Raw genomic sequence first — 286,558 nt, forward strand, 5'->3', positions numbered from 1 at the left:
TTTCCCTCTGCATCATCCCTCAAAATACCCCCTTACCCGGCCTCACCGCTGTTACCTGCACGGACAGTGGCTGACTCTGCATACATTCCAACACTGACTTCCATTTTCCATGTGAATTCCCGTGCCCCCTCCTACCAGGCCACCGTGGTGTGCAGTGATGTCACTGCCCATGTCTGACCTGCCCTCTGTGGTCGGCTCTTCAAATCAACACCTGTCATATTTAGTTCCGTGTAGGTCATGTTCATTTTGATACTAGTCATATTTATTTCAACTTATCTTACATGTGTTTGAATATGTGCTACATTCATTTGAAAATGCTTATATTCATTGCTGATTGTCTAGCATTCATTTCATGTGGGCCACAGTCATTTGAAAAAGTATTGCATTCAATTTAATATGTATCATATTGATGCCAATGGATGTAGTATACAGTTCAAAGCTTCCCATATTCATCGTAATGCACATCAAATTAATTTAACTGCAATCATATTTAAGTGAACATGTTTCATATTTAGTTTGGTGTAAGTCATATTCATTTTGACACTTGTCACATTTATTTCAAACATATCTTATATTAATTTGGACATGTGTCATATTCATCTAAACATGGCTTGTATTTATTGATGTATGTCTGACAATCATTTAATGTGTGTCACAGTCATTTGAGTGTCAAATTCAATTTAATATGTGTTATATTCGTTCCCATGTGGGTCATATTAATTTCAGCTCCGGCTGATATCATTTCAATAAGGGTTATATTCACCGGCTTTTTTGTTGTATCCTTTTTGGCAACAGCCATATTCCTTTCAATGTACATCTTGGTATATCTTTTTTCCAATTCAGAGTGTGTGTTATTTCAATTGTCCACTAGGTAGTTTATTTTTTCTGACATGTTACATATTTGTTTTGACACATGTTACATTCATTCTGGCGTGTGTCAAATTCATTTAGAAACACTCCATGCATTTCATGAGATGTCTTATATGGGGGAACTATAAATTTGACATGAATGGCTTCCCATAATACTAGCTCTCAAAGAGACGCACAAGTGGACAAGTTTATATTTCTTTATTAGTACCGGTACTTCACGTGAGGAGCTTAGTTCATGCACTTCAAGAGGTCAGTGTTAGACCTAATTTGTCGTCATTGATTTTCAGTTCACGCTCACCCCAACAAATGGGCCCCGTGTCACCTCAAAATTCAGAACTGGGCAAACACCTAACATCAAAGAAACATTTGCAATGCAATACGTCTCGCATTAATGAAAGTTTTAACTATTGCCGTTGCATTATTATCTGCAATTGCAATAGCTCAAATGTTCAATAATGCGAGCCCTATTGCATTGCAAAATGCTGGTTACTTTCATCACTTTCATCACAAATATATTAGTTTGTTACGTTAAATGGCTATGAAACAATTCTATATTCCGTACCTACTATGCAAACTATTTTAGTTTTGTGTCTAAAGACAGAGCCGGGAACTACACAGCCGCACCAAACAACGAGTGGCAGATTTACTAGACACACTGAAATTACGATAAAAATCAATGGAAAAGGAATGTTGGGATACAATATATCCTTTCACTCCAAAACACACACTGCTAAAGACGTGTTTGGCTGAAGATCCGTTACAGATGCATAGAACAGCTGTAAACACTAGGGGCCATATTCACAAGAACGTGCGATAACTATCACCATAGTAACTTATCAGCAGAATAGTTAACGCTGCCTAACCCTGATTAATATCGCCATGTTAGCGGGGTAATCTCAAGCCCACGGTACATGGTGATAGTAACAGGGAAGGGGTGTCAAACCCCACATACTAATCATCGCTATGGTGAATTAAAATCCAGCGTTGGCCAGCGATACCTTGTGAATGGCCTATTATCACCTGAAAAGTCTCATCATTACTACTTTTAGCTCCCGGACCAACACTGCCCCTGCTGGAAGCCTGGTGACACTGTGACACTGGCATCATGGTGACCAAGGCAATCAGCTTCCTTGAAGTCTGACCATTTATTTAATCAACAATACTGTCATTTCAGTGGTGCTAACTTAGGCAGACACCTTCCATCTGGAATACCTGCATCTTAAAAGGCTCCTGGCAGTGTTCCCTTCCATGCTGAAGGTAGTCGTCCTGCTTAACACTAGCAAAAGACAGGTGTAAAATCCCTGGTGCTACTGCAGGTTGCCCCCTGTTTTTGCTTCACTTCGCAGATCTGGCAGTTCATTGTGAATGTGGTGTTGTGGTTTCCTCGTGTGACAAGGTGTTAGTGACCAGACACTCTGCTGATACTGTAACAAAGTGTTAGTGGCCGACACACTGTGCTGATACTGTGACAAGGTGTCCATGGCCAGACACTGTGTTGACACTGTGACAAGGTGTCCGTGGCCGGACACTGTGCTGATAATGTGACAAGTTGTTAGTGGTCAGACACTGTGCTGATACTGTGAAAAGGTGTTAGTGGCTGGCACACTGTGCTGATACTGTGACAAGGTGTTAGTGGCAGGACACTGTGCTGATACTGTGACAAGGTGTTAGTGGTCGAACACTGTGCTGATGCTGTGATAAGGTGTTAGTGGCCGCCACACTGTGCTGATACTGTGACAAGGTGCCCATGGCTGGACAATGTGCTGATACTGTGACAAGGTGTCCATGGCTTGACACTGTGCTGATACTGTGACAAGGTGTTAGTGGCTGGCATACTGTGCTGATACTGTGATAAGGTGTTAGTGGCCGGCACACTGAGATGATACTGTGACAAGGTGTCTGTGGCCGGACACTGTGCTGATACTGTGACAAGGTGTCCGTGGCTGGACACTGTGCTGATACTGTGGCAAGGTGTTAGTGGACGGACAGAGTGCTGATACTGTGACAAGGTGTTAGTGGTCGCATACTGTGCTGATACTGTGACAAGGATTTATTGGCCATGAAAAACAAAAAGTAATACCTCTGGGACCATAGATTCTCAATTTACTCAGTACGATGGGTCTAACTATTTTCCCATGACAATTTCAATAAATGAAAATTCCAACTTTCAAGTTCTGACGTTTAAGGAAGGCATACAACACCACATTTACTTGTCTTAACAACAATGAACAGCACAACAAGACTGTTTCTCTTCAAAATGTTTTTTTTTTCAAAAAGGGATTAACCTTCAGTTTAACAAAACCACAATTTGATTCTTTTTTATACTCTATTTATACATATATTCTTCATGCATAGATTTTCATATAAATGTTTGCTGTAAATCATAAACAATATTCAAAACCAACGCAATGTGCATATATCTTTTTTTATACACAAAATTATTCTCAAATATATTATATTTTATGTTAATCCTGTTCCTTTTTTCTATCTCTACCAGGATACATCAGACTGGTATTCCTTGGTAATTTTTCACTAGGTGGTCCTATAAAAAACTAAGCTCAGAGTGTCATTCTAACATTGTTCAAAGTTTAGACCATCTGGTTTTTGCTAAACTTATTGGGTCCTTTTATTATCCTAGTTTAGTACTGATACTCCAAGTCCTGTGAAAAAGGAAGTGAATTGTGTAGGTGCCGACGCATTTCGACCTTTGTGCTGCGGACCAGGAGGATTTCTAAGAAGGTCTTCCTCAGGGTTGGGACTGTGAGTGTAGGATTAATGTGATCTAAAATTCATAAAGGAATAGAGAGAAATTAAGTGTAAGTGCTTAAAGGTTTAAAAGGAGGGTTTTGAGCATGACCTCATCACCGATCCTAGTTATCATACCTGATGTACACAGGATATCTGGGTTTGTGTTCCTCCATCCCTTCTTTGCACATACTGAAGTCTTACATCTTCTTGTACTTCAGACAACATAAAGCACACAGTGGATTTGCTACGTTTGGTCTGCACATCTGTGAATACTTGTTCCCCTTAGTAATAGTTGTAATACAATGTATTTAGTACACTCTATTGGAGTGCTCTTTGGTATTGTGCTTATCCACCTTAAAGCAACAATCCACGATCTCCTACTCACTCCTGGTGAGACGGGATCTCGTACATAAATTAGAAGAGGTACCAAGGCACATCCCTCTCAGTTGCTATTCTCCAAATATCATGTTCGCCATTCCAACTCCAAAAACAAATGATTTCACCAAGTTCTGTATTCCTCAAAAAGACATGTACAATGTTAAATATTATTCCAAGTCCATTTATTAACAATTCCTTTCTTTTGCCACACCGTCACAGCCGACGCGCGTTTCGCCCTCCGCGGGCTTTTTCAAGGCTAACAATTTGTATGGTGAGCATGTATCTTTTAGTAGTCAACAAGGAATCGTATGGTCTGTGAGTACATGGGTCCTTTAAAGCTTTTGTTTTAGTGCACCACGAATTCGGTTTATGTAGTATGGTGTCAGTCCTTCTGTTCTTTGGTCAGTGAACCAGTAGTTAAACGTCTGATGGAGCCATGATAAGTCCCATCGCCATCTCGTGTTCAATCGGCTTTCGTATGGAGTCCCAATTTCATTTAGTCTGACTAAATGAAATCGGGACTCCATACGAAAGCCGATTGAACACGAGATGGCGATGGGACTTATCATGGCTCCATCAGACGTTTAACTACTGGTTCACTGACCAAAGAACAGAAGGACTGACACCATACTACATAAACCGAATTCGTGGTGCACTAAAACAAAAGCTTTAAAGGACCCATGTACTCACAGACCATACGATTCCTTGTTGACTACTAAAAGATACATGCTCACCATACAAATTGTTAGCCTTGAAAAAGCCCGCGGAGGGCGAAACGCGCGTCGGCTGTGACGGTGTGGCAAAAGAAAGGAATTGTTAATAAATGGACTTGGAATAATATTTAACATTGTACATGTCTTTTTGAGGAATACAGAAGTTGGTGAAATCATTTGTTTTTGGAGTTGGAATGGCGAACATGATATTTGGAGAATAGCAACTGAGAGGGATGTGCCTTGGTACCTCTTCTAATCTTCTTGTACTTGGCGACCTTTTTCCTAAGGAGTTAAGTACCCTTTGTTAGCCAACTTCACACTAATCAAGGTGTTGCCTAACCTTTCCCATTTTATGCCAACCTTCAACAACTAACCATCTACATTGCTCTGCCATGTTTGTGGAGCGCATGCATAGTTAAGACTAAGGGCTTCTCCTTTGTGCTCGTGTTCCTTTCAAAGTGTTCGTGAGCGCACTATCTATATCTGTGAAGCATCTCCAATTGTGTATTAGTTCTTTTCATGCATCCGTGGACTTTTAGGGGCTCATCGCATGCTTTTTTGCAAGCTCTCATGAGTGTTTGTTATTGTGCTGTTACGTCTGCCATTCGCGGTGTCGTGACCTGTGATTTAGCGTTTCACTCCGTCACCATTCCCCCGGTTGCATTCGTTCTTCATACCGTGATTGGGTTAGCTTTTGTCTGTATGCTTGCTGCTGATAGTTAATGGAGCAGTTTAAAAATCCAGCTTCTCGAGTTCGGCTCCGTTGCTCCTTTCCGCGTTTGTGCATACGCGTCTCGCCTGCTTCGTCAGTTTCATTTGCTGAGCATTCGATTGGCTACGTATATTAAGTTGACGTCTTGCGTCAATCTCGGACAGATGCCTGACTTCCTGTTGTGCCGTTTCCATGTCAACCAACTTTATTTAGTGTTCAGTGTTCTTTGTGACACGTTGGGAATGATGGCGACGATCCTTCAATTATTTTGTTGTGCTGATGTTTGTTGAAAACATCGGTTAGTGACTCGCGAAGCAGAGGGCGACATTTGCGTGCTTAATTGTCAAATCTTGCTCGGATCTCAATTTCACTTCTAAGCATAGACCCCATGTTGTAAATTTATTATCCATTTTAAGACTGTGTCTGGGCATGAACCCTCTAGTTGTCATTAAGATGGTGAACGAAAGTCTCAGGCAAATAATTGTGCTTCCACTTCTTTTTGTATGACCACGATCGTTTAGATCATTTCCATTTGGAATATTCTGCTGTTTTTTTTTTGGCTACAGACAATGTAAATTTATTATTTATTTTCAAACTTTGTCTGGGCTTGAACCCTCTAGCTGTCATTAAGATGGTTAACGAAAGTCTCAGCCAAATGATTATGCTTCCACTTCATTTTGTGTATCCACAATCGTTTTGATCATTTCCATTTAGAATATTTTGATGTTTTTATTTTTTATTTTTGGCTACAGGCAGTGCATGATCTCAGAAAGTTTGTTTAGGCCATTTTCTGTGGTGCCAAGTCTCAATATCATTTTGGCTTCTTGATTCAGCAATTGTGTAGCTGCCATTCGTCCTTTGATATGTCAGAGGACTGTCCACTTCATATCGTTTACTGTATGATTTTGTTCCAACCAGTGTTTCACCATCGGTGCTGTCAACACTTTGAATTTTATCCTCGATTTATGTTGCGTTATTCTTGTTTTTACTGGTTGTGTCATTTTTCCAAAGTATTCCATGCCACATAGGCATGTGACACAGTACACCACGTCTGGGGTATTGCAATTTGTAAACTCCTCATGACGGATGATTTTATTACCGTACATGAACTCTGTTCCTTCCATGGTGATACTGCAAACTATGCAGTTCCCACATCGGTGGTGCCCTTTTACTGGTGGAAGAGATAACATGGATTGTAAGGATGGTTGCACTTTTTTCTTATTGGTGTTTGCTCTCACCAGCATTTCTTTGATACTTCGGTTTTTCTTCAAAGCGAATATTGGCAGTTCTTTAAACTCTTTCAAACCTTTAACACTTTGCCAGTTCCGTTTGATTATTTTTTTAACATCATTTGTAGATCCTGAATAGGTCGTGACAGAGACCAATGGCATATCTTTGTTCTTGTCTTTGGGTGTTAGTAGACATTCCCTGGGTGTAAACCAGGCCCTCTTCATTGCTCTTTTCAGAGAAACATAAAAGACAACTTGCCATATGGCCAATTTCTTTGCATTAGAAGAAATTGTTCCAAAAAGGAGGATTACTTTAAGAATGCTAAAATCCTATTAGAAAAATTGGTGGAACGGAACTACCCTAGAAAAATGAGCAATCTGTCACAAACGGAAATACACTAGATGGAACGTATCTAAAGAAGAACAAAAAGCACTGGAAGATCTAAAAAATAATCAAGACATCATAATAAAGCCCGCCGATAAAGGCGGGGGGTGGTCCTCATGAAGAGAGAAGAATATGAGACTGAAATACGAAGACAGCTTGAAAATGAAGAGCACTATAAAAAAATCGACCATGATATGGAAAGGATGATTACAGATAAATTGACTACAATGATTCAGATTGGTGAAGTTTATTTAAATATTCTGTGTTTGCAATACCACTTTTAGAATGTAGGTATTTGCTTGCCTAACCATTTGAGCCTGCCTCTGCTTGGTTGTGTATTCCTTTGTCTGGGTTTGTGAGTGACAGGGCTGGGGGATTCTAGGAGACAGTCTGAGGCAGCCCAGTGGTGAATAGAGAGATCTGCATCTAGATGAGAGGGAGGAGTTGCACCTGGGACCTGAATAGGGCTGGGCCTTCCCTCTACAATGTTTGCTCCATCCCCTGTGGTGAGTCTGATGTCTCTGCCCTGCACACTGAAAGAAGAGAAGGAAGACTGTCAACAAAGTGTTCCAGGACTGTACTTGCCTTCCACAATGCTGGCTCCACCTCCTGTGATGCGTCAGATTTTCCTGCCCTGCACTGTGAATGGAAAGGAGAAGTCTGGTAAACAGAGTGCTTCAGTACTGGTTTGGACTGGGCACAGGCCGCTCTCCCCTCAGAGAACAAAGGATTTTTGGGGTGTATGTATTGGGAAAATGATCCCAAGAAATTAGATCACTTCTGGACGTACAAGACGAAACCTCTGCTGAGGAGAGGAACCTGAAGAAACTGAGGAGAGACTATTCCCAAGCTGAAGTTCTGCTTGGGGGATTGGCCTGCAGTGGTTGCCCGAATGCCAAAGAGAGGAGAAAGAACCTTGTGGACTTTACTTTCAACTTGTGCAAAGATCTCCAAGGGCTTGGAAGAGAGCTTGCCCCCTGACCGAAGTCCCAGGACCAGTGGACTACATCAGCCTTTGTGAATTGCTGCTGGAAACGCAGTTTCAGTGGCTACAGAGGCAGGGAGCTGTGACCGACTCTCACGACCGGCCCGGTGTCCTGTAGGCACCGCATCAAGTGACGTCCACCTCGAACAACTCAAGCTCTGAGCTCACCGACTCCATCTCGATGCCGTCACGGAGCCGTTTCCCGCACCACGGCTGGAGGACCCTGCGATGTGCAATGCTACACCGACTGGTACTGGTCTGACCGACACGGTCACTGCTGCTGACTTTGAGTCCTGTGAACGCACCGGAGTTGGGCACCACCTCGCATGTTTCGCGACGCACTGCCCGAATCACACCGAATCACACCGCTGTCCGGACTGATTGACACCAGCTCCCGAACTCCGGCTCTGTCGCCGCACCGCAATCTGCAAGCACCGCATCAAAGCCCCGTCTGCATCGCGACAAACACTGGAACCGGCTCGCACATCCGTTCCGGCCGCCTAAAGATAAAGTACCGTGACTGAGTCTGTTGACATTTGAGTGGACCTGGACCACCGCGGTCCGCTGGATTTGTTAGACTCTTTGTTATTTCAACAACGCTGTAACCAGACCAGGCTACCGACTCGCATAGAACCTTGATATAAGCCTTTTCAACCAGAACTCTTGATCTTGAATAGTACTGTGGATTATTTGTGTCGTTCTTGGTCTTGTGGTAACTCCATATAAAATATACTTATTTTTTATATAAAACCTGTGTAATGTCCATTTGTAGTGTTTTCACTGGGTTACTGTGTGTGGTCACAAATGCTTAACTTACACCGCCTCTGGGATGAAGCCTTGCTGCTCATGCCAAGCCACCAAGGGGGTGAGCAGGGATTATTTTAGGAGTGTAATCCCCTCATCCTGACTAGAGGAGAGGGTCCCTATGTGTCACAAGAACCTACCTGTGCCAACAAGCGACCCTAAATTCTAACAATTCCTTTTTGGATTTTTGTTCTATTTTTGAAAGTTGCTTGATTCAGTTGTAGTAGAGAGCAGAATCCATAGCCTCTGCTGATCTTGAATAGGAAGAAGAGAAATTGGAAAGCTACAAAGTTGCACACCTGAAGTTCTTCTGTAAAAAGTTCAATGGTTTCACCTCTGGGTTCAGAGTGAAGGAAGAATCCTACAAGGCGATGAGGGCCTGGGTAGAAGCAAGGAAAACTCCTGAGATTGAGGAGTATGACCTGGCAGTTGTGCAACAGGAAGAACCATTGGGCTCAAGAGGAAGGAAAGTACATTCCCCTGCAGGTAGTATTGGTTCTAACAAAAGTCTGTCTCCAGAGGAGCTGGAGGACAGATAGAAATCCAGGAGGCATGAAATGGAGATGACCAAGTTCAAGGTGAATAGGAAACTGGAAATAGAAATTAGAAGGTTAGATATTGAGGGAAAGAAAATACAGTTTGAGCATGAAAAAGTTTTGAGGGAGGTGGAGTTTAAAACCAAAAGTTTAGAAGTTACTCCGTCTGGTGGCAGCATACCGTCAGTACATACAGAAAGTAGAGTGTATATTCACAAGGATGTGGTGAAAGGGTTTTACAAAAATGATGATATTGGTCAGTGGTTCAGAGCCTTTGAGGTAGCCTTGTCTTCCCACTGGGCCCCTGAGAGAGATTGGGAGCAGGGTTGTGGGGAAGGTTCCTTAGTGAGGGGCGGGACACACTGTTAGACTTGCCTTCTGATGTCCACAATTCATACAGCCACGTGAAAGATGCATTGATGTCTAGATATGGTTTGACACCTGAGCTCTTTAGGCAGAGGTTCAGGAAATGCAAAAAGTTAGAAAAGAGTACTTGGGTTGAATATGTCACTTTCTTTTGCAGAGCATTAGATGGTTGGGTAAAGGGTAGCAAGGTTAATGATTTCCATGGTCTCTTTGATTTAATTGCATGGGAGCCCTTGTCTTATAATTGTTTTCCAGAGCTGCGCCAGCATCTGATAGATAGCAAGCTGACTAACCCTAGGAAGCTTGCTGAGGAGGCGGACTGCTGGGTGAGCACCCGGGTCCACAAGGGTCATATGGAGACTCAGCTGAAGGTGGGCATGGTCCCCAGCAGAAGAGTGGGGGGACAAGGGTAAACAGAAGGAGTTCCGCAAAGGGCCCCAAAGTAGTCCTCAAGGAAACCAAGGGAAAGGTTCCCAGCCTCCCCCTGAGAGAAAGCCAGGGGCCCCCAACAGGTAGTCCTGTTCCCCAGGGGCCCCTCAAGTGTTACAAGTGTGGTGACCTGGGTCATAAGGTGAATTATACCAGGTGCCGCCTGTTTGGTAAACAAGCACCCGCTGGTGCTCCGCCCTGGCAGATGGCTAGTGTAGCCTTGGGGGAGGAGATTGAAGTCCAAATGGGTGGGGTCTCGCACAGATGACCATTGTCTCTTTAGGAGAATGTGAGATGGTCTCAGAAGCTCAGCTACCCAGGAACAGTAAGAAATATGGGCAGCGAGTGACCGTCAATGGCCAAAAGGTGGAGGCTCTTAGAGACACAGGAGCCAGTGTGACAGCTGTCAGGTGTCACCTGGTGTCTCAAGAGTAGATTGTCCCTCATGCACTTTGCTGAGTTGTTAACGCCGACAACACAGAGAGTCATTGTCCAATGGCTCAGGTTCCCTTTGAGTCGGGGTGGTCTCTGGTACACTTCAGGTAGCTGTGAGGCCCGCCATGCCTGTTGACTGTTTGTTGGGAAATGATTTGGAGAGCTCCCCTTGGGAAAAGGTGGAGAAAACGACTCACTTAAAGAGGGTTGGACTGCCTGACTGGGCGTGCGTGACCACCCGGTCAATGTCAGCCAGTAGGGGTTCTCAAGAGGACCAGGAACCTGAGAGGGAGGCCCAGGAACCTGCTGAAGAGGTGGGGTGCGGGAAACTGGCCCCCGAAATTCCCACGGCCCAGGAGGAGGTAGACCCTGAGGGGGATGCCCTGGAGCCTACTGGGGTACAGATAGCTGAACTGGAGGACCTGCCTGAGCTGACCCATTGGCAGCAAGAAGGAGGCCCCTCCAGGGAAGACTTTTGCAAGGAGCAGAAAGAATGCCCTTCTCTTGTGGGCTTGCGGCAACAGGCTGTAAGCCATGCAGCAGGTGATCAGTCAGGATCACATTGGATTTACTGGGAGAATGGTCTCCTGTATAGTGAGCCTAAGGTTGCTGAACCTGGGTCAGCTTGTGTGCTGGTGGTACCCCAGAAGTTCAGAGCCTTCCTACTGGGGCTGGCTCATGACGTGCCATTAGCAGGACATTTGGGGCAGGACAAGACCTTTGAGAGGCTTGTCCCCACTTTCATTGGCCCCAAATGCACAAGAGTTCAGATACTCATTGCAGGACTTGTCAGACTTGCCAGGCAAGTGGAAAGAGTGGGAGGAAGCACAAGGCGCATCTCCAGCCATTCCCTGTGGTCAGTACCCCCTTTGAGAGGTTGGGGATTGACATTGTGGGGTCACTGGACCCCAAGACAGCCATGGGCAACAGGTTCATCCTGGTCTTGGTGGACCATGCCACCCGGTACCCAGGAGCGATACCTCTGAGGACAGTGATGGCCCCTGTGGTGGGACGAGCACTGATTGGAATTTTCTCACGAGTAGGATTCCCCCGCGAGGTAGTGTCTGACGGTAGCACCAACTTTGTTTCTAAGTATATGAAGTCCCTGTGGCAGGAGTGTGGTGTGACCGACAAGTTCACCACTTCTTACCAGCCCCAAGGAAATGGATTGGTTGAAAGGTACAACCAGACCCTAAAAGGCATGATAATGGGTCTTGAGGGACCCATGAGGCGTAAGTGGGACGTCCTCTTACCATGACTACTGTTTGCATACCGGGAGGTGCCACAGAAATCTCTAGGATTCAGTCCCTTTGAGCTTCTCCATGGGCACCCAGTCAGAGGACCTCTGAGTCGGGTTAAAGAAGGCTGGTAGCAATCTCCCTGGAAACCTCCCCAGGATGTATATAGCTACATGCTGGCCTTCAGGAACCAAACCAGGCGCTTCAGTCAACTCGCTCAGGCAAATCTGGAGGCCAGCCAAGAGGAGATGAAGCGTTGGTATGACCAGAATGCCACTCTGGTAGAGCTTCAACCTGGACAGAATGTGTGGGTCATGGCCCCAGTGGAGCCCTGTGCGCTCCAAGATAGGTGGATGGGACCTTTTAAGGTTGTGGAGCGCAAGAGTCCAGTTACCTACTTGGTGGACTTGCAGGCCTCACGATCAAGGCGAGTAAGTGCCAGATCTGGCAGGGTTCCGTGGTGTACTTGGGACATCAGGTTGGGAGCGGCCAGGTGGCGCCCCTATAACCCAAGATTGAAACCATCCTGGCTTGGGAGCCACCCAAAACCCAAACAGAGGTGAGAATCTTCCTAGGTCTCACAGGGTATTACAGGAGGTTTGTCAAGGGATATGGCAACATTGTTGCACCCTTGACAGAGATGACTTCCAGGAAGCAGCCTAAGAAGGTAATCTGGACTGACACCTGTCAGAAAGCTTTTGAGGCCCTGAAATCTGCCATGTGCATGCGCCCGTGCTCAGGGCACCCAACTTTTCAAGTGAGTTTATCGTTCAGACAGATGCTTCAGAACATGGTGTGGGGGCTGTTTTGTGACAGATGAATGAGGAGGGCCTAGATCAACCTGCAGCCTTTATCAGTAGAAGGTTACTTCCACGGGAACAGAGGTGGAGTACTATTGAGCGTGAGGCATTTGCTGTGGTCTTGGCTCTGAAGAAGCTGAGACCTTACCTGTTTGAGACTCACTTCCGCGTTCAGACAGACCACAGGCCCCTCAGATGGTTGATGCAGATGAAGGGTGAGAATCCAAAGCTATTGAGGTGGTCCCTTTCCCTACAGGGTATGGACTTTACGGTGGAACACCGCCCTGGTACAGAACACGCCAACGCTGATGTTCTGTCCAGATTTTTCCGCCTTAGTGATGAGAACTCCCAGGAGATAGGGTAGTTCTCCCTACATTTCAGCTGGCGGGGATATGTGTTAGACCTGGCACCATTGGCATGGGTCTCCCTTCCATTTTTGCTGTTGCCCCATGTATTTTTGCTGGTGTTAGGTGCTTTGGGCACTGTGACACTGCTGTCCAGTGCCACAGTGCAAGTGCTCCCTACTGTAAATTGATGTATGGATTATTGATTCCAAGTTTGGCTACTTTTGTTTACTTGTCAGACCCTAGTCTAGTGCACTGAGTATGCCCAGGGCGTGTAAATCTAAATGCTGCTGGTGGGCCGGCAACACTGGTTGTGCCACCCATAGAAGCAGCCTTGTAAAATGTGTCTAAGGTCTGCCATTGCAGAGCCTGTGTGCAGTCTGGTACTGTCGTGCTGGCTGGGCAAGTGCACCCACTTGCCAGTCCCTAAACCTTCCCTTTTCTTCAGATCAGTCACCCCTATAGTAGGCCCAAGGGCAGGGTGCATTGTAAGTATAAGGCAGGACAAGCCCTGATATGTGTGGCATGTCCTAATCGGGAATTACAGCTATTTTCATTTTTCACTATTGCAAGGCTACCTGTTCTCCGTAGGCCAGAATGGGCTGTAGAATTGTTACATTTTATAATCATAACAGGCACAGAGAACATGGTAGAAATTCGAGTTTAGTATGCCTGAACTGAGAATAATAAAATATATCTTTTAGTGAAGTTTGTTTTAATATCCTGTGTTTGCAAATACCACTTTTAGAAAATAGGTATTCGCTTGTCTAACCATTCAAACCTGCTTCTGCTAGGTTGTGTATTCCCTTGTCTGGTTTTGTGAGTGACAGGGCTGGGGGATTCCAGTAGACAGGCTGAGTCACCCAGTGGTGAATAGAGGGATCTGCATCTAGACGGGATGGAGGAGTTGCACCTGAACCTTGAAAAGGGCTGTGCCTGCCTTCCACAATGCTGGCTCTACCTCCTGGGGAGCGGCTGATGTCTCTGCCCTGCACACTGAAAGAAGAGAAGGAGTCCTGTCAACAAAGTGCTCGAGGACTGTACTTGCCTTCCACAATGCTGGCTCCACCTCCTGTGGGGTGCCTGATGTTTCTGCCCTGCTCTGTGAAAGGGAAATAGAAGTCTGGTAAACAAAGTGCTCAGGAACTGGTTTGGACTTGGCACAGGCCCCTCTCCCCTCAGAGAACAAAGGATTTTGGGGTATAAATATTGGTACCCTGATCCCAAGAAATTAGATGACTTTTGGACTACAAGAAGAAACCTTTACTGAGGAGAGGAACGTGAAGAAACTGAGGAGAGACTAGTCCCAAGCTCAAGTGAGCTTGGGGGATTGGCCTGCAGTGGTTGCCTTACTGCCAAAGGAAGGAGAAAGAAACTTTGTGTACTTTACCTTCAACTTGTGAAGGATCTCCAAGGGCTTGGAAAAGAGCTTGCCTCCTGCTGAAGTCTCAGGGACAACAGACTTCACCCCCAGCTCCTCAGAGTTCTTGTGGAAGTGCCTGCTGCTGTTTTGGGCCTTCTGAGGAACTGCGTGTTGCAAGGAGCTGGAAGCGCGACTCAATGCGAAGAAGCGTGTTGCCGTCGCTGAGCCTTCCGTCGCAACTCCAAAGGAGGGTGTCGCCGCTGGACCTGTCTCACTGCACTGCATCGGAGAGAAGAGTTCCGCAATGAAGAGGAAGCATGTCGCAGTCGCTGCTGCTGCCGTCGCAACTCTGAAGGAGGGTGTCACCGCTGTAGTTGTCGCACTGCACTGCATCATGAGAAGAATCTCGCTACAAGGTTGGAGCGTGACACCGTCGCTATGCCTGTCATCGCAACTCTGAATGAGGGTGTCACCGCTGGAACTGTCGCAGTGCACCGCATCGACAAAGAGCACCTCGCATCCCTGAGAAGTGCACTGCCGTCAGAGCTGCTGTAGTCGCATCTTGGATGTCGCTGTGTAGTTGTCACATCGAGCGGAAGCTTCATGCATCGTGGGAGAAGAGCGTCGCCGCTGGAGCTGTTGCCGTTGCATCGTAAGGGTGTCGCTGCTGCAGTCTACTCATTGAACCGAGAACTTCTCGCATCCCTGAGAAGCGTGCCGCATCTGGAAGATCTTCATGTCTTTATTTTTTTGCACCTGCACTTTGCCGCATTCCCATTGCTGCAACATTGCTTGTCGTGGATGCGCAACGCAACTTAAGGTACATTGACGTAGAGTGTCGCATCTGAGAACTGAACTGAACTAAGCTTAATTTACCACCTTAAAGTAATAGTATTGTGTATTTTTGTCGTTTAATAGTCTTGTGGTAACTCTATATAAAGTCTACTTATTTTTGATATAAAACCTGTGTGGTGTCCATTTGTAGTGTTGTCACTGGGTTACTGTATGTGGTCACAAATGCTTAACTTACAACGCTTCTGAAATAAGCCTTGGCTGCTCGTACCATGCAACCTAGAGGGACAGCAGGGGTTATTTTAGGCGTGTAATTCCCTTTCCCTGACTAGAGGAGAGTACCTACATGTGCCAACCAGAGACCCCCAAATCTAACAGCAGGCTATCAACTGCTATTTCTTGCGGTATATTGTGATTCCAATACTGGCTCTTCTGGAGGTCTTAGTCCTTGTAGTCAGGTGTGCTAGGCGGAGGACTTTTTAGGCGATGAGAAGACTTCGGATGAGGTAGACTCCTGTAAGGAGGCATTAGCTTCCACTGTGCCCAGCAAGTCCTCTCCCTGGATTGTGTACTTCCCAGGGGTGGTGTAGAGCTTCTCAAACGCCATCTCCCTCCTCACAAGGGGCACATAGCGGTCCAGGTTCTCCGAGACCTGCCAGGAGATAGAATAGACAAGAGACAAACTACAGGTGAAACAGTGAGACCTACGAAGTAACAATGACCGCTTATTCATGAAAGACAGGAGATCAGCTGAAGGACAGCAGCATCATAGAGGCATGAGCATGGATCCCTGGTGTCCACCATACTGATACCTACTGATTCTAGGCAGCGTGAGAAGAATGTGTAAGTACAGGGGTATCACAACAACAGAAGGAACAGAAGACAGATCAGAGCCCTGCCTCCACTAAAGGCCAAGCCCCAGTAAGTCAAGAGCTGAGACCACGTGGGAGAGGAGACACAAACATGCACCAGTGGCAGGAGACTGACGAGTTCTTGCACGTGTCTGCCCAAGCCTATGTCATATTAAATAGTAATAATAAGATAATACTAATACCTGGGTTTATAGCTCAAGGTTCATACCACACTTCAAAACATTGTATATAACAGATGTTACTATGACCGACTCATGGTAAGTATTCTGGTTAAAAACCTTCGAAAGGATGAAGGGTTGAGTCAGCCTCACCAGTGTTCGAATTTGATCCAGTAATAATCATTGCTGGGTGTCAGTCAATATTATGTTGGTAATCTTACAAATGAAATTAATGAAATGGTAATGTTCCCACAATGCAAATTTTTGCCTGTAAAGGTCATGCCCACTACTAACTAGATGGTCCGCCGAGCCGGTGGTGAACCCCACAATATTTATACCTTAGACATTAGCACACGCCTCAAGTGTGCGCTGGCAGTGCCATACAATAGATCCACTTTACATGGAGTATACATAAGTTTAGCTCCAAGTTTAGAACTATACTACAGAGTAGCACAGGCCTCTCATGCATATAGTTGGATACATGTCCCGAGGGAACTTGCACACCTATATATAGAAAGAAACGTGTCTGGCACTGACACTTTCACTCAAGCCTTTTAAACTCCTGTCAGACACCATGGAGTGGTGGACTCTATATACGCATGCCTGGCACAGGTGATTAGGGTATCAAGCTAATTATAAGGCTTTATTCGCACACATTGCCCTAAGGCCCGTCTGGACTGCCAAAGACTTGAAATTGGTTCTGGATGATAAGCGCTGGAGGTACTACTGTGAAGTTACCAAACACATATCCTTAAACAGCAGACGTTGCTTAATTCATTTCAAATACATAAACAGAACCGATTACAGCCCCGCTGGGCTGTTTAGCTGTGCCTGTTTAGCTGTGCCTGTATAGCTGTGCCCGTTTAGCTGTACCCGTTTAGCTGTGCCTGTGTGACTCTCCCCGTTGTGAGTGCTGCTCATAGCAGGAAGCAGGGTTTTATACATAGCCTGATTATTTAGCCTTTCTCTAAATTCTGGAAGGAGGTCTTCACTGTTGTGAGCGAAGTTACTAGACAGGCCCTAGTACCTAACCCACTGCTAGCTCGACCTGGGTACGATAAGGATATTGGCAGAAGCTGCAGGGAGCTGCTAGCGATGGGCATGCTGATGGCAAAGCGTCGGGGTGCTAAGGGGCTGATTGCATTGATAAGAAAGTGGATAGCAGACATGTTATATTGCACTAGGCACAAGTGCCACCATTGCCTAAGTAACGTTTGTTCTTGTGTTTGAGTGTCCTCCATTTATTGCAGTATTATTCGTTATTCCTCTACTTTGTCCGCTTTTGTAACCTGCACACATGTCACTTTTTCCTCGTGTAATGCACTGTTTGCTCCTCATGTATTTTGTTCGCTCATAATTGTCACTTTTGCCTCATGTAACTTATCGTCTGCTTTTGTAATTTGTTCACTTGTAATGTTCTCATGTATCAGATCTGTTCCTATTGTGAAGCGCTCTGACGCCTTCGGGTGAAGTCCGCGTATAGAAAAACGCATAAAAAAATAAATAAAAGAGGGAGGCCAGACAGGAGCACGGGTACACCAGAGGATTAGGATATGTTCTCAGGTTATGTCATTCTGTGGGGAGGTAAAACGCTGTGGATCGGTTTGATTCCTCTTCTCTGGTGTGGGCTGCCCCCTCTGCGTCCTATCTGTCTTTGGTGGCAAATCTCGAGATGAGGGGCCTTGGGTCACGTCATAATATATTCACAAATGGATTGAGCTCAGATGTGTACTGTATTGAAACTGCAATGTGTATGTGTGTATGTTATGTAACTTTATAATTTTTTTTAAATGAGCCAGCAGACATCTTCGTTAAGGTCTTAAGAACAAATGATGTTATATGTTGAAAGAACGGTGCAGTCAGGAGCTCTGCTTCATCACAAAATGGAAAATGCAAATCTCACCCAAAACTCTCAATGACCCCTCTCCATGCAAACTAACACTTATTATAAAAAAGAAGCTGAAATCATGCCGAGGCGATGAGAATCTGAGTGAACGTGAGACTATTTAAGAACACCATACTCAGACCCCGTGCGAGACGCAGCAGGGCAGGCAGTGGCTACCGAGCGACACCATGGGGGGTGTCATTTGCCTCTAGTGTCTAGGGGGTCCTGCGATCCATCCTACAATGACTCTGCAGAAGGCACTTACTCATTTTGGTATCACAGAAGTTAGGAGTCCTAATCTTAGGAGTCCTAACTTTACTACTCCTAAACGGAGAAAAATCCTAACTTTAAGACTTTTGGGCCTAGATGTATCAAGCCTTTTGCGATTCCTTAAGGCCGAAATTCTGCGAATTTCGGCCTTAAGGAATCGCAAACGGACATTTTGCATTTTTTGAGATGTATGTGTGATTAGCAAAATAAGGAATCGCAATAAATTGCGATTCCTTATTTTGCATCAGCATTTAAGGAATCGCAAATGTGCGATTCCTTAAATGCCATGTATGAAGCTTTTTTTTTTAGCGAATTTAGGTTAAGGACTCGCAAATTAACATGAACTTCAGGTTCATGTTAATTTGCGAAATCCTTTAAAACAACAAAATAACACTATTTTGAAGGTGGCATGTGGCACACATACATGCCCATAGGGCATGTATGTGTGCCATATGCACACACATGTAAGTTTCAGGGGTGCAGCAGGGTGTCCATAAGACACCCCTGCACCCTTGAAATAATTCTCAAATTGCGAATAGCAAAATGCGAATTCGCAATTTGAGAATTACTGCACATTCATTCCTATGGGCCTCCTGGCCCATAGAAATGAATGGGAAAATTATTCCTTAATTGCGATTAGCAATTTGCTAATCGCAATTAAGGAATGTTAAGGAATCGCTAAAAAATAGAGAATTCCTACATACATACCATTTTGCACTTCTCTAATAGCGATTCCTTACCAATCGCTATTAGAGAAGTGCAAAACGATTTCTTGATACATCTACCCCTTGGTATTCACAGAAGGTATTTAGGAGTCCTAAAGTGAGGAATCCTATCTTCTGTGAATACCGAAATGAGTAAGTGCCTTCTGTGAATACCAAAATGGTAGTAAGTTTAGGACTTTGTCTTAAGTTAGTTCTGTGAATCGAGGCCAGAGTTCATAAGTATCGCTGTAAGAAATAGGAGTATTATTGGTGGTAGGTGATTGCCCCCCAAGGAACAATCAAAACCTTTTCAGGGTGAGCCCTCAAAGTTACTTAATTAAACTGAGCTCAAGCCCCTGGTAGCTATGGCACAGAGCAGATGGAATTAATTTAGGGCAATGTGTAGTGTAAAGTATTTATGCAGTACCAAAACAGGAATAAAGCTGAAATGCAAAATGAAAATACCAAACCAACGTACAAAAATAGAGCAAAATAAACAGACTGGCATAAAAATGACAACACTGAGCTTTTTGTAACCTCTGACACGGCTGCTCCCCTACAGCGGCGGTACCCGCCTGGTAGTCGCATGTTTAACGAGATTGCTGCTGCATGTCTTCGCAATCACTTGGGCAGCGAATTTGCTGTTCAGAACGGCATTTTGGAAGGGGTTTGGATGCCGGCCGAGCCTACCTTGCTCCGCCGAGGCGTCTTTGTGGTTTCCTGCTCCCGTGTGGCGGCTGGGCTTAGCTCCGCCGTGCCTCCTTGCACGCCCTGACTGGCCGGGCTTGGCTCCGCCGGTCGGGGTTGGAAAACTCTAACTCCCAGCAGCCTCGACGCCAGGGCACCGCCCCCCTCACTTTTCAGCGCCAGTAGGCGGATAAGACTCTGCCTGCTTCCTCGTCCCGCGAGGACGCGCGCGGGATGCGCCGGGCGAAGCCCGGGCAAAGGGCTGGCCCTCTTAGGCGCTCAGAGGCCAGAAGAGGCTGGGCTGGGCCATAGCCCCAACATCTGCAACAAGAGGTGAGCTGGGGATAATTCAACATGGGGAAGCGTAACACCACGCCTACAATGCCTGCTCCTGTCAATTCCCCTACCCCACCCCCCTCTTTCGAATGTTTACTGGAAAATGCTCTAATAATGGTTCAGGAGGAAATAGCTAATACAGAAAGGAGGATGTCACTGGGTTGCAGCACCATTGACCTACAGTCACCCCAAGCAAGTCCTCCTAACGATCTCCCGCTATCTCCTGCAATTACCATCCTGAAACCCTCTACCAAAGTAACATCGTTGGAAACTCTGCCTGGGGATAGCAGTCCCGCCATAACCATTGCCTCACAGCCTGACTGCGCTGCACAGTTTATTACCTCATCTCCGCCTACGAACAATAAAACCGGCGAGGGCAAAAGGAAAAGGGGTCCCCTGAAATCTACTGTTAACAAAAGGAAGCAACCTGCCCGCAACAAGAACCAACCAACTCCGCAGAGCATGTGGACCAGAGGGAAACAACAACAAACTGAGGGCAAAACTGTTCATATTGAGACGCCGCAAACTGATGAACTGACCTCTCCCATAACCCTCTTCATTGAGATCACAATTCCTTGGGCACACAGACTGAGTTTCTGACTGAAAGTATCATCCAACCCAAGCCCAATGGGAATTTCATTGAGACAATTGTAGACATTATTTTCAAACAACTGGAATGTCAAATGATCACGCAATTTAATATTGTTTTTAAAAGGTTAGATACATTTGAAAATTTAGTAAAAAAGGAAGAGGTAAAAAGGAAAGGGGCGATCAGCCTTGATCAGCTTAGGGGTGATCGCCTTCTGAAAGACCTGGAGTCTGTTTGTAAGGCAATCTTGTGTGGTGCACCCAGTACTGGCAGCAGCACGAAGGGCAATCCCAAACTTGCCAGCAGCACCCCAACAGCCAATAATATACCTAGGCATACCAACACAGCGCAAACGAAACCCGCCATTAAAGCCAAGCCAACTCCTCTCATAGTTGCAGGTCCTTCCAACACTACTATCACATCCAACGGCACACGACAGGAGGGCCATAATACAACCACTGTAAAACCTGCGGCCCAAAGCAGTAATAACGCTAGGAATGAACAATCAGCAGTCAGCAGACCCAGAAAATTTCAAGAACCTGCCCTCCACTTACCACCTGACGCCTGCCCTTACGTTCTAGTATTGGCAGGCGTCCCACCCCTTAAGGAAGGACAAGGTGAATCCTGGGTTCAGCTGAACAATAAGTGTATTGATTGGCTGACCAAGCACAAGGGGGTAGGTCATGATATCTCAAATGAAATTCTGTCTGCCCGTCGTGTGAGTTGGGTTGGCCCTACGTAAAGACTTTAATGGGGACTGCATTGTTTTAAATTTTAGGCACCCTGGTACTGTTAAATACATACTCAATCATAACAGCACCTACCCGGGACCAATCACTGTTGTCACTCCCTTGCCCTTGGGCTATTTTTATAGGCCACCACCCAGGCAACTCTTCTCAGCTCCACCGTCCTTTCCACTTTTTTCAGCTCCAATGTCCTTTCCAACTTTTTCCAGCACCACCGCCTTTCCCACTTTTTAATAGATATACCGCATTAGCGGATACATGTAGTTTGGACTGACCATTAGATATTCCACCTCATACCTCAGCTAGCGATCATACCAATAAGGAAGTCCCCGTAGGCAATTCACCTATATGTCCTAGTGTAACAATGCTGTACTCTCCAGGTAGGTGTAGGTTGTCACCTGACCACACAAAATGTGCCCAGGGCCATACTTCTACCACAGCTTCTGATGAACTATCCATCTTGAGTTGTAATATTGCTGGCCTCAATGCTAAAATGAATATAAAGTCTTGGACTGATTGGGTAACCAGCTTTGATGTTTTAATGCTGCAGGAAACCTGGTGCACAAGATGTTTACTCCTTAAGGGTTATAGCTGCCATAATCTGATTGTCCCTTCTCCTCCCACTGGTCACCCCAGCGGGGGTTTATCAATTTGGGTTAAAATTATAGCCGGAGTCAAAACTGAATTACTGCCAACTAATAACAATAATTTCATGGCGCTGAAATATATAGACCGGTTAAAGCTATGTCTTATTAACTTCTACAATAATGACTTCATAACCCATCCTAATACCAATTTTCTGAAACTGTTTAACTTCATTGATGAAGTCGTGGACGGCCAAAAATATGGTAGCTTTGATGGCATTTGCTTGGGAGGCGATTTTAACGCACACATCCACCCTAGAACCCCACCCTGTAGGAGAGGAGAAGAATTATTAGACCTGTTAGCAACACGTGACTTAGTTGATGCAATGGAGAAATTGGATACTGGTGTGAATAATGTACCCGCCCCTACCTATATCGGGCATGGGAGTTCTACCACCATCGATTATGTATTTATTTCATCCCTCCTCGAGGATCTTTTACTGAAATCTGAGGTTACTTTGTCCCCGTATAGTGACCATTATCCAATCTTAATTTGCCTTAAATCAACTAAAACCCTGAGGAACAGAATAGAAATCGGGGCTAAAAACTTAATGGCATCGACAAATAGGTTAAGGGTGGCTTGGAAGGGGATAGACAACCAGGATGTTTTGGCTAGAGTCATCAAAAAACATCCTACCCTAGTCTCGGTATGTCTATCAACCTCCAACCCGGGGCTCGATATCGTTAACTCATTCTGTGAGCTATGTAAGGCAATAAAAATGGAAATTTCCAAACCCGTCCCAGCCCATTTTAATAGCAATCCCAGGTGGTTTGACACCTCATGCTCTAAAGCTAACCGGGAACTTAGGGCTGCCCTCACTGCTGCTCCGCGTGACTCGTCCCTGGTAAGGGCTCTGAGATCCAGATAGAAACACTGTTTAAAAATTAGATCTGAAGAGCTATTAAAAGACCACTGGGACTCCCTTGTCCGCACAGCCGCTTTACGAGTACCTGCAGGGTTTTGGAGGGCCGTTAAGAATCTTAGATCACTGGGTTCCAATATCTCCCCTATCAACTGTAATATAACAGGGGATGCGTGGGTTGACCATTTTTCTAAGATCTATGATGCTCCTGTGTCTGGCAACCCAATCGAAATCGTCCCAGCAATAAAGCCACTAAACATTTTGTTGTCAGAGGTGGAGGACGCCATTACTGAAAGCGCGGGTAACAAAGCCCCTGGTCCAGATGGCCTATCCATCGATCAAATCAAATCTGAACCTCACTTTTGGGCACCTTTGTTATGTAACGTTTTCAATAGTTTATCCCTCACCACTGTCCCGGAAACATGGTCTTGCAGCACTATTGTACCAATATTTAAAAAAGGCGATAGATTCGATCCTGGCTGCTACCGCCCCATATCATTAATTGACAATACACTAAAAGTCCTAGGCAGGGTCCTTTTTAACAGAATTAGCACTTGGGCGGAAGAAAATACCATCTTACATCCCTGCCAGCTACGCTTTAGAAGTAAAGTGGGCACGGTGGAGCAGTGCTTGAACCTAAACCTGCTTATGGCCAAATATACGATCGGCAAAAAATCACCTGTATATTTTGGTTTTATGGATTTAAGTTCTGCCTTTGATTTTGTTAACCGTTCCCGCTTATGGTCAGTCCTGCTAAATTATGGTTTAGATGAATCTTTAGTTAATTTTTTGGCACACCTTCCTAGCGATCTGAAAGCTCGTGTTCGTATTATTAATGATGGAGAAGTTTCTAATGATATTTTAATTGGCAGGGGGGTTAGACATTGTTGTGTCTTGGCCCCCCTGCTTTTTAGCCTGTACATAAATGATCTGAGTGTCTCTTTGGGCAAATTAACTAATGATGTCCCGCAAGTCAATGGCAAACCTGTCCCTGCACTACTCTATGCGGATGATGCGGTCCTTATGGGCCGCACACCTAATGCCTTGCAAATTTTAATTTTGGGTTTTGTTAAATATATGGCAGACCTGGGCCTCTGCACCAATTTAAAAAAATCATTCATAATGTCTTGCGGCCCTAAAAGCTATAAAATAAGCCATATTCAATCAGGGGATGATATTTTAAAAAGCACTTGCACTTTCCCTTATCTTGGTTTGTTATTTTCCAACACTGGCTCTTGGCAACCACATGTTGCCCAGGAAAGGAACAAAATGAGTAAGGCTATAAATTCTTTAACCTCCCTTCGTCAACCCAACCAGGCAGACGTGATTGTGTCACTTCTACAGAACACAATGTCTACCTGTGGGAACCTATGGTGCTGAGGTATGGGGTTATTCTAACTGCACCCAGTTACAGACCGAAGAAAACAGATTTTGCCGGAAGATTTTGGGGGGGTCATTAGTGTACCAACTTACATCTGTCACAGGGAACTAAACCTCCTTTATATAGAGGACTTCATAAGATCCAGACCCCCACTGTTCTGGATAAAAATCTGGCGTAATCCTGCTGCCTCCCTGTCACGCGATGTTATTATGGACTGTTTAAACTGTGAGAGGCCTAACTGTATACCTTGGTTTAAGGCTGTGGAAAATAGTTTATCGAGTGTGGGGCTGGGTCATCTCTTTACATCCCCGCAACTGATTGACCACACGCACAAGAATTTAATAAAAAAGGCCCTCTACGATTCTTACCGTAAGGAAAGGCTAAGGCGTGACTTGATAAAGCCTACTACAATTAGATACATCTCCCTCATGGAGCCAAGTGAGAAACCATCTGTCCTGCACCAGGGCTATCTCCGCTTAAAGCTAGGCAGATGGAACAGGAGTTTGCTATTTCGGTTCAGGGACGGAAGCATTATAAATTTACTCTGCTTCCCGTTAGGCTTCAATAAACACATGGAAAATCTAAGCTGTCCCTGTAACCTAGGCGGTACGCAAAGTCTGCTTCATTTTATTTTCTTTTGTGGTTTTTATAGAATGCACACTTTGCACTTTCTAATGCCGTACTGTAGAAAAAACGCTCTGATTGATTTTAAATTAGCTTTTAAAGATTTATTAATGTTAAAGACGGATGAGGCCATCTTCAGAGTGAGCTGCTTTCTTAAAGCAGCTGTACGGTCTTGTGCTTCTCTTGTGGTAAATATTTGATTTACCGTCTTAATTTCTATGCAGGTAAGTACTTAATCAATAATAACTCAATCGGAAAGAAAAAGGCAGAGTCCGTGGTGTTAGAGTTCTTAGGGGTTTTATTCCTTGAAAAGGAATGGTCAAGACCGGATATCTTGTTCCTGCCACCACTGGGGTGCAGGAAGGGATAGAGCAATATTTTATTGACAATACATAGCTTATATACTTAAGTTACATTATAGAAACCAATACAGTAGGCATAACAGCTGAGAGAAACAAGATAACAGCATACACGTGGTAGTGATACGTAATTAGAAGGCGTGAACTAGGCGTGAACATAGAGGTGTGTGCTAGAAACGTCACAGGTAGGTGTCACAAGTGGGTGGCAACAAAGCAGAATTTTGTAATGTCAGCAGAAATCTGAGGCCTGGATGCGCGCGCGGCTGCATGACGTGGAATTGACGTGAAACTGGAGGGTGCAGGGGACTTGACATTTACACTGGCGGAAAGAGACAGAAGTCTGGCATGTCAGATCAACTCGTACTTCTATCATATCTGATATCTGATGTTTAGGAACTATATTATCTAAACGGAAAGGTCTCTGGGGCAGAAGCTATTCTATACTGACTGTGAGTGCGTGTATAAGCGCCTAAGTGTCTACATGAGAATGCGAGGGGCATGGGCCTACCATGGTAACAGAGGCTATGAATTACTTGCACATAGACAGCGAGGCCGGGCCCTTTGCTCTGCAGCTGGGGGAATGTTTACTTAAACTAGTAGGCAGGAATGTATTTTCGAGGAGCGGAACAGATAATTCGAAGGTTGAATACAGTCTTGGCAGGCAACAGGCTGAGCCAAGCGCCGTGAGCCGCACAGGGAGTAAGGCAGAGGTCACGGGTACAGAGACAGCCTGGGCTGAGGCTTTCGGAGTCAGAAAACAGGAAAAGAGGCTCGATGGCAGAATTCAGGGCCTACTTCGCCAGAGCTGAAAAACATGTAAAGTACACCACAAAAAGACGTTGGCATGGCATACTTAGAAACGGAATATTCAACCCATTCAGGGTGGGTCTGAAAGAGGACATGTTAACGTTGGACGCAAATGTATTTGCGTCTTCATAGCTGGCACAGGAGGGAAGTTACATGCACTTTAAGCTGGTACATGGAGACGATGGGGTACACGCTAGGGAACATTACTTGACCATAAAATTTATATTTCCTCATTCCCTCCTTGTTCCCTACGGACCCTTCATGATATCTCGATCCTCATGAATCGATCAGTCTGTTCTTGTAACATCATTTGTTCTTCTTTCTTTCTTTCACGTTTTGAGAGAAAACTGGAATGTTCAATGCACGATGTGGCACACAGTCCACAAATCGCTGGCCCACACTGTAGGCACAGGCAGCAACTGAATACTATAACAAGGGCAATGCCTAGGAAGGATAGGATCTTCCATCCCCAAGCGGTTAACGTTGTCCAGAACCAACCGGACCAAGTCCAGGTGCCTGGATTCTGATGTATCTGATTTGCAATTTTATGAAGACGTGTAATAGCTTGGTATACCGTTGGCGCATTTTCTGGAATGAAAACACCGCAACTTGACCCGATGACCTTACAGGCTCCGCCTCTGTCTGCCAAGATGACGTCAATAACAAGGCGATTCTGAAGAACAACAACCCGCATGGCGGACTGCTCCTCTGTTAAGTTACCTAGGGCGGAGGCAGTTTCATTCACTACGGCTTCAAGTGTTCTAGTTAATCTGCGTATTAATTTACTATTTTGGACGGGACCTGTGAAGAAAAAGAATCCTTTATTGAAATCTGTGTATTGCTCCCATGCCGTTTCAGTGTAGTCGACAATCGGGAGATCTCTTCGGAGTCTATTCTTTACTAGATTTGGATTTCTGTGATAATCAGGAGGGGCTAGAAAGACAGGGGGCAGAAGGAATGCAATGTAACAGGTACCATCCCAATCTGGAGGCAAGCGTATGTATGCGGTATGGCCACAAACAAAGTAGGAATGACGAGTAGCTCTAAAGGAAGATTTGCCTTGGTCATTGAATTCGACCACAGTAGTACATTTGCTATGGCCTAAGTGTACTGAACCCTTCTTTCTGACACATAAATCACCAGTGACTGGTAATACTGACATAGCAGGGAGAACTGGTGCAGCTTCAGATTCAACAGTAAGAATCATGAGGTTAATTGTATAATTACCTAATCCATATACTTCATTTTCTAGATCAGTTCCTACTCTAGTCGGAAGTCCTTTCTGGTCAGGGTAACAGGCATTAAGCAGAACTAAGTTCAAGTTTCCCCAAACCCAGCTCCCTTTAAAAACAGCGACATCAGGATTTAAAGAATTAATTATTCTAAACCATGCACCACAGGAGCCATTGTGAGTGAACGGGTACGGAAAGAGGGGCAGAACTCCCTTGTATTTCTGGTAGGGAGGGAGTCGGCCACATATCCAGCAATTTGTAGCATTGTTAGTCTGATGGGAGTGATGTAACATACTAATGAATGTGTTGTTGCGCAGCACGAGTCTGTAAGAAAGTTCGTGGGGAGGTAATTCACTAAAAGAATGTTCGGCAGAAACATTGTAAGCAGATTGTTCACGCTTTAAAATAGGGTAGTATATGGGAAGCAATATACTAGCAACAATAATCAGAAGACTTAGAAAAAACATAATCAATAATGTCACTATACAGTGACTACGGAGTGATTTACAATATGTATGTTTCTTAAATTGTCTCTCTCTCTCTCTATCTCGATCTAGGGGATACATGTCAGAAACTATTTAACCGATTCACCTAGGGGAGGACTTAAACAATTAAACTGTCTGACTTGCTAGATCGAAGTTTCATGCGGCACTCCTCTTGGGGAGTTTTCTCTTGTTTCGGAACTTTAAAGTCACTAGGCTCGATACAGTCTTTGGAGGGGGTGGACGAGTCTTTTCCTGGCATCAGTTCGTTGCATTTCTTTATATGGCTCGTATGGATCCACCCCTTTCTGCCTTCCACCTTGATAGCGGTCCGCGTTGTAAGAAGGACGGTCTTCGGCTCTTTCCAGCGGGGCTCCAGCGGACTTTTCCTGTCGAAGTTCCTAATTAGGACTGTGTCACCGGGGCGGACATCGTGCGGCTTTACATCAGTGTTGTCAGGGAAGGCTGCGGCAACCTGTGAACGACATGATTGGAGTGCAGACATCAAGGAGGCAAGGTAATCTGTCAGCATATTACAATCAACATCGGTAATTTTCTTACGTATGGGCGTCCCCCACATATTCGGTGGTCTGCCAAAGACCACTTCATACGGTGATAGTCCTGATCTCGAGTGGGCGACCATTCTCATATAGAACAATGCAACTGGCAGGGCGACTATCCAGTCGACCCCTTTCTCTTTACAAACTTTAGCAAGGCGGGTCTTTAGTGTCTGGTTATGCCTCTCTACAAGGCCAGCGGCTTCGGGATGTCGGACACAATGGAATTTCCATTGGTATCCTAGCAGCAGGGAAACTTGTTTCATAAGTTCGGATGAGAATGGCTGTCCGTTATCTGAGTACACGACACGAGGCAAGCCGTACCGTGGGAAAAATTCTCGAACCAGCTGCCTGGCAGTGGTCGGAGCAGTGTAATCTGGGACTGGATATGCTTCGGTCCAACGGGAAAGTGCACAAACAATTACGAGGACATATTTGAATCCTCGACAACGGTCCATCTGGATATAATCCATCTGGAGGACTTCAAAAGGGTGATCAGGAGGATGAAATCCACCTTGCTCTACAGGGACGCTTTTACCTGGATTGAACTGACAACAGATCATGCAAGTACGCACTTTCTGTTTTGCTGCTGCTCGTAAGTGTTTATTGCACCAAAGATTCTGTAAACTGTCTAACATCGCTTTCTCTCCTAGATGTGCTGGACTATGTGCTGTATTGATCATGACTTGAACCATAGAGTCGGGGAGAAACCATGTAGATTTTCCCTTCGTCATCCAACCTTGATCTGTCTGGATCCCTCCTAGTTCAGTCCATTTCTTTATTTCTTCTGTAGTAGCATGTGTCTGAATATCGATTACATCTAGTGAGGGATCCCTGACTGTCATACAATGTGTCGGTACTATTGTCTTTGGCACGTCAGTTGTCTGAGTGTGAGTCAATGCTGTATGTTTTGCTGTCTGATCTGCCAGGTCGTTACCCTGGGAAACAGAATCTGTAACTTTAGTATGTGCTTTACACTTCATGACGGATATGCCTGAAGGCAGATGTATTGCTTCTAACAGTGCTTGAATGAGGGGGCCGTGTTGGATCTTGGCACCGTGAGAGGTCAAGAAACCTCGTTCTTGCCATAACATTCCGAAGTCGTGTACGACTCCGAACGCATAACGGGAATCGGTGTATATGTTAACATTTCTGTTCTTGGCTAGTATACAGGCTCGGGTCAGAGCAATAAGCTCTGCCGCTTGAGCAGACAATGTGTCAATACGATATGTTTCTTTGACTTCAGTTTCAGTGGTCACTGCATACGCGGCCACTAATTCTCCTGTACTTGTTCTCATGCATGAACCATCCATGTAAAGTGTCAGGTCTGGATTTGTCAATGGAACATCTGTTAAGTCTCGTCGGGGCTTTGTTACTGCATTAATGATCTCTATACAATCATGCGGGGCTGGATCTGTCATAATTGAAGGTAACAATGTTGCGGGGTTTAGAATGCTGCAGCGTCTGATTTCTATGTGTGGCTGGAATAGTGTTAATTCATAACCTGTCAGTCGTGCTATAGTCAAGTGTTGAGTCTGAGTTCTGTTTAAAAGAACCTCTACAGAATGTGGAACTTGCACTGTTAATTGATGTCCTAAAACAATTGAGTCGCTCTGTCTGATTGCTAGTGCTGTCGCTGCTACTGACTTTAAGCACGCAGGGAGTGCCTGGGCTACTGAATCCAATGTACTTGAAAAATAAGCGCAAGGCTTATGTGAACCTGCTTGGTCTTGAGTGAGGACAGACAAGGCTGTACCATCACGTTCTGTAACAAAAAGTGTAAAAGGTTTGCTATAACATGGTGTCGCTAAAACTGGTGCTTGGCATAAAGCTTTCTTTAATTCCTCAAAGGCCTGTGTATGTTCCTGAGTCCAAGGAAGGGCAGTCGAAGTCGCTGCCTCCTGTGTTGTTAACTGAATGAGTGGTTTAGCTAGAAATGCATACTGAGGAATCCATTGTCTGCAGTACGAGGTGAGGCCTATAAAGGCCCGCACTTCCTTTTGTGTCTGTGGTTGTGGCATATTTACAATTAACTGAATGCGATCAGGAGTGAGCTGTCTCCCCACTTTGGACAGCAAGTGACCCAAGTACACAACTTGCTGAACACAGAATTGTAGCTTCGAAGGAGACACCTTGTGTCCCTTGTCGGCCAGAAAATGTAAAACTGTCAGTGATGCATGTTCACATTCGGGTTCACTTCGTGCGGTGATCAACAGATCATCGACGTATTGCAGTAAGGCGGTGTTAACTGGCATTATGATACAATCTAGTTGTCTTTTCAGTGCTTGACTATAGATGCTGGGGCTTTCTGTGAATCCTTGAGGTGCGCGTGAAAATTTGAAACTTCGTCCATTTAAACTGAATCCGAAGAGGTATTGGCTCTCTGGATCAATAGGCACACTAAAGAAGGCATTCTTGAGATCAATTACAGTAAAGAACGTTGCTTCAGAATCAATAGCAGTCAATAGGGAAGAGATATCGGGAACCACAGGGTACTGTGGTACAATGCATTTATTCAGTTCTCGTAAATCAATCACCAGCCGATATACTGGCGGTGCATTGGGGTCAGTACGTTTAAGAATCGGAATGATAGGGGAATTACAGATATTGGAGTCGGTCTCTACGACCACTCCTTGGGCAATGAGCTCTTCAATGATTTCCAGTAAAGCCACTACAGCATCGGGTGGTAACTTGTATTGTCTGATTCGTGGTAAAACAACACCTTGTTTCAATGTAACACGGTATGGTGTAATGTGCATGCAGCCTACATCGGTTGGGCCTTGCGCCCACAGGTGATTCGGTACATTTTTCAATCTGACATCAAACTCTCGTAACACATAGTGACCCTTGAAATCTCGCAAAAAGAGTCTAACTCCCTCCGGAGAACAACATATTACGGCTCCTAGAGTCTTCAATGTCTTTATTCCTAACAGATTTTCTGGACATGATTTCGTCAGTAACAGGTCTGTGACACGTGATAATGGACCTACAGCCAGGGGGACTGGTTCTGATACCTCATTTACAATAGGCTGTCCTGAAAAACCAAGGGAAACATTCTGTGAGCCTGAGAGGGGTGCCCCTGGGACTTCGTCATGGCTTATTGTTGTGCGGCTTGCCCCTGTGTCAATTAAAAACTTTCTGTCTTTTCCCAATACTTGACTGTGTACATAAGGACCCTCTTGATCTACAGGAATCTCAATAAGAGGCAAGCCAAACTCCCTCTCTAGGCTGTTTCATGTGTATCGTGGATAATCGGGGTAAGCAGATTGGGCATACTGGTACATCTGTTGTGAAACTTGCTGAGTCGCGGCAATGGGCTGTGGCTGTGGTACCGCTACCGTCTGTGCTGTATGTGATGAAGCATGCGTAGGCTGTGTATTCTGTGAAGTTGGTTGCTGAACCTGGTCTTGTCTAGGTGGGTGCAGCCTTTCTTTAGTTTTACCTGTTGATATATTATGTTTCAAGACTGGGCATTCATGTACGTAGTGGCCTGGCTGCTTGCAATAGTTGCATGTCCCTTTAACGGGAGCTGCTGAATTCTGGGTCTGGGTCGTACCCTTTCTCTGGCCGTCGGCTGGAACCGACTGGGCCACTAACATTTTCATTTTCGTGTCTTTCATACGTTTCTGTTCATGATCCTGTTCTTCTCTAATTCTGTTCTGGTGGTATTGTAACATTTGTAACATCTGGGATGGCGTATTTGCTTGCCATGTACTCTCGACCTTGTATACACGACTTTTAACTGCTGCCAGGGAATTCTCGACTAACTTTGATACAAAAAGGTGCGGGTATGATTCGCTACTTGGTTTAGGACCACTATTAATAAGGAAACATTTCTCGAATCTTGAATAGAAGTCACTAGTATCTTCATCGTGTTTCTGTTTACAGGCTGAGATAGCGTCCCAGTCTTCCTTTCTAGTTGTCAGTAATCTTGGCAGGATCTGTACTATCAAACCTGGTAATGCTTTAGTTTTCTCCCCAAGGCCTAGCCCTGGGGTACAAAGTTTCTCCTCGTCTTCTATTTCTGTCCATACAATCTTTTTGTCTCCTACCTCCCATTCTCGTTCCTTAAGTTTCTCGTAGATGCCTGTAGGCAACAATACTTTTAACATTTTCATGATATCTTCATATGTGTAATCTCCCATCAGTAACATGTCTTTAAGTTCTCTGTGAAAACCTGCAGGGTCTTTATCATGACAGGGTACTAGTTTCTTCATTTCCAATAGTTCTAACTTGGTCAGAGGTGTGTGTACATACACACGTTTCAGGGTATTATCAGTACCCATAACTGGATGTACTTCTCGCAATGGGTTCTGACTCTCAATACCATGCAGACGCTCCATATGGTACATTTTTCTTTCTGGGGGAGGAGCGGGAACATATTCGGAGCTTAAGAAAGTGTTGTATCTGTGCCGTTGTTCTAGAATTATTTGTATTAACTTGGTACTTAGACCTCTCCATCTATCCATGAGTAGTGCTTCTAATGTATCGTGTAAGGGACCTGGATCAGAATGTTGATTTCTGTATAACGTGAGGAGGTGCTGAATCATGTATACACCTGCTAATTTCTGCTCGTCTGGGGAAAGGTTCAGAAATGTCTGTGCTACGGTGTCATCGTTCTATATATTAGGGTTGTCAGCCCATAGTACTGCTGACCGGGCTAGTTCTTGTTCATCCATAGAATTGAGTACATGGTACCCCATTCGTTCTCGAAGCATTTTATCAGTCTCTTGGAACTGATGTTCAGGAGAATTCGGTTTTGATATGCCAGAGAGAAAAACTCTCTTGCTTTCTGGACGAATGCCTTTCCTAAGGTAAGTTCCCTTACCTACATACGCTATCGTATCTGTAGTCTTTTCTCGTTCTTCAGGTTCTTCCTCCTCGGAGGAGGAAGCTTTTTCTTTCTCTTTTTCGTGTATTTTTATCACTGCTTTTCTTATTTTCTTGTACATACTGGCTATGCAACCCCCTTTGTCATGTTTTCCTTCGGATATATTTTGACCCCATCTGTTGAGTCCCTCTAATTCGTCCTGTTCTGTCTCAGGCCTGTCTCGTTCTCTTATTAAACAATTTATGAAAAATCGTAGTATATATGCTTGAGTGTCAACTTTCTGATGTGCCATGGCATCCTTAATACTTTCAGGGTCTTCCCCAGTCTGGACAAAATGATATATTCTATCTAAGTGCTCTTTCATTCCTGAGAATAATATTAGGTAATCCGTGGCTTGTCGTAAGCGTAGTGATGCTAAAAACATCCTATCGTCTTTACCGGGTACTGGATCGTATCTGCAAACTTGAAGCGGTTCTTTGAGGATGTCGAGACGGGGTGATTGAAGTGAAAAGTGCTTCTGCAGGTCCCTAAGGTGTAATCTGTGCGTTGCTGGCGGGGTCTGGTGACCCCCGGTCGCACCTCCTGAGGCAGAGGCTTGGGCATTATCCCTCTGTGGAGTCTGTATGTGTACTTGAACTTGTCTTTTAGTAGGATCAGGTGTGAACGGATTTGGTATACTTTTAGGTGCGGGAAGTGGTGGAGGTGGAGGAACGGTGGGCTGTTGGACGGGGAAACCTGGTTGCGGTAGGGGCGGGATATGGTCTGTAGGCGGGTTGCCATCTCCGTCACCGTCAGTGGGCGGGACGCGGGCCTGTGGATTGGTGTAAGCGGGTGCTACATCGTTTAGATAGGAATTCAGAAATATGTCTTTAGTAGTCCTATGATTTACTTTAGTTGGAACCAATGGTGGTGGCAGATTTTTTGGTATTTCTGAAGTGGCTTCAGGCGAACCCTCGGCCACAAGATACATACCATTTACAAGGTTATTTCGTGCGCGGTCTACTTGTTCTGATTTTACTCGAATCCCTTCAGTAACTAATTCGTTTTCTCGGGCTTTATCTGATTCTTCTCTATGTCTGTCTTCTCTACGGAGTGCTTTTTCAGCACGTTTATGTGATTCTTTACGCCAAAATTCTATGGCGTCCTTCTGAGATTGTCTGGCCTTCTTTTTCCACAGTGCTTCTTCTACCTTCATGATGCACTCGGCATCCCATGTTCCGGTAACAGGCCACCTGTGTCTCTCGTCTAGATGCTTAGTATAATCGGCCCATAAATCTAGATACAATATGGCGTCTATGCCATGTTTCTGATACATGAAATTTCCAGGAGTGTCCCTAGGGGGGATAGGAATTTCTTCCTCTAGTATCCCTTTCCTAGTTCCTATCTGCTTTAACTTATTGAAAAACGGCATCTTGTTTACTTAGTACTGAACGCTCAATCCTTGCTACTTAATTCTGAACACAACTAGTTACACAAGAACACAATAATGCACATAAAAACACTCACTCATACCACGACATTAATCACATGAAAACATTAGACACATATATGACTACCCCCTATACTGGATGTACTGCTAAACAGCACAGATACACTGCTGAGAACAGTGCAAGAACTTGACTAATCGGATATACTGCTAAACAGTACAGATACACTGTCTAAAACAGTGCAGACCGAATTTGTGTACCCAAACCCGTCTTTACCGGATACATATTAATGCACCCGTCTAGATACGTCCCAGCAATGGTACTCACCGGGAAGCACGGAAACAGAAGGCCTCGGAAAACTCGACTGGACTGGACCGGACTGGACTCGACACGTGGATACTTCAGAAACTGGTGGGCCTCTTGACACCTCGGACCTTGCTTCTTTCGGCTAGGCTCTGGTCGGGATCCTCCGCACTCCTCACCGCCTCGTCTGGGTGCTGATTGCAGTCTTCGTCGCCTCCGTGGGCCAGAGGGAGATACAGGAAATCCTGCCAGTACGCGTAGTTCCGTCTAACTGATGGCAGGGGACAGAGCTTGCAACGCACCAACCGGCGCGTGGGGTGGGGGAGGGGTCCCTATTCGGGCGCCAAAATAATGTGGTAAATATTTGATTTACCGTCTTAATTTCTATGCAGGTAAGTACTTAATCAATAATAACTCAATCGGAAAGAAAAAGGCAGAGTCCGTGGTGTTAGAGTTCTCAGGGGTTTTATTCCTTGAAAAGGAATGGTCAAGACCGGATATCTTGTTCCTGCCACCACTGGGGTGCAGGAAGGGATAGAGCAATATTTTATTGACAATACATAGCTTATATACTTAAGTTACATTATAGAAACCAATACAGTAGGCGTAACAGCTGAGAGAAACAAGATAACAGCATACACGTGGTAGTGATACGTAATTAGAAGGCGTGAACTAGGCGTGAACATAGAGGTGTGTGCTAGAAACGTCACAGGTAGGTGTCACAAGTGGGTGGCAACAAAGCAGAATTTTGTAATGTCAGCAGAAATCTGAGGCCTGGATGCGTGCGCGGCTGCATGACGTGGAATTGACGTGAAACTGGAGGGTGCAGGGGACTTGACATTTACACTGGCGGAAAGAGACAGAAGTCTGGCATGTCAGATCAACTCGTACTTCTATCATATCTGATATCTGATGTTTAGGAACTATATTATCTAAACGGAAAGGTCTCTGGGGCAGAAGCTATTCTATACTGACTGTGAGTGCGTGTATAAGCGCCTAAGTGTCTACATGAGAATGCGAGGGGCATGGGCCTACCATGGTAACAGAGGCTATGAATTACTTGCACATAGACAGCGAGGCCGGGCCCTTTGCTCTGCAGCTGGGGGAATGTTTACTTAAACTAGTAGGCAGGAATGTATTTTCGAGGAGCGGAACAGATAATTCGAAGGTTGAATACAGTCTTGGCAGGCAACAGGCTGAGCCAAGCGCCGTGAGCCGCACAGGGAGTAAGGCAGAGGTCACGGGTACAGAGACAGCCTGGGCTGAGGCTTTCGGAGTCAGAAAACAGGAAAAGAGGCTCGATGGCAGAATTCAGGGCCTACTTCGCCAGAGCTGAAAAACATGTAAAGTACACCACAAAAAGACGTTGGCATGGCATACTTAGAAACGGAATATTCAACCCATTCAGGGTGGGTCTGAAAGAGGACATGTTAACGTTGGACGCAAATGTATTTGCGTCTTCATAGCTGGCACAGGAGGGAAGTTACATGCACTTTAAGCTGGTACATGGAGACGATGGGGTACACGCTAGGGAACATTACTTGACCATAAAATGTATATTTCCTCACTCTGTTAATTGACTAAAATACTTGCACTATGGGGGGGCGTGGCTACCGCCCGACGATGATGGAGGCTTCATCGTAGCTCTCCCGGGAGGCGCGGATGACAGGAGACCTGGCTGGACACTCATGAAGATTTTCCGAGCTGGTCCTGATCGAGAGGACACCGGAATGTGAGGTGTGTCGCCTGATAGCCTTCTTGGAGAGATTACGTCTTTTATGAGCCTTTCCTGCCACAAGTGAGTCTGGCGCACTTCAAAGGGGTCACGGCCGCCATATTATATCACCGCTGACGGAGCTCGGCTCCTAGCGGCTCGCATTACGTGACTGTTTGTTCAAGGCTGACACCGCTCCCCCCACAGTCCTGTGATATGCTGCAGGCCAGGTCTCTGTTATTCCGGCATGCCTTATTGAAATAAATGCCCTCTCTTCAAGCTTGGAACGCTTTCTCCTCAGCAGCCACGTTTGTTTATTTTGCTGCGTCACCACAGCCTTAACTCCTGCTGTACCGCGGATGAGCTCTTCCTCCTTTATAAGTGCCTTCAGAATTGCCTCTTATTTATACTAGCATTATTGGAGAGTTACCTCATCAGGAATAGTGCGCAGCCTTTCTTTTAATTTGACTTTCATTCACAGTGCCATGCCTGCGCCTACAATGCTTCAACTGGACTCCTAATGTTTTACTTCAGTGCTTCTGACATGCATTTATATTATTCATTGTCCTGGGCAATTTGACATTAATATATATATTTTTTTTCTCTTCACCACATATGCTGTATTTAACTTCATAAGTTCTGCATTGCTCCTTGGCACATTGCTTATCTATTGTGGATTTGAATACTTAGACTGGATTTCTATGATATTTATGCAGTGTTTGGTGTTTTACTGTATGGTTTGGTCTCACGCTATTTTTCTTCTCAAATATTTCTAATGTGCACCTTATATTTGCATATGATGTCACAATGTTCAATCAATCAATCAGTGACACTTATAGAGCGCGCTACATACCCATAGGGTCTCAAGGCGCTGGGGGGGGGGGGGTGCCGCTACTGCTCGAACAGCCAGGTCTTCAGCTTCTTCCTGAAGGAGAGGTGGTCTTGGGTCAGGCGCAGGTCGGTCGGGAGGGAGTTCCAGGTCTTGGCGGCCAGGTGGGAGAAGGACCTTCCTCCTGTAGTCGTTCTTCGGATGCGGGGGACGGCGGCGAGGGCGTGGTTGGCTGATCGGAGGTGGCGTTTGGGAGCGTAGAAGTTGATCCGGCTGTTGAGGTAGCTCGGGCCTTGGTCGTGTAGGGCTTTGTGTGCGTGGGTGAGGAGGCGGAAGGTGATTCTTTTGTTGACGGGGAGCCAGTGAAGGTCTCTCAGATGTCCGGTGATGTGGCTGGTACGTGGGGTGTCGAGGATGAGTCTGGCTGAGGCGTTCTGGATCCGCTGGAGTCTCTTCTGGAGCTTGGCGGTGGTACCGGCGTAGAGGGCGTTGCCGTAGTCCAGTCGGCTGGTGACGAGGGCCTGGGTGACGGTCTTCCTGGTCTCGGTGGGGATCCACCGGAAGATCTTCCGTAGCATGCGTAGGATGTTGAAGCACGCCGAGGAGACGTTGTTGACTTGCCTGGTCATGGAGAGGGAGGAGTCCAGGATGAAGCCCAGGTTGCGTGCATGGTCTGTCGGTTTGGGTGCGGTGCCCAGGGCGGGAGGCCACCAGGAGTCGTCCCAGGCGGAGGGGGAAGAGCCCAGGATGAGGACCTCCGTCTTGTCAGAGTTCAGTTTCAGGCGGCTGGTCGTCATCCACTCGGCTACCTCTTTCATCCCTTCGTGCAGGTTGGCTCTGGCGGAGGCGGGGTCGTTGGTCAGGGAGAGGATCAGCTGGGTGTCGTCGGCGTAGGAGATTATGCTGAGGTTGTGTTTGCGTACGATGGCCGCGAGGGGGCTCATGTAGACGTTGAAGAGGGTGGGGCTCAGAGATGATCCTTGAGGGACGCCGCAGATGACTTCGGAGGCCTCTGACTTGTACGGTGGTAGGCGGACTCTCTGTGTTCTTCCGTCGAGGAAGGAGATGATCCATTCCAGCGCCTTGTCCTGGATTCCGATGTTGCTGAGGCGCTGTACTAGGGTGCGGTGGCAGACCGTGTCGAATGCCGCGGAGAGGTCTAGGAGGATGAGGGCCGCTGTTTCTCCATTGTCCATCAGGGCTCGGATGTCATCGGTGGCGGCGATGAGGGCGGTCTCGGTGCTGTGATTGGCTCGGAAGCCGGACTGTGAGGGGTCGAGGGATCCGTTCGTCTCTAAGAAGGCGGCCATCTGCTTGTTGACGGTCTTCTCGATGACTTTGGCAGGAAACGGGAGGAGCGAGATGGGGCGGTAGTTCTTGAGTTCGGTGGGGTCCGCTGTTGGTTTCTTGAGTAGGGCGCTGAGTTCGGCGTGTTTCCAGCTCTCAGGGAAGGTGGCGGTGTCGAATGATGTGTTGATGATGTCTCGCAGGTGGGGTGCGATGACAGCGTCGGCCTTGTTGAAGACGTGGTGAGGGCAGGGGTCGGTCGGTGATCCGGAGTGGATGGAGTTCATCGTGCGGATGGTGTCTTCGGTGCTGATCGGGGTCCAGGCGTGGAGGGTGGTGGTGGGGGATGGCTGTTCGGTCATGGTGTGCGTTGGTTGGTTGTTGAAGCTGTTGTGTATGTCCGCGATCTTGTTGTGGAAGTATGAAGCGAGGGAGTTGCAGAGGTCTTGCGATGGGGTGATGTCGTTGTTTCCTGCGCTGGGGTTGGAAAGCTCTTTCACGATGTTGAAGAGTTCCTTGCAGTTGTGTGCGTTGTTGTCCAACCGTTCCTTGAATGCTGTTTTCTTGGCGGCGTGGATCAGCTGGTGGTGCTTCCGGGTGGCAAGCTTGAAGGAGGTCCTGTTGTCCGGTGTAGGTTCCCTTCTCCAGACTTTCTCGAGGGCTCGGCAGTTCTTCTTGGAGCTCTTGAGTTCGTCGGTGAACCACGGGGCTTTCTTGCTTCCGGGTCTGCTGGGCGGGGTCCTCAGCGGGGCGAGCTCGTCCGCGCAGATGCTGATCCACTTCGTGAGGTTGTCGGCGGCCTGGCTGGGGTTCGGCGAGCTGGCAGGAGGGTGCTGGCTCAGGGAGGTGGCGAGCTGGTCTGCTGTGATCTTGTTCCAGCTTCTGCGGGCAGCCTGTTGCTGGTGGTGGTGAGTCGTCGTTCTTTTGAAGGTGAAGTGGACGCAGCTGTGGTCCGTCCATTGAAGCTCTGTGGCGTGGCTGAAGTCGATGTCTGTGCTGGAAGAGAAGACTGCGTCGAGTGTGTGTCCGGCGAGGTGGGTGGGGGTGGACACCAGTTGCTTGAGTCCCAGGTTGGTCCAATGTTCCTCCTAGTAGGTGGTTTGTGCATGTTCCCTGACCTTCCGGAACTTCTATAGTTGCATTTTGCCTTTCAGAGATGCGCAGTCAATGCATTTTATTTACTTTTATTCATACAAGTATTTGTATGGACATGTATTGCAGTTATGCGATGTGGGGTTAGAGGGGACATTGTTTTGACATGTTTTGAGTGTTCAATTTGACTCCTTCATATATTATGTTCTTTTGCCTGCTCAAATTACCTTGTGTTTATTTATCACCTTCATTTCATAGTTAGATCTGTGCATTTTTTGTATGGGGAGATTACATAAAGATTTGCGTAAGCCCTCTACTACTACTGTTAAGAAGATTTTTGGCTATACAGGCTCCCGTTATCAGTGTCTAGCGATGGAGAACTTACCTGATACCACCCCTGCTAAGGGTTCGTCCTCTTCAATTGCTCCACTGCCTGTTACTAAGAAAGGTACAATTAAAAGATTAAAAAAGGACCCTCCTTCGCCTCCTGCACAGGCGCCCCCTGCCACCACCATTGACTTACTTCTAGATGAAATACGGGCGTTGCGTCCTTTTATTGAGGAGACTAAGTCCACACTTCAACAGCTTTCTGACAAATGGCTCTCAGTGGATGAAAGGATTACCGCACTTGAGCAGAATGTTGCTTCAATGGAGTCCTCTGTTTCTAAGGTCGATCCAGTGTGCGCACAAGTTTCCAGTTTACATAAACAGATCGAAAATTTTGAAAATAGGAGTAGGCGGAATAACTTACGTCTTTACGGCCTTGAGGAAGGTTTGGAAGGTTCTGACCCTATTGCCTACTTCAAATCCTTCTTACCAAAGCTCCTTCATTTGCCAGAGGAAACTAATTTGAATATTCAAAGGGCGCATCGTCTGGGCTCACTTAGAGGCTTGCCCTCATCTGTAGCTACACCAAAGAAACCAAGAGGTGTGATCATGTACTTCCTTGAATACACGGATCTACTAACAGTTTTATCTGCGGCAAAAGCAATTAATCGCATTACCTGGTCTGATCATCCTTTATTCTTTTCACAGGATTACGCCAAATCAACAGCGGATCGGCGTAAGGAGTTCTTGTGCCTTCGTCCCCAGTTACGCTCAATGGGAGCACAATATGGCTTGTTCCATCCCTGCCTTTTTAAAGTGACTATTAACAATAAGACTACCACTTATGATGACCCTTTGAAGCTGAAAAGTTTTCTCTATTCACACTCTAGTGAGAAAATGGATACTGCGTGTGCCTCTAGTTCTAAGTAACCGTATAATGTTGAAATGGTGTTGCTCCACTGATTCACAGTTACTTTTTTGATGGTTGCTTTGGTTTTTCCTTATATATTGTATGTTGTGTTTTTTGCCACTATGTTCACACTCATGTTTCTCTTTTCTTGTACAGATTCTTACACGGTTTGGCTGGCTTCTTCCCTATGTCAGTGACGTCCGTTGGGTCTCCTCCCTTCCTTAGTCTTCCCTTCTGAGCTATGGTCGCCCCATCGTTCACGTGGCCTCCACCCTCCCACCCTTTGCTTTGTTTTGTTCGAGATGCTATGTAAGTTTTTTCTCTTCTCTTTTTTCCTAGTGTTTTATGTCATTTGGTTGGGATTGCCTTTGTGGTTTCTTAATCACGAGCTTCTTTTTCCAACTTGCTTTCTTACCCTTTTTCCCGACTACTTGACAATGCTTTATTACTTTCTTCATTTCCTCGCTTACTTTGTATGTTTCTGTCTGTTGTCCTCTGATTGTTTCTGTCACTCTTCTCCATTACTTTCTTCCATTCACTTGATGTTTCCTTCTTCTTCAGTTTTTCTTCCTTCTTCTCTCTTCTTTTCTCCTCAGTCTCATTATTACTTTTCTTCTCATATAGGAGTAACTTGGTATCTTTCATGTTATGCCTTTTGGTTATTATTGATATTTATGATAAGTTTGCTCATGTCTTATTATTCGCTGTTCACATGCATGATTGTTTCACTGTTAGCCCGTTTACAATGTGCCTGGTTTTTTAGGTTTCTTTTCTCTCATGTTATGGTATGCCGTTGACAATTGTTTCATGGAACGTTAGGGGTCTTCACTCGCCAATTAAACGGCAGAGAGTGTTGTCCCATATAGCTAAACTTCACGCTGATATAGCTTGTATTCAGGAATCTCACCTTTCTGCTGATGAGTCTGTCAAATTAAAACGATGTTGGGTGGGGGAGGTTCATTTTTCCCCAGAGGATGGCAAACGTAATGGGGTAATGATTTTGTTCCGTAAGTCCCTCCCTGTTAAGGATGTCACAAGTTATGCTGATCCTTTAGGTAGATGGGTACTTGTTCACTTTACCTTGGATGGAGTTCCCATGTCCATTTTGAATGTTTATGCCCCAGTCACCGGTGATGCCCTGTTTTGGTTTTCCCTAGCCCCTCATATCACGCAACGTTATGCTGATAATTTCATTCTAGCTGGAGATTGCAACAAGGTTTTTGATCCATTCCTTGACAGACAATCATCCACTGCATACATTCCTCACAAATCGCATAAATCCTTCACACAGCTCATTCATCAATTTAAATTTCTCGATGCTTGGAGATTATGTCATCCTACTTTGCGAGAATACTCTTTTTTTTCCCCACCTCATCATACTCAATCGCGCTTGGACTATTTTTTTGTCTCGCATCACTTGTCTCAATCCCTCATTTCCTCTGACATTGGATCTATTCTGATTTCTGATCATGCCCCAGTTTCGATCTCATTGGACGTTCTATGCAAACCCAACTCCACTAAGAAATGGCGTTTTAATAATTCTCTTCTTCTTGATTCCGTTTTTGTCTCATCTTTTACATCTTTTTTTCATGAATTTTTCTTGCTAAATCAATCTGACGAAATTCAATTTCCTGTAGTATGGGATGCTTTTAAAGCGTCTGCTAGGGATTTTATCATTCAATTTGTCTCTCGAAAACGAAAGAAAGAGCAACAATCCAACAACGTTCTTTTTTCCAAAATTAAAAGTCTTGAGCATTCTTATTACACTTCCAAATCCAAAGACTGTTTAAATGAACTTATAGCTACCAAACTTAAATTTAACCAGGATACTACCAATAGTGCCTCTAATTATTTACTAAAGTCTAGCGCAAAGTTTTACTGCGGCAAAAATAAAGCGGGGAAATTGTTGGCCAATTATTTAAAAGCTAAACAAAATCGTGTTAACTAAGATACTATTCACGGTCAAGATGGCTCCCTTAAGCATAAAGACAGTGAAATTTTAAAGGAATTTCAGTGTTTTTATGAATCTCTTTATTCATCTGAATCTACTTCGTCGGTAGAATCCATCTCCCAATTCCTTTCCCACATTCAATCTCCTTTTACTTTGCCCCCGATCTTTCTTCCTTGGAATCAGATATAACGCAAGCGGAACTCTTGCGGGCTCTGCAGACTCTGAAACATGGGAAAGCTCCGGGACCTGATGGGTTTACTGTTGAATTCTTTTCTCACTTTTACCAGTTGCTTATCCCCAAATTGCATCTTCTAATTTCTTCCTTTCTTGATTCTGACTCTGCCTCGAGCTTCTTCGCGGATGCTCTTATCTGCATTCTCCCCAAACCGGGCAAAGACCCGCAGTATTGTAAAAACTATCGGCCAATTTCATTGGTAAATATTGATTATAAAATTTTCTCGAAAGCGTTGGCTTTGCGTATGGAATCTCATTTACCTGATCTTCTGGGCAAAGAACAATCCGGGTTTGTCAAGGGTAGATTTCTTGCAGATAATACCAGATTATTCTTCGATATCATTTCTAAATCTTCTCGCTTGTCTTACTCTCTCGCAGCCATTGCTCTTGATGCTGAGAAAGCTTTTGATAGAGTTGAATGGTTGTATCTTTTTCAGACCTTGAAGTGGTTCGGCTTTGGACCAAAGATTTCTTCATTAATTTCACTTCTATATTCTCACCCAAGGGCGGCCATTTCGGCGAATGGCAGTCTCTCTTCATACTTCTCTCTTAAGAGAGGGGTTCGTCAGGGTTGCCCTCTTTCCCCTTTTCTGTTTGATCTTGCTCTAGAACCTTTCCTATTAAGAATTCGTCAAAATTCTGACATCCATGGCTTCACCTTCCAGCAATCTCATATTAAGATGGCGGCGTATGCTGATGATGTCCTACTATTCCTCTCCCAACCTAGTTCTTCCCTACCTGCATTCATGACTGAGGTGGATTCGTTTGCTTCTGTATCTGGATACAAATTAAATAGGGATAAGTGCGAAATCCTACCCCTTACGAAATTTACTCTTAAAAATGATTTCACTGCTTCAGGCTTCTCTTGGAATTCTCATTCCATTACATATTTGGGACTTACTTTTACGACATCTCTTAAAGGTACAGTTATTCGCTGTTTAGATGATTGTCTTCGAAAGCTAACCACCCTCACTTCTAAATGGCACCCCCTTTACTTATCTTGGTGGGGGAGGTTGGATACGATTAAGATGATGTTATCCCCTATCGTCCTTTTCACTGTTTCCAATATCCCATTATCCATCCCTTCCAAATACTTTAGAAAATTAATTCTATCCTTTCGGCCTTTTTATGGGGGCACAAAAAGTCTCGCATGTCCTTGAACAAATTGTCTCGTCCCAAGTAGGAGGGCGGGGTGAACTTTCCTAACTTCTCTTTATATCATAAGTCTTTCTTGCTTCACCAAGTTTCCAGATGGCTTTTGGATGTTAACGCTTCTTCTCCTCTCTGGTTAGATCTAGAGCAATCCTTTATTTCTCCCTTCCTTTTTCAGGAGTATCTTATGTTTTCTCGCAAACCTCAATATGTAGCCACTCCTATTGTTAAGCACACATTTAAACTTCTCCCTAGTCTCCCCATCCCATCCTTTTTTGACCAACCCATCTGGCAGAATAGCTCTATCTTGATTAATAATAAGCCCATCTTTTGGAAGGCATGGAGATCTCGTGGTCTCATATGGGTTCATCAACTTTATCATCAAAGTCGGCCTCTCTCCTTTTCTTCAGCTACTTCCTTGTTCCATTTTCCCTCTTCCTTCTGTACCAAATTTGCATTGTTAATATCTGCTCTTCAAGAGGCTTGCACTACATTTCTTGCCTCTCCCTCTCCTGTCTACCCAATTCCCTCTAGCATGCCGTCATTATATTCTTTACTCCTCAAACGTGCCAAAGCTTCAAAAATTTATTCTTCTCTTTTATCCCCCTCTGCACCTCGGTCTAAAACGAAAACAGAAGAGAATTGGGAAACAGACTTACAAGTATCTTGGTCCATTGCTCTCTGGGATAAAATTTGGCTTAAATTACGTAAGTCTTCCAGAGCTGCTAATGCGACTCAGACGTTATTTTTTATTTATAATCGCCTATTATTCTCCCCACTCACTCTTAGCAAGCAATTTCCAGGCGTCACAGACTCTTGTTGGTCATGCTCCAGGTCCGGTGCAGATCTTTTTCACATGATTTTTGATTGCCCCCTAGTGCACACCTTTTGGAGACAAGTTTGGTCCCAGATTAACAAAATGTTTTTCTCTACACACCCCTTTTCTGTCTCACACATCTTTCTGGGAAGTGTTTCTCCTATTTGGAAGCAGTGCACTCTGGGTACCAGAATTATAGACTTACTGTTAGCAGTTGCTTTTCAGCAAATCACCAAAAATTGGAAAGACTTCACCAAAATATCTTACCAGGCCTGGTGGTATGCAGTATGTTATAATCATAGATTGGACACGACTTATGTTTACCCATTGTCCCTGGCGACGAAAAGAAAAGTTTTGTGGGAACCTGTTACCTCTTTGTTTGATGACAGTGCCAGACATTTCTTGCCGATTTCTCCTTTGCAACAAGAAGTTTCCAAGCCTCCATGAAGGTACCTTGATGTTTCGCATTGTATACTATAATGCATATCGTACATTTGTGTTTTGTACTTAGACAATGGTTTTCTTATATTGTTTCACATTTTTACATAGCTTCTCAGGTACACCTTGATACAGTTATTAGTTATGCTTATAGTATGTAATATATATCTTTTTTTTTCTCTCTCTTTCATGTTCTTCCTTTTTCTTTTTCTTCTTCTCTCTTTTCTTTTTTCTGTTTGTTTCTCTCTCTCTCCTTTTTTTTTCTTTCCTCCTTTTAGAATTCTATACACCTTTTTCTTTTCATTCAAGTATTTAAGCTCATTATTATGTACTTGTTTTGCAGATATATTTTGCTTATTTTGTCTATAATTATTCCAATAAAATTTCTTGAACTTGAAATACTTGCACTATGCACACCTTGCACATTGCTTATTGCACATTGCATATTTTGCACTAATGATTGTATTTTTGCACATGATAAAACTGTATATCGCTATGAATCTGTAATCAAGTGGGATGTCATTTGTGTTTTTACTTCTGCTGGATTTTATGTGCACTTTTATGGATGTTTTGTAATCCGAATAAAGATCATTTGACTTGACTTGTTCAGAACGGCGGTCCCCATGGATATCTGAATCACACAAAGAGCAGGTGAACATCTGTTCTGGGACCAGGGCAGCGCTTTGTGGGTTAATCTGGCCCTGGCGACCTTGCCACTCACAGGTCATTCCCAGCATGGAGCAGCCAACCCTTTGTCAATCACAAAAGGACAACAAGGCCCTTTGACTGACCTCAGATCTCTTTTCAAGGTGGCATTAGCATGCTGTGGCTTCTTCCGCAAAGTCTGCTTAGGTCATGCCAAGATTTCATCTGGCAGAGTGGCAGTGGTCACCCCTCTATTTCTACTGCCATGGCAGCAATGGCAATGCCACAGTTTCTGCTGGTATTGCTAAATGGTAACACTGCCTTGGATCCAAGCTGCAAATGGGCTTCAGTGATATATGATTGCGACATATACTTCCTGCCAGAAACAAAAAGTGAACAGTCTAATAAACACTGAAACTGGGGTACACAGATCGCTGACCACCATCTTTCTTTTCTGGCAATCCCCATAGCACTGGACCAGTCACTCTTCCTGCTTGGTTCAATCATTCAATCAATCAATCAATCAGGGATTTGTGAAGCATGCTTCTCACCCGCGATGGTCTGAAGGCGCTGGGAGAAGGGGGGGGGGGGGTTTCGAGCAGCTCCGTTTCATCCAAAGAACCAGGTCTTCAGGCTCTTTCTGATGATGTGCAGAGCGGGGGAACGTCTGATGTTGAGTGGCAGTTTGTTTTAGGTCTTTGCCGCGATGTAGGAGTAGTCTCTTCCACCGGTTCTGGTTCTGTGGATGCGTGGGGTTTCGGCAAGGGTTAGGTCGGCGGAGCGGAGGTTTCTCTTGGGTGCATGGAAGGAGACTCTTTCATTGAGGTATTGAGGAGGGATTTGTAGGTGTGTGTGAGTAGCTTGAAAGTCACTCTCTTCTTGAAGGGGAGCCAGTGGAGGTCTCGTAGGTGCTGAATGATGTGGTCATGTAGTGGGATGCTGAGGACAGGTCTGGCCTCGGTAACATGGATGGTCTGGAGTTTTCAGAGCAAAAATTTGTTGATTCCGGCATAGAGGGTGTTTCCGTAGTCCAGTCTGCAGGTAATGAGTGGTGGCTAACAGTTTTTCTGGATTCGGGGGGATCTATTTGAAGGTATTGCCGAGGATGCAGAGTGTTTTGAAGCACATGGAGGAGATGGCATTGATCTGTCAGGTCATGCTGAGGGAGGAGTCGAGCATGACGCTGAGGCTGTGAGCATGGTCAGTGGGTGTTAGGTTGCAGAGGGCGGTGGGCCACCAGGTGTTGTTCAATGCTGAGGGGATGGGTCCGAGGAAGAGAACCTCTGTCTTCTCCGTGTTGAGCTTAAGACAGCTGCTGCTCATCCAGGAAGCAACGTCATTCATTCCATTCTAGAAGCTGAGTCTGGTGATGTTGGGTTCCTTCGTGAGGGAGAGGATGAACTGGGTGTTGTCGGGGTAGGATACTCTGCTGAGTCCATGCTGTTTGACGATGGTGGTGAAGGTGGCCATGTAGGTGTTGTAGAGCGTGGGGCTGATCGATGATCCTTGGCGTACTCTGCATCTGATCTCTGTGGGTTCGGAGAGGAAAGGCGGGAGTCTGATTTTTTGGGTTCGCCAGGGAGCAAAGACCTGATTTAGTCAGGGGTGGTTCCCTGTATTCCTGCGTCGTGGAGTCTTGCAGTGAGGGTGCAGTGGGAGATGGTGTTGAAGGCAGCAGAGAGGTCTAGTTGGATGATGGCAGCCTTGTGGCCCCGGTCAAGGAGAATGTGTGGATGTCATCTGTGGTGGTGATGAGGGCGGTCTCAGTGCTGTGGTTGCTGCGGAATTCAGATTGGGAGAGCTGAGGATGATACAGTTTGTGAGCTGGATGTTGACGATCTTCTCTGTAACTGACCATGACGGGGAGGAGAGAGATGGGTCTGCAGTTTTTGAGGTCCCTTGGGTCTGCAGAGGTCTTCTTGAGGAGGGGCTTGACTTCTGCACATTTCCAGTTGTTGGGGAATGTGCCGGAATCGAAGGTAGTGTGGATGGTGCATCGCTGCTTGGGTGCTGTGGAGGCGATGGCTCTGTGAAAGATGTGCAGTGGGCAGGGGTCCATGGGGGCTCCTGAGTGAATGCTCTTCATGGTTGTGGCGGTGTTTTCAGTGATGACCAGTATACAGGTGGAGATGGTAGGTTGGCTGGTGTTGCAGGAGCTGGGAGTTGTTCAAACAGGTAAACTTGCTTCTAGGCACTACAACTCAGCTAAGCAGCTCTTCCAGCACGGGGTATATTCAGGTGATGCGCCCTCACCTCTGGGAATGTGGGTCAGTGGGCTCCACTTTTATACAGCAAAGACTGGGGCGGTTCTTCTTTCAACTGTCCTTTCAGGTTGCACTCCAGGCACAACCTGTGTTCTAGTTCATTTTATGCACTCCACACACATCTCCTGCAACGTTCTGTTTTGATTACTGCACTCCACTAACTTCTCACAGGGGCTTTCATGTGCTTCGCATACTCCTCACAGAGAGGTCACCACGACACTTCAGAACGGTCTCACATCAGGCTCTTAACGCTGACCCCTACATGGGCGTCATGCAATACAGTATACGGGTCAGGGTCCAACTAGAGTATGTTAAAAATTCTTTCATTTTTTTCTGTTGAAATTTATGTCTTGAAATAAAACTTTAAAAAGTTTTTCTGCTCATTGAAAGCTTCCATGGAAATGAATACTATCAAATAATGTTACTATGTTTAGGGACCCTTGTTCCTATAATCTCTTAGTACCCTTGGTCCCTAACAATCCCAGGGTTTCCCTTGTGTTTTGATACTACGGAGGATAGGGCACACCAGAAGCTTGCATTCCCTCTTCCTAAGGAAGGCGTGTTATTGAAATGGGAGGGGGTAACAGTGATGCAAGAGGCTCCCTTTTCAATCACTTCTGCTCAGGAGCCATTGTGCTATAAGCCCAGTCTGGCTCAAGTCAAGTGGAGTCACAGCCTGGGCGCCACTCACAAACCCACATTACCTCCTTGTGAATCTTCATCTTGAGCTCCACTGCCGCCAGGTTGATTCTGTCTTCTGTCTCCAGCCCTTTGGCCATTGCCAGAGAACGGAACAGCGAATTCTTGTCATCAACCTGTGCAGGAACTGTAGAACCATCTGGAGCCACCAAGGTGAAGTGCCCGCTGTATGGACGTTCTTCTCCCTTCACTCGATTGACCGTTTTACCAATCCAGGGCTTCCCACTGGAACAAAAAAAAAACATTAGACTATTTCTACAACAGCCGTACACAATTTTACATCATGAGAAGCTAGTTTGGGTTCTCTATGGAAATCAGCAAGCAGATCCTGTTTAATCCACATTGACGATCTAATGATGACAGACCTTTTATGTATGCTCAACATGCTCTATCACATAACACAACACGGCACAACACACATAGGACTCCAGTCACTGTATCCCCTTAAATACCAAATAACACATTTCAGGTGAAAGGCTTGATCGTATACATAATGACTCATATTGATCAATGGCACCAGTAATGGATCTATTGTGGGACACAGGATGAGTGGCTACTCAGTACCTGGGAGAGGGACCAGGTGTTGATTTACCATGAAAATGCTTCGTCAGGTGTGTCGAAGGCTGGCCTGTATTTTTCTAGGTACTATATCATATATATATATATATATGTATATATATGGTGGCTTTCAGAGACTTTGTCTCATTAAGGAAGCGAACCTGGGTCTTTATTACCGAAACTTGAGCTTCGGAGTCCTCAGGTCCTGATCTCACAGACGCTATCCCCTCGGGGTACACCCTTGCTTGAATGGATAGGGTAGGCCGGTGGGGAGGGGGTTTGGGTATTCTTCATAGAGAAACTCTAGTCTGCCGTACTCGTGCATTGACCGCTCCTTCATACCTCTATCAGGCTTTCTAGTTTTTAATTAACTTACATCCCACGGAATGCTTTTCTGGTGTTTTATGTTATTGGCAACAGGGCTCCAGGGTATCTTTTAGCCAGGATTTTAGTAGTCTTTTAAAACCTTACTTTGAAAGATCCAATTTTACTCTCCTGGGGGATTTAATTTTCATCTAGACAACACTCTGTAAAGACACTCAAAATCTTTTGGAAACCTTGAATTGTTGTGGCTTTGCACAGCTGGTCCGGAAGTCCACCCATACAGCTGGGGATATTCTTGCTGGTGTCTTTTCTAATGACCCTCGCTTGAGCATTGGTGAACCGATTCCCCTCACTTGGTCTGACCACTTTGCCATCACTTTTGATTTGCACTTCTCGGCATCAGGGATGGTTCTTTCTGGTAACAGGAATTTGGAGGAAAGGAGGAACTTAAGCCTCATAAGTAAGGAGTCGTTCTCCAACCTCCTAAATACCTTCCAGCCTATGACGCATCATGATGCTACTCTGGCAGCTGTGGCGTTATCGCATTACTTGCCAGCAGCACTGCATACTCTTGCCCCTGTGCGCAAGCACTACTCTGCAAGGAAAAAACCCTCTGCTCCCTGGTTTACCGAGAGACTTAGAAAGTTGAGACAGGGATGAGTTGTGGCGCACAGATTTAGAACCTTTGGGTAGGGAACTGTAAAAACAGTGCTTAAAAGAGTATATAGCAGCCATCATGGAGAAAAAAGAGGTTATATTTTTCAAAGATCACTGAATCAATGAAATCCTCTAGGGATCTTTTCAAGGTTATTAATTCTCTTACCTCTCCCCACATCACCGATCCTTCAGAATTTTCCCAGGAGCTCTGTGACAAAATATCTGACTTTTTTCAAACTAAAATTACAGACATTTACTCCTTGCTAGAAGGGTCTAACTCCAAAGCAGGGTCGTCTGTTCGACCTATCCCCCTTCCCAGTGCCGCCTCCCTCATGGAAGAGAATTCTAACCTTCCCTTGTATGTCGTTAGAGGTGACTGATTGGCTTCTACAACGAGTCAAATCAGGATCTCCGCTGGATCCCTGCCCCCTCAAGGTGCTAAAGCTTGCCGTGAGATTATTATCCCTCACCTTACTGCTGTTCTAAATGTTGCCATCTCAGAGGGACAGTATCCCACTTTGTAGAAAACAGCAGTGGTGAAGCCACTCTTGAAGAAACATTCTCTTGACCCTAGATAATTGAATTACTCTTGGTCGATCTCCTTACTTCCTGTTCCAGCTAAGATTCTGAATACCTACCTGAACTCTCACCCCAGTGCCTATCTAAAGGATCACCATCAACTTGATGGCTCACAACATGGATTTAGAAGCCACCATAGTATGGAAACAGCTTTGACGGCCATATTCAACAATATCCGTACTCAAGTAGACGTAGGGCATACCACCCTGCTTGTTCTACTTCACCTCACCGCAGCCTTTGATACCCTGACTCTACGGAGGCTGGTTGAACGCCTCGGAGAGATAGGTATCGGGGGCTCGGCCCTGGGGCTTTTGGCTTTCTTTCTTACTGAGCGGCACAGACTGTGAAATTTGGCCAATTCTACTCAGCCTCCAAACCCCTGTTGTGCGGTCTTCTGCTGGGCTCATCCCTGAGTTAAAACACTTTTAAATATCTATGTTGCCCCTCTTGCCAAGGTGGTATGCTCCTATGGGTTAGAGGTGTTGTCCTATGCGGACGACACCCAAATAATGGTGTCTATCTCCCACAGTATTACGGATTCTGCCCTTAACTTCAGGAACTGCAGGCAGGCAGTCTCCTCCTGGATGGTGGAGAATTATTTGAAATTGAACGACTGAGGTTCTGATTTTTGGTAGTAAACCGGAGATCAGGTCCAATGACTGGTGGCTGGATGCGCTTGACGTCTGTCCCTGCCCGGTGTCCCACGGGAAAAACCTAGGGGTCATAGTGGATAACTTACTCTTCCTCAATTTGCAGGTCAGTAGGACTGTGTCCACATACTTCGGGGTCATCAGGATCCTCAGAAAGATTTCCCACTTCCTCTCCTTTGATGCACGTAAGCAGGCTCTTATGGCCTTGGTAACGTCCAGATTTCTCACAAACCTCAGTATGAGCACATCTTTCTGTCTGCCTTCTTATGTCCGCCAATAGCGCCTTGATGCCCTTGGGCTAAGTTCGCGACCCACAAATTTATTACTAATACTTATATATATATATATCTATCTATCTATATATATATATATATATATATATATATATATATATATATATATATATATATATATATATATATATATATATATATATATATATATATATATATATATATATATATATATATTCACTGAAAAAACCATTGGTTATAGACCATATATAGTTAGGGATTAGCATTTACAAAACCTTAATTTACTAGCACAAAACCATAGAAATTCGCATATATAGTTAGTTGCAATAACTATATATCGCGCACCCGCAATCCACTGCTGATGATGTCACATATTACATCATTCATGACATGGTCAGTGACATCACTGATGACATCACTGATGACATCATCCAGTGATTGCATGTTTCTGTAAAGTTAAAATATGTCTTACATATTGAAGAATGAGTGGATGTATAAGTGTCTAGATGAAGGATTTAGTAGGTGCATGACTGACTGTATGAGAGAATGATTAAATGTGTCTCACTGAGTGCATGGTTTAGTGACTAAACTGTCTTAATTTGTGCATCATTATATCTGTTGTTCTGTAAACTGCTGCATGTGTTGATCAGTAGCTATATGAGTAACTATATGGGTTATTGATTGGTTGCCCAAATATTTGTATGGGACACTGAGTGTGTGTGTGGGTGGCTGGGAGGTGTATGACTCTGTGCATAGATGTGTGAGCAGTGGATTCACTAGATGTATGGGTTCAAAAGTGCATGTGGAAACAGCTGTATGGGCGGTTGACTGTGTGCATGAGTCTATTGGTGAGTGAATGGATATCTTAGTGCTACATGTCAAAGTAAGTACATATGTAAAACACAGTACATGTGAGAGTTGACATATATAAATAACTGTGCATGAGAGCCAGTGAATGTGTGAGTGGCTGTATGGATCATTGTGAACTTGTATCAGGGATTGTATAAGAGAGTAAATGTGTGTTAGTATATGTTTGAATAAGTAAGCTGTGTATAACTGTATAGTTGAGGAAATGGAGGTGTGATTGATTCTTTGCATGACTGACTAGGTGTGTGAGTAACTCCATGGATGAGTGACAGTCTGTGAGTGTCTGTTTACACTGATTGTATCTAAGGTTATATTAGAGTCTGAAGAGGTTCATCGTATTATCACATGAATGATATCATCAGTGATGTGATCAGTAATGTCAAATGAGATGTCATCAGTGATGTAATTTAAGATGTCATCAGTGATGTAATTTGAGATGTCATCAGTGATGTCATCAGTGATGTCATTTGAGATGTCATCAGTGATGTCATCAGTGATGTCACTGACCATGTCATGAATGATGTAATATGTGACATGATCAGCACTGGATTGCGGGTGCGCGATATATAGTTAGTGCAACTAACTATATATGAAATTTCAATGGTTTTGTGTGAGTAAAATAAGGTTTTGTAAATGCTAATCCCTAACTATATATGTTCTATAACCCATGGTTTTTTCAGTGAATTTTCAAGGTTTTGTAAATGCTAATTCCTAACTATATATGGTCTATAACCTATGGTTTTTTCAGTGAATATATATATATATATCTATTACCTACTGGCGGTCGCCAGTAGGTATATATAGTTAGGACCTAGTTACCATAGGAAATTCCGAACATTCTATTGGGAATACCTTTGGCGCCGATTGAGGGATCTGCCTGTAATTTTCCTTAATTTTGCCTCGCTGTGCTCTGCTCTTTTCCTGAAAGTTTCGGGGGGATTCGTCAAGCAGGGGCCGAGAAAAAAGGGGGGTCCCAAAACATGTTTTCCCCAAGTTAATTTCCATTGGGACATTCTGACAAGGCTACAGCGCAAACGGCTGAATGGAATTATACCAGAATTGGCAAAATGGTAGGGACTGGTATGCAGCAGTGCCTTTTGTATGTTTGGTGTAAATCCCTCCAGTAGTTCTTGAGAAAATTGAATTTGAAATTTTTCAAATGGCATTTTTTATGGGACCTTTAGACACGGCTACAGCCCGAACGGCTGAACGGAATTACACCAAACTTGGCAAAATGGTAGGGACAGGTATGCAGTAGTGCCTTTTCTATATTTGGTGAAAATCCCTCCAGTAGTTGTTGAGAAAAGGAATTTGAGCAAATTATATATCTATATGCGCTCAACATTCTATTGGGAATAACTTTGGCGCCGATTGAGGAATCTGTGTGCAATTTTCCAGAATTTCGGCCAGCTCCACTCCGCTCCTTCCATGAAAGTTTCGGGGGGATTCGTCAAGCGGGGGCCGGAAGGGGCGTCCCAAAACGTGTTTTCCCCATGTTAATTTCCATAGGGACCTTTAGACGCGGCTACAGCCTGAACGGCTGAATGGAATTACACCAAACTTGGCAAAATGGTAGGGCCTGGTATGCAGATGTGCCTTTTCTATATTTGGTGAAAATCCCTCCAGTAGTTGTTGAGAAAATTGAATTTGATCAAATTATATATCTATATGCGCTCACAGTACGCGCACCGTACCGTACGTGTATGTGCGTGTACCCTTACGTGCGCGAGCAAGTTTCTGATTGGCTGGCAGTCGACTGTCAACATTCCAAACTGTCCAAACCAGGAAGTGTTGGCCACCATCTTGAGAAGGGCTAAGGGGTCAGGGGGTCTCAACCCTGCCCCCTTTTCGCATTTTCCACTCTTGCTTTGTGCTCTCTTGTGCCTCACTTCTCCTGAGAAACAAGATGGCTGCTCAGGTGGTCCCAGAAGGATAATAACATATATAAACGTTATCCGCTAATAGAATTAGCACAAAATCTTTGAAATTTATTGAAAAAAAATATAGGTTTAACGCCTGATAAAGTTAGGAAAAAGCATTTAAAAAACCTTGCAAATTCACTGAAAAAACCATAAGTTTCAAGCCTCATATAGTTAGGAATTAGCATTTAAAAAACCTTGCAAATTCACTTAAAAAACCATAGGTTTCAGGACTTATATAGTTAGGAATTAGCATTTAAAAAACCTTGCAAATTCACTTAAAAAACCATAGGTTTCAGGCCTTATAGTTAGGAATTAGCATTTAAAAAACCATTGAAATTGCTCCTATATAGTTAGTTGTACTAACTATATTTCACGCACCCGCAATCAACTGCTCATGATGTCACATATTACATCATTCATGACATGGTCAGTGACATCACTGATGACATCACTGATGACATCTCAAATGACATCACTGATGACATTACTGATGACATCTCATTTGACATTGTAGTGTACTTCCTATTTTCCCAATAGGCTCTGCGCATTGGAATAACATAAACAGCATTGCATACGTAGGACTGAGGTCATCTAGGTCTCTACTGACTATGTTAAACTTAATTTAGGTTTGCGCCAGCTAGCTCAGAGGTCACTGGAAACTTTCTTGAATGAATAGGGAGGGACAAGCTCCCCTGGCTCAGACAAGAAGGGATTCAGTTTCCGACATTCGCATAAACATGACAACTTTGCTCCCTCAGAATAAGAGTATATCTCTAGAGTCGTGTGAAAACAATAGACAGCTATTTCACTCAGTCAGCAGTGCATACTTAGTTTCACCAGAATGCAGAGAAATAGAGAGACGGGTGTTTTCAATAAAAGGTGTTATTTATTGAGCAGTCTTCTTTCTCATGCAAGAGAAATGAATTGCCACAATTACAAGACTTAAAGTAAAGTAAAGTGCGTACAGTAAAAGTAGTATCAGGAAATAATACTGTAAAAGCATTGATATGGTTTCTTAGCCATATGATACTTTAAAATGGATAAAATATATACATACATAAATACATTGACTAACGTACTCAACTGGTGCTTCTAACTAAGCCTACCCCGGTGTACCTGACCTAAGCCTAATACTTGGGAAGGGATGAGTAAGTAGCAGTTTAAGTTAAGTTGGTTAAGATGATTTTGCCAAGAATCTGCATCAAGAATTCTTTTAAGGGTTTAGTCAGCTCCGTACCTTGGTAATAGAATGTGGGAGGTCTGGTATCTCTTTCCTCAGGACTCGATATCTCAGCGACCCGCAAGGGTAGGCTGGAAACACCGGAGCTGGATTTTCTCGGCTGGAGAAAAAGACAGCGTCTCTCTCAGTGCGTCAAACGGGAGGGGCGGCTTCCGTGGGCTCTCGCATCAGCTGGGCTCTCGGGCAAGTAGACATAAGTTGGACATAAGACAGCACTAAGAACTAACAGTTCTTTCTGGACTTCAGGAGTTCTTGTTCAAATCAAAACAAAAGCAGGGGGGATTTCCAGGGCTGCTGAAGGCTTGGTTTGTTTAAAGAGTGCGTTGTGCTTTCTAGGAGTCGATGGGAGTAGCCGTGCTGTGCTTTGGACTGCATGGGCTATTACTGAATATGGATCTGATTCTTATGCCTTCATCAGGATATTATTGATTATAACCTTACAAGGGCATAAATCGGGAATATCGAATTAGGGTCCTAGATATAAACAAGACACCCACTCCACGGATTGATGTCCATCATTACTAAAAACTAAGCAATAGTAAACATTCAACAATGTATGTGTGTTTTCTGACCCACCCCCAAATACATATTTCGCATTTGAAATGGTATAAGGTAAATACACAAAATTTTGTGTTGGTACTGTACGCTTTTCAAGCAGTGCCATCATTCAGATAAATGCATATATATATCAGCTGAATGAATTGCGAAAATTACACATGAAATGGCTCTAAATACAGAAAAGAAGGTCGAGACCATTTCATCACATATTTATTCAAATTGCTGTATATGTGCTAGAGGCTGAGGTAAAATATTGTCTCTAGTATCCTAAAAATAGAAGCTCTGTTCTCTAAGAATAGTTCTACTTTAAGCAGAGTACCATGTGCCAAAAAAAAGTAAATATTTTGAAAAATGGGCAAACATGATTTTGGTTTCAGGGGAAAATGAGTTCCAAATATTTTCTGTAACTGAAGGCCGAATTCAGAGTTCAGGGAACGCTGTGTGCTCATTGTTTTTATTAAGAGTTATTCTCGTTGATTGGAGAGAGCATTATTTCAGACAGACCTGCAAAAAATTGGTCTACCACATCAGGTGAAAGTTCGACCAAGTTCGAAAATACTGCAACTGTGCAGTTCTCTGCATGATTGCTATCATCGATGGTTGGATCAGCAATGCTCACAGAAGGCTGTACCTGTTTGGTGCTGCTTTCCTCTCGTACTTCACCGGCACCTATTCGTAGTGGTGAAGTCTCAACGAATGCCGTCATCAGAATCGGTAGCCGCTGGTGATGCATGAGTTGTTACAGGACCTAGCAAAGTATCAATATCCATTGGTACTGCTGATTGTAGTGTAAGACAGACGTCCAACACACATTCTTCTCCGCATAGCAGACATCGAAGCACAGGTATGATGCAATCTTGCCAGATCGGTCTGAATGAAAGAAACCATGTTGTACTCAGATCTCTTAGCCGGGCCAATCCGAGGACCTTAGTGATACGGTCTCGGTATCGTATTGCTAGGATCATTTCTTCCATTGTTGCTAGAGTCTTGTCTGTGGATTGGCTTGCCATATCGGTGCAGAAGAAGTAAAAATAAAATTCCTGCCACGAGTCCCAAGATTAAGGGTAGGCCGCCAAAGACAGAATGGACAAAATTCGGGAAGATGCCCAACACTGTTTCAAATGGTGCTAACAGTCCCAAAAAAATTGTCTTAAATACATGTGCGATGCCACTGGTATCAGGGAATGTATCTCTGCCGCTGTCCTTGCCACTTGCAGATTATACATTTCTTTTGATGACGTTAAAGGCACAGTTGTCTGTAAAACTGCTTAAAGTATCAATTCGAATAGAAGAGATATTCAACCGAGGCCATAACGCAGACCCCATCTCTGGATTGCTGTGTGGATACAATACTTGCATACAGCAAATGGCCCGGAAGTTACAGTTGTCAGATAGGCTTTTCCTGGCAGCATGTCACAACAGCTGTGGTCACTTATTAAAAGGTAACTGCCGTTAGAAAGTGGTCTAAAAAATGGCTCTATCTGTTTTGCAGGCCTGCCATGCAGGTGACATGAAAGGTTATTTGAAGACCCTTTGCAGGTTCCATGCAAATTAATACCTTGACACAGAAGTGTACCGCTTAGTGATTTTTTACAACTTTTACCACTAAGAAATACCTCCTTGTTCCCTTTACTATTACATCTGTGTGTATAAGGTAAATCCCAGGATGATTTGATGTATTCTTTACCCAACCTTTCATACTCGCTACAGGTATATACTCTTGACAGTATTTAAACTGGAAAGTTGTTATCAGAATTGTAATTGTTCCACGTATTATCCATTCAATGACAGGTCTCTCTGACATTGTCAATGGTAATCTCTCGAGTTTTTCAATGCTCAGAATCGTGTAGTCTGCTCCTTTTTGTGCCAAACTGATTTGTTTAGCAGTAAGGTTAAAGATACAGAATAATGACGTTGTGTTGATTAAACGCCATGGTACGTAGCCTGAACGCAGATTTTGCAACGTCCAACCAAGCTGTACAATAGAACGTAATTGAGACTGACCATGTTGTAACATTAGTAAGTCCTGCTCTATTATATTAAAAGCAGATGATACAATAATGTCCAGTGAATATATTCTGGAGGACAGAGTCGTTAACCCATTGTCCACAACAGAAAGTGATTTTTCCAAATTTATACGATCAATTTCTCGTATTTTTTCTGCTGTCTCAATTTGCATTACTTTCCATGCTTCGTTGTACGCAGTGTATATACCGGGCGCTATGAAACGTTTTTGACGCTGTTTGCGTGGTCCCATTATGAAATCACGCAAGTCAGCACCGTCTTTAAGTAAAGTCAAGTGTTGCTTAATTTCAGCCATTGTGGATTTCTCTAGCCACTCAAGGCACACTACACTGTATGTTGTACCTATCCCTGGATGTTGTCTCTGGGAGTATCTAGGGTCTGGTCTGGTCATTTTGAACCCCTGTGTTTTGTTCAGGAATCTATCTTGACAGTTATTCGTGTCTGTTGGCCAGATCAACCACTTTTTCCAATCAGGATGTGTTCTGTTTTGGTGTAAAATATGGGATACGTCTATCTCCACATTTGTAGTGCTGTCAGTTATGGGTTTCGGAATAGACAGTGTATTTAAATCTTTTATCTTAGCTAGGCCGAGACAAGTAGTTTGTTGAATTTTGTCATTCAAGAATATTATTTGTTCTGGGATCATGCAGGCCCTAAATAGTGCTTCTAGGCCTTGTACTTGCCAATCTTTGGAAACCCAGATCAATTTTGTTTCAATAGTGTTTTTCCAAAATTCGAAACCAAATGTAGACATTTTGTCATAAAATTTTTCAGAATAAATCAGTTTAGTATTTGTCAACATTGTTTTCATTCCTGTCCTACTTAACATTTTGAAATAAAACGTTTCTGGATCACTGTTATTAAATCCTGAGAAGTATTGGAATTTCTCATAAAATGTTTTCGAACTGCCTTTTGGTGGAGTTGGACAGTGTTCCCACTGGTTATAAGATAAAACATTTCTAGGCTGAGCAGTTTTATGCAAATAGTGATCACCATAATGGTTGAAACAGTATAACTCTTCATAATTCGATGAACCCTGCAAGTAATCATGTTCTGTAAACTTGGCTGACATTACTAAATCTGACATCATATTATTAATGTTTTCAAAGTCCCAGTCATAAGAGAAGGTACTTGGTGTCACAAAGTCACTTAATGAAACCTTGAAATGGTGTGGATACTTCAAGAGCTCAACCGGGCCAAAAATGTAATAATCAGTTCTGTCCCATGCTACTCCACCGGGTATTAGTTTGGCTGAGATGTTTACAGATGTCAGTTCTCTTTTCTCGATGTGAGAGGATGTGTGAGGCTTTAGGACCAAGTTGATGATCTGACTTGCTGTGTCCATTGTACTATATTTTCCATCAATGAATATTCCCAAACAGAGAACCATGATGAGCCAAAGCAGGAGAGTAAGTACACCTAACACAATCCAAAATTCAATCCATGGTGAAATCAGATATGTTTCTTTTAGTAGGTGAAAAAGTTCAATTAATTTGTCTTTGAAAGTTTTTGTTGGAGGCGTTTCTTCATGCTCGCTTGGATCTTCAGAGAAGTTGTCGAAATTGATGAAGTAGCCAGATGCAGTTCTGTCAATTGTTGGATTTTTTTCCGGATTTTCATTTGCTTTTGTACTTTTCTTTGTTTCATAGCATAGTCAGAAGCTACATCATTGTAGATTGGTGTTTCTTGATGAACTGTCGTTATTTGGGTTTCAAGAGGCACTAGTTCCATGGCATTATTGCATAGTCCTTTGTTATTCACTGCAGGTTTATCAAATGTGATTAGTCTCTCAGCATGAGCCTCTTGGATTGTAGCAAATTTCGGTATTCTGCTATTTCTTGGGAGTCCACTTGGCCTACTACTTATTATTGGCCACATGATTTTGGTTTTACCACGTCGATGGATACAACTCTGTTTTCCCTTTTACCAGCAAGGGGCGGTAGTACAACTGATCTTGTTCCGCTGATAGTTAAGACAGGTACTGCTTTTCTGTAAGAAGGCCCGAATTCCTTCTTTACCGCGATCTTTTCTCTGACCAGATCCCCAATCTTTGGAATCCAGACAGGTCTTGCTGGGACAGGTGGTTTTTCTTCAGTGGCTGTCAGCTGTAGTTTCAACTTTATGTTAGTCAGGTTTTTTCTTGTTTCATTTAAATCCTGTAAAACAGCCAAATGATCTTTGATATCAAAGGATTTTTCTTCTACCACTGAAGTATGACTATCAAGATCCTGAATAAGCATTCTAGTCCCGAACAATAGTTCGTATGGAGTGAGACCTTTTAGAGAATTTCTTGGCAGATTATTAAGACTATGTTGGACACTTGTTAAATGTTTGATCCATCCATCACCCAAACCTAATACCCTCGCCGTTATAGATTTCTTTATGTCCCGGTTTTTTCTTTCCACAACCGCATTTCCCTCAGGATGGAAGGGAGAAGAGTACCGCAATGCGATGCCCTTGCTGATCATGGCCTCTTTGTAAGCTCGAGAGCTAAACGCAGGACCCTGGTCAGAATGTAGCATGCCAATTGCGTATGTGCCGATAAAGACTCACAAATCTTTTATAATAGTTCTGGCGTCAGCCGAGTGCTGGGGCCACATCCAAATGAATCTCGTACAGGAATCCACTGCGACCATGATATATTTCTGGTTGCCATCCCTTTGTAAGGGACCACAGTGGTCCAGGTAAACACATGTTAATGGTTTATCTGAGATTAGAAGGGGCGTCTGTGCTGGTCGTTTTACTGTTGATACTTTCATTCTTTGGCATATTTCACATTCTAAAACATAGTTCTTAGTTTGCTTCCTAATACCCGGCCACCAATATCTCTGTTTTAATAAAGATGTTGTGGAGGAAATACCAGCATGTGCAGAAGCTAACCCTTCGTGTGCCGCTGAAATAAGTCCTAATCTGTGTTCCATGTTTGGAATTGCTCCATCCCCCACTCCAGGGATTCGAGCAAATGGAACATTGTTCGCATCAGTTATGTATGAGTACTTTACTGGAAAGCCTTTCGGGAATGTTTTTCTGTCATCTTTTACTGACGCACTGACAGCTTGTAGTATGTCGCTGTCTATTTTTGTTCTTGACCGGGTGATTGCAGCTACGGTAGCCGTTTGCACAGCTGCCTTCGCAGCTTCATCAGCCAATGAATTCCCTGCAATGTTAACGCCATCACGTTGATGACTCAGTGTGTGAATCTCGTGAGTCTTTTGTAGTTCTTTCTGTAAAAGAACTATTTGTTCCCAAAGCGTTTTATGCTTTATTGTGCCGCCTTTTGCATCTTTGAAGCCATTCTGAACCCAGTTCTGCAAGTATTCATTATAAGACTGAATGCAGTAATATGAATCGCACACTATTAGTGTGGGGAATTCGCGATCAGTATTTTCAAGCGCCATCTTAAATGCTAGTAATTCAGCTCGCTGAGCTGTACAATCTCCTAGACATTGAGTTTTAGTGACCGTTGGTCTAAATTTCCCTTCATGCCATCGACCTTTAACGATCACGCATGCAGCACTATATGCTTGTTTACCCCCAACTGCGGGTTGTGCTAATCCGTCTGTATATATTATACAACCGTAATGCTCCAGAGGCAGGATTTCAGCTGGCAGAGGACATTCATATTCATATTGGAGAAATTCTTGTGTTTTTAAATTAGGATCAAATTCATATTCTACGTCTGTTGCAGCAAGAGAATTAACCCATTGTATCCATCTCGGATGTAATGCTTTAGCATTTGGAATGCTTGCTTTTGTTACTGCTTCTAAGGCAGGTACCGGTGTAATGATTATTATTCGTTTACCTTGTGCAAGGGCTCTTTCTTTCGCTACAGCAGTTTGAACCGCAGTCAGAATTTTTTCTGTAGAACTTAATTTCATTTCAGCTTTAGTGCACAAATGTGATTTGTAAGCTATAGGTACCGTTTCTCCCTCACTAGAGGTCAGGTATGTGAATCCGCATCTTCCTGGGATGACTTGGATTACAAGATTTTACAAGATTGCGTGTGTTTTCACGTGTTTGCAATTTTGTTTTAGTTAACATGTCTGTTTGTAGTGATCTCAAAATTTCTGTGTGTTTCTGAGTCCAATTGTTTTGTTTGAAATCTGGTCTTATTAATTCATAGTGAGATTTAACCCTCTCGGCATCATTTAGAATGTATGTTCTTCCGAAATTCAGGAAACCTAATATTGATTGTAAATTCTTCAGCGTTTTTGGTGCTTGGAGTACAGCACATTTCTCTAAGACATTGTCTGCTAGGCTCTTGCCTTCACTTGATAATTCGTACCCTAAAAACAGGACAGTTAGATGGGCAATTGGTGACTTTTTAAAGTTGAATTTGTAACCCTCTGAAGCGAACCCAAGTATTATGGTGTTCACTCTTTTCAAGTGAGTCTCCAGGTCATCATCTGTGAGATAGATGTCATCGACATAGGATAATGCCTCATCGTCGTATATTAGTAGTACCTCTGTCATCCTTGCTGAATCCCTGTGGGAGTCGACAGAAGTGTTTTTGTGACCCCATTATTGAGAAAGCGGTCAAATACCTGCTTTCAGGTGCAATGTTTTGACAAAAGAATCCATTAGAGATGTCTAATGTTGTTTTATATTTTTTGCGCACAATGTTATTCATTAGTGCTGCACTATGTGAGTTTTGTACTGCAAATGTTTTACAACAGGAGTTAAGGTGTCTGTAGTCCAAAACTAGACGATATGAATCGTCTGGCTTGGAGACAGGAAACAAAGGATTGTTCATTTGAGAGGTGCATGTTTCGATCACCCCTTGATATTCAAGTTGATCTAAAATCTCTTTGACTTGCTTTTTAGCTTCTTGTTTAACTGGGTACTGCCTTTGTGCAGTGGGCTGATTTTTTAACTGGATTTTGTGGTGAGGTGAATCCTCATCCCATCCTACATGATTTTTGTATAAAGCAGGAGCTTGGGCCACTGCCCATTTTCTTGGCAATGTGTATTTTTTATGAATCGGGATATGATTTGAGAAGGCAGGCATAATCATTTCTTCGCCATGAGGGCACTCCCGGACAAACTCTGGTGGCCAGCTAACAGAATGTCATAGCATTTTGAAAGTTTTTCCCAAAAGAGACCCTTTATTTTCCTAGTTTTATCTCCCTCTATACGTAATGTTATTTCATATAGTTTATGGGGCACACTAACTCATGTGTCTGCAGTTTCCACCTGAATGTACTCATTCGTGTCCACTGTCTACAGAAGATTCATCAGGATCTTGCGAGCTATGGTCACTTATGCTGCGCTGTCTAGCATTGTCTGTGCCCACTCTCCGTTTTTCAGTTGTGTCCTCAGAATTCTCTGCATGTTTAATCTCAATACTTGCTACCTTTTTTCTGGGAAATTGTAATTTTTCACTTTGATGAGCAGGTTCCTTGTCTTTGGACTTGACGTGCTCTTCTCTGTGTTCTGACCGTCATCTTCTTTCCGATTTCTGTGAGGAAGATCGAGAAAGATTGAGTGAGAAGGATCGCGAGGGACGTGTATCAACAGCTTGATATCTGTCTGGTTTTCTTATTTTATCCCTATCTCTAAGGTTATATCTTTTTTCAGAGGGCTCCATTTGGGGGGACTTGTCTTCTCGGCCTGGAGATTTCTCTCTACGCTGAGGAAACCTTCCTCTGGACTGGAAATGTTTTTCCCTGGGAGTGGATTGCTTATTACCATCCCAACTCTTTTTTGGAGTTTTTAAATTATTTTTAATAAATGTTTTTTCAGAATTTTCAGTTAGTTGGGGTTTGACCGGTTTCACACCCAAACTATCTCTTCCTAGCTCTTCATAGGATTTTTCTATGATTCTGGCAAGTTCAAATGGTTGGTCTGCTATATCTATTTCCTTCAATTTTTGGAGGTTCTTTATATCATCCCTTGCCAATTGAACTAATTCTCTATATGCCTTTGTTAATTCTTTTAGTTTAACTAGGAGTTCTTCGCTTGGCATTATTTCGTAGTCTGGGTGTGTTGCATAGTTGCATAGGACTGGGCCCGTTGCTTCTGGTCTACCTAGTGGACCGAGCCTGGTGATGTGATCATTATGTTTCAGGGTGCCATTAAACCAGAGCAGGTGCACTAGGTAATTTAGTGGGATTTCCACGTCCTCGGAAGGAGTGTATATATCCGGAGGTTCCTCTATTTTGTAACAGTGGAATTCTTTTGTTATAGCGTTTGCTGCTGGAAAGTGTATCCATGAATAGAATACCTCTGTCTGCCAATATTCATGGGCCTCTACCACGAATATGACCGTACCGCCACGTGATGTCAGTCCATTTATTATAAGTATAAGAGTTATAGTTCTCCTTACATTGACCGGAATGAGTATAACACTCAGGTAATTTTCTTGGATGGTTGTGTGTGAGTTGAGCTGCTATTCTAGCTCTCTCTGCTTCATCGTCACTTTCCACCATTCTTACTGACAGAAAGCTTTTTGTTGCAGATTTGAGTTTCAAGGGAACAAAGTTTAGGTGCACAATATTTTGGAACACTGTATCCTTCAACGTTGATCAAACCAAAAACTAATACATAGGACTCTCATCCTACTAAGTTCCGGCGGATATTAACCTTTCACCCACTCCAGACGTCTATTGGAGTTTTTACGGGAAAAAGGGGTCTGTGTGAAAAAGCACGACTGAGTTACTCTAGTGTCTTGCGTTAGATTATCGCCTTACCAAACGTTTGGCGCCATGTAGTGTAGTTCCTATTTTCCCAATAGGCTCTGCGCATTGAAATAACATAAACAGCAGTCTAGACGTAGGACTGAGGTCATCTAGGTCTCTACTGACTATGTTAAACTTAATTTAGGTTTGCGCCAGCTAGCTCAGAGGTCACTGGAAACTTTCTTGAATGAATAGGGAGGGATAAGCTTCCCTGGCTCAGACAAGAAGGGAGTCAGTTTCCGACAACCGCATAAACATGACAACTTTGCTCCCTCAGAATAAGAGTATAACTCTAGAGTCGTGTGAAAACAATAGACAGCTATTTCACTCAGTCAGCAGTGCATACTTAGTTTCACCAGAATGCAGAGAAATAGAGAGACGGGTGTTTTCAATAAAAGTTGTTATTTATTGAGCAGTCTTCTTTCTCATGCAAGAGAAATGAATTGCCACAATTGCAATACTTAAAGTAAAGTAAAGTGCGTACAGTAAAAGTAGTATTAGGAAATAATACTGTAAAAGCATTGATATGGTTTCTTAGCCATATGATACTTTAAAAAGGATAAAATATATACACACATAAATACATTGACTAACGTACTCAACTGGTGTTTCTAACTAAGCCTACCCCGGTGTACCTGACTTAAGCCTAATATTTGGGAAGGGATGAGTAAGTAGCAGTTTAAGTTAAGTTGGTTAAGATTATTTTGCCAAGAATCTGCATCAAGAATTCTCTTAAGGGTTTATTCAGCTCCGTACCTTGGTAATAGAATGTGGGTAGTCCGGTATCTCTTTCCTCAGGACTCGATATCCCAGCGACCCGCAAGGGTAGGCTGAAAACACCGGAGCTGGATTTTCTTGGCTGGATAAAAAGACAGCGTCTCTCTCAGTGCGTCAAACGGGAGGGGCGGCTTCCGTGGGCTCTCGCATCAGCTGGGCTCTCGGGCAAGTAGATGGCCGCTCTGCTCCAAACCACTGTGTGTTTGCTTAAGGCAACCGTTGGTATTTTATACCTGGAAGGTGCCGGGTTTGACGTAAGGTTGGACATAAGACGTCACTAAGAACTAACAGTTCTTTCTGGACTTCAGGAGTTCTTGTTCAAATCAAAACAAAAGCAGGGGGGATTTCCCGGGCTGCTGGAGGCTTGGTTTGTTTGAAGAACGCGTTGCGCTTTCTAGGAGTCGATGGGAGTAGCCGTGCTGTGCTTTGGACTGCATGGGTTATTACTGAATATGGATCTGATTCTTATGCCTTTATCAGGATATTATTGATTATAACCTCACAAGGGCATAAATCGGGAATATCGAATTAGGGTCCTAGATATAAACACGACAACATCACTGATCACATCACTGATGATATCATTCATGTGATAATACGATGCACCTCCTCACACTCTAATATAACCTTTGATACACCCAGTGTTAAATACAGACTACCATTCTTGAAACCATTGACACACCAATACCAGTTACTACATACACACTCACTGATTCCTAGGTCTACACACACATTCACTCATTTACCCATAGAATCACTCATACATACAGTCACACATCAATACAACACTATCATATGCACTCATACACCTATACAGACACTCACACACTGCCACTCATCCATGGAGTTACTCACACACCTAGTCAGTCATGCAAAGAATCAATCACACTTCCATTTCCTCAACTATACAGTTATACACACAACACCTTACTTATTCAAACATATACTAACACATACAGGGCTCAGATGTTATACAATCACTGATACAAGTACACAATGATCCATGCAGCCACTCGCACATTCACTGGCTCTCATGTATAGTCATTTATATATGCCAACTCTCACATGCACTGTGTTTTACATATGTACTTACTTGGACATGTAGCACTGAGATATCCATTCACTCACCAACACACCCATGCACACAGTCAACTGCCCATATAGCTGCTTCCACATGCACTCTTGAACTCATACACCTAGTGAATCAACTGCTCACACATCTATGCACAGAGTCACACACCTCCCAGCCACCCACACACACACTCAGTCTCCCATTCAAATACTTGGGCACCCAATCAATAACCCATATAGCCACTCATATAGCTACTGATCAACACATGCAGCAGCTTACACAACAACAGACATACTGATGCACACATTCAGACAGTTTAGTCACTAACCCATGCATTTAGTAAGACACATTTAATCCCTCACTCATACAGTCAGTCACGCACCTACTAAATCCTTCATCCAGACACTTATACATCCACTCATTCTTCAATATGTAAAACATATTTAAACTTTACAGTAACACACAGTCACTGGATGATGTCATCAGTGATGTCAAATGAGATGTCATCAGTGATGTCATTTGAGATGTCATCAGTGATGTCATCAGTGATGTCACTGACCATGTCATGAATGATGTAATATGTGACATTATCAGCAGTGGATTGCGGGGCCACGAAATATAGTTAGTACAACTAACTATAGAGGAGCAATTTTAATGGTTTTTTAAATGCTAATTCCTAATTATATAAGGCCTGAAACCTATGGTTTTTTAAGTGAATTTGCAAGGTTTTTAAAATGCTAATTCCCAACTATATAAGTCCTGAAACCTATGGTTTTTTAAGTGAATTTGCAAGGTTTTTTAAATGCTAATTCCTGACTATATAAGTCCTGAAACCTATGGTTTTTTAAGTGAAAAAAAAAAAAAAAATATATATATATATATATATATATATATATATATACCGGGGACATCTGGTGACTGGGCACCGTGGATGCAGAAGCGGCGAGGTGGGTGTGGCATACTGAATTTATTCTCATCGGTCTCTTCCGACCCTGTATGTGTGCCCATGTCTTTGCTATCTCACGTGCTATCTGGAATTGTGGACATTGGAGATTTTTATCTACAGTGCCAATTTTAAATATGCGGCACCTAATGAAACATTACTTATTGGGAATAACTTTGGTGCACGGACTTTGATTTTGTAATGCTGTACTATAGGATTCTGGGCTATATAGTTCCACTACAAGAGCAGCAACGGAGGCCGACATTACAGTCTGAAGAGCACTTAGTTTGTGGACTCAAAACCCTGTGGATTTGCAACAAGTCCCAGAATCTGAAATATTTTTTCCGGATTGCTAGGCATTTGTCACATTATTTTGGTCTGTGGGCTGTACTTTAAATATTCAGGGAAGTACGCTGTCCAACATTGCAGAAGATATGTGCTCCATCAATTCATTTTTCATGCCTTTTTAGCACGTTCTTTTAAATATATTTTAAATATATGTTATAATAAATTGAGGATCGTGTGGTCCACATTAATTAGGGAGTATTGGTGCCATTTTCTGACTGTTTTCTTACATATCAGAGATTGTTTGATGTTTTGATGTTTGATGTTTTGTGGTTTTTATATAGCGCTCTGTCACTCCAGGGAGCATCCTGGCGCTTTGTCTTTATTGCTGATAGGATGTACGGTGTTTCGACTGCGTTTGGAAGTTTTTGAGTATAATTAGACCAGAGTTTTGCATTTTGATTCTGGGAGTCTGTAGATCCAAGTTTTTAAAGATTTTTTAAAAGTCTGTTCTGAAGATATTAGACGGAGGTCTGTAGGGAGTGTGTTCCAGGCCCTGGCCCCAAGAACTGCCAGTGATTTTCCTCCCTTGGTGGCAAGTTTAAACTTGGGGACAGTGATCAGATTGGCTGTGGCTGATCTGAGTTCTCTCGAGGGATAATACCTGTGGAATCTGTTATTTAGGTATTTTGGGCCCCGTTTGTGAAAACACCTGAATGTGATTACAATGATTTTAAATAAGATCCGCTTCTGAATAGGAAGCCAATGCAGCTTGTTCAGGGCGGCTGATGCTGATGATCTTCTAGGCAACCTTAGGACCAATCTCGCTGCCGCATTTTGAATAGTCTGTAATTTGTGTAGGGTAGATTTTGTTACTCCTGCATACAGACTATTACAGTAGTCGATTTTGGATGTTATTAAGGCAACTGCTACTGTTCGGCGGGAGGGCAATGGTAGATAGTCAAAAAATTTGCGTAGTCCTTTCATGATGTTAAAGCAGGCAGCTGCTATTTCTTTGGATTGTTGCTTAAAAGAGAGCAGATTATCAAATTTTATGCCCAGGTTTCGAGTGGCATTGATGGTATCAGGGGGAGCTTCCGCCTCGGGTGGCCAACAGGTGAGTGGGGAAAATAAATTATTTTTCCCAAAGGGTAGGATCTCTGTCTTTGCAGAGTTGCATTTCAGATGGTTTTCGTGCATCCACTTAAAGGTCGCCGTCAGACACTCTTTTAGGTCTCGTTCTGCTTTAGCTGTATCTTTGTCCAGAGTCAGGACCAGTTGGGTGTCGTCGGCGTATGTGACCGTATTCACGTTGAAAGACACAATTAGACTGATCAGGGGAGCCATGTACAAATTGAATAAGGTAGGGCTCAGACTAGAGCCCTGAGGTACCCCTGAGCCAATCTCCTTCTCCTTTGAATAGTATTGTCCTAACCTGACGATTTGTTTTCTGTTTAACAGGAAGTTTGTGAACCAGTTCAACACGGTGCCCCCAATACCTGCCTCAGCTAGGCGATGTAATAAAATGGTATGGGACACCGTGTCGATAGCTGCCGATAAGTCGAGGAGGACAAGGACAGCCTTGCCCCCCTGGTCTAGTGCAGTTCTTGTGGTTTCTGTTGTGAATAGCAGAGCTGATTCGGTAGAGTGGTTAGCTCTGAAACCAGCCTGGTTGGGGTGTAGGATGTTATTTGTTTCCAGGAACGTTGTTAACTGTCTGTTGACCAGGGTTTCAGTGCATTTACACAGTGCCGGGAGTTGGGAAATCGGTCGTAGGTTAGTTAGGACTGATGGATCATGTAAAGCCTTTTTTTGTAGTGGCTTTACAATGGCCGTTTTCCATGCATTGGGGACTTCTCCGGATTGAAGTGAGGCATTGATGATGTCATTGATCATGGGGCTTACGTCCTCTTTAATAGCCTGGATTAGTGAGGGAGGGCACGGGTCAAGTGGCGATCCTGATTTGATTTTTGATAGAATTTTCAGGGTGTCTGTTTTATCAATCGGGTCAAAAGTATTCCATCTAGCTGTTATCCCAGAGTTACTTTCTTGCGAATTGTATTGTTTGTTTTCCGTAATAACAGGGAAATTTTTAGTGATGTTTACAATCTTTTGTTCAAAGTAATCTGCAATGTCATTACAGAAGCTTTGTGATAGTGTTTTTGGATTTCGGAAACTTGTGACTATACGAAAAATTTCTTTTTGGTCATTCTGTGAAGTTTCTATTCTTTTGGTAAAATAGGTTTTTTGTTTTTTTTTATAAGTGCGTGGGAATTCTGTCTTGCAGTTTTAAAGTTGACCTGATCTACCTCGTCATATTGTTTACGCCATTTGCGTTCGAGTCTACGAACTGTGCGTCGTGTGTCTTTCAGTTCTTCTGTGAACCAGGGAGCTGATGTTTTCCCCTGTTTAGATGTGGATTTTTTGTTGTTTCTTCCTGACGTCAGTTTCTCACCTATGGTTCTCATCCATTTGTCATAACTAAGATTGTCAATGGTAGCGTTTCCTACTGTCTCTGGTTTGTTCTCTCTCACCCAATTTTGTAGGTCAGGGTGCTCAATGATTTTGGTCCAGCAGGGAGTTGGCTTTTCATCTCTAACTTTATCTGGTTTTGAAGTTTTCATTTCTTCCGTTTTGAGGTAGAAGGCAATGAATTTATGATCAGTCCACGTTTGGAGTAGGGGCGTAGAAACATTTATTGACTTCAAATTCGTGCAGATGCAATCCAGTACATGGCCCGCTGTATGTGTGGGCTCATTTGTAAGAATTGTGAGCCCCAGCACATGCATGATATCTTTAAAATGTAGTGCATTTGTGTCATTAATGCAATCAAGATGAAGATTTAAATCTCCCATTAGGGTGAAATTAGCAGCCTTGAGTGTCATATTAGTGAGTGCTTCTCCTAGACTTTCTAAAAAGTGGCTGGTTTGTCCTGGTGGGCGGTAAATTAGTGCCCCTGAGAAAGTAAAAGAGTCGTGGCTTTTAAATTAAAAGCTAATTATTCAGCGTCTTTTATTTCCGGTAATTCCTGAATATTACATGTGAGGGTTTCCCGATGAATGATAGCAATCCCTCCCCCTCTTTGTATAGGTCTATCCATTCTCTGTATCGTGTATCCAGGTGGGAGTGCACATACAATGTCAGGGTTTGACCAGTTTTTTAGCCATGTTTCCGTGACCATGAGACAGTCCAAATTATTTTCTATGATCAAATCATATATGTGTAGGGCATTTTTACACATAGAGCGTGCCTTGATTAGTCCTCCCTTAACAGTTTTATAAGTAATTTTTGGAGTAAATTTTACGTAAGATTGTAATGTTTGTTTACATGTGATACATGAAATGGGTCCTAGCCATCTGTCTATTGGTATGGCATGGTGGCATTGTTTGGTGTTGGGCTTTAAGGACAGTAGCTTTTCTCTGGTTAACTGACCTGTATGCATTTTATGGTGAGTGGTGCAAGGCCCGCAGCCCCCAGCCCGTCCTTAGCGCGGACGGGCGCAGACGGGCTGACTATAGCGTGACTCCGGCGCTGGCGAGGCGCGTCCACTGCACGAGTCCGCTGTCGCGGAGGATGACCGTTTCCTTTTGTAGGGATGGCTAGAGCACTGACCCAGCTGCCGCCTCCCACTCAAGATGTCTGCCGTGTGTATTCTTGCCTTCTGCTCGGTAAACAGCCCTGAAATCGGCTGTAACCGACGAAAGTGCAGGGGGAGTGATTTATAGGGGCGGGGTAAGTGCAATTACTATCAAAAATGCTTTTTACGAGCTAAAGCAAATTTTAAAAAATCAGCGTCTAAAAATGCAAGTAATGCTCGTGTACAATGCGCTATCAGTCAGCGTCAATTGCACACAATTAATCACACAGTTTAGCTTTGTCTACTTCTACCTCCCGGCTCAAGCCTCAGGAGGGGTCCAAAAGTTACGCGGTAAAACTGTATCAGCGCAAAGAATCTGTTATCTCGATAGGCTCATCCTCCTGGCAGTGAACAGATTGATATTTAATTTTGGGTATAAATTTTATGTAATGTGATATTCGTATCTTAGGCAAAATAGGATGGCTGTGTATTATGCCGATATTTGTACTAATTCAGTTCTTGCACTATGCACTTTATTTGCTATGCCATGTTTAGTCTGTTTTAGCCAGTCATGTTTTTATTTTTGTTGTCTGTTTTCTATTTCTATTGATACTAAGCATCTTTCCTGTGTGGAAAAATACCTCCCCGAGACAGCCCAGAAGGACGTCTGGAGTACCGACCGGACGTGCAGGGCTTCATTTACCAGAGCTGTGGCCAGGTGGGGTGGAGCGTTTCTCTCCTACGACTTGGGTAGGAGAATGATTAACTACTAAAATACCCAGGTGATGTTTTTTTCACTTTTAATTGAGCAGTCGCGAATATGGTCCTGAAGAATGCAGCAGGATACCTTTTAGGCTCCAAAATTAGTCTGCTGAAACATGTTGACCGGATATAGGGATTAGTGGCTATTTGGTAAAACCACTAATATCGCACGCTTTTTATCAATTTGGGAGTAGAAAGGTGTTTATTAAAGTTGTTTGTCTTCTCTATTACCCAATTTTATCTGTTCATACCACAGCCCACATTTTTTTCACTTTACACATGCACTGCTCTACAGTTGTCTTTCCACACCTTGACATATGAGAACATCTAAAGGTTTCCATTTCCATCATAAACATTGTGTGAAATCAACCTTCCCGGTGTGAAGGAAACCCAAATGATGAACAGGGCGTCCAGGATCAACAACTGATGGGTATTTTTCCACACAGGAAAGATGCTTAGTACTGATGTAGTTTAGTTCTACCCTTATTTTTCCAGACACATACTTGAGTCAACTGATCATTGACCCACTGCTACTTTCTGTTGTTATATTTCGTATTAAGGGGCTGTAGTAGTGAGAGGTCTTTAAACATCCCCTTAGGCCCTCCCTTCCCTTTTTGTGTTTATATTTCTATTGATGCCTGTATGAGTGGGAAGGGCTATATATAGATTAAATTGTTTGGCGCCAAACTAGATTGATAAAGCCTGCTGCACATGCAAAACGCACCTCTCCTTTGTTGCAGGGTCGTGCGAGACCTGAATACAATAAATTAGCCTTATAACTACCTGCCATGTGTACGTGCCTCTTCTTCGATTTTTGCTGGAGTAGGATGGATTCCTGGGATATATATATAAATATATTTCCTACTGGCAGTCGCCAGTAGGTAGTTATAGTTAGGACCTAGTTTCCATAGGAAATCCACAATATTCTATTTGGAATAACTTTGACGCCGGTGTGGACGAATCTTCGCGAATTTCTCCAAGAAAATGGCCTGCTCGGTTCCACTCCTTCCCTGAAAGTTTGGGAGTGATTCGTCAAGTGGGGGCAGAGAAAAAAGGGGGGTCCTAAAACGTGTTTTCCCCATGCAATTTTCCATAGGGACTTTTAGCCAGGGCTATAGCCCGAACGGCTGAACGGAATTACACCAAATTTGGCAGAGAGGTAGAGTTCGGTTCGCAGATTGTGCTTTGTGTTAAATGGTGTAAATCCATTCAGTAGTTTCTGAGAAAATTACAAGTAAAATCATAGCGATATCTAGAGACAGAGTTCTACACGCGGATGGAGATCCGTTCAATTAGGAGCGCGAGCTGCATGCTGATTGGCTGTCAACTGTCTGTGAACACTGCAAACCAGGAAGTGTTGGCAGCCATTTTGTTCGTCACTAGAAGCGAGTCACAAGAAAACAGTAAAAAATAGTTGAGAAATAAGGAAAGGGGGCAGGGTAGAAATATCCTGACTCTCTAGGCTTGCTCAGGGGGTCGTACATGGATTTTTAGGGTCAATTTTTTTTATTTTTAAATAAAAAATCGTGGAGTGCACGTATGGTACTCGTATGCAGTGGAAAAGGGAAAAAAAACTAGAAGTCCGTTTTATTCATTAGGTTTCGGGGGGAAAATTCCGGGGGCAATTTTTAGAGCTATATTTCTATGACAGTTTGTAAAACTTTCCGTTTTTTTTTCCTGCATCAGTTGTACGTTTGCAAGTGCACTTTTTTTCTTTTTCTTCAACTTCGCCAAGCAAACCTGTCCTGATTTTAGGTATTAAATTTGCCGTTTTTTTTTCCCGGGTCGTGTGTCATCCAGTGCTATACCTTTGTAATATAATAATAAACATATTGTATGTATATTTATTTGAAATGTAGTGTTGAGGCACCACACATTGATTACATATTCCGTTTAATCGCCATTTTAGTAGTTTTCCTCCATTATTTGTATTATACCTGTTACTTTCATTTTACCCTGCGCATATTTTCTCTGTGATCGATGAGATTTACTGCCACAGACACCACAGTGTTTGTCCTTGGCCTCCGATCTTATCAGACTTGGTCACACGTATACCTAGAAACTAATTTGAAGGTGGTAAGTCACAGCCATTACACTGCGTGTTCGTCAACAAAAAAACATTATTAAAAATATGCGTTTATCATGCGTGGTAAATGCATACTAGTTGTAAAAGCATGTGTGGTAAAGCGATATGCGTGCTAATGGTTTTGTGGTGACCATCACACGTGTTTATGAACCGGGTCTGGGCGTGGTGGAGTCTAGGGCACCAGGCGCAGGGCCACGCAGCTCCACTCATAGAATATAGAAATAATAAAGGATTTTTAAAGGTAAAAAAAAATGATTTCCTAATTATCCTAGATTAAGTCTTTTGTTAGTATGTTCATTAAATACATGAATATATGTTTTTAAACAATTAAAAACATTTGCGTCTTTCACGTATGGGGCGACGTACATGACGTCACACGGAAGCTTTGATGCGACACGTAACGTCAAAGCTTGTTCGTAGCGTATGCTGAGAATGGTTAGCAGTACAAACTATGGTGCGATCACTCTCTCACTGTCAAATCAGAGCACAGGGCGCGCTATGAGAATGGTTAGAAGTGGTCACTCATTGGAGATCCAATTCAGGTGTGTGGCTTATCCACAGTATCATAACGTTATTTTTAAACCTGTTTAACTTTGAGGTTTGCATTAAATACTATGCTATAGGCAGATATGGATGTTTAGGCAGCGCTTATCTCCATGAAGCTTGGTTATTACCATTTACATATAGGTGCCTGAGGGAGGGAAAAGAAGTCTATGTGAATGGCGAGGATTGCACAATAGTACCAGATCACTCCTTAATTTGTAGACACATACAATTGCATGGCTCTTGTAAATAAGATGTGCCTAATTTGGACTGAGTTTTGAAAGGTAGTCTGACACCTGCTATCATAACAAGGTTCAGTTTACTGGAAACGGGAGTTATTTACTTTGAAATAATGGAGATTGTTGTGAAATGTTAGCAGGCATTGCTTACATGATTACGGTAACTGAGTGTGTGGTTTGATTAAAAAAAGTTGTGTTAACTCCTCTGCATGGGAAGCTGGATGTTTCCATCTGGCTGTCGATTTCGACCTTGAAAGCAGAGTCAACCAAATGAGTCGTATAAGAGCGCTATTGTCTCAAAAAGAGGTCACTCTTATATCTGCTACAGAAACATTTGTCTTTCATGTAGCAAACACCCGCACAGAATTGCATACTTTATTAAATACAGACGTGCTCTTGAATTTTGGGGAGTTAATTTAGAGTATCTTTATTGTGTCCTTGTCTACAGGGTTACCTTACTTTTTTAAAGTTAGAAGCAGTGGCCTTGTGACTTCTGTAGAAAGTATATTTGGTTTTTGGTCGGGATTTTTTCATTTGATTTTTTCCTGCATCTTTGCATTAGTTGCTGGTGTGGTTTTATTAATTTGTTTACATAAATATGGATGCACATCCTATAGCAGACGACAATATGTCCCGGCTGTTGATGGTTCGCAACCGAATGTTTAGTTATTACGGAGCGCTGCCTCTGGCTACATTGAGTGCAGCTTATGGATTATTGTTTCGATTTTCCTTTTTCACATGCGTGCAACCTGTGTTCCATTGCCTGAGCTGCGATTTCGACTGGGCCCTGGATTTTTGTCTCTGCAGTACGGTGTCTCCCAACGCGTATTATGACCAGTTGATGAGCCCCTTAGTTGTTCATGAGTTGCTCTGTTCTGGTGGCGGGATTATGGCCTTAGCAGCGATACATGGAATAATGGGACATTGGAATGTTTTTGCAGTGGCGCATGACTTCTTGGCACGCAGTTACATTGAAGATGACCCGCGTTTTCCTCCGATGGTGATAGAGGCTCTGGTCGTTGAGGAACATGAATGTTCATTCCCACTATTGAATTGGATGGCTGAAATGTTTTCAGATGAGAACAATGACTTCCTGTTGGAGTCTGTTGCTACATACTGTGCTTACACACTTTTGGATTAAGACTCTTTGATTTTTCTACGTATTCTTTATTATTTAGCTACTGTTGTGTTCATATCTAGGACCCTAATTCTATATTCCCGATTTATGCCCTTGTGAGGTTATAATCAATAATATCCTGATAAAGACATAAGAATCAGATTCATATTCAGTAATAGCCCATGCAACCCAAAGCACAGCACGGCTACTCCCATCGACTCCTAGAAAGCACAACGCGTTCTTTAAACAAACCAAGCCTCCAGCAGCCGGGGAAACACCCCTGCTTTTGTTTTGATTTGAACAAGAACTCCTGAGGTCCAGAAAGAACTGTTAGTTCTTAGTGACGTCTTATGTCCAACCTTACGTTAAACTCGGCACCTTCCAGGTATAAAATACCAACAGTTGCCTTAAGCAAACACACGGTGGTTTGGAGCAGAGCGGCCATCTACTTGCCTGAGAGCCCAGCTGATGCGAGTGCCAACGGAAGCCGCCCCTCCTGTTTGACGCACCGAGAGAGACGCTGTCTTTTTCTCCAGCCGAGAAAATCCAGCTCTGGTGTTTCCAGCCTACCCCTGCTGGTTGCTGGGATATCGAGTCCTGAGGAAAGAGATACCAGACCTCCCACATTCTAATACCAAGGTACGGAGCTGACTAAACCCTCAAGAGAATTCTTGATGCAGATTCTTGGCAAAATTATCTTAACCAACTTAACTTAAAACTGCTACTTACTCGTCCCATCCCACGTAATAGGCTTAGGTCAGGTACACCGGGGTAGGCTTAGTTAGGAGCACCAGTTGAGTACGTTAGTTAATGTATTTATGTATGCATATATTTTATCCATTTTAAAGTATCATATGGCTAAGAAACCATATCAATGCTTTTATAGTAATATTTCATAATACTACTTTTACTGTACGCACTTTACTTTACTTTAAGTATTGCAATTGTGACAATTCATTTCTCTTGCATGAGGAAGAAGACTGCTCAATAAATAACACCTTTTATTGAAAAACGCCCGTCTTTCTATTTCTCTGCATTCTGGTGAAACTAAGTATGCACTGCTGACTGAGTGAAATAGCTGTCTATTGTTTTCACACGACTCTAGAGATATACTCTTATTCTGAGGGAGCAAAGGTGTCATGTTTATGCGGTTGTCGGAAACTGAATCCCTTCTTGTCTGAGCCAGAGGAGCTTGTCCCTCCCTATTCATTCTAGAAAGTTTCCAGTGACCTCTGAGCTAGCTGGCGCAAACCTAAATTAAGTTTAACATAGTCAGTAGAGACCTAGATGACCTCAGTCCTACGTCTACACTGCTGTTTATGTTATTCCAATGCGCAGAGCCTATTGGGAAAATAGAAACTACACTACACTACTGCTTTCTATCAAAGAGCGAATAACTTTTTTTTAAAAATGTGAACTTGACTCTGCTTTTTAGGCTTGGACTCTGTGTTCCTAATTTGCCCACGTTTACATCACATGCTTCAATCAAGGAAGGGTGCCGTGGGGCTGAGCATTGCACTCACACCCTGTTAAGTTAGCATGGATTTATTAGAAGCTTACACTCTATTTTTGCTTTCGTGCTCTGCTTTGCACATGACACGTACTTGTGATATTGTTTAGAGAACGCTGAGTATTTTGGTTTATATGAGAATAATTTGGTATTCTAGATTTGTAAACTGACTCACTAGTTTTGTGTGTATAGTGAGAGCATGGAACATCAAGGTTATCTTGAATACTGTGTCCATTATTCAGAATGATCCTCGCACGTTCGAGCCATAACACATATGCAGCTGTGGCTACCTCTGATACTTGCGCGTTTCATAATGCATTGTGGAGGCAAAGTTACACACAGTTGGAGAACATTCGTATCTTGACAGTTTTTGGAGCACTGAATGTGATCCACTAGTGCTGACTACCAGAGGTATGGGTCTGCCTATGTAAGCCTATGAGACTTTCTGTAGTTATAAACTAATCTGCTAGGGAGGGAGGGTTAAATGTAGGTTAAATTTGTTTACCTTTAACATTATAGGATGCTTTTTCCATTTGTATTTCATAGAACAGTAACAATGCTGACAACCTTGTTTCTGATAATATGTTTGGTTATATTATCTAAGGTAATGTGCATGAGATTATGGCATTAGAATTACACATTTCAAAGTTGTACGTGTCTTTATTTACATCTTGTTTTAGACTGGTGTAAGACTATGTTATGACCATGTCATGAGTGATGTAATATGTGACGTCATCAGCAGTGCATTGCGGGCACGCGAGTTATAGTTAACAGAACTAACTATAACGGGGGAATTTCAATGATTTTGTATGAGTGAAATGTCCAGCTAACTATACCATGTGTGAAACCTATGTTTTTTTCAGTGAATTTCCAAAGTTTTTTAAATGCTTATTCCTAACTATAACGTGTATGAAACCTATGGTTTTTTCAGTGAATATATATATATAATTAGAGCGAAACACTGTGTCAGGGGTTGCTTTTACTCATTTCAGGTTGGCTTGAGTTGGTATTTCACTAATTCAAAGCTGTAATATTGTGCCTGGCTTTTGTCATTTTACAGCTCGGCAAGGACAGCACTGTACTAGTCCTATGCTTAAAGACTTTGCTGTATAAATGGCAAAAGACTTTGTCATTTTCTATCTCGGCGTGGATAGCACTGTGCTAATCCTATGCTTAAAAACTTTGATATAAAAACAGACATTTGAGGTGAGCAGATCTAGAGTGTCGCTGGTGTAGAGAGTGCTCTAACAGGAGCTGCTTTCCACCTAAACTTGAGAACTAACCAGAGTTCTCTACTTCTTTTTTGCATAATTTATGCGTCACTCTATGCCTGAAAGGGTTTTGTTTTGACTTAATACTGGGTGCTCCCTTGTGTCTGGACAAAGCTATACCTCTCTGAAGAGCTCTAATTAGAGCGAAACACTCTGTCAGGGGTTGCTTTTACTCATTTCAGGTTGGCTTGAGTTGGTATTTTACCAATTGAAAGCTGTCTGAAAGGTTTCTTTTATACATATTACCTACTGGCGGTCGCCAGTAGGTAGTTATAGTTAGGATTTTTTTCAATGCAAAATCTCAAAATTCTATTGTGAATAACTTTGGTGCCGGTTGACGAATCTGCCTGAAAATGTCCTCAAATTTGCCTCGCGGAGCTCCAGTCCTTCCTTAAAAGTTTCGGGGGGATTCGTCAAGCGGGAGCCAAGATAAAAGGGGGGTCCCAAAACATGTTTTCCCCATGTTAATTTCCATAGGGCGGTCAAACTCACTTTTAGCCTGAACGGCTGAATGGATTTCCACAAAACTTGGCAAAATTGTAGGGACTGGTAGCCCGATGTGCCTTTGCTATGTCTCAAGATATGTGCTCCAGTGGATTTTGAGTAATTTAGGTTAAAAAAAAAATATATATCTATAGCAGCGCCCCGGTACGCGCAACGGGGCGCGTACCGGCGAGCCACGCGACTTGCGCGCTGTAAGCTGATTGGCTCACGGGTGTCTGTAAACATTCGAAACAGTCCGGAGCGGCCGCCATCTTGTGTCTCGGTAGGATCGAGACACAAGAGGTGGCCAAAAAAAGGGGAAAATGACCATAAGGGGGCAGGGTAGACCCCCCCCTGGCCCCCTAGGTTTGATGTGGGGGCTATAAAAGTGCCCCGCGGGGCAAAAAAAAAACAAACTTTTTTTCGATTTTTGCGGGGGGAGCGCCCGGTACGCGCACCGGGGAGCGTACCATGGGGAAAAAAGAATGACAGACTTTTCAAAAATTGTATGTTTATTAATTGTTCTTTTTGTTGTTTTTTTTTTAATTTAAGTACCAACATGTAGGTACCAATGCAGAGTCTAAAATTTAATAAACACTGTCTCCTTTGTAGATATCTTGCATGTTGTTACAGAAGTTATTGTGGTATATGGAATTCATACCATAGTCTGTCAGGAAAGCAGAAACAACATGGAGGCAGGAGGTGATAAAGACATGTCAAGTACACATTGGAGATAATATAGTGGGAGAAAGGAAGTATCTATGAGCAAACTTACTATGTAACACAAAAAAGTTGCACAGTATACTATAAGTCTCACTTTATATTATAAACATTTTGGAACTACTTCATGAATTACATATAAAAATGAATAATGGCTCGAACAATTTTTGATTATTAAATATAAATTTATTCTTCTGATTCTTTTTCATAATTTAATAAAACTTCTAACAATATATTGTCTGGAATGTCCTCATTTTCATTCTGTGATTCCATTGATTCCACACACTGAACTAATTCATGGTCCAGAGACTCATCCATAAAATCAAAGTTATCATTCTCAGCAATTTTTTCTTCAGGGTTGTTGTCCAAAACAATTTCAAAATAAATATCCTGTTCTCGTTCCATTTTGTTGCTGTAAATTGCATAAAAAATAAATATATCAGTAGAGATAGGGCACTGTTGGGTTTAAGTTCAGATAGGTAGTTTGGATTTTTTAACAGTGAAGTTATCTTTGGGTAGTGTATGGTATCAGGCTGGAATTAGAAATATAAAAAAGTGTATGTGATAAAGCCTAAGTAAATTTATAATTATACAAGAGAAGCCTATCTCAATCTATAACTATTACAGAGGGATAGTATATAACTATCAGAATATTTTTTCTCAAATTAACTTAAAGTGCACAACATACTTCACTTTCCAAAATAACAACTTACCTTTGAGAAAGCAGTTGAAGTTCTAGTGTAATTCCTTTTCAAATGTACTTCAGGAAGTAGTAGTCAAAATGGCCGTGTTTCCCTCTCATTTTTCATTTATATTCATGTACATAACCAATCAAATGTCAGGAAATAATTGTAGAAAATGAAAGTAACTTTTTAATTGGTTGTAAATTCTAACACTTCATATGTGTTTTGGTCATGTAATTTACCTCAGGATATTTAGACAGCCCTACCGCCTAAATGTCTCAATGGAATTCCACCAAATTTGGGTAAATGGTAGGGACTGCTATTTAGTAGGGCCTATTCTATATTTGGTGTAAGTGTCTCCAGTGGTTTTTCTGTAAATTACTTTTTCACCTTTTTCAAGGGAGCGCTTACCGGTGCGCGCACCTGTACGCGCACCGGCAGCGTTACGGGAGTCCTCCATTTTGTGTTTCGGTACAATCGAGACACAAGATGGAGGACAAACAACGTTGGGAATGGGTAGAAGGGTGCACGGTAGACAGCCCCTGACCCCCTAGGTTTTCTGAGGGGGGCTTAGGAGGCTCATAAAGGCTAAAACATTTTTTTTTTTACATTTTTCACGGGGGAAGCGCCCGGTATGCGCACCGGGGAGCATACTGGGGAGCGTACTTTGGTGAAAAATAGTGAAAAAAGTTAGAGAAAGATAATCATTTTGAGTGATCAGAGGTAGGGTAGCTCTGAAAAGAGCTTTTGGGTTCTGTGGCTGATTTAGGTACCTACATGTAGGTTCCAATGCACAGTCTTAAATTCAGGAGGAATATTCTATTCCCCTCATCTGAGAAGTGCACACCATCTCCTCTGTAGATGTCTTGCATGTTGTAACGCAAGTTATTATTGTATATTGAACCTATTCCACAGTCTCTCATGTAAGCAGAAACAGATTTATTCACATGTTTCCGTGCTTTCTCAAATTGTGGACAAAATTGGTTGGACCAGTTCCATTTCTGTCTTTGGCATATATTAGAATATACCAAGGCAGTTTGTGGAAAAAGTGTCATCAATTGATCAAAGGTGTCCTTTAAAAGCATTTCCAGACCAACCCCTGTCATAGTGCCCAAGTCATTTCCTCCACAGTGCACTATTAAGAGGTCAGGGTTTGGCAGATGTAAAAAGGTTTTCACCAATGGTATCAATTGGTGACAACTCAATCCTCTCTGGCCAATCCATTTGATTTCCACATTTGATAAATCAAGGTTGTGAAAATTTGTGCTAGCTGCATACCTTTGAGCCCAGTGGATGTAGCTATGTCCAATACTCCACACAGAATACATGATGAGAGAAGGTTCTGGTGCAGTCAGATGAAGTGTGGGAATGAAATGGCAGTTGGAACAGAAGGAGTTTACAAAAAAATAATTGTGGAGTTTTTCTGCTCTTGAATCACAAGCAATGATTGGTGGATTCAGATAGTTGGAAACTGAAAGTTAGGGTGCATGGTTGTGTTCTGTGAAAGAAGCAATTTGAATGGTTAAGAAAAAGTTACTAAAAGCAATAATGCCCTGGATAAGCTGGTGTATTGAGAGGTCAACCATCCTTGCTGACTTAATTTGCAACATTGTAGAATAAACTTTTGAACCTAAGAGTTCAGTTAGGAGGGAGTTGCTATGGTAACAGATAGAAAGGTCTGAGAGGGGGTAGGGTGTTGGTTTGAAATAAGTGAGGGAAGAGTTTTGATTGGTTGAAATGAGGCATATGTGTGTAGAATTAGAGGTTTTCTGTGCCAGTCTTGGTTTCAGTGTATTGAGTGCACACCTTTTGCTCTGCTAAAGAAAAATTGGTGTGTGTGTCTGACACTGTTCTTAATCTCCCAAAGCATTTGTAAAGGTAAATAATGATTCATTTAATTTAGATAGAGACTTATTTGCTCTATGGGGAAGATTTGGAAGCAGATAGTGAAGTTTCAGTAGTAAAATTGAATGCTTATACATAGGACTTGTGCTGTGTTTGTAAAAAGTTATTTAAAGAACGATTTTGGGGTATAAGAATGGCTTTTATTTTTTTGAGAAGCAATTAATAGTGTCTGCCTCTGTAAAGAAATATATTTGAATGTTTTAGAATTATGTCACCTGCGTTACCTCAAATTAGGAAGCAGATTGAGATTTTTTCTTGTTGGTTTGTGGCATGTTTTTTGGAAATGCTTGATATTAAAATTTAGAGGAATTGTCTTTTGTGAAATAGTGAGGTTTCAGTAGTGAAATGAAAGCTTGTACATAGGACCTGCGCTGTGTTTGTAAAATGTTATTCAAAAAACGATTTTGGGGGCAAATCAATTGTATTTACATTTGGGTGTTATTTATGATTGCCTTGTGGCGCCGGTGCGTTATTTTTAACATGGGACAAAAGTGACGCACTGGTGGTGCAAGACCTTCATAAATAAGGCCCTGAGTTTGTTTGCTGTTGGTTTGTGTCTTGCTTTTTGATAATGCTTGCTATGAACATTTGTAAGTTAGGGGATTTGTATTTTGTGAAACAGTGAGGTTTCAGTAGTGAAATTGAATGCTTGTACATAGGTCCTGCGCTGTGTTTTTTAAATGTTATTCCAAAAACGATTTTGGTGGCAAATCAATGGTATTTACATTTGGGCTTTATTTATGATTGCGTTGTGGCGCTGGAGCGTCACTTTTAACATGGGACAAAAGTGATGCACCGGTGGTGGAAGGCCTTCATAAATAAGGCCCTGAGTTTGTTTGCTGTTGGTTTGTGTCTTGCTTTTTGATAATGCTTGCTATGAACATTTGTAAGTTAGGGGATTTGTATTTTGTGAAACAGTGAGGTTTCAGTAGTGAAATTGAATGCTTGTACATAGGTCCTGTGCTGTGTTTCTAAAATGTTATTCAAAAAACGTTTTTGGGGGCAAATCAATGGTACTTACATTTGGGCCTTATTTATATTTGCCTTGTGGCGCCGGTGCGTCACTTTTAACACGGGAAAAAAGTGACTTACCAGTGGTGCAAGACCTTCATAAATAAGGCCCGGATTTTGTTTGCTGTTGGTTTGTGTCTTGCTTTTTGATAATGCTTGCTATGAACATTTGTAAGTTAGGGGATTTGTATTTTGTGAAACAGTGAGTTTTCAGTAGTGAAATTGAATGCTTGTACATAGGTCCTGCGCTGTGTTTCTAAAATGTTATTCAAAAATCGATTTTGGGGGCAAATCAATGGTATTTACATTTGGGCCTTATTTATGTTTGCCTTGTGGCGCCAGTGCGTCACTTTTAACATGGGAAAAAAGTGACTTACCGGTGGTGCAAGACCTTCATTAATAAGGCCCTGAGTTTGTTTGCTGTTGGTTTGTGTCTTGCTTTTTGATAATGCTTGCTATGAACATTTGGAAGTTAGGGGATTTGTATTTTGTGAAACAGTGAGGTTTCAGTAGTGAAATTGAATGCTTGTACATAGGTCCTGCGCTGTGTTTCTAAAATGTTATTCAAAAAACGATTTTGGGGGCAAATCAATGGTATTTACATTTGGGCCTTATTTATGTTTGCCTTGTGGCGCCGGTGCGTCATTTTTAACACGGGAAAAAAGTGACTTACTGGTGGTGCAAGACCTTCATAAATAAGGCCCTGAGTTTGTTTGCTGTTGGTTTGTGTCTTGCTTTTTGATAATGCTTGCTATGAACATTTGTAAGTTAGGGGATTTGTATTTTGTGAAACAGTGAGATTTCAGTAGTGAAATTGAATGCTTGTACATAGGTCCTGCGCTGTGTTTTTTAAATGTTATTCAAAAAACGATTTTGGGGGCAAATCAATGGTATTTACATTTGGGTGTTATTTATGATTGCCTTGTGGCGCCGGTGCGTCACTTTTAACATGGGACAAAAGTGACGCACCGTGGCGCAAGGCCTCCATAAATAAGGCCCTGAGTTTCTTTGCTGTTGGTTTGTGTCTTGCTTTTTGATAATGCTTGCTTTGAACATTTGTAAGATAGGGGATTTGTATTTTGTGAAACAGTGAGGTTTCAGTAGTGAAATTGAATGCTTGTACATAGGTTCTGCGCTGTGTTTTTTAAATGTTATTCCAAAAACGATTTTGGTGGCCAACTAATGGTATTTACATTTGGGCCTTATTTATGTTTGCCTTGTGGTGCCGGTGCGTCACTTTTAACACAGGAAAAAAGTGACTTACCGGTGGTGCAAGACCTTCATAAATAAGGCCCTGAGTTTGTTTGCTGTTGGTTTGTGTCTTGCTTTTTGATAATGCTTGCTATGAACATTTGTAAGACAGTGGATTTGTATTTTGTGAAACAGTGAGGTTTCAGTAGTGAAATTGAATGCTTGTACATAGGTTCTGCGCTGTGTTTTTTAAATGTGATTCCAATAACGATTTTGGTGGCAAATCAATCGTATTTACATTTGGGCTTTATTTATGATTGCGTTGTGGCGCTGGAGCGTCACTTTTAACATGGGAAAAAAGTGATGCACCAGTGGTGGAAGGCCTTCATAAATAAGGACCTGAGTTTGTTTGCTGTTGGTTTGTGTCTTGCATTTTGATAATGCTTGCTATGAACATTTGTAAGTTTGGGGATTTGTATTTTGTGAAACAGTGAGGTTTCAGTAGTGAAATTGAATGCTTGTACATAGGTCCTGCGCTGTGTTTCTAAAATGTTATTCAAAAAACGATTTTGGGGGCTAATCAATGGTATTTACATTTGGGCCTTATTTATGATTGTCTTGTGGTGCCAGTACGTCACTTTTAACATGGGAAAAAAGTGACGCACCGGTGGCGCAAGGCCTTCATAAGTAAGTCCTTGAGTTTCTTTGCTATTGGTTTGTGTCTTGCTTTTTGATAATGCTAGCTATGTAAGTAAGTAAAGTATCTTTATTCGATTGTTTACATATAACAATCATAAAAGTACATTTCATAAACATTGAACACAAATATATAATTATAAAAAGAAGTATTTCCACATGGACACAGACACAAGCGGGTTTAAAAATTTAAAAAGATAAAAATACAATTTAGATTAAAAAGAAGACATTCCTATCAGTAGCAAAATTGATTAACCTTCCATGCTTTTTCTGAATTTAAGTGCTAGTTTTAAAAAACTACATACAAACAAGGTACAATCACTATTTAACATTAGTAGATGATAAAGTGCTGGTCTGAATTGTGCAAAATACAGCTGTTTGAGAAGATGTTTTAAAAACAAATTTCGAGGAACAGTATAATACGAGCAAAAGAATAAAAAGTGTGCCAAGTCTTGCGGAGACTTATTGTCGCAGCCGCAAGTTGGCAGCACTTGTCCTCTATGTGCTCCACTTGGTACAGCTAACAGTAAATGAAACATATCAAATCTGAACCTTGTTAGCAAAAAGCGTTCATGCTAGCTATGTATATTTGCAAGATAGGGGATTTGTATTTTGTGAACAGTGAGGTTTCAGTAGTGAAATTGAATGCTTGTACATAGGTCCTGCACTGTATTTCTAAAATGTTATTCAAAAAACGATTTTGAGGGCAAATCAATGGTATTTACATTTGGGTGTTATTTATGATTGCCTTGTGGCGCCGGTGCATCATTTTTAACATGGTACAAAAGTGACGCACCGGTGGCGCAAGGCCTCCATAAATAAGGCCCTGAGTTTCTTTGCTGTTGGTTTGTGTCTTGCTTTTTGATAATGCTTGCTATGTATATTTGCAAGATTGGGGATTTGTATTTTGTGAAATAGTGAGGTTTCAGTAGTGAAATTGAATGCTTGTACATAGGTCCTGCGCTGTGTTTCTAAAATGTTATTCGAAAAACGATTTTGGTGGCTAATTAATGGTATTTACATTTGGGCCTTATTTATGTTTGACTTGTGGCGCCGGTGAGTCACTTTTAACATGGGAGAAAAGTGATGTACCGCTGGCGGAAGGCCTTTATAAATAAGGCCTTGAGTTTCTTTGCTTTTGGTTTGTGTCTTACTCCTAGTTATGTAGTTGCTGTGGTATAAACTTAGATATGTTGCAAATTAGTGTTTATATCGTTTGCTTATTGTGATTGCTTTGTTGTTTGCTAACAGTGGTCCATAATGTGTTATTTTTTTCTTTACCACAGATTGAAATCCACATTTAAAAAGTTAGCAAAAATGCCGTCAAGGCAAAGGAGAAGAAAAAATACCATACGGAAAATTACAAAATTAGCAACGGAAGTAAAAGAATCCTCTACAACAAGTACTTCAAAAAACACCCAAAAAGGTCCTGGTAAGACAACTAAGTCTTTTTTTCGCAACATATGTAAAACAAAAACAAATGTTAACGGTAATGTGAAGATCCAGAAAGAGAGAACAAATTTGAAAAGGAAGGCGAGGCCCTCTAAAAATGTCTCAATTGGAGCAGGAGAGAAGAATATGGATAGCAATAGAAGGTTAAATCAATTTAGGGACATTCGTAGACGAATGTTTCGCAATAGGGTAGTTTTAAATTTGCTAAAAAATGAAAAGAAAGGTAAACAGAGAGCTGCTTTTTACAAGAAAAAGAAAAGTGTAGAGAAGATTGTTGATCAGGCTTTTGAAGTTAGGAAAAAATTATTTATTTTAGTAATCAATAGAATTAGGATACTTAATAAGGCAATTGATGTTTTCAAATCGAACAATAGATGGAAAAGAATAATTAATTGGACTAATTTTTGTAAAGTATTTTCTGGAGAATGGATGCATAGTTCAAGTTCTGAGCCATTTTTTAATGAGGAGAGTTACTTTCAGGAAAATGATTTGGTGCATGCAGTTGACACCAGTGGTCGAGCATATGAGGTGAAAGATGGTTGTGTGATGGAAAAAGAGAAACTTGTGTCTAGAGATGCAGAAGAGGTGTTAGCTGATGAAGTTTTAGGGAGACGTACTAAGGGTCCAGTGTACACATGGAAGTGCAGTAGTATTTGTAGTGTGCGACAGGATTCAATCGATTTCCTTCGTAATTTCTTACGTACATATAGTAAGAAAAGTCTAAAACAAAAAATGAAGATCTTGAAAGACTTAGATCCTTGCAGAGTGAGAGAAAGCACAGGTTTACATGGGCATTCAATGGCTTGTCTTTCTAGAAAAGTATGTCAGAGTGTTTTTCATCATTTTAGGATGTTAGCAGTGCATCATAATAAGGTGAGGAAATTAGTGAGAAGGTTGTATTATGCAAAAAGTCCAGCACTTAAGCTTAAACAGTTAAACAGTGCTCTTTTGCATGGATCTGAAGTAGATGTGAAGACTATTTGTGAAGAAATTGAGTTTTGTTATTTTGGGAACAAAGAGGACAGTGTAGAAATGGATATAGTAATGGATAGTAATGTGGAAGACAATGTACAGATTTCAAGTACAGAAAAGTTTGACGAGGAAATTACCAAGTTTAAGGTGAAATCAAGTGTAAGGCCTAATTTAACTTGTGTGTGTTGTCGACGGACTCACTATAAGATTCAGACTAGGTTAGTTGATTTATATGCAAAATGTGAATTGGAAAATAATAGTAAATGGAAGGATTTTGAAAGTTATTTGTTGGTTGAGAATTCTTTTGATTTGAGTTTTGATCAGCGTATTTGTAATTATTGTTTGAAAAAATTAAATGAAAATAGAATGCCTGCTAGAGCTGCTCATAATAATCTTCAGTTGATAGATATTCCTTCTGAATTGATGGATTTAAATACTTATGAATCAATTCTGATTCAATGTGTCCATCCTTTTCAAGCTATTGTTCGCATGGAGCCTAAGATAGGGAAATTACCTCCTACAGATTTACAAACAGGATTAAAGTGAAGAGTTGTTTATTTGCCTCTAGATGTCAAGAAAAATATTGATACAATTGGTGTAGAAAGAGTAGAAGAGGATCCGCTGGTTATTCTAGTTAATGGGGTTCCGACAAAGAGTAAGAAAATCTGGCAAGATTTAGTGGATGTTAGGAAAGTCAAAAAGGCAACGTTGTATTTGGTCAAAAACAATGAGTACTATAAAGATGTAAGTGTTGGAGCAGAGGAAACAGCTACAGAAGAAGACAGTGATTGTTCAGTTGGCCAAATTGAAAAAGTTGATATGTCTAGAAGTGAAGAAATATATGAACATTATACTTTTCATCCTTTGCATTCCAAAGAAGTAATGGGGAATGCAATTGACTTGTTTCAAATGAAAGCAGCAAAAGGAAGTCCCATTAGTGTATGGGAAGAAAGTTTGGAAGCTCGTTGTTTTCCACAGTTATTTCCAACAGGTCGAGGTGGACGATATGACGATCGACCAGTTCAAATTCCTCCAGCTGAATACCGGACTTTAAGATTATATGCTGAAGATACAAGGTTTTGTCAATGCATTCCGTATTTGTTTCATCTACTGTATGAAAGTGATTTGTCTGGGCTTTCTTATGCAGTTAATCATATATTGAAAAGTGGAGCTCATCTGCAAAATGTTTCGGCGAGGGACTTTATGGAGAAAGTCAATCTGCAAGACAGTATTTTGGAATCTCAGCTAATCAATCTCATGGCATGTCAGCGTGGAACAAACGAGTATTGGTTCCGTCGTCATGGGGAATTGAAATGTATGCTAAGAAACTTAGGAACTCCTACATGGTTCCTCACTCTTAGCTGTGCTGAGTATGCATGGGACGACTTACTTCAATTTCTACGAGAGGCAAATGGAAACATACAAAATATAGAATTGAAAACACCTGGAGAACTGTGTTCTTTGGATCCAGTGAATGTTTGCAGATATTTTAATCATAGATTTGAAGCTATGATGTCTTTTATTACCAACAAAAAAAATCCTCCCCTTGGAGAGGTTTTGGATTTCTTTTAGAGGAAGGAATATCAAGCGAGAGGTGCTCCTCATATTCATATGTTGTTATGGATTAAAGATGCACCCAAATTTGGATCAGATTCGGATGAAACAGTGATGAGTTTCATTGAAGAGTATTCAACATGTGCTGTTCCGAAAACTACTGAAGAAAACAGTTCAAGGCAACAAGTTTTATGTTTTCAATCTCATCGTTGTGGAAAGTACTGTCGTTGGAAATTCAAAAACAAGGAAAAGTACTACACGAAATGTCGTTTTGCGTTTCCACGACCAGTGATTTCTAAGGGAAGAGTAAATAATTTGATGTCATCTCTACGACATACTGTGACAAGGAAATCACCCAAAAATACATATAATTTAAAAAGAAACGAAGAGTCCAAGTACATCAACGACTACAACCCAGTGATTTTGTCCATGTGGAATGTTAACATGGATATTCAGTTCGTTGCTGACAACTCTATTGCTGTGGCTCGATATGTGACATCTTACATCACAAAAAAAAAAAATGAAATGAAATGAAAAACGATTTTTAACGCGCAACTAAGCCCAGATGGGCGTCAAGGCACCTAACCAAATAATACCAGATAACAGAGACTGATCCTAATTACGGATAAGCCCTGACAAAACACCAGGTCTTGAGCGCCTTTTTAAAGGAAGACAGAGAAGGTTGCATCTTAATCTCAAAAGGTAACACGTTCCATAGTTTGGGAGCAGCAATGGAAAAAGCTCTGTTTCCCCAACGAACCCTTTTGGTACGTGGGACAACCAACAGATTCATCTCAGAAGATCTTAAAGATCTACCAGGCTGATACCGGGTCAGCAGGGCACCCAGGGGGTCAGAAGAACCCTCTGCCAAAGCTCGATAGACAAGACAGAGGATCTTAAACGAGATCCTGAAATGAATGGGCAGCCAATGAAGGCTCTTTCTGGCCATCGTAGCAGATGAAGCTTTGGGAAGTGCTAAGACAAAGCGAGCAGCCGCATTTTGAACCACCTGTAATCGCTGAATGAGCCCCTTGTTGGAGTCTACATAAAGCGCATTACAGTAGTCCAACCTTGAACCTATCAATGCTACTGCAACCTGTTTGCGTGCCGAGGGAGAGAGATAGTGAAGGATCCTCCTAAGAATCTTTAACACTCCCCAGCAGGTGGCCACCGTACGGTTGACCTGCAGAGTCATGGATAAGGAGGTGTCAAAGATTACCCCCAGATTTCTTGCTGACTGGGAGGGAGAAGGACAGGTTCCCAGTGAGGCCGGCCACCACTCATCCGACCAAATATCCTGGTCCTTGCCAAAGACCAGGATCTCAGTTTTGTCACCATTCAACTTCAGAGAATTCTGAAGCATCCAATCAGAGACTGTCTGCATACAGATCCTGAAGTTGGTGGCGGATGATGATACTGAGTGGGCCAGTGACGCCATAATCTGGGTGTCATCGGCGTATGACACCAGTTCCATCCCCTGAGATTTTACTAGCCTTGCAAGGGGGGCGACATAAATGTTAAATAGGGTCGGACTGAGAGCCGACCCTTGTGGCACCCCACACTGCAAGGATATAGCAGGGGAAAGGAACTCACCAAGCTTGACTCTTTGCTCCCTGTGCTGCAAAAAGGAGTGCAGGAGGTTCAGAGCCATGCCGGAGATCCCTGCCTCCCTCAACCGAGATGTAAGCGTTGAGGGAGACAGGGTGTCAAACGCCGCTGTGAGGTCTAGTAGAACCAACACAGTAGTTTGGCCATCGTCCACCTTCCTACGGATGTTATTTGCCACCATAGTCAGAGCTGTCTCAGTACTATGAGCCTTTCGGAACCCATGCTGGGAGCTGTCAAGATACCCTGATGAGTCCAGGAAGGCGGTAAGATGGCCATTGAGGTGTATCTCAAGAATCTTAGCAGGAGCGGGTAACAGTGAAATAGGTCTGAAATTTTTCAACTGTTCTGGGTCTAGCGTGGTCTTCTTGAGTAGAGGCTTCACTATCGCTTTCTTCCATATTAGGGGGAAGGTACCTTGGGTTATAGCACCATTCATAACTTCCAGGAGTGGCGGGAGCAGTATCGCTCTGCATTCCTTCAGTATCCTCAAAGGACAAGGATCTAGAGGTGATGAGGATTTGATCCTATCGAGTAGAAGCTCAAGTTCTTCTCGGGTAAGTGGTGGAAAGACCGTTAGACTAACCGGATGGTCTCTAGTCCAGGCCTGTAATTTGTTCAGGGTTTGGAGTGAGGAGTCATCTAAGGACTTTCTCTGAGTTTCCAGCGCAAGATAGATGTCCTCAATTTTTTTATGGAAGAACTCTGATATGTTGTTGCAGAGCTCCTGCGAGCCCACAACTGGATCCGGGACCTGTAGGGAGCAGAGGGAGTCTACAATCTTAAAGAGCTCCCTGGAGGAAGTAAGGGAGGTAGTAAGATTCGAGAAGTACTGCTGCTTTTCCCTGATAACATTAGTTTTGTAATAGGCAAGCATACCCTTATGTACTTCCCTTTAAATAGGATCCCATGCTTTCCTCCATTTTCTTTCCTGTCTTCTTTAGATGACTTCCTGTTTTTGGGGGCAGCAGGCGCAGGCGCTACGGGACTTCTGCATTCTCATGCGGGAGTTCGGAGTCCCACTGGCACCAGGTAAGACGGTCGGACCGTCTACTTCACTCGAGTTTCTCGGAATTGAGCTCGATTCCGTGGAAGGATGTTTCCGTTTACCGACGGACAAGGTGGCCAGATTCAGGGCTTCCCTGATACAATGCCTGGGCAAGGAGAAAGTGACCCTGCACCAGTCACAGCAAACAGTGGGTCAGCTTAGTTTTGCCTTGAGGGTAATGCCAATGGCCCGCCCCTTCTCACGCTCTATTGCACAAGCTATGGTGGGTCTCAAGGAGGGACACCACCGTAAGAGACTGTAGGCGGAGGTTCGCCAGGATATGCGCATTTGGTTGGCATTTCTGGCGGACTTCAATGGCCGAGTTGTGTGGAACAAGCCACCAGCATCTTCAGACGAACTTGGTCTTTGGACTGATTCAGCTGGGAGCGTGGGATTCGGCGCCATCTTTGGCAACCGATGGTCGGCGCAAGTATGTCCGACGTGGTCTCACAGGTAACATTGGGTTCTTGGAGTTATTCCCCATTTGGGTTGCTCTTATGGCATGGCCAGACGACTTCAGGGACCGCTCAGTGGTGTTTTGGTCTGATAATATGTCTGTGGTAGAGTGCATTAACCAGCAGGCAGCACGCTGCAAATGGATCTTGAGATTGTTGAAAGAAATTGTACTGCTTTGCATGAGATTGAATGTACAGTTCAGGGCGAAACATGTGCCAGGCGTACTGAATCATGCAGCTGATACACTCTCTCGTTCACATATGCAGGCGTTCAGGGGCTATCTACCCACAGCGGACCTAGTGGCGGCACCGTTCCCCGAAGCGCTATGGTTAATCGGTGCCCCGGATTACAAGACCTCGTGGCAGCAAGCTTAGCCCCCAGGACAAGGAAGGCTTACAAAGGAGCGTTTAGTTCCTACTGCACATTTTTGGGTCCGACAGGGAGACAGAGCTGGGGTCAGGAGGAATCCTTCCTGGGGTTTCTGGTAGCGCTGCACAGAGAAGGCCGATCAGCTGCAACGGCTAGTAGGCATAGGGCGGCCATTTCATTCATGGCGCAGGTGCATGGCATAAGAGACCCGACGGGTTCCTTTTTGGTTAAGAAAGCCCTTCACGGCTGGCAGCGCCTCGAGGGTCACAAGCAAGATGAGAGACGCCCGATTGGCTTAGACAGATTATCTCTACTCGTAGCAAAGCTGGACAAGACGTGCTCCTCCCATTTCGAAGCAGTTCTGTTCCGGGCAGCTTTCGCATTGGCATTCCATGGGGCTATGCGGGTGAGCGAACTGGTCGCAAGGAACAAGAAAGATGTTGAGGGAGGCTTGTGCAGGGATCACGTCCAAGTTGGGGGTGATTCAATGGTGATCTCGATAGCCAGGTCCAAAACTGACCAGGGAGCTATGGGAAATAGTATTGTCGTGCAGTGCGCGCAAGGGTCCCCCACGTGCCCGTTAAAGTGTATAGAGGAATACTTGGCACTAAGGGCGGCTACATGGGGGGGGAGTTTGCTGAGGCACAAGGATGGCACCCCACTGACGAGATTTCAGTTCCAGAGGGTGCTAGCACTGACAATCGCTGCTGTGGGCATGGACCCGTGCGATTTTGGGACCCACTCCTTTAGGATAGGTGGCTGCTACTGAGGCTACTGCCAGGGGTCAGAGTGCGGAGGAAGTAAAACAGTTGGGACGTTGGTCCTCGAATTGCTTCAAAAGGTATGTGCGATTGCACATGTTGTAAAGATCAATTGACATGCACTCATGCTTCTTGTCTTTTGTTTGAATTACAGTTTCCCGAACCTGTCACGTGGGGCGGAATTTGCAGTCGACCCAGCACCAGGAGACCAGCGGTCAAGGATCACCGACTGGAGAGGGAGTGGTATGGGTCGTGGGCCACTCATATGTGAGGCGCGCCGGGGACGTATTCAAGGCAGGTGACGCGACTCACGCAGCTGGGGAATACGGGTACGGAGTGGCCTTCCATGGGAAGGGCGGGCTCTGTTTTGACCAATTCGAATCATTTTTTGAGGGTCTCTTAGGGCGGCAAAGGTCACCGCCATCTGTAGTCATAGTACACCTGGGGGGCAATGACTTGGTGACACTGGGTAGACGAGTGTTATTGGAACACATTTTGTCGGCTGTTAGCTGGTTGGCTAAAAGAGTCCCGGGGTGCACGATTGCCTGGTCCCACATGATTCCCAGGAAGGTATGGCGGGGGGGCCTTTCGGTGTCAGCACTGAACCATTCGGTGAAAAGGGTTAACAATAAAATTGGTAAATTGTTTCGCTCTTCGCAGTTGCATAGAATTCCTCAAGGGTGTATTCGGGGTGATCACATGTATCTGAATGATGGGGTTCATCTGTCCAGGGAGGGGAATGACTTACTCATAGGAGACTTCATAGCATGGCTAAGGGGTTTGAGGAAGCATGACCTTTAGGAGGAGTAGGGGGGGCCGGATAGTCGGTCAACTATCTGGCCTGTGGCGGTAAGGTCATGATCGGTGAGCAGTAATTTCAAGGTCCCTAGAGGGGGCCGCCACCCAGAATGGATGGGAGCACCCGGGGGAGGCGGCCATTGGCCCCTTCCACGGGGAGGCGGCACCCACTAAGGATGGGTCGCCTAGGGGGAGACGGCCATAGGCCCCTCCCAGGGGGGAGGTGGCTAGATGCCCCTCCTACTAATTTCCTGGGGGCCGGATATCCGCGACGGCGGATAGAGAGTGTGGGGATGGGGGGAGTCCACGCTGTCCTTCCTACAGATACCTCACACGGGAACTCAGACGACCTTTAAGATGGCATTGAGTGGAAAGGGGGCCCCCACCACGACAAGGGAAGTTATAGTTGGCAATGAGGGTAGAGTCCTCTGCGCATGCGCCACTCACACCGTGAGGGCGAGTTTTGGTAGTAGGGATCTGACACCGGTTAAGACATTGCCGTTGGCCCTTAATGCTAGGATGTACAATTTTAATTTAGAATGTATGCATTTTCAGGATGTTAGACTCGGCTAGGAAACCTTTGTATTAGAGATCTGTTAAGGTTAGCCAAAGAACATGTCTTCATCGAAATGTAATAAATGTAAAAATGTTCATAATGATGAAACTTTTATTTAATGTTTTAAATTTTGTTTCATATTTTAATAAATACGGCCGGGAGGGTGACTCCCTCCCGCCTTCCAAAAGTTCAAACCTGTGTCCGACTCTCCCATCCTTGGGGATTGGTGTTGGGAGGGGGTGGCGGGCATCCCGGCCATAAGATTGTGTTTTTTTTTCCCGCTGTTATATGATGAAGAGTTTGAACTCACTAAGTTAAGTGAAATTTGATACATTCTGAGAACAGCAAAAATAAACAATGTAACATATTGTATAAGTCATTCTATAGTTTGCATTGTGTAATTTATATTGTATTCCCATTGTCTTACACTCATTTTCCTTTTTCCACCCTTATTTAGCTCTCTTTACTCACTTACACTGCCTTTTTTCACTTTGTTTCATCGCTGTTCCTTTACTCCACTTCTTTCACAACTCCTCAATCGAATTTCAACTGTCTGCATTTCCTCTCTCCCTTCCACCACTTTTCAGCTTTCTCACATTATCTCAGTACCACTGCTTTAGTTCTCTTCTCCTGTCTTTCCTTCTTTTGCTCCTTTACTCTTTTTCCTTTCGCACTCATTGTACTGCAGTTCACTCAGTCCTTCCCTTTGTCTTTCTGTGTACTTACTTTCTCACTCCTTTTTCCTCTATCGTTCTATATTAACCTCATTCCTTTCATCCCTTTACTCTGTGACTCCCCTTCACTCACTCTCAGTCATCTTCCATTCCTCTTTCTTATTAATGGATCCTCATTTAGACTCCTTTCCTTTTCACTCATTTTCATTTTACTTTCTTCTCTTTCCTGATTTCGTTTTGGTATCTCATATTCTTTTAGTATCTTACTTATCTTCAGTAATTTGTTCTCTTTCTATTTCTTTTTCCCTCTTTTTTGTCTTTTTACATTACTTTATTTCTGTTTTTTTATCTTTCACTATTGCTTTATTTCTTAGTAAACTTTTTTTGATTTTTTACCTCTTGACCTGTTTCTTCTATTTCAAAATATATATTTTACTAATTATAACTTGTTTTTTCTTTTGTCTTTCACAGATACAATGTGTAGTTTAAAGATGCAAGTAAGTTTTCATTAATTATATGGTAAGTGTGACTACAAAATGTAGTTTGTCATCACCCTTTGCTTTAACCTCACTACTTTTCTCTCACCCTACCTCACCCCTGTTTCCTTACTCTGCTTCCCTCACTTATTCTTATCCTCCATATTTACTTCTCTTTTCCTTACTTTCCAACCACATTAAACTTCTTTCAGTGCCCCTGCTCTCCCACACTCCCTCACTTTCCTTTTTTTCTGGTTCACTTAGTCCCTTTCTGACACTCCTTCCTTTATTCTCTCTGTTCTTTCTTTCTGTCACACCCCATGTCTTACCCTTATTCACTTTTATCCACCCTCTTTCACTCCTCTTTACTTACACTCACTGCTATTTTCTTTCCCTCCGTCACCACTGTTCCTTTTATCTGGTTCCGTCACTACCTGTCATTCCCCATCCTTTACTCTCCTTCCTTTTACTTTCATCACCCATTCACATTCTCCCAGAACATCTGCTTTAGTTTTCTTCCTCTTTCTTCTCTTCTTTTGCTCCCTTATTCATTTTCCTTTTCTCAGTTACTTCCTCTTATACCTTTTCTCTGTTTTACTATCATTACACAGTCCCTCTGTGTTTCTCCCTATAGCTCTCTTTCTCTTTACACCACTCTCTTTGTCCCCATTCCTCATGCTCACTCCTTCATTCTTTTTTTTGTCTTTTTTTTGGGTTGCGCTAACGGGACGCGCCCCGGTACGCGCACCGGGGCGCTCACCGGTACGTGCAACGGGAACGCTCCAGAGTGAAATATAAAAAAAAATGAATGTACTTTAAAAAAATATATATTATATTAATATACAATATAGGATTCATTTTTAGAAAAACATACCTTTCTAAGCTATAGATATTTGCGAAAAAATAACCTTAGAAATTCACTAAAAAACACATAGGTATGAGGCCCTATAAAAAGTTAGGAATTAGCAGTTAGAAAACCTATGAAATTCACAGACAAAACCATACGTTTCAAACCAGTTATAGTTAGGAATAAGCATTTAAAAAACCCATGAAATTCACTGAAAAAACCATAGGTTTCACACCAGTTATAGTTAGGAATTAGCATTTAAAAAACCTATTAAATTCACTGAAAAAACCATAGGTTTCACACCAGTTATAGTTACCTGGAAATTTTACTGACATAAAACCATTGAAATTCCCACATTATAGTTAGTTGGACTCACTAAAACTTGCGCGTGTAATGCACTGCTGATGACATCACATATTACATCACTCATGACATGGTCAATGACATCACTCATGACATCACTGATGACACCATCCTTGTGACCGAGAGACTGGCCGCCTTTCACTGTAAAGTACCCCTTGAAACACATATTCAAAAATAGAAACTAACATTTTTAAAAAAGTGGAGATACCTATACCAGTTACAATAACCAATTCAGTAATTCCACCATTTACATACACATCCACTCATTCACCAACAGTTCTATATAGTCAGTCATACATATATTCACTCATCATATGTAGTGAGACACCTATACATCCGTTAACACACCGACAGTCTTCCAAAAGTTGCTCACACACATATTCACACATGTAAATAAACTATTGAACATCCATTTTTTGCATATACAGCTATACACACACTACCACCTTACTTCTAAGGAAACTTACACATACTTACTCTCTTAAACAATCACTTATAGAAACACATACTTATTAATACAAGAACTCTTTCAATCTCTCACTCTCACATATACTCACTTATATACATCAATACTCACATATACTAGATTAAAACATATGTAGTTACTGATAAAGACACTAGTAAGACAGTTATTCACTTACTAACACATACATATACACAGTCATTCACCCAGACAGTCCGGCACATATGCTGTCTTCAAAACACACACAAACAGTAAGTCAGTCATTGATGCATCTGTGTGCTAATTAACACCCCCACCAAATCATACAGACACTTATACTGATACTAAAAAAAACATCTAATAACCCATATACACACACATGTAGCTACTCACCAACCCATGCAGCCACTTATACACAAAGTGAAACACTGATACAAACATTTAAATATTTAAACAATACTCGCTAATATATGTATTCACTATGATACACTTATCCAATCATTTTTTTTTTTTAAAACATCCATTAAGACACTTATTGAAACATTTATTCTTCCATCGACCTTTACATATACATATATAAAACATGTTTATTTTTCAGAAAGACACACATTCACTGGATGGTGTCATCGGTGATGTCATGAGTGATGTCACTGACCATGTCATGGGTGATGTAATATGTGATGTCATCAGCAGTGCATTACACGTGCAAGTTACATACTGGCCGTCGCCAGTAGGTAGTTATAGCTAGGACCTAGTTTCCATAGGAAATCCGCAACATTCTGTTTGGATTAACTTTGGCCCCGGTGGACGGATCTGTGTGAATTTCTCAAAGAAGATGGCTCGGTCCGCTGCGCTCCTTCCCTGAAAGTTTTGGGGGGATTCGTCAAGTGGGGGCTGATATAAAAGGGGGGTCCCAAAACGTGTTTTTCCCATGTTATTTTCTATAGGACGTTTAGACACAGCTACAGCTCGAACGACTGAATGGATTTATAAGAAATTTGGCAAAAAGGTAGAGTCCGGCTCGCAGATTGCGCTTTTGTTTGAATGGTGTAAATCTGTTCAGTAGTTGCTGAGAAAATTTAAGTTGAACTCAATTATATATCTGTAAGCGCGCACGGGTGCGCGCACTAATGCAGCTGTGCGCGAGCGGAATTTTGTTTTGCTGTTTGACGTCTGTCAACGTTTGATTCAGAGGAAATCAGGAAGTGTTGACCACCATTTTGTTAGTGCGAGTGAATATATTGTACATTTCAAAGCGTTGGAACATGGAAAGGGGACAAGGTAGAGATTGTCTGGCTGCGTAGGTTTTCTCAGGGGGTGCAGTAAGGCTCTTGAACGCAAAAAGATTTTTTTTTTTTTAATAAAAGTTGTGGGGTGCGCGCACTCGGTCGCGCACACCTATTTACAAGACTGTGAAAAACTATAGTGTAGAGCATGGAAAAGGAGCAGGGTGGAGAGTGTTTGATCTGGTAGGTTTCCTCAGGGGTTTATTAAGGTCGCAGAAGGTCTAAAAGTAGCTTTTTATTTGCAAAAATGTAGCGGGGTGCGCGCACCCGGTCTCGCACGAAGAACAAAAATAAAAGGAAAGATGAAGATAAATCAGAAGTTTGATTGTTTAGATATAAGGTGGCTGTTAAAAGAGCCCTTGTGTTAATTGAGTATTTTCTGCACTTATAAGTAAGTACCGATGCAGAGTCTCATGTTACAGAGGAAGATTCTGTTTCCCTCATCCGTGAAATGAACACCATCTCTCCTATAGATGCCTTGCATGTTGTAACGCAAGTTGTTGTGGTATATAGAACCCATTCTATAATCTCTGAGGAAAGCAGAAACAGATTTATTTACATGTTTCCTTGCTTTCTCAATCTGTAGACAATGTTGATTGGACCAATTCCATTTCTGTCTTTGGCATATATTGGAATACACCAAGACAGTTCGAGGAAAAAGTGTCATCAATTGTGGAAAGGGGTCCTTTAGAAGCATTTCCAGACCTACCCCAGTCAATGTGCCTAGATCGTTCCCACCACAGTGCACAATTATAAGGTCAGGTTCTGGGAGATGCACAGAAGTTTTCACCAATGGTATCAATTGGTGACATCTCAATCCTCTCTGGCCAATCCACGTTATCTGCACATTTGGTAAATCAAGGTTGGAAATTCGTCTGTTTGCTGCATATTTTTCACTCCAGTGAATATAGCTGTGTCCTTAAAGCCAAACCTTCATTTTCAAGGCAGATGCAGTAGTACTCCGATGGGTTCTGGAAGTGGAATGGTAGTTAAAAGATGAAAGTCCGGATATAAAAGTAGATGAGGCTTGGTGTGGTTGAAAAACTAAAAATGATTGGTTGATTTTAATACCTCAAGATTGAAGACTAAGTTGCATGTTAATGTTTATGTAAAACGAAAAGTACTATTGGGTGTCAAAAAAATGACATGTAACAAAGGAGTGGATAGGCAGGTGTTTTTGGAGGGAAATCAGCCTTCTTGGTTTGATGTAGAACGTTGAGATATGAACTTTTGACCTGTGCCTTCAGCCAGGTGCAGAATGAGGTGTTACCATGGTAACAGCCAGAGAAGGCAGAGGGTGAAGGGTGACCATTATGTGACTTTGAAAATATTGAAAGGGACAACCAACTGTTAATTTGATTTTAAAATTGTGCGGGAACAAATATGATTGGTTGAAGAGACATATATGAGTCTGTATTGACAGGATATCTGTGCCATTGAATTTTGGTTGCAGTGATAGAAGCATTATTGAGAGTTCAGTCAAACGAATATCTGTTTTGTGACTGTCACTGTTCTACATCTTACAAAGCATTGGTAAAGGTAAGTCTGTAACTGTTTCTTTTGTCATGTACCGTAAAATGTGGTTTAGTCACTATAATTGGTTCATTTCCCTCACAGTCACTGAGTAACCTCATTTTTGACTGTGACAATGTCTAGTATTTTCAAAACTATTTTTCCATTTCCTTTCATCACTCTTTAACGACATTATTTGTTTGCAATTATTAGTTTAAAATTTTGAATAATAAATTTCAATAAGCTGAATGGTCTTCAGTCATGTTCTTATGTAATCTTTTACTGTTAGTTTTTTTAATTCACTGTCAGTCAGAGACGAAACTGGAACAACATTTTGGGGGGGCAAATTAAAAAATGTTTGTTAGCGTACATGAATGTTTAATTAGTAGGCAGAGTAAAGCTGTAGGGGCTCTTACAAGGGGTAAAACAATTGTAATGCCTAATTAACATTCAAATGGATGTTTACAGAGATGTGAAACGTTCAGGTGCAGCTGTGTGTGTATCTGGAATACATATGTTACTTTGGGCTGCCACACCAGATGGGAGGGGGGTGGGGGCCTGAAGTCCTGTGAATTTAATGGGGGTTGCGCGCCTTTTCTTCACATTCTTTCAAGTGTAAATTATAGTTTTGTATATAATTTTGGTGTACTGAAAAAAATGGAATATAAAATATGTTTAAAATAGACAGTAATTATTTGTGTGATTTTGAAGCGTTTCCATATAATCAGTGAAGTTGGTTTCGAGATTAAAAATGGTATTAGCAGAGACACAGATAATGCAGATAGAGAGAGAAGTGGTACATTACATGTGATACCATCGTCAAAAAGTGCTAATGCTTAAGGTATTCATAAACTTTCTGTGAGACGACAGAATTACAATGTAGTTTGTGGCCGCGGGCTGCACTGGTGGGGGTGGGGTGAGAGGGGGAGGGGGCCGAGTAAAATAAAATGAAAACTTGTGACCATGAGGTTGTACACAGGTTCGTGCAGTACATGCCTTCATACATTGAGGTAGCAGACTGATTATACATACATCTCTCTCCCTTCTGCCGTCTGACTCCATCTTTATCTCCTTCCTGCTTTCCGTCTCCGTTGCCCTGTGCTATCTTAGGAACTGAGGACGTTTGCTTTGCAGGCACACACAGATAGTCACATCAAAGTACTTGGCAGGTTTTCAAAAAACTATTTACATAATTGACATGCTTTTTTGAAGCGCTAGTGAATGTCTACTTTCACAATTAACTCTCAGTTGGCTCCACAGAGCAGAGGGTATGTCGTATTTGACTTCTTAGTGCCTTCGCTTTTCCACTCTGTTCTCTGGTGGCTGGCAGAGAAGTGTATGGCCGGGATGCCCGTCACCCCCTCCCAACACAATGCCCAAGGATGGGAAGTCGGACACAGGCTTGAACTTTTGGAAGGCTGGAGGGAGTCACCCTCCCGGCCGTATTTATTAAAATATGAAACAAAATTTAAAACATTAAATAAAAGTTTCATAATCATGTACAATTTTACATTTATTACATTTTGATGAAGACATGTTCTTTGGCTAACCTTAACAGATCACTAATACAAAGGTTTTCCTAGCCGAGTCTAACATCCTGCAAATGCATACATTCTAAATTAAAATTGTACATCCTAGCATTAAGGGCCAACGGCAAGGTCTTAACCGGTGTCAGATCCCTACTACCAAAACTCTCGCCCTCACGGTGTGAGTGGCGCATGCGCAGAGGACTCTACCCTCATTGCCAACTGTAACTTCCCTTGTCGTGGTGGGGGCCCCCTTTCCACTCGACGCCATCTTAAAGGTCGTCCGAGTTCCCGTGTGAGGTATCTGTAGGAAGGACAGCGTGGACTCCCCCCATCCCCACACTCTCTATCCGCCGTCGCGGATATCCGGCCCCCGGGAAATTAGTAGGAGGGGCATATAGCCGCCTCCTCCCCTGGGATGGGCCTATGGCCATCTCCCCTTAGGCGACCCATCCTTAGTGGGTGCCACCTCCCCGTGGGAGGGGCCAATGGCCGCCTCCCCCCGGGCGCTCCCATCCATTCTGGGTGGTGCCCCCCTCTAGGGACCTTGAAATTACTGCTCACCGATCATGACCTTACCGCCCGACCAAAAAATAAATACGACAGTTGTTCACCTATTAAGGAAGGAAAAATTCAGCATGCCTAATTGTATCAGACTGTTTACTCCTAAAAAGAAAAAACAGTATCCTACAGACAGAAGTCACATCCTCAACCTAAACATTCCTTTACTTTTCTACAAAGGAAAAAAGGGCCTAACTCAGCAAAACTTTATTACAAAACAAACATTGCCATAAGGGGCTGGTGGGTGGGTCAAAATTGCTGCTTGTTCCCTCGAGGGCTCACGAGCAACGAGTGGGTGCAGCCTTCAGAGCACAGGAACAAGAGGACGCTTCTTCGGATTCCCGCTCATTTATTCTTCTGCGGGAGGGCGTGTACCCTCCTCCGGTACGCCTACTGGGCGTGGTCATCGGTGTAGGTGTCTAGGACAACCCCTCCTGGGCGGGAAAAGGCGAGCCCCGGCTACGCCGCTTCGGGCAAACCAGCCGAGACACGCCCCCCGCCCAAAATGGTTTCCCGGGCGGATCGGGGCACCCAACCATACGTTCGGGGGGACCGAGTGGTCACCCCTTTCCATATGGCCGGGATGCCCGTCACCCCCTCCCAACACAATCCCCAAGGATGGGAAGTCGGACGCAGGCTTGAACTTTTGGAAGGCGGGAGGGAGTCACCCTCCCGGCCGTATTTATTAAAATATGAAACAAAATTTAAAACATTAATAAAAGTTTCATAATCATGTACAATTTTACATTTATTACATTTCGATGAAGACATGTTCTTTGGCTAACCTTAACAGATCACTAATACAAAGGTTTTCCTAGCCGAGTCTAACATCCTGCAAATGCATACATTCTAAATTAAAATTGTACATCCTAGCATTAAGGGCCAACGGCAAGGTCTTAACCGGTGTCAGATCCCTACTACCAAAACTCTCGCCCTCACGGTGTAAGTGGCGCATGCGCAGAGGACTCTACCCTCATTGCCAACTGTAATTTCCCTTGTCGTGGTGGGGGCCCCCTTTCCACTCTACGCCATCTTAAAGGTCGTCCGAGTTCCCGTGTGAGGTATCTGTAGGAAGGACAGCGTGGACTCCCCCCCATCCCCACACTCTCTATCCGCCGTCGCGGATATCCGGCTCCCGGGAAATTAGTAGGAGGGGCATATAGCCGCCTCCTCCCCTGGGATGGGCCTATGGTCGTCTCCCCTTAGGCGACCCATCCTTAGTGGGTGCCGCCTCCCCGTGGGAGGGGCCAATGGCCGCCTCCCCCCGGGCGCTCCCATCCATTCTGGGTGGCGCCCTCCTCTAGGGACCTTGAAATTACTGCTCACCGATCATGACCTTACCGCCACAGGCCGGATAGTTGACCGACTATCCGGCCCCCCCAACTCCTCCTAAAGGTCATGCTTCCTCAAACCCCTTAGCCATGCTATGAAGTCTCCTATGAGTAAATCATTCCCCTCCCGGGACAGGTGAACCCCATCATTCAGATACATGTGATCTACCCGAATACACCCATGAGGAATGCTATGCAACTGCGCAGAGCGAAACAATCTACCAATTTTATTGTTTACCCTCTTCACCGAATGGTTCAGTGCTGACACCGAAAGGCCCCCCCGCCATACCTTCCTGGGAATCATGTGGGACCAGGCAATCGTGCACCCCGGGATTCTTTTCGCCAACCAGCTAACAGCAGACAAAACTTGTTCAAACAACACTCGTCTACCCAGTGTCACCAAGTCATTGCCCCCCAGGTGTACTATGACTACAGATGGCGGTGACCTTTGCCGCCCTAAGAGACCCTCAACAAATGACTCGAATTGGTCAAAACAGAGCCCGCCCTTCCCATGGAAGGCCACTCCTTACCCGTATTCCCCAGCTGCGTGAGTCGCATCACCTGCTTTGAATACATCCCCGGCGCGCCTCACCTATGAGTGGCCCACGACCCATACCACTCTCTCTCTAGACGGTGGTCCATGACCGCTGGTCTCCTGGTACTGGGTCAACTGCAAATTCCGCCCCGCGTGACAGGCTCGCGAAACTGTAATTAAAACAAAAGACAAGAAGCGTGAGTGCATGTCAATTGATCTTTACAACATGTGCAATCGCACATACCTTTTGAAGCAATTCAAGGACCATCGCCCCAACTGTTTCACTTCGTCCGCACTCTGACCCCTGGCTGTAGCCTCAGTAGCAGCCCCTATCCTAAAGGAGTGGGTCCCAAAATCGCACGGGTCCATGCCCGCCGCAGCGATTGTCAGTGCTAGCACCCTCTGGAACTGAAACCTCGTCAGTGGCGTGCCATCCTTGTGCCTCAGCAAACTCCCCCCCCCATTTATCCGCCCTTAGTGCCAAGTATTCCTCTATACACATTATCGGGCACGTGGGGGACCCTTGCGCGCGCTGCACAACAACACTATTTCCCATAGCCCCTTGGTCGGTCTTGGACCTGGCTATCGTGACCACCATCGAATCACCCCTAATTTGGACGTGATCCCTGCACAAGCCTCCCTCAACGTCTTTCCTATTCCTTGCGACCAGTTCGCTCACCCGCATAGCCCCATGGAATGCTAAAGCGAAAGCTGCCCGGAACAGAACTGCTTCGAATTGGGAGGAGCATGTCTCGTCCAGTTTTGCTATGAGTAGGGACAATCTATCTAAGCCAATCGGGCGCCTTTCATCTTGCTTGCGACCCTCGAGGTGCTGCCAGCCGCGAAGGGCTTTTTTCACCAAAAAGGAACCCGTTGGGTCTTTTATGCCATGCACCTGCGCCATGAATGAAATGGCCGCCCTATGCCTATTGGCCGTTGCCGCTGATCGGCCTTCCCTGTGCAGTGCTACCAGGAACCCCAGGAAGGATTCCTCCTGACCCCAGCTCTGATTCCCTGTCGGACCCAAAAATGTGCAACAGGAACGAAACGCTCCTTCGTATGCCTTCCCTGTCCTGGGGGCTAAGCTTGCTGCCACGAGGTCTTGTAATCCGGGGCACAGATTAGCCAAATTGCTTCGGGGAATGGTGCCGCCACTAGGTCCGCTGTAGGTAGATAACCCCTGAACGCCTGCATATGTGAACGAGAGAGTGCATCAGCCGCATGATTCAGTACACCCGGCACATGTTTCGCCCTGAACTGTACATTCAGTCTCATGCAAAGCAGCACAACTTCTTTCAACAATCTCAAGATCCATTTGCAGCGTGCTGCCTGTTGGTTAATGCATTCGACAACAGTCATATTATCAGACCAAAACACCACTGAGCGGTCTCTGAAATCGTCTGGCCATGCCATCAGAGCAACCAAAATGGGGAATAGCTCCAGGAACCCAATGTTACTTGTGAGACCGCTGGAGTGCCACCACGCCGGCCATGTTTGCGCCGACCATCGATTACCAAAAATGGCGCCAAATCACACGCTCCCCGCCGAGTCAGTCCACAGACCTAGCTCATCTGAAGACGCTGGCGGCTTGTTCCACACTACTCGACCGTTGAAGTCCGCCAGAAATGTCAACCAAATGCGCATATCCTGGCAAACCTCTGCAGACAGTCTCGTACGGTTGTGTCCTTCTTTGAGACCAACCATAGCTTGTGCAATAGAGCGTGAGAAGGGGCGGGCCATTGGTATCACTCTCAAGGCAAAGTTAAGCTGACCCACTGTTTGCTGCAACTGGTGCAGGGTCACTTTCTCTTTACCAAGGCATAGCTTCAAGGAAGCCCTAAATTTGGCCACCTTTCCCATCGGCAAACGGAAACATCCCTCCACAGAATCGAGCTCAATTCCCAGAAACTCCAGTGAAGTAGATGGCCCAACCGTCTTACCTGGTGCCAATGGGACTCCAAACTCCCTCATGAGGATGCAGAAGTCGTGCAGCGCCTGCGCACATTTCGTATCGCCGGCTGCTCCCAAAAACAGGAAGTCATCGAGATAATGCAAACATGCCTATGCCCTGTGGCCTCGGTGAATGCCCACTCTAAAAAACAACTGAACATTTCAAAATAGGCACAAGAAATGGAGCAACCCATAGGCATGCATTTATCCATGTAATAACTCCCTTGGAATGCAAAACCCAGCAAACGCTGATCCTGCGGGTGTACCGGGAGCAACCGGAACGCCGACTCGATATCTGATTTCGCCATCAGCGCCCCGGGGCCCAGGCGATTCAGCATGGCCACGGCCTCATCGAACGATGCGTACCGCACCGAACAGACTTCTGGGTCAATGGCCTAGTTCACCGAGGAACCCCTTGGAGCAGACAGGTTATGAATAAGCCTAAACTCCCCTGGGTCTTTCTTCAGGACAACCCCTAACGGGGAGCAGATGAAATCCGCCACCGGTGGGCGATGAAAAGGTCCTGCCACTCGCCCTAAGCTGACTTCTTTTGCAATTTTTCTCTCTACCACACTTGGATTATGTTGCGCCGATAGCTGGTTTTTACAAAAGGAATCCCCCCGAAAATCCCCCGCCGGGATGTGGAAGCCGTGCAAGAATCCCTTCCTCAACACCCCAGCGGAGACATGATCAGGGTATTTGTTTAACCAAGGAGTCATAGCCATGAGATCAACGGGTGTAGGCAATTGGTCACAACGTTCTACCTTACTCCTGCTTGGACCCTCCCTTTCCTCCCGCCCCGTTATTTTTTGATCTACATGAACTCTCCGGGTGTGAGGAATGCCCACAGCCCGCAAACACATGCTTGAACCTACATGTTCCTTGCGGTCTGTTACAGTTGCCTCGATTGAAGCCCCAACAGACCCCCCGCTTACCGCCATTCCCGCCGGTTTTCGGCTGGTGATCGCCACCGGCGCCTGCTCGAAAGCGCACCGCGGGCTTTTGGCGGAAGACCCCCGACCCACTCCCGCCCGGCGAGGATGTACCTGCCGCCCCCGGCAGGAGCTGCTTATGCCATGAGACCGAGACCGAGTTCTCCAAATAAAGGGAGTAGCCATGGGCTGTCCCTTTGCCCCGGAGCTGGCCATACTCTTCATGAGTGTATATGAAGACAAATACGTACACAATGACAATCCCTTCTCACAATGGATAGGAGGCTGGGTCCGTTTCATCGACGACATTTTTTTCACGTGGTCTGGAACACTGGAACAATTAACTGACTTTCATGGATGGCTCAATAGCCGCACAAGGGACATCAAATTCAGTATCCAATCATCACCCATAAGACTTTCCTTTTTAGATGTGGAAGTATATTGCACAAATGGTCAGCTGGTCACCACTCTCTTCAGGAAAGAGACTGACCGCAACAAATCTTTACATTTCTCCAGTAATCACCCGCGCAGTTTAAAAGAGAATTTACCAATAGGCCAATTTCTCCGTATACGTCGAAATTGTTCATTCAAAGACGAGTATATATACCATGCAAATTTGCTTATGGAGAGACTTTTGGACCGGGGGTATCCATCTAAATTGGTCAAACAAGCGATCAAACGCGCGTGGTGGACACCACGGGAAGAACTGTTGAGAAAGAAAGAAAAGAAAAAACTCGAACGGACAGTCTGTGTCACTACCTTTGGGGCATCATCCAACTTTCTAAAAAAGGTTATCAACCAGAACTGGCATCTCATAAAGGACGTGGATACACAGTTGAATGCCAAACCACTGTTTGCCTTTAGGAAAGATAAGAGCATCGCAAACCAGATCGTCAGGGCCGCAGTCCCGGCCAAGAAGATCCCCACAATACGTGGGTTTGTCAATTTACCTCCAGTTACAGGTCACAAGAAGTGTGGCACATGCATGTGTTGTAACTCTACGATTGAGGGGAACGTATTCCAACATGAAGGAATCTCATGGAAACACAACACTTTCACGAACTGCAAATCAAAAAACTTGATTTATGCCATCCTATGTCCATGTTCCAAACTGTACATAGGCAAAACGAACCAGGAAATAAGACAGAGAATTTCCCAACATAAATCCAGAATAAAGAAAAAAATCACCACAGCACCCCTGGTACAACACTGGATTGATGAGTCTCACGGAGACCTGGACTTCAGATGGACCGTCATTTCTAAATTAGAGCATGACCAGAGGGGCGGAGATTTAGAGGCCAAACTAAAACAAAGGGAAGCAATGCTGATCCTAAAATTCAATTCGGCCACGCAAGGCTTGAACGAAATGTCGGAACTCTATAATTTATAAAATGACCTTTTCCATCCATAGCCCTCATGTAGTGAATTCATGGACCACGAGCGAGCGCATACAAAAATCGTTTTTACTCCGATTCAATACACTCCCTGAATTGTTTCTAAGCAACAGACAACAATTCCCTGACATTTTTTATCGGCACATAGAAAAAATCGAATCGGCCTTTGTACATTTCTAATTTTCCAAAAAACATAACCAGGGGGACTTTGTTGCCCCTTCACCTCATAGAGACGGGCTTTTTACAATCTCTCATGACTTCGAAACACGGAGGACATGGAAACTACGCCTCCCAGAATCCTTAGAGGCAAGCATGAAGCACTTATACAACCGGGTCAACCGGCACTAACACAAACACGTCGCATCACTGAACGGAGCCGCGTATGGAGGAGACTTGACAAAGTTCACCGGTAAGCGACCCCGAGTGCTAACCCACCGCCCAACCGAACGCTGGCTAAGTCAATTGAGTTACGGACCCGTTACTTTAACACCGTCAGAGGCTTCTTTAACAAAATTAACAGCCCGCCCAGATTTACCTCACTCAACCCGTTTTTCACTATGAGCACATCTGTGATCAGTTCAACCCATGACTGTCCGAGTAAATATTACTCTTTTTTCCACAGGAACGCTTGAAATAATTTACAACCCATTGATTGCGCGACTACACCGCCCATTGATGTAAGTTCTATGAGTAAAAACCCACTCCATTGCACTTGCGTCACTAGTCCACTATGACTAATTATGCCCATTGAATTCCCAGAGAGCCGGCTACACGAGCAACCACCACAGTTAAGAGACCGACCATTGAATTATCAACACAGGTATGATCTAAGAGTGTGTGTGTGACTGTTAGAAGTTGAGTGTTCTGAGTATGACTGACAGCATGTTTTTATTTTCACTTTTTGTAGATTGAATCTTCACGGTCCTGATGAGAATCCCTGGCTAACAAGGGATTCGAAACGCGTCGACCTCGAACTTTGTCCTTTGACCTTGAACTCTGCGTTCTCGAATAGACCAATCTTTTCTAAACTAGAATCAAAAACTGAATTATTAGATGGTCTATTACATGTAAATATGCGGAAAGTGATTTAGTACCAATCACTAGTACCCGCACCTGTTCTCAAAAAATTTTTCCATGCAATACAGGGCGTGTATTCTAGTATCTGAATAGGTTCATTTGTGAATATGTTGTTTAATGTCTAGTCTTGTCTAGTCTTGTCTCTAAGTGCACTTAATGTTGTCCTTTGATTGTCTATTGTGTCCACTGATTGTTTTTTGCAAAGTGTTATACACCATGTTTGAATTATATATTGTTTATGTATATACCCTTCAAAGTCTCCATTTGCGATATAATGTTTGTTGAAAAATAAGGTTTAACTAAAAACAAAAAATAATCAAATATTAAAAAGAAACAATCATAAATAACTCGACTAAAAGATTGGTCTTTCCCAATTGAGGAGTGCCACTCAATGAGTGGAAATTAGTAAATTGAAGTGCAGTACTGGCATTTCTTCGTTGATTCCATGAGACCGAGTCGAGGCAGTCCCATGTCAGAGAGGCATCATATTCTTTTGCTTTTCGGAATTTCATGTCATAACCTTTCCATTCCTCTCCCTCATACATTGCATAAAAATCCATAATACGAGTTTGATAGCAAGACAGTTCAGTTAACACCTCGGGTTTACGTTCTCCCATAACTGCATTAAATATTGCAAAGGCCTTCGCCCAATTCGTTATTGTTTCATCCACCCTGAATTCCGCCATCTTGGCGCGCCACACGCTCGGGTGCCACAAATCTTTCTGGGTTTTAGCATATTCCATCTCGCGATGGTCAGTTAATAATGAAAACATATTGACATATTTGTCTCCCCATATTAAGTCTTTTGTGGCCATAGAGATGTGTTGTGCCACCCTCTCCCGCCTTGAGGGCAATGAGCCCTCCCCCGCCAGTGGCAAAGCGAGCTTACCCGGTTCCGTCGTTGTTCCCGCCGTTTTCTCGAGACCAACTGCAGGTCCTACCGGTGTCACCTGTGGGGAAACAAGAGGAAGATTCGCCTTTGCGGCATCTCTTGACTGCCGCAATTGTTGGATTTGTAGCTTGGCCTCTTCGGCCGTGTCTCCGGGCGCCTTGGCACCCCCTGCCTTTTTATTGAGCCATGCGGCCAACTGGGTGGCCAATTCAGGAGGCATATATTCATCGCTAGCGGGGGTAATCACTACCGGGATCGGTTGACCCGCGTCTGGGATTGGTACCGGGTTGTCTGCCGGTGTGACAGGGGTGGCCGGGGGTACCTCTGGGACTGGAACCTCCCCTGAAATCACCCTCCTCTTGACCCGCTTCCCTCTACCCTCGGGGACGATTCCCGGCAAGGCCGGGCCTATTACCTTCTTAGGGTTACCAGGATTGCTCAGTGCAGCCAGTTGTTTTTTAACATCCGCCAAACCTCGACCGATCGAAGGGACTTGTCCGAGTTTCCGCTCCATGCAAGCCATCCGGTTCGCCAACAGGCGTAGCACCTTATCCGTCTCGGAACCCTTTCCTGCGTTCTTGCCAGCCATGGTTTCGATTATCCGCTCCTAGACGATCAACGAGGTCCTGGACTCTTCGCCTTCGAGTAACTGAAAGAGAAACACAAGAATTATAAGTTCTCAAAATTGCTGCTTGTTCTGTCGAGGGCTCACGAGCAACGAGTGGGTGCAGCCTTCAGAGCACAGGAACAAGAGGACGCTTCTTCGGATTCCCGCTCATTTATTCTTCTGCGGGTGGACGTGTACCCTCCTCCGGTACGCCTACTGGGCGTGGTCATCGATGTAGGTGTCTAGGACAACCCCTCCTGGGCGGGAAAAGGCGTGCCCTGGCTACGCCGCTTCGGGCATACCAGCCGAGACACGCCCCCCGCCCAAAATGGTTTCCCGGGAGGATCGGGGCACCCAACCATACGTTCGGGGGGACCGAGTGGTCGCCCCTTTCCATTTGTTATAGTGGAGATGAAAGCGTGATAAGTAGTGAAATACGACATAGCGTCTGGTCTGTAGAAGCGGGGGAGCAGTGATTATCAGTTTGAGTGAAGCGCAACTGCGGCGCTGCTTGGTAGCAGTAATAAATTATTTTCTTACCAGAGATACGACTGTTTGCATGGTCCGCGACCCGCTAAGAAAGGCTTGGCGGGCCGTCACAGGCCTGCGGGTTGTAGTATGAGTAACTCAGGTCGACAAAAGAAAACATGAACTTAGTACAGCTGACGTTACGTGGAACACATGAATACTCTTTCAGTATACAATCATTTCAGTTCAGAATATGTATTAAAACAGAGAACGTGTATATTTGAAATGTTTATTCAGTAATGCAATGATTTCAAGGGAAGTTTCTTATCTAATACGAGTACAGATATTGTAAGAACCAAAGTAATCGGCATAGTCACTAGTCCATAGAATACAAACGATGCAAGCATAGTATGATGTAAAATTAATACGGTTTAGCAAAATTTATTCTACACCGTTCTGAGGAAGTATATTACATTTTATTAAATCTAAGAAGGTGTCTTGACTTAAAGTTTAGCAACCATACATGAAAATGCTAGTGGTTAGACATCAGCTCATTAACAATCAGCTCTCTGCATGCAAAGCACTATCAACTTTGTGTTATGCTATTGTGTAAGGAAAAAAAAAACGCACCAAAAGCGACAAGTTGGCTGGAGCTGCATGTATGTTATCTGTTGGTACGTTCGAAAATCAGTGTTGAGAACAACTACTGTATTGACATATCTTTTGAAGGTTTCAGTACTCGATCTGAGATATAGCTCGAAAAGCAAGGCTAATATTAGTGTAAAAACATATTTTTCTCGTATGAATTGAAAATATTTCAGTACATGAAAAACTAAAGCAGCAGAGGTGTGTGAGGCGCAAATAAGCAGCTGAAAGGGAAAATGGCATTTAAACTTATAAAAAACTCATGCTAACTTTACACATTAATCAGGGCACATGTAGCATATATTACCCTGCTTTGCTCCGATTACGTTTCAACTGAATTGTTGAAATTAGAGTTCAATAAAAAGTTTAGTTTGAAATCGAGTAGGTGAGGAAAAAAAATGGAATCCACATAAAACACGAAAATCTGACTAGCACGAAATTGTAATGTCCACTGTTAGTAAAGCCGATAGGTCTGTTCATATAAAAAAAGAAGTCCAAGAAAATGTGACAAAGATAGGGAGGGAAAAAAATGTAGACGTCAATGCCTTGCGTAAGAGTCATCCAACAACTGAGTAGGCGAAATAAGCAGCTACCGCTTCTAAAAGGAAGTCACTGTTATCATCCGAAAACAAGTCAGCCATCCAATTGAAAAGAGGAAAAGAACATACATGCTCTTGAATTACCGGAGCCTCTAGTACCATCAGAGGACAACTCGGTGGGTTTTCAATGTAGCTGTGTGCCAAGAAATCTTGCGCTGCTGCGAATATATTCCAATGACCCAGAACTCCATGTATCGCTGCAAAGGCCATAATCCCTCCATCGGAACAAAGCTGTTCATGATCAATTAACGGATTCATGAGATGATTGTAATTCACTTCAGGAGATACCAAGTTACAGAGACATAAGTTCAGGGCCCACATGAAATCACAGTTCAGGCAATGAAATACAGGCTGTACACAGGTGAAATAGGAAAATCGAAATGATAATGCATATGATGCACTCAAAGTCGGAAGTGGCAGGATGCCATAGTACTCAAGCATCCTCTGGCGAAACAGTCCTAACTGCTCCAGCTCGTTTGCGAAGAAAGGACGGACATCCATTTTGTAATAAACAAAATAGGAACACAAAACCAGCAGCCACTGGTAGTAGAACAGGAAGTCCAGGAAAATAGGTCGATGACTATGGAGTGAAGAGTAGCAGAATGACTTCAAATAATTTCTGGCAAAGAAGTCACTAAACCATTGCTTAGTAGTTATAAAAAAAATAGGCCTGCCCTGAAGTGGAGGATGCGTTAAAGATTATGGGAGTCACCTCAGCAAATTGTAAAGGAAGGTCACTATTTCATAAGGTATGGACTTCTCTGTGAATGTTAGCTAAGTGAAAGAGATATGTTTGTGAACAGATGGTGGGGTAACTTGTTTTTGTGACAATAAGGCTCTTGTTCATGTCTTGTGATTGAACTTTGAATTCAAGGCCGGAATTTGCGGCCAGATGGAAACATCAATGTTCCCATGCGGGGTTGGATAAACTACATTCTTACAGGGAAGCATATGCAGAGTGACTATTACCGCGTAATCTTTGTCGTTTAAAAACTCATAACAATTCTCATTGCATGAAAAAAAAATAACCACTGTTGAAGAATAAGGAAAAAGTCGGCATTATAGCAGGCACTGGTGTATCTTTGAAAAGACATGCAACATTACAGCGCTTCAATTTAAATAAGTCATGTAATTGAAAGTGCCTGGATGTGAAAGACTAATTACATGTTTCAGTACACCTATGTCTATACAGATATAGGGCAGATTAACATGCTCCGTGCGGCACTTTTGCTTCACTTGTCCCATGTTAAAAGTGACGCTAATGTGGCGTAAGGGGCTTGTAAATCTGCCCGACATTTTTTTGCCGTCTCCAAGGCATTTGTAAGTGAAAGGGAGCGACTTGGTTTTATGCCAGTAGGAGGTACTGAGCCGCTCGTATCTATTTATGTGAAAAAATTCATAGAATTTGAACACTGAAAAACGTGAAAAATAGACTAATTAATTTGTGCATTAGTCATGTTGCAGTTGCGGCTTCTGATACTAAAAAGGGAAAAGTGTCTAGGAGTTGAATGTGGAACAAAGAAAAAAAAAGCGTGTGTCATGGAAAGCAAACGTGATTTGAAACTGAAATGTAAAGGTTTAAAGAGAGAGGAGACATTAAGATAGTTTCAGGGCTTTAAGTTGGCGGGGTCTCTTCGGGTCTCAGCACAGGCAGTTTCTTAAAGGTAGGCTTGCTGTCTTTCGGGCTCAACTTTTGAGCCCTGGCGTAGGCAGACTGTTTACTTAACTTGTGCAGCTATGAATCTGTGTCAAAGGTATTAGTACTCAGTTGCTATAGGTATAATGTTACGTGTTGTACCATATCTACATGCAATAATATGGAGGGCAAAATTTACAGTGTGGTTTGTGGCCGAGAGCTGCACTGGTGGGTGAGAGGTCAGAGGGGAAAGGGTTGGGGCTAAAGGGAAACAAAGAGTTGTGACTATGTGGTTATGCAGAAGTTCTTGCAACAGATACGTTCATGCACTAAGTTAGTGGAGTCAGTATACATATATCTGTGTTGCTGCTTTCCTTTTCTCAACATACTGTTTTTGTGCTGCTTACTTCATATATTTTAGTGTGTCTGGCTCGCCCTATGTATCTCTGTCTACTGTGTAGTTTTTCTCCATGTTGCCTATCCTCTGATTTCTACCATTCCTGTCTCTCATACATTTTCTCTCTATGCAGTTCTTGTTCTCCCTCACTCTGTGTCCTATTCTTTCTGTTTCTCTTGCTCTCTTTGTCTTTGTTGTGCTTTTTACTATATTTTTTTTCCTTCTGTCATTCTTTTCCTTTGTGGCCTGAAACCACTCTTACCTTCACTCTCCCTTGTGATATCTGTCTCCTTCTCGTGCTCGTTTTGTATCTCTCTCTGTCTCCTGTTCTCAGTCTTCCTCCTGCATTGTCTGTATGGTGGTGTATATCTCTCTCCCTCCTATTCACCCTTCTTCTCTCCTTCTCTCTCTCTCACTTCTGCTCTGCTTGTACATCTCTGTGTTCCTCCTGCTCTCTCTCTTCCTATTGTACTGTTTGCCTGCTGTCCTCTCTGTCCCTGTGCCCCCTGCCTTTTTTTCTCCCTTGTGCTCTGTCTGTTATTTCTACTCTGTGACTCCCTCTCTTTGTTGATCTTTTTCTTTATTGTACATTCCCTCTCTTTCTTGACTTTTCTCTGCTCCTGTTATTTTTCTATCTCTCCATTTGTGCTTAGAATGCTGGTCTGTCTCTGCATGTTCCTCTCCCTGATACTGTCTCTCTATCTCTTGTAGTCTGTATCTCTCTCTGTCCTGTGTCTCCTTTCTACTCTATATTTAATATTTTATTTAATATTTAGTCATTTGATATGTTGAAAAAACAATTATTGAACTTAGTTAGGCATTAGGATATCTAATGGTAGAGAATCTTAGGGAATTTATCTGTTAGGCTTGTTGTTTGCTACAATGGGTGTATGTTGTGTAATAAATATGTCTGTAATATGTTAATTAAATTTCAGTATTTCTCTTTTTCATAGTGTTTGGTGCTGAACAGCAACAACCTGTGTTCTACGTTATCGAATTTTCTGCAATCACATTCTTTTTTTCAGGTGAGTTGGTATTTTTGAAAGGCAATTTTTTTGGGTGCAGAATAAAATAATAAGCAAGATTTTTTAGAATATTTGCAACGTTTCGGTTTGGTGGATGATTTTATCTTCTATTTTTGCCATGTCTGTATCTGCTTGCACTAGATATGTATTTTGAGATACTTTTCCACTGTCTGTTGACACTATCTTTTTATGGGCCTGGTCCATGTGTTCTTTTCGATGCAGTTCTGGTTCATCTATCCTTTGACTATAATACTTTGCTGTTTCCATGGAATAATTCTTGCTAAGTCTTCATTATTTCTCTAACTCAAGCTGTATTATCTTTGGCAGTCTTTTTTCTTCATTTACAGAGGTGTATTATGATATGGCTCTTGGTGTGATGGGCATCTTTTCTGCATATCTGTGACTGCACTATCTGTCTGCACTGTTTTAAATACATTTGCAGAGCTTTATTATGATGTGGTTCCTCATGGTTAGCATGACATTTTGTACATGCTATGAAATTCACATGTTGAGTATTCTACTTATAAAATGAACCTGTGGTTATAATTTGTATGTTATATGCTCGTAGCGGTCTATAATATTTGTTACCTTTGCTCTTTACAGATTATCATTTTTATCAGAAACATAAATTAGTATGCCGACCAGAAATGAAAAAAGAAAGCTGTATAAACGGACATACCATTTGAAGAGGAAAGAATTAGAAGAATTATCAAAACAACAAAGGATGGATAAAAAGAAGAGTGTTCCTGGAAAGAAAAGTAAGGATTTCTTTAAAACATTATGTCAAAGGAAAAATGCAAAGGATAATCTTCAAAAGGAAAAACAGTTATCAGTATCTACAAGGAGAACTGCCAGAAAAAAAGCAAAATGTTTCTCAAATCAGCAGAGAGGAAAATATGTACAGTAAAAGACGTACTAATCAGTTTGCGGAAATCAGGAAGCTTATGTTTTATAACAGAGTAGTTTCGAATTTATTAAAAAAGGAAAAAGTTTCTAAAAAAAAATCTGCTTTTTATAAGAAGAAAAAATATATAGAGGATGTTGTTGAGCGCGCGTTTGAGACAAAAAGAAAATTATTTATTTTAGTAATTAATAGAATAAATACACTAAATAAGGCAATCAGTGTTTTAAAATCTAAGAGTAAATGAAAGAGACACATAAATCGAAGTAATTTTTGTAAAGTGTTTTCTGGTAAATGGATGCATACTTCAACTTCTGAGCCATTTTTTAATGAAGAGAGTTACTTTCAAAGTAACGATTTGTTGCATGCAGTTGACACCAGTGGTCGAGCATATGAGGTGAAGGATGGTTGTGCTATTGAGAAAGAGAAAATTGTGGTTAGAAATACAGAAGAGGTGATAGCTGGAGAAGTTTTAGAGGGACGTCCTAATGTTCCTGTTTACAGTTGGAATTGTAGTAGCATTTGCAGTGTACGACAGGATTCAATTGATTTCTTTCGCAATTTCTTACGTAAGTACACTAAGGAAAGTCTTAAAAAAAAATTGTAATGTTGCAAGAATTAGACCATTGCAGAGTGTGAGAAAAAATAGGTCTGCAAGGCCATTCTCTGGCTTGTCTTTCTATAAAAATATGCCAGCATGTGTTTCATCACTTCAGTATGTTGGCAGTGCATCATACGAAAATGAGAAAATGAGTGAGAAAGGTGTATTATGCAAAAAGTCCAACACTTAAACTTAAACAGTTAAATAGTGCTCTTTTGCATGGATGTGAATTAGATGTTAAGAAGATTTGTACAGAAATTTGAGGTAAGCTATTTTGGTCCAGATGAAGACAATGCAGAAACTGATATAGTTATAGAAGGAAATGTGTTACAAAATGTTGGAAATTTTAATACTGAAAATTTTGAACAGGAAATAACAAAGTTTAAGGTCATTGCAGGTGAAAAACCAAATTTTCCTTGTGTGTGTTGTCGACACATTCATTACAAAAGTCAAACTAGGTTAGTTGATTTATATTTAAAAAGTGAAGATGAAAATAATAATCAGTGGAAAGATTTTGCGACTTATTTGTTGGTAGAAAACTATTTTGATTTGGGTTTTGAGCAACGTATTTGTAAGTATTGTTATAATAAATTAAATGAAAATAGAATGCCTGCTAGAGCTGTAAATAATAATCTTGAGTTGATAAATATTCCATCGGAACTGATGGATTTAAATACTTATGAGACTATTCTGATTCAATGTGTACATCCTTTTCAGGCTATTGTTCGTATGTTCGTATGGAGCCTAAGACTGGCAAATTTAATCCTTCGGATTTACAAAGAGGATTAAAGGGTAGAGTTGTATATTTGCCACTTGATTTAAAAAAAAATATGGAGACAATTGGTGTTGAAAATGTAGAAGAGGAACCTCTAGTTATTCTAGTTAATGGTGTACCTACAAAGAGTAAGAAAATCTGGCAAGATTTAGTGGATGTTAGAAAAGTAAAAAAGGCAACGTTGTATTTAGTCAAAAACAATAAGTACTATAAAAATGTATACGTAGAAGAAGAAGAAGTAAGTGAAGAAGAGGACAATGATTTGTCTATTGGACAAATTGAAAAAGTTGACTTATCCAGAAGTGAAGACATTTATGAACATTACAGTGTTCATCCACTGCATTCCAAAGAAGCAATAGGGAATGCTATTGAATTATCTCAGATGAAAAAAGAAAAAAGGAAGTCCTATTAGTGTATGGGAAGAAAGTTTGGAAGGTCATTGTTTCCCACAGTTATTCCCTCTGTTTGAGAGTGACTTATCTGGTCTTTCTTATGCAGTAAACCATATCTTAAAAAGTGGAGTGCATCTGCAAAATGTTTCAGCAAAGGAATTTATGGATAAAGTGCAACAGAAAGATAGTGTTTTGGATTCACACCTAATTAATTTAATGGCATGTCAGCGTGGTACTAATGAGTATTGGTACCGTCGTCATGGAGATTTGAAATGCATGCTTAGAAACTTAGGAGCACCTACATGGTTTTTAACTCTAAGTATGCTTGGGAAGATTTACTTGAATTTCTTCGGGAGGCGAATGCAAACATGGAAAATATAAACTACAAGACACCTGGAGAACTGTGTTCGTTGGATCCGGTTAATGTTTGCAGATATTTTAATCATAGATTTGAAGCTATGATGTCTTTTATTACAAACAAGAAAAATCCACCTCTTGGTGAAGTTCTGGATTTCTTTTGGAGAAAAGAGTAACAAGTAAGAGGTGCTCCTCATATTCATATGCTATTATGGATCAAGGATGCTCCCAAATTTGGAACAGACTCGGATGAGACTGTACTGTCTTTTATTGAGCAATATGCTACTTGTGACATACCTAATAGGAGGAGTGCGAGGCCGCTCCAGCAGTGGGAGTGAGGCCTCTCAGAGAGGAGCAGCACTGCTCCCTGTGATGGCCACAATTACAGCTAACAGGGTAGGGACATCCGTGGAATTTATGGACGGTTAGTCACCCTAGACTGTGCGCGGCGCCCCTGGCAGCTCATTACCGCGCAGAGGGGAGCCGCAGTGCACAGTTTGGGAATCACAGACTTAGAAGATAAACCTTCATAATAGGAAGGCTCCTAAGCGATAAAAATCGCCGCTTCTCTGCGTTTAAAATATCGACGCTTTCGGTGGAAATGTCCGCGGTGTTAGTGCGTTAATATCAATGCGAACACATATGTGATAGTAAATCCTGTAACAGCCGGCGGTACTTAACATTACTGCATGACATGGTCAGTGACATCACTGATGATATCTCAAATGACATCACTGATGACATCATCCTTGTGAAAGAGTGGTAGACCTCCTCTCAGCATAATATAACCTTTGATACACACATTCAAAAATAGAAACTAAAATGTTCAAAGCATGAGTGATGTAATATGTGACGTCATCAGCAGTGCATTGCGGGCGCGCGAGTTATAGTTAGCTGAAGTAACTATAACGGGGGAATTTCAATGGTTTTATATGAGTGAAATGTCCAGCTAACTATAACATGTGTCAAACCTATGGTTTTTTCAGTGAATTTCATAGGTTTTGTAAATGCTACTTCCTAACTATAACGTGTGTAAAACCTATGGTTTTTTCAGTGAATTTCATAGGTTTTTTAAATGCAACTCCCTAACTATAACGTGTTTAAAACCTATGGTTTTTTCATTGAATATATATATATATATATATATATATATATATATATATATATATATATATATATATGTATATATATATATATATATATATATATATTCAATGAAAAAACCATAGGTTATAGACCATATATAGTTAGGGATTTGCATTTACAAAACCTTATTTTACTTGCATAAAACCATTGAAATTCCATATATAGTTAGTTGCGCTAACTATATATCGCGCACCCGCAATCCACTGCTGATGATGTCACATATTACATCATTCATGACATGGTCAGTGACATCACTGATGACATCACTGATGACAACTCAAATGACGTCACTGACGACATCACAGATGACATCATTCATGTGTTAATACGATGAACCTCTACAGACTCTGATATAACCTTAGATACACTCAGTGAAAACAGACACTCACAGATTGTCACTCATCCATGGAGTTACTCATACACCTAGACAGTCATGCAAAGAATCAATCACACCTCCAATTCCTCAACTATACAGTTATACACACCTTACTTATTCAAACATATACTAACACATATTTACTCTCTTATACAATCCCTGATACAAGTTCACAATGATCAATACAGCCACTCACACATTCACTGGCTCTTATGCACAGTTATTTATATATGTCAACTCTCACATGTACTGTGTTTTAAATATGTACTTACTTTGACATGTAGCACTGAGATATCCATTCACTCACCAATACACTCATGCACACAGTCAACCGCCCATACAGCTGTTTCCACATGCACTTTTGAACCCATACATCTAGTGTATCAACTGCTCACACATCTATGCACAGAGTCATACACCTCCCAGCCACCCACACACACACTCAGTCTCCCATACAAATACTTGGGCAACCAATCAATAATCCATATAGTTACTCATATAGCTACTGATCAACACATGCAGCAGTTTACAGAACAACAGACATAATGATGCACAAATTAAGACAGTTTAGTCACTAACCCATGCACTCAGTGAGACACATTTAATCACTCACTCATACAGTCAGTCATGCACCTACTAAATCCTTCATCCAGACACTTATACATCCACTCATTCTTCAATATGTAAGACATATTTTAACTTCACAGAAACATACAGTCACTGGATGTTGTCATCAGTGATGTCATCAGTGATGTCACTGACCATGTCATGAATGATGTAATATGTGACATCATCAGCAGTGGATTGCGGGTGCGCGATATATAGTTAGCGCAACTAACTATATATGGAATTTCAATGGTTTTATGCGAGTAAAATAAGGTTTTGTAAATGCAAATCCCTAACTATATATGGTCTATAACCTATGGTTTTTTCATTGAATATATATATATATATATATGACCAAGCTCCGTTCGCGGAGCGAAACGCATCAGGGAGGGCACTTGCTCTGACACACCTTTGAAAAAAACCCCACACTGCTGGCACTTTGATCGGTGTTGTGGCTTCGATGATTTAACATCTATTTGATTGAATGGTGGAGTGGAGGTCTACGACCGTTTAGACCGCAGCAAGAAGCGGTCGGGACTCCTATCTATATATATAATTCACTGAAAAAACCATAGGTTATAGACCATATATAGTTAGGAATTCGCATTTACAAAACCTTATTTTACTCACACAAAACCATTGAAATTCCATATATAGTTAGTTGCACTAACTATATATCGCGCACCCGCAATCCACTGCTGATGATGTCACATATTACATCATTCATGACATGGTCAGTGACATCACTGATGACATCACTGATGACATCTCAAATGACATCACTGATGACATCACTGATGACAACATCCAGTGACTGTATGTTTCTGTAAAGTTAAAATATGTCTTACATATTGAAGAATGAGTGGATGTATAAGTGTCTGGATGAAGGATTTAGTAGGTGCATGACTGACTGTATGAGTGAGTGATTAAATGTGTCTCACTGAGTGCATGGGTTAGTGACTAAACTGTCTTAATTTGTGCATCATTATGTCTGTTGTTCTGTAAACCTTTGCATGTGTTGATAAGTGGCTATATGAGTAACTATATGGGTTATTGATTGGTTGCCCAAGTATTTGTATGGGAGACTGAGTGTGTGTGTGGGTGGCTGGGAGGTGTATGACTCTGTGCATAGATGTGTGAGCAGTTGATTCACTAGATGTATGGTTTTAAAAGTGCATGTGGAAACAGCTGTATGGGCGGTTGACTGTGTGCATGAGTGTATTGGTGAGTGAATGGATATCTCAGTGCTACATGTCAAAGTAAGTACATATGTAAAACACAGTACATGTGAGAGTTGACATATATAAATAACGGTGCATAAGAGCCAGTGAATGTGTGAGTGGCTGTATGGATCATTGTGAACTTGTATCAGGGATTGTATACGAGAGTAAATATGTGTTAGTATATGTTTGAATAAGTAAAGTTTGTATAACTGTATAGTTGAGGAAATGGAGGTGTGATTGATTCTTTGCATGACTGACTAGGTGTGTGAGTAACTCCATGGATGAGTGACAGTCTGTGAGTGTCTGTTTACACTGATTGTATCTAAGGTTATATTAGAGTCTGAAGAGGTTCATCGTAGTATCACATGAATGATATCATCAGTGATGTGATCAGTAATGTCAAATGAGATGTCATCAGTGATGTCATCAGTGATGTCATTTGAGATGTCATCAGTGATGTCATTTGAGATGTCATCAGTGACGTCATCAGTGATGTCACTGACCATGTCATGAATGATGTAATATGTGACATCATCAGCAGTGGATTGCGGGTGCGCGATATATAGTTAGTGCAACTAACTATATATGGAATTTCAATGGTTTTGTGTGAGTAAAATAAGGTTTTGTAAATGCGAATTCCTAACTATATATGGTCTATAACCTATGGTTTTTTCAGTGAATTTTCAAGGTTTTGTAAATGCTAATTCCTAACTATATATGGTCTATAACCTACGGTTTTTTCAGTGAATTTTCAAGGTTTTGTAAATGCTAATTCCTAACTATATATGGTCTATAGCCTATGGTTTTTTCAGTGAATATATATATATACATACATATATAAACATATATCATCTGTATATCTACATATAAATACAAACATAAATGCATGCATACATATACTTATATGCATTTTAGGGTTGTTAGGGCGTTTTCGTGTGTATTATGTTGCTTTTTTAGGGCTTTTGGGTCAATTAAGTAGGGTTCCCGGAGCCTAGGGCTGAGGGGCCAGTTCAGTTTCGTGCGTATTGGTGTTGGCAAGGTTTTGAGGGATTTTGGCGGTTTTTGGTCGAGATTTGGCCGTTTTATGGCTTTTTTTTGTGTTTGCGGGGGGCGCGTATTCGGGTTGAAATTCGTCCCCGTTCCAGTGGATGGATTGAGCTGATTTTTGGTGAGATGTTAGGGAATTGCTAGATCTAGTGTCCAGCCAAGTTTGAAGCGGATCGGAGCAGTGGAAGTGCTTTAAAGAGCAATTTTTGTGCGGAGTAGCGAATTGTCATGTTATTCAATGGGAGTTTTTGGTGCGCATGGAGAAGGTGAATTTGGGATGTTCCAGTTGCGCTAGAGGGACGGGGCTTGGGTGAGCTGTAGGGAGAGTGGATCGGCAGGTGTGCCGAATTTTTGGGATTTGTTGGCCGAAGGGAAGGGTGTGCTTGGGCAAAGTCGATTTGGTGAAAACGGTGCGTTATTTACATGAAAGTTGAAAAAACACTAATAAAAGCAAAGCTAAAAAGCCACCTCATTACAAACAGAATGGCTTTAACTTAAATGAGGGCGAGATCTATTGCATTTTCAATGCTTGTTTACTTTGGTTCCATCAAGAAGGCATTCAGATGTGTCACACATTTGCCATAAATTCTGAATGTTAGCACTCTAGTTGCACATTAGATCACTGTAGTAAAGCTACTGCTCACCAGGGACGTCTGCTGCTGGTATTCAAAGTGCATGTTTCAGTCTGCATGTCAGAATTTTTTTAATGAAATAGAAGAGGATTTGAGAAGTCACTCAAAATGATCCCTAATTTTTCTTTCTGAAGCACTAATCATACTTTCTATGGCAAAATTAACCCCCTCATGTTGTTCCTTTTTAAATTGAGTGTTTTCAGACTTACCACTTCATTCCAATCAAGATGGCTTCTGGTGTGCCATACTTTTGTCATAAGTAAGACTGTTAGCGCTCTAGTTGTTCTTTAGAACACTCTGGGACATTCTGTCATTGGGCTATACTTGGGGTACATCTGGGTGATATTTGGGCTACATTTAGGCTCTTTTGTCTCTGGTGGCCATCTTGCGAGACTATGTCAGAATTTTTTAATGAAATTGAAGAGGGTTTGAGAAGTCACTCAAAATGTGCCCTAATTTTTCTTTCTGCAGCACTAATCATAATTCATATGGCAAAATATACCCCCTCATTTTGTTCCTTTTTAAATTAAATGTTTTAAGAGTTACCACTTTATTCCAATCAAGATGGCTTCAGGTGTGCCATACCTTTGTAATAAGTAGGACTGTTAGCGCTCTAGTTGTTCTTTAGAACACTCTGGGACATTCTGTCATTGGGCTATACTTGGGCTACATCTGGGTGATATTTGGGCTACATTTGGGCTCTTTTGTCTCTGGTGGCCATTTTGGGAGACTGCATGTCAGAATTTTTTTATGAAATAGAAGAGGATTTGAAAAGTCACTCAAAATGTGCCCTAATTTTTCTTTCTGTAGCACTAATAATACCTTCTATTGCATAATATACCCCCTCATTTTGTTCCTTTTTAAATTAAATGTCTTAAGAGTTACCACTTTATTCCCATCACGATGGCTCCAGGTGTGCTATACCTTTGTAATAAGTAGGACTGTTAGCGCTCTAGTTGTTCTTTAGAACACTCTGGGACATTCTGTCATTGGGCTATACTTGGGCTACATCTGGGTGATATTTGGGCTACATTTGGGCTCTTTTGTCTCTGGTGGCCATTTTGGGAGACTGCATGTCAGAATGTTTTAATGAAATAGAAAAGGATTTGAGAAGTCACTCAAAATGTGCCCTAATTTTTCATTCTGCAGCACTAATCATACTTTCTATGGCAAAATATACCCCCTCGTGTTGTTTCTTTTTAAATTAAATGTTTTAAGAGTTACCACTTTATTCCAATCAAGATGGCTTCAGGTGTGCCATACCTTTGTAATAAGTAGGACTGTTAGCGCTCTAGTTGTTCTTTAGAACACTCTGGGACATTCTGTCATTGGGCTATACTTGGGCTACATCTGGGTGATATTTGGGCTACATTTGGGCTCTTTTGTCTCTGGTGGCCATTTTGGGAGACTGCATGTCAGAATGTTTTAATGAAATAGAAGAGGATTTGAAAAGTCACTCAAAATGTGCCCTAATTTTTCTTTCTGCAGCACTAATAATACCTTCTATTGCATAATATACCCCCTCATTTTGTTCCTTTTTAAATTAAATGTCTTAAGAGTTACCACTTTATTCCCATCACGATGGCTCCAGGTGTGCTATACCTTTGTAATAAGTAGGACTGTTAGCGCTCTAGTTGTTCTTTAGAACACTCTGGGACATTCTGTCATTGGGCTATACTTGGGCTACATCTGGGTGATATTTGGGCTACATTTGGGCTCTTTTGTCTCTGGTGGCCATTTTGGGAGACTGCATGTCAGAATGTTTTAATGAAATAGAAAAGGATTTGAGAAGTCACTCAAAATGTGCCCTAATTTTTCATTCTGCAGCACTAATCATACTTTCTATGGCAAAATATACCCCTTCATGTTGTTTCTTTTTAAATTAAATGTTTTAAGAGTTACCACTTTATTCCAATCAAGATGGCTTCAGGTGTGCCATACCTTTGTAATAGGTAGGACTGTTAGCGCTCTAGTTGTTCTTTAGAACACTCTAGGAGGCTGCAGTAGAACACAAAGGAATCAACTGACAGTCTCTGTCCTTGTTGGATGTACATGTTTTACTGAGAATGTCAGACTTCATTTTCACATGACTGAGAAAGATAATGTGAATTTACAGAAAATATGCTTTCAGTTTAGCTTATAGATCCCCTTCCAAACCACTGTGGGAAAATCATGAGATATTAGTTTTCTTTCAAACAATATTCATGATATCACAGCAGAAGGTTTTTTCACATGGTAAAATCACCTTAGAACCCACCACAATTCCTAAAACGAGTATGGTACCATCAACAAATGATTTATAATGTAACTAAAGTCCTAAAACCCTCTATTAACTACAATGCTTTTTAATGAGGTGCTATCATGTATATTGGTCCCAAGATGGCTGCCAACACTTCTTGGATGAAGTGCTGACAGCCAATCAGATCAGATGTGTGGTTAGGCTCCGCCCAGATATATATATTTTTTTGAACCTAAATTACTCAAAATCCACTGGAGCACATATATTGAGACCTAGCAAAGGCACATCAGGCTAACAGTCCCTACAATTTTGCCAAGTTTCGTGCAAATCCATTCAGCCGTTCGAGCTAAAAGTGAGGCCAACCGCCCTATGGAAATTAACATGGGAAAAATGCGTTTTGGGACCCCCCTTTTTTCTCGGCCCCCCCTTGATGAAACCCCCCCAAATTGTCAGGGGCTGCTCAGAAACAAAATGTTCCATTTTCCTGAAAATTTCAGCCAATTCCGTCCACAAACGCCAAAGTTATTAGACATAGAATTTTCAAAAATCCCATAGAGAAAAAATCCTAACTATATATACCTACTGGCGACCGCCAGTAGGTAATATATATATATATATATATATATATATATATATATATATATATATATATATATATATATATATATATATATATATATATTACCTACTGGCGGTCGCCAGTAGGTAGTTATAGTTAGGATTTTTTTCCATGCAAAATCTCAACATTCTATTGGGAATAACTTTGGCGCCGGTTGAGGAATCTGCCTGAAAATTTCCTCAAATTTGCTTTGCGGCGCTCCGGTCCTTCCCTGAAAGTTTGGGGGAATTCGTCAAGCGGGGGCCGAGATAAAAGGGGTTTCCCAAAACGTGTTTTCCCCATGTTAATTTCCATAGGGCGGTCGACCTCACTTTTAGCCCGAACGGCTGAATGGATTTCCACCAAACTTAGCAAAATTGTAGGGACTGGTAGCCCGATGTGCCTTTGCTATGTCTCAAGATATGTGCTCCAGTGGTTTTTGAGTAATTTAGGTTCAAAAAAATATATATATCTACAGGCGCGCCCCGGTACGTGCACCGGGGAGCGCACCGGCCGTGCTACGCGACTTGCGCGCGGAAAGCTGATTGGCTCTCGGGTGTCTGTAAACATTTGAAACAGTTCAGAGCGGCCGCCATCTTGTGTCTCGGTAAGATCGAGACACAAGAGGTGGCAAAAACAAAGGGGGAAATGACCATAAGGGGGCAGAGTAGACCCTCCTGACCCCCTAGGTTTGATGTGGGGGGCTATAAAAGGGCCCCGCGGGAAAAAAAATATATTTTTTTTTCCGATTTGCGCGGGGGAGCGTCCGGTACGCGCACCGGGGGGCGGACCAGGGAGCGTAGCATGGGGAAAACCCAGTTTATTCACTGCGTCATCTCTACGACCCTTTCTTGCGTCACTACGCCCCTTTTGCATACATTACACCTGACGTAGGTATAATGTGGCGCAGGGGTTTACAAAGTGACGCATCTACCTAGATGGCGGCCGCTCCGGACTGTTTCGAATGTTTACAAACACCCGTGAGCCAATCAGCTTTCCATGCGCAAGTCGCGTGGCACGCCCGGTGCGCGTACCGGGGCGCGCCTATAGATATATATATTTTTTTGAACCTAAATTACTCAAAATCCACTGGAGCACATATCTTGAGACATAGCAAAGGCACATCGGGCTACCAGTTCCTACAATTTTGCCAAGTTTGGTGTAAATCCATTCAGCCGTTCGGGCTAAAAGTGAGGTCAACCACCCTATGGAAATTAACATGGGTAAAATGCATTTTGGGACCCCCCTTTTATCTCGACCCCCGCTTGACACATCCCCCCCAAACTTTCAGGGAAGGACCGGAGCTCAACGAGGCCATTTTGAGGAAATTTTCAGGCAGATTCGTCAACCAGCGCCAAAGTTATTCCAAATAGAATTTTGAGATTTAACATTGAAAAAAATCCTAACTATAACTACCTACTGGCGACCGCCAGTAGGTAATATATATATATATATATATATATTCACTTAAAAAACCATAGGTTTCAGGCCTTATATAGTTAGGAATTAGCATTTAAAAAACCATTGAAATTGAGACGCGCGAGCGCGTCAACCAAGATGGCCGCCGCCACCGGATGTCCGTGATTACTACGGCCCGAAATCTCCTTTGACGACAATTTTCGTGTCAAAAAGTCAGAGAAAATAACAGCGCTTGCCTCCACATACTATTTCTTACCTGTGGAGCGGTTTTTGGACAAATTCCTTCGGTGGAAGTGCTTTTTCTGGCTTCATGGTTCCTGCTCCCAGCTTCACTTGCAGGTACTGCCGGCTTTGAGTGCCTGGGGGCAGAGTAATATTTATGACAGAGCCTGGATTGGGCCTAGCCATGCCTACAGTCCAATTTAGCTGCTGCACCTGAAGTTTTGAAGAGATTTTTGGTGTTTTTGTCACTATTTACGTCATTTTTCTCACATTTTGAGGTAGTTTTTCTTCACTTTACTATTCCTGCGTATTAGTAAATATTTTTTCACCTCAGAATGGATTCCAAAAATTCTACTACTAATAAAAGGAAGCAGAAGGTTTCTCCTCCTCCAACCAAATCTAAGGTAGTGGAATCTTCAGAACCTTCTCTTGCGCTAATTTTGGAGGAGCTTAAAGCATTGCGTCTGAATACTAACACTATTGCCTCAGAAGTCAAAAATGTTCGTAAAGATATGGCTTCTATCTCAATGAAGGTTTCAGACAAGGTCATTAAAATTCAGGATAATAAAAATAAGTTGGACGCTTTCACTCCTTTAATGGCCAGAATTGTTCCAATGCATACTCAACTGCTGGACATGGAAAATCTCAATAGGCAATATATTCTTCGTATTTTTAATTTGCCTGAAGATGTTGAAGGGACAAATTGCCGACTATATCTGGAATCTCTTCTACCTGGTCTTTTGAATATTAAATTTCCAGAAAAATTTGAGATTGACAAAGCTCATAGAGTCCCGTCACATCGGAATCCTTGACATACAAAGCCCAGGCAAATGATATTCAAGGTACTGCGTCATCATCATTTGGTTCTCATTCGTAAAGCTGTGAGAGAAATTTCATCATTGTTGGTGAATGGAACCAAAATCTTTATTCACCAGGACTTTGCTAAAGAAACTGTGGCTATTCGTAGAGAGTTTTCTTCCCTTCGTCCGCAGCTGAGGAGCCTTGGTTTCAAATATGGGCTTTTTGATCCATCTACGATGCGTGTATGGAAAGACAATGTCTCCAAGTCTTTTCAACGTCCTGAAGATCTTCGGCTGTTTCTTGACCAGCAAGCTCCTCCATCCATGGATACTCAAGATCCTAATACTTGAGTGCTCTCATCTGACTTCACTTGTCATATCTTTGCATAATCTTTATTCATGGGCTTCAACAGTTACTGGCCATGCTTGAGGAACGGGTGGGCGTTTCCTTCTTTCTATTCATGTTTCTTGTTTTTTCATTCTTCTCTCTTTTTCATTTTTCCCTTTCATACTCTCCACATAGAGTTACTCCTTTAACTTGGCTATTTCTTTACTCTTCTTGTTCTGATTGCTTTCTTTCCCTCTTTCTGTATCTTAATTGCTAACATTCATAATATTAAAATTGTTTCTCTTAATGTAAAAGGTTTAAGCCATCCCATTAAATGTACGAAAATTCTAGATTATCTGGGTAGTTGCAAGGCTGATATTTGTTTTGTTCAAGAAACACATGTTGAAGTTAAAGTCTTACAGTACATGAATAAAAAATGGGTAGATTCTATTGTCTCTGCGTTCTGCTAAAGGTAAGAGAAATGGGGTCTCTATTTTCTTTGCTAAAAGATTGCATTGTCAAATTCTTAATAAGATTTCCGATTCTGAAGGGAGATACATTATAGATAAAATCAAAATTCTTGACTCTATTTTCTTTTTGTTTAATATTTATGGCCATACAACAGATGATCCTGTATTTTGGGCTACAGTTACTACTGAAGTTTTAAAGTTGGGAAAAGTTCCTTTGATTGTTGGTGGGGATTTTAATATTATTGCTGATCCCTTGCTAGATAGATTATCTACCTCTAAATTTCGTCCATCCAAGATTTTCCATGCCTGTAAAACTTTTTTTCATACCACCAAGTTAGCTGATATTTGGAGATTATACTATCCCACTGGTAAAGATTTTTCTTTTTTCTCCAACCCTCATAATTCTCATTCCAGAATTGATTATTTTTTACTCTCCCCTTTCTTATTCAATCTGCAAATAATCCTACCATTGGTACTATTGATATCTCAGACCATGCCATGATTTGTTTTGTTTTGAATGTCTCGTCTTCTTTTGCTAAGCAATCCAGATGGCGTATGAATACTGACATTGTCCTCAATGACATTCACAAACCCAAATTGCTACAAGCGATTCAAGATTATTTTATATTCAATCCGGAAGACTCTACTTCTATTGTTAATCGCTGGGATGTTTTTAAAGCTTATATTAGAGGTTCCACAATTTCTATTATGGCACATGAGAATAACAAATGTAATTCTACTATTAAAACTCTTGAGAAACAAATAGCCCAATTTGAACGTTTATTTATTACTTCCAATGATCCTCAATATAAAATTAAATTACAAAAACTTAGATATGAATTTAATGCTATCCTTGGTACTAGGGCTGGGATCCAGCTCTCTAAGTCCAATGCTAAATTCCGCTTTAATTCCAATAGGTCTGGAAAACTTCTCGCCAATTACTTACGTATTAAAAGGGATAAACGCAGATTACCTCCATTCAAGGCCCTCAAGGTAAAATTGCACTTTCCCATAATGATATTGTTCAAGAATTTCTACATTTTTACTCCACCTTATATAATAAACCAGATCTTTGTGATGATTCTATAATTAATGCTTTTTTAAATGCTTCCAATTTACCTCATATTTCTCCTTCTGAAAGACTTGGGTTAGACTCACCAATGACTACTGATGAAATCCTGAATGCCATCAAATCACTCCCAAAAATAAATCTCCTGGTCCTGACGGCATCCCTGCTGAGTTTTATAAAGAGTTTCAATCTCATCTATTACCTCACTTATACCAAATTTTTTCTCACTTTAGTTCCTCAGGTACCATTTCGGGTTCTTTTTCAGAAGCTTTAATTGTTGTCCTTCCCAAACCTGATAAAGACCCTACCCTTGTTTCTAATTACCGTCCCATTTCCTTGATTAATCAAGACTGTAAATTATATGCTAAAATCCTTGCCTCTAGATTAGCTCCTGTCCTACACTCTATTATTCACCCTGACCAATCCGGTTTTATGAAGAATAGATACTCTTCCAACAATACTAGAACATTATTACATGTCATTAAACAAAGTTCCTCACTCCTTGTCCCTGCTGGTGTTATGGCTTTAGATGCAGAAAAAGCCTTTGATAAAATCCATTGGCAGTTTTTATTTAAAACTTTAATATCCTTTAATTTTGGACCCTCTTTTATTTGTATGGTTTCGGCTTTATATTATGCTCCCACTGCTCGATTATTTATTAACGGCCAAATTTCTAACCAATTTTCCCTTTTTTGAGGCACACGTCAAGGATGTCCCCTCTCCCCTCTCTTATTTTTATTAGGAATAGAACCTTTTCTTAATTCCATCGTAAATGCGAAGATATTCAGGGTATCACCATCAAAGATGTTACTGTCAAAACTTTAGCATATGCTGATGATGTGTCATTATTTATTAGTAATCCTACTTTGTCTGTACCGTTATTACTTGATATTATTTTCAATTATTCAGCTGTGTCAAGATATAAATTAAATGCTACTAAAACTGAATTTTCCTTTAAATATGCTTTGTACTCCCGATATGTTACCCTCACCTGATATTATTTGGCCGAAAAGCAAGTTGAAATACCTTGGTATATTATTTTCATCATCCTTGCATGCTACCTTGAAATTAAATTGTGATTTCATACTTGATTATGTTAAACAAAAAACTTCCAAATGGTCTTCCCTTCATCTTTCCTAGTGGGGGAGAATAGAATCTATTAAAATGAATATTGCCCCGAAAATATTTTATTCTCTTGCAATGATACCAACTCAATTTCCACTCAAATTTTATAAAGATATTGATAAACTATTATCTAAATTTCTTTGGAATAATAAACCTCCTCGTATTGCTTATAAAAAATGGAAGATTCCTAAATGCCATGTTGGTTTTGCCCTACCGGATTTTTATCTATATCATAAGGCGTTCATCTTAAAACAGAGCTCGTTATGGTTTAATATTTCACCTATTGTTAGTCCTCCTATTTGGTTTCATAATGAAAACACCCTTGCAAAGCCTTTTCCATTGCCCTCCTTGTTAACGATGTCTCATACCTCTAAGGTTATACATTCCTCGTCCATAATTAAATCCTCAAGATTCATTTTTACTGATTTGGACTCTAATTTTGCATCTCCTTTACTTTCCACGGTGCATTTGTCATTATGGCATAGCGCTTTATTAAAATTAAATAGAAATGTCTCTTTTTGGTCTTCATGGATTGACAAGGGCATTTTCTATCTTAAGGATGTTTTCTTAGATGGTGCATTTATTCCATTTGCTCAACTCCAATTAAAATTCAATCCACCAACATCCGATTTGTTAAAATATCAATTTTTGTGTAACTCCATTTTAGATTCCTTCCCAACTGGTATTCCATCTATATCCTCAGCTGATTTTTTAATTTACATCAATACTGTTTCTGTATCTTCTAAAGCAGTTTCTGTATTTTATAAGAAACTTACCTTTTCATTAGGCTCCAACGTTGATATCATTTCCACTTTTTGGAATACTGAACTCTCCATTTCCCTGTCAACTGATTCATGGTCATTTATTTGGACTAATAGTGTTTCCGGATGGTTACCAGTTTCGCTTTATCAAACCAATGCTTACATTATGTTTAATTCTTTATGGACACCATTACGTTCATTTCAAGCTAAATTATAACCATCAAACCTAGGTTGGCATTGTAATTTACATCCTGGATCTTTACATCACATGTTATTTGATTGTCCTATTATTATGAAATTTTGGTCTGAAGTTTGGAATGTGATATTGAAAATTTTGCCTATTTCTGATCTGCTTTCTTATAAATTGTTAATTTGTAAATCAGTTGTTTTGATTAATCCTCTTGAAGATGCTGAAGCAAAGTTATTAAATTTCGGCTGCGTTAAAATCAATTACTTTTTGTTGGGAGGATGCTACTTCTCTCTCAGTTCATGCTTGGTGGTCTTGGATTATCTTTACAAGAAGAGGTGCTCAATCATCTTTAAAAGGTGTTCATCATAATTCTATGCATTTTCAATCTTTTTGGTCTCCTATTGATTCATATGTAAAGTTATGATTCATGTTCTTTCAATGTTACTATTTTATTTATTAATTATTATACTGTTTTTTAGCTTTTTATTGGTAACTCTATTTATCTAATTTATTATGCTATGAAATGTATATTTCCTCTTTCCCTTCTTCCCTCCCTTTCCTTCATTCCCCTCCTGTTTTTAGTTATCCCTTGATTGACGATTGTACTATGCACTGTAATTTATTTATGAATACTTATTCATGATTGTTCTTATTTGCTTCCATGTAATTTAATGATTTAACTTGTAAGTTTTCTGTATGTATCTCTGTGTTTTTTCCTCTGCTAAAATTCAATAAAATCATTTTGAACTGAAAAAAACCCATTGAAATTGCTCCTATATAGTTAGTTGTACTAACTATATTTCGCGCACCCGCAATCCACTGCTGATGATGTCACATATTACATCATTCATGACATGGTCAGTGACATCACTGATGACATCACTGATGACATCTCAAATTACATCACTGATGACATCTCATTTGACATCACTGATGACATCACTGATGACATCATCCAGTGACTGTGTGTTTCTGTAAAGTTTAAATATGTTTTACATATTGAAGAATGAGTGGATGTATAAGTGTCTGGATGAAGGATTTAGTAAGTGCATGACTGACTGTATGAGTGAGTGATTAAATGTGTCTTACTAAATGCATGGGTTAGTGACTAAACTGTCTGAATGTGTGCATCAGTATGTCTGTTGTTGTGTAAGCTGCTGCATGTGTTGATCAGTAGCTATATGAGTGGCTGTATGGGTTATTGATTGGTTGCCCAAGTATTTGAATGGGAGACTGAGTGTGAGTGTAGGTGGCTGGGAGGTGTGTGACTCTGTGCATAGATGTGTGAGCAGTTGATTCACTAGGTGTATGAGTTCAAGAGTGCATGTGGAAACAGCTATATGGGCGGTTGACTGTGTGCATGGGTGTGTTGGTGAGTGAATGGATATCTCAGTGCTACATGTGCAAGTAAGTACATATGTAAAACACAGTGCATGTGAGAGTTGGCATATATAAATGACTATACATGAGAGCCAGTGAATGTGCGAGTGGCTATATGGATCATTGTGTACTTGTATCAGTGATTGTATAAGAGAGTAAGTATGTGTTAGTATATGTTTGAATAAGTAAGGAGTTGTGTGTATAACTGTATAGTTGAGGAAATGGAAGTGTGATTGATTCTTTGCATGACTGACTAGGTGTGTGAGTAACTCCATGGATGAGTGGCAGTGTGTGAGTGTCTGTATAGGTGTATGAGTGCATATGATAGTGTTGTATTGATGAGTGACTGTATGTATGAGTGATTCAAAGGGTGAATGAGTGAATGTGTGTGTAGACCTAGGAATCAGTGAGTGCGTATGTAGTAACTGGTATTGGTGTGTCAATGGTTTCAAGAATGGTAGTCTGTATTTAACACTGGGTGTATCAAAGGTTATATTAGAGTGTGAGGAGGTGCATCGTATTATCACATGAATGATATCATCCGTGATGTGATCAGTGATGTCAAATGAGATGTCATCAGTGATGTCATCAGTGATGTCATTTGAGATGTCATCAGTGATGTCACTGACCATGTCATGAATGATGTAATATGTGACATCATCAGCAGTGGATTGCGGGTGCGTGAAATATAGTTAGTACAACTAACTATATAGGAGCAATTTCAATGGTTTTCTAAATGCTAATTCCTAACTATATAAGGCCTGAAACCTATGGTTTTTTAAGTGAATTTGCAAGGTTTTTAAAATGCTAATTCCTAACTATATAAGGCCTGAAACCTATGGTTTTTTAAGTGAATTTGCAAGGCTTTTTAAATGCTAATCCCAAACTATATAAGGCTTGAAACCTATGGTTTTTTCATTGAATTTGCAAGGTTTTTTAAATGATAATTCCTAACTATATCAGGCGTGAAACCCATATTTTTTTTTTCAATAAATTTCAAAGGTTTTGTAAATGCTAATTCTATTAGCAGATAATGTTTATATATGTTATTATCTTTCTGGGACCACCTGAGCAGCCATCTTGTTTCTCAAGAGAAGTGAGGCACAAGAGAGCACAAAACAAGAGTGGAAAATGCAAAAAGGGGGCAGGGTTGAGATCCCCTGACCCCCTAGCCCTTCTCAGGGGGTCCCAGAAGGACCACCAAGTGCAAAAAAAATATATATATTTTTTTAAATCGCTGGGTACGCGCATGGTACGCGCATGGTACGCGTACCCTACGCGCACGGTGCGCGTACCCCATGATTTTATTTTTTTAATTGATTTTATTTGCCCTTGGGGTCCTTTTGAGACCCTCTGAGAAGGGCTAGAGGGTTGGGGGGTGTCTACCCTGCCCCCTTTTCGTGTTTTCCACTCTTGTTTTGGGCTCTCTTGTGCCTCAGTTCTCCTGAAAATCAAGATGGTGGCCAACACTTCCTAGTTTGGACAGTTTCGAATGTTGACAGTCGACTGCCAGTCAATAAGAAACTCGCTCGCCCACGTAAGGGTACGCGCACGTACGGTACGCGTACCGTACGCGTACGGTGCGCATACGGTGAGCGCATATAGATATATAATTTGATCAAATTCAATTTTCTCAACAACTACTGGAGGGATTTTCACCAAATATAGAAAAGGCACTACTGCATACCTGTCCCTACAATGTTGCCAAGTTTGGTGTAATTTCGTTCAGCCGTTCGGGCTGAAGCCGTTTCTAAAGGTCCCATAGAAAATGGCATTTGAAAAAATTCAAATTAAATTTTCTCAAGAACTACTGGAGGGATTTTCACCAAACATAGCAAAGGCACATCTGCATACCAAGCCCTACCATTTTGCCAAGTTTGGTGTAATTCCATTCAGCCGTTTGGGCTATAGCCATGTCTAAAGGTCCCTATGGAAATTAACTTGGGGAAAACACATTTTGGGACCCCCCCCTTTCGGCCCCCGCTTGACGAATCCCCCCCAAACTTTCAGGGAAGGAGAGGAGCAGAGCTGGCCAAAATTCTAGAAAATTACACACAGATTTCTCAATTGGCGCCAAAGTTATTCCCAATAGAATGTTGAGCGCATATAGATATATAATTTGCTCAAATTCATTTTCTCAACAACTATTGGAGGGATTTTCACCAAATATAGAAAAGGCACTACTGCATACCTGCCCCTACCATTTTGCCAAGTTTGCTGTAATTCCCTTGAGCCGTTCGTGCTGTAGCCGTGTCTAAAGGTCCCATAGAAAATGCCATTTGAAAAATGTCAAATTCAATTTTCTCAAGAACTACGGAGGGATTTACACCAAACATACAAAAGGCACTGCTGCATACCAGTCCCTACCATTTTGCCAACTCTGGTATAATTTCGTTCAGCCGTTCGAGCTGTAGCCTTGTCAGAATGTCCCTATGGAAATGAACATGGGGAAAACACGTTTTGGGACCCCCCTTTTTTCTCGGCCCCCGCTTGACAAATCTCCCCGAAACTTTAAGGGAAGGAGCGGAGCGCAGCTAGGCAAATTTAAGGAAAATTACAGGCAGATCCCTCAATTGGCATCAAAGTTATTTCCAATAGAATGTTCGGAATTTCCTATGTAACTAGGTCCTAACTATATATACTACTGGCGACCGCCAGTAGGTAATATCCTACTCACCAGTAGGTAGTTATAGTTAGAACTTAGTTTCCACAGGAAAAGCGTTTTTTGATTTGCTAATAACTTTGGCGTCGTTTGACAATTCTTCGCGAAATTCTCCCCAAAAAAGGTCAATTTAGGTCAGATCCTATCCTGAAAGTTTGGGGGTGATTTGTCTAGCGGGTCAGAGAAAAAGGGGGGACCCAAAACACATTTTTTGTGTGTTAATTCCCATAGGGAATTTTATTACAGGCTACAGCCCGTACTGCTGAACGGAATTACACCACATTTGGGAAAAAGGTACGCCTTGGTTCAGAAATTGACCATTTAAAAAAAAATGGTGTAAATCAGTTCAGTAGTTTTTGAGATATTAAAGGAAAAAATATTTATATATGTCGGCGGAGCCTAACCCCCAAGCACAAGCTTGGCTCTAATCGGCTGCCAACACTTCACAAACCAGGAAGTGTTGGCAGCCATCTTGTGCCTCGGACTGAGGGAGAAATAAAAAGGAACAAGAAAGATAAAAAACAACAAAAAGGGGCCGGGTAAAAAAGACCCTGACCCCCCAGGCCTGCTCAGCCCCAAAAAAGCATTTAAAAAACAAATGTGGGCTGGGTCACGCCAGGTGCGTGAATCCATCTGAAAATGTTGAAAAACCAAGCGCAGTCTCCCGCGCTTCGTTTACGAAGCCCCCGGGTAGGCCGAGTCCAAGGGGCAATTTATTTATGTAGCAGTGGCCCCCTGCAGCTTCGTGGACCATCCCCTACCTGGGGCTTATTTTTTAATGTATGTCTGGGCCTCCAAGCCCCCCAAATCCCCGGGGACCACCACCCCTGGATCTTTACTTAAATATGCACAGGGGCACATGGCCCCCCCGCAGCCACAAAACCGCCACCTCCCCGGGGCTCTTTTGGTTTATTAATAAAACCTATGTGGGGGGCTCGAGCCGCCCCACAGGCCCTGGGAACTGCCACCTCCCCGAGGCACAAAAAATGTAAATGCGGGGGTCCGTTACGAACCCACGAGCCCCAGGGACTACCGCCTACCCCGGGACTCTACTGTTTGCTATGGCAGAGAAGGAGTGCCATGGCAAACTCTGCTTTTGACTTTGGAATCGCTTCCAAAATCCAAAGCAGATTGCTTTTCCACAAGGGGAGCTGCATGTCAGCAGATCCCTGTGTTGAAAAGCACTGCCGGCTCTCGCAGGAGGCGGTGTGCCGGCGGGACTTTGAGGGAATTGGTGCTTCCCCCATGGTCCCTAACAGAGTGGCCAGGCCCTGGGGGATGGGGATCCGGGGCTAGAAGTGGCCCGGGAAGGGGGCCACGAGGCCCCCCTTCCTAAAAAATAAAATAAAAAAATAAATAAAAAAGGAAAGGCCGGCCCAGGGGATGGGGTCCCCGGGGCCATAAATGGCCCGAGGAGGGGGGCCACATGGGCCCCCTCCAAATATATATAAAAAAAATACTGTCCATGCCCCGGGGGATGGGGTCAATGCCCGAAAATGGCCATGGGAGGGGGGCCACATGGTCCCATTCCGATATTTCTTTCAAAAGTTAACAAAATAGGAGTAAGGCACTGGGGAACGGGGTCCCAAGGACCCAAAAAATAGTAAAAAAGGGGAGCCACAGAGCCCCCCTTCTTAAAAAGAAAAAAAAAAGAACTGCATTGCGGCGGAGGCCCTGCCCCCCAGTGCATCAGTCTGCAAACGCACCCCGTGGCGTGTTTTAGTTTGGGGAATTAATTCCCCTTGAATATGGGGGGATCCCTGGGGGCCAACTAGCCAGCCAGGTACCTTCAGTATGTGCAACAGAGCTGCATTGCAGAGATGTGGTCTGAGGCCACGCCCCTTTTTACACCTCTCTGCAACACAGCTCTGTGGCGCTTACTGAATGTACCGGTGGGCTAGTTGGACCCAAGGAGTGGACTTTAATAACAACTCTACAAATGCTCAAAACATCAACAAACATTGTTTTTACTGTACAAAAGTGTGCCCAGGACTCAGCTTTTCAGTAACTTGTGTCGGATGATACCCACAAATATAAATGGGGGTTATAGGGTATTTCCTCTGACCTGGTAGCACCATGCAACACACATACCACAATTACCTTACGCACATACAGGTAGGCCCCACACTTCCTGGCATATCCAAAACCCTACCTCCAAACAACTTTTAAATTCACCATGCACTCTCTCTGCAGCATTCTAATCATCCAGTCACGACCCATGCACTTATTCAAAAACCAATGCACTAACTTATGCACTTCTACAATACACTGAGCACTACCCATGCAGTCCAGTCATCGCCCTGTCACTACCCATGCACTCCTCCAATCACCCAGCGAGCACCATGTACTTATCCAATCATTCTACCAAAACCCAAGTACCTATAAATTCACCATGTGTAGGAGAGTAGGACCTGCTTCCTATGGTTACCCCCACTTTTTGCTGATGTTTCACTGTTTTTTGACTTTAGTCTGGCTGGGGCCCTCCTATCCAGGACCACAGCCTAGCTGCTTCCTCAATAAATTGATTCCATGTGCTATAGGTAAACTGCATATTGGTTACTGGGGTACCCTTGTGAGTCCCTAGTGTATGGTACACTAGGTACTAAGGGCATAGGTACCCCAGAGGCCTACCAGGGGCTACAGCATGTATCAAGCCACCCCTGGGAAGCCTTCCAAATGACACCACAGGACTGCTACTGCAGCCTGGGTAAGGTAGTGCAGGCACCCCTTACTAACATAACATAACATAACATAACATAGCATAACATGTCCTTTTGTATAGCGCACGTATCACCCGAAAGTCTCAAGGCGCTGAATAGCAGATGTATATTGTTACCCAACTCAATGGTACTCATTTTATCGACCTCAGATGGATGAAAGGCTGAGTGGGCCCGCCAGGATTAGAACCTGTGACCTTGAGGTCAAACACAGGCCCCTACAGTGGATGCATTTGTCCACTGTGCCACCAGACCCTTACTAAGATATCGGTTACCTGTATCTACCTTAAATCACTGCACTTAGAAACCTATCAGTCACTCCTATGGCAGGCCGTGTCAATCCTGAAGGCAGGTTGCTTGGTTTCATGTGAGCACTATGTACTTATCCAATCACTTTTCCAACCCCCGAAACCGGTCCTAGGATGCTTGTTTCTGGTCCAAGGAGGACCTGGCTTGGCAGTTCGGGATGGACTGTTCCCATGAGGCACAGGGTCAAGACTTATTTGCATATGGCCATGTGTAAACTGGGGTGGCATGGTGAGCAAAATAAATGATGGACTTAACCCAGATTCCTTGACTGGGGGTGAATGTTTTGATTTGTTCTGCATTCCGTCCATCAATTGTGTGTCTTTTGCTTCCTTACCTTAAGTGCACCGGGTATGTCCAGATGTGGGTCCTGGGCTAACTGTGCCACTGGATTCAAGCTATCCTGGCTGATAGTAGATATGGTAGTTGATATTGAGACATCTACATTTTGGTATACATATTTTGGTAGTAGATATTGAGATATCTGTATTTTGAAATACATATATTTGGGTAATCGATATTTTGACTTGTATTTTGGTATACAGCTAATTTTGTAGTAGGTAATTTGACATGCATTTTGTTACACAGATAGTTTTTGTATTAGATATTCTGACATCTGTATGTCGGTACACAGATATTTTGGTAGTAGATATTCTGACATCTGTATTTTGGTGTGCAGATATTTTGGTAGTAAATATTCTGACATCTGCATTTTGGTGCACAGATATTTTGGTAGTAGATATTGAGACATCTGCATTTTGGTTCATATATATTTTGGTAGTAGATATTCTGAAATCTGTATTTTGGTACACATATATTTTGGCAGTAGATATTGAGACATCTGTATTTTGATGTGCAGATATTTCTGTAGTAGACATTCTGACATCCGTATTTTGGTACACAGATATTTTGGTAGTAGATATTCTGACATCTGTATTTTGGTGTGCAGATATTTTGGTAGTAGATATTCTGACATCTGCATTTTGATGCACAGATATTTTGGTAGTAGATATTGAGACTTCTGCATTTTGGTTGATATATATTTTGGTAGTAGATATTCTGAAATCTGTATTTTGGTACACAGATATTCTGGCAGTAGATATTGAGACATCTGTATTTTGGTTCATTGACATTTTGGTAGTAGATATTCTGACATCTGTATTTTGGTACACAGATATTTTGGTAGTAGATATTGAGGCACCTGTATTTTGGTTCACAGATATTTTTGGTAGTAGATATTCTGACAGCTGAATTTTGGTACACAGATGTTTTGGTAGTAGATATTGAAACATCTGTTTTTCGGTACGCAGATATGTTGGTACTAGATTATGAGACATCTGTATTTTGGTGTGCAGATATTTCTGTAGTAGACATTCTGACAACTGTATTTTGGTACACAGATATTTTGGTAGTAGATATGTTGACATCAGTATTTTGGTACTCAGATGTTTTGGTAGTGGATATTGAAACATCTGTTTTTCGGTACCCAGATATGTTGGTACTAACAGATATTTCTGTAGTAGACATTCTGACATCTGTATTTTGGTACACAGATATTTTGGTAGTAGATATTTTGACATCCGTATTTCGGTACACAGATGTTTTGGTAGTAGATATTGAAACATCTGTTTTAAGGTACCCAGATATTGTGGTACTAGATATTGAGACATCTATATTTTGGTGTGCAGATATTTCTGTAGTAGACATTCTGACATCTGTATTTTGATACACAGATATTTTGGTAGTAGATATTCGGACAACTGTATTTTGGTGTGCAGATATTTTGGTAGTAGATATTCTGACATCTGAATTTTGTTGCACAGATATTTTGGTAGTAGATATTGAGACATCTGCATTTTGATTCATATATATATTGGTAGTAGATATTCTGAAATCTGTATTTTGGAACACAGATATTCTGGCAGTAGATATTGAGACATCTGTATTTTGGTACACAGATATGTTGGTAGTAGATATTCTGACATCTGTATTTTGGTGTGCAGATATTTCTGTAGTAGACATTCTGACATCTGTATTTGGGTACATAGATATTTTGGTAGTAGATATTTTGACATCTGTATTTTGGTAAACAGATGTTTTGGTAGTAGATATTGAAACATCTGTTTTTCGGTAACCAGATATGTTGGTACTAGATATTGAGACATCTGTATTTTGGTGTGCAGATATTTCTGTTGTAGACATTCTGAAATCTGCATTTTGGTACACAGATATTTTGGTAGTAGATATTTTGACATCTGTATTTTGGTACACAGATATTTTGGTAGTGGATATTGAAACATTTGTTTTTCGGTACCCAGATATGTTGGTACTAGCAGATATTTCTGTAGTAGACATTCTGACATCTGTATATTGGTACACAGTTATTTTGGTAGTAGATATTTTGACATCTGTATTTCAGTACACAGATGTTTTGGTAGTAGATATTGAAACATCTGTTTTTCGGTACCCAGATATCGTGGTACTAGATATTGGAACATCTGTATTTTGGTATGCAGATATTTCTGTAGGAGACATTCTGACTTCTGTATTTCGGTAAACAGATATTTTGGCAGTAGATATTGGGACATCTGTATTTTGGTACACAGATATTTTGGTAGTAGATATTGAGGCACCTGTTTTGGTTCACAGATATTTTGGTAGTAGATATTCTGACATCTGTATTTTGGTACATAGATGTTTTGGTACTAGATATGGAGAAATCTGTATTTTGGTGTGCAGATATTTCTGTAGTAGACATTCTGACATCTTTATTTTGGTACACAGATATGTTGGTAGTAGATATTCTGACATCTGTATTTTGGTGTGCAGATATTTCTGTAGTAGACATTCTGACATCTGTATTTTGGTACACAGATATTTTGGTAGTATTCTGACATCTGTAGTTTGGTGTGCAGATATTTTGGTAGTAGATATTCTGACATCTGCATTTTGGTGCACAGATATTTTGCTAGTAGATATTGAGTTATCTGTATTTTGGTACACAGATAATTTGTTGGTAGATCTTCTGACATCTGTATTTTGGTACACAGATATTGTGGTAGTAGATATTGAAACATTTGTATTTTGGTTAACAGATTTTTTTGTAGTAGGTCTTGAGATATCTGTATTTTGTTCATAGATATTTTGGTAGTAGATCTTCTGACATCTGTACTTTGGTAAACATATATTTTGGTAGTAGATATTCTGACATCTGTATTTTGGTACACAGATATTCTGGCAGTAGATATTGAGGCACCTGTATTTTAGTTCTCAGACATTTTGGTGGTAGATATTCTGACATCTGATATTTTGATAGTAGATCTTCTGACATCTTTATTTTGGTAAACAGATGTTTTGGTAGTAGATATTGAAACATCTTTTTTTGGTACCCATATATGTTGGTATTAGATATTGAGACATCTGTATTTTAGTACACAGCTATTTTGGTAGTAGATATTTTGACATCTGTATTTTGGTACACCGATGTTTTTGTAGTAGATATTGAACCATCTGTTTTTCTGTACCCAGAAATGTTGGTACTAGATATTGACACATCTGTATTTTGGTGTGCAGATATTTCTGTAGTAGACATTCTGACATCTGCATGTTGGTACACAGATATTTTGGTAGTAGATATTCTTCTGACATCTGTATTTTGTTGTGTAGATATTTTGGTAGTAGATATTCTGACATCTGTATTTTGGTACACAGATATTTCAGTAGTAGATCTTCTGACATCTGTATTTTGGTAAACATATATTTTGGTAGTAGATATTCTGACATCTGTATTTTGGTGTGCAGATATTTTGGTAGTAGATATTCTGACATCAGCATTTTGGTGTACAGATATTTTGCTAGTAGATATTGAGTTATCTGTATTTTGGTACACAGATAATTTGTTGGTAGATATTCTGACCTCTGTATTTTTGTACACAGATATTTTGGTAGTAGATATTGAGATATCTGTATTTTAGTTCATATATATTTTGGTAGTACATCTTCTGACATCTGTATTTTGGGAAACATATATTTTGGTAGTAGATATTCTGACATCTGTATTTTGGTACACAGATATTCTGGCAGTAGATATTGAGACAACTGTATTTCGGTTCATTGACATTTTGGTAGTAGATATTGAGGCCCTTGTATTTTGGTTCACAGATATTTTGGTAGTAGATATTCTGACATCTGATATTTTGATAGTCGATCTTCTGACATCTTTATTTTGGTACACAGATGATTTGGTAGTAGATATTGAAACATCTGTATTTCGGTGTGCAGATATTTTGGTAGTAGATATTCTGACATCTGCATTTTGATGCACAGATATTTTGGTAGTAGATATTGAGACATCTGCATTTTGGTTGATGTATATTTTGGTAGTAGGTATTCTGAAATCTGTATTTTGGTACACAGATATTCTGGCAGTAGATATTGAGACATCTGTATTTTGGTTCATTGACATTTTGGTAGTAGATATTCTGACATCTGTATTTTGGTACACAGATATTTTGGTAGTAGATATTGAGGCACCTGTATTTTGGTTCACAGATATTTTGGTAGTAGATATTCTGACATCTGTATTTTGGTACACAGATGTTTTGGTAGTAGATATTGAAACATCTGTTTTTCGGTATGCAGATATGTTGGTACTAGATATTGAGACATCTGTATTTTGGTGTGCAGATATTTCTGTAGTAGACATTCTGAAATCTGCATTTTGGTACACAGATATTTTGGTAGTGGATATTTTGACATCTGTATTTTGGTACACAGATGTTTTGGTAGTGGATATTGATACATCTGTTTTTCGGTAACAGATATGTTGGTACTAACAGATATTTCTGTAGTAGACAATCTGACATCTGTATTTTGGGAAACATATATTTTGGTAGTAGATATTCTGACATCTGTATTTTGGTACACAGATATTCTGGCAGTAGATATTGAGACAACTGTATTTTGGTTCATTGACATTTTGGTAGTAGATATTGAGGCACTTGTATTTTGGTTCACAGATATTTTGGTAGTAGATATTCTGACATCTGATATTTTGATAGTAGATCTTCTGACATCTTTATTTTGGTACACAGATGATTTGGTAGTAGATATTGAAACATCTGTATTTTGGTGTGCAGATATTTTGGTGGTAGATATTCTGACATTTGCATTTTGATGCACAGATATTTTGGTAGTAGATATTGAGACATCTGCATTTTGGTTGATATATATTTTGGTAGTAGATATTCTGAAATCTGTATTTTGGTACACAGATATTCTGGCAGTAGATATTGAGACATCTGTATTTTGGTTCATTGACATTTTGGTAGTAGATATTCTGACATCTGTATTTTGGTACACAGATATTTTGGTAGTAGATATTGAGGCACCTGTATTTTGGTTCACAGATATTTTGGTAGTAGATATTCTGACATCTGTATTTTGGTACACAGATGTTTTGGTAGTAGATATTGAAACATCTGTTTTTCGGTACGCAGATATGATGGTACTAGATATTGAGACATCTGTATTTTGGTGTGCAGATATTTCTGTAGTAGACATTCTGAAATCTGCATTTTGGTACACAGATATTTTGGTAGTGGATATTTTGACATCTGTATTTTGGTACACAGATGTTTTGGTAGTGGATATTGAAACATCTGTTTTTCGGTACCCAGATATGTTGGTACTAACAGATATTTCTGTAGTAGACATTCTGACATCTGTATTTTGGTACACAGATATTTTGGTAGTAGATATTTTGACATCTGTATTTCGGTACACAGATGTTTTGGTAGTAGATATTGAAACATCTGTTTTAAGGTACCCAGATATTGTGGTACTAGATATTGAGACATCTATATTTTGGTGTGCAGATATTTCTGTAGTAGACATTCTGACATCTGTATTTTGGTACACAGATATTTTGGTAGTAGATATTCTGACATCTGTATTTTGGTGTGCAGATATTTTGGTAGTAGATATTCTGACATCTGAATTTTGTTGCACAGATATTTTGGTAGTAGATATTGAGACATCTGCATTTTGATTCATATATATATTGGTAGTAGATATTCTGAAATCTGTATTTTGGAACACAGATATTCTGGCAGTAGATATTGAGACATCTATATTTTGGTACACAGATATTTTGGTAGTAGATATTGAGGCACCTGTATTTTGGTTCACAGATATTTTGGTAGAAGATATTCTGACATCTGTATTTTGATACACAGATGTTTTGGTACTAGATATTGAGAAATCTGTATTTTGGTGTGCAGATATTTCTGTAGTAGACATTCTGACATCTTTATTTTGGTACACAGATATGTTGGTAGTAGATATTCTGACATCTGTATTTTTGTGTGCAGATATTTCTGTAGTAGACATTCTGACATCTGTATTTTGGTACATAGATATTTTGGTAGTAGATATTTTGACATCTGTATTTTGGTAAACAGATGTTTTGGTAGTAGATATTGAAACATCTGTTTTTTGGTACCCAGATATGTTGGTACTAGATATTGAGACATCTGTATTTTGGTGTGCAGATATTTCTGTAGTAGACATTCTGAAATCTGCATTTTGGTACACAGATATTTTGGTAGTAGATATTTTGACATCTGTATTTTGGTACACAGATGTTTTGGTAGTGGATATTGAAACATTTGTTTTTCGGTACCCAGATATGTTGGTACTAGCAGATATTTCTGTAGTAGACATTCTGACATCTGTATATTGGTACACAGTTATTTTGGTAGTAGATATTTTGACATCTGTATTTCGGTACACAGATGTTTTGGTAGTAGATATTGAAACATCTGTTTTTCGGTACCCAGATATCGTGGCACTAGATATTGGAACATCTGTATTTTGGTGTGCAGATATTTCTGTAGGAGACATTCTGACTTCTGTATTTCGGTAAACAGATATTTTGGCAGTAGATATTGGGACATCTGTATTTTGGTACACAGATATTTTGGTAGTAGATATTGAGGCACCTGTTTTGGTTCACAGATATTTTGGTAGTAGATATTCTGACATCTGTATTTTGGTACATAGATGTGTTGGTACTAGATATGGAGAAATCTGTATTTTGGTGGGCAGGTATTTCTGTAGTAGACATTCTGACATCTTTATTTTGGTACACAGATATGTTGGTAGTAGATATTCTGACATCTGTATTTTGGTGTGCAGATATTTCTTTAGTAGACATTCTGACATCTGTGTTTTGGTACACAGATATTTTGGTAGTATTCTGACATCTGTAGTTTGGTGTGCAGATATTTTGGTAGTAGATATTCTGACATCTGCATTTTGGTGCACAGATATTTTGCTAGTAGATATTGAGTTATCTGTATTTTGGTAGACAGATAATTTGTTGGTAGATCTTCTGACATCTGTATTTTGGTACACAGATATTGTGGTAGTAGATATTGAAACATTTGTATTTTGGTTAACAGATTTTTTTGTAGTAGATCTTGAGATATCTGTAATTTTCTTCATAGATATTTTGGTAGTAGATCTTCTGACATCTGTACTTTGGTAAACATATATTTTGGTAGTAGATATTCTGACATCTGTATTTTGGTACACAGATATTCTGGCAGTAGATATTGAGACATCTGTATTTTGGTTCATTGACATTTTGATAGTAGATATTGAGGCACCTGTATTTTAGTTCTCAGATATTTTGGTGGTAGATATTCTGACATCTGATATTTTGATAGTAGATCTTCTGACATCTTTATTTTGGTACACAGATGATTTGGTAGTAGATATTGAAACATCTGTATTTTGGTGTGCAGATATTTTGGTAGTAGATATTCTGACATCTGCATTTTGGTGCACAGATATTTGGAAAGGGGCGACCACTCGGTCCCCCCGAACGTATGGTTGGGTGCCCCGATCCTCCCGGGAAACCATTTTGGGCGGGTGGCGTGTCTCGGCTGGTATGCCCGAAGCGGCGTAGCCGGGGCGCGCCTTTTCCCGCCCAAGAGGGGTTGTCCTAGACACCTACACCGATGGCCACGCCCAGTAGGCGTACCGGAGGAGGGTACACGCCCTCCCGCAGAAGAATAAATAGAGCGGGAATCCGAAGAAGCGCCCTCTTGTTCCTGTGCTCTGAAGGCTGCACCCACTCGTTGCTCGTGAGCCCTCGACGGAACAAGCAGCAATTTTGAGAACTTGTATTTCTTGTGTTTCTCTTTCAATTACTTGAAGGCGAAGAGTCCAGGACCGTGTTGATCGACTAGGAGCGGATAATCGAAACCATGGCTGGCAAGAAGGCTGGAAAGGGTTCCGAGACAGATAAGGTGCTACGGATGTTGGTGAACCGAATGGCTGGCATGGAGCGGAAAATCGGACAAGTCCCAGCGATCGGTCGAGGTTTGGCGGACGTCAAAAAGCAACTTGCTGCACTGAGCAATCCTGGTAACCCTAAGAAGGTAATAGGCCTGGCCTTGCCGGGAATTGTCCCCGAGGGTAGAGGGAAGCGGGTCAAGAAGAGGGCGGTTTCAGGGGAGGTTCCGGTCCCTGAGGTGCCCCCGGCCACCCCTGTCACACCAGCTGACGACCCGGTACCAATCCCAGACGCGGGTCAACCGATCCCGGTTGTGGTTACCCCCGCTAATGAGGAGGATATGCCTCCTGAATTGGCCACCCAGTTGGCCGCATGGCTCAATAAAAAGGCAGGGGGTGCCAAGGCGCCCGGAGACACGGCCGAAGAGGCCAAATTAATAATCCAGCAGTTGCGGCAGTCGCGAGATGCCGCGAAGGCGAATCTTCCTCTTGTTTCCCCACAGGTGGCACCGGTAGGACCGGCAGTTGGTCTCGAGAAAACGGCGGGAACAACGACCGAACCGGGTAAGCTCGCTTTGCCAATGGCGGGGGAGGGCTCATTACCCTCAAGGCGGGAGAGGGTGGCACAGCACATCCCTATGGCCACAAAAGAGTTAATATGGGGAGACAAGTATGTCAATATGTTTTCGTTATTAACTGACCATCGCAAGATGGAATATGCTAAAACCCAGAAAGATTTGTGGCACCCGAGCGTGTGGCGCGCCAAGATGGCGGAGTTCAGGGTGGATGAAACGATAACGAATTGGGCAAAGGCCTTTGCAATATTTAATGCAGTTATGGGGGAACGTAAACCCGAGGTATTAACTGAACTGTCTTGCTATCAAACTCGTATTATGGATTTCTTGCAATGTATGAGGGAGAGGAATGGAAAGGTTATGACATGAAATTTCGAAAAGCGAAAGAATATGATGCCTCTCTGACATGGGACTGCCTCGACTGGGTCTCATGGCATAAGCAGCTCCTGCCGGGGGCGGCAGGTACATCCTCGCCGGGCGGGAGTGGGTCAGGGGTCTCCCGCCAAAAGCCCGCGGTGCCCTTTTGAGCAGGCGCCGGTGGCGATCACCAGCCGAAAACCGGCGGGAATGGTGGAAAGCGGGGGGTCTTGTCAGGATTCATCGATTGGCTACTGTAGTTTCCTCAAGACAGTTATCTAAATCCCTGTCATTGCCCCGCTCTACACGAGCTAATGTTTGGTTCCCTTGCTCCTCTGGTAAGCTGAGAAATTCCGGAGGTAATCCGAGTCATTGAACAAGAGAACTGATAAGACTGTACATAGTTCCCCTCCCTAAGATGGCCACTCAATGTCCCGTTTAGAGTAATTGAGAAGTGCGCCCTCTAGTGGGCTTCTGGAAGTCGCGCGCTTCTAAGTGCGCACTTCAACGAAGATTCCGTTCGAGAAGCTTTTCCTTGTCGCTGCTCCGCGTCAACTATTCATGACAGGAGAATTACAGCAATTATAGTAGGAAGTCAGAGAGTCATAGTAACTGGGAATACAGAGACTTTAGTAGTATTAATTCCCACAGTGAGCTTTCACAGTTCAGAGAGGTACCACAGTCCTGACGAAGTTTTCGGCCGCTGTCTTAGAGCGGTGACAACTGTCAACCAGATATCATAGCCGTTTTCCTGAGGAGTCTTGCTTCCAAGAAGACTCAACAAGACTCGTCATAGTTGAGTATCCAGCAGAAGAGGTTCCTGAACTCTACAAGTAAGGTGTTATATCTTCACGTCAAGCCTTCAAGTATAAGAACTATATTGTCCAGCATTCGTATCTTCCCCCCGGACATTCCCCCTTGCGTTTTTCCTTTCCTTTCCTCCCCTTTGTACCTCCCTGTATCCTTTTTGCGTGCTACGGAAAATCTGTTGAACTATTTCTTGTACAGCTGCCAAGAATAACATCTCTTCATAGAACCCCCGAGACCAAGTCTGGCAAAAGGCTTCACAGGTACTGGTTCAGTCAGAGGGAGAGTGAGAGAGTGTGGGAGGAATTATCTGGGGTAGAGATTCTAATGTACGCATATGTCTTCACTGCAGGAAGCTCAGCCAGATAAACAATACACAGTATAGAAGAGAGGCAAATACCTGGGCTAAAACTGGTAGGACAAGCTTTGTTACCCTTTTAAGAACAGTCTGCGTAGTGAAGAAAGGTTTGTGGTATATTCTCTGCTTCTTTCCCTTCTGTGTATTAGGCACCTTCAGAGTAGACGGCAAGAAATATAGCAGTCACTAGAAGATAGAGGTGCCAGTCGAAGTACAGGTATTCTCTTCTCTGTCCACTTCCCCTTTCCCTGCTGCTGGTGGTCTTGCTCTTGAAGCGAGGGTACCGGTGGAAGGGTGATCGGGACTTTCGTCAGTACTGCCCCTGCGAAGCGTTGGAGCACCAGGACATCGTGACAGATTGAAGTGCCCACGTATTTTCCTTCGCCCGGGCAGTATGGCTGAGGGAATGGATTTGAAGGAGTTAGGTGCAATCTTAGTGGGTATTCAAAGAGATTTGGGAGCAGTTCGGGATGAAAACCAAAGTTTAAAAATAGAGTTAGTGGCTTCCCGTCAAGAGACAAGGCTGTTAGCACAAAAGGTAGATGGGTTAGCTATGGGAAATCCAGTGCAGAGTTCCGCTGTCCCAGTCACTAGTAGTGTTACTGCGGATCCAAAATCTGTAGCTCAAGTAATTCATTCTGTATCCCCGCTGATTCCGTTGGCTACTCCTGAAAGGTTTTCTGGAGATCCTCAAAAGGCTCAATATTTTTTGACTCAATGTTCCCTTCACTTCATGTGCCGCCCCACTCTTTTTCCGGATGCTCAATCTCGAGTAGCATTTATCCTGTCATATTTGAGTGGGGATGCTGCCAATTGGGCCATGCCGTTGGTTAGTGAGGATGATCCTTTGCTTAGTGACTTCCCCAAATTTAAGGCTGAATTTCTTAGGATCTTTGATCGGAGAAGGATATCTCAGGCCACCGATAACGAGTTGTTGGAGCTGCGTCAGGGATCTAAAGATTTAATTACGTACCTCACGCAGTTTAACAAATTAATCCTGGAAACTAGCTGGCCAGAGGAAAAAAGAGCTGCTTTATTCTATCGTGGATTAAGGGATGAAATCAAGGACACTCTGGCTCAGATCCCTAATAGACCCACAGAATTGTCAGCTTTGGTGGATTTGGTGCTGGAATTGGATTTTCGGAATTCGGAACGAAAAGGTGAAAAGAAGAGAGATTGGAAGATAAATTTCCCGCGCTTTGACAGAACCAAGAGTGAAAAAGGACCTGGAGGGATTCTGAGTCGGAACCCATGCAAATTGGGACAGTTCGAGGTCCCTTGAGTAAAGAAGAAAAGGAACAACGGAGGCAAAAGAAGTTGTGCTTGTATTGTGGCCCATCCGGCCATTTTGTTAAGGATTGCATGAAGCGTCCCAAGACTCCGTTTAAGGGAAACGAGACGAACCACCAGTAGACGGGGTCGCTCTGGTGGTGAAAGAAGACAAGACGGCTCCAGAATCTCATTTAATTTTAAATACACTACAGACCATGACTCCCCATGTAATTCTCCATGTGACTATGCAATTCCGTGAACATCTAATTTTTGGAGTGGCAATCATGCTCGATTCTGGTGCCACTGGAAATTTTTGTGATATCCGTTACGCTAGACAGATGGGAATCAAAGCAATCGCAAAAGACCGCCCAGAGCCAGTACGTGCAGTAGATGGTACCAACTTGACTTCCGGACCAATTACTAGTCACACAGAGGAATTGGAAATTACTCAGGGGGATGGGCATCGGGAAGTGTTGCGATTCAACTTAATCGACGCCCCGCAATTTCAATTGATCCTGGGACTGCCCTGGTTAACCCTTCATAACCCGACCATAGATTGGGAAAACAGGACTGTCAGTCTGCATTCAGAGTTTTGCTTATCTCACTGGTATGGTACTAAAACTCGTGAAAAAGAATCTACGCCATCTATGCTGTTGTCGTTTGGTGGACAGTCCATTGGAGCGGTTATAACTGAAGAAATTCCTCCAGAGTATCGAGATCTAGAGACTGTGTTCAGTGAGCAGGAAGCCGAATTGTTGCCACCCCACCGTGCTTATGATTGCACCATAGATTTGGAACCTGGAGCAGTTCTCCCATGTAGTCGTATTTATGCCCTGACAGAAGCTGAAAATGTACACTTAAAAGAATACCTAGATCGATACCTTGCTAATGGTTTTATCCGTCCATCTCAGTCTCCTGTGTCCTCACCACTGTTCTTCATACCGAAGAAGCAAGAAGGTAGCCTAAGAACTTGTATCGACTATCGTGCATTAAATCAGGTCACCATTAAAAATAGGTACCCGTTGCCGTTGATTTCTGTTCTTTTGGATCAGATAAAGGAAGCTCAAATTTTCACCAAACTGGACTTGCGCGGAGCTTATCACTTGGTTCGCATGAAGGAAGGGCATGAATGGAAGACCGCCTTTCGAACCAAGTTTGGTCTTTTTGAATATTGTGTCATGCCATTTGGCCTTTGTAATGCTCCCGCAGTGTTCCAACATTTCATCAACGACATCATGAGTGATTTAATCGATAAGATTGCTATCATCTACCTGGATGATATTTTGATTTACTCTCGGAACACTCAGGAACACACTCAGCATGTACGAATGGTTCTAGAGCGATTGCAAGCCAATCAACTTTTTGTTAAGTTGGAAAAGTGTGTTTTTCATGTATCTTAAGTGGAGTTTTTGGGATTCGTTATTTCCCCTCAGGGAGTTACCATGGATCCAGGAAAGGTAAAAGCAGTGGAAGATTGGCCTGCCCCCAAGAATGTGAAAGAAATTCAAAGATTTCTGGGCTTTGCCAATTTCTATCGGAGATTTATTCAAGGATTTTCTCAGCTGATAACTCCCATCACTGTTCTCTTGAAGAAAGGAGTCAAATTTGAATGGACTGATGAATCTAATTCCGCTTTTTTGAGTCTGAAGAAAAAATTAATTTCCGCCCCCATCCTTCTGCACGCGGATCCTGCTGAACCCTTCTATGTGGAAGCTGATGCTTCAGATCAGGCCATAGGGGGAGTTCTTTCACAACGCCACCCAAAGACTGGGCAGCTGCATCCAGTGGCGTATCGCTCAAGAAAACTGAACTCTGCTGAAGTCAACTATACCATCACGGAGAAAGAGTTATTAGCAGTAAAGGATGCTTTTGAGGATTGGAGACACTATCTGTTGGGGGCACGACATACAGTCACAGTCTATTCTGATCACAAAAACTTGCAGTTTCTAAAGACGGCTAAGACCTTGACTCCACGTCAGTTGCGCTGGTCTCTTTACTTTGCAGACTTCGACTTTGTGATTACTTATCGACCTGGTCCCAAGAACGGAAAAGCAGACGCACTGTCCCGACTACACACTGAAGAATCCGAACATACTGTTGAAACTAAACCGATCATTCCAGAAACAAGGATAGTGTGTGCACTTACTTTAGATAATTTCAAAGAAGAGGTCCGAAAGAGTCTTACCACAGAAGAGATTCAGCAGTGGGTCCAACAAGGGGAAGAACGACAGTGTCGACACCAGCTACCTTATGTAAAAGAAGCCTTATATCTCCCTACCACAGATCTCCAAGAAAAGGCCTTGCGGAGCTGCCATGATCATCCACTAGCGGGTCACAAGGGAATTGCTAAGACTCAAGAATTGGTACAGCGTTATTTTTGGTGGCCTGGGATGTCCGATCAGATCAAGAAATATGTTCAGTCTTGCGAGTCTTGCGCTCGAAGTAAACCAAATAGACAGGCTCCCCAAGGTTTGTTGCAGCCCTTGCCTATTCCCACTTCTCCATGGCATACAATCTCTTTGGATCTCATAGTAGACCTACCGTTAAGCAAGGGATTTGATACCATCTTGGTAGTGGTGGATACCTTCACCAAGATGAGTCATTTCGATCCTCTGTCAGGAATTCCAACCGCAGTCCAGTTAGCTAGAGTATTTGGTGAGAATATAGTAAAGATTCATGGTGTCCCTAAGATTGTGGTCTCAGATCGAGGTCCCCAATTCATTTCTCACTTCTGGAGGGCCTTCCTAAAGGGGATGGGGATTGAGGGTAGATTGTCTACTAGTTATCACCCAGAATCCGATGGACAGACAGAAAGGATAAATCAAGAATTAGAACAGTACTTGAGGTTATTTCTATTGGATCAAGGTGGGGAATGGTCAGAAAAGTTGTGGATGGCAGAGTTTGCTTGCAATAATGCGAAGAGTGCGTCTACTGGATACTCTCCGTTTTATTTAAACTTTGGTAGACATCCTAACTTTATGATTACGCAAGAGGAGTTAGATGTCCCAGCAGCCAAGAGAGCCCTTTTAGATTTGAGCTTGTTGCACCAATCAGCTGAGAAGAATTTAGAGAAAGCTAAGGCGTCCTATAAGAAGTTTGCAGATTCACATAGACAAGAGTCCCCACCGTACCAAGAAGGAGATCAGGTGTGGTTATCCACTAAGAATTTACATTTGAAGGGAAACAGGAAGTTTCAACCCAGATTTGTGGGCCCATATACCATAGAGAAGGTGTTAGGACCAGTTACTGTTAAATTGAAACTTCCGACCAAGATTGGGGTGCATCCTGTTTTCCATGTATCCTTGTTGAAAAAGATTCAATCACCTATACGACTCACGAAACCTCCTGATCCACTTAACATTCAAGGACACACCTAGAATATGAGGTTAAGGATATTTTAGATTCCAAGTACCTTAAGGGGAAATTGAAATACTTAGTGGATTGGAAAGGGTTTGGCCCAGATGAAAGGTCCTGGGAACCTGTTAGTAATATCCATGCTCCACAATTGCTGAAACGTTTTCACTCCAGATTTCCACACAAACCAGGACCGATGAATCGGTCCTTGAGAGGGGGTACTGTCAGGATTCATCGATTGGCTACTGTAGTTTCCTCAAGACAGTTATCTAAATCCCTGTCATTGCCCCGCTCTACACGAGCTAATGTTTGGTTCCCTTGCTCCTCTGGTAAGCTGAGAAATTCCGGAGGTAATCCGAGTCATTGAACAAGAGAACTGATAAGACTGTACATAGTTCCCCTCCCTAAGATGGCCGCTCAATGTCCCGTTTAGAGTAATTGAGAAGTGCGCCCTCTAGTGGGCTTCTGGAAGTCGCGCGCTTCTAACTGCGCACTTCAACGAAGATTCCGTTCGAGAAGCTTTTCCTTGTCGCTGCTCCGCGTCAACTATTCATGACGGGAGAATTACAGCAATTATAGTAGGAAGTCAGAGAGTCATAGTAACTGGGAATACAGAGACTTTAGTAGTATTAATTCACACAGTGAGCTTTCACAGTTCAGAGAGGTACCACAGTCCTGACGAAGTTTTCGGCCGCTGTCTTAGAGCGGTGACAACTGTCAACCAGATATCATAGCCGTTTTCCTGAGGAGTCTTGCTTCCAAGAAGACTCGACAAGACTCGTCATAGTTGAGTATCCAGCAGAAGAGGTTCCTGAACTCTACAAGTAAGGTGTTATATCTTCACGTCAAGCCTTCAAGTACAAGAACTATATTGTCCAGCATTCGTATCTTCCCCCCGGACATTCCCCCTTGCGTTTTTCCTTTCCTTTCCTCCCCTTTGTACCTCCCTGTATCCTTTTTGCGTGCTACGGAAAATCTGTTGAACTATTTCTTGTACAGCTGCCACGAATAACATCTCTTCATAGAACCCCCGAGACCAAGTCTGGCAAAAGGCTTCACAGGTACTGGTTCAGTCAGAGGGAGAGTGAGAGAGTGTGGGAGGAATTATCTGGGGTAGAGATTCTAATGTACGCATATGTCTTCACTGCAGGAAGCTCAGCCAGATAAACAATACACAGTATAGAAGAGAGGCAAATACCTGGGCTAAAACTGGTAGGACAAGTTTTGTTACCCTTTTAAGAACAGTCTGCGTAGTGAAGAAAGGTTTGTGGTATATTCTCTGCTTCTTTCCCTTCTGTGTATTAGGCACCTTCAGAGTAGACGGCAAGAAATATAGCAGTCACTAGAAGATAGAGGTGCCAGTCGAAGTACAGGTATTCTCTTCTCTGTCCACTTCCCCTTTCCCTGCTGGTGGTCTTGCTCTTGAAGCGAGGGTACCGGTGGAAGGGTGATCGGGACTTTCGTCGGTACTGCCCCTGCGAAGCGTTGGAGCACCAGGACATCGTGACAGGTCTGTTGGGACTTCAATCGAAGCAACTGTAACAGACCGCAAGGAACATGTAGGTTCAAGCATGTGTGTGCAGGCTGTGGGAATTCCTCACACCCGGAGAGTTCATGTAGATCGAAAAATAACGGGGCGGGAGGAAAGGGAGGGTCCAGGCAGGAGTGAGGTAGATCGTTGTGACCAATTGCCTACACCCGTTATTCTCATGGCTATGACTCCTTGGTTAAACAAATACCCTGATTATGTCTCCGCTGGGGTGTTGAGGAAGGGATTCTTGCACGGCTTCCACATCCCGGCGGGGGATTTTCGAGGGGACTCCTTTTGCAAAAACCAATTATCGGGGCAACATAATCCAAGTGTGGTAGAGAGAAAAATTGCAAAAGAAGTCAGCTTAGGGCGAGTGGCAGGGCCTTTTCATCGCCCACCGGTGGTGGATTTCATCTGTTCCCCATTAGGGGTGGTCCCGAAGAAAGACCCGGGGGAGTTTAGGCTTATCCATAACCTGTCTGCTCCAAGGGGTTCCTCGGTGAACGAGGCCATTGACCCAGAAGTTTGTTCTGTGCGGTACGCATCATTCCATGATGCCGTTGCCATGTTACATCGCCTGGGCCCCGGGGCGCTGATGGCGAAATCAGATATCGAATCGGCGTTCCGGTTGCTCCCGGTACACCCACAGGATCAGCGCTTGCTAGGTTTTGCATTCCAGGGGAGTTATTACATGGATAAATGCATGCCGATGGGGTGCTCCATTTCTTGTGCCTATTTTGAAAAGTTCCGCTGTTTTTTAGAGTGGGCATTCACCAAGGCCACAGGGCATAGGCATGTTATGCATTATCTAGATGACTTCCTGTTCTTGGGAGCAGCCGGCGACACGAAATGTGCGCAGGCGCTACATGACTTCTGCATCCTCATGAGGGAGTTTGGAGTCCCATTGGCACCAGGTAAGACGGTTGGACCATCTACTTTACTGGAGTTTCTGGGAATTGAGCTCGATTCTGTGGAGGGATGTTTCCGTCTGCCGGTGGGAAAGGTAGCCAAGTTTGGGGCTTCCCTGAAGCTATGCCTTAGTAAGGAGAAAGTGACCCTGCACCAGTTACAGCAAACAGTGGGTCAGCTTAACTTTGCCTTGAGAGTTATACCAATGGCCCGCCCCTTCTCACGCTCTATTGCACAAGCTATGGTTGGTCTCAAAGAAGGACACCACCGTACAAGACTGTCTGCAGAGGTTCGCCAGGATATGCGCATTTGGTTGGCATTTCTGGCGGACTTCAACGGTCGAGTAGTATGGAGCAGGCCGCCAGCGTCTTCAGACGAGCTAGGTTTGTGGACTGACTCGGCGTGGAGCGTGGGATTTGGCGCCATCTTTGGTAACCGATGGTTGGCGCAAACATGGCCGGCGTGGTGGCACTCCAGCGGTCTCACAAGTAACATTGGGTTCCTGGAGCTATTCCCTATTTTTGTTGCTCTGATGGCATGGCCAGACGATTTCAGAGACCGCTCTGTGGTATTTTGGTCTGATAATATGACTGTTGTCGAATGCATTAACCAACAGGCAGCACGCTGCAAATGGATCTTGAGATTGTTGAAAGAAATTGTGCTGCTTTGCATGAGACTGAATGTACAGTTCAGGGCGAAACATGTGCCGGGTGTACTAAATCATGCGGCTGATGCACTCTCTCGTTCACATATGCAGGCGTTCAGGGGTTATCTACCTACAGTGGATCTAGTGGCGGCACCATTCCCCGAAGCACTTTGGCTAATCAGTGCCCCGGATTACAAGACCTCGTGGCAGCAAGCTTAGCCCCCAGGACGAGGAAAGCATACGAAGGAGCGTTTCGTTCCTATTCTACATTTTTGGGTCCGACAGGGAATCAGAGCTGGGGTCAGGAGGAATCCTTCCTGGGGTTCTTGGTAGCACTACACAGAGAAGGCCGATCAGCGGCAACGGCCAATAGGCATAGGGCCGCCATTTCATTCATGGCGCAGGTGCATGGCATAAAAGACCCAACAGATTCCTTTTTTGTGAAAAAAGCCCTTCGCGGCTGGCAGCGCCTCGAGGGTCGCAAGCAAGATGAGAGGCGCCCGATTGGCTTAGAAAGGTTGTCCCTACTCATGGCGAAACTAGTCAAGACATGCTCCTCCCAATTCGAAGCAGTTCTGTTCCGGGCAGCTTTCGCATTAGCGTTCCATGGGGCTATGCGGGTGAGCGAATTGGTCGCAAGGAATAAGAAAGACGTTGAGGGAGGCTTGTGCAGGGATCACGTCTTAATTATGGGTGATTCGATGGTAGTCACGATAGCCAGGTCCAAGACCGACCAGGGGGCTACGGGAAATAGTGTAGTTGTGCAGCGCGTGGGAGGGTCCCCCACGTGCCCGATAATGAGTATAGAGGAATACTTGGCACTGAGGGCGGCTACATGGGGGGGAGTTTGCTGAGGCACAATGATGGCACCCCGCTGACGAGGTTTCAGTTCCAGAGGGTGCTAGCACTGACAATCGCTGCTGCGGGCATGGACCCGTGCGATTTTGGGACCCACTCCTTTAGGATAGGGGCTGCTACTGAGGCTACAGCCAGGGGTCAGAGTGCGGATGGAGTGAAACAGTTGGGACGATGGTCCTCGAATTGCTTCAGAAGGTATGTGCGATTGCACATGTTGTAAAGTCAGTTGACATGCACTCACGCTTCTTGTCCTTTGCTTGAATTACAGTTTCGCGAGCCTGTCACGCGGGGCGGAATTTGCAGTCGACCCAGTACCAGGAGACCAGCGGTCATGGATCACCGTCTAGAGAGAGAGTGGTATGGGTCGTGGGCCACTCATACGTGAGGCGCGCCGGGGACGTATTCGAAGCAGGTGACACGACTCGCGTAGCTGGGGAATACGGGTACAGAGTGACCTTCCATGGGAAGGGGGGGCTCTGTTTTGACCAATTCGAGTCATTTGTTGAGGGTCTCTTAGGGCGGCAAAGGTCACCGCCATCTGTAGTCATAGTACACTTGGGGGGCAATGACTTGGTGACACTGGGTAGACGAGTGTTGTTTGAACAAGTTATGTCTGCTGTTAGCTGGTTGGCAAAAAGAATCCCGGGGTGCACGATTGCCTGGTCCCACATGATTCCCAGGAAAGTATGGCGGGGGGGCCTTTCGGTGTCAGCACTGAACCATTCGGTGAAGAAGGTAAACAATAAAATTGGTAGATTGTTTCGCTCTGCGCAGTTGCATAGCATTCCTCATGGGTGTATTCGGGGTGATAACATGTATCTGAATGATGGGGTTCACTTGTCCCGGGAGGGAAATGTTTTACTCATAGGAGACTTCATAGCAAGGCTAAGGGGTTTGAGGAAGCATGACCTTTAGGAGGAGTTGGGGGGCCGGATAGTCGGTCAACTATCCGGCCTGTGGCGGTAAGGTCATGATCGGTGAGCAGTAATTTCAAGGTCCCTAGAGGGGGCGCCACCCAGAATGGATGGGAGCGCCCGGGGGGAGGCGGCCATTGGCCCCTCCCACGGGGAGGCGGCACACACTAAGGATGGGTCGCCTAAGGGGAGACGGCCATAGGCCCCTCCCAGGGGAGGAGGCGGCTATATGCCCCTCCTACTAATTTCCCAGGGGCCGGGTATCCGCGACGGCGGATAGGGAGTGTGGGGATGGGGGGGGGGAGTCCACGCTGTCCTTCCTACAGATACCTCACACGGGAACTCGGACGACCTTTAAGATGGCATCGAGTGGAAAGGGGGCCCCCACCAAGACAAGGGAAATTACAGTTGGCAATGAGGGTACAGTCCTCTGCGCATGCGCCACTCACACCGTGAGGGCGAGAGTTTTGGTAGTAGGGATCTGACACCGGTTAAGACCTTGCCGTTGGCCCTTAATGCTAGGATGTACAATTTTAATTTAGAATGTATGCATTTGCAGGATGTTAGACTCGGCTAGGAAACCTTTGTATTAGAGATCTGTTAAGGTTAGCCAAAGAACATGTCTTCATCGAAATGTAATAAATGTAAAATTGTACATGATTATGAAACTTTTATTTAATGTTTTAAATTTTGTTTCATATTTTAATAAATACGGCCGGGAGGGTGACTCCCTCCCGCCTTCCAAAAGTTCAAGCCTGCGTCCGACTTCCCATCCTTGGGGATTGTGTTGGGAGGGGGTGACGGGCATCCCGGCCATATGGAAAGGGACGACCACTCGGTCCCCCCGAACGTATGGTTGGGTGCCGATCCTCCCGGGAAACCATTTTGGGCGGGGGGCGTGTCTCGGCTGGTATGCCCGAAGCGGCGTAGCCGGGGCGCGCCTTTTCCCGCCCAAGAGGGGTTGTCCTAGATACCTACACCGATGGCCACGCCCAGTAGGCGTACCGGAGGAGGGTACACGCCCTCCCGCAGAAGAATAAATAGAGCGTGAATCCGAAGAAGCGTCCTCTTGTTCCTGTGCTCTGAAGGCTGCACCCACTCGTTGCTCGTGAGCCCTCGACGGAACAAGCAGCAATTTTGACCCACCCACCAGCCCCTTATGGCAATGTTTGTTTTGTAATAAAGTTTGCTGGGTTAGGCCCCTTTTTTTCCTCTGCATAAAAGTAAATGAATGTTTAGGTTGAGGATGTGCCTTCTGTCTGTAGGATACCGTTTTTTCTTTCAGGAGTAAACAGTCTTGATACAATTAGACATGCTGAATATTTTCCTTCCTTAATAGGTGAACAACTGTCGTATTTATTTTTTGGTCGGGCGGTAAGGTCATGATCGGTGAGCAGTAATTTCAAGGTCCCTAGAGGGGGCGCCACCCAGAATGGATGGGAGCGCCCGGGGGGAGGTGGCCATTGGCCCCTCCCACGGGGAGGCGGCACACACTAAGGATGGGTCACCTAAGGGGAGACGGCCATAGGCCCCTCCCAGGGGAGGAGGCGGCTATATGCCCCTCCTACTAATTTCCCGGGGGCCGGATATCCGCGACGGCGGATAGAGAGTGTGGGGATGGGGGGGGAGTCCACGCTGTCCTTCCTACAGATACCTCACACGGGAACTCGGACGACCTTTAAGATGGCGTCGAGTGGAAAGGGGGCCCCCACCAAGACAAGGGAAATTACAGTTGGCAATGAGGGTACAGTCCTCTGCGCATGCGCCAATCACACCGTGAGGTCGAGAATTTTGGTAGTAGGGATCTGACACCGGTTAAGACCTTGCCGTTGGCCCTTAATGCTAGGATGTACAATTTTAATTTAGAATGTATGCATTTGCAGGATGTTAGACTCGGCTAGGAAACCTTTGTATTAGAGATCTGTTAAGGTTAGCCAAAGAACATGTCTTCATCGAAATGTAATAAATGTAAAATTGTACATGATTATGAAACTTTTATTTAATGTTTTAAATTTTGTTTCATATTTTAATAAATACGGCCGGGAGGGAGACTCCCTCCCGCCTTCCAAAAGTTCAAGCCTGCGTCCCACTTCCCATCCTTGGGGATTGTGTTAGGAGGGGGTGATGGGCATCCCGGCCATATGGAAAGGGACGACCACTCGGTCCCCCCGAACGTATGGTTGGGTGCCCCGATCCTCCCGGGAAACCATTTTGGGCGGGGGTCGTGTCTCGGCTGGTATGCCCGAAGCGGCGTAGCCGGGGCGCACCTTTTCCCGCCCAAGAGAGGTTGTCCTAGACACCTACACCGATGGCCACGCCCAGTAGGCGTACCGGAGGAGGGTACACGCCCTCCCGCAGAAGAATAAATAGAGCGGGAATCCGAAGAAGCGTCCTCTTGTTCCTGTGCTCTGAAGGCTGCACCCACTCGTTGCTCGTGAGCCCTCGACGGAACAAGCAGCAATTTTGACCCACCCACCAGCCCCTTATGGCAATGTTTGTTTTGTAATAAAGTTTGCTGGGATAGGCCCCTTTTTTTCCTCTGCATGAAAGTAAATGAATGTTTAGGTTGAGGATGTGCCTTCTGTCTGTAGGATACTGTTTTTTCTTTCAGGAGTAAACAGTATTGATACAATTAGACATGCTGAATATTTTCCTTCCTTAATAGGTGAACAACTGTCGTATTTATTTTTTGGTCGGGCGGTAAGGTCATGATCGGTGAGCAGTAATTTCAAGGTCCCTAGAGGGGGGCGTCACCTAGAATGGATGGGAGCGCCCGGGGGGAGGCGGCCATTGGCCCCTCCCACGGGGAGGCGGCACACACTAAGGATGGGTCGCCTAAGGGGAGACGGCCATAGGCCCCTCCCAGGGGAGGAGGCGGCTATATGCCCCTCCTACTAATTTCCCGGGTGCCGGATATCCGCGACGGCGGATAGAGAGTGTGGGGATGGGGGGGGGAGTCCACGCTGTCCTTCCTACAGATACCTCACACGGGAACTCGGACGACCTTTAATATGGCGTCGAGTGGAAAGGGGGCCCCCACCAAGACAAGGGAAATTACAGTTGGCAATGAGGGTACAGTCCTCTGCGCATGCGCCACTCACACCGCGAGGGCGAGAGTTTTGGTAGTAGGGATCTGACACCGGTTAAGACCTTGCCGTTGGCCCTTAATGCTAGGATGTACAATTTTAATTTAGAATGTATGCATTTGCAGGATCTTAGACTCGGCTAGGAAACCTTTGCATTAGAGATCTGCCAAAGAACATGTCTTCATCGAAATGTAATAAATGTAAAATTGTACATGATTATGAAACTTTTATTTAATGTTTTAAATTTTGTTTCATATTTTAATAAATACGGCCGGGAGGGTGACTCCCTCCCGCCTTCCAAAAGTTCAAGCCTGCGTCCGACTTCCCATCCTTGGGGATTGTGTTGGGAGGGGGTGACGGGCATCCCGGCCATATTGGTAGTAGATATCGAGACATCTGCATTTTGGTTCATATATATATATATATATTGGTAGTAGATATTCTGACATCTGTATTTTGGAACATAGATATTCTGGCAGTAGATATTTAGACATCTGTATTTTGGTACACAGATATTTTGTTAGTAGATATTGAGGCACCTGTTTTGGTTCACAGATATTTTGGTAGTAGATATTCTGACATCTGTATTTTGCTACATAGATGTTTTGGTACTAGATATTGAGAAATCTGTATTTTGGTGTGCAGATATTTCTGTAGTAGACATTCTGACATCTTTATTTTGGTACCCAGATATTTTGGTAGTAGATATTCTGACATTCGTATTTTGGTGTGCAGATATTTCTGTAGTAGACATTCTGAAATCTGCATTTTGGTACACAGATATTTTGGTAGTAGATATTTTGACATCTGTATTTTGGTACACAGATGTTTTGGTAGTGGATATTGAAACATCTGTTTTTCGGTACCCAGATATGTTGGTACTAGCAGATATTTCTGTAGTAGACATTCTGACATCTGTATTTTGTTACACAGAGATTTTGGTAGTAGATATTTTGACATCTGTATTTCGGTACACAGATGTTTTGGTAGTAGATATTGAAACATCTGTTTTTCGGTACCCAGATATCGTGTACTAGATATTGAGACATCTGTATTTTGGTGTGCAGATGTTTCTGTAGTAGACATTCTGACATCTGTATTTTGGTAAACAGATATTTTGGTAGTAGATATTCTGACATCTGTATTTTGGTGTGCAGATATTTTGGTAGTAGATATTCTGACAACTGCATTTTGGTGCACAGATATTTTGGTAGTAGATATTGAGACATCAGCATTTTGGTTCATATATATATATATATATATATATATTAATAGTAGATATTCTGAAATCTGTATTTTGGAACACAGATATTCTGGTAGTAGATATTGAGGCACCTGTATTTTAGCACACAGATATTTTGGTAGTAGATATTGAGGCACCTGTATTTTGGTTCACAGATATTTTGGTAGTAGATATTCTGACATCTGTATTTTGGTACATAGATGTTTTGGTACTAGATATTGAGAAATCTGTATTTTGGTGTGCAGATATTTCTGTAGTAGACATTCTGACATCTTTATTTTGGTACACAGATATTTTGGTAGTAGATATTCTGACATCTGTATTTTGGTGTGCAGATATTTCTGTAGTAGACATTCTGACATCTGTATTCGGTACCCAGATATTGTGTACTAGATATTGAGACATCTGTATTTTGGTGTGCAGATGTTTCTGTAGTAGACATTCTGACATCTGTATTTTGGTAAACAGATATTTTGGTAGTAGATATTCTGACATCTGTATTTTGGTGTGCAGATATTTTGGGAGTAGATATTCTGACATCTGCATTTTGGTGCACAGATATTTTGGTAGTAGATATTGAGACATCAGCATTTTGGTTCATATATATATATATATTAATAGTAGATATTCTGAAATCTGTATTTTGGAACACAGATATTCTGGTAGTAGATATTGAGGCACCTGTATTTTGGCACACAGATATTTTGGTAGTAGATATTGAGGCACCTGTATTTTGGTTCACAGATATTTTGGTAGTAGATATTCTGACATCTGTATTTTGGTACAGAGATTTTTTGGTACTAGATATTGAGAAATCTGTATTTTGGTGTGCAGTTATTTCTGTAGTAGACATTCTGACATCTTTATTTTGGTACACAGATATTTTGGTAGTAGATATTCTGACATCTGTATTTTGGTGTGCAGATATTTCTGTAGTAGACATTCTGACATCTGTATTTTGGTACACAGATATTTTGGTAGTATTCTGACATCTGTAGTTTGGTGTGCAGATATTTTGGTAGTAGATATTCTGTTATCTGCATTTTGGTACACAGATATTTTGCTAGTAGATATTGAGTTATCTGTATTTTGGTACACAGATAATTTGTTGGTAGATCTTCTGACATCTGTATTTTGGTTCACTGACATTTTGGTAGTAGATATTAAAACATTTGTATTTTGGTTAACAGATTTTAGTGTAGTAGATCTTGAGATATCTGTATTTTAGTTCATAGATATTTTGGTAGTAGATCTTCTGACATCTGTACTTTTTGGTAAATGTATATTTTGGTAGTAGATATTCTGACATCTGTATTTTGGTACACAGATATTCTGGCAGTAGATATTGAGACATCTGTATTTTGGTTCATTGACATTTTGATAGTAGATATTGAGGCACCTGTATTTTGGTTCACAGATATTTTGGCAGTAGATATTCTGACATCTGATATTTTGATAGTAGATCTTCTGACATCTTTATTTTGGTAAACAGATGTTTTGGTAGTAGATATTGAGACATCTTTTTTCGGTACCCAGATATGTTGGTACTTGATATTGAGACATCTGTATTTTAGTACACAGCTATTTTGGTAGTAGATATTTTGACATCTGTATTTTGGTACACATATGTTTTTGTAGTAGATATTGAAACATATGTTTTTCTGTACCCAGATGTGTTGGTACTAGATATTGAGACATCTGTATTTTGGTGTGCAGATATTTTGGTAGTAGATATTGAAACATCTGTATTTTGGTTCATATATATTTTGGTAGTAGATATTGAAATATCTATATTTTTGTACACAAATATTTTGGCAGTAGATATTGAGACATATGTATTTTAGTTCATAGATATTTTGTTAGTGGATATTCTGACATCTGTATTTTGGTACACAGATATTTTGGTAGTAGATATTCTGATATCTGTATTTTAGTACACAGATATATCTTAGTAGAAGATAGTGAGATATCTGTATTTTGGTACACAGATATTTTAGTAGTAGATATTGAGACTATTGTATTTTGGTACACAGATGTTTTGGTAGTAGATATTGAAACATCTGTATTTTGCTATACAGATATTTTGGTAGTAGATATTGAGACATCTGTATTTTGGTACACAGATATTTGTGTAGTAGAAATTCTGACATAGGTATTTTGGTACACAGATATTTTGGAAGTAGATATTCTGACGTCTGTATTTTGGTATACAGATAGTTTGGTAGTAGATATTAAGATATCTGTATTTGGGAATTCAAATATTTTGGTAGTAGATATTTTGGCGTGTATGTTTGTATACAGCTAATTCAGTAGTTGGTAATTTGACATGTTATTTTGGTACATAGATATTTTGGTAGTAGATATTGTACCATCTGTATTTTGGTATACAGATTTTTTTGGTAGTTATTATTTTGACATCTGTATTTTGGAATATATATATTTTCTTAGAAGATATTTTTTCATCTGTATTTTGGTACACAGATATTTTGGTAGTAGGTATTGAAACATTTGTATTTTGGTTAACAGATTTTTTTGTAATAGATCTTGAGATATCTGTATTTTAGTTCATAGATATTTTGGTAGTAGATCTTCTGATATCTCTACTTTGGTAAACATATATTTTGGTAGTAGATATTTTGACATCTGTATTTTGGTACACAGATATTCTGGCAGTAGATATTGAGACATCTGTATTTTGGTTTATTGACATTTTGATAGTAGATATTGAGGCACCTGTATTTTGGTTCTCAGATATTTAGGTAGTAGATATTCTGACATCTGATATTTTGATAGTAGATCTTCTGACATCTTTATTTTGGTAAACAGATGTTTTGGTATTAGATATTGAAACATCTTTTTTCGGTACCCAGATATGTTGGTACTAGATATTGAGACATCTGTATTTAGTACACAGCTATTTTGGTAGTAGATATTTTGACATCTGTATTTTGGTACACAGATGTTCTTGTAGTAGATATTGAAACATCTGTTTTTCTGTAACCAGATATGTTGGTACTAGATATTGAGACATCTATATTTTGGTGTGCAGATATTTCTGTAGTAGACATTCTGACATCTGTATTTTAGTGCACAGCTATTTTGGTAGTAGATATTCTTCTGACATCTGTATTTTGGTGTGTAGATATTTTGGTAGTAGATATTCTGACATCTGTATTTTGGTACACAGATATTTTGGTAGTAGATCTTCTGACATCTGTATTTTGGTAAACATATATTTTGGTAGTAGATATTATGACATCTGTATTTTGGTGTGCAGATATTTTGGTAGTAGATATTCTGACATCAGCATTTTGGTGCACAGATATTTTGTTAGTAGATATTGAGTTATCTGTATTTTGGTACACAGATAATTTGTTGGTAGATATTCTGACATCTGTATTTTGGTACACATATATTTTGGTAGTAGATATTGAGATAGCTGTATTTTAGTTCATAGATATTTTGGTAGTACATCTTCTGACATCTGTATTTTGGGAAACATATATTTTGGTAGTAGATATTCTGACATCTGTATTTTTGTACACAGATATTCTGGCAGTAGATATTGAGACAACTGTATTTTGGTTCATTGAAATTTTGGTAGTAGATATTGAGGCACTTGTATTTTGGTTCACAGATATTTTAGTAGATATTCTGACATCTGATATTTTGATAGTAGATCTTCTGACATCTTTATTTCGGTACACAGATGATTTGGTAGTAGATATTGAAACATCTGTATTTTGGTGTGCAGATATTTTGGTAGTAGATATTCTGACATCTGCATTTTGATGCACAGATATTTTGGTAGTAGATATTGAGACATCTGCATTTTGGTTGATATATATTTTGGTAGTAGATATTCTGAAATCTGTATTTTGGTACACAGATATTTTGGTAGTAGATATTGAGGCACCTGTATTTTGGTTCACAGATATTTCGGTAGTAGATATTCTGACATCTGTATTTTGGTACACATATGTTTTGGTAGTAGATATTGAAACATCTGTTTTTTGGTACGCAGATATGTTGGTACTAGATATTGAGACACCTGTATTTTGGTGTGCAGATATTTCTGTAATAGACATTCTGACAACTGTATTTTGGTACACAGATATTTTGGTAGTATGTATTTTGACATCTGTATTTTGGTACTCAGATGTTTTGGTAGTAGATATTGAAACATCTGTTTTTCGGTACCCAGATATGTTGGTACTAGATATTGAGACATCTGTATTTTGGTGTGCAGATATTTCTGTAGTAGACATTCTGAAATTTGCATTTTGGTACAGAGTTATTTTGGTAGTAGATATTTTGACATCTGTATTTAGGTACACAGATGTTTTGGTAGTAGATATTGAAACATCTGTTTTTCCGTACCCAGATATCGTGGTACTAGATATTGGAACATCTGTATTTTGCTGTGCAGATATTTCTGTAGTAGACATTCTGACATCTGTATTTCGGTAAACAGATATTTTGGTAGTAGATATTCTGATATCTGTATTTTGGTATGCAGATATTTTGGTAGTAGATATTCTGACATCTGCATTTTGGTGCACAGATATTTTGGTAGTAGATATTGAGACATCTGCATTTTGGTTCATATATATATATATATTGGTAGTAGATATTCTGACATCTGTATTTTGGAACACAGATATTCTGGCAGTAGATATTGAGACATCTGTATTTTGGTACACAGATATTTTGTTAGTAGATATTGAGGCACCTGTTTTGGTTCACAGATATTTTGGTAGTAGATATTCTGACATCTGTATTTTGGTACATAGGTGTTTTGGTACTAGATATTGAGAAATCTGTATTTTGGTGTGCAGATATTTCTGTAGTAGACATTCTGACATCTTGATTTTGGTACACAGATATTTTGGTAGTAGATATTTTGACATCTGTATTTTGGTACACAGATATTCTGGCAGTAGATATTGAGACATCTGTATTTTGGTTTATTGACATTTTGATAGTAGATATTGAGGCACCTGTATTTTGGTTCTCAGATATTTAGGTAGTAGATATTCTGACATCTGATATTTTGATAGTAGATCTTCTGACATCTTTATTTTGGTAAACAGATGTTTTGGTATTAGATATTGAAACATCTTTTTTCGGTACCCAGATATGTTGGTACTAGATATTGAGACATCTGTATTTAGTACACAGCTATTTTGGTAGTAGATATTTTGACATCTGTATTTTGGTACACAGATGTTCTTGTAGTAGATATTGAAACATCTGTTTTTCTGTAACCAGATATGTTGGTACTAGATATTGAGACATCTATATTTTGGTGTGCAGATATTTCTGTAGTAGACATTCTGACATCTGTATTTTAGTGCACAGCTATTTTGGTAGTAGATATTCTTCTGACATCTGTATTTTGGTGTGTAGATATTTTGGTAGTAGATATTCTGACATCTGTATTTTGGTACACAGATATTTTGGTAGTAGATCTTCTGACATCTGTATTTTGGTAAACATATATTTTGGTAGTAGATATTATGACATCTGTATTTTGGTGTGCAGATATTTTGGTAGTAGATATTCTGACATCAGCATTTTGGTGCACAGATATTTTGTTAGTAGATATTGAGTTATCTGTATTTTGGTACACAGATAATTTGTTGGTAGATATTCTGACATCTGTATTTTGGTACACATATATTTTGGTAGTAGATATTGAGATAGCTGTATTTTAGTTCATAGATATTTTGGTAGTACATCTTCTGACATCTGTATTTTGGGAAACATATATTTTGGTAGTAGATATTCTGACATCTGTATTTTTGTACACAGATATTCTGGCAGTAGATATTGAGACAACTGTATTTTGGTTCATTGAAATTTTGGTAGTAGATATTGAGGCACTTGTATTTTGGTTCACAGATATTTTAGTAGATATTCCGACATCTGATATTTTGATAGTAGATCTTCTGACATCTTTATTTCGGTACACAGATGATTTGGTAGTAGATATTGAAACATCTGTATTTTGGTGTGCAGATATTTTGGTAGTAGATATTCTGACATCTGCATTTTGATGCACAGATATTTTGGTAGTAGATATTGAGACATCTGCATTTTGGTTGATATATATTTTGGTAGTAGATATTCTGAAATCTGTATTTTGGTACACAGATATTTTGGTAGTAGATATTGAGGCACCTGTATTTTGGTTCACAGATATTTCGGTAGTAGATATTCTGACATCTGTATTTTGGTACACATATGTTTTGGTAGTAGATATTGAAACATCTGTTTTTTGGTACGCAGATATGTTGGTACTAGATATTGAGACACCTGTATTTTGGTGTGCAGATATTTCTGTAATAGACATTCTGACAACTGTATTTTGGTACACAGATATTTTGGTAGTATGTATTTTGACATCTGTATTTTGGTACTCAGATGTTTTGGTAGTAGATATTGAAACATCTGTTTTTCGGTACCCAGATATGTTGGTACTAGATATTGAGACATCTGTATTTTGGTGTGCAGATATTTCTGTAGTAGACATTCTGAAATTTGCATTTTGGTACAGAGTTATTTTGGTAGTAGATATTTTGACATCTGTATTTAGGTACACAGATGTTTTGGTAGTAGATATTGAAACATCTGTTTTTCCGTACCCAGATATCGTGGTACTAGATATTGGAACATCTGTATTTTGCTGTGCAGATATTTCTGTAGTAGACATTCTGACATCTGTATTTCGGTAAACAGATATTTTGGTAGTAGATATTCTGATATCTGTATTTTGGTATGCAGATATTTTGGTAGTAGATATTCTGACATCTGCATTTTGGTGCACAGATATTTTGGTAGTAGATATTGAGACATCTGCATTTTGGTTCATATATATATATATATTGGTAGTAGATATTCTGACATCTGTATTTTGGAACACAGATATTCTGGCAGTAGATATTGAGACATCTGTATTTTGGTACACAGATATTTTGTTAGTAGATATTGAGGCACCTGTTTTGGTTCACAGATATTTTGGTAGTAGATATTCTGACATCTGTATTTTGGTACATAGGTGTTTTGGTACTAGATATTGAGAAATCTGTATTTTGGTGTGCAGATATTTCTGTAGTAGACATTCTGACATCTTGATTTTGGTACACAGATATTTTGGTAGTAGATATTCTGACATCTGTATTTTGGTGTGCAGATATTTCTGTAGGAGACATTCTGGCATCTGTATTTTGGTACACAGATATTTTGGTAGTATTCTGACATCTGTAGTTTGGTGTGCAGATATTTTGGTAGTAGATATTCTGACATCTGCATTTTGGTGCACAGATATTTTGCTAGTAGATATTGAGTTATCTGTATTTTGGTACACAGATAATTTGTTGGTAGATCTTCTGACATCTGTATTTTGGTACACAGATATTGTGGTAGTAGATATTGAAACATTTGTATTTTGGTTAACAGATTTTTTTGTAGTAGATCTTGAGATATCTGTATTTTAGTTCATAGATATTTTGGTAGTAGATCTTCTGATATCTGTACTTTGGTAAACATATATTTTGTTAGTAGATCTTTTGACATCTGTATTTTGTTGCACAGATATTCTGGCAGTAGATATTGAGACATCTGTATTTTGGTTTATTGACATTTTGATAGTAGATATTGAGGCACCTGTATTTTGGTTCTCAGATATTTTGGTAGTAGATATTCTGACATCTGATATTTTGATAGTAGATCTTCTGACATCTTTATTTTGGTAAACAGATGTTTTGGTAGTAGATATTGAAACATCTTTTTTTGGTACCCAGATATGTTGGTACTAGATATTGAGACATCTGTATTTAGTACACAGCTATTTTGGTAGTAGATATTTTGACATCTGTATTTTGGTACACAGATGTTCTTGTAGTAGATATTGAAACATCTGTTTTTCTGTACCCAGATATGTTGGTACTAGATATTGAGACATCTGTATTTTGGTGTGCAGATATTTCTGTAGTAGACATTCTGACATCTGTATTTTAGTGCACAGCTATTTTGGTAGTAGATATTCTTCTGACATCTGTATTTTGGTGTGTAGATATTTTGGTAGTAGATATTCTGACATCTGTATTTTGGTACACAGATATTTTGGTAGTAGATCTTCTGACATCTGTATTTTGGTAAACATATATTTTGGTAGTAGATATTATGACATCTGTATTTTGGTGTGCAGATATTTTGGTAGTAGATATTCTGACATCAGCATTTTGGTGCACAGATATTTTGTTAGTAGATATTGAGTTATCTGTATTTTGGTACACAGATAATTTGTTGGTAGATATTCTGACATCTGTATTTTGGTACACATATATTTTGGTAGTAGATATTGAGATAGCTGTATTTTAGTTCATAGATATTTTGGTAGTACATCTTCTGACATCTGTATTTTGGGAAACATATATTTTGGTAGTAGATATTCTGACATCTGTATTTTTGTACACAGATATTCTGGCAGTAGATATTGAGACAACTGTATTTTGGTTCATTGAAATTTTGGTAGTAGATATTGAGGCACTTGTATTTTGGTTCACAGATATTTTGGTAGTAGATATTCTGACATCTGATATTTTGATAGTAGATCTTCTGACATCTTTATTTCGGTACACAGATGATTTGGTAGTAGATATTGAAACATCTGTATTTTGGTGTGCAGATATTTTGGTAGTAGATATTCTGACATCTGCATTTTGATGCACAGATATTTTGGTAGTAGATATTGAGACATCTGCATTTTGGTTGATATATATTTTGGTAGTAGATATTCTGAAATCTGTATTTTGGTACACAGATATTCTGGCAGTAGATATTGAGACATCTGTATGTTGGTTCATTGACATTTTGGTAGTAGATATTCTGACATCTGTATTTTGGTACACAGATATTTTGGTAGTAGATATTGAGGCACCTGTATTTTGGTTCACAGATATTTCGGTAGTAGATATTCTGACATCTGTATTTTGGTACACATATGTTTTGGTAGTAGATATTGAAACATCTGTTTTTTGGTATGCAGATATGTTGGTACTAGATATTGAGACACCTGTATTTTGGTGTGCAGATATTTCTGTAGTAGACATTCTGACAACTGTATTTTGGTACACAGATATTTTGGTAGTATGTATTTTGACATCTGTATTTTGGTACTCAGATGTTTTGGTAGTAGATATTGAAACATCTGTTTTTCGGTACCCAGATATGTTGGTACTAGATATTGAGACATCTGTATTTTGGTGTGCAGATATTTCTGTAGTAGACATTCTGAAATTTGCATTTTGGTACAGAGTTATTTTGGTAGTAGATATTTTGACATCTGTATTTAGGTACACAGATGTTTTGGTAGTAGATATTGAAACATCTGTTTTTCCGTACCCAGATATCGTGGTACTAGATATTGGAACATCTTTATTTTGCTGTGCAGATATTTCTGTAGTAGACATTCTGACATCTGTATTTCGGTAAACAGATATTTTGGTAGTAGATATTCTGATATCTGTATTTTGGTGTGCAGATATTTTGGTAGTAGATATTCTGACATCTGCATTTTGGTGCACAGATATTTTGGTAGTAGATATTGAGACATCTGCATTTTGGTTCATATATATATATATATATTGGTAGTAGATATTCTGACATCTGTATTTTGGAACACAGATATTCTGGCAGTAGATATTGAGACATCTGTATTTTGGTACACAGATATTTTGTTAGTAGATATTGAGGCACCTGTTTTGGTTCACAGATATTTTGGTAGTAGATATTCTGACATCTGTATTTTGGTACATAGGTGTTTTGGTACTAGATATTGAGAAATCTGTATTTTGGTGTGCAGATATTTCTGTAGTAGACATTCTGACATCTTGATTTTGGTACACAGATATTTTGGTAGTAGATATTCTGACATCTGTATTTTGGTGTGCAGATATTTCTGTAGTAGACATTCTGGCATCTGTATTTTGGTACACAGATATTTTGGTAGTATTCTGACATCTGTTGTTTGGTGTGCAGATATTTTGGTAGTAGATATTCTGACATCTGCATTTTGGTGCACAGATATTTTGCTAGTAGATATTGAGTTATCTGTATTTTGGTACACAGATAATTTGTTGGTAGATCTTCTGACATCTGTATTTTGGTACACAGATATTGTGGTAGTAGATTTTGAAACATTTGTATTTTGGTTAACAGATTTTTTTGTAGTAGATCTTGAGATATCTGTATTTTAGTTCATAGATATTTTGGTAGTAGATCTTCTGATATCTGTACTTTGGTAAACATATATTTTGGTAGTAGATATTTTGACATCTGTATTTTGGTACACAGATATTCTGGCAGTAGATATTGAGACATCTGTATTTTGGTTTATTGACATTTCGTTAGTAGATATTGAGGCAACTGTATTTTGGTTCTCATATATTTTGGTAGTAGATATTCTGACATCTGATATTTTGATAGTAGATCTTTTGACATCATTATTTTGGTAAACAGATGTTTTGGTAGTAGATATTGAAACATCTTTTTTCGGTACCCAGATATGTTGGTACTAGATATTGAGACATCTGTATTTTAGTACACAGCTATTTTGGTAGTAGATATTTTGACATCTGTATTTTGGTACACATATGTTTTTGTAGTAGATATTGAAACATCTGTTTTTCTGTACCCAGATATGTTGGTACTAGATATTGAGACATCTGTATTTTGGTGTGCAGATATTTCTGTAGTAGACATTCTGACATCTGTATTTTAGTGCACAGCTATTTTGGTAGTAGATATTCTTCTGACATCTGTATTTTGGTGTGTAGATATTTTGGTAGTAGATATTCTGACATCTGTATTTTGGTACACAGATATTTTGGTAGTAGATCTTCTGACATCTGTATTTTGGTAAACATATATTTTGGTAGTAGATATTCTGACATCTGTATTTTGGTGTGCAGATATTTTGGTAGTAGATATTCTGACATCAGCATTTTGGTGCACAGATATTTTGCTAGTAGATATTGAGTTATCTGTATTTTGGTACACAGATAATTTGTTGGTAGATATTCTGACATCTGTATGTTGGTACACATATATTTTGGTAGTAGATATTGAGATAGCTGTATTTTAGTTCATAGATATTTTGGTAGTACATCTTCTGACATCTGTATTTTGGGAAACATATATTTTGGTAGTAGATATTCTGACATCTGTATTTTGGTACACAGATATTCTGGCAGTAGATATTGAGACAACTGTATTTTGGTTCATTGACATTATGGTAGTAGATATTGAGGCACTTGTATTTTGGTTCACAGATATTTTGGTAGTAGATATTCTGACATCTGATATTTTGATAGTAGATCTTCTGACATCTTTATTTTGGTACACAGATGTTTTGGTAGTAGATATTGAAACATCTTTATTTTGGTGTGCAGATATTTTGATAGTAGATATTCTGACACCTGCATTTTGGTGCACAGATATTTTGGTAGTAGATATTGAGGCACCTGTATTTTGGCTCACAGATATTTTGGTAGTAGATTTTCTGACATCTGTATTTTGATACACAGATGTTTTGGTACTAGATATTTAGAACTCTGTAGTTTTGGTGTGCAGATATTTCTGTAGTAGACATTCTAACATCTTTATTTTGGTACCCAGATATGTTAGTACTAGATATTGAGACATTCATATTTTGGTGTGCAGATATTTCTGTAGTAGACATTCTGAAATCTGCATTTTGGTACACAGATATTTTGGTAGTAGATATTTTGACATCTGTATTTTGGTACACAGATGTTTTGGTAGTGGATATTGAAACATCTGTTTTTCGTACCAGATATGTTGGTACTAGCAGATATTTCTGTAGTAGACATTCTGACATCTGTATTTTGGTACACAGATAATTTGGTAGTAGATATTTTGACATCTGTATTTCGGTACACAGATGTTTTGGTAGTAGATATTGAAACATCTGTTTTTCGGTACCCAGATACTGTGGTACTAGATATTGAGACATCTGTATTTTGGTGTGCAGATATTTCTGTAGTAGACATTCTGACATCTGTATTTTGGTAAACAGATATTTTGGTAGTAGATATTCTGACATCTGTATTTTGGTGTGCAGATATTTTGGTAGTAGATATTCTGACATCTGCATTTTGGTGCACAGATATTTTGGTAGTAGATATTGAGACATCAGCATTTTGGTTCATATATATATATATATATTGGTAGTAGATATTCTGAAATCTGTATTTTGGAACACAGATATTCTCGCAGTAGATATTGAGACATCTGTAGTTTGGCACACAGATATTTTGGTAGTAGATATTGAGGCACCTGTGTTTTAGTTCACAGATGTTCTGGTAGTAGATATTGAGAAATCTGTATTTTGGTACATAGATGTTTTGGTACTAGATATTGAGAAATCTGTATTTTGGTGTGCAGATATTTCTGTAGTAGACATTCTGACATCTTGATTTTGGTACACAGATATTTTGGTAGTAGATATTCTGACATCTGTATTTTGGTGTGCAGATATTTCTGTAGTAGACATTCTGACATCTGTATTTTGGTACACAGATATGTTGGTAGTATTCTGACATCTGTAGTTTGGTGTGCAGATATTTTGGTAGTAGATATTCTGTTATCTGCATTTTGGTGCACAGATATTTTGCTAGTAGATATTGAGTTATCTGTATTTTGGTACACAGATAATTTGTTGGTAGATCTTCTGACATCTGTATTTTGGTACACAGATATTGTGGTAGTAGATTTTGAAACATTTGTATTTTGGTTAACAGATTTTTTTGTAGTAGATCTTGAGATATCTGTATTTTAGTTCATAGATATTTTGGTAGTAGATCTTCTGATATCTGTACTTTGGTAAACATATATTTTGGTAGTAGATATTTTGACATCTGTATTTTGGTACACAGATATTCTGGCAGTAGATATTGAGACATCTGTATTTTGGTTTATTGACATTTCGTTAGTAGATATTGAGGCAACTGTATTTTGGTTCTCATATATTTTGGTAGTAGATATTCTGACATCTGATATTTTGATAGTAGATCTTTTGACATCATTATTTTGGTAAACAGATGTTTTGGTAGTAGATATTGAAACATCTTTTTTCGGTACCCAGATATGTTGGTACTAGATATTGCGACATCTGTATTTTAGTACACAGCTATTTTGGTAGTAGATATTTTGACATCTGTATTTTGGTACACATATGTTTTTGTAGTAGATATTGAAACATCTGTTTTTCTGTACCCAGATATGTTGGTACTAGATATTGAGACATCTGTATTTTGGTGTGCAGATATTTCTGTAGTAGACATTCTGACATCTGTATTTTAGTGCACAGCTATTTTGGTAGTAGATATTCTTCTGACATCTGTATTTTGGTGTGTAGATATTTTGGTAGTAGATATTCTGACATCTGTATTTTGGTACACAGATATTTTGGTAGTAGATCTTCTGACATCTGTATTTTGGTAAACATATATTTTGGTAGTAGATATTCTGACATCTGTATTTTGGTGTGCAGATATTTTGGTAGTAGATATTCTGACATCAGCATTTTGGTGCACAGATATTTTGCTAGTAGATATTGAGTTATCTGTATTTTGGTACACAGATAATTTGTTGGTAGATATTCTGACATCTGTATTTTGGTACACATATATTTTGGTAGTAGATATTGAGATAGCTGTATTTTAGTTCATAGATATTTTGGTAGTACATCTTCTGACATCTGTATTTTGGGAAACATATATTTTGGTAGTAGATATTCTGACATCTGTATTTTGGTACACAGATATTCTGGCAGTAGATATTGAGACAACTGTATTTTGGTTCATTGACATTATGGTAGTAGATATTGAGGCACTTGTATTTTGGTTCACAGATATTTTGGTAGTAGATATTCTGACATCTGATATTTTGATAGTAGATCTTCTGACATCTTTATTTTGGTACACAGATGTTTTGGTAGTAGATATTGAAACATCTTTATTTTGGTGTGCAGATATTTTGGTAGTAGATATTCTGACACCTGCATTTTGGTGCACAGATATTTTGGTAGTAGATATTGAGGCACCTGTATTTTGGCTCACAGATATTTTGGTAGTAGATTTTCTGACATCTGTATTTTGATACACAGATGTTTTGGTACTAGATATTTAGAACTCTGTAGTTTTGGTGTGCAGATATTTCTGTAGTAGACATTCTAACATCTTTATTTTGGTACCCAGATATGTTAGTACTAGATATTGAGACATTCGTATTTTGGTGTGCAGATATTTCTGTAGTAGACATTCTGAAATCTGCATTTTGGTACACAGATATTTTGGTAGTAGATATTTTGACATCTGTATTTTGGTACACAGATGTTTTGGTAGTGGATATTGAAACATCTGTTTTTCGTACCAGATATGTTGGTACTAGCAGATATTTCTGTAGTAGACATTCTGACATCTGTATTTTGGTACACAGATAATTTGGTAGTAGATATTTTGACATCTGTATTTCGGTACACAGATGTTTTGGTAGTAGATATTGAAACATCTGTTTTTCGGTACCCAGATACTGTGGTACTAGATATTGAGACATCTGTATTTTGGTGTGCAGATATTTCTGTAGTAGACATTCTGACATCTGTATTTTGGTAAACAGATATTTTGGTAGTAGATATTCTGACATCTGTATTTTGGTGTGCAGATATTTTGGTAGTAGATATTCTGACATCTGCATTTTGGTGCACAGATATTTTGGTAGTAGATATTGAGACATCAGCATTTTGGTTCATATATATATATATATATATTGGTAGTAGATATTCTGAAATCTGTATTTTGGAACACAGATATTCTGGCAGTAGATATTGAGACATCTGTAGTTTGGCACACAGATATTTTGGTAGTAGATATTGAGGCACCTGCGTTTTAGTTCACAGATGTTCTGGTAGTAGATATTGAGAAAGCTGTATTTTGGTACATAGATGTTTTGGTACTAGATATTGAGAAATCTGTATTTTGGTGTGCAGATATTTCTGTAGTAGACATTCTGACATCTTTATTTTGGTACACAGATATTTTGGTAGTAGATATTCTGACATCTGTATTTTGGTGTGCAGATATTTCTGTAGTAGACATTCTGACATCTGTATTTTGGTACACAGATATGTTGGTAGTATTCTGACATCTGTAGTTTGGTGTGCAGATATTTTGGTAGTAGATATTCTGTTATCTGCATTTTGGTGCACAGATATTTTGCTAGTAGATATTGAGTTATCTGTATTTTGGTACACAGATAATTTGTTGGTAGATCTTCTGACATCTGTATTTTGGTTCACTGATATTTTGGTAGTAGATATTGAAACATTTGTATTTTGGTTAACAGATTTTAGTGTAGTAGATCTTGAGATATCTGTATTTTAGTTCATAGATATTTTGGTAGTAGATCTTCTGACATCTGTACTTTTTGGTAAACGTATATTTTGGTAGTAGATATTCTGACATCTGTATTTTGGTACACAGATATTCTGGCAGTAGATATTGAGACATCTGTATTTTGGTTCATTGACATTTTGGAAAGGGGCGACCACTCGGTCCCCCCGAACGTATGGTGGAGTGCCCCGACCACCCCGGGAAGCCATCTTGGGCGGGAGGCGAGTCTCGGCTGGTATGCCCAAAGCGGCGTAGCCGGGGCGCGCTTTTTCCCGCCCAAGAGTGGGTTGTCCTAGACATTGAAGCCGCCAGCCACGCCCCCGGAGGCGGGTGGAGGCGGGTTTACGCCCGCCCGAAGAGGGATAAAAGGAGCGACAAGCCAAGGAAGCATCCTCTTGTTCCTGTGCTCTGAAGCTGCACCTCCCCGCTGCACGTGAGCTCGAGACGGAACGAAGAGCCAATTTTTGAGCGTTTTAATTTTGTCTTTGTTCTTTCAGAGAATCAGCGTTGGACAATGCCGGGCAAGAAGGTCGGAAAGCGGGTCGGTACCGATCAGATGCTCCGCATGCTCGTGAAAGACATGGCCGAGATGAAGAAACAGATGGCGGCAATGAACGGTGTAGAGGGCCCTAAGCGAGTCGTCGGACCAGCATTGCCGGGAGTAGTCCCTAACGGGAGAGGTAGAAGGGCCAAGAGGGGAGCCACTGGGGGAGAGGCCCCGGTTCCCGAGGCGCCGCCGGTACACCCTGATACACCGACTGAGGCGCCGATCACGGTCCCGAACGAAGGGCGACCAATTCCTGTTGTAGTCACCCCAGTGAATGGGGAGGATATGCCTCCCGAGCTGGCTGCACAGTTGGCAGCATGGTTGGGGAAAGAGAGTGAGGGGGCAATGGCAGATGATGCCAGGGCAGTAATGAGGCAGTTGCGGCAAGCAAGAGAGGCTGCAAAGGCACCATGTCCTTTTGTTCCCCCGCAGGCTCCAGTAGGACAACCCGCAGCGGGCATGAGTTCGGCAGCGACTACGGTCACAGCTTCCGTTTCAGGTAAGCAGCTATTGCCGATTGCGGGGGAGGGGTCAGTACCCTCGAGTAGGGAGAAAGTTGCTCAGCATATTCCGATGGAAATCAAAGAGAGGATATGGGCTGAGAAATATATAAACATGTTTTCTTTATTAACTGATCATTACGAGATTGAGCATGTAAAAATTCAAAAGGTGTTTCTGCACCCGAGTGTTTGGCGCGCCAAGATGGCCGCTTTCAGAGTCGATGAAACGATAGGTAATTGGGGCAGAGCGTTTGGGATATTCACTGCAATTATGGGGGAACGGAGGCCTGAACTGTTGGCCGAGTTACCCGTGTACCAGACACGTATTATGGAGTTTTCTCAGACATATGAGGGTAATCAGTGGTTTTGTTATGATAATATTTTTCGTAAGGCCAAGGAATTCGACACATCTCTGACGTGGGATTGTTACGACTCCATTTCCTGGCAGAAAATGGAGAAATCAGGTATGGCAAAGGCGCCATTGTTGGGTGGGAACGGGGGCGAGTTTTCCCGCCATTCATCGGGGGCGCCCTTTCGGGCGGGATCAGGTAACGAGCACCATTCAAGGTCGAATGGCAATACAGGAAAAAAAGGGGTCTGCTGGAGTTTTAACAGGGGAAAGTGTACAAGGCCCCAGGGGTCATGCAAGTTTAGGCACGAATGTGGGGGGTGTGGACAGTCCTTGCATCCCGAGACCATGTGCAGAGCCAAAACGGGTGATAACGGAAGTAGGGGAAGCGCCAAACAGGTCTGAAATAGTCCGAGGGGCGCCTCTACCTACCCCGGTTGATACCATGGCAATGATTCCTTGGCTCAATGAATACCCGGATCATGTCTCCGCTGGGGTGTTGTGAGACGGTTTTTCATATGGTTTCCGCATCCCAGGGGGGAATTTTCAGGGTAAAGCACAGTGTAGGAACCAACTGTCGGTCCTGCAGAATACGGCGGTGGTACAAGCAAGGATTGGTAAGGAGGTGACCCGGGGTCGGGTTGCCGGACCATTTGACATGCCACCAGTTGCTAATTTTGTTTGTTCACCCTTGGGAGTGGTCCCCAAGAAGGACCCGGGTGAGTTTAGATTGATACACAACTTGTCAGCCCCGAGAGGTCTTTCGGTGAACGATGCGATTGACCCGGAAGTTTGTTCGGTGCGGTACGCATCTTTCGATGAGGCTGTCGCCATGTTGAATCGCCTGGGGCCCGGAGCGCTGATGGCCAAGTCAGACATCGAGTCAGCGTTCCGGTTGCCTCCGGTACACCCAGATGATCAGCGTCTCCTTGGTTTCGTGTTTCAGGGACGCTATTACATGGATAAATGTATGCCAATGGGATGCTCCATATCTTGTGCGTATTTTGAGAAATTCAGTAGTTTTCTGCAATGGACATTCACAAGAATGACAGGGTTTCAGCATGTTATGCATTATCTTGACGATTTTCTGTTCCTGGGGGCAGCCGGGGACCCGGAATGTGCACAAGCTTTAAATGAATTTTGTGGTCTGATGAGTCAGTTTGGTGTGCCATTGGCGCCAGGTAAGACTGTGGGGCCATCTACTTCGCTCGAGTTTCTTGGAATAGAGCTCGATTCCGAAGAGGGTTGCTTCCGGTTGCCCAAAGAAAAGGTAATGAAATTCAGGGCCTCGCTTGAAACATGTATTAGCGAGAATAAGGTAAATTTGCATCAATTACAGCAGGCTGTGGGTCAGTTGAATTTTGCCCTTAGAGTGATACCAATGGCGCGCCCTTTTTCCCGCTCGATTGCACAAGCCATGGTCGGTCTTAAAGAGGGGCACCACCGCACGAGGCTCTCGGCAGAGATTCGCCAGGACATGCGCATTTGGTTGGCAGTCCTGGCGGATTTCAATGGTCGGGTTGTCTGGAATAAGCCGGCGGTGTCCTCCGAGGAGTTGGGGTTGTGGACAGACTCGGCAGGGAGTATAGGCTTTGGCGCCATATTTGGTAATCACTGGTCTGCTCAAAGATGGCCGTCATGGTGGCACGAGGGCGGGCTTACAGGTAACATCGCTTTTCTCGAACTGTTCCCTATTCTGGTGGCCTTGAAAACATGGCCTGAGGGGTTTCGGGATCACTCTGTGGTGTTCTGGTCTGATAACATGACCGTGGTTGAGTGTATCAATAGTCAGGCAGCACGATGCAAATGGATTCTGAGATTGCTCAAAGAAATTGTCTTGCTATGTATGCAATTGAACGTGCTCTTTAGGGCAAGACATGTGCCAGGGGTGCTGAATCAGGCTGCTGATGCGCTTTCTCGTTTCCGTATGCAGGCCTTCTGGGGTTTTCTGCCCACAGCGGACCCGGTGGCGGCACCATTTCCCGAAGCTCTCTGGTCTCTCGGTGCCCCAAACTACAAAACCTCGTGGGAGAGAGTTTAGCACCCAGGACAAGGAAGGCATATGAAGGGGCGTTCCGTTCCTATTGGTCCTTGTTGGGTTCTGCGAGGGGGGGAGTTTTGGGGCCAGGAAGAGTATGTTTTAAAATTTTTGCTGTCTTTACATCAGGCAGGCAAATCGGTAGCTACGGCCCAGAGGCATCGGGCCGCCATTTCCTTTATGGCGCGGGCTCATGGTATCCAGGACCCCACGGCGTCTTTTGTAGTACAGAAAGCGCTGCGTGGGTGGCAACGCCTTGAGGGTCGCAGAGTAGATGAAAGGCACCCGATAAGTCTGGAAAGGTTGGCCCTCTTACTGTCCGTACTCCCTGTGACATGTTCATCTCATTCAGAGACAGTGTTATTCCGGGCCGCTTTTGCATTAGCATTCCATGGGGCTATGCGGGTAAGCGAACTGGTAGCGAAGAACAAGCAGGATACGGGGGGTGGACTGTGCCGAGAGCACATGCAAGTTAAGGGGGAGACGATGATTGTCTCGTTTGCCAGGTCCAAGACCGATCAGGGTGCGATCGGGGACAGTGTAATAGTCCAGCGGATTCCCGGATCTCCCATGTGCCCTGTGGCATGCGTTGAGGAGTATTTGGCGCAGAGGGCGGCATCATGGGGGGGACCTTGCTTAGACATGCTGATGCCACCCCACTGACGAGGTTTCAGTTCCAGCGGGTGCTTGCAATGGCAGTTTCGGCCGCGGGCTTGAACCCGGGCGAGTTTGTGACCCATTCCTTCCGGATAGGGGCTGCTACAGAGGCTACAGCCAGGGGTCTGAGTGTGGAAAAAGTGAAACAGTTGGGGCGTTGGTCCTCGAATTGTTACAAAAGGTATGTGCGGTTGCACATGTTGTGAAGCTGATATCATGTACTCACGCTTCTTGTTTTGTTTGGTTTACAGTGTCGCAAGCTTACGAGGCGGGGCGGACTGTGCAGTCGACCCGACACCTGGGTACCAGCGGTCAAAGATCACCGGCTGAGGAAAGAGTGGTGTGGGTCGTGGGCCACTCATACGTGAGGCGTGCCGCGGACGTATTCAAAGCAGGTGACATGATTCACATGGCTGGGGAATACGGGTACAGGGTGACCTTCTACGGAAGGGGCGGGCTCTGTATTGACCAGTTTCAAACTTTGATGGAGGGTTTGTTAGGGCGGACAAGGTCACCGCCAGCTATAATCATAGTGCATCTTGGGGGCAATGATTTGGTGACCACTGGTCGACGGGTACTTCTCGAGTTGATATTGTCCACTGTAAGTTGGTTGGCGAGAAGGGTTCCGGGGTGCACGATTGCATGGTCCCATATGATTCCACGAAAGGTGTGGCGGGGGGCTAATTCTGTGTCTGCTATAAATCATTCGGTGAAGAAAGTAAATAACAAGCTTGGTAGGCTGTTCCGTACAAGTACATTGCATTCGATTCCTCATGGATGTATCAGGGGGGACCATATGTATCTAGAAGATGGGGTCCATTTGTCCCGGGTGGGGAATTCTTTACTCATAGGAGACCTCGTAGCCTGGTTAAAGAGTTTACAGCATGACCTTTAGGTAGGAGTTTTGTGGGGGGTCCGGATAGCCGGTCAACTATCCGGCCTGTGGCGGTAAGGTCATGATCAGTGAGCAGTAATTGGAAGATCCCTAGGGGGGGGCGTCACCCATTACGGATGGGAGCGCCCGGGGGGAGGTGGCCATTGGCCCCTCAACGGGGAGGCGGTCCCTTCTAAGGATGGGACGCCGAAAGGAAAGGGAAGGCGGTCAAGGCCCCTCCCTGGATAGGAGGGGGTACGGGCCCCTCCTGTGAATTTCCCGGGGCCAGGACATCTGCGACGGCAGATGTGGTAAGTTGTGTGGGGTGGGGAGGGGGGTCTACGCTACCTTCTAGACACCTCACATGAGTCCTCGGACGACCATTAAGATGGCGTCGAGTTAACAGGGGCCCCCGTCAAGTCAAGGGAAATTGGTATGTGCACATGAGGTGCAGTCCTCTGTGCGGCCGCCCCTCACAAGTGAGGGGGGAGTTCTGGTTTAGGGATCTGACACCGGTTACGACCTTGCCGTTGGCCCTTAACGTTAGGATGTACAATTTCAATTTGAAAATGCATTTGTAGGATGTTAGTATCGGCTAGGAGAACCTTTGTATTAGAAATGTGTTAAGGTCAGCCAAAACATCGTAATGTAGAAATGAAATTGTACATGATATGAAACTGTTATTTTAATGTTTTAATTTTGTTTCATATTTTTAATAAATACGGCCGGGAGGGTAACTCCCTCCCGCCTTCCAAAAGTTCAGAACCGTTTCCGTATTCCCATTCTTGGGGATTGTGTTGAGAGGGGGTGGCGGGTATCTCAGCCATATGGAAAGGGGCGACCACTCGGTCCCCCCGAACGTATGGTGGAGTGCCCCGACCCCCCCGGGAAGCCATCTTGGGCGGGAGGCGAGTCTTGGCTGGTATGCCCAAAGCGGCGTAGCCGGGGTGCGCTTTTTCCCGCCCAAGAGTGGGTTGTCCTAGACATTGAAGCCGCCAGCCACGCCCCCGGAGGCGGGTGGAGGCGGGTTTACGCCCGCCCGAAGAGGGATAAAAGGAGCGACAAGCCAAGGAAGCATCCTCTTGTTCCTGTGCTCTGAAGCTGCACCTCCCCGCTGCACGTGAGCTCGGGACGGAACGAAGAGCCAATTTTTGACCCACCCACCAGCCCCTGAGGACAGCAAGTTGTTTTGAAATAAAGTCATTTGACGTGGTAATTGTTTTTCTTACAGGTTGTTCTGAATAAAGTTTGTGATTCGGTATGCAATAAAGTGGATAATTCTTTACAGTATGCTTTATTAAATAAAAGTATTTGCACCAGAGTTGATCAGTGATGTTTTAGAGAGTTCTTACTTTGAATTGCTTAATGTATAATTGTCTTTCTCCTCTTTAGTAATTAGTTTGTCGTATTTATTATTTGGTCGGGCGGTAAGGTCATGATCGGTGAGCAGTAATTGGAAGATCCCTAGGGGGGGGCGTCACCCATTACGGATGGGAGCGCCCGGGGGGAGGTGGCCATTGGCCCCTCAACGGGGAGGCGGTCCCTTCTAAGGATGGGACGCCGAAAGGAAAGGGAAGGCGGTCAAGGCCCCTCCCTGGATAGGAGGGGCTACGGGCCCCTCCTGTGAATTTCCCGGGGCCAGGACATCTGCGACGGCAGATGTGGTAAGTTGTGTGGGGTGGGGAGGGGGGTCTACGCTACCTTCTAGACACCTCACACGAGTCCTCGGACGACCATTAAGATGGCGTCGAGTTAACAGGGGCCCCCATCAAGTCAAGGGAAATTGGTATGTGCACATGAGGTGCAGTCCTCCGTGCGGCCGCCCCTCACAAGTGAGGGGGGAGTTCTGGTTTAGGGATATGACACCGGTTACGACCTTGCCGTTGGCCCTTAACGTTAGGATGTACAATTTCAATTTGAAAATGCATTTGTAGGATGTTAGTATCGGCTAGGAGAACCTTTGTATTAGAAATGTGTTAAGGTCAGCCAAAACATCGTAATGTGGAAATGAAATTGTACATGATATGAAACTAATATTTTAATGTTTTAATTTTGTTTCATATTTTTAATAAATACGGCCGGGAGGGTAACTCCCTCCCGCCTTCCAAAAGTTCAGAACCGTTTCCGTATTCCCATTCTTTGGGATTGTGTTGAGAGGGGGTGGCGGGTATCTCAGCCATATGATAGTAGATATTGAGGCACCTGTATTTTGGTTCACAGATATTTTGGTAGTAGATATTCTGACATCTGATATTTTGATAGTCGATCTTCTGACATCTTTATTTTGGTAAACAGATGTTTTGGTAGTAGATATTGAGACATCTTTTTTCGGTACCCAGATATGTTGGTACTAGATATTGAGACATCTGTATTTTAGTACACAGCTATTTTGGTAGTAGATATTTTGACATCTGTATTTTGGTACACATATGTTTTTGTTGTAGATATTGAAACCTATGTTTTTCTGTACCCAGATATGTTGGTACTAGATATTGAGACATCTGTATTTTGGTGTGCAGATATTTTGGTAGTAGATATTGAGACATCTGTATTTTGGTTCATATATATTTTGGTAGTAGATATTGAAATATCTATATTTTTGTACACAAATATTTTGGTAGTAGATATTGAGACATTTGTATTTTAGTTCATAGATATTTTGTTAGTGGATATTCTGACATCTGTATTTTGGTACACAGATATTTTGGTAGTAGATATTCTGATATCTGTATTTTAGTACACAGATATATCTTAGTAGTAGATAGTGAGATATCTGTATTTTGGTACACAGATATTTTAGTAGTAGATATTGAGACTATTGTATTTTGGTACACAGATGTTTTGGTAGTAGATATTGAAACATCTGTATTTTGCTATACAGATATTTTGGTAGTAGATATTGAGACATCTGTATTTTGGTACACAGATATTTGTGTAGTAGAAATTCTGACATAGGTATTTTGGTACATAGATATTTTGGAAGTAGATATTCTGACGTCTGTATTTTGGTATACAGATAGTTTGGTAGTAGATATTAAGATATCTGTATTTGGGAATTCAAATATTTTGGTAGTAGATATTTTGACGTGTATGTTTGTATACAGCTAATTCAGTAGTTGGTAATTTGACATGTTATTTTGGTACACAGATATTTTGGTAGTAGATATTGAAACATTTGTATTTTGGTTAACATATTTTTTTGTAGTAGATCTTGAGATATCTGTATTTTAGTTCATAGATGTTTTGGTAGTAGATCTTCTGACATCTGTATTTTGTTAAACATATATTTTGGTAGTAGATATTCTGACATCTGTATTTTGGTACACAGATATTCTGGCAGTAGATATTGAGACATCTGTATTTTGGTTCATTGACATTTTGATAGTAGATATTGAGGCACCTGTATTTTAGATCTCGGATATTTTGGTGGTAGATATTCTGACATCTGATATTTTGATAGTAGATCTTCTGACATCTTTATTTTGGTAAACAGATGTTTTGGTAGTAGATATTGAAACATCTTTTTTCGGTACCCATATATGTTGGTACTAGATATTGAGACATCTGTATTTTAGTACACAGCTATTTTGGTAGTAGATATTTTGACATCTTTATTTTGGTACACCGATGTTTTGTAGTAGATATTGAAACATCTGTTTTTCTGTACCCAGAAATGTTGGTACTAGATATTGAGACATCTGTATTTTGGTGTGCAGATATTTCTGTAGTAGACATTCTGACATCTGTATGTTGGTACACAGATATTTTGGTAGTAGATATTCTTCTGACATCTGTATTTTGTTGTGTAGATATTTTGGTAGTAGATATTCTGACATCTGTATTTTGGTACACAGATATTTCGGTAGTAGATCTTCTGACATCTGTATTTTGGTAAACATATATTTTGGTAGTAGATATTCTGACATCTGTATTTTGGTGTGCAGATATTTTGGTAGTAGATATTCTGACATCAGCATTTTGGTGCACAGATATTTTGCTAGTAGATATTGAGTTATCTGTATTTTGGTACACAGATAATTTGTTGGTAGATATTCTGACATCTGTATTTTTGTACACAGATATTTTGGTAGTAGATATTGAGATATCTGTATTTTAGTTCATAGATATTTTGGTAGTACATCTTCTGACATCTGTATTTTGGGAAACATATATTTTGGTAGTAGATATTCTGACATCTGTATTTTGGTACACAGATATTCTGGCAGTAGATATTGAGACAACTGTATTTTGGTTCATTGACATTTTGGTAGTAGATATTGAGGCACGTGTATTTTGGTTCTCAGATATTTTGGTAGTAGATATTCTGACATCTGATATTTTGATATTAGATCTTCTGACATCTTTATTTTGGTACACAGATGATTTGGTAGTAGATATTGAAACATCTGTATTTTGGTGTGCAGATATTTTGGTAGTAGATATTCTGACATCTGCATTTTGGTTGATATATATTTTGGTAGTAGATATTCTGAAATCTGTATTTTGGTACACAGATATTCTGGCAGTAGATATTGAGACATCTGTATTTTGGTTCATTGACATTTTGGTAGTAGATATTCTGACATCTGTATTTTGGTACACAGATATTTTGGTAGTAGATATTGAGGCACCTGTATTTTGGTTCACAGATATTTTGGTAGTAGATATTCTGACATCTGTATTTTGGCACACAGATGTTTTGGTAGTAGATATTGAAACATCTGTTTTTCGGTACACAGATATGTTGGTACTAGATATTGAGAAATCTGTATTTTGGTGTGCAGATATTTCTGTAGTAGACATTCTGAAATTTGCATTTTGGTACACATATATTTTGGTAGTGGATATTTTGACATCTGTATTTTGGTACACAGATGTTTTGGTAGTGGATATTGAAACATCTGTTTTTCGGTACCCAGATATGTTCGTACTAACAGATATTTCTGTAGTAGACATTCTGACATCTGTATTTTGGAACACAGACATTTTGGTAGTAGATATTTTGACATCTGTATTTCGGTACACAGATGTTTTGGTAGTAGATATTGAAACATCTGTTTTTCGGTACCCAGATACTGTGGTACTAGATATTGAGACATCTGTATTTTGGTGTGCAGATATTTCTGTAGTAGATATTCTGACATCTGTATTTTGGTACACAGATATTTTGGTAGTAGATATTCTGACATCTGTATTTTGGTGTGCAGATATTTTGGTAGTAGATATTCTGACATCTGCATTTTGGTGCACAGATATTTTGGTAGTAGATATTGAGACATCTGCATTTTGGTTCATATATATATATATATATTGGTAGTAGATATTCTGACATCTGTGTTATGGAACACAGATATTCTGGCAGTAGATATTGAGACATCTGTATTTTGGTACACAGATATTTTGTTAGTAGATATTGAGGCACCTGTTTTGGTTCACAGATATTTTGGTAGTAGATATTCTGACATCTGTATTTTGGTGTGCAGATATTTCTATAGTAGACATTCTGACATCTTGATTTTGGTACACAGATATTTTGGTAGTAGATATTTTGACATCTGTATTTTGGTGTGCAGATATTTCTGTAGTAGACATTCTGACATCTGTATTTTGGTACACAGATATTTTTGGTAGTATTCTGACATCTGTAGTTTGGTGTGCAGATATTTTGGTAGTAGATATTCTGACATCTGCATTTTGGTGCACAGATATTTTGCTAGTAGATATTGAGTTATCTGTATTTTGGTACACAGATAATTTGTTGGTAGATCTTCTGACATCTGTATTTAGGTACACAGATATTGTGGTAGTAGATATTGAAACATTTGTATTTTGGTTAACAGATTTTTTTGTAGTAGATCTTGAGATATCTGTATTTTAGTTAATAGATATTTTGGTAGTAGATCTTCTGATATCTGTACTTTGGTAAACATATATTTTGGTAGTAGATATTTTGACATCTGTATTTTGGTACACAGATATTCTGGCAGTAGATATTGAGACATCTGTATTTTGGTTTATTGACATTTTGTTAGTAGATATTGAGGCACCTGTATTTTGGTTCTCAGATATTTTGGTAGTAGATATTCCGACATCTGATATTTTGATAGTAGATCTACTGACATCTTTATTTGGTAAACAGATGTTTTGGTAGTAGATATTGAAACATCTTTTTTCGGTACCCAGATATGTTGGTACTAGATATTGAGACATCTGTATTTTAGTACACAGCTATTTTGGTAGTAGATATTTTGACATCTGTCATTTGGTACACAGATGTTTTTGTAGTAGATATTGAAACATCTGTTTTTCTGTACCCAGATATGTTGGTACTAGATATTGAGACATCTGTATTTTGGTGTGCAGATATTTCTGTAGTAGACATCCTGACATCTGTATTTTAGCGCACAGCTATTTTGGTAGTAGATATTCTTCTGACATCTGTATTTTTGCTGTGTAGATATTTTGGTAGTAGATATTCTGACATCTGTATTTTGGTACACAGATATGTTGGTAGTAGATCTTCTGACATCTGTATTTTGGTAAACATATATTTTGGTAGTAGATATTCTGACATCTGTATTTTGGTGTGCAGATATTTTGGTAGTAGATATTCTGACATCAGCATTTTGGTGCACAGATATTTTGTTAGTAAATATTGAGTTATCTGTATTTTGGTACACAGATAATTTGTTGGTAGATATTCTGACATCTGTATTTTGGTACACATATATTTTGGTAGTAGATATTGAGATAGCTGTATTTTAGTTCATAGATATTTTGGTAGTACATCTTCTGACATCTGTATTTTGGGAAACATATATTTTGGTAGTAGATATTCTGACATCTGTATGTTGGTACACAGATATTCTGGCAGTAGATATTGAGACAACTGTATTTTGGTTCATTGACATTTTGGTAGTAGATATTGAGGCACTTGTATTTTGGTTCTCAGATATTTTGGTAGTAGATATTCTGACATCTGATATTTTGATAGTAGATCTTCTGACATCTTTATTTTGGTACACAGATGATTTGGTAGTAGATATTGAAACATCTGTATTTTGGTGTGCAGATATTTTGGTAGTAGATTTGATTTTCAAGCCGTTGGCTTAGAACAACGAGTCTCCTCAGCCACCCACCAAGCCGGTCACATCTTGGATGGATTATTCACTAATAACGTATGTATAAATCAACCTATGATGATGCCACTCACCTGGACTGATCACTCGGCAGTCATATTCTCTATATTAATTAGGAAACGTAAACACTGCTTACCATCTACACGCTCACAAATTAAATGTCGGGACTGGAAAAATATTGACCATCATGTTTTTAATAATGTACTTAAAGCCACTAAATGCAAAGAATCAAATGACCCAGGTGAAGCTTCCTATAACTACGTGCGCTGGTTGAACAACGCACTAGATTATGTGGCACCTGTAAAAAAACTGCAGCCTAACCGTAACAAACCTTCAGCTCCTTGGTTCTCCGAACTACTAAGGCTCGAGAGACAAAAGTGTCGTAATCTAGAGAGACGCTGGCGTAGGAACTACGACAACAACGATAAAGAGAGATATAAGACAGCCATGCAAAACTACAAAAAACTTCTTACTAAGGAAAAATGTAATTTTTACACCAAACAAATAGAATCAGCTCAAAATTCGAGCAAACAATTATTCCAGGTGGTAAAAAAGCTATCTAACCCCATGGTTCCTGACTCCATAGAACCTTCTCAAGCTTTTTGTAATGAAATAGCTGATTCTTTTAAAGGAAAAGTAACAGACATCTTTAATAATTTTACAAAAAAAACTTCTGATGCTACAGCAGATCTAGCTGCTCCTTATATACCTACCAGACCTACCCTGGAATCATTCTCCTCACTCTCTCAAGCATCTATAGAGGAAATTATGAATGCGGTCAAATCAGGATCTCCTATGGACTCGTGCCCTCCAAGCATTCTTAAATTAGCATCTGATCAGGTAGCCCCGGTGCTTACTCACATCTGCAACACGATGTTCCAGACAGGAGATTACCCAAAAGTCTGGAAGAAAGTCATCGTGAAGCCTCTTCTAAAAAAATCAACTCTAAACCCAGCAGAGCTAAAAAGCTATCGACCCATTGCCTCGCTTCCTTATCCTTCTAAGGTATTTGAGAAAGCAATGAATTTACAACTTTCAAGCTTTGTTGATAACAACAACCTACTAGATGAGACCCAATTTGGGTTTAGAAAGGGGCACGGCACCGAAACCGCCCTGATAAAGGCAACTGAAGAAGTTAGAATAATTCTAGATCAAGGCGGCACAGCAATTTTGATACTTTTAGATCTTTCGGCTGCCTTCGACACGGTCGATCATAACATCTTGATCGACCGTGTAGATGCCATGGGCATCCAAGGCAAAGCTAAGACTCGTCTGGCATCTTTTTTATCAGATAGAGAACAGTCTGTGAAATTGGGTAGCTACTATTCGCCTGATTTCACTCTGCCTTGTGGAGTTCCTCAGGGCTCCTCGCTAAGTCCGACGCTTTTTAATATCTATGTATCGGACTTAGCGAGGGTGATCAAGTCATTCGGCATAGGAATAACATCATACGCCGATGACACTCAATTAGTCCTGGCTATTCACAGGAACGGAGCTGCAGTGGCCGCGAATTTCCAGGAAGGTATGAGAGCGATTTGCACCTGGATGGACCAGAACTGCTTAAAGCTAAATTCCGACAAGACGGAAGTCATGCTTTTTGGCAATTGGACCCCGTCTTGGTCACCAGCCTGGTGGCCAGCAGAGCTGGGAGATCCACCTCTTCCGGTGCCTAAAGTTAGGAACCTCGGAGTTCTATTTGATAATAGACTTACTTTCCTTAGCCATGCCAACGCAGTGGTTTCAGCGTCCTTTTATACCTTGAGAATGGTAAAGAAGCTTCTCCCGTTTCTCCCTCCAAACTCAGGTAAAACTCTAATGTCTACGCTAGTCCTTTCAAAAATTGATTATTGCAATGGACTATGGCTAAATGCACAGGAACAAGTCATGAACAAATTACAACTAGTGCAAAATGCTGCGGCAAGAATCCTAACAGGTACACCCACATTTTCGTCCATCTCACCCATTATTCGCCAACTTCATTGGCTGCCTGTCAGAAGCCGCACAAAGTTTAAGGCTTTGTGCATTGTTTATAAAACATTGCACAGTACCGGACCGGACTTCCTAAAAAAATCCGTCACTTTCCACAAACCCAATCGCTCCTTACGCTCTGCGGCATCTCAGCTACTTGATATTCCACGCATGAGGAAAGCAACATGGGGTGACAAACGCTTCACAGTTGCTGCCTCTAAATTGTGGAATCAGCTCCCCCTTAATATCAGATCTAGCTCTTCCTTACTTATATTTCGTAAGTACATAAAAACTTGGCTTTTTAACCAGTGAGCTTTTGTAGGAGCCCTCTGTAATCTTAACGAACTCTAGCGCCGAGACACCGAAAGGTATTTGTGCGCTCTAGAAATTTTATAAATAAATAAATAAATAGATATTCTGACATCTGCATTTTGATGCACAGATATTTTGGTAGTAGATATTGAGACATCTGCATTTTGGTTGATATATATTTTGGTAGTAGATATTCTGAAATCTGTATTTTGGTACACAGATATTCTGGCAGTAGATATTGAGACATCTGTATTTTGGTTCGTTGACATTTTGGTAGTAGATATTCTGACATCTGTATTTTGGTACACAGATATTTTGGTAGTAGATATTGAGGCACCTGTATTTTGGTTCACAGATATTTTGGTAGTAGATATTCTGACATCTGTATTTTGGTACACAGATGTTTTGGTAGTAGATATTGAGACCTCAGTATTTTTGGTGCACATATAGGGGGTCATTAGGATCGCAGACGGACTTAAGTCCGTCCGCGACCCCTGAGTAGGAGGGAACGTCCGCATGGGCTGCGGCGTTCCCTTTGTGCAGATTCGGATGTGACCACCAGGGTGGCGGTCACATCCTCTATTTTTAACATTGCGGCGGGTGGAGCTTCAAGCTGCACCCGCAGCAATGTTAAAAATGCACGCATTGCATTTGTATGAAGAAAGTGGCAGGCACTGCGCGGTGCCTGCCGCTTACTGCATACAAATGCAGGGGGGTACCATAGGTACCCCCCCTGTGCACCCCCCACCCCCCACCTTCACCTAGGGGGCCCGCAACAGGCCCCCGCAGTGAAGTTACACATGCTTTTCCACGGCGGAAAAGCAGCTGCGGAAAAGCATGTTTCCAAGCACATCCTAATCTGGCTGACGGTGTCTGAGAGACACCTTCACCATATTAGTGCTTTTCCGCCGCGGTTGTAAGCCAATATTGAGACATCTGTATTTTGGTACTCAGATATTTTGGTAGTAGATATTGAGACATCTTCATTTTGGTTCATATATATTTTGGTAGTAGATATTCGGACATCTGTATTTTGGTATGCAGTTATTTTGGTAGTAGATATTAAGACATCTGTATTTTAGTTCATAGATATTTTGGTAGTAGATATTGAAACATATATATTTTGGTATACATATATTTTATAAGTAGACATTGAGATATCTGTATTTTGAAATACATATATTTTGGAAGTCGATATTTTGACGTGTATTTTGGTATACTGCTAATTTTGTAGTAGGTAATTCGACATGGATATTTTGGTACACAGATATTTTTGTAGTAGATATTCTGACATCTGTACTTTGGTACACAGATATTTTGCTAGTAGATATTGAGACCTCTGTATTTTGGCACATATATATTTTGCTAGTAGATATTGAGACCTCGGTATTTTGGCACACATATATTTTGCTAGTAGATATTGAGATGTCAGTATTTAGAAACACAGATATTTTGCTAGTAGATATTCTGACATCTGTATTTTGGTACACAGATATTTTGTTAGTAGATATTGAGACCTCAGTATTTTGGTGCACATATAGGGGGTCATTAGGATCGCGGACGGACTTAAGTCCGTCCGCGACCCCTGAGTAGGAGGGAACGTCCGCATGGGCTGCGGTGTTCCCTTTGTGCAGATTAGGATGTGACCGCCAGGGTGGCGGTCACATCCTCTATTTTTAACATTGCGGCGGGTGGAGCTTCAAGCTGCACCCGCAGCAATGTTAAAAATGCACGCATTGCATTTGTATGAAGAAAGTGGCAGGCACCGCGCGGTGCCTGCCGCTTACTGCATACAAATGCAGGGGGGTACCATAGGTACCCCCCATGTGCACCCCCCACCCCCCCTTCACCCAGGGGGCCCGCAACAGGCACACGCAGTGAAGTTACACATGCTTTTCCACGGCGGAAAAGCAGCCACGGAAAAGTATGTTTCCAAGCACATCCTAATCTGGCTGACGGTGTCCGAGAGACACCTTCACCATATTAGTGCTTTTCCGCCGCGGTTGTAAGCCAACCGCGGAGGAAAAGCTGCGGACGGAAACCAGGACCCACCAGCCATCCTAATGTGGCGGTGGGTCTTGGTGGGTCCGCAGAGGATTTTCCGCATCCTCCAGGCCGGCGGTGGCTTCCGCCGGTGCGGATGATGCGGAAATTTCTCCATCCTAATCAGCCCCACAGTTTGTTAGTGGATATTCTGACATTTGTATTTTGGTACACAGATATTTTGCTAGTAGACATTCTGACATCTGTATTTTGGTACACATATATTTTGTTAGTACATATTGAGATGTATGTCTTTTGGTACACAGATATTTTGGTAGTAGATATTCTGACATCTGTATTTTGGTACACATATATTTTGCTAGTAGATATTCTGACATCTGTATTTTGATACACATATATTTTGTTAGTAGATATTGAGACAAATGTATCTTAGAATACAAATACTTTGTTAGTAGATATTCTGACATCTGTATTTTGGTACACATATATTTTGGAAGTAGATATGCTGACATCTGTATTTTGGTGCACAGATATTTTGGTAGTAGATATTCTGACATCTGTATTGAGGTACACAGATGTGTTTGTAATATATATTCTGACACCTATATTTTGGTACACAGATATTTTGTTAGTACATATTGAGACATCTGTATTTTGGTAGAAGGATATTTTGTTGGTCGATATTGAGACATCTGTATTTTGGTACTCAGATATTTTGGTAGTAGATATTGAGACATTTTCATTTTGGTTCATATATATTTTGGTAGTAGATATTCTGACATCTGTATTTTGGTAAACAGATATTTTGTTAGTACATATTGAAACGTCTGTATTTTGGTACACAGATATTTTGTTGGTCGATATTGAGACATCTGTATTTTGGTACTCAGATATTTTGGTACAAGATATTGAGACATCTGTATTTTGGTGTGCAGATATTTCTGTAGTAGACATTCTGACATCTGTATTTTGGTACACAGATATTTTGGTAGTAGATATTCTGACATCTGTATTTTGGTGTGCAGATATTTTGCTAGTAGATATTGTGATGTCAGTATTTTGGTACACAGATATTTTGCTAGTAAATATTCTGACATCTGTATTTTGGTACACAGATATGTTGGTAGTAGATATTCTGACATCTGTATTTTGGTACACAGATATTTTGTTCGTACATATTGAGATATTCGTATTTTGGTACACAATTATTTTGGTAGTAGATATTCTGACATCTGTATTTTGGTACACATATATTTTGCTAGTAGATATTGAGACATATGTATCTTGGAATACAAATACTTTGTTAGTAGATATTCTGACATCTGTATTTTGGTACACATATATTTTGGAAGTAGATATGCTGACATCTGTATTTTGGTGCACATATATTTTGGTAGTAGATATTCTGACATCTGTATTGAGGTACACAGATGTGTTTGTAATATATATTCTGACACCTATATTTTGGTACACAGATATTTTGTTAGTACATATTGAGACATCTGTATTTTGGTAGAAGGATATTTTGTTGGTCGATATTGAGACATCTGTATTTTGGTACTCAGATATTTTGGTAGTAGATATTGAGACATTTTCATTTTGGTTCATATATATTTTGGAAGTAGATATTCTGACATCTGTATTTTGGTAAACAGATATTTTGTTAGTACATAAAGAAACGTCTGTATTTTGGTACACAGATATTTTGTTGGTCGATATTGAGACATCTGTATTTTGGTACACAGATATGTTGGTAGTATTCTGACATCTGTATTTTGGTACACATATATTTTGCTAGTAGATATTGAGACATATGTATCTTGGAATACAAATACTTTGTTAGTAGATATTCTGACATCTGTATTTTGGTACACATATATTTTGGAAGTAGATATGCTGACATCTGTATTTTGGTGCACAGATATTTTGGTAGTAGATATTCTGACATCTGTATTGAGGTACACAGATGTGTTTGTAATATATATTCTGACACCTATATTTTGGTACACAGATATTTTGTTAGTACATATTGAGACGTCTGTGTTTTGGTAGAAAGATATTTTGTTGGTCGATATTGAGAGATCTGTATTTTGGTACTCAGATATTTTGGTAGTAGATATTGAGACATTTTCATTTTCGTTCATATATATTTTGGTAGTAGATATTCTGACATCTGTATTTTGGTAAACAGATATTTTTTTAGTACATATTGAAACGTCTGTATTTTGGTACACGGATATTTTGTTGCTCGATATTGAGACATCTGTATTTTGGTACTCAGATATTTTGGTACTAGATATTGAGACATTGGTATTTTGGTGTGCAGATATTTCTGTAGTAGACATTCTGACATCTGTATTTTGGTACACAGATATTTTGGTAGTAGATATTCTGACATCTGTATTTTGGTGTGCAGATATTTTGCTAGTAGATATTGAGACCTCAGTATTTTGGTACACATATATTTTGCTAGTAGATATTCTGACATCTGTATTTTGGTACACAGATATTTTGTTAGTACATATTGAGATGTATGTATTTTGGTACATAGCTATTTTGTTAGTAGATATTGAGACCTCTGTATTTTGGTACACAGATATTTTGCTAGTAGATATTGAGACCTCTGTATTTTGGCACACATATTTTTTGCCAGTAGATATTGAGACCTCAGTATTTTGGTGCACATATAGTTTGCTAGTAGATATTCTGACATTTGTATTTTGGTACACAGATATTTTGCTAGTAGATATTCTGACATTTGTATTTTGGTACACAGATATTTTGTTAGTACATATTGAGATGTATGTATTTTGGTACACAGATATTTTGGTAGTAGATATTCTGACATCTGTATTTTGGTACACATATATTTTGCTAGTAGATATGACAACTATATTTTGGTACACATATATTTTGTTAGTAAATATTGAGACATATGTATCTTGGAATACAAATACTTTGTTAGTAGATATTCTGACATCTGTATTTTGGTACACATATATTTTGGAAGTAGATATTCTGACATCTGTATTTTGGTACACAGATATTTTGGTAGTAGATATTATGACATCTGTATTGAGGTACACAGATGTTTTTGTGATATATGTTCTGACACCCGTATTTTGGTACACAGATATTTTGTTAGTACATATTGAGACTTCTGTATTTTGGTACAAAGATATTTTGGTAGTAGATATTGAGACATCTGTATCTTAGAATACAAATACTTTGTTAGTAGATATTCTGACATCTGTATTTTGGTACACATATATTTTGGAAGTAGATATGCTGACATCTGTATTTTGGTGCACAGATATTTTGGTAGTAGATATTCTGACATCTGTATTGAGGTACACAGATGTGTTTGTAATATATATTCTGACACCTATATTTTGGTACACAGATATTTTGTTAGTACATATTGAGACATCTGTATTTTGGTAGAAGGATATTTTGTTGGTCGATATTGAGACATCTGTATTTTGGTACTCAGATATTTTGGTAGTAGATATTGAGACATTTTCATTTTGGTTCATATATATTTTGGTAGTAGATATTCTGACATCTGTATTTTGGTAAACAGATATTTTGTTAGTACATATTGAAACGTCTGTATTTTGGTACACAGATATTTTGTTGGTCGATATTGAGACATCTGTATTTTGGTACTCAGATATTTTGGTACTAGATATTGAGACATTGGTATTTTGGTGTGCAGATATTTCTGTAGTAGACATTCTGACATCTGTATTTTGGTACACAGATATTTTGGTAGTAGATATTCTGACATCTGTATTTTGGTGTGCAGATATTTTGCTAGTAGATATTGAGACCTCAGTATTTTGGTACACATATATTTTGCTAGTAGATATTCTGACATCTGTATTTTGGTACACAGATATTTTGTTAGTACATATTGAGATGTATGTATTTTGGTACATAGCTATTTTGTTAGTAGATATTGAGACCTCTGTATTTTGGTACACAGATATTTTGCTAGTAGATATTGAGACCTCTGTATTTTGGCACACATATTTTTTGCCAGTAGATATTGAGACCTCAGTATTTTGGTGCACATATAGTTTGCTAGTAGATATTCTGACATTTGTATTTTGGTACACAGATATTTTGCTAGTAGATATTCTGACATTTGTATTTTGGTACACAGATATTTTGTTAGTACATATTGAGATGTATGTATTTTGGTACACAGATATTTTGGTAGTAGATATTCTGACATCTGTATTTTGGTACACATATATTTTGCTAGTAGATATGACAACTGTATTTTGGTACACATATATTTTGTTAGTAGATATTGAGACATATGTATCTTGGAATACAAATACTTTGTTAGTAGATATTCTGACATCTGTATTTTGGTACACATATATTTTGGAAGTAGATATTCTGACATCTGTATTTTGGTACACAGATATTTTGGTAGTAGATATTATGACATCTGTATTGAGGTACACAGATGTTTTTGTGATATATGTTCTGACACCCGTATTTTGGTACACAGATATTTTGTTAGTACATATTAAGACTTCTGTATTTTGGTACAAAGATATTTTGGTAGTAGATATTGAGACATCTGTATTTTGGTGTGCAGATATTTTGGTAGTAGACATTCTGACATCTGTATTTTGGTACACAGATATTTTGGTAGTTGATATTCTGACATCTGTATTTTGGTGTGCAGATATTTTGCTAGTAGATATTCTGACATCTGTATTTTGGTACACAGATATTTTGTTAGTACATATTGAGATGTATGTTTTTTGGTACACAGCTATTTTGTTAGTAGATATTGAGACCTCTGTATTTTGGTTCACAGATATTTTGCTATTAGATATTGAGACCTCTGTATTTTGGCACACATATATTTTGCCAGTAGATATTGAGACCTCAGTATTTTGGTGCACATATAGTTTGCTAGTAGATATTCTGACATTTGTATTTTGGTACACAGATATTTTGCTAGTAGATGTTCTGACATTTGTATTTTGGTACACAGATATTTTGTTAGTACATATTGAGATGTATGTATTTTGGTACACAGATATTTTGGTAGTAGATATTCTGAAATCTGTATTTTGGTGCACAGATATTTTGTTAGTACATATTGAGATGTATGTATTTTGGTACACAGATATTTTGGTAGTAGATATTCTGACATCTGTATTTTGGTACACATATATTTTGCTAGTAGATATTATGACAACTGTATTTTGGTACACATATATTTTGTTAGTAGATATTGAGACATATGTACCTTGGAATACAAATACTTTGTTAGTAGATATTCTGACATCTGTATTTTGGTACACATATATTTTGGAAGCAGATATTCTGACATCTGTTTTTTGGTACACAGATATTTTGGTAGTAGATATTATGACATCTGTATTGAGGTACACAGATGTTTTTGTGCTATATATTCTGACACCCGTATTTTGGTACACAGATATTTTGTTAGTACATATTGAGACGTCTGTATTTTGGTACAAAGATATTTTGTTGGTCGATATTGAGACATCTGTATTTTGGTACTCAGATATTATGGTACTAGATATTGAGACATCTATATTTTGGTGTGCAGATATTTCTGTAGTAGACATTCTGACATCTGTATTCTGGTATACAGATATTTTGGTAGCAGATATATTGACATCTGTATTTTGGTACACAGATGTTTTGGTAGAAGATATTGAAACATCTGTTTTTCGGTGCCCAGATATTTTGGTACTAGATTTGAGACATCTGTATTTTGGTGTGCAGATATTTTGGTAGTAGATATTGAGACATTTTCATTTTTGTTCATATATATTTTGGTAGTAGATATTCTGACATCTGTATTTTGGTAAACAGATATTTTGTTAGTACATATTGAAACGTATGTATTTTGGTACACAGATATTTTGTTGGTCGATATTGAGACATCTGTATTTTGGTACTCAGATATTTTGGTACTAGATATTGAGACATCTGTATTTTGGTGTGCAGATATTTCTGTAGTAGACATTCTGACATCTGTATTTTCGTACACAGATATTTTGGTAGTAGATATTCTGACATCTGTATTTTGGTGTGCAGATATTTTGCTAGTAGATATTCTGACATCTGTATTTTGGTACACAGATATTTTGTTAGTACATATTGAGATGTATGTATTTTGGTACACAGCTATTTTGTTAGTAGATATTGAGACCTCTGTATTTTAGTTCACAGATATTTTGCTATTAGATATTGAGACCTCTGTATTTTGGCACACATATATTTTGCCAGTAGATATTGAGACCTCAGTATTTTGGTGCACATATAGTTTGCTAGTAGATATTCTGACATTTGTATTTTGGTACTCAGATATTTTGCTAGTAGATATTCTGACATTTGTATTTTGGTACACAGATATTTTGTTAGTACATATGGAGATGTATGTATTTTGGTACACAGATATTTTGGTAGTAGATATTCTGACATCTGTATTTTGGTACACATATATTTTGCTAGTAGATATTATGACAACTGTATTTTGGTACACATATATTTTGTTAGTAGATATTGAGACATATGTATCTTGGAATACAAATACTTTGTTAGTAGATATTCTGACATCTGTATTTTGGTACACATATATTTTGGAAGTAGATATTCTGACATCTGTATTTTGGTACAAAGAAATTTTGGTAGTAGATATTATGACATTGTATTGAGGTACACAGATGTTTTTGTGATATATATTCTGACACCCGTATTTTGGTACACAGATATTTTGTTAGTACATATTGAGATGTCTGTATGTTGGTACAAAGATATTTTGTTGGTCGATATTGAGACATCTGTATTTTGGTACTCAGATATTTTGGTACTAGATATTGAGACATCTGTATTTTGGTGTGCAGATATTTCTGTAGTAGACATTCTGACATCTGTATTCTGGTATACAGATATTTTGGTAGCAGATATATTGACATCAGTATTTTGGTACACAGATGTTTTGGTAGTAGATATTGAAACATCTGTTTTTCGGTACCCTGATATCTTGGTACTAGATTTGAGACATCTGTATTTTGGTGTGCAGATATTTCTGTAGTAGACATTCTAACATCTGTATTTTGGTACACAGATATTTTGGAAGTAGATATTCTGAAATCTGTATTTTGGTACACATATATTTTGGTACTAGATATTCTGACATCTGTATTGAGGTACACAGATATGTTTGTAATATATATTCTGACACCTGTATTTTGGTACACAGATATTTTGTAAGTACATATTGAGTGAGACGTCTGTATTTTGGTACAAATATATTTTGTTGGTTGATATTGAGACATCTGTATTTTGGTTTATAGATATTTTGGTAGTAGATATTGAAACATCTATATTTTGGTATACATATATTTTGGTAGTAGATATTGAGATATCTGTATTTTGAAATACATATATTTTGGAAGTCGATATTTTGACGTTTATTTTGGTATACAGCTAATTTTGTAGTAGGTAATTTGACATGCGTATTTTGGTACACAGATATTGTTTGTAATAGATATTCTGACATCTGTATTTTGGTACACATATATTTTGCTAGTAGATATTGAGAACTCTGTATTTTGGCATACATATATTTTGCTAGTCGATATTGAGACCTCTGTATTTTGGAACACATATATTTTGCTAGTCGATATTGAGACATCAGTATTTTGGTACACAGACATTTTGTTGGTCGATATTGAGACATCTGTATTTTGGTACTCTGATATTTTGGTAGTAGATTTTGTAACAACTGTATTTTGGTATACAGATATTTTGGTAGTTAATATTTGGACATCTGTATTTTGGAATATATATATTTTCTGAGAAGATATTTTTTAATCTGTAATTTGATACACAAATATTTTTGTGGTAGATATTCTGACATCTGTATTTTGGTACACAGATATTTTTGTAGTGGATATTCTAATGTCTGTATTTTGGAAAATATATATTTTGGTAGTGGATATTTTTCATCTGTATTTTGGTACACAGCTATTTTGTTAGCAGATATTCTGACACTGGATTTTGGTACCTAGATATTGTGGTAGTAGATATTGAGACATCTGTATTTTGGAACACGGATATTTTGTTAGTAGATATTCTGACATCTGTATTTTGGTACACAGATATTTTGTCAGTAGATATTGAGACATCTGTATCTTGGAACACAAATATTTTGGTAGTAGATATTCTGACATCGGCATTTTGGTACACAGATATTTTGGTAGTAGATATTCTGACATCTGCATTGAGGTACACAGATGTTTTTGTAATATATATTCTGACACCTGTATTTTGGTACACAGATATTTTGCTAGTAGATATTGAGACCTCTGTATTTTGACACATATATTTTGCTAGTAGATATTGAGACCTCAGTATTTTGGTGCACATATAGTTTGCTAGTAAATATTCTGACATTTGTATTTTGGTACACAGATATTTTGCTAGTAGACATTCTGACATCTGTATTTTGCTACACAGATATTTTGTTAGCACATATTTAGATGTATGTATTTTGGTACACAGATATTTTGGTAGTAGATATTCTGACATCTGTATTTTGGTACACATATATTTTGCTAGTAGATATTCTGACATCTGTATTTTGGTACACAGATATTTTGTTAGTAGATATTGAGACCTCTGTATTTTGGTACACAGATATTTTGCTAGTAGATATTGAGACCTCTGTATTTTGGCACACATATATTTTGCCAGTAGATATTGAGACCTCAGTATTTTGGTGCACATATAGTTTGCTAGTAGATATTCTGACATTTGTATTTTGGTACACAGATATTTTGCTAGTAGATATTCGGACATTTGTATTTTGGTACACAGATATTTTGTTAGTACATATTGAGTTGTATGTTTTTTGGTACACAGATATTTTGGTAGTAGATATTCTGACATCTGTATTTTGGTACACATGTATTTTGCTAGTAGATATTCTGACATCTGTATTTTGGTACACATATATTTTGGAATTAGATATTCTGACACCTGTATTTTGGTAAACAGATATTTTGTTAGTACATATTGAAACAGCTGTATTTTAGTAAACAGATATTTTGTAGTTCGATATTGAGACATCTGTATTTTGGGACTCAGATATTTTGATAGTAGATATTGAGCCATCTTCATTTTGGTTCATATATATTTTGGTAGTAGATATTCTGACATCTGTATTTTGGTACTCAGATATTTTGGTAGTAGATATTGAATCATCTGTTTTTTAGTTCATAGATATTTTAGTAGTAGATATTGAAACATCTATATTTTGGTATACATATATTTTGGTAGTAGATATTTTGACGTGTATTTTTGTGTAAAGCTAGTTCTGTAGTGGGTAATTTGACATGTGTATTTTGGTACAGAGATATTTTGGTAGTAGATTTTGTAACAACTGTATTTTGGTATACAGATATTTTGGTAGTTATTATTTTGACATCTGTATTTTGGAATATATATATTTTCTGAGAAGATATTTTTTCATCTGTAATTTGATACACAGATATTTTTGTAGTAGATATTCTGACATCTATATTTTGGTACACAGATATTTTTGTAGTGGATATTCTGATGTCTGTATTTTGGAAAATATATATTTTGGTAGTGGATATTTTTTCATCTGTATTTTGGTACACAGCTATTTTGTTAGCAGATATTCTGACATCTGGATTTTGGTACCTAGATATTTTGTCAGTAGATATTGAGACATCTGTATCTTGGAACACAAATATTTTGGTAGTAGATATTCTGACATCGGCATTTTGGTACACAGATATTTTGGTAGTAGATATTCTGACATCTGCATTGAGGTACACAGATGTTTTTGTAATATATATTCTGACACCTGTATTTTGGTACACATATATTTTGCTAGTAGAAATTGAGACCTCAGTATTTCGGTGCACATATAGTTTGCTAGTAAATATTCTGACATTTGTATTTTGGTACACAGATATTTTGCTAGTAGACATTCTGACATCTGTATTTTGCTACACAGATATTTTGTTAGTAGACAATCTGACATCTTTATATTGGTACACAGATATTTTGTTAGTACATATTGAGATGCATGTATTTTGGTACACAGATATTTCAGTAGTAGATATTCTGACATCTGTATTTTGGTACACATATATTTTGCTAGTAGATATTCTGACATCTGTATTTTGGTACACAGATATTTTGTTAGTAGATATTGAGACCTCAGTATTTTGGTGCACATATAGTTTGCTATTAGATATTCTGACATTTGTATTTTGGTACACAGATATTTTGCTAATAGATATTCTGACATTTTTATTTTGGGACACAGATATTTTGTTAGTACATATTGAGATGTATGTATTTTGGTCCACAGATATTTTGGTAGTAGATATTCTGACATCTGTATTTTGGTAGACAGATATTTTGTTAGTACATATTGAGATGTATGTATTTTGGTACACAGATATTTTGGTAGTAGATATTCTGACATCTGTATTTTGCTACACATAAATTTTGCTAGTAGATATTATGACATCTGTATTTTGGTACACATATATTTTGTTAGTAGATATTGAGACATATGTATCTTGGAATACAAATACTTAGTTAGTAGATATTCTGACATCTGTATTGAGGTACACAGATGTTTTTGTAATATATATTCTGACACCTTTATTTTGGTACACAGATATTTTGTTAGTATATATTGAGACGTCTGTATTTTGGTACAAAGATATTTTGTTGGTCGATATTGAGACATCTGTATTTTGGTACTCAGATATTTTGTTACTAGATATTGAGACATCTGTACTTTGGTGTGCAGATATTTCAGTAGTAGACATTCTGACATCTGTATTTTGGTACACAGATATTTTGTTGGTCGATATTGACACATCTGTTTTTCGGTACCCAGATATCTTGGTACTAGATATTGAGACATAACGTTTAATTATCATTTGCACGTTTTTACTAGCTGTCCTTGCAGCTTTTTTAACTTCACTCGTTCTAAGCTTGAATGCAAAGCTTATTTGCATCAAGTTACCATTTCCCCCCGCTCGATTAGAAAGGGGCGGTCTCATCCTCCCCTCGCCCCCCTTGCTGCTCGCTAGTTAGAAAATTGTTTTCCCCGTCACCAAGACTCTCACTCACCTCAGCCGATCTTAACGCTGAGTTAGCGCTGTCTTGGGTGATTGGATTGACTCCGGCGGCCATCTTGGAGTGGGGTAGCCTTCGAAGGCACCCGATTGGACACTATAAAAACGGAAGATCATGCCTCCGCGCAGCGGACGCGAACAGCGGACGCGCCGGACCTGTGCCGGAGTTGTGCCAGAGTCCTGCCCGTCTGCACCCTTCCGCGACCGGACAGCGACCACAGACACAGTTATTGCTAGGCATAGCGTTCCTTCCCCTTTGCTTTATGATAGTGCTATGGTTAGATCTTTGAGGCCTCGACATTGTATTTTACCAGCGATTACACCTTCAGCTGCTAACCCCCTCTTTCCCCTCATAAAATGCTCTTCAGATCAACCCGGCGACTTAAAGCATAACTGCCGTCTCCTGCAGAAAACCCAGTTTCAGGCACGTTTAAAAGCTGGCTTGCTAAATTGTCGGTCCCTAGTCAAACATTCTCTTGACGTATTCCACACGTATTACACACCTTGGAAGAGGACAAATGGGACCTGTTGTTTCTTACCGAGACTTGGTTAGGAGATGACACTAATCCTGCGTTACACTTAGCTATTCCTTCGGGTTATAGCATTTTGTGTGCTAATAGACAGAGCTCACATCCTGGGGGCGGAGTGGCCATTATATATAGAGCCCACTGGACTATTTCTTCTTTTACCTACAATCAATTGGAACGTATTGAAGCACTCCCTTTTTGTATTAAAATTTCACCTAATTTTACCTTTTCGGGTCTCTTGGTTTATCGACCCCCCAACTCTAAAGTATCTCATCTCTCTGTATTTCTAGATTACGTTCTACAAGCCTCACTGCGATATGCCAATTTTACTCTCCTCGGGGATTTTAATCTCCATGTTGACAACACTTTGGACACCACCTCCCTTAATTTCCTGACCACCTTAGCAGATGACGGACTGAATCAACTTATTAGTTGCCCTACTCATAAAGTGGGCCACACCCTCGATTTGATCTGCACCAATCTGGTTGGCTTAGCCACTCTTTACCCTGCTCCAGTAATTTGGTCGGATCATCTGCTTGTCCCTTTTTCATTTCCTTGCCACTGCATGAACCGACACATCTGCCCGGCCAAGCAATAGGGCAGAAACTGGAGCAAAATCTCTCCTGACAGCCTTGCACCTCATCTCAAACCTATTGATTTTTTAGATATGAGTACAGATCTTGATACTCGCCTGACTAACTTTAATGATCGGATTACCTCGGTAATCGACCTTATCGCGCCAGTCAGACCCATAAAAACTAAATCGCTCTGCCCCATCAGCCCCATGGTATTCCAATGACCTTAGAGAGCTTAAATCGGAATGCAAACGCCTTGAAAGATGTTGGAGAATCACCTATTCACCCGACCCAAATCCCTTTATAAATCTGCTTTAAAAAACTATAGGAAGAAGATCATTGACCATAAAAGAATTTTTCTTGAAGAAAAAATTAATCGGGCACAAGGCTCATCTAGGGAAATATTTGAGACAGTTAGATCTTTTACGGATCCCCTAGCTTTAAAACGTCCTCCAGTGGTGTCACAGTCACTTTGTGATAACCTTTCTGTTTTTTTTAAAAACAAAATAGCCACTATTTATGACTCCTTCCCGAGCAATACCCATGTAAATAAAAGCTCCATTAACCCACCTGTCCCTGCCACAGAGCGTATGTTCACTGACTTTGCAGAGATTACCCTGGAACAATCTCTTTTGGAACTTCTTAAAAGTAAATCTGGCTCTCCTTTGGACCCATGGCCTGCTAAGCAATATAAGTCCTTAGCCCCCATTCTCAACCCCACTTTGAATGGGATCTGGAATGATTCCTTACAGCAGGGAGTATTCCCAGACTCTTGGAAACAAGCTCGTCTAGTCCCTATAATTAAGAAAGCTAGTGCCGACCCAAACGAGCCCTCCAATTACAGGTCAATTTCCCTGCTACCAGCCCCTGCTAAATTACTCGAAAGACTCGCTCAACAACAATTAGCGAGCTTTCTAGAAACATCAGGTGCTTATCATGATTCTCATCACGGATTTTGGCCAGGATACAGTACTGAGTCGGCACTAATTGAGATGTCAGATGCAGTACGATGGAAGATGGACGAGGGATCAAGAGCGGTTTTGGTGCTGCTGGATTTGTCAGCAGCATTCAACACCGTCTCCCACCCCCTCCTCCTTGAACACCTCCAATCGAAGGGTATCCAGGGTACGGCTTTAAAATGGATCTCATCTTTTCTGTCCACCCGGTACCAGGCAGTGTTCACTCCCCCATTTACCTCAGAAAGTCACCCGCTTCGGTGGGGAGTCCCCCAGGGCTCCTCGCTGAGTCCCCTTCTATTTAATGTTTATTTTTCCCCCATTTTTGATATCATTGTTCAAACTGGCATAAAGGTGACCTCCTATGCTGATGATATCCAGCTTTTGTTTTCATTTAATAGTATTTCCCCCACAACCTTTGATCCCCTAAAAAACTGCCTCCGCACAATTGCCCTGTGGATGGATAATAACTTCCTAAGACTAAACGCAGGAAAAATGGAGGTCTCTTTTTTCATCAGCCGACCCCACTGGACCCTAACATCAGGTGGCCTCTTGATTTGAGTGCCCCCGCTCTCCCTAAAGATTCTGTGAAAAATTTAGGAGTTAGATGGAATTCCAACCTCACACTCCATCATCAAGTACAGACAGTCTCCGCGGCATGTTTCGCTAAGATTAGAATGGTAAAAACGTTCATCCATTTTCTGCCCATTAATTCCAGGAAGATCGTAGTCCAGGCATTAATTACTTCACACCTGGACTACGCCAACGATCTTTATACTGGCCTGTCTGTAGGCCTTTGTCATCGCCTCCAGACAGTCCAGAATGCCGTGGTTCGACTGGTTAGAGGTATTCCTCTACGTGAGCATATCTCTCCACACCGTCGTGAACTTCACTGGCTGCCGATACACAAAAGGGCAGAATTCAAAGCTCTGGTATTGGCTCATCGAGCGTTGAGAGGCAAGGGCTCTGCTTATCTCTCTACCTGCTTGATTCCCTATAATCACATCAGGACCTTACGCTCTTCCTCAAAAAATCTCCTTACCGTTCCTAGATTCAGGAAAACTCGCTCACGCGGGAAGACTTTTCCAGTATTGATTTCAGCTTTCTGGAATAAGCTACCAAATGCCATCCGGTTATTCCAGGATGAACAACCCTTCCGGAGAGCCCTAAAAACCTACCTGTTCTGCTGATCTTTTCTCTTGTGAAACAATCATCTCAGCCAGCATGTACTCACACTGGAGCACCGGGACACCCCGTTGGGGTAGCTGTGCGCGATATTAAAATACACTAAATAAACAAATAAATCTGTATTTTGGTGTGCAGATATTTCTGTAGTAGACATTCTGACATCCGTATTTTGAAACACAGATACTTTGGAAGTAGATATTCTGAAATCTGTCTTTTCGTACACAGATATTTTGGTAGCAGATATTCTGACATCTGTATTGAGGTACACAGATGTGTTTGTAATATATATTCTGACACCTGTATTTTGGTACACAGATATTTTGTTGGTACATATTGAGACGTCTGTATTTTGGTACAAATATATTTTGTTGGTTTATATTGAGACATCTGTATTTTGGTTCATAGATATTTTGGTGGTAAATATTGAAACATCTATATTTTGGTATACATATATTTTGGTAGTAGATATTGAGATATCTGTATTTTGAAATACATATATTTTGGAAGTCGATATTTTGTAGTATGTAATTTGACATGCGTATTTTGGTACACAGATATTGTTTGTAGTAGATATTCTGACATCTGTATTTTGGTACACAGATATTTTGCTAGTAGATATTGAGACCTCTGTATTTTGGCACACATATATTTTGCTAGTAGATATTGAGAACTTGGTATTTTGGCATACATATATTTTGCAAGTCGTTATTGAGACCTCTGTATTTTGGAACACATATATTTTGCTAGTTGATATTGAGACCTCAGTATTTTGGGACTCAGATATTTTGGTAGTAGATATTGAGCCATCTTCATTTTGGTTCATATATATTTTGGTAGTAGATATTCTGACATCTGTAGTTTGGTACTCAGATATTTTGGTAGTAGATATTGAGTCATCTGTATTTTAGTTCATAGATATTTTGGTAGTAGATATTAAAGCATCTATATTTTGTTGCACAGATATTTTGCTAGTAGATATTCTGACATCTGTATTTTGGTACACAGATATTTTGCTAGTAGATATTCGGACATTTGTATTTTGGTACACAGATATTTTGTTAGGAGATATTGAGACATATGTATCTTGGAATACAAATACTTTGTTATTAGATATTCTGAAATCTGTATTTTGGTACACATATATTTTGGAAGTAGATATTCTGACATCTGTATTTTGGTACACAGATATTTTGGTAGTAGATATTCTGACTTCTGTATTGAGGTACACAGATGTGTTTGTAATGTATATTCTGACACCTGTATTTTAGTAAACAGATATTTTGTTAGTACATATTGAGACGTCTGTATTTTGGTACAAAGATATTATGTTGGTCGATATTGAGACATCTGTATTTTGGTACTCAGATATTTTGGTAGTAGATATTGAGACATTTTCATTTTAGTTCATATATATTTTGGTAGTAGATATTCTGACATCAGTATTTTGGTAAACAGATATTTTTTTAGTACATATTGAAACGTCTGTATTTTGGTACACAGATATTTTGTTGGTCGATATTGAGACATCTGTATTTTGGTGTGCAGATATTTTTGTAGTAGACATTCTGACATCTTTATTTTGGTACACAGATATTTTGGTAGTAGATATTCTGACATCTGTATTTTGGTGTGCAGATATTTTGCTAGTAGATATTGAGACCTTAGTATTTTGGTACACAGATATTTTGCTAGTAGATATTCTGACATCTGTATTTCGGTACACAGATATTTTGTTAGTACATATTGAGATGTATGTATTTTGGTACACAGATATTTTGTTAGTAGATATTGAGACCTCTGTATTTTGGAACACAGATATTTTGCTAGTAGATATTGAGACCTCTGTATTTTGGCACACATATATTTTGCCAGTAGATATTGAGACCTCAGTATTTTGGTTCACATATAGTTTGCTAGTAGATATTCTGACATTTGTATTTTGGTACACAGATATTTTGCTAGTAGATATTCTGACATTTGTATTTTGGTACACAGATATTTTGTTAGTACATATTGAAATGTTTGTATTTTGGTACACAGATATTTTGGTAGTAGATATTTTGACATCTATATTTTGGTACACAGATATTTTGTTAGTACATATTGAGATGAATGTATTTTGGTACACAGATATTTTGGTAGTAGATATTCTGACATCTGTATTTTGGTACACATATATTTAGCTAGTAGATATTATGACATCTGTATTTTGGTACACATATATTTTGTTAGTAGATATTGAGACATATATATCTTGGAATACAAACACTTTGTTAGTAGATATTCTGACATCTGTATTTTGGTACACATATATTTTGGAAGTAGATATTCTGACATCTGTATTTTGTACACAGATATTTTGGTAGTAGATATTCTGACATCTGTATTGAGGTACACATATGTTTTTGTAATATATATTCTGACACCTGTATTTTGGCACACAGATATTTTGTTACTACATATTGAGACGTCTGTATTTTGATACAAAGATATTTTGTTGGTCAATATTGAGACATCTGTATTTTGGTACTCAGATAGTTTGGTACTAGATATTGAGACATATGTATTTTGGTGTGCAGATATTTCTGTAGTAAACATTCTGACATCTGTATTTTGGTACACAGATATTTTAATAGTAGATATATTGACATCTGTATCTTGGTACACAGATGTTTTGGTAGTAGATATTGAAACATCTGTTTTTCGGTACCCAGATATCTTGGTACTAGATATTGAGACATCTGTATTTTGGTGTGCAGATATTTCTGTAGTAGACATTCTGACATCTGTATTTTGGTACACAGATATTTTGGAAGTAGATATTCTGAAATCTGTATTTTGGTACACAGATATTTTGGTAGTAGATATTCTGACATCTGTATTGAGGTACACAGATGTGTTTGTAATATATATTCTGACACCTGTGTTTTGGTACACAGATATTTTGTTAGTACATATTGAGACGTCTGTATTTTGGTACAAATATATTTTGTTGGTTGATATTGAGACATCTGTATTTTGGTTCATAGATATTTTGGTAGTAGATATTGAAACATCTATATTTTGGTATACATATATTTTGGTAGTAGATATTGAGATGTCTGTATTTTGAAATACATATATTTTGGAAGTCGATATTTTGACGTGTATTTTGCTATACAGCTAATTTTGTAGTAAGTAATTTGACATGCGTATTTTGGTACACAGATATTGTTTGTAGTAGATATTCTGACCTCTGTATTTTAGCACACATATATTTTGCTAGTAGAAATTGAGAACTCAGTATTTTGGCATACATATATTTTGCTAGTCGATATTGAGACCTCTGTATTTTGGAACACATATGTTTTGATAGTCGATATAGAGACCTCAGTATTTTGGTACACAGATATTTTGTTGGTCGATATTGAGACATCTGTATTTTGGTACCCAGATATTTTGGTAGTAGATATTGAGACATCTTCATTTTGGTTCATATATATTTTGGTAGTAGATATTCGGACATCTATATTTTGGTACCCAGATATTTTGGTAGTAGATATTGAGGCATCTGTATTTTAGTTCATAGATATTTTGCTAGTAGATATTCTGACATCTGTATTTTGGTACACAGATATTTTGTTAGTAGATATTGAGACCTCTGTATTTTGAAACATATATTTTGCTAGTAGATATTGAGACCTCAGTATTTTGGTGCACATATAGTTTGCTAGTACATATTCTGACATTTGTATTTTGGTACACAGATATTTTGCTAGTAGACATTCTGACATCTGTATTTTGCTACACATATATTGTGTTAGTACATATTGAGATGTATGTATTTTGGTACACAGATATTTTAGTAGTAGACATTCTGACATCTGTATATTGGTACACAGATATTTTGTTAGTACATATTGAGATGTATGTATTTTGGTACACAGATATTTTGGTAGTAGATATTCTGACATCTGTATTTTGGTACACATATATTTTGCTAGTAGATATTCTGACATCGGTATTTTGGTACACATATATTGTGTTAGGAGATATTGAGACATATGTATCTTGGAATACAAATACTTTGTTAGTAGATATTCTGATATCTGTATTTTGGTACACATATATTTTGGAAGTAGATATTCTGACATCTGTATTTTGGTACACAGATATTTTGGTAGTAGATATTCTGACATCTGTATTGAGGTACACAGATGTGTTTGTAATATATATTCTGACACCTGTATTTTGGTAAACAGATATTTTGTGAGTACATATTGAAACAGCTGTATTGTGGTAAACAGATATTTTGTTGGTCGATATTGAGACATCTGTATTTTGGGACTCAGATATTTTGGTAGTAGATATTGAGACATCTTCATTTTGGTTCATATATATTTTGGTAGTAGATATTCTGACATCTGTATTTTGGTACTTAGATATTTTGGTAGTAGATATTGAGTCATCTGTTTTTTAGTTCATAGATATTTTAGTAGAAGATATTGAAACATCTATATTTTGGTATACATATATTTTGGTAGTAGATATTGAGATATCTGTATTTTTGGAATTCAAATATTTTGGTAGTAGATATTTTGACGTGTATTTTTGTGTAAAGCTAGTTCTGTAGTGGGTAATTTGACATGTGTATTTTGGTACAGAGATATTTTGGTAGTAGATTTTGTAACAACTGTATTTTGGTATACCGATATTTTGGTAGTTATTATTTTGACATCTGTATTTTGGAATATATATACATTTTCTGAGAAGATACTTTTTTCATCTTTAATTTGATACACAGATATTTTTGTAGTAGATATTCTGACATCTGTATTTTGGTACAAAGATATTTTTGTAGTGGATATTCTGACGTCTGTATTTTGGAAAATATATATTTTGGCAGTGGATATTTTTTCATCTGTATTTTGGTACACAGCTATTTTGTTAGCAGGTATTCTGACATCTGGATTTTGGTACCTAGATATTGTGGTAGTAGATATTGAGACATCTGTATTTTGGTACATGGATACTTTGTTAGTAGATATTCTGACATCTGTATTTTGGTACACAGATATTTTGTCAGTAGATATTGAGACATCTGTATCTTGGAACACAAATATTTTGGTAGTAGATATTCTGACATCGGCATTTTGGTACACAGATATTTTGGTATTAGATATTCTGATATCTGCATTGAGGTACACAGATGTTTTTGTAATATATATTTTGACACCTGTATTTTGGTACACAGATATTTTGCTAGTAGATATTGAGACCTCTGTATTTTGACACATATATTTTGCTAGTAGAAATTGAGACCTCAGTATGTTGGTGCACATATAGTTTGCTAGTAAATATTCTGACATTTGTATTTTGGTACACAGATATTTTGCTAGTAGACATTCTGACATCTGTATTTTGCTACACAGATATTTTGTTAGTACATATTGAGATGTATGTATTTTGGTACACAGATATTTTGTTCGTAGACATTCTGACATCTTTATATTGGTACACAGATATTTTGTTAGTAAATATTGAGATGCATGTATTTTGGTACACAGATATTTTGGTAGTAGATATTCTGACATCTGTATTTTGGTACACAGATATTTTGTTAGTAGTAGATATTGAGACCTCTGTATTTTGGTACACATATATTTTGCCAGTAGATATTGAGACCTCAGTATTTTGGTGCACATATAGTTTGCTAGTAGATATTCTGACATTTGTATTTTGGTACACAGATATTTTGCTAGTAGATATTCTGACATTTGAATTTTGGGACACAGATATTTTGTTAGTACATATTGAGATGTATGTATTTTGGTACACAGATATTTTGGTAGTAGATATTCTGACATCTGTATTTTGGTACACAGATATTTTGTTAGTACATATTGAGATGTATGTATTTTGGTGCACAGATATTTTGGTAGTAGATATTCTGACATCTGTATTTTGCTACACATAAATTTTGCTAGTAGATATTATGACATCTGTATTTTGGTACACATATATTTCGTTAGTAGATATTGAGACATATGTATCTTGGAATACAAATACTTTGTTAGTAGATATTCTGACATCTGTATTGAGGTACACAGATGTTTTTGTAATATATATTCTGACACCTGTATTTTGGTACACAGATATTTTGTTAGTACATATTGAGACGTCTGTATTTTGGTACAAAGATATTTTGTTGGTCGATATTGAGACATCTTTATTTTGGTACTCAGATATTTTGGTACTAGATATTGAGACATCTGTATTTTTGTGTGCAGATATTTCTGTAGTAGACATTCTGACATCTGCATTTTGGTACACATATATTTTGGTAGTAGATATATTGACATCTGTATTTTGGTACACAGATGTTTTGGTAGTAGATATTGAAACATCTGTTTTTCGGTACCCAGATATCTTGGTACTAGATATTGAGACATCTGTATTTTGGTGTGCAGATATGTCTGTAGTTGACATTCTGACATCTGTATTTTGGTACACAAATATTTTGTTAGTACATATTGAGATGTATGTATTTTGGTACACAGATATTTTGGTAGTAGATATTCTGACATCTGTATTTTGGTACACATATATTTTGCTAATAGATATTCTGACATCTGTATTTTGGTACACAGATATTTTGTTAGTAGATATTGAGACCTCTGTATTTTGGTACACAGATATTTTGCTAGTAGATATTGAGACATCTGTATTTTGGCACACATATGTTTTGCCAGTAGATATTGAGACCTCAGTATTTTGGTGCACATATAGTTTGCTAGTAGATATTCTGACATTTGTATTTTGGTACACAGATATTTTGCTAGTAGATATTCTGACTTTTGTATTTAGGGACACAGATATTTTGTTAGTACATATTGAGATGTATGTATTTTGGTACACAGATATTTTGGTAGTAGATATTCTGACATCTGTTTTTCGGTACCCAGATATCTTGGTACTTGATATTGAGACATCAGTATTTTGGTGTGCAGATATTTCTGTAGTAGTAATTCTGACATCTGTATTTTGGTACACAGATACTTTGGAAGTAGATATTCTGAAATCTGTATTTTAGTACACAGATATTTTGGCAGCAGATATTCTGACATCTGTATTGAGGTACACAGATGTGTTTGTAATATATATTCTGACACCTGTATTTTGGTACACAGATATTTTGTTAGTAGATATTGAGACATTGTCATTTTGGTTCATATATATTTTGGTAGTAGATATTGAAACATCTATATTTTGTTGCACAGATATTTTGCTAGTATATATTCTGACATCTGTATTTTGGTACACAGATATTTTGTTAGTACATATTGAGATGTATGTATTTTGGTAAACAGATATTTTGTTAGTAGATATTGAGACCTCTGTATTTTGGTACACAGATATTTTGCTAGTAGATATTGAGACCTCTGTATTTTGACACATATAGTTTGCTAGTAGATATTGAGACATCAGTACTTTGGTGCACATATAGTTTGCTAGTAAATATTCTGACATTTGTATTTTGGTACACAGATATTTTGCTAGTAGACATTCTGACATCTGTATTTTGCTACACAGATATTTTGTTAGTACATATTGAGATGTATGTATTTTGGTACACAGATATTTTGGTAGTAGATATTCTGACAACTGTTTTTTGGTGTGCAGATATTTTGGTAGTAGATATTCTGACATCTGCATTTTGGTGCACAGATATTTGTTAGTAGATATTGAGACATCTGCATTTTGCTTCATATATTGTGGTACACATATAGGGCCTTATTAGGATGGCGGTGAATCCGCATCCTCCGGGCCCGCGGAAGATAACCGTCGGCACGGAGGATGCGGATTCACCGCCGCCGCCACATGAAAGACCCACCGCCAGATTAGGATGGCGGTGGGAATGCAGTGGGACCAGCGGCGGATGGCAGGTCTGTCCGCCGCAGATCCGTGGTTTTTGGCGGGCTATTTGGTGGCGGTGTCTGCAAGACACCGTCAGCCAAATTAGGAAGCATGAGAAGACATGCTTTTCCGCTGCGGTTTTTCGTAGTGGAAAAGCATGTGGACCTTTGCTTCTGGGGGGCCCTTGCGGGCCCCCAGGGTAAAGGGGGGGTTGGGGTGCACATGGGGGGTACCTATGGTACCCCCCTGCATTTGCATGCACAAAGCGGCAGGCACCACGCGGTGCCTGCTGCTTTGTGCATGTAAATGTGAAACATGCTTTTTGCAGCACCCGCCACAAGGTTAAAGATCCAGGATGTGACCGCCAGGGTGGCGGTCACATCCTAATTTGCATGAAGGGACTGCCGCTGCCAATGCGGACGGTCCCTCCACCTCGGAGGGGGCTGACGGACGCAGGTCTAATGAGGCCCTTATTTTGGAAGTAGATATTCTGACATCTGTATTTTGGTACACAGATATTTTGTTAGTAGATACTCTGACATCTGTATTGAGGTACACAGATGTTTTTGTAATATATATTCTGACACCTGTATTTTGGTACACAGATATTTTGTTAGTACATATTGAGACGTCTGTATTTTGGTACAAAGATTATTTGTTGGTCGATATTGAGACATCTGTATTTTGGTACTCAGATATTTTGGGAGTAGATATTGAGACATCTTCATTTTGGTTCATATATATTTTGGTAGTAGATATTCTGACATCTGTATTTTGGTACTCAGATATTTTGGTAGTAGATATTGAGACATCTGTATTTTAGTTCATAGATATTTTGGTAGTAGACATTGAAACACCTATATTTTGATATACATATATTTTGGTAGTAGATATTGAGACATCTGTATTTTGGTTCATAGATATTTTGGTAGTAGACATTGAAACACCTATATTTTCGTATACATATATTTTGGTAGTAGATATTGAGATATCTGTATTTTGAAATACATATATTTTGGAAGTCAATATTTTGATGTGTGTTTTGGTATACAGCTAATTTTGTAGTAGGTAATTTGACATGCGTATTTTGGTAGACAGATATTAATTGTAGTAGAAATTCTGGCATCTGTATTTTGGTACACAGATTTTTTGCTAGTAGATATTGAGACCTTTGTATTTTGGCACACATATATTTTGCTAATAGATATTGAGAACTCGGTATTTTGGCACACATATATTTTGCTAGTAGATATTGAGACCTCAGTATTTTGGTACACAGATATTTTGCTAGTAGATATTCTGACATCTGTATTTTGGTACACAGATATTTTGTTAGTATATATTGCGATGTATGTATTTTGGTACACAGATATTTTGTTAGTAGATATTGAGACCTCTGTATTTTGGTACACAGATATTTTGCTAGTAGATATTGAGACCTCTGTATTTTGGCACACATATATTTTGCTAGTAGATATTGAGACCTCAGTATTTTGTTACTCAGATATTTTGGTAGTAGATATTCTGACATCTGTATTTTGGTACACAGATATTTTGTTAGTACATTTTGAGATGTATGTATTTTGGTACACATATATTTTGGTAGTTGATATTCTGACATCTGTATTTTGGTACACAGATATTTTGTTAGCACATATTAAGATGTATGTATTTTGGTACTCAGATCTGTTTGTAGTAGATATTGAGACATCTGTATTTTAGTTCATAGATATTTTGGTAGTAGATATTGAAACATCTACATTTTGGTATACATATATTTTGGTAGTTGATATTGAGATATCTGTATTTTGGAATGCATATATTTTGGAAGTCGATATTTTGACGTGTATTTTGGTATACAGCTAATTCTGGAGTAGGTAATTTGACATCTGTATTTTGGTACACAGATATTTTTGCTAGTAGATATCGAGACCTTTGTATTTTGGCACACATATATTTTGCTAGTAGATATTGAGACCTCGGTATTTTGGCACACATATATTTTTCTAGTAGACATTGAGACCTCAGTATTTTGGTACACAGATATTTTCCTAGTAGATATTCTGACATCTGTATTTTTTACACAGATATTTTGTTAATACATATTGAGATGTATGTATTTTGGTACACACATATTTTGTTAGTAGATATTGAGACCTCTGTATTTTGGTACACAGATATTTTGCTAGTAGATATTGAGACCTCTGTATTTTGGCACACATATATTTTGCTAGTAGATATTGAGACCTCAGTATTTTGGTACACAGATATTTTGGTAGTAGATATTTTGACATCTGTATTTTGGTACACAGATATTGTGTTAGCACATATTGAGATGTATGTATTTTGGTACACAGATATTTTGGTAGTAGATATTCTGACATCTGTATTTTGGTACACAGATATGTTGTTAGTACATATTGATATGTATGTATTTTGGTACACAGATATTTTGGGAGTAGATATTCTGACATCTCTATTTTAGTACACATATATTTTGGAAGTAGATATTCTGACATCTGTATTTTGGTACACAGATGTTTTGGTAGTACATATTCTGACATCTGTATTTTGGTGCAGAGATATTTTGGTAGTAGATATTGAGACATCTTCATTTTGGTTCATATATATATTGGTAGTAGATATTCTGACATCTGTATTGAGGTACACAGATGTTTTGGTAACATATATTCTGACACCTGTGTTTTGGTTCACAGATATTTTGTTGGTAGATATTGAGACATCTGTACTTTGGTTCATATATATTTTGGTAGTAGATATTCTGACATTTGTATTTTGGTAAACAGATAATTTGGTAGTAGATATTGAGACATCTGTATTTTAGTTCATAGATATGTTGGTAGTATATATTCTGACATTTGTATTTTGGTACACAGATATTTTTTGTAGTAGATATTCTGACATCCGTATTTTGGTACGCAGATATTTTGCTAGTAGATATTGAGACCTCTGTATTTTGGTGAAGAAATATTTTGCTAGTATATACTGAGACCTCTGTATTGTGGCACACATATATTTTGCTTTTAGATATTGAGACCTCTGTATTTTGGCACAAATATATTTTGCTAATAGATATTGAGACCACAGTATTTTGGTACACAGATACTTTGCCAGTAGATATTCTGACATCTGTATTTTGGTACACAGATATTTTGTTAGTACATTTTGAGACTTATGTATTTTGGTACACAGATATTTTGTTAGTAGATATTGAGACCTCTGTATTTTGGTACACAGATATTTTGCTAGTAGATATTGAGACATCAGTATTTTGGTACACAGATATTTTGCTAGTAGATATTCTGACATCTGTATTTTAGTACACAGATATTTTGTTAGTACATATTGAGATGTATGTATTTTTGTACACAGATATTTTTGTAGTAGATATTCTGACATCTGTACTTTGGTACACAGATATTTTGCCGGTAGATATTGAGACCTTTGTGTTTTGGCACACATATCTTTTGCTAGTAGATATTTAGACCTCTGTATTTTGGAACACAGATATTTTGGTAGTAGATATTCTGAAATCTGTATTTTGGTACACAGATATTTTGGTGGTAGATATTCTGACATCTGTATTTTGGTACACAGACATTTTGTTAGTAGATATTGAGACATGTATCTTGGAATACAAATATTTAGTTGGTAGATATTATGACATCTGTATTTTGGTACACATATATTTTGGAAGTAGATATTCTGAGATCCATATTTTGGTACACAGATATTTTGGTAGTAGATATTCTGAGATCTGTGTTGAGGTACACAGCTGTTTCGGTAATATATATTCTGACACCTGTATTTTGGTACACAGATATGTTGTTAGTACATATTGAGACGTCTGTATTTTGGTACACAGATATTTTGTTAGTAGATATTGAGACATCTGTATTTTGGTACTTAAATATTTTGGTAGGAGATATTGAGACATCTGTATTTTTGTTCATATATATTTTGGTAGTAGGTATTCTGACATCTGTATTTTGGTTCATAGATATTTTGATAGTAGATCTTCTGACATCTTTATTTTGGTACACAGATATTTTGGTAGTATATAGTCTGACATCTGTATTTTGGTACACTGATATTTTGGTAGTAGATATTGAGATATCTGTATTTTGCTTCATAGATATGTTGGTAGTAGATATTCTGACATCTGTATTTTGGTACACAGATATTTCGGTAGTAGATATGCTGACATCTGTATTTTGGTACACAGATATTTTGGTAGCAGATATAGAGGCATCTTTAATTTGGTACACAGATATTTTGGTAGCAGATATTGAGGCATCTGTAATTTGGTACACAGATATTTTGGTAGTAGATATTGAAACTACTGTATTTTGGTACATAGATGTTTTGGTAGTAGATATTGAAACATCTGTATTTTGCTATACAGATATTTTGGTAGTAGATATTGAGACATCTGCATTTTTGTACACAGATATTTTGGTAGTAGATTTTGAGACACTTACTTAATAACCCTAATTATGTGGCAGATATCGGAGGGGCTTTGAGGGAGTATTTTAACATAAATTTAGGCACAACTTATATCTTTGGAGAAGTGTGGCAAACTGATTAGAGGAGGCAGCCCTGGAAGCAGAGGTCAGCCCGGGACCAGGGTTCAATTCCCGGCTCGGCGGGGTCTTGAGTCCCAAAACAAAATGTCCATGGACTCGACAATATTCACTCGGTGCCTACTCGATTCATGGGTTCACACTCTGCGACTCTGGGCAATAGCTTGCTTAATCTCCACAATGGCCCCTTGTGGCGGGATGCCTGGCTTTCACCTTGCAGATACCCTGCCAGGATTATCTCACTGGGGAATACCAGGACGGGTTCCCTAAGCAAGCGCTTAGACACCGGTGGTGATTTGCGCTATATAAATTCCTGTACATTTACATTTACATCTCATATGTCTGGGATTATATAAAGGCGTTCTGGGATTATATAAAGGCATTTGTCAGGGGGGAAACTCTACGTTTTATTCTGGCTCAAAATCAAATGGCTATAGAGGGAATCAAATTGTCTCAGCGAGAGCTTAAAGAATTTGAGCGCCAGCATGCTGGAGCGATTACTGTTGGCTTTGCGGTAGTATAGGCAATCTATATTCAGATGCTAAAAATATGATCTAAAATCAACAGGGGCTTAGTGGATAAGATTGCTTCTAAATATCATAAATATAAAACTGCCCTATATGAATACGGAGAGAGGGTGGGACTTGTGCTATCTCTACGGATTGCTGATCAAAAGGCCAGGACCAATGTTAAAATGATTAGAGGAGAGGGTGGTAAGTTATTTACTCAGCCAACGGACATAACAGATCAATTTAGGTTGTATTATGCTGACTTGTATACAGCTGCTTCCTCATTCTCCCAACACACTTGCCTTGAATAGCTGCAGGCGAGTCATCTGTCCAGAATAAATTGACGGATTGCAAAAAGATGTATTGTTGGCTGAGGTGGAGGAAGCTATTAAGTCTCTACCCTCGGGTAAGGCGGTTGACGACAATGTCATCCCGCTTGAATTTTATAAGGTTTTCATGATGTATTGGATGCGGTCTATCTGCAGATTAGCCTGGGTATTTTTAAGGAGGGCGATGCGCCTGAGTCATGGAGAGTAACTAATATTGTGGTTTTCCCTAAAAAAGGGAAACCGCTTGACGATAGAAGCTCTTGTCGTCCAATATCACTTATTAATGCGGATGCCAAAAACTTCTCTGAAATTCTGGCTTCCCGGCTAGCTCCCTTCATCCACAAGTTGGTATCGGCACAGCAACATGGCTTTGTCCCTGGACGAGATAAAACGACCCAAATAGGTATGCTATTGCGGATTTCGATGTTTCGAGTAAACTTAATACACAAATTGACATGATTATGCTTGATGCGGAAAAGGTATTCGATAGAGTGACCTGAGCGGCTTTATGACCTACCATGCAGTCACTCGGGTTTGGCCCCAGGTCATCTCTGCGGTACAGAAACTGTATAAGAAACTGGTTGCTAGAATCAAAGTCAATGGCTTGGCATCTGCTAACTTTGATGTATAATGTGGGACTCGACAGGGATGACCCCTGGCACCTTTGTTATTTGCTCTCTATATCGAGCCATTCATAAGGCATTTTTTGCTTAACGGAAGGATTTCCCCCATTAGTCTTTATGGTACTGAGCTCAATGTTACAGGATCTGCGAATGATATTGAAGTCTACTCCACTAATCCGGTTGACGCCATTACACACATTATGCAAGAGACGTTATTTGGCTCCTTTTCAGGCTATGAAATAAACCCCACTAAGACTTAGACAATTGTCAATTTTCAATCTAATGCTCATCCTACAACATTGGGGGTTACCCGGTGTGCAACTTATCTCGGAGTAAGCATCTGTAGTCAGCTACTTGATATTATTCCATTAAATTACGATTCATTTTTTAAAACTGTTGCAGCCAAATTGCACAGTTGGCATTGACTACCATTAAGTATTTATAGGAGGTGTAATGTTATAAGAATGAATATCCTCCCTAAATTCCTATATTTGATTCGCTCAATACCACTACGTTTCCCCCTGTCTTTCTTTAAGAAATTGAATAGTGTTATAGGCAGTTTCATATGAGCGTATAAGCGTGCCCCGCGTGCTCTCAACTTTATAAGATTAAAATATGCAAAGGGTCGTTTTAGGCTCCCAGATTTTCAGCTTTATTTTTGTGCTTCATTTGCCGGACGGCTCCGTGATCTGCTTTGCGGAAGCCAGCCCTATGCTGTTACCATTTCAGCTCGCTTGTGGCCTAATAGTGGGGTTTATTCTGTATAAAACTACTGACCCTAATTATTTCAAGCGGGTAAAGTTTAAGGTAGTTATAGACATCAATCGGATTTGGCTTGACATATGTAAGCAATACTCTTTCCCGGCGCAACATCAATACACCGTGCTATGGGGCAATCCAGTGATGCCCAACATATTCCAGGATTGCACTAGTAAAGACTGGCGTTCTAAGGGCATTACCCGACTCAGCCAATTTTATGATGGACAGGGGTTTTGTTCTTTCATCGCACATAAGTACGAATTCAGCCTCTCACAAAAACATTCTTCAAATACCTGCAGGTCAGGGATCATTTTTACGAGGCAAGAAGTTATTAACATTGCCAAAATCTTCAGAAATACTGGCTGGAATATACACAACTTGTGGCTCGGACTAGTGATGATAGCTTACAAATTGTGGCTAAACTTAGCAGGGTCTTATAAGTGGAAATAGCCACTTTGGACATCAGGGAGAATATGGAAGTACTAGATCAAGGGGTATCATCAGTTAATTTAAAGTTGCAACAGCATCGGGCTGTGTACATGTTGTACTATACTCCGGCGGTTATATCTAAGTGGGCTTCTGGCAACACGGAAAAAGCATATTGTCCGAAATGTCGGATATAGGCAGCAGACTTTAGGCATTAGTTTATTGATTGTCCAATGCTCAACGTATTCTGGAAGGGGATCGCTAGTATTCTCAGCCCTATTAAGGGCCCTAAGTATCAGCTGGCTGCAAAATAAGTATTTTTTCTGGGGATCCGAAGTGGGGCAGCTAGGAACTGGAATCTCCTGGCAACTCAAGTTCAAGTTCAAAAGACCTTTATTCGAATTTCATAAAATTCATAAAAGTACCGAACACAGCAAAAACACACATATACATGTAATACAAAACAATTATATAAATAGCATTCCATGATAACAAAGTAATTCATACGGTGATTGAGCAGTAAATTTCATTTTCTTATAAAAATTTTACAGTAGTATCATTGTGACTAGTTTCTGATATCAGGGACTTTCCATTGTCTTACGTGCACGTATGGCTAGTCTTAAAAAGTGCTAGTGCGAAAGGTCAGTTCATCGGTATCCAGGGTAAGCAGCAACATATAAGATTCTTGGAGTGTGAGAGGTCTATGTTTTCTAAAATATGGGGTTAAAAACCATTTAATATATCTCACATAAAATTTACAGAAAAATAGAAAGTGCAGGTCATCTTGAGTGCTTATACCATCGCAAGGGCATGGAGTAAGGTCTGTACTATGTCGATACCCCAAAGGAAAAGACAGCAAAAATTTCACAGTTCCAGCCCTTAAACGAAACAATAAAGATCGCTCCCAGTTTGACATAGGGAGGGAAAGGTAGGGCGGCATAGTTTGCATACAGAGACCATTTCCTATGTATTTCTTGACCCTTGATTTCTGAGATTCTCTTCCTATGCGCCCATTGCGATAAATTGCATAAAGTGCTTTTTGTACCTCAAATTTATCCTTTGGTTCAATTGCCATTGGGTCAGTGAACAAAGTGCCTCTACCAATTTCATTAAGTGATTTAAGAACTTCTTTAAACCAGGGAATCTGCATACCATATTCACAGTTTAGGCAGTCCTTGATGATATTTTGTGTAAGGACAGCAGCATCATTCCTCCAGATTCTATTCCAGAAGAGAGCTGGTCTTGCTTTGATAAAATCACTTATATAGGGGAGGTTAAGTTCATTATGGCAAATAAAATCAGAAGAGGAAATCGGTGCACCCAGCACTTTTCTACAGAAACGATTTTCCTCTCTTTGGATACAGATGCTACTATCCGATCCCCAAACTTCAGCTCCATACGTAGCGACAGGAGAACACTGTAATTTAAAAATCTTAACGATAGCCTTTGAGGCACCAATTTTCTTTGGGCGGGGGAGACTCAGAACAGAATTGTTGGCTTTCGAGAACTTGCTCGTGGCGTGGGCCAAATGCCCACTCCACGAGCTGTTCGCAGCGAAAACCAACCCCAAATAAGGAAACTTATGAACAGATTCTAGTTTATCTGTTCCAATTCGAATTGTACTGAGTTTCCTTTTGCCCGGCCCACAGGACATAATAAAAGACTTTTTAAAATCAACTTTCAAGTCCAGTCCCTCCATAAAATTTACAAAACTATGTACAAGCAGACGTAGGGCGTTAGGTGTGTGTGCCATAAGGAATGCGTCGTCTGCATATAAAAGCACATGTAGGGGATTGTCTAGAATTGTTGGGACATCAGGGGTGGCTTTCTTTAGACAGTTGGACAAGCCATTGATGTAAATGATAAACAACAGGGGTGCTAGAACGCACCCCTGTCTCACCCCCCTCCCTATCTCGATGGCCCCCGATACCTCTCCGCCCATCCCGATACGTACCCGTGCTTTCAGGTCAGTATGGAGATAGGCTAAAAATCTAACAAGAGTGGCATCAAGGCCATTGGACAGGAGGATTGACCAAAGCTTAGATCTGTTCACAAGATCAAATGCGGATGAGAGATCCATAAAAGCTAGGTAGGCAGGGGATGAGCGGGCAATGCAATATTTGTCGATTATCAGTTTGAGATTTAAACATTGCTCCACTGTTCCTACCCCGCTCCTGAACCCCATCTGACAGGGATCTAAAAAGTCAGTATCAGCCGCCCATTCCAATACCCTATTATAAATTATACGTCCTAGTATTTTTAAAGTATTATCCAGAAGGGAAATGGGACGATAATTTGCTGGGTCTGATCTGTCTCCCTTTTTGTAAATAGGAACGATGATACTAGTAGCCCAGGTGACAGGCATGGCTACTTTTGGGAGACTGTTAAAGATATTAAGGAGTATTGGTGACCATAGCTCGACATTGTGTTTGATAATATCGATAGGAAGACCGTCTGGTCCGGGTGCCTTGTTACCTAGGCTCTCTTTTATGGCTTTCCTGACTTCTTGATCCAAAATCTGTAAACCTTCTGATTGACCTGTATTAGGGAGAGAATGCTCATCAGAGGGGGCGGCATAAATTTTAGAAAAATGGGTCTCCCAGGCTGCACTTGTTATATTGCAGCAGATTTGTGTAAGCTCTTTGCCCATTTCCCTCGTTCTCCTGACAGCCGACCAAAATGGGCCGCTGCCACCCAGGTTAGCACTAATGACCAGCTTTTCCCAGTGTTCGGAGAGCAAGTTTGCCTTCCTTTCCGATATTTTATCTTTGTAGTTTTTCCTGGCGGCTCGAACTACATCTTTGCACCTGGGTTTGGCAGAGAGGGCCTTTCTTAAATCTCTGTTGGCCACGGAGCAAGATGAATCAAACCACCGTGGCTCTTTGCATTCATTAGGAAGTGGGACTGACAGGAGGGTTTTAATATTTGAGCATAAAGCTTCAAAGTCTACAATCAATTTTTCACTATTTGTACTTGGGGATGATAGAGATTTCAACAAATCAGGATATGTCTCCTGAACAGTATCTATAATGGCCCCACAATCAATTCCCCTCCATTTTAGGCGAAGGCCATCAATTGAAGGTGTAATGTCCCTTGCCCCATTAATTGAACCGTTATCCCTGCCCTTGAACGTGGGGGCATAAGGAAAATTCATATCATACCCTACACTCATTACATCGACAAGATCAAAATCAGAAAGTATTCTAATCAGTTCCAATCCCCTGCGGTCATCACGATAAACAGAGTTAGTAGATCCATAGTTCTCTATAAGTTTCACATTAAAATCACCCCCTATCAGGATGCTAGTCTTAGTATCTACTGATAAGGAACAATCAATCATATTTAGAACCTTAGATAATGCAACAAAGTTTTTGTTCGGTACACCATAAAAATCATTGTTGTAAAAATTGATTAAATAAATCGTGGTCTTTGATTTTAGTTTGTATTCCAGGATTTGAATATTGGGATTGGCAAGGTTATCTAGCTTCAGATCTCTGATTATACCGCCAGCCAGGATTCTAATCCCCATAAAAAGACCACCCACTGCTCGACCGAGGCTAGGTTTTGCTGACGTCAGGCTAAAGCAGTGGTAGCCTTCAATGTACAGATTATCAACAGCCCAAGTTTCTTGAAACATAAGTATGTCCGCATCGTTAATTAGTTCAATCCATGCAGGGTCCGAAAGCTTAGATTCTAAACCTGCAACGTTCCAGCTTAGGATTGATAAGCCATGGTTGGTTCCATGTTTAACAAGTCTGTTCCCAGTATTCCCATTATCGTAATGAAGTAGTTCATTGGAGGTGGGCAGAATACTGTCAGACGATATAGTTTCTGTAGAACCAATCTGGTCCTGGTACAATACAGCTGGAGTTGTGAGACCCTCTGAATTACAAGCTTTCACATTGTTACACATTTCGTTATTGGCCGATATACTCAGTCAATCCTGTTCATCTAGAGTAGATAAATAGTCGAACCGATTGTAAGTGAGGATGTTATACATTGGCCTAATTTCAGTCATCGGTGTAAACTGGAACGGGTTAGAGACTGGGTACGGCCTATCTCTGTAATTGTTCTGATGCATGGTTGGAGCTTGAAAGTAGTGCGGAGGGTTGGGAGTTGGGATTGGCATTGGGGGTTGAGGATGCCAGTTACGGCTGTTAGAGTGGATGGCGTTGGGATTCTGATTCTGGATAAAAAGGGGTGATTTGATCCTTGCTCCAAAGTTCAGATCTTGGAAAGAATTTGTGGGGAGATTAGCCGTGGCTTGTTCAGGGGGTATCAGATGTCTGTAAAAATATCCTAAGGGAAGGAGTGTGGTGTTAAATTCCCAGGGTGATGGTAAAGGGGCACTGGCAAGGGTTTTCTCTGCCCATTGTGGATTTCTAAAGCTTATGGTGACACAGTCGCCCTCAAATTTTTTCCTGAGTGGGCCTATCCAACCCACTCGCTGGGTGTTAATAATCTCCCTTGCACCATCAATAGGGTAATTGCAGTTGGCAATTAGCCAGTGCAAGGTTTTATTTTTGAGAGATGTGGGATTTTCGTCCTGATCCTTCCTTAACTTGGTAACGTTTACTAACACTAATACATATGCGCCACATTCCGATGGAAGGTTAATGCGGGCAGGGACTTGCCTAACTGTTTTTAATATTGGTTGGGCCGTGGTAGGGCTACTTGTGGAAATTGCAGGCTGACCTATGGTAGTCCCATTTGGAGGTTTGGTGTTAATATTGGTGTTAGTGCCAGGGTCCTTCCTTTTGTCTGAGGCTGCGTTATTGGTATGCAATGTTGGTGTTTTTTTCTGACTAGTGGTTGGACCATTTGGATTAACCAATATGGCAGGTGGAGCTTTGTGTACAATGTTTGAGTTTGTTGGAGGTGCCTGAGGAATATTAGATTTGGTGCCTGCTGTTTTAGTGGTATTGCTATTATTTGTACTCTTTGCAGGACCTTCCTTCAGAAAATTCTTAATAGGGATACTCAGTTCGGCTAATTGGTATCCATTGTTCTGCCCTGCTGAACCATTTCACTTTCATCCCCTTGAGAGATTACCTTGACCCTGCTCGCATTGTGGTTAGGGACAGAGTTGGTGTTTTTCCCAGACTTTCTTTGTACCCGGCCATATTTCCAGACCTTTGTAATCCGGGGCTTTGGTGCATGTAATTTTTGTTTTTGAACTGCGCCCTCGCGTCTGCCTCTCAATTGCCTGGTGTTGTCAGCAGATATTGCTTTAGGAGAGGGGTTGATGGGTAGATCGGGGGTTTTTTCTAAATCAGTGCTGATATCAGTGTCTGAATCTAACAGGGGAATGGAAGCTGAGAGGTTAACCTCACTAGGAATGGTTTGAATGTCAGCACATACATTAAGTAGAGGTCTGATGTTATTTGACATAGCCTGTGCAGGTGTAGTAGCAGCGGCAATAAGGCCAAGTGAAGAGCGTTTGGCGTGTGCCAGATCTTGTGATACCCTGCGTTCTAAAAGGCAAATGCCCTGATTGATGGCATCATTGGCCTTAGTTATGAAATGGTCAATGGGGCCGGTCACAGGGCCAGCCCCAGTGGCAGCTGTTTTACTGCGAGTACCCCTTGGAGACATGCTGAGAATTGCTTACCCTTGTTCAAGAGAATGGGTAACTACACAGTACAGCGAGCAAGATTGTTAGAGACAGCGGGAAGATAGTCCCAACCGCAGTGAACAACAGTATTTACAGTATCAACAGTCCCTAAATTGGGGGTGACAACACAGTAGAAAAGGACCGGTGAGTCAAAAGAGAGTACCTTGTGAAGGAAGCGATAGGGGAAGGGCCCCGTCCCGTCCTCCTCGTGCCTCTGAGGGCCACAGAGGGCCCGCCCTTGTCCCGGGCTTCTCCCGGCACTGCCCACGCGCGTCCCGCGATGCGGGAGAAGCTCCTCTGCTTTCAAGCGCCTCCGGGCGCTGGCGGTGGCGTCAGAGGTGCGTCGTGAACCCAGGGGCACCTGGGAGTTGTGGTCCTTGGCCGTTTCCCTCACGGCGGCGGAAAGGACTGCTGGAGTCAAGCCGCTGCCCACGCGGTGAAGAATGTGCGCTGCTGCTAACCGTTGCCCTCACAGTAGGTGTTCTGGTCAGTTGCACTCCCTCCTGGCAACTATTATTATTGTTTTTGCCCACTTATGTATTGTTAGAACCTGGGTAGAAGTTAACAGTCCCAGTGTTAATGAATTATGGGTTCTACTAAGACAGGTTTATTAAATGGAACTTGCTTTGGCTAAAACTAGGGGACCACGTTCTTGGTTGAAATTTAATTGGATTTGGACTGACCAGTTATGGGAGCAGCAAGGTGCTGTCTACCTATAACGGTGTTTCACTTTTCGCTTTTTTGTCTTTTTTCCTTGGCTTCAAAGGTATAAGACTGTTGTTTTTTCTTTTTCTTTAATTGTTGTACCTTTTTTGTTTCTTTAATTAATTATTCAATTTTTCTTGTTGTTGTGTCTACCCTTCTAATGTAAGGACCTGTATATGATATCTGTTATATATATGGCTTGAAAAAAAACACACATAAACAAACAACCATGTACATATTCTCACATAGAGCTAAACACACACAAGTCACATACAAGAAATACACACACAAAGATACCCATTTGCACCCACACACACACTCACACACAGGCACACACAAACACACACACACAGCAGACACTTATAAGTATACCCAGACAAACATGAACACAAGCACACACACACAGCAAAACATATATACAAGGACACACACAAATGCAATAGCAAATACACCTACAGGCACATGCATACAATCATTCACAAATACACAGGCATACACACACAGCCGGTCACACATACATAACATATAAACACACAAATACATATGAAAATACACACATCCATATACAAAAATACAGTCACACACACAGAGACACACAAACATGCATACAAACATGCACACACTCCTACACAGACACATTCAAGTACACACACGCAAGCACACAGTGTTCATTAGAAGTTCTGAACAACTGACAATACAGAAGATTTCCACTGGAATTTTTCAAAGCACCGGTATAATTGCAAGGTGCAGTTTTACTGCAGCATTACAAGCTTGTCTCTGATGACAGGTGGATAACTGTGGGAAATTGTGTTTTACAGGGATTGCCACATGTTGTTCCGATCTTTGCCAGGTTTTTTCTGTCACAGGAACACTTAGGGATGCAGTGTTTCTCTACATCTCCTAACCCTACTCTGAACAGCGATTACTTGTTACTGGCCTAATTGAGACTTCTGTTTTAAGAAACTAAAAAAAACTTTATTGCATGATTAATTAAAGTCTTTGCAAAAGAACAAATTTAAATGAAGCAGCGTATAAAAATACATTCAATAAAAGAAACCTCAACATTCATTACAGTAAATGTTATTTTAAGGCGGTGCACTCAGCACCGCCCGCCACAATGGCAGGAAGGCATGCTGTGCACTTCCATGCGCAGCATGGCAGGCACCACGCGGTGCCTGCCATGCTGTGCATGGGAGTTCTGGGGGGTACCATGGGTACCCCCCATGGGGGCCCGCATCGGGCCATCAAAGCAGACTCCGCAAGCTTTTCGGTGGCAGCATTGCTGCCACGGAAAGCATCTTAAAAAGCCCATTGTAATATGTCTGGCGGTGTCTGATAGACACCACCACCATATAAACCCTTTTCCGCCCCGGTCGCAAGGCGGGGCGGAAAAGCGACGGTCGGTCTTTCCGTCCACCGCGGACCTCCCAGCAATGTTAATATGGCGGGGGTTCTTTGCAGCAAGGATGGTGCTGGCTACCGCCAGCCTGGCGGGGGCGATCCGCCCGCCATCCTAATGGGGCCCTTAAGTCTGTTAAATAACAGTTGAGTTTAGCATAACTTTTGGAGTTTTCTGTTTTTCTGTTTTAGTGATGCTCTGTAAGGATGTGTATGGGTACCACCAGGTTGCCCTTAAGTTGCTCTGATAATACATGTTTTTTTTAAGTAGTGCATTTGCGTTTATGCTCTGTAGGTAGTACTGGTACGTTTAATTGCCTTTCTGTCTGTGCAGCGGAACCGGAGGAAAGACCCTATTTCTCACTTGTGTGTGTTTGTGTGTCTCTTTGTGCAGGTGACATAAATAGCTTTTACTATGGGGATGCGAGTGGCGCTCATAGTGGCAGTGAGTATTTGTCACTGTGTGTGTGTGTTTAATTTGTCAGGTGTTGCAGTGTTCTGTGGAAGGCTGTGCGGTTGTGGGTCTTCTTGGTATGTGTTTTGTTATGTTGATTACATTTCTAAAGTGCACGGTTACCCAAGGGTGTCCTGGCGCTTTCTGCTGGCTATCTGATTACGGATTGTGCATAGACCTATGTGTCAAACAGCCAGGTTTTTAGACCTTTCCTGAAGGTATGCCTCTGTTTGTTGTAACGTGGGAAGTGTGTTCTGAGTTCTTGTGTGTGTCTCTCTTGTTTCTTAGGTTTCTGTAAAGAAAGAGACTGGTTGTGACTTATTCTTCTCTGTATTGCCTTGTTTCTCCTGCTAAGCTTACAATGTATGAAGTCTGGTCTGTGTTTTGCTTGCATCACAGCGTCAGAGATGGGCAGTTACTTAAGCCAGAGTCACTGGGAGGGTCAAGAGAAAGTTTATGTTATTCTTGGTGTACCATTCTTGCGGCTGCTTGTGTCGGGAAGTGTGGTTTGCCTGCTGTCCTTTGTCAATGTTCTTACATTTTCCTGCACCAGTTCTAGGAATGTGGGGCAAGAGGTATGATTGCACCGTGCCCTCGCTACGAGGTTTCTGGATTTTGTTGAGGGATATTGGGGTGACATGATGAATGTTGTCTTGTCTGCCCATGTTATGCTCTCCATTAAAGTAATGGGGTAACCCACAAGGTACTGGACCTGGGTATCAATCGGTATTAAACAACAGTGGTCCAAGACCTCTATAGTTAGATAAACTGAATCAATCAGTAATCAATCCTTGATTATATCAATTTTGAGCATATACATATTAATCAGCTCTGTCCAATGTATGTATATCTTCATAAAAACATAAAGGCAACAGCATCAACTTGAGATACTAGAGCAATACTTTAATCTATTGTCTCTGGGTCGAACAAAACACATATTTCACGTTATAACTCAATACGAAATATTGGTTGCCCCGAACAGAGCGTGCAACATAGCAAAAGGGTGCAATAAGATGTGTGAAGTGATTCAGAAAGAAAAGGAAATTCAAAGAAGTGACATAAAATATTCAAATTGGTTTATATAGCGCAGTAACGGATCCACGTTCATGGAGACAGACCTCACATACATAGAAGCAGTTAGAAGAATGAAGATGTGGAGATCTGTGAATGAAAGACAGTATTTTCTGAACTGCGCAATGCGAGCTCAGAATTGTGGGTCAGGAAACATTTAAAAACATGGCTTTTTAATCACTAAACTTCTTCTTTGGCACTTGATACACAGCCCCACTCCTTTCTCACTAAGCGCCGGGACACCTCAGTGTGAGGTAGCTGTTGCGCTATATAAACTTCAGTATTATTATTATTATTATTATTATTATTATTAGTACTTGCTGAAGCATGTTTACTCTGAGCCTTACCTTGTGTCCTTCCTCACTTTGTGCAGGTGGAGGGTGACGTCCCCGGCGGCGGGATCCTTCCCCGGGTAGATCTGGGTGGAGATCGGCCTCTGCTTCTCATCCAGGACGGTCAGCCTGACCCCTTTGCCCTCCAGGAGATCGCTCTTGGTGAGGACGTTGAGGTCCAGCTCGGTGGCCGGGCGCCCCGGGTCTGCCAGCGCCTGCACTTTCTTAACCAGCGCCTGGTGCTCCGCTTCAGGGAGAGCGGCCGCCTCCCCTCCAACCGGCGTCTTCTTCATACTCTTTTGGAAATGTTGTTCGATGAAGAATCGCTGGGTCTTGTTTTTCCCCACGACGTTGTCGATGATCTTGCCAGCACATTTATTAATCCTTTTTTGAACAGGAGTAAGTAACAAATTTACAAGACGACTGGAAATGAACTCCGTAATTGTGTCATTTATAATCTCGGAGATCAGATCTAACAAAGAATCTTTTGTTTTCTTCACACATGGGAGATTGCGGCGTCCATCTTCTCTGTATTCAGCAGGTTCTAAGAACTTGTCACATTCTTCAATTATAAATGGGATGACTCTCTCTTTGAGCAGCTTCATAACTTTGGAATATTGGTTGAAGTCCACCGCGCTTTTTAAGATACCAGTAGCCACCTCGACTGCCATCTGCCCGGCTGTGTTCAGCTTCGTTCCCTGCACCCCGAGGAGGACGACCTTTTCTGCGACTTGGAAATACTTGATCAGCACCTCGTGGTCCCTGCAGACCTCTCCGACCGCCCCCCGGCAGATATCTGTCATGATGGTCTTCATTCCCTCTTTGGAGTGCTCTGGGATCCGGAACCTGTCCGGCTTCTCTGGTCGTAGAGCACATTCCGGCACTCCCTTCACAACCACAAACTTTACAATCGCCTCGTCCAAGAGTATTTTTTTGTCTTTTACTAAGTTGTTGATTTTGTCTTTAAAGTGGGATTTAAACATCGCTCTGGCTGCTGCTTCTAGGCCTTTAGGCAGGCCATAATTCAACCCCAAGAGGGCTCCCTGTTTGCATATCTCCTGCCCCGCGTACTTCGCAGCCTGCAGGAAGCTTTTCCGGACAGCAGAGCTTGTGGCCAGGGACCGGAGGGATTGGCTAAAGGCTTCTTTGCCAGCAGAAGTGACTGCGGACTTTGCAGAACTAAGCACCAGTCTTCCTGATTGGATGACCTCTCTGGCGGCAGTTGAAAAGGTTTTAGATCCAGTAAACAAAGCTTTTGCTGAGTCCTTCATGGCAGGAGCTGCCCTATTAATGAATCCAAACGCTCCACTTATCAGCGATACCCCAATACTCAAAGCTTTGGCTGAGGCCCACTTTGCCCAACTGAAGCTGCCTCTGATCATCCCTTCGATCCCCGATATCATATCTGAGATACCTTCAGCAATCAGGCCCATCCCGATCTGACTCGCTGACCCAGAGGTGATGGCGACCAGAAGAATCCCAGCGACAACCTGTGTAACTCCAAGGATAAAACAGATCAGAGCATCAATGCAGAATTCTGGCTTCTTCTCCACTTCAAACACAAAGGACAGGCCGTAGTCATACAGCACAGTCATCTCACCAGTGGTGATAAGGCCACGGTCCGTTGACAAAGAGAAGACAGCCTGGTCCTTGGTTCGAGCTTTGCTGTTACTCTTTTGGAGTTCCAGTAACTTTGCAATGGATTTATCGATGTAGTCGATCCAGGAATTGAACAGGCTCATCCGGGTCTGCATTTGTTTTGTGAAGTTGGGATCGTCTCTGTTGTGAGGTTCAAACCTGGCTAAGCAGGACATCTGGCAGGAAACGGTGGTGTTTGTGACCTCAGATACATAGACATCGATCATTTGCTTAGATTGTGTTAAAATATCCAAGGCCTTCTGCTTATATCCTTCCTGTCTCATATTAATTGTAATGTAGGCCTGATTGTAGAGTGAGACAGCACGGTACACCCGATCAGTCTTCTCTGCTTTCTGCCAGAATGATAGCGCCCCATAATCCAATCCTTTGTTCTGAGTGTGGAGGTACATGCGATCCATAGCTTGTTTGATGAAGTCGTAGAAGTTATCCGATTCTCCTCGCAGGAGGCTGTCTGCTCTCCTCTGGATCACTTGGCCAAGGTCTTTCTTTAGCTCATTGATGTCTTTATGGTCTTCAATGTCCTTCTCATGTAGTGTGAGCCAAAGGGCCCAGCTCTCCTTTAACGCATTCAGAGCTGGGCGGTAGTCGAACTTTGTATCACTCTTACTGTTTTTTAAGGTGCACACGTTCTTTACTGAATAGATATCTGTTTTTTCACGTTTATCATACTTTCCTTCAAATTTATCTAGATGTTTACAAAACTCTTCAAAAAGTTCCTCCCGTATCTGTACGTCCAAGAGCTCATTTTTCTCTATTTCCACAATGCGCTTCTTCTCATAATCTGCTCTGAGCTGTCTCATCACCTCAATAGGTTGGCCCTGATACGATGGTGACAGGTCATCATAGTTTAAAATCATCTGGACCATGCCAGGGCTTCCTTTGCGGGAGGTTCGGCCAAATATTTGCTTTTCAACTCTGATGTTTGTGGGAAAATGTGTGAGAATCACAAAGAGCCCTCCACTGTCATTCACACCTTGAGTGACTTTAACATCTGTGCCTCTTCCACCAAGATTTGTGGCAATGATAACATCTCCTGGCCTGAAGGTGTCCCTTTCAACATCATGTTTATCACTTCTGGTGTACAAAGTTATTTTACCAGAAACAGCTTCTAATTCTACTAACTGTTTTTGTAGATTATCAGCTGTTTTCACATCTTCACAGACAACTAAAGCCGCTTGGCCCTTGCCCCACTTGTTTGGACTCGTGCACTCCTTCACATGTTCACAGATACTTTTGATCCAGGCTTCACGGCCACCAACAACCTGTAGAGCTGGTAGCTCAGTCTTCTTAGTATGGCGGTGAGTAGGTATGCTGTGGCAAGACACTCTGTAGTGTTTTTCAAGAAACTCAACCTCTGCCTCATCCCCTAGGGTCCCAGAGACTCCAAACAACCCTGTGTCTTTTATACCTTTAGTGTATCGTTGAAGGAAATGGAAATTTGACATGAAGTTGGTGACATTTGACAGTGGTGAGATCGCCAGCTGGTGCTTCATCTCCAGGAACTGCTGTAAGCCGTCACCCCAGCGCTTGTTCTTCTCAAGCACACCAGTGGCTTTGAAGTCCACAGGAATGATGTTGTGGTGTTCATAGATGGGCGAGGTGGACTTCACTTGACTCGTGTCTGTGGCTGATTCTATCATGTACTCTCGATCCTTCTCCATTACGATTGCCTTCATAGCATTTTCCACAAAGACCTTCATCCTGTTCTGAGTATATTCCTTCAGGTAGCCTGGCAGGAGAATAAAGGTCTCATCCTTATTCTCTTGTTTATCTGGTGGCTGATAGGTATCTGAGTACCTGATTCTTGATTCCAGTTCAGTGACCGCTCCTTCTATCAGAGCCTTCTCGCTCATCACCACACAGGCACATCCATGGTCCTGGAGAAGAATGCAAATTTTGTCATGATCAGATGAGGATTTATTGTCTGATATGGAACTGATCGCAAATTCAGATGCTTTACCATCCTTTACCTCGTAATATTCAAAAACAACAGCATCTTCAAGAACTTTCTGAAATATAGACAAGAGATCTCGCTGCTGAGCCGGCCCCAGTTTATCCATGAGTTCTTTGATCGCAGAGTCTTGTGGCTCTTGAGTGATTGGCTGATCAGACTCCACTAGGGTGGATTCAAGCTTCTTCACATCTTCTTCAGTGAAGAACCCCAGCTGCAGTCCTGGTAATAGAATGTCAAGGGAGGAGAAATGCTCTGATGTGTTTGGCCCCATGACTGCTGCTGCAGCAACTTTGTGAAAGTATTGTGTTCCTGTGGCCCAAAGAGTGTCACCAGTTTTGGCCTCCTGGATGCGTTGGCAAGTGCACATCTTCAACCAGATGGCTGCCAGCAGTTGTTCTAAGTGTCGCATTCCTGTTGCTGCATGTGAAAGGTATGTGACGTGGACGCCGCTGTCTAAGGTCATATAGTCTACTTCATCCACAATGGCTATGTCAAAGGTCCGGTCTCCTCTGGTTTTGTGTTTTTCAAATTCTTGTTTTAGAATGTCAGCAGCAAAGTTCCCAACAGTACCGTACACAATATCAGCTGCATATGCCTTTTTAATTGCCTTGTCAATTTCTCTTGAGTCAGTACATTCATCTAACCCTGGTGGTGGTACAACGCTACAAGACACATCGAACATCTTGTAGAGTTTGCTCCATTCCTCTTGATCACGACGGGCAAGCACTGGTGAACTTGTGATGACATCAACCTTCTTCCCTCGGGTGGCATGAACAAGGGCGAGCATGGCTACGATGGCAGATTTACCCTCTCCAGTAAAGATCTCCAAAAGACAACCATTGCATGCAGGGGCCTTAGACATGAGAATAGTCAACAGAGATGCGAGCTGAGTCAAGCGTGGGAAATAACCCTCAATCTTCTCTCCTGACTGCGTTACAATTGTCGTGGTGTCCTGAACAGCCACACACAATCCAATCACAATTTTCACCAGTGTCTTCACATCAGGGTTTTTAAAATTTATTGAACTGATCATAGCTTTACACTTTTCTGTCATCTTCTTGCAATCTTTGTAGGCTGGAAGTTCAACTTCAACTTTGCTGAGCACTTGCTCCAAGATGGAAAGTATCTGTTCTGGATAGTGTTTTGTTCTGATTTCAGATAGTATGTTTTTTAAATCCTTGTCCTTCTCTTGCTTCATTGATTGCTGTGGATCCTGCACTGCATCTTTCATCCTCAGAGATGCAATAATCGGGGTTATATCAAAGTGGTACGTTTGTACCTGTTGGAGGATCTTCTCCACCTTCTCTCGTGGAACGCCGCTCTCCTGTACTTTTAGAGTAAAGATAACTGCCTGGATTGAGGTCCAGATTCTATTGAATAGTATGTGTTCCAGGAAGTCTTGACTGGTTCTGGAGAGCTCAGAAAATACAGCTCTTGATAGTCTCCCAGCTAAAGTCTTGTTTGTTTTGTGGAGTGTACCCAGGATATGTATTAAAAAGCTAGACACCTTGTCAAGCTCATGTTTGTACTGTTGAAGTTCAGTCGTATCTAGGTCACAATCTTTCAGTGTCACTTCTACTGTTGCTTGAAGAAGACTCAGCTGATCAGTAAGTGACATCTTCTTCTCAAAGACGGTATTCAAACTTCCATGGCACCAGATGTTTAGGCCCGTCGTTTTGATGTACCTGGCAATGAGACACTGTTGTAGGGTTTGAATCCTTTCTCCAATGTTCTTGGAAGCATCACTGATATCTTCGTTTATCCCATAAGTAATTAGGAGCTGGTTGAATTTCTCTTCAACATAATTTTCCTAAAATAAAAAGATTACAATGTGTGTTAAATCTACCTTCAGTGGGAATCCAGGTTAACAGCATAGACAGGTGAATTTGCAAAACAAAATCCCCTAGGCCATTCATTTTTGCAAGTAAATGTTGGACTTTTCTGACAGTCCAGTGGCATCTAAAGGTAATTTATCAGTTCAGTTGTACCTGTTTGCATATTGAGTGCCATGGGCATATGTCCTACCACACTTCTCTGTGGACAGCAACATTTTCTTTTGTGCATTGACTCATCAAAGGTGAGAAGTAGTAAAGGACAGCCAGTGATTAACCGAGAGTGGTATGAGCTGCTGAAACTCAGATACTGTATGTCACACAGTAACGAAAGGTTACAGCAGCACCAGGTAGAACAAGAGGCCACACTATACAGTTTTTTAGTGTGTACATGTTATAGTACTAATGCCTCACACAAACTACAATCCAAGGGCAATGTTATCCTTTTTGCCAAAAATCACATGCCTTCAGCAACCTCTCGATGTACCTAATCTCAATTCTTGTACAATGGCCAATGGTTCTCCATGAGATTAGGGTGGGACAGATTGTTACAAGTGTGTCCAGTATACTATGATACGTGGATATATCCATGCTTCTCTGGTGCCTAAAGGGGAGGGTCTGGCCCTAAAACGGAATTCCCCACAGTATAAAAATTAGTTCAATTATCAGCCTACAACATGGAGGGTTTGGAATCCTGTGGTCCGTGGAGTATGGCACACCCAACACAGTGGGAACCAGTTGTAGTTCCAATGGGTTCAACAGTCAGAGTTCTAAATGGAGAACAACTGCAGCTGGGAATGGGCTAGCTGCCATAATGGGCTCGCTAGACTAACAAATGCTAGCTGGTTGATTTGCCATCATTATCCTGTTATTCCCTTCCAGGAATGCTGCTTTTTGAATTCCATATGTTAGTTGTTTAAATATAAATATCAACTATACAATCCAAGTAAAACAACAAGCCAAGAATGTCGCACAAAAGTGTGACGGGACCGCTAAAAAGCCGCCCCACAAATCACCAGGATAGGGACCCCGCCGCCTCAGCACAGGAAGCAGACATAGAACCCACAGGATATAAACAGGGCAGGAGAAATCTGAGACTGAAGCGAACCGTATAGGCAAAGCAAAAGAGCCCTGCGAACACCCAAAGAAGGGGAACAGGAGAAACCCCCTCAGCAGGCAAAGCAGGAAGCAACACCTCCAGCCGCAAAAGGAAAATCAACAAGGCGGATTAAGCCACAAAACAACTCAAACCAGTAGAAACTGCAAAGAAGGACACAAAACGAGCAGGGCACCCAACTCACCTAACCGACAAGTGGAAGAGAAGGCCAGAAAAAAACCAAAGCAGCGGACAACCACAACAAGTCCGCACGAAAGGGGCAACCGCAGACCCCACAAAACAGCAAGCAAAGCTCCAAGAAGAATTGAGCACAGGAGAGCCCGGACAACGAAGCACAAAGCTCAGAAGAAACCGACTCACCAAAGGGCAACAACCACCAAGGAAGCCCCAAGGCCCCGACAAGCACAAATCGTCGACAACGAGCAGACAAAGTGGAAGGGGTAAAAGCCCAACAACAAACCCAAGCTGGAGAATCCAGTACAGAAACAAGAACCCCAGCATGTATTCCGACCAAGAAAAGAGCACCAGGAAACAAAAGAGTCCCAAAGTGCATCACAGCTCCAAAGAGCGGTAGGCCAACGCACTCAACACATGCCACAAGCCACCACAGAAGAACAGCCCAAAGACGCTAAAGACAGCCGCTCAAGAGCCAGGCTGCCAGAAGCAAGCGACAAAGATAGGGCAAAGACAACTGCAGACCCAGAAGCAGGGAGGCTGGCCAAATCCGACTCCCACCAGCAACAGCAGGAGCAGAAACCAAAGACAGAAAGGTCAACCCAACAACACCGACACCCCCCCAAACCTCCGCAGAACCCTCGGGAGGAGAAAACAGGAGGGAAGGCATACAGAAAACCCAAAGGCCAAGGAAACAAGAGAGCAACCCCCGAGGACAGACCACCCCGGAACGAAAACAAGGGGAGAAGAGCAACAGGAGGGGAAGCAAACAAGACCGAACCAAGAGTCCCAAACCAAAGACAAAAAGGACCTGGAACAAAGGAACAGACAGAGGGAACGCCACATGAATCAGCATGTCATCCCAGCGCAGGGGTCATTCCAAGCAACTGCGCACAGTCCCAAGCACCCGCGCATTGTCCCAATATAAGGAAAGTCCAGTTGAAACGAGCACCAGACAGCACCAAACAGAGGACGGGAGGAAGCGGCCCAAGTCACCTACAGAATGCACATTTAGAGTACATTTACTTTAAATAGACCAACTGCCCCAACGGGGACGATTCCAAAGACACTCAGAAAGCCGACAGAGAAGAAGTCGCCCAGACACAAAACACGGAAGCTAGCAGGAACACAGACACATACTGGGACCTCCAAGAAGGCCCAAACAACAATGAGCCACTGGAACGCAAGCACAAACAACAGACTAGCCGGCCACCAAGGACCCCAACGGAGCCCCCAAACCCAAGGACAGGCGTCTGAGGACAGCAAGAGGAGAGAGGGAAGCAGAAACACACCCCGCACACCAGGTTGGGAGAGCAAAGCCACCAGACCAGGGGAAAGAGGAACCAGAGCCCTGTAACCAGCATTAAAATGGACCCAACGAGTCAACAGAAGAAACACCAAGGACACGAGGTGCAGCAGAGCCCAAGGAACCACAGCCGTGGAGGCATCCACCACCCTCCGGACCCACAACCAACCCCGAGCCGGGGCAGAAGGTTGACCCAGCAGGACCCGCAGAATATCCAACAGGGCAGAGAACAGATCCGGACACATGTAACGCCTCACGAAATGGGTGCCATCCTTGTGCAGGGGCCATGCCAACCCCCAGTAACACTCAATGTAATTGCATATGAGCCGCCGAAGCGAGCACTGAGAAAACAGCACCCTGCAAAGCATCAAACCAGTCCCGAAAAACTGAAGCCCCTGAACAGGAACCAGATGAGGAACAGCCAGAGCCAATACAACCCCAGAAACTGGAACCAGGACAGCAAACCCCCACAGCTGGAGCCAGCGGTGAGGAAAAAACCTGAGGAGCAGGAGAGAGGCCGAAAGGTAACACCTGAAAACAGGAAACGGAACCCAACCACCGCAAACCGCAGGAAACCTCTGATCAGCTGGATGGATGGGAATGTGAAAAACAGGCGACTCCTATACCCAGGGAAGTCAAAACCATCCACCAGGAAGTGGGGAATGCCGGACTGCTAGGGGAACAACCAAAAGGGACACAGCGACACTAAACCTCCCAAAGCCTTAGGAGGCAGAACCGAACTGAAGGACCAAAGGGAGCCTGGACCAGGAACAGAGTGGAAGAGGTCCCCCGGCCCCACTCCATCACTGAAACTAGCAAAACAGAGCGAAGTGACAAAAAATAGGCTGACGCCAAAGAAGATGGCAGAAAGCATGACAGTGTCAATGGACAAGGAAGCAACTGTGAAAACAGCCTAAAAAGGGGACGGCCCCGGAATGGAAACCAGCAACCAAGAGCGATGACCAACAAGACCCACTATTCAGAAATCAGACCGGACCAACAAGCCAGGAACAACTGAGCCAAGCCTCCAAATCGCAAAAATGTCAACAAAGGAGACAGGGGACCAACAAACAGGCCAACACCAGGAGCGGAACACACAACCCGAAGAGGAAGAGACGCAACGACCAGGCCACGGAGATTCCTTCTGGGCACAACATATGCGACTGACACCCAGGTGCAGCAACAGGCGCCGCAGAGGCCGGGACACAAACTGAATCCAAAAAAGGCCGGCAGTGGACCAAGGCACCAGGGTAGCGACAAAGCACCAAAGCGCAGGCCAGAGAGAAATCTCACCAGCCCCCGGCGCCCCTGTAGCCAAGGACAAGGCCCAACCATCCGTGCCAAGACAGGAAGGATGGACCCCCAAGAAAAGAACCTGCGAAGCACAGGCCAAAAAAGAACAAGCATGCACCCCAAAAGGAGAAACAACATACGATTTCTCAAGAGCGGAATCCACCAACTGCCCAACCTGGACCTCCAGGGAAGCCGCCTCAGAAGACAGAGGGAGAAGGAGCAAAAAGAAGAAATGGAGGATACCGGGTGCCAAAGATCGCCAGGCGAAACCGTGTCCCCAGAAAGCGCGGATTACCCCGCATAGCAAAGCCAGGCCACACCACAGCCAGTACAGCCAACAGGACAGCATGAAATGGCAGGTCAAAAACACGGGAATAAACCCTGCAGTAGATAATGAATCAGGGAGAAGACCCAGCACTACCAGACCATGGACCACCAAACCACGAACGCATACCCCACCAGGGGAAAATGTCCATGACCCCACCAACAGTAGAAAATGGCTTAGCCGCATGCACCAGCAGCGCAGACAGCATGAAACAGTCCATGAAAAACTGCAAAAGAACACCTCCCTGCAGCTCCAGGACATCATGCTGCGCGGACAAAGAGAATGCACTTTTATAAAACACAGCATGACATTTTTACCATCTCAAGTCACTTTGACAGCATAGGTAGGACATAAACCCAGGTCGTGAGAGAGCCTGTGTCACCAGAGGCCTAAGACATACCATCGAGTCATAGCTCCTTGGATGCACCAGAGAGAAAGTCCCCACACAAATGCCGAGCAAAGGAGTAAACCCCACAGGAAACTTCCAATCCCAAATAAAGGAAGTGCCTAGCAAACTCCTGAAACACTGCCCCCAAACATCAATCTCGCATGTGAGATCAAAAAACAAACAAAAAGGGCAGCCCTGCAGTCTCCCCCCACTGCCACATATGAAGAACATGTCTGAAGGGGCCGGACGCTGCACCAAAGCACCAACGCTGGAAGGACCTAGGGCCAGAACACCAGGAAGGCTCCCTGCCCCAGCCCAGCACATGAAGGGGGAGCATCTTGACCCCAGAAGAGGAGCTTGGCGGCCAGAGGACCGGAGCGGCCGTGCCAGGAGAAATGAACATAAGAAACATTTAAAAATGCAAAAAGAAACCCTCACAGCACCGCCAAACCATCCAGGAGAAAACCAGAACAGATACAATAATGAAAGAACTCCCTCGTGACCTTTAAACTATTACTTCAGGGTACTACCTCTGATTAGCAGGGCATAAACACATCACAATATTTTTACTTTCTCATTATTTTTTATTTGAATTGTTATTTTTCATATAGTTTCTTTTTTCCCCATCATTTTTCACAGTTTAAAAATTAGTTTTTGAATTTCAAATTCAATTATTTTCATCTGAGTTCACAATACAAAATACAGTAAATTTATAACAGTATATTTATAGCCTAGATACCAGGTAGAGAACAACCCAATCACAAACACCTACTCACACTCATCCCCATACACAACTTCATCTAATCATGATCAATATACAGTCTATTATCTTTTTATCTGTTGTCCAGCATAAAACCACAATATGTGGGATTTTACAAGGATTTGGACAACGCGTTTCGGTGGAAAGTAGCAGCAATGAAGACCACCTTCATCAGGACCCGACAGATAAATCAATAAGTGTTCATTATAACCTGGAGTTTTAATCTGAAAAAAATAAATAAAAACATATTGCACTTATGCCCAACACTTACTGACGTTTAAACAAGATATTGAGGGGACCGAACAATCAACCAACACTCATACAACCATACATTCCACACCACCTATAGTGTCACCTTATACCCCCAACATGTGATTACATTTCCTTTTTCAAGATAGAGAGGAAACACAAGGAAACATATAACAATTCTGTGTTCTTATTTTAAACAACATGAAATTCCACTGTTTCTGTAAATCATTTTAAAATTTCTTGACAATGGACTTTCTCTTCTATATTCTTACTTACTATATTTACAGAGTATTATGGCAGGGATACCCGTCACCCCCTCCCAACACAATCCCCAAGAATGGGAATACGGAAACGGTTCTTGAGCTTTTGGAAGGCGGGAGGGAGTTACCCTCCCGGCCGTATTTATTAAAAATATGAAACAAAATTAAAAGATTAAAATAACAGTTTCATATCATGTACAATTTCATTTACACATTACGATGTTTCTTGGCTAACCTTGACACATCTCTAATACAAAGGTTCTCCTAGCCGATTCTAAAACATCCTGTAAATGCATTTCTCAAAATTCAAATTGTACATCCTAACATTACGGGCCAACGGCAAGGTCGTAACCGGTGTCAGATCCCTAATACCAGAACTCCCCCCTCACTTGTGAGGGCCGGGCGCACAGAGGACTGTCCCTCTGTGCCAACTTCCAATTTCCCTTGTCTTAGCGGGGGCCCTCTATTTACTCGACGCCATCTTAGTGGTCGTACGAGGACTCGTGTGAGGTGTCTAGAAGGTAGCGTAGACCCCCCTCCCACCCCACACTGCTTACCACATCCGCCGTCGCGGATGTCCTGGCCCCGGGAAATTCCCAGGAGGGGCCCGTAGCCCCTCCTCCCCAGGGAGGGGCCTATGACCGCCTTCCATTTCGGCGGCCCCATCCTTAGAGGGGACCGCCTCCCCGTTTGAGGGGCCAATGGCCGCCTCCCCCCGGGCGCTCCCATCCATAATGGGTGACGCCCCACCTCTAGGGATCTTCCAATTACTGCTCACCGATCATGACCTTACCGCCCGACCAAGAATAAATACGACATTTTTTAACCTAATGAGGAATAATCAACTATACTGAGCATTTCAAATTAAAAACTTTCATCAATGCACTACATTTTCACTCTGCTGCAACACTTCGCCTAGATACATGCTAAAAGAGCAACCATTTTATTGTCATATCAAAATTTTCAACTTTATTAGAAAACAACCTGAAAAAGAGATAATATCTTCGTTAATCCACTTTATTGCAATACTAATCGCTGTCATCAGGGGCTGGTGGGTGGGTCAAAATTGGCTCCTTGTTCCGTCTCGGGCTCACGTGCAACGAGGAGGTGCAGCTTCCAAGCACAGGAACAAGAGGATGCTTCCTTAGATTGTTGCTCCTTTTATCCTTCCTCGGAAGGGCGTGGACCCGTCTCCAATCCGCCTACGGGGCGTGGCCAACGGTGTAGGTGTCTAGGACAACCCCTCTTGGGCGGGAAAAGGCGCGCCCCGGCTACGCCGCTTCGGGCATACCAGCCGAGACTTGCCTCCCGCCCAAAATGGTTTCCCGGGGGGATCGGGGCACCCTACCATACGTTCGGGGGGACCGAGTGGTCGCCCCTTTCCATATGGCAGGGATACCCGTCACCCCCTCCCAACACAATTCCCCAAGAATGGGAATACGGAAACGGTTCTTGAGCTTTTGGAAGGCGGGAGGGAGTTACCCTCCCGGCCGTATTTATAAAACATTTGAAACAAAATTAAAAGATTAAAATAACAGTTTCATATCATGTACAATTTCATTTACACATTACGATGTTTCTTGGCTAACCTTAACACATCTCTAATACACAGGTTCTCCTAGCCGATTCTAAAACATCCTGTAAATGCATTTCTCAAAATTCAAATTGTACATCCTAACATTACGGGCCAACGGCAAGGTCGTAACCGGTGTCAGATCCCTAATACCAGAACTCCCCCCTCACTTGTGAGGGCCGGGCGCACAGAGGACTGTCCCTCTGTGCCAACTTCCAATTTCCCTTGTCTTAGCGGGAGCCCTCTATTTACTCGACGCCATCTTAGTGGTCGTACGAGGACTCGTGTGAGGTGTCTAGAAGGTAGCGTAGACCCCCCTCCCACCCCACACTGCTTACCACATCCGCCGTCGCGGATGTCCTGGCCCCGGGAAATTCCCAGGAGGGGCCCGTAGCCCCTCCTCCCCAGGGAGGGGCCTATGACCACCTTCCCTTTCGGCGGCCCCATCCTTAGAGGGGACCGCCTCCCTGTTTGAGGGGCCAATGGCCGCCTCCCCCCGGGCGCTCCCATCCATAATGGGTGACGCCCCACCTCTAGGGATCTTTCAATTACTGCTCACCGATCATGACCTTACCGCCACAGGCCGGATAGTTGACCGGCTATCCGGACCCCCCACAAAACTCCTACTTAAAGGTCATGGCTGCCCAAACTTTTTAACCAAGCTACGAAGTCTCCTATGAGTAAGGCATTACCCTCCCGGGACAAATGGACCCCATCCTCTAGATACATATGGTCCCCCCGGATACATCCATGTGGAATACAATGCAATTTACCTGTACGAAACAACCTACCAAGTTTGTTATTAACTTTCTTTACCGACTGATTTAAAGCCGATACAGAGATAGCCCCCCGCCACACCTTCCGCGGAATCATGTGTGACCATGCAATCGTGCACCCCGGAACCCTTCTCGCCAACCAACTTACTGTGGATAAAATTAACTCGAGAAGTACTCGTCGCCCAACAGTCACCAAATCATTGCCCCCAAGATGCACTATGATTACAGACGGCGGTGACCTTGTCCGCCCTAACAATTCCTCCATAAAAGTCTGAAACTGGTCAATACAGAGCCCGCCCCTTCCGTGGAAGCTCACCCTGTACCCGTATTCCCCAGCCATGTGAATCATGTCACCTGCTTTGAATACGTCTGCGGCGCGCCTCACGTATGAGTGGCCAACGACCCACACCACTCTTCCCTCAGCCGGTGATCTTTGACCGCTGGTCCCCAGGTGTCGGGTCAACTGCACAGTCTGCCCCGCAAAGCCTGCTCGCGAAACTGTAAACCAAACAGAAAACAAGAAGCGTGAGTGCATGACATTAGCTTCACAACATGTGCAGCCGCACATACCTTTTATAACAATTCGAGGACCAACGCCCCAACTGTTTCACTTTTTCCACACTCAGACCCCTGGCTGTAGCCTCTGTAGCAGCCCCTATCCGGAAGGAGTGGGTCCCAAAATCGCTCGGGTTCAAGCCCGCTGCTGCGATTGCCATTGTTAGCACCCGCTGAAACTGAAACCTGGTCAGTGGGGTGGCGTCGGTATGTCTCAGCAAGCTCCCCCCCCATGATGCCGCCCTCGGCACTAAATAATCCTCCACGCATCTCACTGGGCACATGGGGGACCCTAGCATACGCTGAACAACCACACTGCCCCCGATCGCTCCCTGATCGGTTTTGGACCTGGCTATAGTGATTACCATCGTATCACCCTTGATCTGAATGTGTTCTCGACACAGACCTCCACCCGTATCCTGCTTGTTCCTTGCTACCAGTTCGCTTACCCGCATAGCCCCATGGAATGCTAATGCAAAAGCGGCCCGGAACAGCACTGTCTCTGACTGAGATGAACATATCGCAGGAAGTACGGACATTAACAGGGACAACCTTGCTAGCCCTATCGGGCGCCTCTCATCCCCTCTACGACCCTCAAGGCGTTGCCACCCGCGCAGCGCCTTCTTCACGAGAAAGGACGCCGTAGGGTCCTGCATGCCATGCGCCTGCGCCATGAAAGCAATGGCGGCACAGTGCCTATTGGCTGTTGCCACTGATCGGCCTGCCTGCTGTGATGATACCAGAAATTTCAGGACATACTCTTCCTGCCCCCAGTGCTCCCCCCTAGCTGAACCCAAAAATGACCAATAGTAACGGAACGCTCCTTCATATGCCTTCCTTGTCCTGGGTGCTAGACTCTCTCCCACGAGGTTTTGTAATCCGGGGCACCGAGAGACCAGAGAGCTTCGGGAAATGGTGCCGCCACCAGGTCCGCTGAGGGCAGAAAACCCCGGAAGGCCTGCATATGGGAACGAGAGAGTGCATCAGCTGCCTGGTTCAGTACCCCCGGCACGTGTCTTGCCCTAAAGTGGACGTTTAGTCTCATGCATAGCAGGACAATTTCTTTCAGCAATCTCAAAATCCATTTGCAGTGTGCTGCCTGATTATTGATGCATTCAACAACGGTCATATTATCAGACCAGAACACCACAGAGCGATCACGAAACCCTTCTGGCCATGTTTTCAAGGCCACCAGAATGGGGAACAGCTTAAGAAACCCAATGTTACCTGTGAGCCCACCATCGTGCCACCACGCCGGCCATGTTCGTGCCGACCATCGATTACCAAATATGACGCCAAAACCCACACTCCCTGCCGAGTCGGTCCACAACCCCAGCTCCTCGGAGGAAGCTGGCGGTTTGTTCCACACGACGCGACCGTTGAAATCCGCCAGAAATGCAAGCCATATACGCATATCCTGGCGAACCTCTGCTGACAGTCTTGTGCGGTGATGCCCTTTCTTGAGGCCAACAATGGCTTGTGCGATAGAGCGGGAAAAGGGGCGAGCCATTGGTATCACTCTAAGGGCAAAGTTAAGCTGACCCACAGCTTGTTGCAACTGATGGAGAGTTACTTTTCTCTCGCCGAGGCACATTTCAAGCGAGGCCTTAAATTTCATTACCTTCTCCTTGGGCAAACGGAAGCACCCCTCTACAGAATCGAGCTCAATTCCCAGAAACTCGAGTGAAGTAGATGGCCCCACTGTCTTGCCTGGTGCCAGTGGCACGCCAAATCGTTTCATGAGATTACAGAATTCCCTCAAAGCCTGTGCACATTCCGTGTCCCCGGCTGCCCCAGAAACAGAAAATCATCAAGGTAATTCATAACCTGTGAACAGCCCGTGGCTCTGGTGAACGCCCATTGCAAGAAAGTACTGAACTTCTCAAAATACGCACAAGAGATGGAGCACCCCATCGGCATACATTTATCCATGTAGTAGCGTCCTTGAAACACAAAACCTAAGAGACGCTGATCCTTTGGGTGTACCGGGAGCAACCGGAACGCTGACTCGATATCTGATTTAGCCATCAGCGCTCCGGGCCCCAGGCGATTCAAAATGGCGACGGCCTCATCAAAGGATGCATACCGCACCGAACAAACTCCCGGGTCAATCGCATCGTTCACCGAACGACCCCTAGGAGCAGACAAATTATGGATTAACCTAAACTCATCTGGGTCCTTCTTGGGGACTACTCCCAACGGTGAACAAACAAAGTTAACAACTGGCGGGTTCCCATATGGTCCCGCAACCCGACCTCGGGCCACCTCCTTTGCAATCTTTGCCTGTACCACCGCTGTATTTTGTTGAACCGATAGTTGGTTTTTACACTGTGCTTCCCCCCGAAAGTCCCCCGCCGGGATGTGGAAACCATATGAGAAACCGTCTCGCAACACCCCGGCGGAGACACGATCAGGGTATTCGTTCAGCCAAGGGATCATTGCCATGATGTCAATGGGAGTAGGTAACGGTGCCCCTCGGTCGATATTAGACCTGTTTGGCCCCTCCTCTCCCTCCCGTATCACCATTCTTGGCTCTGCACGAACTCTCGGGGTGTGAAGACTGCCCGCACCCTGCACATTCATGCCTGAACTTGCATGTCCCTTGTGGCCTAGTGCACTTGCCTCTGTTAAAGCTCCAACAGACCCCTTTTCTCCCCGAGTTCCCATTATTCTTTGCGTGCGGATCACTGTTGGCGCCCGCCCGAAAGGGCGCCACCAAATAATGGCGGGAAGACTCCGCCCCATTCCCGCCAATAGAAGACGACTTCGTCGTCTTCGGCATAACCTGTTTCTGCCAGGAAATGGAGTCGAAACAATCCCACGTCAGGGATGAGTCGTGCTCCTTGGCCTTACGAAATTTGTTATCATAACCCATCCATTGATTGTCTTCATACGATTCATAAAATTCCATAATACGTGTCTGGTAACAAGCTAATTCCGACAATACTTCAGGCCTACGTTCCCCCATGATTGCAGTGAACATACCAAACGCCCTGGCCCAATTAGCGATCGTTTCATCTACTCTGAAACCCGCCATTTTGGCACGCCATACACTTGGATGCAACAACTCCTTCTGATTTTTAACGTGCTCTATCTCATAGTGATCGGTCAACAGTGAAAACATGTTCACATATTTATCCGCCCAAATCCTTTCTTTCACATCCATCGGGATATGTTGGACTACCTTTTCCCTCCTTGAGGGTAACGATCCCTCCCCCGCCATTGGACACGGCTGCTTACCCGAACCAGTAACTGGGTCTGTCGTCGCTGCTGTTCCAACGCTCGACGCCGGTCGTTCTGAGGGAACCTGCGGGGAAACAAGAGGACAAGGTGCCATCGCAGCATCTATCGATTGCCAGAACTGCTTCATTATTAACCTGGCCTCTTGGGCCGTGTCCCCCAGTACCAACGCATCCTTGTTGTTCCTACCTAACCACGCCGCCAACTGGGCGGCCAGCTCGGGAGGCATATCCCCCTCGTTAACAGGTGTAACTACCACAGGGATCGGCTGTCCCGCGTTCGGTATCGGAACTGGGGCCTCCACCGGACTGACCGGGCTCGCTGGAGGTGACTCGGGGACCGGGGCCTCCCCTCCTGCCGCCCTATTCCTGGCCCTTTTACCTCTCCCGGCAGGGACTACAATGCTGGTCCGATGACTTTCCTCGGTCTACCCGTAACATTCATTGCCGCCATCTGCTTCTTCATGTTCGCCATGTCCTTCACCAGCATGCGAAGCATTTGCTCGGTCCCGACCTTCTTTCCGACCTTCTTGCCAGGCATCGTTCACTCGAGGTCCTGGATCCAAAGCTTCGGAATCACTGAAAGGAAAAAACACAAAAATTACAAGTTCTCAAAATTGGCTCCTTGTTCCGTCTCGGGCTCACGTGCAATGAGAAGGTGCAGCTTCCAAGCACAGGAACAAGAGGATGCTTCCTTAGATTGTTGCTCCTTTTATCCTTCCTCGGGAGGGCGTGGACCCGTCTCCAATCCGCCTACGGGGCGTGGCCAACGGTGTAGGTGTCTAGGACAACCCCTCTTGGGCGGGAAAAGGCGCGCCCCGGCTACACCGCTTCGGGCATACCAGCCGAGACTTGCCTCCCGCCCAAAATGGTTTCCCGGGGGGATCGGGGCACCCTACCATACGTTCGGGGGGACCGAGTGGTCGCCCCTTTCCAATCTCATCTTGTAATTATTGCTGACTTTGGCCTTTTTGTGTGTCAAATAGGAGATAGAATCGTTTAGCGATCACACTTCTTATTGCCTCTAAAAAGAATAAGACAATTCTATCAGTGGCTAGCATCAAAGTGGACTTCTAGATTTTGAACTATGGGCACTCTTATTATTACCTCTGGTATCTACATACAATCTCAAGGAGACTTCTATTCTGATGTATCCCACGTGGTTGGCTCCACAAAATTGGCTAGAAATAGATAGGCAACCAATCTCATAACCCATTCTATTTTTGTTTTTATGACAGCATTGTATAATACAAAAGACAAACGTTTAGGAGAGGGTCCAAGGGCAAAGTTTAACTACCTACACACAAACACAAGCCCCAATCATACATCATACCAACAAATTGTGTCTGGGGGTCAAACAAAGTACAGTGGTTCTTACGTGTCTACAACCATTCCATCCTCTGGAGTGGTATACAACAAGGAACTCCTTCTATCATGGGTGTCTACCATTCCATCTTCTGGAGTAGTATTCAACAAGGTACTCCTTCTATCATGGGTGTCTACCATTCCATATTCTGGAGGGGTACTCAACAAGGAACTCCTTCTATCATGGGTGTCTACCATTCCATCTTCTGGAGTGGTATTCAAAAATGAACTCCTTCTATCATGGGTGTCTACCATTCCATCCTCTGGAGTGGTATTCATCAACAAGGAACTCCTTCTATCATAGGTGTCTACCATTCCATCCTCTGGGGTGGTATTCATCAACAAGGCACTCCTTCGATCATGGGTGTCTACCATTCCATCCTCTGAAGTGGTAATCAACAAGGAACTCCTATCATGGGTGTCTACCATTCCATCCTCTGTAGTGGTATTCATCAGCAAGGAACTCCTTCTATCATGGGTGTCTACCATTCCATGCTCTGGAGTGGTATTCATCAACAAGTCAAGTCAAGTCAAGTCAAAATATATGTTTATTATGACCATGGTCTTTAAACAATACAGTGAACATAACGCAGAATGGAGTATGCACAATAAATTCATACACTTATTTTTTAAAAACTTGTCCATTAAAAGATCATACCCACCATTATCAAAAGTACAAAATTCAGTAAAAATTACAATTATCTTAAAACTTATTTTTGTATATTAAAACCTATTCACATTCTTACTACTCCAAACGATTTCATTCCGCTAAGATCCATACAGTACTACATATTATTCTTTGGCTCTCAATGCACTCAGGGCCACCTTTATAAATTTCCCGAGGGCAATTGCAATATCGATGTAGGGGATTTCTGTTAAGAGGCTGGCCACCTGCGACCTTGTTTTTACATCATATTTTATAAAAACTGGGCGCAGCCAAAGTTTTCTATGTTCTTGGAGTGTCAGACAATCTAACATGATATGCAGCAGGTCTCCCTTAGTTCCCAAATTACACCTGCAGCGACCTTCCTGATCTAACATTTTTATTTTAAGGTCTCTGTTTATTAGCCATGGGTTGATCCCAATTTGAAGCCTCAGGATCTCTTGCCTGAGTCCACGATTGGGTAATCTATCAAGGTAGGGGAACCAGTTTTCTTGGGACCAAGCATTTAGCATATGCGCCACTGATTTTTTCTTTGTTAAATAGCCTATATCAAGCAATTTGGAAACTTCTTTTCCCCTTCGCTTCAGATCACCTTTGGTACTAGGGATTTGATATGTTCCCAGGTCCAAGTCGATCTCTAAGGAATTACAGATTCCCTTCAATTTTTCCCTACTGGCCTTCGCCCATTTTAGCTCGCTTTTCTGAATTTCTTTGCGACACCAGTATGCTACTTTTTTACTTTCAGGGTCTTCTAGTCTCTTCCAGAATCTGATCACAGCCATCTGGGTTAGTATCACCCAGGACTTTGTGCCTATTTCAGTTCTGATGGCTTGTATCATAGCAGATTGGGGAAGTGATAGGAGCCTTTTTATGCAATTACCCTCTATCACGTCCCAAGATCCCTTACCACTCAAATAAAGGATCTCTGCGCCATATAAAACTTGGGGGGGGATCATTGCATCAAAAGCTCTAAGCAGTGGTCGGTGTGACATCTCACCATAGTCCCCATTAAACGTTTTTAGGCCACATATGGAAGAAAGTGCCTTTGCCTTTTGAGTTTCCAAATGGGTATTCCAATTTAGAGTCCTATCGAACCATATACCCAAATATCGGTACTCATTAACTGTCTCCAATTTGAGATCACCTATGTACCAACTGAATCTGCTTAACTTTTTCCCAAAGCATAGGGTTTTAGTTTTATCCAGGTTGATAGTTCGAAATTTGCTGGCACAATATGTATTGAAGGCATTAAGCTTCCTTTGGAGGCCCATCTCAGTCTGATCTACTATTACCAGATCATCAGCGTACAATAGGCAGGGTATCTTGTTTCCATCCATTTTAGGGCTGGCACTACCCTCCACCTCTAGATATGCCGGGAGATCTGACAGGAAGATCGAGAAAAGCTGGGGGCCAGCACACAGCCCTGTCTTAATCCATTAGCAATGGGTATTTTTGGGGTCAAGGAGCCCACCGTATCTTTAATTACTTGCCCCCAGATTTCCCTGTGTAGTTCTTTTATTATAGTAAGGAGGTCTTTTGGAATATTTAACCTCTTTAGGGTCTCCCATAGGCAGGCCCGATCCACAGAATCAAAGGCTGCTTTGAAGTCGACGAAGCAGCAGCATAGCTTGCCATTTTGTTCCGTCGACTTCCTCGCCATCGCCCATAGGGCAAATCCGTGGTCTATTGTCGAGTGGCCCGCTCTAAATCCACCCTGTTCTATGGGAATTATTTGGTACTCGTCTACCCATGCATTCAGTTGTTTCAATACAATTTTAGAAAACACTTTCTCACCTATATCTAGGAGATTAATCAGCCGGTAATTTTTTGGCGCCTCTTTGCTCCCTTTCTTGTGGATCGGCCTAATTACGGCCCCCTTCCAGGTTGAAGGCATTACCCCTTCTTTTAGGACTACCTGGAACATCTTGGCAAGAAATCTTGCCCACGATTTAACCTCAGTCTTCAGAATTAATGCAGGAAGATTATCTGGGCCTGCTGCCCGGGTTAGCTTAAGTTCTTTTATTGTGAGCTCAACTTGTTCTTCATTAAATTTGAATAAAAGGTCTTCTGAGATTTCTTGCCATGTTTTGATCTCCATCTCCTCTCTGGGAGTCCTTGCCCCGTACAATTCCCTTATGTACACTTCCTATGCTGCCTCACTCACCACACAATTTAGTTCACCATCTGTTGTTCCAGCTGCAGCCTTTACTAGTTGCCAAAATTGCCTTAGGTTTTTGTTCTCTATGGCTTCTAATAATTCTAACCAGCATTTTTCTTTATATAACCTTTTTGCGGAGAGTACCATTTGCTTGAATTCTTTTTTCTGCTTGACTAACTGTTCCTGTCTCTCTTGTGTAAAGTTCTTTTTTTGTTTCCTTTGTGCTGCTCTTATCTCCCTTTTCTTATTTTGGCACGCCACAGAGAACCCTTTACCACGGTTTGTTTGTTTTACCCTTATGGGATTATCCCATTTTAATTTTATCTTTAGGCATTGCACAACTTCTTCTAATTTTCCAATAAACCATTCCAGATTTTTATTCTCACAGTTTTCAGGTGCCATTTTTGTTTGCATGGCCTTCAGTTTTTCCATATATTCCTCAGTTAAACGTGTCGTCACGCGTTTGGGGTACTCAACCTCCTGGGTTCATCAACAAGGAACTCCTTCTATCATGTGTGTCTACCATTCCATACTCCGGGGTGGTATTCATCAACAAGGAACTCCTTCTATCATGGGTGTCTACCATTCTATCCTCAGGTGTGGTATTCATCAACAAGGAACTCCTTCTATCATGGGTGTCCACCATTCCATCCTCTGGAGTGGTATTCAACAAGGAACTCCTTCTATCATGGGTGTCTACCATTCCATCCTCTGGAGTGGTATTCATCGCCAAGGATCTCCTTCTATCATGGGTGTCTACCATTCCATCCTCTGGGGTGGTATTCATCAACAAGGTACTCCTTCTATCATGGGTGACTACCATTCCATCCTCTGGAGTGAGGTACTGGGTTTTTCAGAACCGGTACTGATCCGGTAACCCAGCGGTGTCAGGGGCAACACCCAAAGACCTCGAGTACTTTCCTGATTCAGACCACAGAAACACGAGTCTTCTAGGTGAAGTCAAAGATCGAATTTATTGGGTGCAACCAAGTAACAAGCGTCCTAGAAGTACAACAACACGGTGTGTATATTCTCAGGAGACTGTTCAACATTACAGAACCAGGCTTCTCTTTTTATACAGAATTTTAGGCTTCAGGCAAACCTTCTTAGATTTACAGTGCAAACATTCTTGGATTTACAGTGAGCTATTCACATATTTTCATTACAAAGAAAAAGCAGAGTCATGATGACAAGTCCACATTTAGTGTGTCCAGTTCGTGATCAATTGCCCGGCAAGGCCCAACATTTTCATCAGATATCGGTGTACCCTCAATAAAACAGGGCTCCTCCTCACCATAAAGCAAAAAAGAGAAAAGAGAAGGGACAGGTGTGAGCAAGATTCGGGCGGGGGTGTGTGTGCGATGGGAACAGTTTATGGCCTGTTGTGGTTTGATGCTATCTTGTTCGGCCACTAGGAGAGGAACTGACCAAACAGGTTTGGCTTGGGGCAATGGTTCCAGCTTGCCCAGGTCACAGAAAAGTCAATTAAGGTGTATGTGTCCTTTGACATCGAATTCAGCCGTGGTCACAAGCCTATGTGAAGGGCAACTCACAAAATGGCTGCCAAGCGTAAAATGGAACCCAAGGGTTCAAAAACGAAAATGGCGATTTCGAGGTGAAACCGTTACTCGATTATGACGAAAATGCTTATGCATAGTGTACTAGTCATTATCGGTCTTTTGATATAAAAATCGTCATGCTACGACAAAGTTTGTTGCACGAGCCCAGAATTTTTCAGAACTACAATCCCTCCTTTTGTGCTTACATAGGCAATTTAACCTAATCTCATGCTAATCTGAGTCCAGGTCTATATTCCTAAAGTCATTGAGATAGCATCATCCTGTTACTTAGCTCGTCCCTTGACACAGGCTTCCTTACACATGATGTAGCACAGAGGCCACATATTGCAGGAACGCACTGTACACACAGGCAGAACATGAACAGAACGGGTAAGACCATCCCAATGAATACCAGAATTTTCCATCCCCAGGCAGATATCAGTTCCCAGAACCACCCCAGCAAGGACCAGTCTCCTTTGTCCACATGAATGGACTCAGAGATGTTATGCAGTTTGGAGATGGCCTGGTATACTGTTGGAGCATTATCGGGGATGAAAATGCAGCAACTGGATTGGATCACTTTACATACCCCACCACGGTCTGCAAGTATGACATCTAGGGCAACCCTGTTCTGAAGAGTCAAAAGGCGGTCCGACTGGAGCTCCGCAGTCATGTTACTAAGGGCACCAGCCGTTTCGATCACGGCGGATTCAACTACCCTCGTCAATTGGCGAATGTTCCTGCTGTTCACCATAGGCCCCCAAAACGGCAGAAAACCTTTTGCGAAATCTCCAAACTCCGGGTCCGCAGTGTCGTCTTTACTCACAACACCTCTAACTGTCCTTGTCCGATGGTAATCTGCCTCGGCCGTGTAGGTGGGTGGCAACAGGAACAAGATGAAACATGTGCCCGAAAAGTCAGGGGGCAGACATGTATATGCTCTATCCTGGCAGACGAAGTAGGTACCCTTAGCCGCTAAGAATGAAGGGGAGGTCTGAGACGGGAAAACATACGTTTCAGTACAGACACTCTTCCCTAACTGAGCTCCAGGGTTGTTGCCATTTCCCTGCAGACACAGGTGACCTTCATGGGGTACTATCCAGATTGGGGAGGATTTCTTTGCTTGCTGGCTCTCACTCAGGGAAATTCCATATTTCGTTATATTCCATCTACTGTAAGGCTCCAATTCATCCCTGGGAATCGTTCTGTATGTGTCAATATCCCTGCTCATATTCCTGATTCCTGCCACTAGTGCCTTGTTGCTTGAATTTCTTCCTGTGGGACGCGGGGGACATGGTTCTATGGAAATTAGGAACATGGTTTGAAATGCCCACAGAGAACCATGATAGCCAAATGGCAGGACAAAGTATGGGATACCCTTATCTGTCGTGTGTGGCATAAGTCCACACACCCAACAATTTGTTGTGTTCATTACAGATTGGTGCTGGTGTAGGAGCTGAACAAATGAGTTATTTACAAATTCTAACCTTCTGGCAGACTCGTGTTCAGGTAGAGGGTGAAAGGAGTGTGGGGGAACAGTAGGAGGAGGTGTGGGCTGAGTGGCGTGTGCAAATGAAACTCGAAAGGTGAATAAAGCATAGCCAATCAAAAACATCATTATACTGCACAACATAAGGATGCATATTATTAAAAATTGTTTTTTCGCCATAATAGTGCATATTCTGGTTTCAAAGTTCGCTGATTTGGCAGGACTCTCTATCTTGGGAAACTCCATCCTCTAAGTTGCTGCCAGCGATGGGAGATTGATTCTGCTAAGGAGTGCTTCTGTTCAGTCCAGGGTAACTCCCTTAGACCAACCAGAACTGTCGACCTAACCGTCTCCAGCTGCACTCCAAAGACTGTGGCAACCGCGACCCTAGCAGCAGAACCGGATGGCGGTTCAAATAAAAAATGAGCAAATTTCTCAGATGGAAGAGCTGCCCTTTCAAAAATAGTATTTAGGGAAAAAAATGTATTAGTTCAATTTTATTAGTTCGTATTTCTCGGCCTCAGATTATACCGTTGTTTTCCCGGTATTGTATGGTCTTGAAACAAGGCTTCAGGTTCTGTAGTGTCCAATTGGGCTGATGATGGTACAGCTGGTTGCAAAATATTGTCACTCTCTTGTTCTGTAATTGTTCCTTTCACACAAGCATCACTGAAAGGTATAAATCGTGGCACAGATTCAGTCTCTGAGTTGGCGACACCCTCCTGGACCCACCGGTCATAGGGCAGAGGCAGGGAGATCCGTTTACAATGGATCCCATGGATCCAGTTCTTCTTAACCTCCACACAAACGGCTGATCTTGTGGAAAGAAGGACGAGGTGTGGGCCGGTCCAACTAGGCTGTTCGTTCTTTGTTCGCTGAAAGTTTTTCACCAACACTCAGGATCCAGGATTGATTTGATGGCCTGGAGCTTCAGAGACCGGAGGCAGAGAGTCATGGACCTGTTGGTGTAAAACACGCAATTTAGCCGTCAATTCATACAAATAGTCAAGCAAAACAGGGTGCTCTATTTCACTGAACTTTGTGGGTCTGGGCACCCCCCATATGTTGGCCGGACGGCCGAAGACAATTTCATAGGGACTAAGTTTCACTCTGGAATGCACTGTCATTCTGGTGGATAGGAGTGCTAAAGGCAGAGCGTCAGGCCATTTAAGACCAGTGCTCGCTGAATCTTGGCTAGTTTTAGTTTCAGGGTGCCATTATAGCATTCTACTAATCCAGCTGATTGGGGGTGATTTGCAGCATGAAACTTCTGTCGGATGCCTAGCCCTTCACATACTTTCTTCATCACTTGACCCACAAATTCACTCCCATTATCACTCCAGACCATTCTCGGCATTCCAAACCTGGGGAAGAATTCTTTGACAAGGGCTTTTGCTGTGGACAAGGCAGTATTGTCCTTTAGGGGATATGCTTCTACCCATCTTGAGAAGGCACAGACAATAACGAGTACGTATTTTAAATTGTTGCACCTCTCCATGTGGATGAAATCTAGCTGCAAAACCTCAAACTGATACTTAGGAGGTGCAAAATGACCAGCTGGAGTTGGGGTTCCCCTACCAGGGTTGTGTTTCAGGCACAAATTGCAATTATGGACCACATTCTCTGCACACTTAGGAATGCCAGCATTCTGCCATACTGGTGCCAACAACTTGCAAATCCCTTTCACGCTGATATGAGCCATTGTAACCACTGCAAGCACGTACGCATCGGGTAGCAACCATCTCTGATGCTCTGACAATTCAACCCAACAACCATTTGCATCCATTCTGCCCGTACTTTCTCTCCACATGCTCAACTCTTTCTCTGTAGCCTCAGATTGGATCGATTTCACACTCTCTATCGTGTCCTCACACATACCAACATCACCAACCCATCTTGCAGGGCCCGCAACATACATTCTGCTCATCACATTCCTTGCTGTTTCTTTCGCGACTTCATCAGCAAATGCATTTCCACGACCAACATCATCAGTCACCTTCTTGTGAGCACTACATTTTACAATCGCAACTTGTAGAGGCAAGGTCAGTGATTCAAGAAACTCATTCACCAACTGACCATGCTGGATCTTGGCTCCGTGTGAAGTCAGAAACCCACGTTCACGCCACAGACGTCCAAAACTATGAGCCACGCCAAATGCATACTAACTGTCAGTGTACACATTCACTTTCATTCCTTTTGACAACACACACGCCCTTGTAAGTGCAATCAATTCTGCCGCTTGAGCTGAGTTATGTGGAATACGTGCAGCTTCAACAATTGTATACAAAGTTGTGACAGCATATGCTGCAGTCGTGTCACCATTCGGAAGCTTGAAGCATGAACCATCCACCCATAAGGTACCATCACATTCAGCAAGAGGAGTATCTTGGAGGTCTATTCTCCCTTTCGTTTCTTCTTCTGTTCTAAGAAAACAATCATGCAGTTCTTCATCAATCTCTGTCTCAACTGGAATTGGCAACAAGGTGGCTGGGTTTAATGTGCTGCATCTTTTGATGTGCACATGACTCGCTAACAAAGTTAGTTCGTAACCTGACAATCGAGCACTAGTTAAGTGCTGTGTCTTGGTTCTGTTTAACAACGTGTCCACTGCATGTGGAACCATTACCACTAACGTGTTATTCATCACTAAACCAGCAGACTGTCGAATAGAAACAGCTGCTGCTGCTGTTGCTCTTAAACAACTTGGCAATGCTTTAGCTACTGGATCCAACGTCGCCGAAAAATATACACACGGGCGCTGCTTGTCTCCAAACAATTGTGTCAACACTGATAATGCACACCCTTCTCGCTCATGGACATACAATGTAAAGGTCTTACTGTAGTTGGGGGTACCCAACACAGGAGCCGATCATAATGCTTTGCGTAATTCAGAAAAACTTTTCTGACACTCTGTGGACCAAGTCACGGGATTGGGTGTATCTTTACATGTTAATGCCACCAATGGTTTTGCCAGTAAAGAAAAATTTGGAATCCACTGTCTACAGTACGATGTAATACCCAAGAAAGCACGCACTTCTCTCTGTGTGTTTGGCACACTTAATTTAGCTATTGCCTGGATTCTTTCTGGGGTCAGTTTTCTTCCCTCCTTCGATAAGAGATGACCTAAGTAGGTCACTTCTTGTCGACAATATTGTATTTTAGACAGGGACACTTTGTGATGCAGATCACACAAATGACGCAACAAGGAACACGTGGCTTCTTTACAGATTTCCTCAGAATCTGCCACAACAAGCAAATCATCGACATATTGGATGAGGGTAGCGCCTTCAGGTAAAACGATGGTATCAAGCTGTGTTTTTAGAGCTTGACTATATATTGATGGACTTTCACAGTAGCCCTGAGGAGCGCGTTTAAAGCAGAAGCTTCGTCCTCCTAAACTAAAGCCAAAGATATCCCTACTTTCCTCAGCAATTGGGATGCTGAAGAAAGCATTCTTCAAGTCAATCACCGAAAACCAGGTTGCAGAGGCTGGAATCATAGTCAATAGGGCAGTAATGTCAGGAAGAACTGGAAATTGTGGCACAACTACTTTATTGACCTCTCTAAGATCAATCACAAATCTGTACACAGGTGGCTGGGAGGGATCAGTTCGTTTTAAAACAGGCAGAACAGGGCTATTGCAAACGTTGCCTCTTGTCTCTTCAATCACATATTTTTCAATTAGATCGGAAATGATCGCTAACAACGCTTTTTCACCTTCACTGGAAATTTTGTATTGGGGAATTCGTGGCATCCTAACATTAGCTTTTAATGTCACAACATATGGTGGTATTTCCAAGAGACCCACATCGTTAGGACCAGTAGCCCAAAGAATATTAGGTAGAAATGACAATTCTGTCGGAAATTCATCCCTTGACAAATACATTGGAGAAACCACTTCCTTACCTAGTGTAAGTTGCCCTCCCGAAGGGGAACAGTACAAAATCGCATACAATCTTTTTAACAGATCAAGTCCCAACAAGTTCTCACCACAACCTGTTGTCAGAATAAGGGGTGCTTCTAATTCACAAGGACCAACAGACAGGGACATAGGGCATGAAATCGGGTTCCTAACCGGGGCGCCAGAAAAACCTACAGAAACAGTTGATTGACTACGGGTAATCCCATTGACCACCAGACCTGAGGTATCTTCATTAAATTATGTAATCCCCAAACCTAATGTTACACCTTTTAAGGAGAGTGGGGGGGTGAATATACCATTTAATCACCAGGAGATTGGCTGCGAAAAAGTTTGCAATAGTAATAATATGGTAGGGAATGGCCAAGAAGTAATCACGAGGCCTCGTGACTCAAAGAAAGGAGATAGTGACAATAGTGAGTTATTTGTGGATAGGTACGTGAACATCTGTACTATTGTTGATCAAAATCTACTTCCCATTGTTAAATCTAGTACCCATTGTTTAAAAGAGAGACCCCTATTGATAACATTAGTTTCGTGGAATATCGCTGGAGTTGGTACAAAAATGTGTGACCCTGACTGGAATAGTTACACTAACACATTTGATATCTGTGTGCTACAGGAAACCTGGGCCACGGATCAGGTCCATAGAATAGGATATAGAACCTACCAAGTGGCGGCCGTCCCTTCAGTAAGAGGGCGAGCCTCAGGAGGGTTGGTAATATGGATCAGTACAACCATTGATGTGGGGATAAAAATGTTAAATACCGATTCTTTAGACATACTTGGACTGAAACTAACCACAAGAGATAAGAGGGTGATAAACCTCATAAATGTGTACAATAGACCATGTCCCGCTAACAGGGAATCTCCATGTATTGAGAAATTGGAAATGTTTATGGACACCCTAGGCCAAGATGGAAGTATCATTTTATGTGGTGATCTGAATTGCAATTTTGAGCCGATTGTGGGGATGGTTAAATTGTACGAGGATGAGGACGTTATTAATGGGATACCAGTACTGAATAATGGAACTGTTCCTGGGACCACATTAGCCCTCCAGATCACAAGGCTGCTCACAGGCCATGGTTTAAGGGCTTGTAATGGGCGCATGCCATCAGACTCCCCGAAAGCATTTACCTTTAGTAGGGGGAACTGTAGGAGCAAGATAGATTATGTTTCTGTTTCTTTTAATCTGTGGCCATATATAAATGATTTAAGGGTTAGAGAACGCTTTGAGAGCGATCACTTCCCGTTGGAAATGAGTTTTTTGTCTAGTATGCTGAATGAACCTGGTGTTACTGAGGGCACTCATAGCCCAGTAGCCCCATTAACTTGCGACAATGTTGTATTAAGTAATAATCGAAGGGCCGTTAAATGGGCATACATTCTTGAAAGAAAAGATCTGTTGGCTAACATTTATTCCACATTTGTGAATACATTTGAATTCTATAATGTGGATGAATGCAAACCTGGTAAATTCATTGGACTACATAAATCCTTTTGTAAAAAACTGTTAGATCTTATTACTAAAAAACCTAGGAAAGGGATTGGGTTGGTGAACGCAAAATCGGTAGGCAAACCCTGGTTTAACAGGGAATGCCGAGTTGCCAAAACCGACCTGATTAATGCGGTAAAAAGTAAAGGCTCTGCAGAACTTAAAGTAAAAAGGAAAATCTACAACAAGACAATAGCTGCTGCCAAATCATCCTGGGATGAGGATCTATGGTCCAGTATGTTATTAGCTGCAAAAACAAAAGACCATAGGCAGTTCTGGGAGTTAGTAGCTAAAGGAAATAAGCCAGATAAAGGTTCGAGGGAGGTTTTCCTAAACGAAGCTACATGGGTTGATCACTTTACATCATTATATGCAGCCCAAAATATAGAGGAAAAGCTCCCGGAAAACCCAAACCAAATACTAACCCAGGTAGAGAATGATGAAAACCCATTGGTAATCTTCGACATACAAGAGACTGAAACAGCAATTGCTTCTGAGACGCAAGGGAAGGCCCCTGGTCTGGATAAGATCCCTGGTGATCTTTATAAGCATAATATAGAGATCTGGGCACCTTACTTAAATCATTTGTTCAATGTCATCGCAGCTGGTGGCCAAATCCCTGATACATGGGACGGGGCAGAAATTATCACTATTTTTAAAAAGGGGGATAGAGGTGACCCAGCGAACTATCGCCCCATTAGTCTTTTAGATATAACACAGAAAATTTATGCCAGGCACATTCTAAACCGCGTAAATACGTGGTTGGAGGAAAACTTGGTTTTATCTAAGTATCAGGCAGGGTTCAGGGAAAAGACAGGGACCATCGATCAGGTATTAAGGCTATGCTGCCTGTATTGGAAATATGTCATCATCCGCAGAGGTAATCTATATGTTACCTTTGTAGATCTACGAGCAGCATTTGACCTTATTCCTCGTGATTTATTGTGGAAATCACTGAAAAAGCAGGGGTTCCCAGGTGAATTATTGAAACTAGTGATTGGGTTTCACCAGAATAATTACGCTAGGGTAAGATGGGGCCCAAATGGTGAACTCACAGACGCAATCCCTATCAAGAGAGGAGTGCGCCAAGGGTGCGTGCTGGCGCCTACACGTTTCTCCCTTTTTGTCAACGATATTGCAGTTTATATGGAGAATTGTGACAACGACTCACCTCGCCTGGGGGGGGAACGAGTTCCGTCCCTCCTCTTCGCGGATGACACGATTCTCATTTCACAAACCCCACGGGGCCTACAGATTCTATTAGATAGGTTCCAGCAGTATTGTATTACAAAAGGGCTAGAAATTAATGTAAAAAAGGCTAAATATATGGCTCTCAATCCTCATAAAAGTTTCAAGAAAAACCTAACGCTGAATGGAGAAAAACTTGATTACGAACAAAGTTTTACTTATTTGGGGGTATTATTATATTCATCTTTAAATTGGAGACCCCAACTAGAAAAATCAAAAATTGTGTTCAAACAAAATTGTCTTCCGATACTGAAAAGACATAACAAATGTGCAAACAAGGCAGTTACCCCAGCGTTAGAGCTCTTTAAATGCAAGGTCCAGTCAGCAGTTTTGTATGGGGCAGAACTCTGGGGACCTGTGTGTAGAAAGACCTTTGAAATCTTGGAGAATAAGTTCATAAGGGGATTATTAAAGGTTCCTAATAATACTCCATTATTACCCCTACTCCTCGATATGAACATACGACGCACCGATCTACATGCAATATTAAGACCGCTATTGTTATGGGTCAGGTTGTGGACTACCCCTGAGTTAACTGAATATAAAAATGGACTGGTTGAAGATTTGGAACTAGACACTAGCAGTAAGATTTCTTGGTTTAAACATGTTAAAATCTGGTTAACAAAATTGGGTTTATCCCATTTTTGGAGCCATCCAGAATCTTTGACCGTGTCCTCAAAGAAAATAGTCAAACTTTCCTTTTGGGCCCTTGCGAGCCATGACGCAGTATACGTTGGAGCACATGGCCCCATGACTGAAAACTTTTTAACGGTAAAAAATGTAGCCCAGTTTGAAATGTTTCTTGATGAGATTCAGCCACAATTGGCGAAAACCCTGTATTTAAAGTATAGGTATGGTATACTAAGAACCCGGGAAACCGAGTCAAAATGGGGGAAAATTAGTAACGATAAATGCACCTTATGCACAAATAATGTAAGAGAAGACATTCTTCACATTTTATTTTTCTGTTCAAGCTATGTAGAAACAAGAAGGAAAGGGATAGTGCCATTGTGCCGTAATATCGGATCAACTTCGCATAAGGAAGCTGGTAGAATATTAATTACGGACACTAGTCAAGTAATTGTGTTTGGCATCAGTAGATTTCTCTTGGCTGTAAAATTCATTAGACCAAAATTGTCTCTGCCATTTTAAGCGTCTGGCTGTTATAACCCAATTTAATGCTTTTTTAACCTTGTGAATATTTTAACACATTTTTTAACTATATTTATTGATGTGTGTTTCAAGCCCCAACTCATGATTTAGCTGTGAAGGGTTATGGTAATTATTTGGTCATGCACCAGCACTTTCCTTGATTGTATATTTTGTACATTTGTCGATAATAATGTGGTCATGTATATTATGTATTTTGTATATCTTTTATGGTGCAACTGCAACGAAATAAAGATCATTGAGTACAGAAACATTCATTTTGCTAGACAAAGGTGCGCCAGGGAGTTTTGAGTGCATCATGGAACTCTTTGTAGCACCAGTATCCAACAGAAAAGGTTCTGACACACCTGATGTAATCACCTCAACGTATGGTCCACTCTGATCTACTGGAACTGAAACAACTCCCTCTCTTTGTCTATGGCTGTCCTAGCAATCATTACCTTCCATATACTCATCTTCTACATAGTAATCATCAGCGTAGTACTGAGTTGTCCTACCAGATGCGTTATTCTGCTGATAAAACTTATTCATAGAATTTTGAGGTGGAAAGGAGCGTGTATTCTGAGGGACGTTTCCGCGTCCTCTAACTCTAGGTGTTTGCTGAACACCTCTACCTCTTGTGTTTGACACACCATTTGCGCGCTGTAACAGGATAGGGCAACTATACTTAAAATGACCCTCTTCTTTGCAATACGAACACTGATTGGGACCCACAGTAACGTGTGGCTGAGTATACTCTACTCTGGGCTTTTGAAACTGTTGAGGTTGCCTATAATCATTCTGATAGTTATTCTGCCCACCATTATTCTGACCACTACCACCACGTGGCGGATATGCTTGCTGTAACAGGACTTTCGTTTTCAACTCTTTCGTTTTCTTTTCTGCTCTATCTTTCTCATCTTTGTCTCTATTTTCATAATATTGTGCGGTAGCCAATATCTGCGCTGAAGAGGAAACTGCCCATGAACTCTCTGAATCCTTCAACTTTTTACACAACTCGGGAAGCAGATTGTGAACAAATTTATCGACGAACAGTCCCTGACCACCTTCTGTACTCATATCTTGACCACTGTGGTCGACAAATGTTTCTTCAAACCTGGTGAAGAAATCAGACACCGTTTCATCTTTCTTCTGCTTACATGCAGACAACTTATCCCAATTTACACGCATCGCAGGCATTATAGTTTTCATGTAATCAATGATCCTACCAGGGAGTTTTGCCACCAAAGGCTCAGGGTTAGCACCACCAACTTATCTAGCATCAGCAGCAGCAATATTTACCCATGTGTCACCTAACTCTTGATCATGATCTGTATGACGAATCTTTCCCCATAAAGGCTGTGGAACAACATTCCCAAACAACATATCTACATCGGCTAAATTCATAATGCATGAACCTGCAGTCTGCGACAATTCCTTGTAATACCCCGTTGGGTTTTTGCGGGGATCGGGCAATGTCTGCTTAGGGGCTAATACTTCAGCTCGCTTCCATGGGACATGTACCCACACACGCTGAAAGTGTGGAGGAATAATCGGGTTAGCATTCGCGTCCCCATCTCTCCAAACTGGGGGAGCTTCTCTCATGGGATATTGTCTACCCTTTTTCTTGACAGAGGAATCAGAATCAAACAGCGACTTGGAAACACCTTCAGTCCTAAGTGATAACAACGTTGCAACGGCTTTCCTAACATCTGAACCCACAATTGTGCCTTTTGAAAATTCGAACCGTACATGGCTCAACTCAGGCGGATTAGAGTCCAAATCATTTTCTTCAAAATTTTCGCATAGAAAAATACACATTTTCCCAAAAACGTACCTCTGCTTTGATGCTTCCCACTGATGGAAGACATCCATAACAGATTCTAGTTCATATCTCATCGGGTCAGTAACCCATTTATGTGCCAAACGATCCAATACTTCTTTCTCCCTAGAATCAGGCAGGTGGCTACGCAACTGTTTGTGTTCAGGGGTATTAGTCGGGCTTGCCGCTCCAAACAAAGGGTTTAGAAGACTAGAAACAGTGCTTGCCACTCTCTGGCAGACAGACGGAGAAGTCGATGAAAAGACAAGTGGGAAGGCAGGATGAGATGAGGCAGATGCAGAGGCAGTGTCAGGAGGAGTACCAGGAGTGGTAGTCGATACAGTAGTTAAAGTTGCAGGAAGTATAGGAAGAGCAGGTGTAAAAGCGGGTGACCCTTGGGAAGGCTGCACGGGAGGAATAGGAGCCAGCTGAAGAGTAGCTGGTGGGTGCTGTGGAGGAACAGGAGGTATAACAACCATGGGTTGCACAACTAAAGGTTGTGGAGGTGCTGTAGAATTTTGGGCATAGGGCGGTGGCGAATTTAACAAATGCGACATTAGGGGATCTTTTTCAAGCTCTCCTGCTGCGTCTTGCTGAAGAGGCGGCAAAACTGGATAACATTTATCTATTACCATTTTACATTGCCTGTGCAACTGCTCACTCATCTGTTCTTCTTTATTGTCTTTATACTGCATAGCAGCTTGCATTACAGAGATACCCCTTTCTCTCTTATCTTTCTTCGCTAGTTTAATTTCCTTTTGTTTGGCCCCCTTACGCCATAGGCGGAGAGAGTCAAACATTGCCAGCCAGGCTTTCTTCTTAAAAAGTTTAACTTCGAGATTATCTAGGATTTCAGTATCACAGCTACCATATTGGGGCCATTTTAAAACACCGTAGTTTCTGGTGTATTTGATCCATACTTCATTGTATGTGATGGGGCCTACTCCATGTTTCACATATAGTTCATAGGTTGGAGTTCCAATCGGAGGAACCGGACACAAGTCCTCCAGTCGGGAGTCCCTATTATTACAACCAAGACAAAACATATTTCCAAGTCTGCTAAGACCAGGCATCTTCGCTCTCTAGTCTAGCTTCAAACTTCAAAGGATTATCGATTACGATTTTCTTGTGAATACACGAGTCCTTCGGCTTTGGCGCTTGCAAGTTCCAAATCAAACAAAACTAAGGGCTAACTGGGAGGCGCTCCACTTATACTTAACTGATGTATCGATGACGTCACCAGAAGACTCGTCTAACGTTTCGCTCTACCAAACATCAAGGGTCCAAATCAGGGCGATAGTCAGGGCAGCAGTCCTTCGTAGCCGTCGGGAAGCGGGGAACCTCGCAGCAAAGACCTTCGGGAACCACGTCGACATACAGGGGTCGCTGAAGTGGCTGGCCGTCCTCTGGAATTTTCACACGAAGCTCCTCACGAACCTCTGGCTTGGACCGGTACCGCTGAAATCGCCCCATATTGGGCTCCAACTGAGGTACTGGATTTTTCAGAACCGGTACTGATCCGGTAACCCAGCGGTGCCAGGGGCAACACCCAAAGACCTCGAGTACTTTCCTGATTCAGACCACAGAAACACGAGTCTTCTAGGTGAAGTCAAAGATCGAATTTATTGGCTGCAACCAAGTAACAAGCGTCCTAGAAGTACAACAACACGGTGTGTACATTCTCAGGAGACTGCTCAACATTACAGAACCAGGCTTCTCTTTTTTTATACAGAATTTTAGGCTTCAGGCAAACATTCTTAGATTTACAGTGCAAACATTCTTGGATTTCATGGGTGTCTACCATTCCATCCTCTGGAGTGGTATTCATCAACAAGGAACTCCTTCTATCATGAGTGTCTACCATTCCATCCTCTGGGGTGGTATTCATCAACAAGGAACTAGGCATGAGCGGATTTTGCGGATTGGCAATCCGCGAATTTGCGGATTTGCGAACTCGCAATCCGCAAAATCCGCGAATTCCCGCGAATTTGCGAATTTTTTTTTTTTTTTGTGTTCGCCCGTGTTTCTGCCAGTTCGCGAGGGTTTTTACTATTTCGCAATTTGCGAACTTACCTGTCGGGTCGCAAGTTTTGCGAACTTGTTGTTTCTACGTGTCCAACCTGTTTGGGACACTCTTCTTCATCACTGCCACTCTCTGTCACCACTGCCACTCTCTGACTACTCATGCCACCCTCTGGCCCACCCATGCCACCCTCTGTTTCATCACCACACCCTCTGGTTGTCCAGTGTACATTATTTTCGGCAAAGCAAAGCACACCTTCCCTGCCTCAAGTGACCTGAATTAATTTGGGGCTGATTAATGTGTCACAGAATATTTTTTTAGCTGGCACCTGCTTCCTTAGTGCGCCCTGATTAGTGATCTTTTGCACTTGCTAAGTGCTTTCATTGTTGCAAAATTAGTTACAACACCTGCCCTGCCCCAACTGACAATAATGAATTAGGGGCTGATTAATGGATTTTAACTTCCAGCCTGGCTCCTGCTTGTCTCCCTTAGCTGTAATTCATGACCTTTGTGGCATATGTGTAACTATTCTGAGGTTCAGAGCAGGGTCACATAATAGTTTCAACTGGCAACTGAACTCTGGAGGGGCCCCTCAGGAAGCACTACAGGAAATGGCTACTAATGATGTGCCTGAACTTTTGAACCTGGTAAGTAGTTACTTTCAGTTTTGCTTAGATCGTATTTCTGCAATTTCCCACTTATTCGCGGGGCGCGAACTCACGCGAACAGTGCGAGCAGTGCGAGCAAAATCCGCTGCTCGCGGATTTGCGGATTTTGCAGGAAATTCGCAAATCTCGCGGATTGCGGATTTCCCGAAAATCCGCAAAATCCGCGAGCGGAACGGATTTTCCGCCCATGCCTACAAGGAACTCCTTCTATCATGGGTGTCTACCATTCCATCCTCTTGGGTGGTATTCATCAACAAGGAACTCCTTCTATCATGGGTGTTGGAACTCCTTCTATCATGGGTGTCTACCATTCCGCCCCTCCAGCGTGGTATTCATCAACAAAGAACTCCTTCTATTATGGGTGTCTACCATCACATCCTCTGGAGTGGTATACAACAAGGAACTCCTTCTATCATGGGTGTCTACCATTCCATCCTCTGAGGTGGTATTCAACAAGGAATTCCTTCTATCATGGGTGACTACCATTCCATCTTCTGGAGTGGTATTCAACAAGGAACTCCTTCTATCATGGGTGTCTACCATTCCATCCTCTGGAGTGGTATTCAACAAGGAACTCCTTCTATCATGGGTGTCTACCATTCCATCCTCTGGAGTGGTATTCATCAACAAGGAACTCCTTCTATCATGGGTGTCTACCATTCCATCCTCTGGGCTGGTATTCATCAACAAGGAACTCCTTCTATCATGGGTGTCTACCATCCCATCCTCTGGAGTGGTAATCAACAAGGAACCCCTTCTATCATGGGTGTCTACCATTCCATCCTCTGGAGTGGTATTCATCAACAAGGAACTCCTTCTATCATGAGTGTCTACCATTCCATCCTCTGGAGTGGTATTCAACAAGGAACTCCTTCTATCATGGGTGTCTACCATTCCATCCTCTGGAGTGGTATTCATCAGCAAGGAAATCCTTCTATCATGGGTATCTACCATTCCATTCTCTGGGGTGGTATTCACCAACAAGGAACTCCTTCTATCAAATGTGTCTACCATTCCATCCTCTGGAGTGGTATTCATCAACAAGGAACTCCTTCTATCATGGGTGTATACCATTCCATCCTCTGGGGTGGTATTCATCAACAAGGAACTCCTTCTGGCATGGGTGTCTACCATTCCACCCCTCCAGCGTGGTATTCATCAACAAAGAACTCCTCCTATCATGGGTGTCGACCATTCAATCCTCTGGAGTGGTATTTAACAAGGAACTCCTTCTATCATGGGTGTCTACCATTCCATCCTCTGGAGTGGTATTCATCAACAAGGAACTCCTTCTATCATCGGTGTCTACCATTCCATCCTCTGGAGTGGTATTCAGCAAGGAACTCCTTCTCTCATGGGTGTCTACAATTCCATCCTTTGGAGTGGTATTCAACAAGGAACTCCTTCAATCATGGGTGTCTACCATTCCATCATCTGGCGTGGTATTCATCAACAAGGAACTCCTTCTATCATGGGTGTCTACCATTCCATCCTCTGGAGTGGTATAAAACAAGGAACTCCTTCTATCATGGGTGTCTACCATTCCATCTTCTGGAGTGGTATTCAACAAGGAACTCCTTCTATCATGGGTGTCTACCAGTCCATCTTCTGGAGTGGTATTCAACAAGGAACTCCTTCTATCATGGGTGTCTACCATTCCATCCTCTGGAGTGGTATTCAACAAGGAACTCCTTCTATCATGGGTGTCTACCATTCCATCCTCTGGGGGGGTATTCATCAACAAGGAACTCCTTCTATCATGGGCGTCTACCATTCCATCCTCTGGGGTGGTATTCATCAACAAGGAACTCCTTCTATCATGGGTGTCTACCATTCCATCCTCTGGGGTGGTATTCATCAACAAGGAACTCCTTCTATCATGGGTGTCGGAACTCCTTCTATCATGGGTGTCTACCATTCCACCCCTCCAGGGTGGTATTTATCAACAAAGAACTCCTTCTATCATCGGTGTCTACCATTCCATCCTCTGGAGTGGTATACAACAAGGAACTCCTTCTATCACGGGTGTCTACCATTCCATCTTCTGGAGTGGTATTCAACAAGGAACTCCTTCTATCATGGGTGTCTACCATTCCATCTTCTGGAGTGGTATTCAACAAGGAACTCCTTCTATCATGGGTGTCTACCATTCCATCTTCTGGAGTGGTATTCAACAAGGAACTCCTTCTATCATAGGTGTCTACCATTCCATCCTCTGGAGTGGTATTCATCAACAAGGAACTCATTCTATCATGGATGTCTACCGCTCCATCCTCTGGGGTGGTATTCATCAACAAGGAACTCCTTCTATCATGGGTGTCTATCATTCCATCCTCTGGAGTGGTATTCAACAAGGAACTCATTCTATCATGGGTGTCTACCATTCCATCCTCGGGATTGGTATTCATCAACAAGGAACTCCTTCTATCATGGGTGTCTACCATTCCATCCTCTGGGGTGGTATTCATCAACAAGGAACTCCTTCTATCATGGGTGTCTACCATTCCATCCTCTGGAGTGGTATTCAACAAGGAACTCCTTCTATCATGGGTGTCTACCATTCAATCCTCTGGAGTGGTATTCAACAAGGAACTCCTTCTATCATGGGTGTCTACCATTCCATCCTCTGGAGTGGTATTCATCAACAAGGAACTCCTTCTATCATGGGTGTCTACCATTCCATCCTCTGGGGTGGTATTCATCAACAAGGAAGTCCTTCTATCATGGGCGTCGGAACTCCTTCTATCATGGGTGTCTACCATTCAACCCCTCCAGCGTGGTATTCAACAACAAAGAACTCCTTCTATCATCGGTATCTACCATTCTATCCTATGGAGTGGTATACAACAAGGAACTCCTTCTATCATGGGTGTCTACAATTCCATCTTCTGGAGTGGTATACAACAAGGAACTCCTTCTATCATGGATGTCTACCATTCCATCTTCTGGAGTGGTATTCAACAAGGAACTCCTTATATCATGGGTGTCTACCATTCCATCTTCTGGAGTGGTATTCTACAAGGAACTCCTTCTATCATGGGTGTCTACCATTCCATCCTCTGGAGTGGTATTCATCAACAAGGAACTCATTCTATCATGGGTGTCTACCATTCCATCCTCTGGGGTGGTATTCATCAACAAAGAACTCCTTCTATCATGGGTGTCTATCATTCCATTCTCTGGAGTGGTATACAACAAGGAACTCCTTCTATCATGGGTGTCTACCATTCCATCCGCTGGAGTGGTATTCAACAAGGAACTCCTTCTGTCATGGGTGTCTACCATTCCATCTTCTGGATTGGTACTCAACAAGGAACTCCTTCTATCATGGGTGTCTACCATTCCATCTTCTGGAGTGGTATTCAACAAGGAACTCCTTCTATCATGGGTGTCTACCATTCCATCCTCTGGAGTGGTATTCATCAACAAGGAACTCCTTCTATCATGGGTGTCTACCATTCCATCCTCTGGGCTGGTATTCATCAACAAGGAACTCCTTCTATCATGGGTGTCTACCATCCCATCCTCTGGAGTGGTAATCAACAAGGAACCCATTCTATCATGGGTGTCTACCATTCCATCCTCTGGAGTGGTATTCATCAACAAGGAACTCCTTCTATCATGAGTGTCTACCATTCCATCCTCTGGTGTGGTATTCAACAAGGAACTCCTTCTATCATGGGTGTCTACCATTCCATCCTCTGGAGTGGTATTCATCAGCAAGGAAATCCTTCTATCATGGGTATCTACCATTCCATCCTCTGGGGTGGTATTCACCAACAAGGAACTCCTTCTATCAAGGGTGTCTACCATTCCATCCTCTGGGGTGATATTCTTCAACAAGGAACTCCTTCTATCATGGGTGTCTACCATTCCATCCTCTGGGGTGGTATTCAACAAGGAACTCCTTATATCATGGGTGTCTACCATTCCATCCTCTGGAGTGGTATTCATCAACAAGGAACTCCTTCTATCATGGGTGTATACCATTCCATCCTCTGGGGTGGTATTCATCAACAAGGAACTCCTTCTGGCATGGGTGTCTACCATTCCACCCCTCCAGCGTGGTATTCATCAACAAAGAACTCCTTCTATCATGGGTGTCGACCATTCAATCCTCTGGAGTGGTATTTAACAAGGAACTCCTTCTATCATGGGTGTCTACCATTCCATCCTCTGGAGTGGTATTCATCAACAAGGAACTCCTTCTATCATGGGTGTCTACCATTCCATCCTCTGGGGTGGTATTCATCAACAAAGAACTCCTTCTATCATGGGTGTCTATCATTCCATTCTCTGGAGTGGTATACAACAAGGAACTCCTTCTATCATGGGTGTCTACCATTCCATCCGCTGGAGTGGTATTCAACAAGGAACTCCTTCTGTCATGGGTGTCTACCATTCCATCTTCTGGATTGGTACTCAACAAGGAACTCCTTCTATCATGGGTGTCTACCATTCCATCTTCTGGAGTGGTATTCAACAAGGAACTCCTTCTATCATGGGTGTCTACCATTCCATCCTCTGGAGTGGTATTCATCAACAAGGAACTCCTTCTATCATGGGTGTCTACCATTCCATCCTCTGGGCTGGTATTCATCAACAAGGAACTCCTTCTATCATGGGTGTCTACCATCCCATCCTCTGGAGTGGTACTCAACAAGGAACCCCTTCTATCATGGGTGTCTACCATTCCATCCTCTGGAGTGGTATTCATCAACAAGGAACTCCTTCTATCATGAGTGTCTACCATTCCATCCTCTGGTGTGGTATTCAACAAGGAACTCCTTCTATCATGGGTGTCTACCATTCCATCCTCTGGAGTGGTATTCATCAGCAAGGAAATCCTTCTATCATGGGTATCTACCATTCCATCCTCTGGGGTGGTATTCACCAACAAGGAACTCCTTCTATCAAGGGTGTCTACCATTCCATCCTCTGGGGTGATATTCTTCAACAAGGAACTCCTTCTATCATGGGTGTCTACCATTCCATCCTCTGGGGTGGTATTCAACAAGGAACTCCTTATATCATGGGTGTCTACCATTCCATCCTCTGGAGTGGTATTCATCAACAAGGAACTCCTTCTATCATGGGTGTATACCATTCCACCCTCTGGGGTGGTATTCATCAACAAGGAACTTCTTCTGGCATGGGTGTCTACCATTCCACCCCTCCAGCGTGGTATTCATCAACAAAGAACTCCTTCTATCATGGGTGTCGACCATTCAATCCTCTGGAGTGGTATTTAACAAGAAACTCCTTCTATCATGGGTGTCTACCATTCCATCCTCTGGAGTGGTATTCATCAACAAGGAACTCCTTCTATCATCGGTGTCTACCATTCCATCCTCTGGAGTGGTATTCAGCAAGCAACTCCTTCTCTCATGGGTGTCTACAATTCCATCCTTTGGAGTGGTATTCAACAAGGAACTCCTTCAATCATGGGTGTCTACCATTCCATCCTCTGGGGTGGTATTCATCAACAAGGAACTCCTTCTATCATGGGTGTCTACCATTCCATCCTCTGGAGTGGTATTCATCAACAACGAACTCCTTCTATCATGGGTGTCTACCATTCCACCCCTCCAGTGTGGTATTCATCAACAAAGAACTCCTTCTATCATGGGTGTCTACCATTCAATCCTCTGGAGTGGTATTCAACAAGGAACTCCTTCTATCATGGGTGTCTACCATTCCATCCTCTGGAGTGGTATTCATCAACAAGGAACTCCTTCTATCATGGGTGTCTACCATTCCATCTTCTGGAGTGGTATTCAACAAGGAACTCCTTCTATCATGGGTGTCTATCATTCCATTCTCTGGAGTGGTATACAACAAGGAACTCCTTCTATCATGGGTGTCTACCATTCCATCCGCTGGAGTGGTATTCAACAAGGAACTCCTTCTGTCATGGGTGTCTACCATTCCATCTTCTGGATTGGTACTCAACAAGGAACTCCTTCTATCATGGGTGTCTACCATTCCATCTTCTGGAGTGGTATTCAACAAGGAACTCCTTCTATCATGGGTGTCTACCATTCCATCCTCTGGAGTGGTATTCATCAACAAGGAACTCCTTCTATCATGGGTGTCTACCATTCCATCCTCTGGGCTGGTATTCATCAACAAGGAACTCCTTCTATCATGGGTGTCTACCATCCCATCCTCTGGAGTGGTAATCAACAAGGAACCCATTCTATCATGGGTGTCTACCATTCCATCCTCTGGAGTGGTATTCATCAACAAGGAACTCCTTCTATCATGAGTGTCTACCATTCCATCCTCTGGTGTGGTATTCAACAAGGAACTCCTTCTATCATGGGTGTCTACCATTCCATCCTCTGGAGTGGTATTCATCAGCAAGGAAATCCTTCTATCATGGGTATCTACCATTCCATCCTCTGGGGTGGTATTCACCAACAAGGAACTCCTTCTATCAAGGGTGTCTACCATTCCATCCTCTGGGGTGATATTCTTCAACAAGGAACTCCTTCTATCATGGGTGTCTACCATTCCATCCTCTGGGGTGGTATTCAACAAGGAACTCCTTATATCATGGGTGTCTACCATTCCATCCTCTGGAGTGGTATTCATCAACAAGGAACTCCTTCTATCATGGGTGTATACCATTCCATCCTCTGGGGTGGTATTCATCAACAAGGAACTCCTTCTGGCATGGGTGTCTACCATTCCACCCCTCCAGCGTGGTATTCATCAACAAAGAACTCCTTCTATCATGGGTGTCGACCATTCAATCCTCTGGAGTGGTATTTAACAAGGAACTCCTTCTATCATGGGTGTCTACCATTCCATCCTCTGGAGTGGTATTCATCAACAAGGAACTCCTTCTATCATGGGTGTCTACCATTCCATCCTCTGGGGTGGTATTCATCAACAAAGAACTCCTTCTATCATGGGTGTCTATCATTCCATTCTCTGGAGTGGTATACAACAAGGAACTCCTTCTATCATGGGTGTCTACCATTCCATCCGCTGGAGTGGTATTCAACAAGGAACTCCTTCTGTCATGGGTGTCTACCATTCCATCTTCTGGATTGGTACTCAACAAGGAACTCCTTCTATCATGGGTGTCTACCATTCCATCTTCTGGAGTGGTATTCAACAAGGAACTCCTTCTATCATGGGTGTCTACCATTCCATCCTCTGGAGTGGTATTCATCAACAAGGAACTCCTTCTATCATGGGTGTCTACCATTCCATCCTCTGGGCTGGTATTCATCAACAAGGAACTCCTTCTATCATGGGTGTCTACCATCCCATCCTCTGGAGTGGTAATCAACAAGGAACCCCTTCTATCATGGGTGTCTACCATTCCATCCTCTGGAGTGGTATTCATCAACAAGGAACTCCTTCTATCATGAGTGTCTACCATTCCATCCTCTGGTGTGGTATTCAACAAGGAACTCCTTCTATCATGGGTGTCTACCATTCCATCCTCTGGAGTGGTATTCATCAGCAAGGAAATCCTTCTATCATGGGTATCTACCATTCCATCCTCTGGGGTGGTATTCACCAACAAGGAACTCCTTCTATCAAGGGTGTCTACCATTCCATCCTCTGGGGTGATATTCTTCAACAAGGAACTCCTTCTATCATGGGTGTCTACCATTCCATCCTCTGGGGTGGTATTCAACAAGGAACTCCTTATATCATGGGTGTCTACCATTCCATCCTCTGGAGTGGTATTCATCAACAAGGAACTCCTTCTATCATGGGTGTATACCATTCCGCCCTCTGGGGTGGTATTCATCAACAAGGAACTCCTTCTGGCATGGGTGTCTACCATTCCACCCCTCCAGCGTGGTATTCATCAACAAAGAACTCCTTCTATCATGGGTGTCGACCATTCAATCCTCTGGAGTGGTATTTAACAAGGAACTCCTTCTATCATGGGTGTCTACCATTCCATCCTCTGGAGTGGTATTCATCAACAAGGAACTCCTTCTATCATCGGTGTCTACCATTCCATCCTCTGGAGTGGTATTCAGCAAGCAACTCCTTCTCTCATGGGTGTCTACAATTCCATCCTTTGGAGTGGTATTCAACAAGGAACTCCTTCAATCATGGGTGTCTACCATTCCATCCTCTGGGGTGGTATTCATCAACAAGGAACTCCTTCTATCATGGGTGTCTACCATTCCATCCTCTGGAGTGGTATTCATCAACAACGAACTCCTTCTATCATGGGTGTCTACCATTCCACCCCTCCAGCGTGGTATTCATCAACAAAGAACTCCTTCTATCATGGGTGTCTACCATTCAATCCTCTGGAGTGGTATTCAACAAGGAACTCCTTCTATCATGGGTGTCTACCATTCCATCCTCTGGAGTGGTATTCATCAACAAGGAACTCCTTCTATCATGGGTGTCTACCATTCCATCTTCTGGAGTGGTATTCAACAAGGAACTCCTTCTATCATGGGTGTCTACCATTCAATCCTCTGGGGTGGTATTCATCAACAAGGAACTTCTTCTATCATGGGTGTCGGAACTCCTTCTATCATGGGTGTCTACCATTCCACCCCTCCAGCGTGGTATTCATCAACAAAGAACTCCTTCTATCATCGGTGTCTACCATTCCATCCTCTGGAGTGGTATACAACAAGGAACTCCTTCTATCATGGGTGTCTACCATTCCATCTTCTGGAGTGGTATTCAACAAGGAACTCCTTCTATCATGGGTGTCTACCATTCCACCCTCTGGAGTGGTATTCATCAACAAGGAACTCCTTCTATCATGGGTATCTACCATTCCATCCTCTGGGGTGGTATTTACCAACAAGTAACTCCTTCTATCAAGGGTGTCTATCATTCCATCCTCTGGGCTGGTATTCATCAACAAGGAACTCCTTCTATCATGAGTGTCTACCATTCCATCCTCTGGAGTGGTATTCAACAAGGAACTCCTTCTATCATGGGTGTCTACCATTCCATCCTCAGGAGTGGTATTCATCAGCAAGGAAATCCTTCTATCATGGGTATCTACCATTCCATCCTCTGGGGTGGTATTCATCAACAAGGAACTCCTTCTATCAAGGGTGTCTACCATTCCATCCTCTGGGGTGATATTCTCCAACAAGGAACTCCTTCTATCATGGGTATCTACCATTCCATCCTCTGGGGTGGTATTCACCAACAAGGAACTCCTTCTATCAAGGGTGTCTACCATTCCATCCTCTGGGGTGATATTCTCCAACAAGGAACTCCTTCTATCATGGGTGACTACCATTCCATCCTCTGGGGTGGTATTCAACAAGGAACTCCTTATATCATGGGTGTCTACCATTCCATCCTCTGGAGTGTTATTCATCAACAAGGAACTCCTTCTATCATGGGTGTATACCATTCCATCCTCTGGGGTGGTATTCATCAACAAGGAACTCCTTCTGGCATGGGTGTCTACCATTCCACCCCTCCAGCGTGGTATTCATCAACAAAGAACTCCTTCTATCATGGGTGTCGACCATTCAATCCTCTGGAGTGGTTTTTAACAAGGAACTCCTTCTATCATGGGTGTCTACCATTCCATCCTCCGGAGTGGTATTCATCAACAAGGAACTCCTTCTATCATCGGTGTCTACCATTCCATCCTCTGGAGTGGTATTCAACTAGGAACTCCTTCTCTCATGGGTGTCTACCATTCCATCCTTTGTAGTGGTATTCATGAAGGAACTCCTTCAATCATGGGTGTCTACCATTCCATCCTCTGGGGTGGTATTCATCAACAAGGAACTCCTTCTATCATGGGTGTCTACCATTCCATCCTCTGGAGTGGTATTCATCAACAACGAACTCCTTCTATCATGGGTGTCTACCATTCCCTCCCTCCAGCGTGGTATTCATCAACAAAGAACTCCTTCTATCATGGGTGTCTACCATTCAATACTCTGGAGTGGTATTCAACAATGAACTCCTTCTATCATGGGTGTCTACCATTCCATCCTCTGGAGTGGTATTCATCAACAAGGAACTCCTTCTATCATGGGTGTCTACCATTCCATCCTCTGGGGTGGTATTCATCAACAAGGAACTTCTTCTATCATGGGTGTCGGAACTCCTTCTATCATGGGTGTCTACCATTCCACCCCTCCAGCGTGGTATTCATCAACAAAGAACTCCTTCTATCATCGGTGTCTACCATTCCATCCTCTGGAGTGGTATACAACAAGGAACTCCTTCTATCATGGGTGTCTACCATTCCATCTTCTGGAGTGGTATTCAACAAGGAACTCCTTCTATCATGGGTGTCTACCATTCCATCTTCTGGAGTGGTATTCAACAAGGAACTCCTTCTATCATGGGTGTCTACCATTCCATCTTCTGGAGTGGTATTCAACAAGGAACTCCTTCTATCATGGGTGTCTACCATTCCATCCTCTGGGGTGGTATTCATCAACAAGGAACTCCTTCTATCATGGGTGTCTACCATTCCATCCTCTGGGGTGGTATTCATCAACAAGGAACTCCTTCTATCATGGGTGTCGGAACTCCTTCTATCATGGGTGTCTACCATTCCACCCCTCCAGGGTGGTATTTATCAACAAAGAACTCCTTCTATCATCGGTGTCTACCATTCCATCCTCTGGAGTGGTATACAACAAGGAACTCCTTCTATCATGGGTGTCTACCATTCCATCTTCTGGAGTGGTATTCAACAAGGAACTCCTTCTATCATGGGTGTCTACCATTCCATCTTCTGGAGTGGTATTCAACAAGGAACTCCTTCTATCATGGGTGTCTACCATTCCATCTTCTGGAGTGGTATACAACAAGGAACTCCTTCTATCATGGGTGTCTACCATTCCATCTTCTGGAGTGGTATTCAACAAGGAACTCCTTCTATCATGGGTGTCTACCATTCCATCCTCTGGGGTGGTATTCATCAACAAGGAACTCCTTCTATCATGGGTGTCTACCATTCCATCCTCTGGGGTGGTATTCATCAGCAAGGAAATCCTTCTATCATGGGTATCTACCATTCCATCCTCTGGGGTGGTATTCACCAACAAGGAACTCCTTCTATCAAGGGTGTCTACCATTCCATCCTCTGGGGTGATATTCTCCAACAAGGAACTCCTTCTATCATGGGTGTCTACCATTCCATCCTCTGGGGTGGTATTCAACAAGGAACTCCTTATATCATGGGTGTCTACCATTCCATCCTCTGGAGTGTTATTCATCAACAAGGAACTCCTTCTATCATGGGTGTATACCATTCCATCCTCTGGGGTGGTATTCATCAACAAGGAACTCCTTCTGGCATGGGTGTCTACCATTCCACCCCTCCAGCGTGGTATTCATCAACAAAGAACTCCTTCTATCATGGGTGTCGACCATTCAATCCTCTGGAGTGGTTTTTAACAAGGAACTCCTTCTATCATGGGTGTCTACCATTCCATCCTCCGGAGTGGTATTCATCAACAAGGAACTCCTTCTATCATCGGTGTCTACCATTCCATCCTCTGGAGTGGTATTCAACAAGGAATTCCTTCTCTCATGGGTGTCTCCCATTCCATCCTTTGGAGTGGTATTCATGAAGGAACTCCTTCAATCATGGGTGTCTACCATTCCATCCTCTGGGGTGGTATTCATCAACAAGGAACTCCTTCTATCATGGGTGTCTACCATTCCATCCTCTGGAGTGGTATTCATCAACAACGAACTCCTTCTATCATGGGTGTCTACCATTCCACCCCTCCAGCATGGTATTCATTAACAAAGAACTCCTTCTATCATGGGTGTCTACCATTCAATCCTCTGGAGTGGTATTCAACAATGAACTCCTTCTATCATGGGTGTCTACCATTCCATCCTCTGGAGTGGTATTCATCAACAAGGAACTCCTTCTATCATGGGTGTCTACCATTCCATCCTCTGGGGTGGTATTCATCAACAAGGAACTTCTTCTATCATGGGTGTCGGAACTCCTTCTATCATGGGTGTCTACCATTCCACCCCTCCAGCGTGGTATTCATCAACAAAGAACTCCTTCTATCATCAGTGTCTACCATTCCATCCTCTGGAGTGGTATACAACAAGGAACTCCTTCTATCATGGGTGTCTACCATTCCATCTTCTGGAGTGGTATTCAACAAGGAACTCCTTCTATCATGGGTGTCTACCATTCCATCTTCTGGAGTGGTATTCAACAAGGAACTCCTTCTATCATGGGTGTCTACCATTCCATCTTCTGGAGTGGTATTCAACAAGGAACTCCTTCTATCATGGGTGTCTACCATTCCATCCTCTGGGGTGGTATTCATCAACAAGGAACTCCTTCTATCATGGGTGTCTACCATTCCATCCTCTGGGGTAGTATTCATCAACAAGGAACTCCTTCTATCATGCGTGTCGGAACTCCTTCTATCATGGGTGTCTACCATTCCACCCCTCCAGGGTGGTATTTATCAACAAAGAACTCCTTCTATGATCGGTGTCTACCATTCCATCCTCTGGAGTGGTATACAACAAGGAACTCCTTCTATCATGGGTGTCTACCATTCCATCTTCTGGAGTGGTATTCAACAAGGAACTCCTTCTATCATGGGTGTCTACCATTCCATCTTCTGGAGTGGTATTCAACACGGAACTCCTTCTATCATGGGTGTCTACCATTCCATCTTCTGGAGTGGTATTCAACAAGGAACTCCTTCTATCATAGGTGTCTACCATTCCATCCTCTGGAGTGGTATTCATCAACAAGGAACTAATTCTATCATGGATGTCTACCATTCCATCCTCTGGGGTGGTGTTCATCAAC

At 41.9% G+C, this 286,558-nt stretch overlaps 2 protein-coding genes across 2 annotated transcripts; both read right to left on the reverse strand.

Annotated features, from left to right (window-relative positions):
* Positions 1-15,241: 15,241 nt before the first annotated feature.
* Positions 15,242-242,788, reverse strand: LOC147726910 (uncharacterized). Its single transcript, XM_086963537.1, has 4 exons — positions 242,750-242,788; positions 236,768-242,175; positions 49,249-49,468; positions 15,242-15,779 (listed from the first exon to the last, which is right to left on the reverse strand). The coding sequence occupies exons 1-4, from the start codon at positions 242,786-242,788 to the stop codon at positions 15,591-15,593; spliced, it is 5,856 nt and encodes a 1,951-aa protein (XP_086819663.1). The 3' UTR covers positions 15,242-15,590.
* A 26,920-nt stretch (positions 242,789-269,708) lies between these two features.
* Positions 269,709-272,156, reverse strand: LOC147726911 (uncharacterized). The gene is given in 1 exon segment (XM_086963009.1): positions 269,709-272,156. A coding segment is annotated over 1 exon segment (2,448 nt).
* Positions 272,157-286,558: the final 14,402 nt, after the last annotated feature.

This window comes from Lissotriton vulgaris, chromosome 3_1, assembly GCF_964263255.1.
Source record: "Lissotriton vulgaris chromosome 3_1, aLisVul1.2, whole genome shotgun sequence".
NCBI classification, from domain to species: domain Eukaryota; kingdom Metazoa; phylum Chordata; class Amphibia; order Caudata; family Salamandridae; genus Lissotriton; species Lissotriton vulgaris.

Excerpts from the sequence above, each read along its gene's own strand:
- LOC147726910 (XM_086963537.1), bottom strand. The coding sequence starts at position 242,788 with ATGGATATATCCACGTATCATAGTATACTGGACACACTT. Across the intron at positions 242,176-242,749 it reads ATAGTATACTGGACACACTT|GAAAATTATGTTGAAGAGAA; the intron begins GTAACAATCTGT and ends TTTTTATTTTAG. Across the intron at positions 15,780-49,248 it reads AGATGAAGATTCACAAGGAG|GTCTCGGAGAACCTGGACCG; the intron begins GTAATGTGGGTT and ends ATCTCCTGGCAG.